Source organism: Eschrichtius robustus, chromosome 5 (assembly GCF_028021215.1).
Source record: "Eschrichtius robustus isolate mEscRob2 chromosome 5, mEscRob2.pri, whole genome shotgun sequence".
Classification (NCBI taxonomy): Eukaryota; Metazoa; Chordata; class Mammalia; order Artiodactyla; family Eschrichtiidae; genus Eschrichtius; species Eschrichtius robustus.
Window position 1 is genome coordinate 61,572,923 of NC_090828.1, and position 281,402 is coordinate 61,854,324.

Below are 281,402 nucleotides of genomic sequence, written 5' to 3' on the forward strand. Positions count from 1 at the left end.
CTGCGTCTGCTTTGATTGCCTACATCTTGGCTCCCTTCCACACTACAGAGTATAGTTCCAGCTCAGATCCTATATGGAGAACACCATGACAGTTTTGAAACAGTCCTCTGATCCTTCTAGCAATGTAAAAGGTATGGTACTCAGAGTACAATTTATAGAGAAATCTGACAGCATTTTCAATAAGCAAACTTTTAAAAAAATTTTCCCCATTGAAAAACAAACAAAAAAACCTGGGAAAGAGACTTTCAGAGCAACGCCTACAGGGACTTCCCTGGCAGTCCAGTAGTTAAGACTCCATGCTTCCAATGCAGGGGGCATGGGTTCGATCCCTGGTCGGGGAACTAAGATCCCACATGCTGTTTGACGTGGACAAAAAAAAAAAAAGAACAATGCCTACAACTTCTTCAACTTCTTGTCTGGACAAATTGTAACATACACAAATAGCTTTCAAAATAACTTTTATTACTATATAAAAACAAGTCAAGAAAAAATAGATGCATTTTTTTCTACAAATTATAAAATAGTCAGGCTATTTAATATTTTTCCATAAATGTGTTGAGATAAAAAGGCAAATTTAAACATAGAAATCTTTTCCACTTAAAGTTTTCAGGTACCTTGTAGGGGATAAAGAATAGTTTTTCTTCTATACTTTCCTATGTGTAGCTCTAAGACATAGCAGTTACAGCTTTCTGTCAGAGTTATCTAAAAAAGGACATACAAAGATAAAAATTCCATCATGTTGCAATAAAATTAGCAAAAAACTTTACTTTGGGCTTTCAGATTTGGCAGTTGTAGTCAACCGGTATTGCACTGGAATTTCCAACTCAGCAGGGAAAAGAGCCTAATTAAAAACAAGGCATCCTCTTAATTTTTGTCCTTTAGAAAAGCAGTCCCCAACCTTTTTGGCACCAGGGACCGATTTTGTGGAAGACAATTTTTACATGGAAGTGGGGGGGCGGGTGGTGATGATTCAGGCGGTAATGCGAGAGATGGGGAGCAACGGGGAGCGGCAGATGACACTTGCTCGCTCACTCGCCTGCCGCTCACCTCCTGCTGTGCAGCCCGGTTCCTAACAGGCTGTGGACAGGTACTGGTCCTCGGCCCAGGGGTTGGGGACCCCTGCTTTAGAAAACAGAAACCACTTGTCAGTATTCCTTAAAAAGTGCAATTACCTTCTTTGTCATTTGATCATAAGCTCTGAGATGCTCTTTCCAACCCACACAGCTTAAATGAAACCACGAGAGGAAAGGGAAGAAGGTGCTTTGGAGGGCACCTTTGGATTCAGTTTGACACAAGGAGCACAGGAAGCTGTACACTTTTGATATCATTAATTCAAAAAGTATATTCATCTGAGTTTCTCAATAAACCCTTTGAGACAAAAGGCTTTAGTGTTGATTTAGATGAATGTTAAAATAAAGCGTTTTTTTTCTGAAATTAGATTATGAGGTAAGCCAAGCCATACTATCTCTGCAGGTGATATAAGCTATAATTATTTGGGAAGATTTCAATCACTGTTTTAGAACTGATACCTAAGGCTTCCTTCTCCCGTGTTCTTTTTGTGGGCTTTTTAATGAGATATTCTGGGGGGAGATGCTTTAGGCAGGACATACCAGCTTTTGAAAGATAAAGGTACAATTATTATTAGAATAAAAAGCCCATTAAAAGAAGAGTCTCAAACAGAAAGGTTTTCTAGATATATTTGACTATGCATTGTTTTCATAAAGGTTGAGAAAGAAAGAAAAGAAGTTCCTGTAATATCTGTAAGATTACCCTCACATTAGCCCACAAGAGGGATAAAATAAAGGGCTGAGATGAGGGGTGTTCAGATACTTCTCAATGGAGCAAAATAGTCTAGTGCCAAATCCATAATTAACTTTTAACTAATAACCTCTTTCTTGGCCTATATGAAATGGAATGGCAGCTTCAATCCTTGGGGCCGTCACTATTCCCTTCCCCCTAAAAAGCCCTGGAATTTTGTGCACCTCTACGTAATGAAATATCCATTCACCAAAATATGTTTGTGTGTGACAATGCAATTATTCCTTCCACTTAGCACCCTAATTGTAGCATGCTCTACTTATACTGAATGTATGTGTCTACTACGTGCCAGGCATCGGGCTGGGCACTAGGGATTCTTATGACACTATTGCCAATTTTGGAAATAGAATTAAGTAAGAAAACAGTGTTTTGGTGAGGGACTCTTGAATGGATATTGTGAAGCTTCAGGGATGTGACGGAGTACAGCTTGTACTCAGTCTATGGAAGTAATTACCAGTTACCCTAAAAGGAAATTCACTAAGCACCAAAAATGTTAAGTTTATTTGGTGTAAACTGTATGGTTTAAAATTGCAGGGAAACCAAAAATCAACCCCAAATGAAAAGCAACATTTCAGCATAGGCGCCACTCTAGGTTTTAATTTAAGTCAGCCCAGAGCCTAGACAGAGGTCTCATGCATGAAAATTGTCATCTCTGAGTCTTAATTCATTACTGAGAACCAAAGCACAAGATGTCCCCTAAACTTCCACCCAAATCAGGAGGGACCCTAGCTTTTGCCCCGGGGAAGGGCAGACCATGAAGTCCATATCTCCTATCTCCAAACCCAAAGCTGTTCAGCAGCGATGTTCTTGCCTAAACCTTTCTTTGTTACCAAGACAGTTTTAAGATCAAAGGGGCATCAAGGTAAGCCATGGCTTGTTGGCCATGGCAGGGTGCCCATGATGAATTTCCAGGTAAGGGTAGGCCTTTTTCCTTGGTTATTTGGGAAATCTGCCTTGGAAACAGAGCCAGAAGGTAAATTTTAACAACTCTACTGCATTCCACCAAATGAGGTTTATCCAGGGGTGGGTCAAAACAGGTATAAGTTAGCATATAACAGAAAAAACAGCATAGTGAGGTGGTTAGGATCATGGACTGACCTGAGGTGCCAAACTGCCAGGTTTTGAATCTCAGTTTCACCACTTATGAGCTGTGTGACCTTGGGCAAGTTACTAACCTCTCCAAGCCTCAGATCTCTCATCTGTAAAATGGAGCTTTTAATGGTGCCTACCGCAAAAGTTTTGTCTGGGGATTGAATTAGCTAAGATTTATAAAGTGCTTAGAATAGTGTCTGACACTTAGTAAGTTCCATGTTTAAAAAAACCAGAAACTTGGGGAAAAGTGCTCTTTAAAGTTTGTGGAGTAGTTTATACTGCTTAAGTATTCAGGCATATTCTCATCCTAATTAAGTTTAGAATCTGGATCATAAAGTATACCAAACCCAAGGAAGCCTTGGGATTAAGTCAGTTTCGGAAAAACTTCCAGGTCCGACCAGGCAAGATCTTCAGCTACCTACAGCTCCATCACTGCTCCAAAATGCCCTAATATAAACCTTGGTCTCCAGGGCCAATCTAAGGATAAAACAGCTGGGGAGGGAGCAAAGGGTAGGCACAGGGAAAAGGGAACCAGTTACTTTCCTAAATTTTTTTCTGTGCTCTAGTCATGACATCTGTGTAGCATTAACCTTGTCCCACATATTCATGATCTGATTCCAAAACTTTACAACTGGTCTCCCAGAATTAACAGAAAATGACTGCATGACAAGAGGCCAGGGAAGCTGCCAGTTTATCAAATTTACCAACCGATAGATACATTTTGATCATTTGTTCTATGCAAGGCACTGTGCTAAATGCTTTGGTCCTCAACAAGAACAAGGTAATATAACCACAATTTACACCTGCTGTTATTTACATTGATCATCTCCCTTCCAATTCAGGTAAGTTCACAGGCCTCAATCAATACAAACGTTTTCAAGAAATCCTACTTTATGATTGGAATAAATATTGACTCTGTGGAGCTCAATCATCTTATGGCTAAATAAGAGAAGCTAAACTATAGAACTAATTGAAGTTATATGGCTACATCTCTACCCCATTTTACATGGTGGATCTCTGTCCAGCCTCATCAAGGGTGATGTTTCTTTTCCTTGCTGCTGCTTCACTGTTTAACTCTGAATCTGATTTGTCCATATTGCCAAAGTTCATTGCCATGGAACCTTCCATTCCCTCTGGAGCGCCTCCGTTTGGCTGAAGAAGGACAGAATTTGGTTCTTTAGGACGTTTCCATTGTGGTCTGGTGACTATCCAAAAAATGAGAGCCCCAAACACCAGAATCAGAAGGCCGAGGGTATTTGTGAAAACACCTTCTGGTGGGAATGTACTGTATGCAGGATTTTTCCTACAAAAAAGGAGACAGTGTGTCCAATTACAAATAGGGTGATACACCAAGGGGGGAAAGCTGCGGGGGGGCGGGTGGGATGAATTGGGAGATTGGGATTGACATATATACACTAATATGTATAAAATAGGTAACTAATAAGAAACTGCTGTATAAAAAAATAAAGTTAAATTTTAAAAAATTAGGGTGATACAGCAACATGCCAAACAGTCTTGAATTTATCTGCTCAAAATGCACACTGGTACAGCTTCAATGTAAATTCCCTTAAAGCTTGACATTAAGAATAAATTTAAGATATGCTATAATTCACTCAATGGATTAGTATGAAATTGTTAAAAGTCATAAGTATGAAAATAATATAGCATCTAAAACACCTGTATAACTTAAAATTTAAAAAGTGATACAAAAATGTAGGTATATCATAATTACAGTTAATATAAAAACATACACATCAAAACGATTGAAAGGGCATGCATAACTTCAATAGCTGTTTTGTAATAGTACAATTTGTTGGACTGTTTGGTTTTTCTTCCAAGCATTATTAATGTTATATCACATGTATAATACATTTTTTAAAATAAATATTTAAATTTTTTATTTTCAACATTTAAAAAATTTTGTTACATTTATATTATATTTGTCCAATGAACAAGTATTTAACATTTTGTAGCTTAAGAATTGCAATTAGGAAAACTATGCAACTTACAGGGCAAAAATCAGTTTCTCCGTCACTCCCATAAGTACTGTTGCAATCACTGTTCCAAAGATGAGAAGTCCAGAATAAACATGTATGGGCATGAGAAGTGCTCGGAGAGAAAGTGGAGCCCAAGGAAGCAGAAAGACAAAAAAACCTAGGAGAAGCTAAACATCAAAAAGTACAAAAGTTATCAATTAATTGTAAGTTTTAACTAATTTTAAAATTATTATAGAAGCAATATGTACAAAATGAGAAAACATTTCATATAGAACCAAGAGCATAAAATGAAAAGTTTCCCCATTCCAGTTCCACTCACTCTCTCGAGTATCCTTCCAGAAAATTTCTATGACTAAACAAGCGTGTGTGTGTGTGTGTGCACATGTGTGTTTAAAGAGAAAGTCAGACATAGAAAACAAACTTATGGTTACCAAAGGGATGAATTAGGAGGTTGGGATTAAAATATACACACTACTGTATAAACAGCACAGATAAACAACAAGGACCTACTATATAGCACAGGGAACTATACTCAATACCTTGTAATAACCTATAATGGAAAAGAATCTAAAAAAGAATATACATATGTGTGTGTATGTGTATATATATAGTGTGTGTGTATATATACATACATATATATATATATAAAACTGAATCACCTTGCTGTATACCTGAAACTAACACATTGTAAATCAACTATATTTCAATAAAATTTTTAAAAAAAGAGTGAGAGAGAGGGACAGTTTTTTAAAGTACAAGTGGGATTTTACTATACATATTTGTTCTGCATATTGCTTTTTTCCCTGAATAGTGTATCTTGGAGATCTTTTCATATCAATGCATGTATCTAGTTTATTCTTTTTAATGGCTGACATTCTAAGACTGTAACAAATTATTCAGTTCCCTATTAATGGACATTTCTGTTTCTAGTTTTTTGCTATCATTAACAAGGCTACAGTGAACATTCTGATACTTACTTATTTGTTTTTTTATCAATTTCCTTAAGGTTGCCAAGTAGGAAGGGAAGTAAAAGATTTTTAAGTCACTCAATCCAAATACAATAGAACACATTTATTCAGTTCAACCTAAAAAACTATGTGGAAAAAACCTGGCAATTTTGTTTTATGAGGAAGAAATGAGTTCTGCAGAAAATTCTCTCTATTTCCTTGATAATTAAATCCCTAGTGGGATACTTCTCTGCAGAGAAGACAACAAGATTATTACGTAAACTAAAGTCTGTTAATGCTTTCACAGTTTTGTTTTGTTGCCCCAGACCCCTGCCCATTAAGTAATCTCTTCTCCTCCAGAAAATAAAGATGACTCAGTGACCACTGAGTTACTGCGTTTAAAGGGACTTTTTTTTCCGGTGTCTCTTTGGTACCTACCACTCTAACAAAACAACTATGAGAATGAGGAGAAACACTAGCATCACTGTTCATTTTTCCTGATTGATAACAAAGGACTAACGGGGGACAGAGAGGAATGAAGGCAGAAGGGGTGTGATGCCCTAAAACACATTTAGAATCAGATTAAAGGCAACAGTAATGAATGGAAAGTAACTGAAAATGCATGCAATAGGCTGGTTTGCATATTTTATTGTCCATTAATACCACAAATGCCTGAGTATATTAGAAATGGTTCAGAGAGTCCCCCTTGGTGGCTCAGTGTTCCTAATTCTCCTTCAGTGATCTTTAGTGATTCTTTTAGTATCAAAGGGTAAGCATCCTGATGTACAGGTTGTGCTTTCTATACAAAAATGGGGCTCAGGTGAGTGACTGTCAAGGATTTAGCACAAATACATTTCTATGAGTAAGTCACCATATCTTTTCTGTGACTTACCCATGTAAATATATATTTTTTTCCATAGTCCTGTTATCCTGCCTCTTCTATTCCTAAGATTCTTATTGTTTTGAATGATTTTTACTGTTATATTTCTTTCAGGATTTATCATGTGTGTCTCTTGTAATCCCATAAAGCTTAATATCTAAGTAGATGGGACACCAGAAATTTGCGTACAGGACCCCAAGACGATTTAACTCTCCTAAATCTTACTTTCCCCATGAAAACATTTTTTTTTCAACAACAGAAAATTACTTTTAAAAGGAAAGGAAAAAATTACAGAACACTTAACTTTGATTAAAAGTGTTCCAAATTATGCAAATGTATAATAACGTATAAAAAGTTAAAATTTATATTAATCATTCTTTATTTCCTTTTAACCATCTTAGCCTTACTATCTTACAAGTAATATGGCAACTTAAATCCTAGTGGACTGAATATTACAAAATCCTTAAGTCCCTTTAAGTCAGTGTTTCTTGAAATGTTGTTCATAGAAGACCTGTATCAGAAACTCTTAAGGTGTTTATTTACAGAGATCCCTGTGCCACATCCAAATCTGCTAAATCAGAATTTCTGGAAGTAGGGTTTAGGAATCTGCATTTTGATGGAATGCCAGGGTGATTCTTACTACATGTTGCAGTCTGAAGACCACTGCTTTTGATTCGCTCAAATTATTTCAGAGATATGGGTTAGACTGTTACCTTCAGTCTACAAACACTTACTAAGTGCAAACGAAGTGCTCCAGAGTTTAGGAACCATCACCTACAGAAAACTGTTCTTCACCACTATGGAGTTCTTAGGAGAGCTAAAGAAAAGTAAAATCTCATTTAAAAAGTTATTATTTAGATATGAAAGTGAAGATGTAGTATGATTCTAATTATGCTTAAAATTTTTTCTTAACTATATATTCATGGGCATAATAAGAGCCTAAAGGAAATAAACCAAAATATAATGATAGCTCTAGATTATGGCATTATCAGTGATTTGAGGATTTTTCTTTCCATTTTTCTGATTTTATAAAATTTTAAATAAATGTATATTACTTTTATAATTAGAAATAGACAATGAAAGTTTACTTTTAAAGTTCCTGTGTTAGGTATCTGGGCTTTTCTCAGTTAATTATTATTGTCCTTTAAAGATACAAATGTATTTTACTACGCCAGTTTTATCTCACTTTATGAAACGGATGAGTTTTTTAAAAAAAGATATGTGTAAACTTTTAGACATAATAAAAGCTTTTATTTGCAAAAGTCATTAATGAGACCAGGAAACATCTGCTTAGCTAGCTTTTGTATTAGGTATGATTTGCTTTTTTTTAAGGGTAGAGGTGGATTTAATGAGAATCAAGTGATTTACAGATTATTATATGGAGGCTTCTCCCAGCTCCTCTTCATTTTTCTGCTATTGTATACACAGCCAGCAGGGATTCAACCAACTGCTGATGGAAAATATTTTTTAAAATTTCCAGAGGGCTTCCCTGGTGGCGCAGTGGTTAAGAATCCGCCTGCCAATGCAGGGGACACGGGTTCGAGCCCTGGTCTGGGAAGATCCCATATGCCGCGGAGCAGCTGGGCCCGTGAGCCACAAGTACTGAGCCTGCGCGTCTGGAGCCTGTGCTCCGCAACAGGAGAGGCCGCGATAGTGAGAGGCCCGCGCACTGCGATGAAGAGTGGCCCCCACTTGCCACAACTGGAGAAAGCCCTCGCACAGAAACGAAGACCCAACACAGCCATAAATAAATAAATAAATAAAAATTTAAAAGAGATAAGCAAAACATTCTCTCTATAAATTTGATCTTTAAAAAAAAAAAAAAAACTTTCCAGAAAGTTCCAAAAAGCAATATTTGAATTTGCCAGGCAATTTTTTACATAGCATTTACATTGTATTAGGTATTACAAGTAACCTAGAGATGATTTAAAGTATACAGGAGGATATGCATGGGTTATATGCAAATACTACACCATTTTATGTAAGGGACTTGAGCATCCACAGATTTTGGTATCCATGGGGGTCCTGGAACAAATCCCTCGTGGATACTGAAGGATAACTATATTCACTCATTCCTTCATTTAAAGCACATATTTCTGGGCCACATCCCTAGAGTTTCTGACTCAGTAGGTCTGGAGTAGAGCCTAAGAATTTATTTCTAACTCCCCTGGTAATGCTAATGCTGCTGTCCTAGGGACCACTCTTTGAGAAGCTCTGTCTTAGGTTATTTGCAAGCTGTGTTTTTCAAACATAACGGCACGTTTCTTCTAGGGGTAAAAACATCTAATCAGAACCAACTAGAATATGTCCATAGTTTTTTGTAAAAAGAAATGACAGACATTCAAATTGAAGTCTCCTGTCAATATCCTACATTTTCTTGCTGCACTGTCTTTCATCATGTCCACCTGGCAATACCTCAACCTGGCTCAGACATCTTCAGGACTACCCCTGGTGTGCTAGGTCCCACTGGAGTAAATCACGCAGTCAAGGGGACTAGCATCGCTATAAATTCATGGTTATGATGCTCGTGGCTATAAGCACTTCAGTGCCGCTCAACAATCCTTCTACTGTCTGATTTATCAACTGGTCCTCCATGTTTCTCCCATGTGTAAACCTCTGGCTCTCTTGTGTGTCTCCCCACTATTGGCAGCTGATCCTACTACCACCTCATGGGAAAACAGAGGCAACTTCAGAGAAGAGCCTCATTTTTCTGCCACCAAACGAAACAAACCAAAAATCCATCCCAAGCGAACAATTCCTTTCCTTCTTCAATTGCAATGGAGTTGGTGTCCTCCAACTTTCCAGCAGTCTCCACAACCTACTTCTTGAAGACATAGCTACAAATTATTGCATCTCTCCAGTATTCACTACCTTTCCTTCTCTATGGTGCTATCCAGTGAGCATTTTAACATGCCCAAACTTCTCACAACAAAATGAAGTAAAAAAGAAAGCACCCAAGCACCTGACTTGACTCTTGTCTCTGACCAGTTACCACCCTCTCTCTCTTCCCCTTCTTACCCAAATCTCTTTATTGAGTTGTCTCTATTTTCTCACTGTAAACAAAGGAAGAAAAAAGAGAATTTTGCTCAATACCCAATTCTACAAGGATTAACCTGCTGCAGTCACTGACCAACAAACAGAGGAAAGGAAGACATAAACAGGATGCTCTGTTCTTTGGACAAATAGGCCCCTTAGATAGTTAGATGTACATCTCAAGAAGAATTCTAATGAGCTCAGACTCTTGCATCTTCCCATACACTAGAAAAACACTAAAGTCATAAACTTGAGATATCTGTTCTTTGGGACTAGCAGTAATCTTTTACCAAGATGTTACTTTACTGCATGTATTCCCAAGCCCCAAATCACATATATACTTACTGGCTTCTCTCCTACCTCTTTGGAGCAGTTTACTCAGAGCTACTGAGTGATTGTCTCCCACACTATAGTCCTCAGTAAGACCGTGAATAAAACTTAAATTCACAGCTCTTATGTTGTGCATTTTCTTTCAGTCAACATCACCTTCTATTTCCTGTTCAATTTACTGAAATCTGGCTTCTGCCCACCAAGAAAACTGCTCTCCAGGGTCATCAGTGACTTCCAGATCACTAAATCCAATGGATAGTTTTTAGACCTTATTTTCCTTGACTTCTCAGTAGCATTTGGCACTCCTAAAGCCCTCTCCTCCCCCTCTAATGTTCCCTTTCTCATCCCCCCTCACTTTTTCAAGCCTGAAAGTGACTCTCTCTCATCCCCTGTATCACTGACTTTCCAAATCTCATTAATTCTACCTCCTAAATATCTTCAGGAACTATACACTTTGCTAACTGCTATTGCAACTCCTCCAGGCCACCATCATTTCTCATCAGAACCTTTGTAAACATCTTCAACCTAGTCTTTCTAAATTTACTCCTGTCCAGCCTCCAATTCATCTTCCATACCCACTCCAGGCAGCTCAAACTCCTTCCTGTTTCTCAAATAAAGCAAATTTTTATCCATATACTATTCCATTCATAGAATACTCTCTCCACTTTGACCACAGACCTCATGACTCCAGTTCTTGATCTGACTTCCTTTATTCTCTATACCATATGAGAGCTCTCCTAGAACACTCCATACCCATCCAATCTACCAAATACTCAATGACCTGTCTTCCCCTGTAAGCTTCATGAGGGCAGAGAGCATGTCTCTTTGGGCCCATGTGTGTCTTGTGGAACAATGTATCCCCCATAACCTAGACAGGTACCTGACGCATAACAGGTATTTAACTCTGTTGAATAAATGGATGGATTTAGGAATAAAATTTCAATGACATAAAATGCATATTCTCAACCATGAAAGTGTCTATGATCTAGAGTTGAAATGAAAAATGCCATCTTCAGGTCATAAAGGAGCCTACCACAAGACTTACACTTCTAATAATAACAGCTTACTTGTGTCATTCCAGTATGCTAAGCCCTAGGCTGAGCCTTTCCATGCATTATTTGTCTTTGGTTCTTATGATGTTGTGAAGGATGTATGAAAATCTTAATTTCTAGGTGAGCAAACTAAGTCCAAAAAAGTTCAATAACATGGCCAAGGTCACAAATTACAAATGAATGAAACTGATTCAAACTGAGGTCTTCCTGGGTCCAAGTCCTGTGTTCTTAAATACTACCAGCTCTCTGGATCTGAGCAAGGAAGAAGCCAGGGACCACATTTTCTCCTGCTAAACAAAAGTCAGAAAGTTGTGACATGACATTTCTGAGAAGCCTAGTTAGCACACAAATAAAACAACTGGAGATAAGAATCTGAATATTTCAGAGGGCAAAAGAGAATCTTGAAACAATCAAAAATGTTTTCAGGGCTTCCCTGGTGGCGCAGTGGTTGAGAATCTGCCTGCCAATGCAGGGGACACGGGTTCGAGCCCTGGTCTGGGAAGATCCCACATGCCGCGGAGCAGCTGGGCCCGTGAGCCACAATTACTGAGCCTGTGCGTCTGGAGCCTGTGCTCCGCAACAAGAGAGGCCACGATAGTGAGAGGCCCGCGCACCGTGATGAAGAGTGGCCCCCGCTTGCCACAACTAGAGAAAGCCCTCACACAGAAATGAAGACCCAACACAGCCATAAATAAATAAATTAATTAATTAATTAAAAAAAAATGTTTTCAATTCACCCAAGTTTAATATTAGAAAATCTAATGATGTGATTGACTACATTAACAAATTAGAGAGGAAAAACCATATTCATCTCAACATACACAAAAAATATTCAATAAAATTCTACATCCATTCATGATTTCGAAAGAAAAACAAAATGGTTTCACAAACTGGAATTAGAGGAAATGTGAAGCATCTGCACTGAATAGTGAAATATTAGAAGTATTCTCTTTAAAATAAGAACAATTCAAAGATTCTTATCTCTACCTCTATTCTATACCTTGTAAATACTTCTATATACTTCAATACTTCTATACTCTTCAATTCCACTGGCTAGGATGCAGAGGAAAAGACATACAACAAAACTGGCAGTGCAGATAAGTGGCAAAGACAGGGACGATTCAATAAATGGTGCCAGGGAAAAAGTTTATCAATATGGAAAAAAATGAAGTTAGATAACAACATCACATCATGAACTAAGTTAATTCTAAATGAATTAAGTACTTAAATATCAAAGACGAAACTTTAATATTCTTAGAAAACATAAGAGAAATTAAAATTTCCAATAATATTACTGTAATGTAACCTCTGGGCTATTTGTAGGCTTTTCTCTTAGACCAATTGTTCTCAAATATCACTGTGCCTCTGAATCACCTGGAGGGCCTATGAAAGCACATACTGCTGGGCTCGCCCCCCGCCCCCAACCCAGAGTTTCTGATCCAGGAGGTCTGGAGTAGAACCTGAGAATCTCGTTTGTTTTGACCTCAGGGTAGGGAAGGATTTCATACACAAGGCATCAAAACAAAAAATAATAACCTTAAAGGAAAAGATGATTAATTCGTTTCATTAAAATTGAGAATTCCTATTTGTCAAAAAGTACTAACAAAAGAGAAAATACAAGTTTCAAAAGCTTGAAGATACATGCAATACATATAAATGAAAAGGACTTTGACACAGAACACCTATAAATCTTTAAGAAAAAGGAAAACAAACTCATTTTTGAAATGGACAAAAGACATGAACAGGTATTTTTTTAGAGGTGAACCATAAGTAATCAGTGAAATAAACAATAAAACCACAAGAAGACACCCTTTTATACCCACTAGTTTGGCAATATTTTAAAAGTTTGAAGAGGATGCATGTTGGCAAGGATGTGCCATATGGGAACTCTTATTTGCTGCTGGCAGGAACATACTTGGGTCATCCACTTTGGCAAACAAGTTGATGTTACTCTTTTAGACTGAGTATATAACTGCACTCCTAAGTATACTGCCAGAGAAACCTTTGCATATGAGGACCAAGAGATGTGTATATGAATGTTCAGTGCAGCATTGTTTGTAACAGAAAACAATTGAAAATTGCCCAAATGTCTAATAGCAGGAGAATAGATAAGTAAATGTATGGCTTATTTATACAGTGGAATACAAAAGTAAAAATGAAGGGCTTCCGTGGTGGCACAGTGGTTAAGAATCCGCCTGCCAATGCAGGGGACATGGGTTTAAGCCCTGGTCCGGGAAGATCCCACATGCCACAGAGCAACTAAGCCCGTGTGCCACCACTACTGAGCCCAGGTGCCACAACTACTGAAGCCTGCGCACCTAGAGCCCGTGCTCCACAACAAGAGAAGCCAACGCAATGAGAAGCCTGTGCACCGTGACAAAGAGTAGCCCCCACTCGCCGCGCACAGGAACGAAGAACCAAAGCGGCCAACAATTAATTAATTAATTAAAAATAAAAATTCTTTGAGGAAAAAAAAAAGTAAAAATGAGTAAACTACACCTAGAGGAATCAATATAGTTGAATCAGTAGAAAGAAAAAAAAAAGCTGTAATTGAATACATCTGATACTGCTTTTTAAAAAGTAAAAAATAAAAACTAAACATATTGTTTGGGAATTTACAGTATGTGGTAAAATTATAAAGAAAATCAGGAATGAGAAAAAAACTTCTCGAGAATGGTTACCTCCAGGGGTTGGGATGGGTAGAAAGATGTGGGATCAAGTTGAGGGTGAGGAGGTGTCCTATGTTTTCTAAATTAAGTTGGATGGTGGAATCATGAGAGTTAACTTTATTATGATTCATAACTTCTACATACACACAATGGTTTGTTATTTTTTTTTAAATACCCCAGAGGCTAGATCTCACAAGTAGAAAAAATACCTACAACTTAAAATGCTTTGCAATTCATAGACAAACACGAGGAAGGGTGAAGACTTTTCAGCTTGTATTGGTTGTATTGCTTTGTTGCTAGCCCCCTTTCTTTCCTCCTTTTTTTAAAAAAATTTATTTATCTATTTATTTTTGGCTGCGTTGGGTCTTTGTTGCTGCGTGCAGGCTTTCTCTAGTTGTGGTGAGCAGGGGCTACTCTTCGTTGTGGTGAGTGAGCTTCTCATTGCGGTGGCTTCTCTTGTGCAGAGCACAGGCTCTAGGCATGTGGGCCTCAGTAATTGTGGCACGTGGGCTCAGTAGTGTAGGCTCTAGAGCGCAGGCTCAGTAGTTGTGGCTCACGGGCTCTAGAGCACAGGCTCAGTAGTTGTGGCGCACGGGCTTAGTTGCTCCCTGGCATGTGAGATCTTCCTGGACCAGGGATCGAACCCATGTCCCCTGCATTGGCAGGCAGATTCTTAACCACTGCGCCACCAGGGAAGTCCCTGATTTCACTCTTGATCAGTAGATATAGTTACGTTCTTTGTAACAGCTGTATAATATTCAACATGGATTTACCACAAATTATTTAGCCATTCCCTTATTGATGGACATTTAGGTTGCTTCCCATTTCCTGCAAACATTGCCTCACTAAAAATTCTTCTTAGTTCCTTTTGTGACAGTATTTTATTTCCACTCTCCCCAAATGTGGGATCACTAGGTTAAAGAGTTAGTATATATATATATATATATATATATATATATATATATACTTTAAATTTTTACTGGAGTATAGTTGATTTACAATGTTGTGTAAGAGTAAGTATATTTTTTTAAAAAATAATAGATATTAACAAACTACTTCCCTAATTCGGTGGCAATTCACTTTCCCACCAGCAGGGCAGAAGTGCATCCTTACCTCACATCTATGACAGCAATGGATATCACTACTGTTGTTCTGTCAGTCTCATGAGAGAAAATGTTACTTTATTGTTGTTTTAACTTACATTTCCCTAGCTTCTTAGTGAGGTTGGACATTTTATCATATGCTCATTGGTGATTTAATTCTTCTTTGAACTGCCTGTTCAGCTCTTTTGTTCATTGTTCTATTAGGTTGACTTTTTATTATTTTTGGGAGTTGTTTTGTATATTAAACACATTAACCCTTAACACATGACATGATTATTCCCCATATCTCCTTGTGCAGTTCCTGCTGACTTGAATATCTTTCGTCACATACACAGTCAGCCCTCCATAGCCACGGGCTCAGCGTACATAAATTCCACCAACCACAGATCAAAAATATTTAAAAAAAACAAATTCCAGAAAGTTCCAAAAAGCAAAATTTGAATTGGCCATGGATCAGCAACTATTTATATAGGATTTACATTGTATTAGGTATTATAAGTAATCTAGAGATGATTTAAAGTATACGGGAGGATGTGTGCAGGTTACATGCAAATACTACACCATTGTATACAAGAAACTTGAGCATCCTCGGATTTTGGTGTCCAAGAGGGTCCTGGAAACAATCCCCCAAAGATACTGAGAGATGACTATAATTAAAAAAAAATTTTATGTAGTCATAAATGTCTTTCTTTTCCTTTATGGTTTCTAGATTTCTTGTCAACCTTATGGCCTCCCCTATCTCAATATTATACAGATTATATGCTTCTTAATTTTCTTTTTCTCTTTTCACTGATTTTGGATTTTTTATACTCATACCTTTAATCTACTGTATCTGGAATTTTTTTTTTCTTTTGTGTGATGTACAGAGTCTTTTTGTTTGTTTGGTTTCTTCCAAATGGATAGCCAATTATGATGGTAACATTGATTAAATAAGCATTCTTTCCCTGGTAAATTGAAATACCATAGTGTCATAGAAAAAGTTCTTATACACACTTGGGCTGTTTCTGTCCTCTCTGTTCTTGCCATGGATATATTTTGTTTATTCCTGTATGAATACCTTGTTTTGAATAAAGCAGGCCTTCCTTCACGTCTTCAAAATTTTCTTGGTTATCCTTGGATATTTGTTCTTCTGCATAAAGTTTAAAACTCCCATTGGGTTTAAAATTAGAATTATATTAACTATAAATATTAGTTGAAGAGGGCAGGATGTTTCTATATTAATTTTTCTCTTTCAGTAACATGGTATCCTTTTATTCATACCATGTTTTCTGTTTTTCAATAAGATTTTATAGTATTCTACTATAAGATTTACAGGATTCTACTTCTTATTCTAAATGGTTATTTCTAGTATGGGCAAAAGTTATTGGATTCTGCATGGCTATCTTATATCCAGATACCTTCCCAAATTCTCTCATTATTTTAGCCATCTCTTAGGTTTCTAGACATGTATTATATGATCTGCAAACAGAAAAAAAGTCACAAATTTTCTATTATTTATACAGATTTTTTTCATTATCTTATGCATTAGCTAAAACCTCTAAAACAAAGTTGAATGACGAAGTTACCAAGCATCAGTGTCTTATTTATTTAATGGCAATGTCTTCCGTATTTCACAGTTTAAGCTGATGTTTGCTGTTGGATATTGGTAAAGGTGTTTATCATCAGAACTGCCACCTTAGATGTGAAGTATGTAGTGCACAATGGGGCAACACCTAAGAGGAGTTTGTTTTCTCTCAGTGTACTGGATCAGTTTAAAGTATCTGTTCCTTGTAGGTCAAAGGTATAGAACAATCTGGACCTGATGTCTTTTTTAGTGATAGATTTCAAATGACCTTACCAGTTGCTTATAATGTTATTGGTCTGTTTAGGTTTTCTAGTTCCTCTTGGGTCAAATTTGGTAGCTTACATTTGGCAAGAAAACAATCCTTTTTTCTTTCTTTAAGAATTTTAAGAATATTACCATATATTAATAATTTAATAAACTGTCCTAATTTTAAAATATTATTTATATCTATGACTATATTTCTTTCTTATTCTGAATGTTATATATTGTGCTTTTTCTCAATCAGATTTGCAGTGGTTTATCTATTTTATTCTACTTGTTTTAAAGAACCAGCTTTTCACTTTATTTATAATTTCTTCTATTTTTAATTTATGGTTGTGATAGGCTAAATCATGCCACCTCCCAAAGATGTCCACAACTTAATCCCTGCAAGCTATGAATATGTTATGTCACATGGCAAAAGATGCTTTGCTGATGTAATTAAGGTTATGGACTTTCTGATTGGGAGAAAACCCTGGATTATCTGGGCAGCCCAATCTAATTACATGAACCCTTTCAAAAACAGAGAACTTTGGCTGGAGGAAGAAGAGATGAAGAGGAGAAAGAAGGAGAAGTCAGAGAGATTCCAAGCTGGTGAGACAGAGGGGGCCATGTGCAAGGAACAGAGAGAGGAGCTAAGGACAACCCTCAGCCGACAGCCAGTGAGAATATGGAGACCTCAGTCTTACAACCGCAAGGAACTAGATTTTGCCAACAACCTAAATTAGCTTGGGAGCTGATTCTACCCCAGAGTCTTTCCATAAGAGCCCAGGCCAGCTAACACCTTGATTTTGACCTTGTGAGACCCTGAGCAGAGAAACCAGCCAAGCCAATCTGGACTTCTGATGGAGAGAAACTGTGAGGTAATATATTTGGGTTGTTTTAAGCCACTACGTTTGTGGTAAATTGTTATGGCAACAATAGAGAACTAATACAACTGTTCATGGATTTTTTTTTTTTTTTGGTGTTTACTTTTCCTTGTATGTTTTGCTGTTCTCTTTTAGTTTCTTTTTTTTTCTCCTGGTTTTATCGAGATATAATTGACCTTCAGTTTCTTAAGTGAATACTCCATTTACATATTTTAAGTTTTTCTTTCAATAAATAAAGGCATTTAAGCCTATATTCCTCTGAGAACCATTTTATCTAAGACCCATAGATTTTCCAATAAATATTCTCTTTTTTGCTAATTCCTAGATATTTCTTAATCTTATATATTAAGATATAGAGCACAGTATAAATTGGTTTTTAGAAATTCCAGATTAAAAGGTATATCTAGTATAGGAAACTTATTTTTTGACTTTAAAAGCTTTTATTGTTATACAGAAATGCATGTGTATTTAGAAGATACAAAAAGTGAAAAGAAAAATAATCAACTGGAATCCAGCCACCTAGAGATCATTTCTGTTAACATTCTGAGGCACATCTTTCCAGAAGTTGGCATATAACTAACGCACTAAAGGCATGTTATCTAATCCATTTTAACTACTGTACTCAGAACCATAGAACCCTCTCACAGGCAAGCTACATAAAGTTTTGGGTAGTCTGCATTCTGTTCCTCAGAAATATGGCCGTCCACTGAGGATGATCAAACACGGGCTGAGTGATGGTGGGGATGTTGTGGAAACAGCAGGACCATGTGGGGAGAGCTCAGGATTGGAAAGACCAGTGCCTGAGTCCCAGCTCTGCCACCTGCTGTGTAACCTGTGCATCCTCAGCATCTGTAAAGACTATCTCACTTGAAGGACTACGTGAGATAAGCAGAATGCTTCACACTGAGCTCTGGCTCTAATATCCTGCATTCTGGTGTGGCACAAAGGAGGTGAGGCAGAGTGAGGGGAACAAACCGCTGAAAGCAGAACAGAAAGCTGGGAAAGTCCCGAAGAGATGCTAGTAGACCAAGGGGGTCCCCAAAGCAACTGGCAGCATCTCAATGGCCCCTGCTCTTGCCATCCTACTCTCTGAAGGGAGAGGGTCCACCAGCTGGCAGCAGAGGAGGACGCTGTCTCCCAGATGAGAACACTGAGGGAAAATCAACTTTGAGGGCAGGAGATCTGGGCTAGGCTCAGCCACCCAATTTGAGATATTTTCCTTGTTCCTTCTTGATCAGTAAGATCATGTTTGATACAGCGTTCTCCCTATGCTCCCCTTCTGTCTGGCACCTTTCAATCCGCCAATCCCTACCTCCAGCATGCTAATGCAAACTTAACTTATTAATAGTGTCCATATAGATATCAACTTTTACTTAGTTAAAATTCAAAAAGGCTTAAGGCTTTAAAAACCTTACTTTAAGAAGCAGAAAAATGACAAATAAATGTCTGCTAAGAAATCCTTTTTTAAAGAGGTCATACATTCATATATTCTAAAATATGCCTTGAGGTTTTATGAACTCACTCCAGTTTCTTCTCCTATATCCACAGAAAAGTAAGTCCACAATGATGTCCCAATCAGGAGTTGGATATATGTACTAAGGAATGAAAGTGAATTGACATAGTTTGTCCAAAAAATTGACAAAGTTTTCAACAAAATGGTTAACACCAAAAACATTAAAAATTAACCTTTACTTTTGTGATCTAGAACAGCCAAATTCCTATCTCACTCCGTTAACTTACATTTAAATATAGTGCTCTTAAGAGTATGTGTTTTTTGGGGACTTCCCTGGTGGTCCAGTGGTTAAGACTCGTGCTCCCAATGCAGGGGGCCTGGGTTCAATCCCTGGTCAGGGAACCAGATCCCCCATGCCGCAACTAGGAGACCACATGTGGCAACAAAGACCTGGTACAGCCAAATAAATAAATACTTAAAAAAAGAGTATGTGTCTTTAGTAAATGAAGACAATTTAATAAATGAAATGAAAATAAAATAATCACTGAGCCTTCAAAATCTAACAAAGACGTAAAAATTCATCTCTTTACTCATAAAGTTAAACCTAGAAAATAGAAGTGACAGAGAATGTGAGAAAGAAATCTATAGCTCTTGCCTATGCTAGTTTATCCAGCACATGGAATTTAAAGTCCAAACAACGGCAGCCTAGATATTATGAGATGGCAATTTCTCTACATACATATGTCCATATTTAAACCCTTACATTCAAGCTCATAACTGAATTCTGCAGTTCTGATGCCCCCTCAGGGGGAAATACTTATAATGGAAGCAAATGGAACAGTGACTAGTGGTAATGAGATGATTTCCAAGAAACTATGAATGAATGGAAAACATTGAAAGTATCTGAATTGTTTTACTTTTTGTATCTTGTTTAGAAATACACTGAGAGGGCTTCTGTGGTGGCGCAGTGGTTGAGAATCTGCCTGCCAATGCAGGGGACATGGGTTCGAACCCGGGTCTGGGAAGATCCCACATGCCACGGAGCAACTAGGCCCGTGCACCACAGCTACTGAGCCTGCGCGTCTGGAGCCTGTGCTCCGCAACAAGAGAGGCCGCGACAGTGAGAGGCCTGCGCACCGCGATGAAGAGTGGCCCCCGCTTGCCACAACTAGAGAAAGCCCTCGCACAGAAACGAAGACCCAACACAGCCGTAAAAATAAAATAAAAATAAATAAATTAAAAAAAAAAAAAAGAACTGTTGCCTCCACTATTTAAAAAAAAAAAAAAAAAAGAAATACACTGAGATACTGACCTGTAAGATGTAGAGAATGACAGCTGTCAGTCCAACCCAGCTGTGCAGACTATACATATTGGGGATGTTCCTGGCATTGTGGAAATCAAAAACAGCCACCAGAGAAATAATTGCAAGAATGGCAGCAACAGCGTTTAACCCTGCATGGATGGATTTCATCAGGAGCTTGCTGCATTTCCAGGTCCATGGCAGTCTGTATACGATGATGGCTAAAAAGAGACAAAAGGGGACAGAATGTAGTGGTGCTGTTTTTTTAATCAACACAAGATGAACAGTTCGACACAGTGAACACTCCCTTTTGTGAAACTCTTTTCTCTTGGCTTCTGCTTCCCCCCTCTTCCCTGCCTCTCAGTGGTTCCTTCTTGGGCTCTTTGCTGGCATCTTCTTTACTCCCAACTTATGAACGAACCTTGCTGCCTCTCAGGCTCAGTCCTAGGTTTTTTTTCCTCTCTCTGCTCTCTCTCTGCGTGATCTCATTCACTCTTTCATTAAAATGCTACCTGCATGGTAGGGACTCCAAAATTCTCATCTCCAGCCCAGAACTTTCTTCTGAACTCCACACCCACATAATCCAATGGCTTCTTGACATCTCCACATAGATGCCTCTCAAATATCTTAAACTCAACATGTCCAAAATGAAATTCTTAATCTTATGATCTGGTTTCTTCATATAAGTATCTTAATTTGACAAGAAAAAGACAAACTAAACAATAGAAAAATATGCACAAATATTTAAATAGACAAAAATATCCAAGTATTTCACAAAAGGGTATATCCAAGTGACTAATAAACATAATAAAGATATCAACTTCATTGGTCAACAGAGAAATGAGAATACCTCTACCACATATCTGAATGGCTAAATATGGAAAATACTGAGTATTGGAGAGGTTGTGAAACAATCAGAACGCTCATGTTCTGCTGATAAGAGCTTAAATGAGAACAAACACTTTGGAAAACTAGCAGCATCTACTTAAGCAAAACATATTCATACCTTATGATCTAGTAATTCTACTCCTGAGTATATGCCCCAAAGAAGTATGTACATAAGTTCACCAAAAGACAAGTACTAGAATATTATTACAGTACTATTCACTGTAGCCAAAACCTGGGAACTTCCCAATGTCCATCATTAAGAGATTGAATAAATAAATTGTGATATAGTCACACCATGGAACAATATACAGCAAAGAGGATGAATGAACTAAAACTAGAACTTCACCCAATGATATGGACCAACCTATAATGTCAATGCCAAGAAACCAGACATAAACAAGTATATACTGTATGATTCAATTGATATGAAGTATAAAAACAGGCAACACATATCTCTGCAATAAGAAAAGTCAAGATATTGGTTGCCCTTGTGAGGAAGGGTTATAGCAACTGGAAAGGAATGCACGAGGGATTTCTGGGCTCCGGCTAATAATCCGATTTTCAAACTAGGTGTTGGTTACGTAGGTAATCACTGAGGGAAGATTCATTAAGCTATACATTTATATGTATACTTTTCTGCATGTAGATTAAACTTCAACAAAAAGATACTTAAAAAGCTTTTTTTTTTTTTAGTGCCCTGGCTTAAGCAATAGGTTATATACCCACCTTACCCAGCATGCAATTAATTTTTGTTCTGAAGACAATATCCTGCCCCAACCCACCCGCATTCCACTCCTTCAGTCCATGTCAGGGAAAATTTAGATATCTGGAAATATATGGCGGATTGAAAATGTTTAAAGAATACTTCCTTGGAAAATGGATTCTATTATATCAGCAGTGAATCATGTATATTTCTTAATTCCAGAAAAGAAGAAGCAGACACTGCTGCTGCCTTTTCCCTTCAAAGACATTTATAATTTGAATATATGAAACTTAATTGGATCATAAAAATGTAAAAGATTATCTTGTCCATTTTCAGGCAGAAACACAAAAAACCTACAAAGATAGATGTGAATTCAGCCTCTTTAGAGCTTTCAGCACAAGATGTCAATCTTCCTATTATTTGGTTCCATTCCAACACTTGACAGGCCTCACCATTAGGACAGTATTCCTTTTATGTAATCCAAATTCTGAAGGACTACCACTTACTAATTTTAGTGCATATATGGCTATCTTATAAATGTTGATTGATTATATTTCCTTGAGGATATGGAAACTTTGTAGACAATCATTTCTATATTCAACAAATTTTTTCAAACCATTTAACACAACACCTTAAAAGGTACACTTTGCTTTTTTTGGCCGTGCCGCACATCTTGCGGGATCCTAGTTCCTCGACCAGGGATCGAACCCTGGGCCCTGACAGTGAAAGTGCTTGAGTCCCAACCACTGGACCACCAGGGAAATCCCAAAAGGTACACTTTTAAAAGCTAGTTCAGGGAATTCCCTGGCGGTCCAGTGGTTAGGACTCAGCACTTCCACTGCCACGGCCTGGGTTCAATCACTGGTCCGGGAACTGAGATCCTGTAAGCCCTGCCGCATGGCCAAAATAATTAATTAATTAATTAATTAAAAATAAAAGCTAGTTCAAGGCCCCTTCTCATCCCTACTTCATCCTCTTTGAAGGCAAAAATGTGTCTTGCTGTTTCTCCTTGTATCCCCAGAGCCTAGGACAGCCCTGGGCTCAAAATATGTATGCAGCTCCATTAGTATTTTTTTTAAACTTATTTTGAGATACTGTAGATTTACATACAGTTGTAACAAATAATACAGAGAGATCCCATATACTCTTCACACAGTTTCCCCCAGTGGTAACATCTTACGTAACTACAGTATAGTATTACATCCAGGAAATTGACGTCAGTATAATCCACTGACCTTTTTCGGATTTCAGTAGTTTTATTTGTGTGTGTGTGACCCTTAAGTATTTTTTAAATAAATAAATGTAAAGCACTTTCTGCAGACTGATCAAAGTCCAGAAATCAAATTGATGTCAACTCTAACACTACGGTTTCCCCTCCTCATGCTTTTTCTCCTCTGATGACTCAGCGGCACACCCTATATGATCTAGTGGGTTTTTTGGTTTTGGTTTGTTTTTTGCATTTTAACTTATTTTTATACTTAAAATTATATCATGAACATTTCACATCATTAAATTATCCTTTAAAACATGAATTTAAGGACTGTATAATATTCTCATACATATTGGATTTTCTAGATAATAATCAATTGTATGTTGACATACAACTGACATACAGATTATTTCCAATATTTACTAACTTCAACAAAAAGTTGAAGTAAAATAAATTTCACTGTCATAATTATATGACTCTTTAGTTTTTAAGGAAAGCAAATGCCTCTTTACCCAATGACTTAGTAACCTTTTATCTACACAATCGAGTTTTTTGCAATCAATCTGTGATCAGGCAGCAGTATAATAAAAATCTACAAAATATTAAAACCTAATAACGTGGGGCTTCCCTGGTGGCGCAGTGGTTAAGAATCTGCCTACCAATGCAGGGGACATGGGTTTGAGCCCTGGTCCAGGAAGATCCCACATGCCGCAGAGCAACTAAGCCCGTGCACCACAACTACTGAGCCTGTGCTCTAGAGCCCGCGAGCCACAACTACTGAGCCTGCGTGCCGCAACTACTGAAGCCTGTGCACCTAGAGCCCATGCTCCACAACAATAGAAGCCACCGCAGTGAGAAGCCCGCACACCGCAATGAGAAGCCCGCACACCGCAACGAAGAGTAGCCCTTGCTCGCCACAACTAGAGAAAGCCTAAAGTAAATAAATTTATTAAAAAAACCCCAAAACCTAGTAACGCATTTCCCTTTCTCCTGGTTTAGCCTCATTTATTACACACACACACACACACACACACACACACACACACACAAACACCTGAGCCCTTGCAAGGTAGTAGGCACCATGCTAAGTGCTTTACATGTTTACATTATAATCCTCGACTCAACTGTGTGAGGAAGGTATGGTTATTATTACCATTACACAGAGCAGGAAGCAGAGGCACAGAGATGTGAAGTAGTTTGCTCAATATCATTTAACGTTTTTAAATTAATATCACGTTGTTATCATCATCGTGGTCACCATCATTATATCCTCCAGGCACCACCGCAGGGGAAGGAATCTTAGATGAGGGAATTTGAACATCCACATGCGAAAAGGAAATACCCAGGATGTTTGCTCAAACAGCAAATTATAAGCAATAAATCAAAACAGCTTTTCCTCCCCAATCTGGGTCATATTATATCAAAAACTTCCAAAATCAAAACTAACCTCGGATGTTAGAAATCAAGAATAGTTATCATGACTGAGGAGAGTTACAGGGGTTACCAAGGGGATTCTGGGGTGCCTGGAATGTTGTTTCATGATGGGTACATGAGTGTGTTCATGTGATGAAAATACATCACTTATGATTTAGGTACTTTTCTGCATGCATGTGGTTCTTCAATAAAAAGTACCTTAAAAAGGTTGCCCAAAATTCAGAGATAACTATGCTCCCAATGAAGAATTTTCACTCTTCTCAATACTATGGGCACCACAGAGAAATGTGTCAAATTTTCCAAAAAACTGAAGTCTACCCTCTTTGAGTGTCAAAACTTGATTTTTAAACTTTTCACATTTACATTTCAAATGTTCTTCAAATTGGTTGCACACTAGCTTTCCTTCTCTAGCAGTAGCATGAGTGGAACACAATTTAACCTTTTATTGATGGTTTGGGGGTTATCAACAAAACACAGTCCTATTACTATAAGAGAAAGCCCCTAGGGACTTTTGAAGCAGGAGAGGTACTTGCCTCTGATCCAAACGGGCCCAGACAATTACATTTCTCTTTTAGTCCCTGGGTCTAGTGTAGAATTTTTCTATCTCCTCTTTTAGTTTCTTGCTCAGGTTAGGGTGCCTGCCTCCAACCTCTCCCCTCCATCAGCCTGCATTATCTGTTATTCCTACCAGTTTTAAGTTCTATTTAAGTTTATAAAACTTTTATGATGGCAAAAAGCTTAACATCTGTTAAATCTGGGCGATGAGTACATGGGGATCTGTTATATTATTTTCTGTATGGTTGAAAGAGTTCATAATAGTTTTAAAGTTAGAACAATATTTCTGTAAGCTTGCAAACCCAGTAGCCAATTAGTCTCAACTGCTAAGTAGGCAGCTTGTGGAAATCTCAGCAGCTCTCATAGGAGTGAGGCATGGAGTTTTCAGCACCTATCCTGGCAACAGAGAAGTTCTGCGGGGTAGCTGACTATGTTTCAAAATGCTCTCTGGATAGATGGAAGATAACTGCAAAATGCTGCATTTGCATAAGGTGTTTACATGCTTTTTAAAATGCGTAAGTAACCAAAAATACGGTGGACTTCAGGAGAAAGGGCAACCGTAGCAAATCAACCACATTTCTTAAACAAGTAGCTCTTCTCAACAGTAGTATAAACTGCCTGGAGAGTGGAACTTAAATATTTCTTGCTTCTTTGCCTTGGCACTTACCTAGACACCATTCCTGAGGTTCAGTGAGAAGGAAGAAAAAGGTCTCATAAGCCCATGAGGAGGGAAAATGCTATCAAACAGCTACTTGTGACTGAAACAAGGGTTTTTCTGTTAGAGGCCCTAGTTGGCAAAAGGGCCAGAAAATGAGGGGAAAACATGAACACGTATAATGTGAAAAATACATTTTAAATCTTTCTAAAAGAAAAATTATTGGTGGTGGAACATGCTATTGTGATAAACTTAAAAAGGAAGGAAGGAAGGAAGGGAGGGAGGGAGGGAGGGAGGGAGGAAGGGAGGAAGGAAGGAAAGGGAAAAGAAATCAATACCTGTGTACAATTATTTTTTCAACAATGAAGGGAAAAATGAAGTAACTTGAATTTAATTATTAGAAATTTTCTCAGTTCCTAGCAGCATAATCAACTCAGGAATATGTGAAATATATATTCTTCAAGATGTAATCTCTGGTTTGACACCAGCTTTCCGTCCATATACCATTACAAAACAGCTTTCCATCCATATACCATTACAAAATCCACATATACAAATTTGTCTCACAGCAGGCAATGCAAATTTAGAATCTGTCAAAGTGAATGTGGGGAGAAGGGCACTTGGAAGGAGAGAGATGTCCCCAAACATAGAAAACAATTTGAATCCAGTTCTTCTGTGTTTAAATCTTGTGGTTTACGAAGGTAGGAGTACGTCAGTCTTGTTCACTGTCAGATCCCAGCATTTAGCACAGAGCCTAGCACATAGTAGGAGTTCAGTAAGTATGTGTTGAATATACAAATCTTGATAAAGTATAGTAATTTATTATTTCCCAGAAAATGAGCAGATCCTCTTTTAAAACGCACAAATCAAAACCTCAATTGCTGACCCAAGCGTTAGTTCATATAAAACCAAATGGTTGGGCTTCCCTGGTGGCGCAGTGGTTAAGATTCCTCCTGCCAATGCAGGGGACACGGGTTCGAGCCCTGGTCCGGGAAGATCCCACGTGCCGTGGAGCAACTAAGCCCGCGCGCCACAATTACTGAGCCTGCACTCTAGAGTCTGTGAGCCACAACTACTGAGCCCGCGTGCCACAACTACTGAGCCCATGCACCGCAACAACTGAAGCCCACGTGCCTAGAGCCCGTGCTCCTCAACAAGAGAAGTCACCACAATAGAAGCCCGTGCACCACAACGAAGAGCAGCCCCCGCTCGTGGCAACTAGAGAAAGCCCGCGTGCAGCAACGAAGACCCAACGCAGCCAAAAATAAATAAATAAAAATAAATTAATATAAAAAAAAATGGTCCTTTCAAATAAGTAAAAAATATTCTGCACTCGGCCCCACTTAATAGCTTTAGGTAAGCTTTAAGTGAACCCCAAAATAAAATAAGAGTAAGTTATTGAGACTGAAGTACACTGGAATTTTAAAACACTTATAAATTCTACTTAAATATGGTGTGCCCATTACACTTTTCTTAACACTTTGAATAATGTATTACTTTGACCTCCTTGGTAGACTGTTCCAAGCACGATTATCAAGATTTGCAACTTATTTCCCTGTGCACCTAAGAATTCACCTGACTCAGTCCAAAGGACCTCAAGTTTAAATGTAAAAGCAGAGAACCCTCTTTAAATACACTTCTTGAAAAGATTCCTGCAGTGGCTACCAAAGAGAATCTGAGCTCTGAAACATGCCTGTGCTCTCAGACTGTCTCACAGCATGAATATCATGAAACTGAAAACCTTTGGAGAATCCAAATGAAAGAAGTGATCTGGATGATTTGGAAGATTTGTTTTAGCAGCTTGGCACTAGAAGCATCTCTTTGAAGTGACTAAAACCCTCACAAAGGCACCTACTTGGTATGAAATAGTGTATGAAAAGAGAAAAATTCAATTAATTGGCTAGACGTTTACAAATACCCAGAAACACCAGCTATATTTTCTTATGCCTCATACCAATATTATGACATTAGAACTAGTGTTGGCTCTGATATCATTGGTGGTTTAACCCTGGTTAGGCATTTGATCTCTAAAATTAGGAGTTCAACTTCAAGTCCTAGACAGCTCTAAATATTTAGGGCTCGGGCTTCCCTGGTGGTGCAGTGGTTGGGAGTCCGCCTGCTAGTGCAGGGGACACGGGTTCGAGCCCTGGTCTGGGAGGATCCCGCGTGCCGCGGAGCAGCTGGGTCCGTGAGCCACAATTGCTGAGCCTGCGCGTCTGGAGCCTGTTCTCCGCAACAAGAGAGGCCGCGACAGTGAGGGGCCCGCGCACCGCGATGAAGAGTGGCCCCCGCTTGCCGCAACTGGAGAAAGCCCTGGCACAGAGGCGAAGACCCAACACAGACAAAAATAAATAAATAAAATTTAAAAAAAAATTAAAAAAAAAAAAATTTAGGGCTCAGGTTTTCTAAAAGAAAACCATAACTCGCCTCTAACAAACTCAAATGAGAACAACTTGTAGATAGGGCTGCATCTTACTTATTTGTTTTACACTGTCTGGCATACAGTAAGTGCTTAATAAATGCATGCTAATTAAATAAATAGGATAATACATGAAGAAATCGAATGAATGAATTAATGAACAGACTTAGAAAAGTACAACTGGGACTTCCCTGGTGGAGCAGTGGTTAAGAATCCGCCTGCCAATGCAGGGCACACGGGTTCAAGCCCTGGTCCGGGAAGATCCCACATGCTGCAGAGCAACAAAGCCTGTGCGCCACAACTACTGAGCCTGCGCTCTAGAGCCTGCGAGCCACAACTACTGAGCCTGCGTGTCACAACTACTGAAGCCCACGCACCTAGAGCCCATGCTCCACAACAAGAGAAGCCACCGCAATGAGAAGCCCATGCACCGCAACGAAGAGTAGCCCTTGCTCGCGGCAACTAGAGAAAGCCCGCGCCCAGCAACGAAGACCCAACACAGCCCAAAATAAATAAATAATTAATTAATTAAAAGAAAGAAAAGTACAGCTGAAGTCTGCAGTCATTTCAAAGCCTGTTTTGATCTTTTAAGAAAGTTTCTATAGGAAGAAAAACAGTTATAACAAAGATTTCTGCTTTATCTTTCTTAAAAGGGAAGATTGTTCTACTCTTTAAGGGAAAAGTTTAAAACCCCACCAAGTCAAGATAGAAAACTCTAGAAGTCACTGGAAGATATATACTGGATTTGGCCCACAGATGTGTTTTGTTTGATCAGCACGATTTAGGGGTTATATTTTGGTTTTGTGGCTTGTTTACTTTTAGACTGAACCAGTTTTTTAAAATCTAGATTCTCCTGGATAATGAGAAACTCTGGCCACTGTGGGCATCCCCACATAGCCACAATCTGCTGGAGCTAAGAGGTTCCTATTTTGCCAGGAGTAGGCAATCTCCGATTCCCTACCTATACCCTGCTGCACGAGGATCTGACCTTTGGTCAAATGAGCTAGTAAACAGAGAGGTTTCTCACCAATGTTATTAGGCAACACTGCTTATAATAAAATTGGCCTCTGATTGGTAAACTGTGTCCGGACTGGGAAGAACAACAAAAAGTCTGTAAAAACCTGATGGAAATACCATACTTTGGGCTTCCCAGAGTGCAGTGGTAACTGTTATATCCTGTATTGGTTTCCTAGGGCTACCATAACAAAGTACCCAAAACTGAGTGACTTAAAACAACAGAAATGTATTCTCTCACAGTTCTGGAGGCCAGAAGTCTAAAATCAATGTATTGGCAAGACTGGTTCCTTCAGGAGGCTCTGAGCGAGAATCCATTCCATACCTCTCTCCTCGCTTCTGGTAGCTGCCGGCAATACTTGGTATTCCTTGACTTGTAGACAGATCACTCCAATCTCTGCCTCCATCTTCACATGGCCTCCCCTCTGTGTGTCTGTGCCTCAAATCTCCTTCTCTTTTCTCTTATAAGGACACCAGTTATTGGACTTAGGGCCCATCCTGAATCCAGGCTGATCTCATCTTGAGATCCTTAATTACATCTGCAAAGACGCTAAGGCCCTATTCACAGGTCATTGAGATTAGGACTTGAACATATCTTTTGGGAGCCACTGTTCAACTCACTATATATCTTTTTCAGGGATAAGAAAACCAGGTCCATAGAGTATTTGCAAGAGATACACAACTAAGCTTGTGCGCTACAACTACTGAGCCTGTGCTCTAGAGCCCGTGAGCCACAACTACTGAGCCCACATGCCACAACTACTGAAGCCCACACACCTAGAGCCCGTGCTCCACAACAAGAGAAGCCACCACAATGAAAATCCCGTGCACCGCAACGAGGAGTGGCCCCTGCTCACCACAACTAGAGAAAGGCCGCGTGCAGCAACGAAGACCCAACGCAGCCATAAATAAATAAATAAATAAATAAATAAATAAATAAATAAATAAATAAATATTTTTAAAAGATGACAGAAATTATAACACATTGAAAATAATCCAATGGGGGAGAAACTTGATGCACAAGGAAAAGGGGAGAATTGATGGAGTGAGGAGGCACAGGTGGTAGTTAGGCAGTAACATTCTAATGAGCTTGAGGCCTTTAGAGTAGAGATGTGCTTCCAATATAACATGATGCCCATTCTCCCCTGAGGCTGACTAAAGCAGTGCTTCCAAACCGGCTGTAAATAGCAGAATCACTGAGGGGAAGGGAGGGCACTTTTTCTTTGGACGCTACTATTATCACCACAAATGAGTGGCTGTAAAATTGCATTTTGTTACTAACCATTGACGAAGGTACTGAAATAATCACTCATTTATTCAACAACTATTTATTGGCCTACTTTGTGCCAGTTCCAGGTGTTATTCTAGATGCTGGGGATACAACAGTGAGCAAAATAATCATGTCTAAAACATTTTTATTAGTTGTATTACAAAGAGATCTACATGTACTTATTTATAACAAAAAAAAAATGTGCTTGGGGTTGTCTTGAATTGTGTCTTTATGCTCTGTAAAAACCCTCATTTCTTTATGAATGATAGGTTTAATTATCTATGGTGTCCCAAAGGCTGGTTTTGGAGTAGGTATTTGGGGCACTTTCTCCATTCTATTCTTTGCCAGGTTTTACCCCAAGAGCCTTTACAAGTATATTTAAGTGATCTTGGAATTTGGTCACTTTTAAATACATTAATAGGATATCCCATTTGCTTTTTAAGAACTACTCTTAATTTCTTTTTGTTATTCTTTTAAATGTGACTTAAATGAAGTTATATGCTCTCACAAAACCAACCTGAGATCATTATACTATTGAATTTCTCTTCCTTCAGTTTATACAGTCAAAAGAGTTCTACATGTGGAAAAGTAAGGAGTATAGAATTGCTGAGACTTCTTTTCTCTAAATTTATATACTTGAATTTTCTACCTTTTCCTAAAGAACACATTCCACCTTGCTGAACCTTTTAAAAGATCAACAGCCACTTTGAGAGCATTTATTTGTTTCAGTCTTTTCTGTGGCCTTTTCAAGTTTTGTTTCTCTGATTTCCTGGCAGTATACTTATTTCATGGGAAACAGTCCTTTCAGAGAAGCACACAGCTCTTCTAAAGTTCTCTTTGAAACTTCCTCATTCATGTTTGCTGGATTTCCTACTAGTTTAAAATTTTATTTCAGTTTTAACTATCCTGTAGTCTCTTATACTTTATTTTAGAACACAAATATTTTCCAAAAGACACACAGATATTTATTTTGTAACTTCTATGTTACCCTTGCTTTCTTCAGAGCTTACTTCTTAAAGGTGTTTCAAAGGACACATATTTGTTCTCACATAGTTTTAAATATTGTTTACTGTTTGCATTTGTAAAGCATTTTATGCTTAGAGTAATAACGGTACTTTGGCCTTCCCTTCTCATCTCTGAACATTTGTGTATCACAGAACTCAATTACATCACGTTCACTTTTAGAGATCTGAAATAACATAGCCTAAAAATTTGCTCCCTGAAGCAATTATACACAGTAAAAAAAGCTTTTATAACATGGCTAGTCTGTAACATGTGTGTTTCCCCCGGCCTATAAAGTCAACTATTTACTCCTAGTCCTTCTCCTGGAGGCTTCCTACTGCTGGATGTGAGGACATGCAGGTAGGCCAAGACGTGCAAGAACTCATGAGTGCTATGCATGTGCCTATATGTACGAAAAAGCTTACGTTCATGTCAATTAAATGTGTCACCTACATAGAGAACAGACTTGTGGTTGCCAAGGGGGAGGGGAGGTCGGGGAGGGACGGATTGGGAGTTTGGGGTTAGCAGACGCAAACTATTACATATAGAATGGATAAACAACAAGGTCCTACTGTATATAGCACAGGGAACTATATTCGATATCCTGTGATAAACCATAATGGAAAAGAATATGCGAAAGAATGTATACATGTATTCCTGAATCACTTTGCTGTACAGCAGAAATTAACACAACACTGTAAATCAACTATACTTCCATAAAATAAATTTTAAAAATAAGTGTGTCTTCTGATTAAAGTGCTTTACATATCTGGAATCCAAATAGTAAACAGGATGGGTAATGTTGACAGGACAAACATTCCAAAACTAATACAAAACAGGAGTTAAGCTTAAATAAAAGCAGCAGATGAAAATTTCCAAAATATCCATGCACACATTTTTGCCCCAAAGTGAATATAGACAGATTAAGAAAAGTCCAAAGTTTAAACAAATTATAAATTCTTTTAGGAAAACTGTAATGGACTCTAACATGAATGAAGAGTTTCAAAGTGCATTTTACATGAAGCTTTTTGCTTCTCTAAAAAGAATATCTTACAGAAAATAAGCGTATTGCCATAAAAGCAGAGAAATGAACCTTGAAAATAAAGCCCCTGAAACACACTACGTCTGTGTAGTAGTGCTACACAGAAGTAGCACCTGCTCTGTGCCTCAGTTTACTCTTACATATCTGTGAAATAGTGCACTTAGGGGGCACACAGAAGGCACTCAATAAGTGTTAGACCGTCTCCTCTTTAGAAGTCAAGAAACAAGTATTATCACCTGTGTTTCCCTTACCCTCCATGGTGAGGAGAAGATATTCTAGCCCCTCCGGAAAGTTTCTTAGTATTAGAAGCTGCTCTGAGGAGTTGGCTTGAAGAGACTGCTCCTACTGCTGTGAGCAAACAAAAGGTGTTGACAGCTCTGGCCAAACTTAAGGGCTCCACCACAGAGGAAAGAGTGCTTCTGCCAACAGCGGCTTCGGAACTTGAGTATGTTTTTCTCATTTTAGTTTAGTGGCAAAACACGCAACGAATAACTTAGCCAGCCAGTGGTACTCACACCCGGGTGCCAATCTCACACCAGGGAAGCCTCAGAACCACAGCTGGGCCTTGGCAACAGCTTCCAGTACCTCCCAGAGTGGGAGGATGCCAGCCACGCCAGCCACACTGGCCAAGGCTGCTGCCCACGTTTTAAATGGAAACAAAAATCTTTTCTTTAGGAACGAGGTCGGCGCTTTTTTGTTCTCTTGTTTGTTTGTGGAAAGTTAAATACTGGTGGAGAAAAGGCAGCTTGCTCAGAGGCAAGGCTAGAGGTTTCGGCTGGTGGGCACCTCTTTCCCAAGTCCTTTCCACTCCTCTCTATTACTTTCTACGACATAACTCCAGTCCACTACTTTCTGCCTTGTTCTAAATATTTTCTCTGCCAAGGCCTTGACTTCACTTTTTGGAGAGCGGTTACAAATAAATGGCGCTTGCACCACTAGCTAGAAGTTCCTCCAGCTCAATAGCAGCTGAAGGAAAGGAAGCTGTCAGGACATTGTGAGCAGCACTAGACAAAGACAACAAAACCGGACACTGACGGAGAGAGGAGGTAAGGGGGGAAATGCGTGAAGGTGGTCAAAAGGTACAACCTTCCAGTTATAAGTCCTGGGGATGTAACGTACAGAATGATGGCGGCAGTTAATAATACTATACTGTAGATTTGAACATTGCTAAAGAGACTAGATCTTAAAAGTTCTCATCCCAAGGGGGGAAAAATTCTAACTATGTGAGGTGATGGATGTTAATTAGACATTTCCACATATAATCATGTCATACACCTGAAACTAATATGTCAATTATATCTCAAAAACAAGAACAAAATCTGCCATCCGCTGAGCGCTCCCTCCGTGCCAGCCTCATCCCAGAGGCTGCAGGCCGAGGCAGCAAACCCCAAAGATGTTCCAAGCAGAAGCATCTCTCCCAGCCCAGCAGCCGCGGGCCCCGCTCGGGCATCTCTGGCCCTGCATTCCGGGCTAGCGCCCAACAGGAAGCCCCGCAGGGGAACTTTCTCTGGGCAGCAGCCACAAAAACAAGTCGGGCTCAAGACTGTCCAATAACCAGGCAGGGCAGCGAAACACCCTTCTGAGTCTTGGCAGCTTCTCGGCTCGACTGCGTTTAACGCTCTAGGAGTGAAACCAGAGCTGATGCTTCCTTCACTCACCCCGGCTACCCGCTGACGGGCCCCTTCGCTCAGGGCTGAGGATGAGACAAGAAGAGGCAAGTTCTCGCCCCTCCATTCTCACCGCACCAACCCCCGCCCCCGTTGCCTTCCTCTCCTAACCCGCAGCCTTGAAGCAAGTTCAACGAAAGGGGTCACCTAAAGAGGCCTCCGCGCCTGTGATGGCGCAGGCTCGGTCCACAGGGGGCGATTTTCGGGGTCTCGTGGGCTGCCGGGCCGCACCACGCTCCCGCATCTCTCATCCGCTCCCGCGTTTGGTGTCGTCTGGTGTCGCATCGCAACCACTCGCAGCAAAGAGTTAATAACCAAGCCGGGCCGGCGCGCCCGGCCAGCCCTCCGCGCCGCGGCAGTGCCCAGCCGACCCCGCCACGCGTCTCACCGCAAACCCCGGCCCCGCGCGCTCCGCCCCAGCGCTGCAGCTCCCGCGCTCGCCCAAGTCGGCCCGGCCCGCGGCCCCCGGGCCTCGGAGCCCGCCCACCTCCCTCCAGCGCCGCGCCCCGCCGACTCCGCTCCCGGGCCGCCGCGCGCTTCTCCCTCACCCCCTCCCTCGCCCAACCCCACTCGGTTGGAACTCGGTCGGGAACTCCCGGCCCCTGCCTCCCCGCCTCCTCCCAGGAGGTGCCAGTACCGATGCCCTGGATGAAGACGAAGCCGGTGACCACGAGCACAGGGTGCCAGTTAAACTCGAGCGCGGTCCCGTCCCAGCCGAGCCCCTCCCGGTAGTGGAGGACCCAAATGAGGGTGAAGATCACAGACAGGAAGCCGACGAGCAGCGCCGACACCAGCAGCCCCAGGAAGCCCCTGTAGCCCTCCATGGCCATCAGCGCCCCATACTCCGCGCGGTGGTAGCCACAGGAACTCCGCGAGGGGTTAGCGGCGGCAGCCTCTGGATACTGGCAAAGCAGCAGGACGAGGCGTCGACTTCTAGGAGCTGTCTCCGCCCGGGGGAGGGGCTTTCTCGCGTGCCTGTCTGGGAGGCGGGGCCTCCAGGGGGCGGGCAGCTGGCCCGTGCTCAGAGACTAGCCCCACCCTCGGGCTCTAGTGGCAGCCCGGAGCTCTCCCTGCGGGGTGGCCGCCCCTGGCCCGGCGTGCGTGCTTGCAGAGAGCTCGAGTAACCGATCCGGTTACTTGCTGAGAGCGAGAGTCCTGAGGGTTCCATACCCACCACTTTCTTTTAACTCTTCCCGTGTCTCTTTCCTTATATGAGGGGAGGCAGTGGTGCGCACTCTCGGTGAACAGAAGAGAGGGGTCCGTTGGGTGGCTTTGTGTGTGTGATTTTGACTAACGAAGCCTCATGAGCTGCAGTTCTAGAGGACTGGCTGTCTTTGATAGCAAGGAGGAAACTTTGGGACTGTGTGGACCTGCCCTTACCTAGCAAGGAAACTACTGGCAGTGTGCACTTAAGAGAGAGAAGGCAGATACCTCCTGGACCCTGGACTTGTCCATATGTGATAAAAATGGATCTTAAAAGTGCCACCTGCTCAAACCTATTTGAACTAAAGCCCCACCTTGGTGGAGTGAAGCTCACTCACTCCCTGCCTTCTTTCCAACATTACGTTCACCCTTCTCCATTGGACAAGAAAAGTGTCAGTGTTACCAACTGCTGTTAAAGAAAATGGGGCTCTGGCTGTTAGGGCTCCTAGAATGCACTTGGGAACGTTCACTTCTAGCTCTCTCCTGTAGCTCACCTCCAAGGACTAGTTTACCAAATTGTCATCTTGCCATTTTGAAAGGCCTTAGAATATGCAGGAGGTGTATGGGAGTGATTTTCAATGGAAAAGACAGGTTTTAGGCAAGGACGTAGGAGTGTCAAGCACTGGTAGTGGGGCAAGATTGAGGTCTAAGAGTAAGGGGCTGCAGACTTCACTGATGTCACTATTTTTCCCTTGTTGGTAAAAAGAAAGGGAGAAAAAGAAAGAGTAAACAAGTAGAAAAGAAGGACCCCTACCCACAGTATAAGGCTTTCTACGGTCTGGCCCTGATGTCTATGGCTTCTCTCCCATCTCCTCACCACTCCCTACCCATGTCCCTGCCTCTAAAATTGTCCAACCCCATCTCCACCAAGAAACCTTCCCTGAGTCTGCCTATGCCCCTATTTTACAGTTCCACCCACCTCCCCATCCAGTGTCTGTCTGCATCACTTATCAAGATGTGATATAACCATCTGTTCCTGTGGCTGTCTCCACTCCCCAGACAGCCTCCTTCAGAGTAGTAACTGTCTAATTTATCATTTTATTCTTCCTTGAAATATAGTAGCTACTCAGTAAATGTTGGGAGAAGAATGGGACTGAGTGTGTCAGTCAGGGTGCTGGCAGGAAACAGATGGCTCATTCCAGTTGGGCAATTTAATAACAAACAGGGCTACTTACAAAGTTGCAGGCAGGATGTGGGAAACCACAAGGGTTTTGCAGTGCCCAGGCCTGAATGGGAGAGGGTTACTGAAATCCAGAGAGAGAAAGAGAGACAGAGAGAGAGAGAGAGAGAGAGAACAGTGTAAAAAGGGCAGGCTGACTGAGGCTATGGCCTTGAGTTGAGGGATGCAGTCAGCCGGCAGGGACCCCACAGGGAGGAAGAACGGGAGGCAGCATGAATATTCCAGCCTTACTCTCTTCCCCTCCAATCTCCTGCCTGGTCCCAAGTGGCTGAAGCTAATCTCAAACCCAGAAGGAAGACGATGTAGCTCATATAGGTCAGCCTCCAGGACACAGCAGAGTGGAGAAGGGTGAGAATAGATCCATAGGAATAAACAGAAACTATCACTGAATCTTCCAGTTTTATTTTTTCAGACCTTTTGGGTTCCTGAGTGCTACAAAGATTCCCTGTTTAATTTTATGCTGTATCTCTTCCTCTTCGACCTTTAACTAGTAATTCTTTAACAACAATATCATTGTGTCCCTATTCTTCTCCCTAAAAGTATCTATTTCTTGTCCCCAGGTAACTTCTTCACCCCCTTAGCCCAACACCTTCACTCCACCCTCGAGTTGATTTTACTCTGCAGCAGCAGCAAAGAAGAATCTGTGGGATTCCAGACTCCATTTAACAAAACACCTGAGGAGAATGAAAACATGGCCAAATAGTACGGATGATGTTGAATCATCTTGAAGTTACCAGCTAAACTGAGAAAAATTTCAACTTTTAAGTTGTCCTTTAAGGACCTAACTTTGATAAAACTTGTCACTTGAAAGAGGAAACTTTTTAATAAAGTTTGTTGTGGCTTGGTATTAACAACTTTTAAAAAACAGAATTGTCATATACGTTTCCCTCAGGGGGTGGTAAACAATTTGCCACCAAAGTACTTACTCAGATACTTTGTGAAGTACTTTGTAAAGTTTACGAAGTTACTTTACTCAAGTACTTTTTACATCAATGCTATCAAAGGGCTGCCTGATGTGTGGGGATGGGGTGGGGCATTGAACAAGATAGCCTTCTGAAAAACCCATGATTCTAGAAACATGTATATATTAGCACAGATTTTTATTGTCCCTGACAAACACAAAATGCAGAGTGAGGAGAGTTGTGAAGGGCCAGGGAGAGAAAATCTAAACCCCACTCATCAAGAGATCAGGAACCAGGGGCCCTGTTTGCCATTTATCTGCTGATCTTCCACGAGGCAGTGTTGCATTTCTTTGGCACGTACAGAAGTCCAATATTCTAATGTAAAGTCTAATAAGTTGTACTTAGTGGTTTGCTGTCTGGAGTAAGTGGACCATTTTTTAAACATTCAAATGTTGACTGTGTGTTGGTTACTCTGTTTGCCCCTCCACTCTCCACCCTTCTTGGCCTTGCCCTGTGCCCTGACAGACTCCTAGTCCTCTGGCTTCCAATTGACTTTGGTCAGTGGGTGGTGCTGGAAGATCAGAGGTCAGGAAGAAAGAGGAGTCATCGACCTATTTATCCCACCATGCCCCCTTGCCAGACCATGGTTTTTACAGTGGTTGTGTTCCTCTTTGCATGGGGACTTTTGAGTGTCCCCTCTTCCCCAGCCACAGCTCTCCCTGGGACCAGTAACACCATGCCCCCTCCCTTCTACAGGCCTGCGCGTGGTATCGGCTGCCGGCTCGTGCTTGTCCCTGGTCCTCACCATTCCTTGTGGGGTTCGTAACCCAAACAGACAGAAGACTCTGTTTGCACCCCTGTAAATAGTCCCCTTATTAAACTCTCTTGAATGAAAGACCTTGTGCAAACCAGCTGTTTCCTGCAGGACCGTGACAGAGACAAGTGGAAAAATACCCTTGCCTAATACTACTGTTTCCCCAGCCTTGTCTGTGCCTTCTTAGGACATACTATGAAAGGAGGAATATATGAAGCAAGAGAAAAATCACAAGCAGGAGAAGTGAGCTCACACATCTTCCTCTCTTCTCTTCTACTAGACCAGAGATTTGGGGATCAGAAGCTGTCTCAGATGACTAAGATAAAGTGACTCACAGCTCACATCGTGACTCATGCTGTAATCCAAGCCCAGGCAGTGCTCAAAGGCTCCTTAGGGAAAGAAAACAAGGGTTACAGTTTTGAAAAGAACGCAAATCCACGTTAATGGGAGGAATATTCTTTCCTCCTGTGTTGTCTTCAGGGCACAAACCAAATGTCTGCTTTGCTGAGGTGTTTCTCCTCCGAGGGAACTGCTGAGGAGATTGGCCCCCCGCTCTGACGGTGGAGCCCACCTCTACCACCTCCCTCACCTGAGGCTCCCAGAGTCCAGCCGCCCTAAGAGGGCAGCAAGGAAAGATTTCATCTGTATCTGGCACAGCCTGAGGAGCCCCAGTGTGGGAAGAGGCAGGAAGTAACTCTCTTCCAGACTTTACCAGACTAGGGACACCATCCCCTGCCCCATCACTACAGGGCCAGGTGCCAGCCAACTGAGGACACCCCTACAAGCAGAGCCCGCCGACATTATTCAAACTATCCAATGGTAAGTTTGTTCCACCTGCTTGTCTTGCTTCGCTCATTCTTTCCCTTGAAAACCACAACAAAAACTCCTGCCCGCAGTTCCCTTCTCTGCCTGCTCACCTGTGGTGCTTCCCTGTGTGGCCCCGTGTGGCCCTGCATGGCGTGCTGTGCCTCTTGCTCCTAGGGCACTGTGAATACAAGAAAATAACTTCTTCCTTCGTGGCAATCATTTTTGTGTCTGTGTGTCCTACTACACCTGCTCAAAACAAATCCCAGTACATTTTTAGAACACAGACCTTGGAAGAACAGCAACAAATAAGACAAAATCCTCACCCTGAAGGAGTTTATGTTTTAACCTTGGCTTTATAAATTTGCATGGGGAGGAGGGCTCTAGAATAAACAGCACCTAGGGTGGGATCAAGCCCCTTTCCTTTCTTCTTCACCTGGTTATTTCCTGCTAACCTATGGAATAAAGGTGGTAGATGAAAATTGGGGAACTGAGGAATTTATCCTATTTCTCTTCTGTCTGGATGAATGCCTCAGCTAAATGCCACTCCTAATGTCTGGGCTGAGGAGATAGGGCCATTGTAATTTTATCTTGCCAGATGATTAGGGAGATGCAAGATGATTAGAAAGAGATACCAATCTCTTTCCTAAGTGATTCCTGTTTCACCAAACTCTGACGGGATGATGATGGAAGCGATTTCAAAAATTAAGTTGGGGGGGCTTCCCTGGTGGTGCAGTGGTTGAGAATCTGCCTGCCAATGCAGGGGACACGGGTTCGAGCCCTGGTCTGGGAAGATCCCACATGCCGCGGAGCAACTAGGCCCGTGAGCCACAACTACTGAGCCTGCGCGTCTGGAGCCTGTGCTCCTCAACAAGAGAGGCCGCGACAGTGAGAGGCCCACGCTAAGTGGAGACTTCCCTGGTGGCGCAGTAGTTAAGAATCCGCCTGCCAATGCGGGGGACACGGGTTCGATCCCTGGTCCAGGAAAATCTCACATGCCGCAGAGCAACCAAGCCCACGCGCCACAACTACTGAGCCCACGCGCTCTAGGGACTGCGGTAACTCAACAACTGAGCCCATGTGCTGCAACTACTGAAGCCTGTGCACCTAGAGCCCAGGCTCCACAACAGGAGAAGCCACCACAATGAGAAGCCCGCTTACCGCAACAAAGAGTAGCCCCTGCTTGCCACAACTAGAGGAAGCCCGCACGCAGCAACAAAGACCCAGTGCAGTCAAAAAGTAAATTAAATTAAAAAAATAATAATCAAAGGGTCAGGAAGATCTTACAAAGCAGTGTAGTGTGGAAGGAACAGAAGCAATGCCTTGGTCTAACCTACGCCCCCTCCCCTGACATGGGGAAGAAGCTCTATCAAGCTGGGCCTTTCCTCGGGCACCTCTCAAGGTGCTCTCCACACTCCCTCTGCTCTCCGCACACCTTCCTCTTCTCCTGGGTCTAATAAAAGGAGCCGAGTTGGGGGATAGACTCCAAAGTGGTCAGTCTGCACAAAAAGGCGTGCTGGCAGGCAAATTATCTCCAGGAATTACTTAACCCTGGGAGGGGTGGTTTCCAGACCACAAGGCCCCAAATGCCAGAGCACTAAGAATACAGAAAAGATGCTCAACATTGCTAATTATTAGAGAAATGCAAATCAAAACTACAGTGAGGTACCACCACACACTGATCAGAATGGCCATTATTAAAAACTCTACAAAGAACAAATGCTGGAGAGGGTGTGGAGAAAAGGGAACCCTCCTACACTGTTGGTGGAAATGTAAGTTGGTGCAGCCACTATGGAAAACAGTACGGAGGTTCCTCAGAAAACTAAAAATAGAAGTACCATATGATTCAGCAGTCCCACTCCTGGGCATATATCCAGACAAAACTATAATTCGAAAAGATACATGCATCACTACGTTCATAGAGGCACTATTCACAATAGCCAAGACATGGAAACAACCTAAATGTCCTTCAACAGATGAATGGATAAAGAAGATATGGTACATATATACAATGGAATACTACTCAGCCATAAAAAGGAATGAAATAATGCCATTTGCAGCAACGTGGATGCAACTAGAGATTATCATACTAAGTGAAGTAACTCAGAAAGAGAAAGACAAATACCATATCACTTATATGTGGAATCTAAAATATGACACAAATGAACCTATTTATGAAACAGAAACAGACTCACAGACATAGAGAACAGACTTGTGGTTGCCAAGGGGGAGGAGGAATGGACTGGGAGTTTAGGGTTAGTAGATGCAAAGTATTACATATAGAATGGATAAACAACAAGGTCCTACTGTATAGCACAGGGAACTATATTCAATATCCTGGGATAAACCATAATGGAAAAGAATATAAAAAAGAATGTATATATATATGTATAACTGAGTCACTTTGCTGTACAGTAGAAATTAGCACAACATAGCACTTTGCTGTACAGTAGAAATTAGCACAACTATACTTCAATTAAAAATTTAATTAAATAAAAGAATACAGAAAAGAATACAAACTTCCAGATACAAGATAAATAAGTACTAGGGCTGTAATGTACAATATTATAAATATAATTAACACCACTGTATGTTATATATGAAAGTTGAGAGCAAATCCTGAGTTCTCATCACAAGAAAAAAAATTTTTTTTCTATTTAATTTTAGATCTATATGAGATGAGGGATGTTCGCTAGGCTTGTGTTAATCATTTTATGATGCATGTAAGTCAAATCATTATGCTGTACACCTTAAACTTATACAGTACTTATGTCAATTACATCTAAATAAAACTGGAAGGAAAAAAAGAATATGGAAAGGAAGAAAATATAGTTAATACAGTCTAGAACAGTCATTGACAGAGAAAAGGCGTTTAAAAACACACTCCTGGACTGACTGACAGACTGACAAGGTTAGAATAGAGAGCCTAAAATCAAGTCAGAGAATTAGCAAAGGAAAGAATGCGCTGGAACACTTTTCTTGTGACCAAGCTTTCTTCCACATAAATCAAATTTTACAAGCACGTTGGACTATATGGATGGGACTTTATAGTACGTGAAGAACTGGGTTATACTATTATTAACGAGTAGCCAAAAACATTGTTTACTTTTGGAGAACTTTTATGGAATGCTTCCTTGTTTGGCTATGTAATAATAGGAATAAGTGCTCTAATTACAGTCTTCTCTGTCACTGATGCATTTTTTTAAAGGGTGTTCACAGACGGAGTGTCTCAGAAATATATTTCCAGAATTTTGGCTCACAGATGTCAGGATTTTATTCAAGCATGAAAGGATTGTGTCCAAAAAAGAACTCTGAAAGCAGACCAGAGAGGCTTTCTTAATTGGCCAAATATTTCACTAAACAAATTTTATCTGCAAACAGCTTAGACAGACCTCACTGAATCTTGGGAAACCTTGATTATAATTTCTCGTAGCAGGTAAAGCTCTTTTTTAAAGAGAAAACCCAAATGGTATAAGTCCAAATTTTACTTTTGTACCAAAATAAATTTAGCATGGCTTCTGTCATTTATATGTTGCTCCAAGCCTAGAGCCTTGAGATTCCAGTCAACATGAAGCAGTTTGGAATAAGTGAACATACATTGTTCCAGGATTTCAATCTGCTGTGTAATCAGACAATTTACACGGGCCCAAAACTGGGAGGCAGTTTGCTGATCTGTGACAGGACGGCTTCAGACTAGTCTGGGGTTCTTAACCTGATGTCTATGGATAAAACCTGAATGGGAGAAAAACTGCACCTTTATTTTCATTAACTTGTAACTGAAATTTAGCAATTTCTATAATTATGAATGCAGACAACAAGCTCCACTACTATTCGCAGTGGCTGTGATTTTGTCACCAATAGAAATCACTGATATTCTCATGTCCCATGGAGAGCTGTTGCGGGTATCTCAACTTTCCATCTGCGCTCAGCACCTCTTCAGAGTAACAACAGTTATTAAGCCTGCAGCTAGATCTTGTAATGCAACAAGAATGAAGCACATATACTATTGTATCACAAATTGTTCTTTTTTTAAATTTTGATAACTCCTCTTCAGTGTAGCTGGTTTCCTTTGTAATCCCATGTTTTAAAAAAGATTGAGGGCTTCCCTGGTGGCGCAGTGGTTGAGAATCTGCCTGCCAATGCAGGGGACACGGGTTCGAGCCCTGGTCTGGGAAGATCCCACATGCCACGGAGCAACTGGGCCCGTGAGCCACAATTACTGAGCCTGCGCGTCTGGAGCCTGTGCTTCGCAACAAGAGAGGCCACGATAGTGAGAGGCCCGTGCACCGCGATGAAGAGTGGCCCCTGCTTGCCACAACTACAGGAAGCCCTAGCACAGAAACGAAGACCCAACACAGCCATAAATAAATAAATAAATTTAAAAAAAAAAAAAAAAAAAAAAAAAAAGATTGAGAAGGCCAGTAGTGACTATGGATACTATAAGGAAGAATCTTCAAATTATTTAGTATAAACCTAATCCTTTTTTATTTGTCAGTATTTCCCCATTATTTTGAACACATAGAACTAGAACTCCTAATAAAGATAAAATGATGTGCAAATGACTTTTTAAAAATTGAAGTATAGTTGATTTACATTGTTGTATTAATTTCTGCTGTACAGCAAAGTGATTCAGTTATAAATACATATACATTCTGTTTCATATTCTTTTCCATTATGGTTTATCCCAGGATATTGAATATAGTTCTCTGTGCTATACAGTAGGACCTTGTTGTTTATCCATTCTATATATAATAGTTTGCATCTGCTAATCCCAAACTCCCAGTCAATCCCTCCCCCACCTCCCCTCCCCCTTGGCAACCACAGGTCTGTTCTCTATGTCTGTGAGTCTGTTTCTGTTTCATAGATAGATTCATTTGTGTCATATTTTAGATTCCACATATGTGATATCATATGGTATTGCAAATGACTTCTTTTTTCAGGTTTGTTATATTTATCCAGAGGGTGAATCAACTACAGAATAAAGCATTTTTAGCATTAAGAAATCCAATGTTTTAAAATCTTTTTTCCTTGTAACTCTGTTTATTACAATTTTGTAATCCTGAAGAGATTCTCTTATCTGAAGTTTTTCAGGAATTCAGGTATTTTGCATGACGTCTGATGTGATTGGTAATAAAGTAGTAGCTATGCAATGAAGCTACTTTGCAATGAAGTAGTAGCTATGATCATAACCCTCTTGCAATCTGAAAACAACAGGGATTTTCTTTTCTGTACAGGCAGCTATGAAGTTTTCAGGTAGTAACTGTCCATCTGAAAGGAACTGGTCATCTTTTCCTTGAACAATTAGTATATCCAGCTGATAACGCGGATAGGACTTCACAAGATGGGTAGCATCATTAGCCTTCCAGCAAATGACTTTTGAATCCCATTTTTTTAACTTTTCTGTTCTATATGTTATTTATTTATTTATTTATAATTTATTTTTTATTCATTTACTATTGATATGTAACATTGTATTAGTTTTAAGTGTATAATAGAATGATTTATGTATATAATTTAAAAATGATTACCACAAGTTTAGTTAATATCCATCACCACACATAGTTGCAAATTTCTGTTGTTTTTAGATGTGTCTTTTGTAAGCAGCACATAACTGGATTTTTTTAAAAAGTCAGTTTGTGGAAAGACAAGTGATGAATCAATTACAGCAAATATTAATTGCAGAATCTAGGTGGTGGGTATATGGGTGTATACTGTAAAAGTCTTTCAACTTTTCTGCACGTTTGAAAATTTTCATAATAAAATGTTAGGGAAAAAGTCACTCTGCTAGTCTTTACCTCTTAATAGGTGAGTTAATCTATTTATATTTATTGTGATTATTGATATATTAGACTGATTCCTACAGTTTCCTTTTGTGATTTCTGTTTACCACATAGGGTGGAGAAAAGTACCTTATATGGATAAGCTATTGAGACATTTGGAAGGCTCATTTCCTCCTGAAGAAAAGGACTTTACCTGTAATATTATTTTTATCAAAAAAGTGATTAAACAGAGGCACAGAATGTTTAAATAGTTTACCACTTTCAAAAATTACTTTTTCTCCACTATCATGGGACAAAAGCACCTCCTGCATGTGGAAAGAAGAGAGGTCAGTGTTCTAGGTCCTTGCTACTCAAAATGTGGTCCTTGGATCAGCTTGTTAGAAATGCAGAACTTCAGGCTCTACTGCAGTCTTCCTGAATCATAATCTGCATATTAATAAGCTTCTCGGGTGGTTAGTAAGAAATTTAAGTTTGAGAAGCGCTATCCTAGGACAAAAGCACTACCTCAACACCTGACAATCACAACCTGACAATCACAACCTAACACCTGACAATCACAACCTAATGACCACAGCCTGGCCAGCTGTGACTCTCCCAGATGCTTATCTAGTGCCAGGGACAGGGGTCTGTGTTTCTCCAAGGATCTGTATCTCAAATCAGTGAGATTTTAGGAAGGCTAGCAGCTATCCGGATAGGTTTCCTTTAAGAAGTCTGACTATACTTCTTGTATAAATGCTATGGCTTTTTAAAAAAAATTGACTCATGTTGGAAAACAGGGTGAGATTTGGGGTTCTTAAATGGTTTTATCATCACTGGAGAACCTGGTAAAACTTTAAGGTTCTTAGTGAAAATGTATGCACAGGACAATGACCAACACATAGAAGGTAAAATGGCATTTTACAATAAGCTGATTATGACCCAACACCTCAAAGTAGAAATCTGGTATGCTGAGCTAGAATCACATGAAAGTCTCCTTTTTCCTAAAGTATGCTTTGAGCTCTTTCCACATTCATTCAATCAAAACAACCTCTCTCTATAGAAAGATTTAGAGAGTCTCTCTCTGTATATCTGTCTATACCTACCTATCTACATCGATCTGTCTCTATCATCTATTTATTATCTATCTGTCTATCTATCCATCTATCTATCTATCTATCTATCTATCTATCTATCTATCTATCTATCTATCTATCTAAGAGAGAGATGCCAGACACTATGGTAGGTGCTGAGAATATAACTGAGCAAAAATTGACAAAGGTCTCTGTCCTCATGGAACACACTGTCCTCTCCAAATACTAAACTTGAATTCTGGACCTGAAATCAGTTCAGATATGAGGAAAAGTAGATCCAGTGCCTGCTCCTAGCAGCAGGGGAATGGAGCCACAGGGTGAGAGAGAATGTGGAAGGGAGATACTTGGGCAAGGGTCATTCCTCAAGAACTGACCTTTTACTGAGCTTTAAACATATGAAACCTCTACCCCTAGAAAACTCAGCCCAGTCACTGTCCAGGTTTCTGACTAACCAATCAGCAACTTCTCCTAGGGGATGGGATAAAGATGGAGATTGAGGGAGAAAGCATAGGAGACGTCCTTGTCTAGAATTTAAAAATAAGAGATTGCTGTGTTGTCTATAAAAGACTAAGCCATTTGCTATACAGAAAAAAATTAGTTCAATGTTCTAAGAGTCTATTATGTGCCAGGACCTTGGGACCACATCTGTGGACCAAAAAAAACCAAAAACAAAACAAAACAAAAACCAGTCCAGTGCCCTTTTAAAGCTTACATCCTAGCTTACATCCTAGTGACGACGATTGAGGGAGTGCAGGTTTCCCCTAAAGAGTGAAATATGTTATGTTAATCTCCAGGTTCCTGCCAAATACCTGGAGAGAGGTCAGTCTCTCAGATGAAAGCCAGGGTTAGTGCTGTAAGGCATTCCCAAGCAGACAATGTCATATTCAAAGATATGGAGCCTTGAGTTTTATATTGGAGTCCAGCTCCCATCTGGCAGGTCACAAGAGAGCGCCCTCCATGTGGGTACAGAGTAGAGACCAGAGAGTGAGGAATCTGGGCCAGGTCCCCAGTAAGTTATACCCATCCTTTTAGGCTCAGGCCTTCTCACAGAATGTGATAGGGACAAGGCTTGTGAACTCAGAACGTAAGATAGGTAGGATCATTATTGTATAAACTCAGGTGATTTTTTTTTCTTGCTTTCTTTCCACAGTTTTAATTTTTTCTTAATTAATTTATTTATTTATTGGCTGCATAGGGTCTTCATCGCTGCGCATGGGCTTTCTCTAGTTGCGGTGTGCGGGCTTCTCATTGCGGTGGCTTCTCTTGTTGCAGAGCATGGGCTCTAGGTGCGCGGGCTTCAGTAGTTGTGGCACTCAGGCTCAGTAGTTGTGGCTCACAGGCTCTAGAGCGCAGGCTCAGTAGTTGTGGCGCACGGGCTTTGCTGTTCTGCGGCATGTGGGATCTCCCGGACCAGGGTTCGAACCCGTGTCCCCTGCATTGGCAGGTGGATTCTTAACCACTGTGCCACCAGGGAAGCCCCTACCATAGTGTTTTAATCAAAACTTTGTATTTATACAACCGGGTACAATGACAATTGTGTTGTGAACATAGGTTTATGGACATAAATATTCTTTTACATCCTTTGTAATATATTCTAATGTGTGGATATACCATAAAATTTTAACCATTTCTGTACTGTTAGGTCATATTCTATTCTTTATCGTTATAAATAACACTGCAGTGAAAATCTATGTAGTTAATTTTTGGCACACATTCTATGGTGACTTTGTACTGTGTCAAGTAATCTGGACTTACATTTCCCAGAACCCCCTGCCCTGCATGGTTCTGAGTTAGTGAGAGCCATAAATTTTTTTTGCATGAGATTTAGACGGTGGAAATGAAGCAGCAGTCATACTTATACCTGGAAGACTGGTGTAGGGTCAGGCACTGTCAGAGCTCATGCACACTGTCATGGATCATCTTGTTAGAGGGGCCAGCAGCCAGGCCTGTGGCAACTCCAGCTAGTTCTTCATGGGATAGTACCTGCGCCTCACAGATCCAGCTCCCACCAGATCTCCTCTTTCAACTTCTCCAGATCTTGGCCCAGGCACACGTGCAGCCCTGTGGTGAAGTGTACTCGATCTTCTAGAAGTCTTCCACATCACTGAATTTGGATGTTTGGAAGCAGTGAGAGGCAGGTGCAAGTTCTGGTTCCATCCTTTTGGTTTTAGCTCATCCTGTGGGTTCCAGTTTGTCCCCACTCTCTCCTACTTCACATGCATCTTCCTGTCCTAATTGCTGCCCTGCCGACTTCAGGCTTGGCACCAGATGAAGAGCCGCAGTCTTGTACAGACTGCACAACCAGCTTCCACAACTGTATAAGGTCTAATCTCTATACAGATCTCACTATATCACTCATAAGTGGTTCTGCTTCTCTGATCAAACCCTAATTGACACTCATTCATGATTATTTCTTTTGGATAAATTCCTAGAAGTGCAAAAGCTGGGTGGAGATAGTTCTTTCTATGTTCCTTAAATATTTTTTTTGTTCATGTTTTTTATTTAGTGAAATCCTTTTGGAAAAATTCTAGCTTGTTTCTACTTTATTGGGAAGACTCAAAATAAGGTATTTTTGTCCACACTTGCACCAGAACTTTAATGGCAGAGCACTGGACCAGTGGGCTACAGTGCCCATGGCAGTAGCAAGAATCCAGAGGAGGTGAAATTCAAAAGGAGGTGGTCAGACCCACTTGCTGAATCACCTCCTGATGACACCCCAAGGTGACAAAACCTTTAAGATTCTCTTTTTCGTTAAAGACATGACAGTTTCCTTTATGGTTTATCTTCTTAGGCTGGAGACCTGTCTCTGAATCCTTAACCATTGGTAGACTTTGCCTGTTCCACTATCTCCATATACCTATTTGGACAACCATTTATTTATTATTCCTGCATTCCCAATATCTATGTTTGGTCCACCTGCTGGGACATACCATCGATGCAAATGGTATCATCTAGGTTTGTGCAGTGCATGATCTGAACAGCTATGTTCACGAGTTTTACGTTGCCCCAGGTTGCATCTTCCTGTTGCTGACATAATCTTTCTGTAGTTTGTGGCCATAGCTTTTGGATAACATGTTCTGTCTGCTGGCTGGACATCCACCCATAGCCATCATCAGGTCAGTTCCCTCAGTGTTTCCCCCAGTGTTTCCCCAGCTAGGAAGGCAGATTAACTCTAGGAATCAGCAACTATAAAAATCAGTGCATCCCAGACCATCGTGGACCAGGCCACTCCAGGTCCAGTTGTGTTCCAAGCTGCAACAAACTTAGCTTCTAGAAGCTCCTCCAAACCCATCTCTTAGGTAATAAATTTGCATTTGAGGTACATCAAGACGATTACTTAAGTCTAAAGTGCTAAAACAAGATTCTAGTAACTTCCTGGCTCCCCTCCTGTGACATCATAAAGGCTTTCCTTGCTTATGTACAGAGTCATAAAAGCCACTGGGTTTGAGGACCTTGATTTGGGCAGTCTCCCCTATAACAGCAATTTCTGGCAAAGACAGTACCTGCCAACGATGAAGTGAGTATGGTATTTCTTTTTCATGTTTCTCATGTTTGCTCTGACTCAAATTTTGCCCGTATCTGTCTGTGTGGGAACAGTCTTTATTGGGGGGGGCAATTAGGTACTAATAATTTTCTTTTAATTTGCATGATTCACCCAGGCTAAACTCATGGGAAGGTGTTTTATGGAAATATATAAGGATCTGGAAGTCCAGCCTTAGCTCTCTAGTTTGACATAGACATTAAAACTGGGAAGAATAACTCCATTTACTCTGTCCCTAAGTAGTTTTCCAAGATTAAACTTAGAACACTATACATTGATTCTAGAGTGGTATGGTTTGGGGGGCAAGGATATTTGCCATCAAACTTAAATTTTTGGTGGGAACCTTTTAAGTGATGCTTCTCTGTAAGCACTAGAATGACTATTTTAGTTATTCAGAATGTCCTCTTTATTACTAAAATCTAGCTCCAAAGAATGAGGGGCTAGTTTCTTTGGATGGTCTCCATCACTTGCATCTTTCATACATCAAAAGTGAAACTTAGAACAGAATGATAATTCTATTAATATCCTGGAAGCAGACTTAATCAGAAAGTTTTGTACATTTGAGCTGCTTTTATCTGTTGGGCAAGCCACAATCTTTCTGTGCCTCACTTTTTATCTAGGATGAAGTCGGGGAATAAACCAGTTATTCTTTGCAATTCTTCCAATCCTAAAATAACTTCATCTTTAAAAAATGGTATTTACCTGTGGCCCAAATGTTTAAAATGTCTGTTAGTGTTTTCCAAGGGCAAGTGCTAAGGAGTACATATATTGCAAAGTCAATAACTTTAGACTAACTGTCAGATTTTTTAAACATAGTGTTAAGGCTATATGCTTAGTTTGGATATATTCTATAGGAGAACTGTTAAATGCTTGTGCAGTTTAATTAAATATAATTTAATCAGTGGCTCAAAAATAGGAAGTATAAGAATATATTCTACTGGTCAAATACACATAAATTATCAAGTCCCCAAAGACACCAAAAGTCTTTGAAGTAATGTGAGAGTGTGAACTTGCTTTACTTTGAAGATATTCTGCATTAGATATGCTAGCGTCCTAAATCAGAAAAACTGGATGACATGAAAATCCTTTTCCCTTGTTTGCTTCCAAAGGAATTTACTATTATTCGAAAACAAGAACAGAGTTCAGTTTCAATTAACAGTGTACTAAGTTAATGATTAGTGTTTATATTCTTAAATTTCAGCTATATTAAAGTTTATGAATGCTGAAGAAGCTGGGCTAATAGTCTATCATAAAAACATCATTGAAAGTGCAATTAGCTTTAAGTGCAGAGGAAATAAGATAATGGAATCTGTTGCCCATTTTAGCTGTGGACCTTCAATTCCATGACGTCTAATCTATTAAAGGACTTCAGATTTGCATACTTATTTAAATTAATTTACAAATTCACAAATTAATTGAGTAGATTAAAATTTCAGCAGTAATAAATCTTTGTAAAGCTTGGTTCTTCATAGAGAAAGAAAAACAAGATAATCTTTCATATGTAAAGAATAACACTTGGGACAGTTCAGACTTGCTTTATGGTACAGCACTGAACAGTTTTGCTTAATATTCCCCGTGTACTTACAAAGTTCTACTTTTTCTCCAAACCCCATAAAATCTTCTTTTTAATGAGTTCAGTAAAATATCTAAATTGCAACACTGCATTTATATACTTTGTCAAAGAACATTGTGGTATATTTCCTTAAAGTTGCATAAAGCAAATATTCTATGCACATTTCAGTACAAGACCTTGCAAACTTTTGGATTCTTAAAAACTACCTGGAAAACCCAACAGAATAAAAAAGGCAAAGACTAGGAACATTATAGTTCCAAGAAAAGGAAACACAAATTTCTCTTAGATGTATAAAATGGCACTCAATCTCACCCATAGTAAAAGATACAAATTGAAATTATGAGATATTATTTTCAACTATCAGATGGATAAGTATAAAAGTTTTATAATGCATTTGGTGAGAATGTGGAAATATAGGCATGCTCCTACATTTCTGGAGTTTAAATTGATACAAACTCTATGCTGGGGGTTGGGGGAGGGTACAGGATCTAGTAGTTCTATCTCTAGGAATTTATAATACAGATATACTCAGGTGTGAAATGACACTGCAGTATTGTAAAAATAAATAATTGGATAGGATCTAAAGGTCCACCATTGGGGACTGGTTAAATAAATTTCATACAATAGATCATTATGCAGCCTTTTAAAAGAATGAAAATGCTCTATATGTACTGACCTGGAACAATATGCAAAATATATTGTTAAGGATTTCCAAATGGTGTGGTGACTGATTAGGTGCACAGAGGCGCCCTTCTGCTAAGGAACAACTAGACCTTGGATAGGACCTGTCTCTTTGAGGCATTGTTGGTCTCTCAAGAGATAGGGGAGGTCTCTGAAGGCCCTCTCACTCCAAAAATCAAAATAAAACCAGAGTTGTTCTGAGGTAAATGAAGATAGTGGTAATACTGCTATCAGGATACTGAGGCTTTGGCCAACACAAGGTTGGGAAGGATGAACTGAGCCAAGACCCTGAAGTGATCCCAGGATGATGGCTTCTTTGGCTACACAAAAATCAGTTCCAGATAGATTAAAGCCTAGATAAGAAAGGCAAAACTATAATGCTCTTAGAAAAGAATTGAGGAGAGTATCTTCATAGCCCCAGGACAGTAAAGAATTTATAAAAGAAGATGCAAACAGTAACAACTATAAAATAAAGATTGATAAATTTAACCACATTAAAATTAAGAACTTCTGTTCCTCAAAAGACTCCATTATTATTAGGTATTAGAGTAAAAAGAAAAAGAAAAAATAGGAGAAGGTATTTGCAATACATATAATCAGCAAAGCCTAGTAAGCATTACTATTACAAACTGACAGCACAAATCAAACAGAAAAATGGGTAAGACTTTAACAGGTACTATACAAAAGGTGATATCCAAATGATCAATAAACAGACAGCCTCCTTAGTAATTAGGGAAGTATACATTAAAACTACAATGGGATACACACCTATCAGATTGGGAAAAAAGTTAAAAGTCTGACAAAATTAAGTGTTGGAGAGAAAAATGGAACAACAGGAACATCCAAACAATGCTGGTGAGATTGTAAACTGGTATACTCTTCCTGAAAATATCATGTGGCATCCAATAAAGTTGAACATATATGTACCCCCGACCCAACAATTTAAATCCAAGATCTATACCTTAGAGAAATACATGCAGATGTGCATCTGGATGTATGTACAAGAACGTTCACAGTAGTATTGTTATTAATTGGCCTAAACTGGAAATCAACCCAAAGCCCATCAACAGTAGAACAGGTAAATAAATTTTGACACAACTGAAAGTTATACAGTAATAAAAATCAACTGAAATGCAACAAAAGGAACAAGCTGGAGATACATAAATGAATCTTATATACCTAATGTTGAGTAAAAAAGCAGAACACAGAAGAGTATATACAATGTGATTATATACTTAAAGTTCAACAAGAGGCAAAAGTAAGCCCTTTTGTTTCGAAATGCACACAGAGGTAGTACATTTATAAAGAAAAGCAAGGAAATTAATCAGGATAATGGTTACATCCTGGGGAGAGATACAATTGTGATCAGAAAGGCACACACATGTGGTTTCTTGAGTGCTAATAATATTCTATATCTTGACCTGGAGGATGGGTTTTGTTGTTTTGTGGTTATTTTTTGAATTATGTTTTTTTCCACGATGCATGTTATACTTCACAGTTTAATTTTTCAAAAAAGGAAGTAAAGGAAACCACTACTAAGATAAACAAGCCACAAGAGAGTGCCAGGAATGAACAGGCAAATTCCAGGGGAAAGTAGAACTTTTCAAGTATACATGGAAAATTAAGCAAAACTGACCAAATGCTGGACCACAAAGCAAGTCTCAACAAATTTCAAAGAACTGAAATGATACTGAGCATATTCTCTGACCACAGTGGAATTAAGCTAAAAATAAATAAAATTTTAAGTAGAAAATTCACACAATTGTAAATTAAGAAATACATTTCTACATAGTCCATTGTTCAAACAAGAAATCATTAAGGATATTAGAAAATATTTTAAGCGGATTAACACTTGAAAGTACAACCTGTCACAAGTTGGGAGATGCAGTAAAAGCCATGCTGAGAGGGAAACTTACAGCATATAAAATGCACGTATTAGGAAAGAAGGAAGACCGAAAAACTTATGATCTAAAAATCTGTCTCATGAAATTAGAAAAACAGCAGAGCCAGGTGCGGAGCACCTGGTGGCAGGCACGCGGTTCCAGTGGGCCAATGGCGGCCAGGCGAGGCCAGGACGCGCCCAGGGTAGCCTTAGCGTAGGGTTGCACCGTGACAGTCTCGCTGATCAGTTCCTTGAGGAGACTTCGTCTTGTTTGAGACCTGATGGCCAAAAGAGAGGAAGAAAACTTCTCTCCTAAAAATGCCAAAAGACTGAGACAAGAGCTGGAGGATTTTGATAAAGTGAGGAAGATGAATGTACAGTTTCTTTCACTAATGATACTTCTACTTTGCAGGAGAAATTGGGATAATTGAGAGTATTCAGCTAAGAAACTTCATGTGTCATTCCATGCTTACACCCTTTAAATTTGGTTCTAATATCAACTTTGTTGCTGGCAACAATGGAACTCAGCAGCTATCTCAATAACATTAAGGAACAGCGGAGGTGATGCCTATAAAACAAATGTGTATGGTCACTCTACAGCTGTGCGACGTCTCATCAGCATGGACGGAAGTTGATCTTATAAACTAAAAAGTGAAACGGAAACGTGGCTTCTACTAGGAAAGAAGAGCTAATTGCAGTTCTTGATCATTTTAACATGCAGGTGGATAATCCAGTTTCTGTTTTAACACAAGAGATGAGCAACCAGTTATAGCTGTCTAAAACTGAGGGAGACAAATACAAATTCTTCATGAAAGCAACCCCACTTGAACAGATGAAGGAAGATTATTTATACATTATGGAAACAAAGATCAAAGGAGTAGATAAATCAAGGAAGAGTAATTTACTGAACTAAAGTGCCAGTGTTTAGAGAAAGAAGACGTTTACAAATTACTGCTAGTTTAAGTACAGTGAAGGCTAATTTAACATATTTGAAATGTGAAATGCCTTGGGCAGTGGTCAATTAAACTGAAAAACAACTGAATGCTATCAGAGATAATATAAAAATTGGAGAAGATTGTGCTGCTAGACTTGACAGGAAAATGGAAGAACAGCAGGTCAGACTTAATGAAGCAGAAAAAATACAAGGATATTCAAGATAAAATAGAAAAGATTAGTCAAGAGACAAATGCATGAACACCAAAACGTATGGTATTGAAAGGAGATGTTACTCCTAAGAAAAGGGCCTATAATGTAGCTGAAGTTTTATATAACCATTCCCTAAATGCATATTGAACATTAAAGAAAGATGATGAGTAGCTTTGCAAAAGAATTGAAGAACTAAAAAAAAAAAAAAAAAAAAAAAAAGTACTAATCAATCTTTGGAACTTGAGCAGCTGAAAAGGCAAAAAAATTATCTTAGTTAAAAGAGAGTGTAACCTAGAGATTGTCATACTGAGTGTAGCAAGTCAGACAAAGACAAATATCATATGCTATCGCTTATATGTGGAATCTAAAAAAATGGTACAAGTGAACTTATTTGCAAAACAGAAATAGTCACAGATGTAGAAAACAAACTTATGGTTACTGGGGGGAAGAGGGGGAGGGATAAATTGGGAGATTGGGATTGATATACAAAATAGATAACTAATAAGGACCTACTATATAGCACAGGGAACACTTCTCAATACTCTGTAATGACCTATATGGGAAAAGAATCTAAAGAGTGGATATATGTATATGTATAACTGATTCACTTTGCTGTACAGCAGAAACACAACATTTTAGATCAACTATAATCAAATAAAAATTATATATATAAAAGGAGAGAGTGTAAAGGCCTTACAGGATCAAGAAAGTTCAATCAAGAGATTGAACAGTTTTAGCCATAGAAAAGAACAAAGAGGAACATACCAGAATTAAGAGAGAAGAATTAGATGTGAAGTATATGCTGAACTATAATCAGCAGCAACTGAAAGAACTGAAAGTAATACCGATCGACTAAAAGGATTTGGCCCTCATGTTCCAACTCTTCTCGAAGCCAGAGATGATGCTTATAGATGTGGACATTTTACCTATAAACCCATAGGCTCTTCAGGAGCTTGCATTCATCTTTGGGACCCTGAGTTTGCTCTGGCTATTGAATCTTGCTTAAAAGGACTTCTGCAAGCCTACTGTTGCCATAATCGTGCTGATGAAAGAATGCTTCAGGCACTGATGAAAAGGTTTTATTCACCAAGCCACAGATAATATTTTCTGAGTTTTGGAATAAGACGTATGATGTTAGACACAGAGCTGCTTATCATCCAGTTTCCAACAGTTCTGACAGATTTAGAAATAGAAAATGCAGTTGTTGCAAATAGCCTAACTGACATGAGAGGCATAGAGACAGTGCTACTAGTCAAAAATAATTGTGTAGCTTGTGCAGTGATGCAGTCCCAAAGCTAGCCAAGAACTGTAGCTTTTACTGCTGATGGTGATCAGGTTTTTGTGGGACATTATTATTTATCTGAGAATATAAGACCTAAGTTTCTAAGCAGAGATGTGGATTTATTTCAAACTGACTTGGAGAAGGAGGATGAAAATAAGTAAGCCCAGATATTAAATCTTCAGCCCATTTGTCTACCCTTGAAAAGGATATTAAACACAATGAAAATTTTCTTAGAAGGTGCCAACTACATTCTAAGAGTTAAGATAAAAATAAGAAAAAGTATTTCTAAAATGTGGGAACTTGAGAATATAGAAGAACTCCAGTCTGCAGATGTTGCAGCTTTGGAAGATGAGGCTCAAGAAAATAAAATAAAAATGAAAATAGTTGAGAAAAATATGGAACAACAAAAAGAAAACATGGAGCATCTTAAAAGTCTGAAAATAGAAGCAGAAAACAAGTAAGATGATGCAATTAAACTGAAAATTAATCAGCTAGCAGATCCACTTAAGGATGAATCAAACCCTGCTGATTCTGAAGTGGATAACCAAAAACAAGAGAAACGGCATTTTGAAGAAAAACAAAAAGAACACTTGGATACTTTAACTAAAAAGAAACAAGAGCTAGATATGAAAGAAAAAGAACTAGAAGAGAAAATGTCACAAAAAAGGAAGATAAATCTGCCCAGAGCAGATAGAAGAAAAAAACAGTGCAACAGACGATACCATTTACCCTTTCTTTACCTCTTACTTGAAAGCAGAATTGTAAAATGTTTAAATGGCTTTTCTCTACTAGCCTAAAGGTGGAGCTCATTTACCACGGAAGCCTTATCAGAAAGTCTATTTTGTAACAACCTCATAGATACTGTACCTAACAAAACATGATTTGTATTAGCTCTGTATGAAAGTATTTGTGGCTTAGGATTTTTTATACATATATCTTTTTATAACTTTCCCAGAACTGAGCACATTTTCTGATACTGTCGTAAATTTTTTTTCTGTCAGTGCTTTAGTTCAGGATTGGCAATAAATATTTCTACAGGAGGTCTGAAAGTGGAAAGAATGGTTTGATTTGATAAAATGAGTTGCTAGTCATCCAGGCTTTTTACTTCTGTACATATTTTGCAAAAATTTTGCCTCTTGCTATTAATATTTGCTTTGTAAAAATTACTGACGTTTAATAAACATTTATAAACTAAAAAAAAAATCTCCATCAATTCTAGACAAAGAAATTAATAGATTAAGACAAAAGATATAGGCAGAACATGCTAGTCATGGAGATCAAGAGGAAATAATGAGGCAGTACTAAGAAGCAAGAGAAAGGTATCTTGATCTGGATAATAAAGTAAGGACTTTTGAAAGGTTTATTAAATTACTGGAAGAAATAAGAACCCATAGATACGAAACATATCAACAGTTTAGAAGGTCTTTGACTTTACAATGCAAATTGTACTTTGACAACTTATTATCTCAGCCAGCCTATTTGTGGAAAAATGAATTTTGACCACAAGAATGAAACTGTTACTATATCAGTTCAGCCTGGAGAGGGAAACAAAGCTCCTTTCAACAACATGAGGGCCTTCTCCAGAGGCGAATGTTGTTGTTGGTGGTGGTGTTTTGTTTTTTCCATGGCTTGCTTCATTCTTTCCCTGTGGTCCACTGCTGAATCTCCTTTCGGATGCCTGGATGAGTTTGATGTCTACATGATATGGTTAACCAAAGAAGTGCAATGAACATGAGACTCAAGACAGCAGACTCCCAATGTTTCAGTCAATTTATCTTGCTTAGCCCTCAAAGCATGAGCTCACTTCTGTCAAGTGAACTGATTAGAATTCTTTGAATGTCTGATCCTGAAAGAGGACAAATCACATTGCCTTTTTAACCTGTGACTCAATAGCAAGAAGACCAAAGTTGATTTGTAACTTAAATGCCATGTCCTCATGTTGAAAGATTTGCAAAGGGAAAAAAATTCAGGATTATTTGATGAAATAAAATGAAACCAAAGATATTCTAAAAAAAAAAAAAAAAAGCTCCTTTATACATCTGACCACAATAAATTATGTAAATAAGCCTAGAAAACCAACTACAATCAGCAATTTAAAATTATTTTTACTTTACTTTGAGAAAATCAATTTCATAGTACTGGTTTTAAATCTTTTTGGTTTTTTTAACTGTCTACTTTTATAGATTTTTTTTCAGAAGTAAAATTTTGTACATACATATCTGTTTAGTTTGGGTTCATTTCTATAATATTTTGTAAGAATTAAAAGTTTGAGCACCTGGGGGGTAAAAAGAAAGAAAAATAGCAGAAATAAAACCCAAAGAAAGTGGAAGAAAGGAAAAAATAAAGATAAAAGTAGAAATTCATGCAATAAAAACATACATACGATGAAGAAAATCAACACAGCTAAAAGATAGTTCTTTGAAAAAAGCTAACAAACATAATAAACTTCTTATGAGACTGATCAGGAAAAAAGAGAAAATATCTTACCTTACCACAGCCTGGATCAGCTGTGAACTGAACTTTCTGGCATTTTACATGTGCTTACCATTATTACAAATCCTTTAGATATTAAAAGATCACAAAAGGATATTATAAACAAACTTTATAATTTTGAAAAATTAGATGAAAAAGATTTCTAGCAAGACCCAATTCTCCAAAATTGACACAAGAAGAAAGAGAATACCAGATAATCCAGTAACTCTTAATTAAATTGAATCTGTAATTTAAAGCCTTTTCAATGAAAGGAAGGGTTTGCTTCTATTATTAGTATTTTGTCTTTGTCATTGGTCACGTTTTTCTTCTTTACAGGTCTAATAATCTTTTATTATATGACAGACATTGTGTGTAAAAGAAGAAGGCTCCAGCTGATATCTTCCATTAGTGAAGGGTCCCCCTTTCCTCAGTTAGACAGATAGATTGAAGGACAGATCACCTCAATCCAATCAGTGATTGAGTTGGGTCAGGGCTTTTAATTGAGAGTTTATAAAGTCTCTGATTCTTCAGTCCTGTAGTTCTGTCCTTCAGAGGTTTGAGCTTAGCTCTTTGCATACAACCCCATTGTTATGGGCTAAATTGTGTCCCCCATCCCCTCTCACCTCCAAATTCACATGTTGAAGTCCTAACCCCCAGTAATCAGCATGTAACTGTATTTGGATATAGGGTCTTTAAAGAGGTAATTCAGTTAAAATGAGTTCATTGGGGGGGCCCTAATCCAATATGATGGATGTCCTTATAAGAAGAGGAATTAAGACACAGACACATATATAGAAGGAAGACCATGTGAAGACACAGGGAGACCACCATAACCCAAAAGCCAAGGAAATAGGCCTCAGAAAAAACCAACCCTGCTGACACTTTGATCTTGGACATATAGCTTCAGGAATTGTGAGAAAATAAACTTTTCTAGGCTACCCAGTCTGTGGTACTCTGTTATGGCAGCCCTAGCAAGCTTATACACCCATGTACGTATACATAAGGGAGAGACTAGTTGTGAATTTGTGAAAGCCTCCTTTCCCTAGTAGGATTTTTTTCCCCCAAGCACCGCAAGACAATGGAAGATCACAATCTGCCTTTCTGGCCAGCACCCAGCCTCACATCACCCTCAGGAAATGTCTCATGGGGAAAACCAGCCTTGCATTTGGGCTCTTCCAGTTTCTAATAGGTCACACCAGCTCTGTGTGATTGTCAAAAATTCTGCTGGCTTCTTTTTTTTCTAGTACAGTCTCCCTGTTTAAGTCAAGCCCACCAGGGAAGACAACAATCATTAGCTCACCTAGGATGGGTTCTTACTGTTCTGGAATTTTAGTTCACCCATTCCTCTTTGTTCCACGACTCTCTGATATCTTTACAAATATAAATTTGCAATTTATCCATGTTATTTTCTAGTTGTTGCAACAAAAACATTGGAATACTGCAAATTAATATATCCTACCGAGAAGTTAAGGTTTTCATTAAACAAACAAATTGAATCCAGCAAAATATAAAAGGATACATCACAACCAAGTTGAGTTTATTTCAGGAATATGACTGTTTCAACATACAAAAATTAATCAGTGCAATTCACCACATTAACAGAAGAAATGAGGAAAAATCATGATTATCTTAATGATGTAAGCATTGATAAAATTCTACATGTAGTCATGAAAAAAAATCTCTTAGCCAACTATAGATAGAAGGAAACATCTTTAAATTGTTATAGGGTATCTACGGAAAACAAAACTACAGGAAACATAGTACTTAATGGTGAAATGTTAAAATTGTTCACTCTGAAATCAGGAACACACTGGAGATCCTAGCCAATACAATAAGGCAAGAAAAATAGATAACACTGTTAAAGATAGAGGAAATAAAATTGAATTCTTGGGACTTCTCTGGTGGCACAGTGGGTAAGAATCTGCCTGCCAACACAGGGGACACAGGTTCGAGCCCTGGTCCAGGAAGATACCACATGCCATGGAGCAACTAAGCCCGTGCGCCACAACTACTGAGCCTGCGCTCTAGAGCCTGCCTGCTGCAAACTACAGAGTCCACGTGCCTAGAGCTCGTGCTCTGCAACAAGAGAAGCCACCGCGATGAGAAGCCTGTGCACCGCAACAAAGAGCAGCCCCTGCTCGACACAACTAGAGAAAGCCCGCGTGCAGCAACGAAGACCCAATGTAGCCAAAATATAAATAAATAAATTATTTTAAAAAAGAAAAAAGCAGACAATTATGTTAAAAAAATTGAATTCTTTGCATTCTTAGAAAATAAAATCCACAGATATTAGAATTATTAGATGAGTTTAACAAGTTTACAGGATACAGATTAGTATGCAAAAATCAATGGAACTTCCCTTGTTGAGCATCAAACCATTAAAAAACGAAATTTAAAAAGATACCATTTACAATAGCATCAAAACATACCAAACAGCTAGTAATAAATCTAAAGAAAGATGTGCAATACCTCTATACAGAAAACCTAAAAACATTTCTAGAGAAATTGAAAATGATGTAAATAAATGGAGGGATATACTATGTCAATGTATTAGAGGACTCAAAATAGTAAAGATGTCATTCCTCTCTGGGTTTATCTATAGAGTCAATGTAATCCCAATCAAAATTGCAGTGAGTTAATTTTTGTGGAGGGCTTCCCTGGTGGCGCAGGGTTGAGAATCCGCCTGCCAATGCAGAGGACACGGGTTCGAGCCCTGGTCTGGGAAGATCCCACATGCCGCGGAGCAACTGGGCCCGTGAGCCACAAGTACTGAGCCTGCGCGTCTGGAGCCTGTGCCCCGCAACGGGAGGGGCCGCGACAGTGAGAGGCCCACACACCGCGATGAAGAGTGGCCCCCGCTTGCCGCAACTAGAGAAAGCCCTCGCACGAAACGAAGACCCAACACAGCTAAAAATAAATAAATTAAAATAAATAAATTTAAAAAAAATTTTTTTTGTGGAATTGACAGGTGGATTCTTTTATTTATTTATTTATTTTTGGCTGTGTTGGGTCTTCGTTGCTGTGCACGGGCTTTCTCTAGTTGCGGCAAGCAGGGGCTATTCTTCGTTGCGGTTTGTGGGCTTCTCACTGCAGTGGCTTATCATTGCAAAGCACAGGGCTCTAGGCGCACGGGCTTCAGTAGTTGTGGCACATGGGCTCAGTAGTTGTGGCTCGCCGCCTCTAAAGCGCAGGCTCAGTAGTTGAGGCACACGGGTTTAGTTGCTCCACGGCATGTGGGATCTTCCCGGACCGGGGATCGAACCTGTGTCCCCTGCATTGGCAGGCAGATTCTTAACCACGGCGCCGCCAGGGAAGTCCCTGACAGATAGATTCTAAAGTGGAAGAGTAAAGAATATGTCAAGGGTCAAGAATAACCATGACACTCCTGAGAAAGAAAAATATGTGAGGACATACTCTACTAAATATTAAGATATAAATCTACAGTAATTAATACAGTATGATATTGGTGAAAATATTGACAAATAGACCAATGGAATGGAGTAGAGTCCTTATATAGACACCTGATCTATGACAAAGGTGTCATTACAAAAGTGGTGCTGGATTAATTAGATTTTTCTATGAAAAGGGAAAGAAAAGAGACACCCTGCCATCTCACCCTATAAGCAAAAATCAATTCCATGTGGATTTTAGCTCCAAACGTAAAAGATAAGGATTAGAGACAGCCCAGACACAGACTCAGAAAGTGCATGAGAGATTGATTTACTTCTCACTTTTGAACATTTTAAAATTCATACCTGCAATGGAACAGTGAGGTGCCCTGTTACAAAATATCTGAGTGACACTGAGATATAGAGGCTGACAGTAACTGGTTCTTTGAAGAGATCTAGACCCCTTTCTTGAAATACAGACCCAGATTTAGGAGAGACACCATCAGAAACTACTTCAAACTAAATTCCTTCCCTTGTGATAAGGACCTTGAGGCCAAGGAGCTTCAGTGAGCTGTGATTCCCAGGTTTCCTGTCCTCAGTCATATACTGACACAGACCAATCCCAAACGGGGAATTTCCAGCTGCTTCCAACACCTTGGATCCTACTTCACTAAGGACATTCCCTACTCCTCATAGTCTTTCGTGAGTCTGTACTATTTCGCTGCTAAAAAAAGAACTCGGCAAATTCCCCTCCCTCCTGATTAATCCGTTGATTTTCCTTGGAATACCAATATATTTTTCAAAACTTCAAAGATGAGTAAATGTTCTAGGTATTAACTCTAGTACTATACCCCAAATGATATTGTTTATTAGAATGACTGTCAGTGACTATGCACTTTTGAACTCACCTAAACATAGCATTTTCCATCATTAGAATTTTAGATTAACATCAGCAGACACAAAGTCTTATTTCATGAATCTGTATGCAATTTTAGTATTCATTGACACGGACATTTTATTATTACCTGCACTTCCTTGCCTAACATACGTTTCTTCTAGCAGGTATCAATAGCTGTTAAAATGCATCTTGTTTTATTCCTATGTCATTAAAAGCACAATTAACAATGCTGTTCTTTGAAGATAGAGCACCTAATGAGTTCAATGATCAAACTCACGAGATAGCCACAGAAACTGCTGTGTCTCAATGTTTTAGTCCTTATTAGCAGTCACGTCCCTGCGATGACTCAAACGCATTCTTAGATACTTCTGTGTAGTCTACTAAGTTTAAAATGGGTAACGGGGACTTCCCTGGTAGCACAGTGGTTAAGAATCCGCCTGCCAATGCAGGGGACACGGGTTCGAGCCCTGGCTGGGGAAGATCCCACATGCTGCGGAGCAACTAAGCCCGCATGCCACAACTACTGAGCCTGCGCTCTAGAGCCCGCGAGCCACAACAACTGAAGTCCATGTGCCTAGAGTCCGTGCTCCTCAGCAAGAGAAGCCACTGCAATGAAAAGTCCGTGCACCACAGCAAAGAGTAGGCCCTGCTCACCGCCAACTAGAGAAAGCCTGCACACAGCAACAAAGACCCAACACAGCCAAAAATAAATTAATTAAAACAAACAAACAAATAAATAAATAAAATGGGTAACAGATATTTATCATAATACATTATCAAAATTCTAAGATTCTGAGACAGAAAAAGTTAATAGTTGCTCAGAAAGTCATACAAGCTTATATCACAGACACGATTTTGTTGTCACCTATTAGAGTCAATATTTATAAAACAACAGATATTAATCTCACTGATCATAGAATGTGTATTCACTCACTGTAGGAGCATGTGAAAACCACAACCACCTCAACTTTGGGAAGTAAAAATATTTAAGATAACCCACCAGTGGGCCTGAACTGATATGTTGGCAGTACCTCGTTTCCCCCGCACTTCCTTTTAGGAGTGGATGAAATCTTATTCCTCTAGCTCTAAGTGAGGCCAGTGGCTGGGGCCTGTTTCTCTCACCAACTCCTACTGGGAATGGACTCCCAGCAACATCCCTCCTAGCCCTCATGTTCACCCGTCCCAGGGCAGTCCCCCGCCTCGAGTTTGTGAATAAACTTAGAATCAAACTGCCATTTGTTTTCCAGGTAATAGATGGAGGAATAAAAAAGTAAGTAGTGTTGGGGTTTCCCTGGTGGCGCAGTGGTTGAGAATCTGCCTGCCAATGCAGGGGACATGGGTTCGAGCACTGGTCTGGGAAGATCCCACATGCCGCAGAGCAACTGGGCCCGTGAGCCACAACTACTGAGCCTGCGCGTCTGGAGCCTGTGCTCTGCAACAAGAGAGGCCGCGATAGTGAGAGGCCCGCGCACCGCAATGAAGAGTGGCCCCTGCTCACCGCAACTAGAGAAAGCCCTCACACAGAAACGAAGACCCAACACAGCTTAAAAATAAATAAATAAATTAAAAAAAAATTTTTTTAAACCAAAAAAAAAAAAAAAAAAACTAGAGTATTATTTAAAAAAAAAAAAGTAATATTAAATTCCATTCATCCCAAGATTATAGATTAAACAGTCAACTTAAATGATGAAAAACTCTTGGAAAAAAAATAGGAGTAAATTTTCATGACCTTAGATTAGGCAATTGTTTCTTATGACATCAAGAGCAAAAGCAACAAAAGAAAAAACAGATAAATTGGACTTCTTCAAAATTAAAAACTTTTATGCTTCAAAGGACACCATCAAGAAAGAGCAAAAACCACCTACAGAATGAGAGAAAATACTTGCAAGTCACACATCTGATAAAGGACTTAAATCCAGAATATATAAAGAACTCTTACAACTCAACTATAAAAAGATAATCCCATTAAAATGGGTAAAGGATTTGAGTAGATATGTCTCCAAAGAAGATATAAATGGCCAATAAGCACATGAAAAGATGCTCAACATCATTAGTCATTAGGGAAATAAAAATCAAAGCCACAATGAAACACCACTTTACACTCACTAGTATTGCTATAATAAAAAATGGAAAATAACAATTGTTGGCAAGGAGGTGGAGGAATTGGACCTTTTGCATACTGCTGTTGAGAATGTAAAATGGTTCAGCTGCTGTGGAAAATAGTTTGGCAGTTCCTCAAAAAGTTAAACATAGAGCTACCATATGACCCAGTAATTCTACTCCTAGGTATGTGTCAGGAGAATTGAAAACATGTAGCTGTAAAAAAACGTGTACATAAATGTGTATAGCAGCATTACGGAAAATAGCTAAAAATTGGAATCAACTCATCCATCAACAGATGAAATGATAAACAAAATATATTACATTTATACAGTGAAATGTTATTTGGCCAAAAACAGGGATGGAGTACTGATACATGTTACAACATGGATAAAATTTTGAAAACATTACGCTGAGTGAAAGAAGTCATATACAAAAGGCCACATTTTGCATGATTTCATTTATATAAAATGTCCAGAATAGGCAAATCCATAGCGACAGAAAGTAGAGTAGCAGTTGCCAGGGACTGGGGGAAAGGAAGAATGGGAATCACTGCAAATGTGTACAGGGTTTCTCTTTGGGGTGATGAAAATGTTCTAGAATTACATAGTGATGATGGTTGCACAACTTTGTAAATATACTAAAAATCACTGAATTGTACACTTTCAAAGAGTGAATTTTATGGTATGTGAATTATAGCACAATAAAGCTGTTATTAAAGATCAATATCTTACTGTACAGCACAGGGAACTATATTCAATATCTTGTAATAACTTATAATGGAAAAGGATCTGAAAAATAATATATATATTTGTAACTGAACCACTTTGCTATACACCTGAAACTAACACGTTAATCAACTATACTTCAATTTTTAAAAAATCAGCATTTCCCAACTATTAAAATCAAAGAACTATCCAAGAAATCAATAAGGCTTAATCTTTTAGAAAGAATAAACAAGTTCTATTATCTGACACTATTGAGGAAGTCTGGTCAGTTAACTTAAGAAGTTAATTAAAAAGGAAATCATTGTATAAAGATATATACAACTTGTAAACATTTTATTCCAACTTAAAATATAAAGGGGTACATTCATTTAACTATCTTAGATATAAGGCCAAGAAGTTTTCTTTAGGTTTGATTTTGCTGATTGGTGTTCTCCGCCATCTTTCTGGCATAAACCACACTCACTGGATATCATTTCCAGAACTGGTATTTTTAAAGCAGACCAGAACCCAGAGATACAAGTGAAGAAATCTGAGTCCAGAATCCTTCCATTTTTTTCAGTTCCCCCTTTTATCAGACACCTTGTACAAAATCAAATTCTCTTGGCCTCACCCCTCTCTTTTTTTTTTTTTCCTTTAATTTTTATTTATTTATTTATTTACTTATGGCTGTGTTGGGTCTTCGTTTCTGTGCGAGGGCTTTCTCCAGTTGCGGCAAGCGGGCGCCATTCTTCATCGCGGTGCGCGGGCCTCTCACTATCGCGGCCTCTCTTGTTACGGAGCACAGGCTCTAGACGCACAGGCTCAGTAGTTGTGGCTCACGGGCCCAGTTGCTCTGCGGCATGTGGGATCCTCCCAGACCAGGGCTCGAACCCGTGTCCCCTGTATTGGCAGGCAGACTCTCAACCACTGTGCCACCAGGGAAGCCCCCCTCACCCCCCTCTTGTTCCAGCCACTGCTACCAACACCATTCTGTGTGGACTCTGCAAACTTCATGCTGGCACAACCTGCCTAACGACCTCACTCATCACGTTTCTCTGAGTTCCCCTTGCTTTCTGTCCATTGATGTCAAGGTGAACTCAGCCTTGTGCAGTCTGGAAATTCAGGGGAATGATGTTCTGGGGGTGAGCTTTGAAGAGTGGCAGATGATAAGAACTGGGGGATAGATTATTCTCCATTTTTCCCCACCTTGTCCCTCACATACTGCCCAGGGGCAGTTCATGTGCCTTCTCAGAGGTTGATCCATGGGATTAAGCATTTAGTTGCACTTAGCCAGGTTGATACTGGATTTCCTTCTGTATCTGCTTCATTCCTCCTGCTCTTCATTCCTGCAGGGATTTCACTCCTTATCTCAGAAGTAGCACATACGCTTTGCTTCAGGCTCTGTTTTTGAGGGAACCCAGGGCTAAGACATCTCTCAATCTTTCACAGCTACTTTGTCCACTCCTTATTTGACAGATATTTTTAATGACCTGATTATAGCAAGTCTTTCAAAGCATTTAACTTTTTAATAAGAAAAGCAAACTTTTCTTTTTAATACTCATATTTCATGGATTAATGTAATAAATTATATAATGACAGTAAAACACGTAACTGGCAAAAGAGGTTCTTTAGAAACACAGTTGGCCCTTGGTATGCTGGAAAGCAGTCATGAGTTTGCAGATTTTTTTTGGTCTTTGTCCACAGCAATTTATATTAAAAAAAATAGAAATATAGTTGATTTACAATATTGTGTTAGTTTCAGGTATACGGCAACATGAGTCAGTTATATATATGTATCTTTTTCAGATTATTTTCTATTATAGGTTATTACAAGATTTTTTTTAAATTTTATTTTTTTGGCTGTGTTGGGTCTTCGTTGCTGCATGCAGGCTTTCTCTAGTTGCGGCGAGCAGGGGCTACTCTTCGTTGTGGTGCATGGGCTTCTCATTGCAGTGGCTTTTCTTGTTGCGGAGAATGGCTCTAGGCGCGCAGGCTTCAGTAGTTGTGGCACGCGGGCCCTAGAGTGCAGGCTTAGTAGTTGTGGCGCACAGGCCCAGTTGCTCTGCGTCATGTGGGATCTTCCCAGGCCAGGGATCGAACCCGTGTCCCCTGCACTGGCAGGAGGATTCCTAACCACTGCACCACCAAGTAAGTCCTATTACAAGATTTTGAATATAGTTCCCTGTGTTATACAATAAATCCTTGTTGTTTACTTTATTTACAGTAGTTTGTATCTGTTAATCCCATACTCCTAATTCCTCCCCCCATTTCCCCTTTGATAACCATAAGTTTGTTTGTGAGTCTGTTTAGTACATAGATTCATTTGTATTATTTTTTAGATTCCACATATTAGTGTTATCGCATAATACTTGTCTCTGTCGGACTTACTTCACTTAGTATGATATGCTCTAGGTCCATCCATGCTGCTACAAAAGGCAGTATTTCATTCTTTTTTCATAGCTGAGTAATATTCCATTGTATATATACTACATTTTCTTAAACCAATTGCCTGTTGATGGGCACTTAGGTTGCTTCCTTGTCTTGGTTATTGTGAATAGTGCTGCTATGAACACTGGGATGCATGTATCTTCTTGAATTAAGAAGATTAAATTAATTTCGTCTTTTCCGGATATATGCCCAGGAGTGGGATTGCTGGATCATATGATAGTTCTATTTTTAGTTTTTTAAGGAACCTCCATACTGTTCTCCATAGTGGCTGCCCCAATTTACATTCTCACCAACAGCGCAGGCGCGTTCACTTTTCTTCACACCCTCTCCAGCATTTATTACTTGTAGACTTTTTGATGATAGCCATTCTGACTGGTGTGAGGTGATACCTCACTGTGGTTTTGATGTGCATTTCTCTCAAATTAGCAATGTTGAGCATCTTTTCATGTGCCTATTAGCCATCTGGATGTCTTCTTTGGAGAAATGTCTTTTTAGGTCTTTTGGCCGTGTTTTGTTTTTTTTTTTTAATTGAGTTGTATGAGCTGTTTATGTATTTTGGAAATTAACACCTTGTCAGTTGTATTGTTTGCAAATATTTTCTCCATTCCATAGGTTGTCTTTTCATTTTGTTGATGGTTTCCTTTGCTATGCAAAAACTTTTAAGTTTGATTAGGTCCCATTTATTTATTTTTGCTTTTATTTCTATTGCCTTGGGAGACTGATCTAAGAAAATATTGCTACGATTTCTGTCCCAGAATGTTTTGCCTATGTTCTTTTCTAAAAGTTTTATGGTGTCACGTCTTGTATTTAGGTCTTAAAACCATTTTGAGTTTATTTTTGTATATGGTGTGAGGGAGTTCTCTAATTTCACTGATTTATGTGTAGCTGTCCAGCTTTCGCAACACCACTTGCTGAAGAGACTGTTTTCTCTCCATTGTATATTCTTGCCTCCTTTGTTGTAGATTAATTGGCCATAGGTGTGTGAGTTTATTTCTGGGCTCTTACTCTGCTCCATTGATCCATGTGTCTGTTTTTGTGCCAATACCATGCTGGGGTTTTTTTGTTTTGTTTTTAAAGGAATTCCTTTATTTATTTATTTATTTATTTATTTTTGGCTGTGTTGGGTCTTCGTTTCTGTGCAAGGGCTTTCTCTAGTTGCAGCAAGCAGGGGTCACTCTTCATCATGGTGCACGGGCCTCTCACTATCGCAGCCTCTCTTGTTGCAGAGCACAAGCTCCAGACGTGCAGGCTCAGTACTTGTGGCTCACGGGCCTAGTTGCTCCGTGGCATGTGGGATCTTCCCAAACCAGGGCTCGAACCCCTGTCCCCTGCATTGGCAGGCAGATTCTTAACCACTGCGCCAACAGGGAAGCCCTACCATGCTGTTTTGATTACTGTAGCTTTGTAGTATTGTCTGAAGTCTGGGAGAGTTATGCCTCCAGCTTTGTTCTTTTTGCTCAGGATTGCTTTGGCAAATCTGGGTCTTCTTTGTTTCCACATAAATTTTAGGATTATTGGTTCTATGTGAAAAATGTCCTGGGTATTTTGATAGGGATTGCATTAAATCTGTAGAGTGCTTTAGGTAGTATGGCCATTTTAACAATATTAATTCTCCCAAAGATCATGGGATATCCTTCCATTTCTTTGAATCATCTTAAATTTTTTTTATCAATGTTTTATAGTTTTCAGTGTATAGGTCTTTCACCTCCTTGGTTAAGTTTATTCCTAAGTATTTTTTTGATGCAATTTTAAACAGGATTTTTTTTTTAAACTTTCTCTTTCTGATATTTCATTGTTAGTATAAAGAAATGCAACAGACTTCTGTATATTAATCATGTATCCTGCTACCTTCCTGAATTAATTTATTAGTTCTAATAGTTTTTATGTGGAGTCTAATTTAGGGTTCTCTATATAGAGTATCACATCATGCAGATTAATTCTGTTTGGCCATTTTGGAAAAACAGTTTGGAAGCTTCTTAAAAAGTTAAGCATATACCTAAACATATGACTCAAGTCATTCCCTCCTTGGTATTCACCAAACAGAAATAACGTATACGTCTGTCCATAAAAATCTGTACGCAACTGTTCATAGTAGCTTTAGTTGTAGTAGCCAAAAAAGGGAAATAACCCAAATGTACATTAACAGGTAAATGTATTAACAAATTGTGATTATATACATATAATAGAGTGCTACTCAGCAATAAGAAGAAATGAACTATTGATACATGCAACGCAGATGGATCTCAAAGTAACAACACTGAGTGAAAGAAGCCAAAAAAAAAAGTACTTACTATGTGACTTCATGTATATAAAATTCTAGAACATTCAAACTAATCTAAAGTGACAATAACAGATTAGTGGTTGCCTTGGGAAGGGGGAGGGGAACAGAGAGGCAGGAGGGAGGGATTACAAGGAACAAGAGGAAACTTCTTGGGGTGATGGATGTATTCATTATCTTGATTGTGGCAATGGTTTCATGGATGCATACACGTCAAAATTATCAAACTGTATTATTTAAATATGCATAGTTCATTGTATGTACATTATACCTCAATAAATTTGTTAAGAAAACTAAAAATTTACACATGGCAAGCAAACACATAATGTGCTTACTATCATTAGTTAATAAGGAAATATAAATTAAAACCACACAGAAATCTAATATAGTTACTGGGGAAAGGATAAAGGTTGTTTAATATGCTTTCCTATTAGCATCAAAAATTCACCTGATTTAGAAATAACATGAACTCATAATCATTATAGGGAAAGGTCATATTCTGTTTTATTACAATGTTTTGGGGCCATCCTGTCCAGCTCCAGCAGTCATGTGGAAACAGTCTGACATGTCCCTTTAGCAACCCAGGTTTTTCCTCGGATGTTGGTCTCCATTAAAGGCAAAAGGGTTCCTTGGTGAGCAATGTATTCCATGTTTGAGAAAGAATAACTCAACCTGAGTTTTAGGTTACCTTAACTATTATCACAAAGAAAGAATGTTTTCAGCAGTTCCTTGTGGGGGGTGGTGTTTAAAAAGATGAAGGGATATAGATCTGACAAGAGGGCTACTAGGCACAAGTATTATAGAAACAATCTAAGTATCAACTGGAAATGATTACACACCCACCAAAAATACTAAGATAAAAAAGACAAACACAAATGTTGGAGAAAATGTGGAGTAACGGTTAAGTCCCCATTGTTGAAGGCATGTAAAATGGTACAGTCCTTTGGAAAAAAGGTCTGGCAGTTTTTTTATGAAACTAAACATACACCTACCGTAGGACCCAATGATTCCATCCTTAGATGTTTCCTCAAGAGGAATAAAGACATGTGTTCACAAAAAAATTTGTATAAGAATGTTCATAGCAGCTTTATTCATAACAGCAAAAAAAGAAAAAAAAAAAGAGAAAAGTGGAAACAGCCCAGGTGTCCATCAACAGGAAAATGGAAAAAACAAACTGACATATTCATACAAGAGAATACTCAGCAATAAAAAGGAATGAACCACTGATACAGGCAACATGAATTAATCTCAAAAACATGCTGAGTGAAAGAGGCATTATGCTTTGCATTATTTCATTTCTATGAAGTTTTAGAATAGAAAAATTTAATCTGTGAGGCAAAATAATCAGAACAGTAGTTACATCTGGGAGTTGGGGTAGGGAATGACTGGGAAGGGGCATGAGGAAACTTTCTGGCATGATTGCAATGTTCTAAATTTTGAAAAGGGTTTGGGTTACACAGGTGTATGGATTTGGGAAAAATCAGCAAATTTATACTTAACATTTGTGCATTACACTGCATGTGAATGTACCTTAAAAATTAAAAAATGAAACCATACTAAACCCTACTTAATGATATGCCTTTTGAAGTATTAGGCGGATATATACTGATGTCTGCAATTTATTTTGAAAAGCGTCATAAAAATAACATGGATGGATAAGTAATAAAACATGTAGAATAAAATGTAGAATCCATGTGGTTGGTATTTGGGTATTTACTGTAAAATTCTCTCAATTTTGCTGTAAATTTGAAAATTTTTATAATAAAACAATTAGGAAAAGCCAGTTGGTCTTATCTTTCTATTATCTATCCTTGGCCTGAAATAAATTATTCTTTCTATAGGATAGAGACTCTATAGAAACACAGGGACCGGAAATTAGCCCTGCATAATCCCTGGGATTCTAAAAGGTAAGTCATACATGCAAACATTGTAAGAAAGGTAAGAAAATATATTAATATTGAAAAGAAAGCCAAGTTACATTAAGAGTAATTACTAATACTGGTGTTTATTATCACCACAAACAAGAGGAGAGTACCATTTTTTTGTACCTTTTTAAAAACTGACTTTTTTCAGCCATTGCATGAAGAGCCATCTTTTATGTCAAGTTATATACATGAATAGGCCAATTGTGTCTCATCCAAACTTTGTCCAAAATTTGGATACCTAATCATTTTTTAAAAAGACTTTTAAGCATTTTCCTATATACCCAATGTTATCATTGTTAATATGCTACATATGGGATAAAATAACATCCTTTGCCTTTGAGAGCTTTAGAGGAAATTTGGCATAAGTTTGTGTCAAACAAATCTGAATGTGTTTTCCATCTCTGCACTTATTAGTTGTAGGCCCTTGGGCAAATTAACTTCTGTAAGCCTCACCTTCCTCATTTTACAAATGAGGAAGAAAAATGGTAGTTCATACCTCATATGGTTATTTTGAATGTTAAGTGAGACAATTCATTTTACATGTATCACAGTGATTGGCAGATAGAAAGCACTCAATAAATATAAGTTATCATTAAGAAAAAAGTATGTACAAGAAACAAAACATTCAATTGATGGAAAAATGTGGAACAAAACCTTAGTTTTTTTAAATAGAACAGTATCATCTCCTCACATGGTAGTTCAAATAGCAACTACGATAGGGTTTGTTTTGTTTTCTCTCTGAGTTGTGAGAAATGTTTTAGAAAGTCAAAGAACAATAATCTTGCTGCACTGATACTGTGAGAATTCAGACTCTTAGATCAAAGAGAGAAATGCAGAAATATACCTCTCATCAGCTTAATATCTGGACCTGCTAAAAGAAGCTACCCTGTTTCACCCAATCTTGCATTAAACATTCAGAAATGTCACCCATAATGTTTTATGCCTGTCACTAGCACCTGTTAGGTAGGCTGGCACATAGTTAAAGCCTCTAAAACAGTCAGGTAGAGAGGGGGGTTAAGGAGGGGCAGGAGGATATTAACTACCACTTCCATATACCCTCAGGAGAACAGCAGTCTCATGTCTGGCAAGCGGCGGAATGAGCAGCTGCATGTCACTGTGGGGAGCTGGGAAGCCAATAATTTTGGGGGAAGCATGCTCTATTGTTTCCTGCTATGTCTGTTACCTGTGCATTTCCCACATTCTTCGCTATCTTCTTTATCTTTTGGCACCCTTTTTATTAACCTTCCTGTTAACAATCATGCAGTCCACATTCCCACATGGTGTTACAACTGGCTGAAACTAAGCAGTAGCAGCTTAATTCATTAAGCAGTAGCAGCTTGTCCCTTTAGTTGGGGCATAGCTCTATTTGTTACACTGTCCACAACTTCCTATTGTCTTTCACACTAGGTGCATTTCCTGCCTGGCCCATATGGCATGTGGATCCAGGTCTAGTTTGATTTGGGCAGCAGTGAGACAATAGGCGTTTCTTAGTGGTCAGTTCCTGTCTTGACTGGAAGTATTCCACCCAACCCTGCCCCCACCAAAAAAGCAGCCAGGAATCTCAGATAGTTCTCAGATGCCTTTCTGAACAGATGAGTTCCGTCATCAAAAGAAGGCAATGACTTAGAGAAAGGTAAACTCAACAAACCTGCTTTTTTAAAAAATCTGACAGGATTTAAGTCTTAAGACATCCTTTTCTGAAACACTTTTGGAAATGGAGAGCAGGCTTTCTGCCTTTACATAGCACTGCATCTGCTTTGAAACCCACCATACTGGTTTCTTTTCTTTTCTCTGATATTTATCTATTTCCTCTTATCGAACTTGTGCTTCAAGATATAAACTCACTGGGCAGGACTATTTAGATATAGCTCATGTCTAGTTGGAAGTTTGGGGCAATATCTAGCACATCATAACTATCAGCTATTCATAACTGTGCTTTGTAATCACAATCATGTCCCCAAAATACTCTGACTTCAAATATTATATTAAACAGTACCGTTAAATATGCATGAAACAAGAATGGATTTTTCAACTAGTAGACATAAAAGTATTAGAATTTAATATACGAAGACAGTTTTATCATCTTGCTCATGAGGTAATCAATTTTACTTTCCCAAGTGGTTATTATACATAAGTGCAGATTCGGAAAGATTTATTTTTAGCCAACATATAAATATTTTCCCTTATTCTGAAATGTTAGCAATCTTCTTTTCTATTGCACAAAAGACAGTTTTAGGTTTGTTCCCTTTATTTTTTTTAAATTTATGGACTCTGCTACTAATTTCTAGACTTTTGGAATAGCTAACGCCTTTCTCTCACCAGCCCTGTTGATCATAATTAGCTTGAAATTTATGCGCAAACTTTAAGGGCAGAACAGGGCAGAATTCACATTGTTCTTAACATGGGATCAGGCCAAAACTGAAGGAAAAACTGGAGGATTTTGATGTAAATCATCCAAGCTAAAATCCCATATTTTAATTTTAAATTTCAATCAGCAATGATTTTTACTGCTGTCTCCTCCCCTTCTATTTTTACTAGTTATTCTTTTGAGCCTGAATCAGAGAAATGTGCTAAACATGTGTATTGCAAGCAACTGGATTTTTCAAACAGGAACCACAAAGAAACATTTTTCTCCCTTTACTTGGGTTGCTTTTATTTAACATTCTGAAGAATGATTATCTGAGTTCAAGGATCATATTTTGATCAGTTCTAATAAAGAAGAAAAAATACTCATCTCACAGCTAAGATAGAGCCAAAACCTTTTCCTAGCTGCCAGTCAGTTTCCAAGCTAGTAAGAACTCCTGGGACTTTATCTACTCTTCTACAGGGAGCAGAGCTGGTACAACCCAGGATACCTTTATCTTATTGCCTACGTATGAAAATATTGCCTAAGCAGGATTGGAAGACTCACCAAATAAATAGAAGAGTGAAATGAATACAACACTCTTAGATGTATTAACAGCTAAACAGCCTACATATGAGAAAAAAAATTTCACTTACAGGTTGCTTGAAATCTTTTACATTAGCCTAACAGAAACACAAAAAAAAAACAATGGGAACATCAAACCAAGAGAATAAAACCATGGAAGAAAAGATAATTGGGGAACTATAGCCAATTCCTGATACTATATACAAATACAAAACATATATACATATATATATTTTTTAAACTGTGAAGACACATTTTTGGCTCAAAGTATGCTTTCATATTATAGATCTCATTTTCCATCCTTAAAGTTTGGGTGAGAGGATACAGGATTTCTTCATTTCTTTCTGTATCTTTTGTATCTTTCTTTTTATCTCTCCCCCTTAGTTTTACCAATCAAAATCCCAGGCCATCCTTTAACAACCACGTTAAACACCTACTCATCAATGACCCTCTCCCAATAATTAGAATTAACCTCCTTCTCTGCTCTTCAATGTTTTATATTTGCATCACCACCCGCCTAAAAACTGCAAAATGCTAGACTTCTTGGGATGTCATTGTAAAAAATCTCTACATAAAATGAAGTCCTCACCACCCTGTATGACTTAAAAAAGAAGTCACAGTGATCTGAAGTCAACACAAGACCTTTTCTGGAAAATACTGGAGAATATGCTATGCAGATAATAAAAAGGAGGACTGGACATGGCTGCTGGGGTGTTTGGCTAGAAGTCTCAGAAGTTACATCTCAAAATTTAAAACTATTGCAATCTTTTTTACAACTTCTGTTTGTGGTTTCTTCTTCTTCCCCAGGGTCACATACCATCTGGTAAACATAGCAGCTGAAGACCCTGCTGGGTTTTTGTTCTATGTGTAGTACCAAGTCTCTGTCAAAGTAAACTTCGTGGCTATATGTCTGTAACGAAAACACAGGCAAATGGAATCTCCTCTTCACATAATCATATTCACTACTGGGTCATTAAAATGTCACAGCGTCTATGCTAGGGATGTTCAAATATACACTTGGAGGCAACGTAGCTGCCAGAAATAGTTTATTTTTCATTATTTGTGGATATGCAGACGACTTATGAGAAAAGCATTACACAAAATGTTGAGACTGAAAAGAGCCCTGGACTTAGGAGTCTGAACACCCAGATTCTATTGCCAACATTGCCACTATTTCACTTGTGACCGTGGGCAAGTTGCTAAATCTTTCAGGTTCTCCATTGATAAAACAATGATTGGGTAAAGTAACATCTACTGTTCTTTATAAATTTTATATTCTATAACACTTAGAAGAGCAGACAAACACTTCCAAGAGTGCTTAAAAACCCTACATGCTTAGATTTGTCTCTATTAAATAACTGTGGGGATTCAATACAGTGTATTTTTATTTTTAAAAACATTACCAAACTTATAAAATGGGAGAAAACTAGACTATGGTAAGGAAATAGACAGCATGTCTCATGAAAAAAGCATAAAGCTTTATCTTTAAAGCCATTGGTAAGGAGGCATCCTCTACTCCCTAGAGGAGAAAGTCTAAAGAAGTACTCATTTTGTCCTGCATGTAGGATGATAACCTCTTCCATGTGGTCACTGGTATAGGTGAATCTGGACTGACATGAACACAGTAACATCTGTTCCAATAAATGTCACCTATAAAGGAAAGTCTTACAACTTTGTATTCCATGGACTCTACTCACCACATCCCATGACTCCACGAGTGGAATGCTTTTAAGTAAAGTTCCATATTCATTACAGTGGAAATCCAGGTGAGCTTTTCCTTCAGCATCTATTTGAGTAACAGCTACCACAGAAAGCAAATCCAACTCATCTTCATAGTCCACAATTTTGAAAGTCTTGGGGAATAGATGATAAGGCAAAAGAAAAGAGGGGCAAAATCCAGTTAGGATTATTTCTACATTTGTGGCTTAACTATTATTTATAAAAATATGTAGAAAGAAAAATGAATGGGTGGGAGCATAGATAGAAATGTGTCTCCACTTATCTGCCTAGTAAAACATCAGTCTCAAGATTTTTAAGACTCAAGAAGTATCCTACAGATTTTGATGAACACAACCAAGTCTATGTAGGTCTCAGCCAAAGTATAACTGAAATTCTCTATTATGACAGCAAGCCAGAGTGTCTCCAAATGTGAAAGAGGTATTCAACTGCTGACACTGATAGGTGTGTTCACTGGTTTCCAGATAGGACTAAATATATGAAACTCAGTTCTGAAACCTCAAGACTGCCCACTGTGCTCAGAAGGTTCTCATACCAGAAAAACACAAGTCATTTCAAGAAGAACTGATAGCCCATCATATACTATTTATGACCCTATTTGCCATCCTTTTTTAAAAAAACCCTTTCTTAGGGAATTCCCTGGTGGTCCAGTGGTTAGGACTCCGTGCTTTCCATCCCTGGTCGGGGAACTAAGATCCTGCAAGCCATGTGGCGCAGAAAAAAAAAAACCTTTTTGGTTCCCTAAAGAAAGCAAAAATGGCTGCTTATACTTGAGGGAGAATATTAGGAACAGAAATCCAACCCACAGAACAGGACTGGGATAAGAGACGTTAGTTAGAAATGATTAAAGATGGTAAAGACATTAAGAGAGAAAAATCTAACCCCAGAACTCTGTCTCAAGGAAGAAAACCTGGGACTCCAACAGCCTCATGGGGAAGCAGATCTATGCTCACCCATCCAGGGATGGCACATCTTGACAGGCACAGCAAGTTTCTCTTAATCACCAAATACTAACCCTTCACTCACACTTGGTCAAACTGCTTTTTAATCCATTTACATTTTCTGCCTTTACCACCTATGACATAAAAATTTACGTAGATTTATTACCAGTGATACCTTTTAATTTACTTTTTGCCTTTATCTTACCTTGGTCAAACTTCAAAAGGTGACTTCTTGCCTGAGTGTCAGTAATTTTATAGATTTTAGTCACAACCCCTTTCAACTTTTCCTTTACAGGTGAAAAGTTTTTGTTTCCTAATCTCACAATGTAGAGTATCTTTCTCTTTGCTACTACCTTCTCCCTTCTTAATTATTCTTGCTACCTTTTGGTAATTTTGGTATGTTTTTCTTGAATACAGTTTTACATACAGGGTAGGAAGCCTTCTGCTTTGTTCTCAATGGTTCAAAAGAATAAATATATATTTGGTTCCAAAGAATATGTATTTTTTCTTTTTTGAGAGTAGCCACATACTGTGCCACCTCCAACCTATTTTAAAAGATTTTCAAAAACTATCCTTAGAGGGCTACTCAATATTTCTACCTAGAAATGGTCATATGAACTATATAGTTATATAGAGTCTAAAGGGATTCAGTATTTACACAAAGGCTATATATTTGAAGTATGAACACTTTGAGTTGATTTCATAAGTAATTCCAGTGCTTTTTTTTTTAAAGAAAAGGATAAAAATGTATTAGCTTAGTGACTGGCAATGTCAAGTTGAGACCAAAGGCTGAACTGATTTACCACACCCTTACACCCTCCTCCTCTGGCTCATGAACATTAACAAATACATCTATGTCTAGTAAGTGAAAAACAAGGCAAAAGCCATAGTTATCAAGATATAACTCAATAATTTTCTATTAAGAGATTTCCCGAGGAAGTGTGCACATCAACAAAACAACAAGCTAATGATAGTGTTTTCAAATTATTTCGGTCCTATGAAATCTTCTGCAAACAAAATCTTAAGAATAATTCCAATATGAAAAGAGAGGAGACAGAGACACATCGGTTCAAATAGCACACACAATCCTACAGACTAAGGTTGCATGGAGCTTCCCAACCTCTACCCCAGGGCAAGTTCATACAAGCTTGGTTTATTATTTCTGGCTAAAGTAATACCTCTTGTTCTGGGTCATCATCCAGAAGGTTAAAGCTTTTTTTTACCACCCGTCCAGAAGCTGTAACAGTGGGTAAGTTTTCATTCTATCATATGGAGAGAAATAAAAATATATGACAAGTCCTATTATGTAGTCAATGGCAAAACTGTATTAACGAATTTGTTAACTAACCAACCCTTCCCTAACATCCACAATTCTTTCCTCAACTGAGAAAATTCTGAACCAGATTTTGGATCCTCCAATTAATAAAAATACTTTATTATGGTAAAGTTTTTAATGGATAAAATACCAAAATAGAAATACAAAGGTTACAGATTTGCTACTTCACCTGCCCTTCTGATTTTTGCCTTAGTATAGTACAGCAAATAAACAGTCGATCTGCTTTTGGAAATTTCCCTCTGCATGATTTTCTTCAGGCTCTTAATTTGTATGCTAAAGGCAAAGAACCATTTGGAGTTAAAGAATGGTGTGTAATTTTTTAAAGTTTATATCTAACCTTTCTTACCCTAAGTTTGCACAATTAATTAAACCCAAAGGTTGATAAATTCATCAATAAAAACTTAAAGAGAAATCCAGAAAGGAAACAGAAATAAGCAAAAGATAAAGTCAATATAATCAACTCTCTTCAAATCTCATAGATATTATACATGGGGCTAAGACTAGCTACCCATGTAGACAAAATGAACAGACTTTTATAGGACTGTGCTTTTCTTTTCTGCCACACTAAAAGATAAATACATTTGCATATTATATTCTTATATAGAAAGACAGTGATATACAAAGGATTTTAAAGTACTCCTGACTTACTTTGTTCTTCTCCCTGTTGGCCAAAATGACAAAATCTTCAGAGATCTGATGCTGGGCACTATTATTTTCTACTTCACTTAGCTTTAAAACTCTGAAAAGGTAAAAAGGATTCTAAGAACCTAAGACCTCAACACACCATCAAAGTGTCAAAGTTGAACTACTGAAAAGAAACTTAACAAATGAAAATTATAGTAACAACACCGAGTTAGTTCTCTTCTCCTCCTGATTAGTCCAAAATATTAATGTCTGATCACTTAAGTGTCCATAAATTTCTTCAAATTTAGAGATTATGTTAAACAGAAAAACAGGATATGTGACAACCGGTGCTAATGAAGTAGGTAATGCAGCAGCTTGCTGATAGTCCTTACACTATCTTCCAAACTGGCTTAATAAAAGTTACTCTAAAGAACCTCCTCTCTACCAGCCTGCAGCAGGTCTTCAACATTTCAGCTTTAACAATGGCATTATAGTAGATATTTACATTTTTATTTCTGAAGATAGAATGAGGTATCAATGAACAACACTCAGAGTTAAATATAATATAGACTGGATTAGCAACTAAGTTCTAAACCGAGAGTTTTCATGGTAGAGTAATATTTTAAAACTGCAAATGACTTAATACTTTTCTTTTTAAAGAATTTACACTTTAGGGCTTCCCTGGTGGCGCAGTGGTTGAGAATCTGCCTGCCAATGCAGGGGACACGGGTTCGAGCCCTGGTCTGGGAAGCTCCCACATGCTGCGGAGCAACTAAGCCCGTGGTCACAACTACTGAGCCTGAGGCCAGTGCACCGCGATGAAGAGTGGCCCCCGCTCGCCGCAACTAGAGAAAGCCTTCGCGCAGAAACGAAGACCCAACACAGACAAAAATAAATAAATAAATAGATAATTTAAAAAAAAAAGAATTTACATTTTAAATTCCTTAATTAGTTATCTTAATTAGTGCCAATATTTAAGAGTGCCTATCTTTTAAAACCTAGCAAAAGGGCACACACTCTTTGTGGACCTTATTTTCTTAAACTCAAACTAATATAAAAGATGTGTGGTAACAAACATTAAGAGTAAGGTTTATTAAAGCTGACCATAGGGGCTTCCCTGGTGGCACAGGGGTTGAGAATCTGCCTGCCAGTGCAGGGGACACGGGTTCGAGCCCTGGTCTGGGAAGATCCCACATGCCGCGGAGCGACTAGGCCCGTGAGCCACAATTACTGAGCCTGCGCGTCTGGAGCCTGTGCTCCGCAACAAGAGAGGCCGCGATAGTGAGAGGCCCGCGCACCGTGATGAAGAGTGGCCCCCACTTGCCGCAACTAGAGAAAGCCCTGGCACAGAAATGAAGACCCAACACAGCCATAAATAAATAAATAAATAATTCAAAAAAAAAAAAAAAAAAAAAAAAAAAAGCTGACCATACTTTTTATGACTTTTTATAAAAGTTCATAATCTTTTTTCATTAAGTCCCTTCATCCTCCTTATAACTGATCCAGAGTAGACTAATTATCATGAAGCATACGAAATAAAGAATGCAGACACTACTCTTCTTATTCAACAAATACTTACTGAGCACCTACTCTGTACTAAGACCTGTGCTCAGTGCCAGGGTTACAGGTGTCAACAAGACAGACTCTTTCCCTGTCATGGAGCTCATGATTCCCATCCTAGATATTTAAACAGGTAATCACACAAATAATTTAAATTGCTGTAAGTGCTACAGAAGATTACATAGTGGGTACAGTGAAAATATGATGGGGCAGCTAATCTAATGAAGGGTGCCAGGGAAGCACTCTTTGAAAAAGGGACATTTAAGGGGGCATAAAATATGAATAGAAATTAGGCAAAACAGGTAGGGGAAACAGACTTCAAATAGAGGGAACAGGTCCTCAGCTTTGTGAAAAGACAGCATGCCTAAAGTAAACTGAGTGGGAGGAATCTTTTAGACCAGCTAAGTATGTTGGTCTTTTATCTTAAGTGCAATAGGAGGTCATAAAAAGGTTAAAGCAGAATTCACTTGGTTAGGTTTTTGTGTTTGTTAATGTTTCTAAAAATCACTCTAGCTGCTGGGAAGAAAACAGACTTAAAGAGTAAAAAGTAGATTCTTGGAGTCCTGTAAGAAGGCAACTATTATAGTCTAGGCTAGTGATGACAATGGTCTGACCAAGGTGGTGACAGTGGCCAAGGGCAGAAAGAGGCAGATTTAAGAAATGTTTAGTAGCAAAATAAACTGGATTGATGGGATATATGGTGCGTGTGAGTGTGTGTGTGTGTGTGTGTGTATGAGAGAGAGAGAGAGAGAGAAAATGCAAGTGAGTGTTTAAGTACACATATACTGATGAAAGACAAGAAGGTAAGAAAGTGTCAAGAATGATTCCAGACTTATGACATAAGCTTAGATGAGAGGTTTGTGCTAAGAAAAATTTTGGAGTTTTGGTGTATACATGATCTTTAAAGCCAAGGGAATAAACAGGAGAATCAAGCAGACAGGGAATGAAGGGTGAGAAAAGAGTGTCTAAGTCCTGAGGACTTAAAGTCTGAGTAGAAGAGGAAGAACGTGAATGGATACTAAGAAAGACAGATCAGAGAGGGAAGAAAATATTCAGGAGCACTGTGGTGTCAGGGAAGCCAAATGAAGAGTGTTTCAAGGAAGGAGAGGTCAACTGTGTGGAAGATGTGGGTAAACCAAATACAACAAGATTTACTTCAAACAACCTGCTGCTTCTCCAGCAGTAAGGCTGTCTTTTAGAACAAAGATAAATCATCTCTCTCATTAATCTTGGAGAATGAATTAAAACCTGATGAGGATGAACCAATATGTAATCTCCTTTTCCTCACACATCATCAATCATCCAACAAAGAACTTACTCAAATGTAATATTTACAAACAGTAATGATGAGGTTGAAAGAATAAAGTCAGGTTTTCTAGATGCCATTCTCTGAGGAACCACCCTACAACAAGCTAATTATTTCCACAATTTGCTCAGTAGTTAGCTGGCAAAAATAAAGATGCCAATAAATACTACCAAAGGCTACTTTTATCTTTAAAGTAACTAAGGAAAATACTCACTTGACCTGATTTGGGCCAACATGTATTATTCTACCAGAAGTATCAGGATGGAAATAGATCCAGTCAGATTCTAGAGAACAACACTCCATTTCTTGGACCCCGTTTTTTGCCTGAAGTTGGAACAAAATATTGAAAATAAAAATTAAGGAAAAATAAAATAATTTTTCAAATCCAGCATCAGTGATAGATCAGTAAGTCAAAAGTAAAGGAAGAGAAAACATTAACCAGCTGAACTGGGATGTGTATTAGCGCTGAATTAGGACACTCAAACTTGAGAAATCCAGAACATTTAAATTCAGAAATTTCATAGATGCACCATGCACTATATATTATAGCTCACAAATAAGAAGTTACCATAACTCAAGCACCTAATGTATGTCTGGCACTGTATTAGATGTTTTATACTCAATATTTCTTTTGATCTCAGCAATACTTGAAGCATATATTGCTATCCCCATCTTATGGATGAGGAAACTGATGCACAAAGAGGATAAATCATTTGCTTAGTATTCTGCACCTACTAAACAGCAGATTAGACTCCAAAGTCCACGGATTTTCCATTACTTAACTCTGCCATAATTATGTACATGCAGTCCCCCACAACATCCTTCTCCCTTCCCTATCCTCAACAAACTGTCAATCAGAAGAGTAGATAGCATAAAAATAAACATGCAACCAAACAGGTCATATAATCTCCTTGCAAAAGTCAGATTTTAAACTCTAATGCTGAGGAAACGGTCTAATACTGCTTAGCACTTAAGATAAGTAGAGAGATTGATTTCATAGTAGTATATTTAGACATTAAAATAAAGAAAAGATACCTCCATATGTGATCACATACGTAATAAATGTTTTACCTTACACACAGGAGCACTGGGGACTAATACCAGCATGGATACATTAACTTCACTGGCTTTATCCAAGTCATTTAAATTAATTTTTCCAATGTAAAATGAAATGATGTCATCTTTCCTATTAGATACTCATAAAAGTTTCTGACATATAAAATTATTAATTCCATTAGCATATACTGACAGGACACTATGTTTAAGGTATCACACTAGGCACTAAACATAATCCTTGTCATCAAGAAGCTCATATTCAAGAAGGGAGATATTGAAACAGAAATAGAATAAGGCAGTGTAGAAAACAAAGTGGTCAAGCTATGCACAGGATATTATCAAGCATCCAACCCAGGTAAGCAGAATTTCAGGAGCCTGAACTCTGCCTTGAAATGAGAATAAAGTGGCTAGAAAGAAGAGACAGCAAAATCAAAAGCACAGAAGTGTTGATCCATTTAGCATGTATATGCACAAACACGAGTAGCAGATAAAATTAAATTGAGAAGTAGAGTGTCCAGCCATGAGACTGGAGAGGTAGGCTGGGGTTACATCACAAGTGCTTTGTATGCCATGCTTTTTTAAAAATTGGAATTTAACACATTTTAGGTATCAAATTGGCACATGCATTTTAATTTTTCAAGAATTTTTATAAGTATCCTAACGATTTCTAATAGAAATGGTGTTATTACTGCATTTTACATATAAGAAAATCAATACAATTAAACATCTTGGTTGCAACCACTAAAACTAATGTGTACATTTTGGCATTAGCTCCAAAGGCTCCTTTGTTTAATATAAAACTTTTTTATGCTGTGTGTGTATGTATGTATGTGTGTGTGTATATATATATATATATATATATATATATATATACACACACACAAAAAAAAAAAACCCCATAGCTTTCTTGCTTTAGGAGACTATTCTCTTCATTATAATATCTAAATACAACATGCAAAAGAAACATTATCTCTCTTTGTGTTAAATACTAGGCAGCATTATTATCAGCTTCTGTAGTTTTTATTATTTGCTCAAATGCTAGTTTAAAGCTCAGTTTAATAGAAAGCTATGAATCATTTTCTGAATTCTTCAGTTTGCCTACATATATGTTTTTGGGTTATCTATTTTTCTGACAGGTGGGGAGGTAATGCACATATGCATCATTGAGGTAATATCACTTCAACAAAGTTGTCCAGCAAAAGGACTGAAAACTCCCCTGGATTTAGCAATTATTTATAAATATGTTGAAATAAGATCTGACTAAATGTTATAATCAGTAATCACACAAGGAGAATACCTGACAGGCATGCTTGATGTAGATGTTGAAGGCCATTTTGTACACACACATAAAGAATATGTATTATCAGTTCTTATATAAGAAGAATATCTACTAAATGTCTAGAATGTGAACTGTGCAGGGTTTGACTAGATAGAAAAGTTCAGCAAAAAAGAGATGTGACAGGTCCTGGTGGCTGAAGGATGTCCACTGCTGGGAGGTGAATAATCAAACCACAGACTTGCGGGAAACAGTCCCCATTTGTAAAAGAGGATGTCACTGGGCTGGGACAAACAGGAGCTCCCACATGTGATAGGTTAATGAGAAAATGGAAGGGAAGAATGCTCCTGCAAAAAGACAAAAAAAAAAAAAAAAAACTAGAACACGCTATACACCATGTTCCCTGGTGGCCATGACATCAAAGGAAATAGATAAATGGACCCAAGACTGTGTACGTCTTCAGTGTGGTGAAAGGTGACCTGTGACTCTCAAAGCCACTGGGTCCAACAGTGACTGATGGAGAAAGATTCTGGAAGAGAAGGGTGTGGAATAAGCTGAGTCTGCCTCATAAAAAGTTCATTTGATGTATCAAGAGGCTCCAGAAATAAACTAAACTAAATCAGCAATATAAAACAAAGATAGAACCCCCCTCCTCTGTGCACTCACTCTGGCACTCATCTCAATCACTGTACTTAACGGACTGCATCTTATTTCCCTACACATTTGCTTTCTTTTGAGAGTGTAAGCAACTTGTGGGAAGGGAATGTGTCCCCAGCCAAGTCTGGCACACAGTAGGCCCTCAATAATGTTTATTAAATGATAAATCAATGCCTAAGTCATTTTAAAAAAGAAAAAAAAGAAAAATTAACTCAAGGGGTAATTTTTTGTCTATTGTCTTGCCATATACCCTTTCTTTCTATTCTGCCATATATAACTTTAAAATATCCTTGAAAACTCAAAGTGTTTCAGTGTTTATACTGTGACCAACAGAGTTCTATCTGGTTCTGCTCTGGAAAGCCAAGAGCAACAAACCATGAAGAAGCAGAACCAACTACACATTCCACCAGTAATTTCAGAGGCAGCCTGAATACATTCCATCAACGATTCCCACTATGCAGCTTCAGAGATGTTTAAATGGGATCAAGGAGATGGTAAGGAAAAAAAACCTAATAAATCTTTGGTGCCCTGAGAATTTTCAAATGTTAATGTTTCAAATTCTGGGTAGCACATACAAGTGTTTGCTATATTCTTTGTACTCTCCTGCACTTTACGTTGTTTACAAATTATTAATACAAACAAATAAAAAAGTAATTCTTAGGAATGTGGACCTATTAGAGAAGTAGAGAATAAAGAATTTCTGATATAAATTTACTACTGAAGTCTGACCACCTTGATTTACCAAGGAATTGTCCTTTAGGGCACAAATATGGAAAACTCCTTTTTGTTTCTTCTTATTAGGTGTGATGATGTAGTGCCAAGGATGGCCTCCAATCTGAAAAGCATTCTCCAGGGAGGACACCTCAAAGAGCAGTGGTGGTGTATCTGCAGAGATGGGCAAAAGGAATGTATTAGCTTCTTTATTCTGGTAGCCTTGGAACATTCATTAACCGAACTCAACCTTTCTTTGCACGCATCATCTATGAACTTCCACTAATGAAAAATTACTATGTTCAAGGCAAGAAAATACAATCAGGAAAGAGGCTTATTGCTTATTTCTATAGCCTTAAGAAAAGAAAACGCTGGTAGGAAACAACTGTTAGGTTATGAGTCAACTTTCTAGACATCTGTTTTCAGGATATGTGTGACATGCAGCTGAACAGAGATAAAAAATGGGCTGAAGGTGCTTATGATGGCAGAAATGACAAAGTATATCTAACAAAAGCAGCTGCCATTTAATAAGCACCTGCTATCTACAAGGCTTAGTTAGATACTATTTCCAACTCTCCTAACAATCCAACAAGGTATTAGGTCTAATACTTCCTTCAAATGTGAGGAAGAGAACCTTCATATTCTAGACTAACAGGTTATACTTAGCAAACTTTACAAAAGAAGTGTTGTTTAAGATTTCCACTTCAGAAATAATGAAAAGTAACCACTTAGGATGGGTCCTGTTACAGTGGAAGCTTTATCAAAGGATAGCCACTACTACTAGTATAATCACTAGACAAGTTAATTTTAAGGTAGTTTAGATACATCCAGTCAGTCACTGTCTGTTGGAGACTGACAACACAAAAGAACTATCTGTTAGTGCTTCCTAGTCTTCTTCTTTGATGACAATTAATTTTATATAGAGCATAACAGACTTACTTTTGGAGACATGTATAAACGGAAGGTAGTGCTGCTTATGAAGTCCAGAATTCCTTTGGGGCAGCCCTTCTGAAATACCACATGGTCTGTTTGTGAAGGTGACTAATCAGAGTCCTTTGTTTATGCCTCTAACTTGAGAGTTTAATCTTTGGCTTATGAGGCCACCACTGTCAGTAAAGGGACTTGTCTTAGGGAGACCATTCACTCAAAAAATCACATGTTACATATAGAAGTGTGTGCCTTATTAGGTTTCTTCATAAGGGCAATTTACTACTTAAAGCTATACAAAGGAGAACAACAAATAATGAAAAGTGAGTTCACAAACTGACAATCTTGAGGAGAAAGAAGAGATAGGTATAAACATATCAAGTATATTTAAAGTACCTTTTTTGTAAAACCTTTTAAGAGAAGGGTAATATTCTTAATATATAAAGAAATCTTTTTTAAGTAATAAGAAAATTATGGACACCCCAATAGAAAAATGGGCAAAGGACATCAGTCGGTAAATTGTGAAAGATACATAAACATCATGTGTGATACTATGGTGGCTACCAAATGATGGTGGATGAGGAAAAGAAGAATTATAAAGAGAAAAAAATACAATTAGAGTTTGAATTTGGGGTTAAAAATTTAAGTAGGTATGTTGTAGAGAATATAAAATAGGAATTCAAAATAGAAAAAAAAATCAATGCAAAAAGATGTATTTAAAAAGAAATACTTTTCCCAGCAGTTGCTAAAAATCGCCCAAAAGCAGCAGCAGGACTCTGATCACCACAACCCTGGTGGGTCCCCATTAGCCCCAAGAGCCCAAATTTTGATCTCTAATACTATTCTCAATTGAAAGGGCCTAGGAGTTCTCAGAGAATGGCTGATTCCATGTCTTGTGATGAGGAAATTTTAGGATCATTAATAATTACAGGAGCAGTCTTATACTATTTATAATCACAGAAAATTAAAAACAACCTAAATGTCCATTGTAAACTGGTTAAATAAATTTACAGTTCATGCATATAATGGTACATAAGTCCAGATCTTAAAACCTTGAGGAGCTTAGCGTGTGCACACATATACACAGGACCACTCTTTGGCAAAGGTCATATAAGTACTGCATTCAAAAAGCATCAGAAGAAATATAATGAAAACTAAGTTTTCCTTCCATCTGTATCCCTCAAAGATAACTACTATTTATCAGTTTTCTGTGTGCCCTTCCAGATATTTCAAGCAATCCTAAAGGCATACACTCATATATCTATACTTTTAATATATGCATATGAATACTTAACACAAATGAGGTTTTTTATATACATGGTTTTGCACTCCTTTTTTTACTTACTAATATATATTGGAAACTTCTCTATACCAGTGCAAAAAGAATTCCTGTTTCTTTTTAACAATTAAGTTTATGACATAGGCAAACAATGAAAGAATACTAATGTCACCTATCAATGTATCAATATACATTGTTTCCAATCTTTTGCTGTTAGAAACAATGTTGTAACTGTACATTTGTCATTTTGTACACATGTGAATGTATCTGGGATAAATTCCTAAAAATGGAATTGCTCAAGGAATATATGCATTTAAAATTTTGAAACATACTGACAAATTGTCCTCCGCAAGGGACTCCAATAATAAATGAAAGTGCCTCTTCTATACTTTCACCAACCCTGTTACCTAACTTTTTGATATTTGAGAATCTGAAAAGAAGTATCTTATGATAGTGTTAACTTGCGCTTCTCTTATCAGTGACGTTGGTCTTTGTCCTCCCCAAATTAAAAGTCATTTATATTTCCTCTTCTTCTGAACAATATCCTTTGCTCATTTTGTTGTTGTTGTTGTTGTAGTCACTTCTTCTTACTGGTCCGTAGAACTCATATATAAGGAGAAAATTACCCCTTTACAGTGTATGTTGCAAATATTTCCCCTGTTTGTTGTTTGATTTTTGAGTTGGTATATGAGTGTGCTTTTGTTTTTTTTTTTACCTTGCAGCACTTTATTTTTATGTAGCCAAATTTATCAATCCCTTCTTTAATGGCTCTGCGTTTGTGTCAGAAAGCTCTTCTCAACTCTGAGATAAAAAGATTCTCTAAGTTTTCTTACAGAACTTTAAATCTTTGATCCATCTATTATTTCTTTTGATGTAAAGAGTAAGATAGAACTCCAACTTTGTTTTCATAAGATCATCTATTAAATAATCTAGATGGAAATTAATATTTGTAATACATTAACATTTAAAAGTGGGTTAGGCTACAGATATATGCAATAATATGCAATGAATCTCAAAAATAATATGGTGAGTGAAAGAAGCCAGACAAAAATGTACATATCATATGCTTCCATTTATAAGAAACTCTAGAAAACTAGAGTGAAAGAAAGCAGGTTCATTGGTTGCCTAAGGCTGGGGATGGGGAGGGAATTGACTGGAAAGGGCACAGGGGAACATTTTGGAGTGATGAAAAGATTTTAAATCTTGATTGTAGTAGTGGTTTCATGGATATAAACATTTGGCAAAACTCAAATTGTACAGTTAAAATGAGGGCATTTAAGTGCATGTAAATTATACTTCGAGTTGTTTTTTTAAATTATTTTATTTATTTATTTATTTATTTTTTATTTTTATTTTTTTATTTTAAAATTATTTTATTATTTCTTTTCTTTTTTCTGTTTTTGGCTGCACCGTGTGGCTTGCGGGAGTTTAGTTCCCTGACCAGGGATCAAACATGGGCCCCCAGCAGTGGAAGCACGGAGTCCTAACCACTGGACCACCAGGGAATTGCCATTATTTTATTTTATTTATTTATTTATTTATTTTTGATTTTTTTAAAAAAGCAAGTTATGAAGGAGTATTCACAGTATGATTCTTTTTTGGTTTCAGACATATACACAAGATTACCAAAAAAACACACTGAGGTGATAACAGTTAATTCCATGCAGGAGGACTATGAGTATTTTAAACTTTCGCTATTTTGTTTATCATTATTTCCTAATTCTTCTGTAATGAAAATGAACTGCTGCTGCATTTTAAAAAAACGTTATTTAAAGTTAAAAGGAATATTATTTTGTACAGACCTTAATGATCCTGAAAAACAAATCTGGAGAAATGAATAGGATTTCAGTCAATATAGTTTGAAAAAATACTCAAAGTTTCCAACATAGTATGCTACTTTTCTAAGCTAAATGTCCAACAATCGCTGTATTGTTTTACAATGGCATGTGATTTCACAGATATTTTCAAATGTTATTATTTTAAAGTTGATAAAAGTGAGGTCCAGAGAGGTTAAGTAATTTGCTCACTATCATAACCACCAGTTAGTAGTGGAATTTCACTCTTACTAGTAGCAGACCAACATTGTGATCTCAAATCTAGTCTTCTCTCTACAAACAGGGACCAAAATCACAGCACAATCAAAGGCTCTATGAGCTTTCTTTATCACCCTGTTCTTTGTTTTACTTGCTTATTATCTGTATTTCAATGAGAACGATGTACCATTTGGGGAAACTCTCTTCAAAATAATACATTGTAGTTACCACTGGAGCCTGTAGTTTTAAAATTCTTAATAGATTTCCTGCTAGCGTATTTGTATCAAATATAGGAGGTATTGCTGAGGCTGAGTTATCACAGAACTGCCTAATTCAGCTGGTCCAAGACATCTAAAACCCCGAGTAATTTTTAGAATATTTATTTTGAGTTTCTTGGATAATGGCTATACTGGACTCTGTTTTTATAGTCTGTCATTTACTAATAAAAAGAACATCTCCTTTCTCACAATTAAATCTTTCATTTGTTTCTTGATTTGTTGATGATGTAATGTTAAATAGTAATAATAGAAAAAAATTACTGTCTTATTTTGACCCATGTTAGAAAAACCTTTGGAGTTTCACCTAAATACGTGATGTTTATTGGTTAGAAGTAAAAGGAAATGTCCTCAATATGATAAAGAATGATTCTTTTTTTAAAAAATATTTATTTATTTACATTTATTTGGCTGCCCCAGGTCTTAATTGTGGCAGGCGGGCTCCTTAGTTGTGGCATGCAAACTCTTAGTTACAGCATGCATGTGGGATCTAGTTCCCTGACCAGGGATTGAACCTGGGCCCCCTGCATTGGGAGCTTGGAGTCTTAACCACTGTGCCACCAGGGAAGTCCCAAGAATGATTCTTAATGAACCAAGACTAAAGATAAACAAATATTAGGATAACAAACTATATTATCTTTTTAAATTTACTCATATGAGTTTTACATCTGTCTGCATTAAATAATTCTTGTATTGCTGAGATGAACTCTGGTCAGTCATGGTTTATCTAACACAGATTGCTCAATTTGAGTAGCAGTTCATTTCCTTTTAATAAACTGCTGAATTTGATAAGCTAATTACATATAGAACGTTTTTATTATATTTATAAAATTATATATAATTTTTTTTGTGCTTTGTTGATCTTTAAGTTGGGTAAATTTCACAGAATTGTAAAATTTTAAGCTATAAAGGAACTAAGATGGTATCATTTGCTGCAACTTATTATTCTGCAGATAAGGAAATCAAGACCAGAAAGGTAAAGTAACTTGCCAAAGGTAACAGATCTCTGGCTGAGCAAGGTCCAGCATCCCCAGGCCTTTATCTAACTGAATAACAGATTTTTGTGAACGCCTATTCAAAAGCAAAGAATACTCTGCATAGGAATAAAATGAATTAATTTATAATTAAATTATGCAAAAAACATTTGGATGATTACAATTAATAACTATTAATATGACCACTTAATTTTTAAGGTGAAGAAAGTACTATATAGTAGCCATACCTGTGATTTTAATATTACAAGGAATGCCAAAAGGAGCCTCTCCTACAGTTCCAGTAGTCCCACCCCATCTGCATGCACACCCTAAGTCAAGTTTCTGTTGCATGAACTAAAAATAAAACAAAACAAAACAAAAATGGTGGCTTTAGCACCTACTTATTTGCTGTCTGGAGAGAGAAAAAAATCAAATTCACATGTATATGACAGAGGAAATGTCTTTATTTATTCAAGGGCCTTTCTATTTACCTTCCCACCCCTCTTTTAAAGGTTACTTTGTCTTTCTCCATTTGTACAGTTTTGTAGAGTTGAAATCTACACAGTGCCTTACTTTAAAAACATCACATTAAAAAATTCATACCTAGTCCTACCAAGGGGGGGAAAGTGGCGGGGGGGTGGTGGTGTGATGAATTGGGAGATTGGGATTGACATGTATACACTAATATGTATTAAATGGATAACTAATAAGAACCTGCTGTATAAAAAATTAAATAAAATTCAAAAAAAAAATTCATACCTCAGTCCAAATCTCAAGTTAATTTCAATATGGCAAATGTCAGTTTTCTCTACCTGTTCAGTGATGGCTTGGAAGCTATAAAGTCTGACCAGTCCCGAGCTGTACATCACAATCAGTATTCCATGAGACAAGGTGGCATCTGTTACGCTCCCGAAAATCTGAGGGGAAAGGTAGATATCACCTGAGAAAAGACCAGAAGGCCAATCATCTGAGTTTCACAGTGGTTTGTGCATCTGTTTAATATTCAGGCCACCACTACAACACTGCTGCCTAACATTATAACTTAATTATAATTCAGAAACTGGAAGCTAAGGTGTTATTAGGGGAGAGTGGTAAGCCACTGGGGTCTCAAACTGAAGCACTAATGGGAGTGTAACACATACCCCTCAAAATGATGCAGCAGCATACATTTGCTTCACAGTTTTGTCAATATCTTTTAATAACAAATCCTTTTCCTCATGGACATAGGTGTAAACTGAGTCCATTTAATTCTACCATGCAGGATATACATGGCAGAATAAATACAGGGACCTATTCTTCATAAAATGTTATTTATGAAGGGACATTTTTTAGCTGGAGGTGAAAAGATTGGGTCTAAGAAAGTAATTCTAATAAAAAATAGCCAACTCGAGAATTTTATCATTACCTTTTTCTTTAAATATCTAATACTGTTAAAACCGAACATGTTAAAAACCAAATACATACAGAAACATTTAGCCTAGCTGACCTTGAGAAGCTTTGGCTCATTGTTCCCTTTCTGTCTCTGTCTCTGTTCTATGCACTGGATCCTGTCATGATGCTCCACAGAGCTCTAAAAAGAACTTGATTCTGTGCCTATTTTTAATATTTAACAAAAGCCAACTAACATAAACAAATATTCATAGCAATGAAAGAACAAGTACCCCCCGCTTGCAACTAGAGAAAGCCTGCGTGCAGCAACGAAGACCCAACGCAGCCAAAAACAAATAAATAAAAAAGAAAGAACAAGTAGAAATTAAGTGAAAATCTGTTTCTGTTTCTACTCAAGACAAATCATTTAGTAAAGATTTACTACCCCAACAAATAGCTTAAAGTACATTCTGAGCCTGGCCCCTAGGTAGTCTTATTATGCATGGTAAGTGAAAGATATACTTCAAATAACTGTAATCAAAATCAAATCCCTCAAATGATTATCTCGAACATGTAAGAATAAATAGAAACAATTTATGACTTTGCTAAGTGTTCATTCCTATTGTAGACTGTAATAAGTATACACAATTACTTAATCCACAAGCACAAAGAGAACAATTACATTTATGAGCTGTGTTTTTTGTCATCTCTTAAAAGGATAATCATGGTTTGCTTTGCTCTTGACTAGCCTATGACTTTTTATTCCCTGATCCTCATTCTCCACTTTGAAAGGAGGATTTGTTTAACTCAAATGTATTTTCAAATGATGAGTGCTATAATAAAGTAGCCACTCTTATTTTAAAATTTGGTTTAATCTCTGGAGTCAAATCTAAGTTCAAATTCCAGCTTCTACATTTACTACCTTTAGGATTTTGGTAGCTGCTTAACCTCCTAGTTAAATACTTTATATATTACACTATTATTATATGTTGTAAAATATTCAAAGTGCCTGATACAAAATGAACAATTAATAAATAATTAATTCTTTAGTCTTTATGCAGTTTAGTATATTATGCTTATATAAAATTTTTAAAATACATTCATCTTGTTTGCTTATAAGTATTAGTGGACCCTCAAGACGTGGGCTCAATAATGCTTCAGGTGCTTAATTAAAGACTAGTAGAATAGACCAATAAATAACTATTCACCCAAACTAAGTAACAATTTTTTTAAAGGAAACTAGCAAACTATTGATTCTTTTACTCAAAGGAAATATGTCCTTTCTTTCTTCCCAAATAACCACCCCACAAATCAAGAACAATGGCAACAACAATAAAACCCAACACTGAATGAGTTGAAGAACTTACATATTTAATTATAAGACTTGTTTATATACCATAAAACAAGTTTTAGATCTATACTTTGCAATTAAAATGAGGCACTTTGTTGCAGCTTTTTACCTTTCTTTATGATCATTTTTAACAAGCTTTGGAATATTCCCAATGAAAAAAAATATTTTACTCATTTCATAATTTTATAAAACAGTGGTTTGTTAATGATTGGTACTCAACACTATCCACTTGAGAAGCATAAAAACATGCAGAAAGGGACTTCCTTGGTGGCGCAGTGGTTAAGAATCCTCCTGCCAAGGCGGCGGACACAGGTTCGATCCTTGGTCTGGGAAGATCCCACATGCCATGAAGCAACTAAGCCCATGCACCACAGCTACTGAGCCTGTGCTCTAGAGCCCACACGCCACGACAACTGAGCCCACGTGCCACAACTACTGAAGCCCACGTGCCTAGACCCGTGCTCCACAACGAGAAGCCACCGCAATGAGAAGCCCACTCACTGCAATGAAGAGTAGCCCCCAACACAACTACAGAAAGCCCATGCGCAGCAACGAAGACCCAAAGCAGCCAAGAATAACTAACTAACTAACTAAATAAATAAACATGTAGAAAGATGAAGAGACTATTAGACTCTCTTCCCACATCAAATGTTCTCATGTATTTTGATATGAAATAAACTAAATCATCAAGCTTTGTACAGTCAAGGGAACATTTCCAATCCAAACACCTAATAAACAAATAATTAAAAATGATATTACATCTTATTGTCAAAAAATTAATATTACAATTAAATCAGAAATGAGTTCCTACCTTTTTGTTGATCTCCAGAATCCCTATGAGTGAAAAAGGTAGCACATGGAACACTGCAAGGTACAGCAAAACAGGCTGCTGAATGCCTGCCTAAAAGGAAAGACTAAAATCATAGGCAGCTCTCAAGAGTATTTTAAAACTGCTGTTTTGTGCTCGCTTCGGCAGCACATATACTAAAACTGCTGTTTTCCTAGTGGTTACCAGTGGGGAAAGGGAAGTGGGGGAGGGGCAATATAGGGGTAGGGGATTACGAGGTACAAACTATTATGTATAAGACAAACTACAAGGATATATTGTACAACATGGGGAATAAAGCCAATATTTTATAAGAACTATAAATGGAGTATAACCTTTACAAATCATGAATCACTATATTGTACATCTATAACATATAATATACTTATATTTATATAAATATAATATATACTTATATATATACTTATATATATAACACATAATATACTTATATATTATATTATAATATAATATATAACATATAATATATATAACTATACTTCTATAAAAAGATTTTTAATTAAAAAAATAAAAACACTGTTTTCATGAATTAAAAACATTCCTCTATCTATATTGCAAAGTTACTTAAACAGGAAGGCCTGCATGTTCAAAATATGTCCACTAAACCTTTAGCCCTTCAGATACTACAAACTGCATATACACACAAAAATCTATAGAAGTAAGCATTAACAGTAAACGTTTCTTAACAACAAAATATATTTTACAAAAACATACTTTATATACTGTATAACAAAATATATTTATCTACTATATAATGGATTATAATATAAATTAATATATTGTATTGTATTATTATACAACATAATTTATATTGTGAATTGGAATTCTAATAATCAAGGGTCTTATCAAAAGACACAGAGTTATCATGGTCATATCATTCAGCATTACAAAACAGTATTACACTGACATGAGAAAATGGAAATAGAAAAAAGTATCAACAATTAAAACTCGAGTGATTTCTCTGTTTGAAGAAGATAGCTCCTTTACTTTGAAGAATAAGGTTCAGATTTCTTTCCGTTATGGAATACAAAATAATCTGTGGTACTTCCCCAGAGTGGCTTGAAGGGAATTGCCTAAATTTGTGGTAAACAACTTTTATAGCATGCTTCAGAAATCAAAGATCATTAGTTATTTCATAACAAATTTTCAGACAAATTCCTCTGGAAAAAATTCTTTATTTTATTGAATGTTTAAAGATGTCTACCTGCTGGGCCAATGCTGAGCCTTTGTTCTGAGCTGACTTGACTGCAATGACTTCTTGAGGAGTGTCCCAGCTCAAGTATCTTTTAAAAGAATAAAAAGAAATATATTCATTTGGGTCAATTTCCTTCTACTTAAAATAAAAATATAATAGATATTTTATAAGTGAACAGTTTTTCAGTTACTTAAATTATAAAAGCAAAGCAGTTTATTTTAAAAACAAATAACTAAAAGAATTCCCTTAGATCCTTATATGCATTTATTCCTATTTTTAAATATATATATAATTTTAATCCTTCTAGAGTCTCAGTGAATAAAAATTATGTTTGATCTGTCAGTATTCAAAACTTAGAAAACAAAAAACCATTCCTGATTTAAAATGGAAGTTACAAAAAGCATTGAAAATGTTACATTCACATTTTGCATGCACATATTCATTCCAAAAATTTATATCTAATTTATAAAATTACTAGTTAAAAATTAACAGTTCTTAGATTATATTACGTAGGTAATTTAACTGTAACAGACCAGCCTTCAGAAAAATCTGCCATAAAATACATCCTACATATAAAATACTATTTGTAAAAAGTAAATTTTTTTAACAAAGGGTATCTGCCAACTACTAGAGGTTAGTTACTTATGAGGAATACAATGATAAATGATAAAGGGTCTCCATCCTCAGATCTTCAAAAGTAGTCATGAGGAGAGAAAAATAGAATAGGTTTTTAAACTGAGATCCATGTATACAATGGAAAACTTAAAAAAAAAAATCTTGAAATATCCTGGGCCACAAGTCTCAATTTTTCATAATAAAATTTTAAACAACAAATCACAGTTAATACCTGAATTTGCAATATGAAGCAAGATATATTTTCTCAAGGACTTTTCCTGTAGTTGCTGATATACGAAGTAGCCAATTATGAGCAGTCAGTGCTATGAGTGAGGATTTATAATCTGATGTATTGGGAAGCATTTCACCCTTAAAAAAAAATGAGGTATAAAACTGAAACTGCATGGTCATAAACAATCTGCAGTAATCCATATCCAAAGAAAACAGCTAAACACTTAAAGAAATAGTCAAGTAAGTAAATTAAAAAAGAACTATTAATGCACAAATAAAGAATTAAGACAAGGAAAGATTAAAATCATGAATAATTATTTTCATCATTAATTTATTAAGTGAGTTTGGTCACATAGAGTGCTTCAACAGTACCTGAAATAACTGATTACTTATTAAGTATTAATCATTAAGTATTCAACAAATGTTAGCCAATCATTATAATAACAACAGTAATAGGAGTACTACTGATGCTGCTGTGATAACAATAGCAACAATAACAGTTCTTAAAACCATGTATAATAGCATAAGTAATTAAGAGTCACCTGCTAGAATAGATGTTTCTTTATTCCAAGACTTGTTTTCCTTTTGATAGAAGTTAAAAAGGCAAAAGAGCAAATTATCCCATTAGTCACTGTGGCTCTACTCTAACCTCAAATGAAAAGCTAAAATCCAGAATCAAGGCAGCCAAAGAAGAAAAGAGTCAGACCTAATTTTAAAGAGAACCTATCTCCAATGAATTACCCCCAACAAAGGGAGAGGATAGCTGCTTTGGTGTACCTGCCACGGAGGAGTTGCCATAAGGTAGAAGACTAAAGCAGAAAGAGAAAGAGAAGCCAAGGGTTCTACTTTGATTTATAAAATAAAAAGGATGTTCTAAGAGGAAAGTTAAGAATAAGGAAGTTGAAATTACTCTTACATTGCTTGGGCTCAAGAGTGAATAGAAAAGAATGTAAACGTAGTTATTTTATTTATACTCCTAAGATTTGTCTCCCCTTTCAAATGTTAGGGAAAGAAACAAGGTTTTTTTGTTTGTTTCTTGGGGGTGTGTGTGTGTGTGTTTAAGCTTATTAGCTACTGAAGTCTTACACTAAAATCACAGGCAATGATGTAAATATTTTTATTCTTTGGTGTCTTACATAAGTATCACCTCATGGAGTTTTAAAAGTTTTTAAAATGTACCATTTATACCTTGCCTACTTAAAAAAAAAAAGGATTAAGTAGCATACTAATAGGTTCAAGCTATTTTCCTAAACTAAAAGTTGTATTTCACACATTATCTCAGAGAAGAAGGGTGCTAGTTTAAATGTAGTTTCACATCAGTATGTTAATACAATATGCTTTTTAGTTTTTCTTAGTGGAAAATCTTGCTCCACTTCAAATAAGAATAAAATGTTTAAAGAGAATTGAGATTAGGAATTCGGTTACTAGAAACTTTATTTTTGCAGGATTGTTCTAAATTTTTGGTGTTCTGCACTGGTGTCTTCAAAATTTTTCTCAGTTAGGAAATCTGTCATCCTCTTCCCCTCACCAATGAGACTGGATTAAAAGGCTTTAGATGTAGGGACACAATAGTTATTTTTAACTTTCAATAGGGAGTTGGGGAAGAGAACGTAGATTTAAAGCTTCCTGATTTTTAAAAAGGAGACTTCTATGAAAAGAAAGCAACCGTCCAGGGAAAAAGAAAGCAGCAGCTCTAGAAAACTACAATTTTATGTAAAAACAAGTGTTTAAAAAAAAAAAAAAGGAATTTTAATAATAAATGCAAAGCATAGTCTCTTAACCTTTAATCATTATTTTTGGTCACATATTCTATTTTTCCTAAAAAACAAACAGCCAGATTCAGAGACCTGATTAGTTTGTTGTAGTACTTTTTTTCTTTTATTTTTTATTTTTTTATTTTTTGGCCACACCACGCATCATGCGGGATCTTAGTTCCCTGACCAGGGGTCGAACCTGTGCCCCCTGCAGTAGAAGCGAGGAGTCTTAACCACTGGACCACCAGGGAAGCCCCTGTGGCAGTACTTTTTTTTTTTTTTTTAACATCTTTATTGGAGTATAATTGCTTTACAATGGTGTGTTAGTTGCTGCTGTATAACCAAGTGAATCAGCTATACGTATACATATATCCCCATATCTCCTCCCTCTTGCTTCTCCCTCCCACCCTCCCTATCCCACCCCTATAGGTGGACACAAAGCACTGAGCTGATCTCCCTGTGCTATGCGGCTGCTTCCCACTAGCGATCTATTTTACATTTGGTAGTGTATATATGTCCATGCCACTCTCTCACTTCGTCCAGCTTACCCTTCCCCCTCCCCGTGTCCTCAAGTCCATTCTCTCTGTCTGTGTCTTTATTCCTGTCCTGCCCCTAGGTTCATGAGAACCACTTTTTTTTTTTTTTTTTTAAGATTCCATATATATGTGTTAGCATACGGTATTTGTTTTTCTCTTTCTGATTTACTTCACTCTGTATGACAGTCTCTAGGTCCATCTACCTCACTACAAATAATTCAATTTCGTTTCTTTTTATGGCTGAGTAATATTCCATTGTATATATGTGTTGCAGCACTTCTTAAGTGTGTTTCTTAGAACACTGATCCTATGGAAAATTAATATTTAAAAATATATCTCAAAATAGGAAGTTCTATGATCAAGAAAGTTGGGAAAATGGTTTGACAATCACCATGAACAGTAGTATTATTATAAGTATTAATAGTATTAAAGGCTCTGAGAAGTAATTCTATAAATAAATTTGTTTAACCCTTTAAAAAACCTAATTCTCCCAACTCCTCTAGCAATTATAAGATGTTAACATCTTATGAAAACGATGTTCTGAAAAAATACACACTGGGGCAATGCTGATCTGGTGGAATGAGCTTATCTATTATTTTATTTTTAAATTTTTATCTTATTATTTTCCTAAAAAGATTCATAGAGGAAACCCATAAGAATCCACTTTCAAAGAGTCATGTAACGTAACTGTTGCCCTAAATAAATATTTTATTGTCTCAATATATTAAGTAGAATAATCTCTTAAATGCTAAGAATAACTATAAACTAGCTTATATTGCTTATAAAACTTTTAATCAGTTCATAACTTTTTCTAGTTTTCAAGATTTACAAATGGTATTAAAAGTTAAAAATATATTCATAGTATTAATATATAATTTTTTAGGACAAGAATTACTTCGTGAGGAAAAATGATAATCAAAAGATATGCTCTCTTCTCGATTCCTTTCAAGGTTTAAGAATCACTATGATACTTAAGTTTTATTTCTTTATGCAGTATGTTAATAATCTGTTCTTCTAGGCTAAAAATGCTTTAGAAATAAGTGCTCTAAAAACAAATCTTACCACTGGGCATTCCCATAATAAAGCATCCTCTATTTTTTCTGATTTGGAACATTTTGGCATTTCATAAAGTTTTCTTGGCTCTGATGCAACACTGGGGAAAAAAAAAAGATTATTCTTCTTCATAAATGAGGTAGTGTTTGCTCAGATTTGAGGGATTTTTTTTTTTTTTAATTCAGAGATTTGGAATACCAAAAATACAACTTGCTACTTTGCTTTCCTCTTCTCGATTAAATGTTAACATTTTTTTTTCTGATCACAAAATTCATAATACACATTCATAGAAAAAAATCTAAAATATATAATAAACTAAAATAAATTATAATAGTATAAAACTACCCAATATTAACATTTTGGCTCAGTATTAATATCTTGGTTCATTTCCCTCTAGCTTTTCTTTATATACACATACCCACCTGCTGATCACTTTCCAAAATTGGATCATATTGAATTCTTTCTTTACCCTTTAACGTTTATTATGAATATCTCTGTTGAATTCCACATTCATAAACTGTTATTCCAACATCATAAAATGAAAATTAATTAGATAAAGAGTTCCTTTATTTGCGATGCAAATTAGTAGATAAAAAAGGAAATACCCTTTAAGGCTTTTTTTTTTACTCCCAAGTTGTGTTTCAGAAAGGTTGAATAAGTTTATACTTCTGCCAATACTGAACACTATAATTTTGATATGAAAAATAGTCTCTTACCTTTAATTTATACTTCCCTGATTACTGAGCGGTATACATAGATGTTTTCATTTTTTTAAACTCATGAACTTTAAAATTAAACTACTATTTAGAAACAATTTTTAGGGTGACAATTTTATTCAACTTTGATGTACTCTCACTGACTCAAAGCTTTAAACCAAACAGAATTTCACAGGAATGAAAGCAACCTCATATATGATTCTAACCTATGGGTAAAACACCCCTGAATGGCATATTAAAGAACTCCAATGGTATTTACCATTGGATCACCAATCAATGCCACTTACTCTGATTTTTTTAAAATTTTCAATTAAAGCAGCTACCTCTAAATTGGAAAAGTTACAATATGGGCATTAAATGATACCAAAGAATTACTGTTAATTTTCCTGGGCATGATAATGACATTTTGATGATATAAGAAGATGTCCAGATTTCCACTTCTAGCATGAGAGTATGAGGAGCTCTATGGACATGTTCCCCAGGAAAATGGTGAGAATTATAAAAGGACAACTAATTAAAGTCTCTGGAAGTGGTCCTAGAGGTATATAACAAATGAAAAAACATTTACTCAAAAAAATCTACTAGAACTCAGTAAGAACAGTAAGAGTCTATGGTGTTTGAAATAATATGTGCTCCCTCCCCACCATTCTTAGCTCAGCAAGATGAAAACTCTACTCCAGACTGGTACAGCCAAGAGCACAGGGCTCCCTCAACCCCCGGCTCCCAGAGGGTTACCTTCCCTCGAAGGGTAGAATGACAGCATTTTCCATCCAGCATCCACCTCCTCATTGCTGGGCCTGGGTCCTAGGTTAGTGCAGTCAAGAGGTGGGACTCCCTTCTTCTGCCTAGCCCCTACTCATGGGATGGAGGCTCTACCTTGGGCCTGCCATGCCTAAGAATACTGGAGGTCTCAGTATTACCACCTCATAAAGCAGTGGTTCCACATTCAGAGTGGCAAGAAAATCCGAGGCTAATGTCTGCCCCAACCCCATGTGCTCAGCTAGAGTAGGGGAGTCATTCAGAGGCAAAAGTGCCACTGACCCTCTCCCCCTGCCAGCTTGAGAGCCTTGGCTTGAAGATTTTGCCTGGTGGAGAAGCAGGCCATAAAGCAGATAGCCCCAAGTCTCTTCCCAGAGAAACTGACTTCATTTGTAACAGAGTGAGAAGTTCTAGCCTAAGAGCACTCTCACAACCAGTGGAGGCTGTGGTGAAAGGCAAATGAGTAGAGATCTGTAGATTCACTGGCCATACAGGCTAAACTGTAGGCTGGCTAATTTGCTGGACAGAACCAGAAAAAGACTGCTGGGAGGAGCCCTCCAGGGTCAGAACAAATCTCAAACACTACCTAAAACACCATTGTCTCTAACTTCTGGTTTCTGGTCCATCAGTCACGTCCTCACAACAAGAAAATAGCTAAGCAAACTGAAAATCAACAACTCTTATTAGTTACATCAGATAATTGAGGTCAGAGGGCAAATTGCTGCCCCCAAAACTGGAGAGAGAGGTGGATACCAAGAATCACAGCTTACTAGAAGCAAAAACCCAGGAGCAAGCCACTGGAGTCAGTACTGGGGAGACAAAAACAAGAACACCGGAGAAAATTTTAGGCGCTGACACCTACAGCGACAGCAAGCAACAAACACAGCCTAACTCCTAGCCAGAATAACATTAATCTCACTCTAAAGACCTATTTACTGCAATTCCTTTTACCCAATACATCATGTACGACTTTCAACAAAAAATTACAAGGCACGTTAAAATGCAAAATACGAAGTTTAAAGAGACAAAGCAAGTGTGAGGACCAGACTTAAGTTATGGTGCAGATTTTGGAATTATCAGATTGGGAACTTAAAATAAATATGATTAATATGCTAAGGACTCTAATGGAAAAAGTGGACACATGGAGGAACAGATGGGTAATTAAGCAGAGAGACAAAAATCCTAAGAAAAATCAAAAGGAAATGCTAGAAATCAAAAACACCATAATACAAATGAAGAATGTCTTTGATGGGCTTATCAGGAGACCGGACACAGCCGAGGAAAGAATCAGTGATCTTGAACATACGTCAACAGAAACTTCCCAAACTAGAAAGAAAAAAGAATGAATAAAGCAGAACAGAACATCTAAGAACTGTGGGAAATTGGAAAATGTGTAATGAACACATAATGGGAATACCAGAAGGAGAAGAAAGAGAACAAAACAGAAGAAATACTGTAATAATAATGGCTGAAAATTTTCCAAAATTAATGACAGACACCAAACCACATATATAGGAAGCTTATAGAACACCAAGCATGATAAATACCAAAAAATCTATACCTAGGCAAACCATATTCCAACTGTAGAAAATCAAAAACAAAGAGAACATCTTGAAAGACGGGAGAGGGAAAAAAAATCACCTTACCTACAGATGAACAGGTTAAGAATTACACTGGACTTCTCTTCAGAAACCATGCAAGCAAGTAGAGAGTGGAGCGAAATATTTAAAGTGATGAAACAAAACAAACTCCCACCAACCTAGAATTCTGTATCCTGAGAGGTTATCCTTCAAAAGGTGAGGAGAAATAAGACTTTTTCAGACAAACAAAATTGAGGGAATGTGTTGTCAGTGAACCTGCCTTATAAGAAAGTTCTGCCTTAAGAACTCAAAGAAGTTCTCCAGAGAGAAGAAAAATGATATCGGTCAGAAACTCAGATCTACATAAAGAAAAGAAGAATGTTAAAGAAGGAATAAATAAAGATAAAATAAAATCCATCATTTTTCTTATACTTAATTGATTTAACAGATAAAAATGTATTTATAATAATGTATTCAGCAACAAGGTATTCAATGATTACAGCTTATGGATAAGTAAAATGAATGACAGCAATATTATAAAACACAGGAGGGAGGAATTAGAAACACTCTGTTATAAGGTAGCTGCACTACTCATGAAGAGAGTAGGAGAGAGTGACTTGAAAGTGACTTAGATTAGTTGTAAATGTATACTGCAAGTTCCAAGGCAACCAATAAAAAGTTTAAAAAAGAAATATAATTGATATGTTAAAGTGGAGAGAAAATGTAATCATATAGGATGCTCAGTTAAAACCAGAGAAGGCAGAAAAAGAATAAAAGACAAAGAAACAAAGAACAAACACAATGAATAGAAAATAGTTACAAATATGGGAGGTATCAAAACAACTACATCAATAATCACTTTAAATGTGAGTGGTCTGAATACACCTATCAAAAGACAGAGTGTCAGAGTAGATTAAAAACAAGACTCAAATATATGTTATAACATGTAAGGATACCATGCAAATATTATCCACAAGAAAGCTGGAGTAGCCATATTAATTTCAGACACAGGAGACTTTGACAAGGAAAATTATCAGGGATAAAGAGTGGCATTACTTAATGTGTATGCATCTAACAACAGAATGTCAAAATATGTGAGACAAAAACTTATAGAACACAAGGAGAAATAGACAAATCCACTAATACAGAGACTTCAAAGCAACCTCTATCAGTAACTGACAGATCCAACAAGCAGAGTCCATAAGGATATAGTTGAACTGAACAGTACCATCAATCAGCTGGGTGCAACTGACACCTTTAGAGTACTTCATCCAACAACAAGGGAATACACATTCTTCTCAAGCCCACGTGAAACATTCACCAAGATAGACCACACTCTGGGCCATAAAGTATACTTCAACAAATTTTAAAAACTAGAAATAATACAAAATATGCTCTCAGAACACAGTGGAATTAGATTAGAAATCAATAACAGAAAGATAGCTGGAAAATCTCAAAATATTTGGAGATTAAATGATACATTTCTAATTAACACAAGGGTCAAAGAAACTCTCAAAAGAAATTTTAAAATGAATATACAATGTATCAACATTTGTGGGATGCAGCAAAAACAGTCCTTAGAGGGAAATGTATTGCATTAAATATATATATTAGAAAAGGAGAGGTGTTTCTGGGTTGGTGAACACATGGAGATTCAGGAAGAGTGGCGGGCTCAAAGAGCATAGAAGCTCTGTGCTCCTTCCCATATACACTGCCCTATGCATCTCTTCCATCTGGCTGTTCCTGAGTTATAAACTTTTACAATAAACTGGTAATCTACTAAGAAGCCAGTCACACACAAAAATCACATATTATGTGATTCAATTTTTTGAAATGTCCAAAACAGATGAATCTATAGAGACAGAAAGTAGACTAGCAGTTGCATAGGGCTGAGGGTGATGAAGGTATCCTGGTGATAGCTAAAGGGTACAGTGTTTCTTTTTGAGGTAATGAAAATGTTCTAAAATTAACTCTAGTGATGGCTGCCTATATGAACCATCAGTGGTTCATCAAATTCATTTTCATTGAATTTCAAGGAAGTAAAAATCATTGAATTGTACACTTTAAAAGGGTGAATTACAAAGCCGTTAAAAAAGAAAAAGGAAATAACCATATTTTTTAAGAGCAGCAAACAAGTACGGCAAGATGTTTGGAATATGCTTTAAAATATTTAGCAAAGGAATAAAGGAAAAGGGGGTGGGAAAAGATAAGCAAATGTGGCAAAATCTTGATCCTTTTTGAATCTAGGTAATGAATATATGGGGTTCACTATGTTATTCTCTACTTGAGCAAGTTTGAAAATTTTCTTCTAAAACAAAGGCAAGTAGTTTCAAAACAAAACACAGAAAGTCTTCTCTAAAACAGCATCTAATTAGTAGGTACCTGGATCTCTTGACTCTGGTTTCTTATAAGCAGAATAAAATACTACATTGTACTCAGCCATCTGTCATTTTGCCTGCAATATAAATTTGCTTCAAATTGGTGTTTACAAGGATAAAACCTCAAACTTTAGATTTAACAAGATTTTAAAATTACATGCATTTTACCCCCTACCCTTATTTTGGACCGATTTCTCCATTCTCCTATTTCACTAAGCACTAATGTAGGCATGTGTTTCTATAAAAATTAGAGTTAAGATCAACAGTCAAATGAATTACAGCAAAAACTTTCACCAAAAAGATACCTGCTGACACAGCACCGATAGTTGTCAAAATATATTCTTCCTCTCTCATAGGCTATTGGTGACTTGGAATGAGTTGTCCAAACATTCTTAAACTTAGTACTTTCCTAAAAGACACAAGGAATTTCGATTTAGCAAATAACTCCTAAGTTTCTACTGTGCACCAATTTTAAGTTGGATAGTTACATTTACAGTTTTCAAAGTAATTTCATGTACGTTCTTAAAAAAACATTATGTTCAATTCTTCCTCACTCCGCCTTCACGTTTTGGCTTAAGTGGGGTGACCAATTTTTAGAAAAAAACTGTCTGCAAGAAGACATAAGAAAGTTAAAACTAAAAGCATGTGGCGGTTCTATTAAAGGCTATTTACTAATCCTCCAGGTTCAAGGCCTGGATCACCCTGCCCATCACGGGTGATCTTCTTAAAACAGGGCTGTATTGAGTGAAAACTGCACCCCGGCCGGAAGCTTGACTCCCACCCCTAGCCCCACCCCCCGCCAGTCGCCCCGCTGCCCCTGGTTCGGCTCCCGGCCGGCGGGCGGTCACCTGGCACACCAGCGCCCGCAGGATACCCAGGTTCGTCCTCTGCACCACGCCCGCATCCCGAGAGAAGAAGCCCAGCGCCCGGCGACTCAGCCTGCGGCACACGTTGGGCTTCTGGCTTGGGCCCATGGAGGTGCGGGCCGGTGGGAGTTGGCAGGGCTCAAGAGGGGTGCGCCTCTCACTCCGGCGCCGGGCAACGGCCGCTACCTTCGAACCTCCAGGCCCCAACTCCCCGAGGGGGCCAGGAAAAGCTGACACCCGGAGCCGGGCCGGGGGAGCACGGCAGTGGGACGAAGGAAGGCAGAGCCGGCGTCGCCCGAGAGCGGGCAATTGGGAAGGAAAAGAAACTCCCTTCCTGGCTGACCCTTCAAACACTCTCCGGCTGCTGCCCCGGCGGCAGACACTGCGACGCCCGTAACGCGCGATCCGCCGGAGCCGTTCCCTCACTGGGAAATGTAGTTCCCAGTGTCCTCGGAGGGATCTTGACTTGTTCCCAGAACTACAACCCCCACAAGGCAGCGGGGAGCGAGCGCTTGCCCTGGCCCCGCCTCTAACCGGCCGTGGCCCCGCCCTGCCCCGCCTCCTCTGGCCCCGGCGGAGGCTGCGCCGTAGGGCTGGCGCGCCTTTCCGGCTCTGCACGCGGCGCCGCGGGAGGACCGTGGGGGCGCTGTGCTGCAGCCTCTTGGTTCCCGTTACCTGTTCGAGCCCTGCATTTAGGGGTCCGTCCCTTGCCGCCCCGGTACCCTTACGTCTCTCAGCCCCCGACTTTTGCTCTGAGAGGCCCTGACAGGGCGCCGAGAGGGGGGTAGTGTCGTGTGCTACCGCCCCTCTCCCCCGAAGGCAGCGTCCTGTGCTAAAGAAAGGTACGCCCTCGGCTTTCCCTTCAGTCACGCGTTGGACGTTGTGGATGAGGTGGACGGTTAAACCTTTTGGGTCCGTAAACACTATGCTTTTGTTATTATGAGTTAGTGGTGAAGGTGCTGGCATTCCCACCAAACTAGAGTTGAATTACTTTCGCGGAGGCCCGCCCTTTTGTGGTCCGCGGAGACGCAGGCTGGTTTTGCGATAATTGCTGCATTGTCCTTACTCTCGCCTTTTTTCCCCCTCCTTATCGGGAGTGAAATATGAAATATTTACATTGTTATTGAACTGCCTAGGGTACTCCACGTTGATTCCTCTAAGTAAAAGATAACTTTGTGACTAGCCCTGCCTGTAGGGTCAAGGTTCCTGTCATATCCTCAAGGGCTGGGTCACCTTAAGTGCCTTGAGGGTGGTGTCTTTGCATCTCCCACGTGGCCTCTTGTTCAGACGTGGGCTAGGGAGTGATTGCATTTGACTGACAGAGCAAAAAGTACAATACTGGGTGAGTGCATTGGTTTTAAGTGTTTAGGAAAAATTTGTCATATCTCTTTTTAACTCTGCTGAATTTCCTTTAGGGCCTGGGCTTTTGCTGATTTTTTCATGACTTATTTACAGCATACTGTGGAGTGCTTTGTATATTTTTAGAGAGCGCTATAATAGTTAATTTGGTAATTCATGAATGCAGCTGTCACTGAGAAAACGGACCCAGAAAAGATAACTGGGCTTTCTTTGGCTGAAATGAAATTCAAATCATTGCTGAATTGAATTGATCACCTCTTTTTTTCTCCTTTCCCTTCACCCCAACTTGTTTGTCTCCCAGTGGTCTGTATCTCACCACCAAGTCACCCAACGGACAGTCATCCTAGATGCCCTCTTTTCTGTCACCCTCAACCAAGTGCTTTTGGTTCTGTTATCCATCTCCTCTTCATATCCCCCCGGAGTAATTTAGGGCCTCACCATTTTATCACATTATTATGTTAAGTAGCCTCCTTTCTGCCTTACTTAAATACTTTCAATTCCAACCCTCCACACTGCTGCCAGAGTGATTTTTCTAAAGCACAAATCTGTCATTTCCCTATTTAATCTTTCAGTGGCTCCCAGTCACCCAGAGCAGAATTTCTCAAACCTAAGTAGATACCTAGGATTCTCTGTGGTGAACTTAAAATATGTTCAGTATAAACGGTTGTACATTACATGAAGCAAAACTGTAAAACAAATAAATTCTGATGAATGCTTATTCATTGTTACCAATGAGACTGTTTTTGCTGGACCTATCATGCTCTAAAAAGTAAACCTTCACTGTCCTCCAGGGCATAAATTCCTTACAGAAAGGCCTGTCCGCATTGTCCTTGTGTTGAGAGATTACTGAGTGACTTCACCTCTTTTCTTTATTTAAACCAATGTAAAAATCTTCCTTTGTTCATTGTGTCATGATTTCATTTGACCTTCACTTGACAAACATCATTTATGTAAAAGTCTCCATGTCTCTCATTAACCTGTGCCAATGATGAACCACTTGTTTGCCAGTGCAGTCCTGAACACAAGCGTGTGAACTGAAATCTTGTGACAGTACTGTAATCAATTAAAAGGTAGTCATCCAGATGATCCAGAGTATCCTTTTGTTCAAAAAAATTTTTTTATTTAGATTTTTAGCAAATTAAAAGTAAAACATTTCTCTAGAGAAATCTCATAACCTCGAGGCTACGTATACGAATTCCTCGAGGTTTGTATAGGTGCCTTATAGGACAAAATCTGAATGCCTTAGTGTAGTATACAGGGCACTTTACTATCTGCATCTTGCCTACATTTTCAGCTTCATCTTTGCCCGTTCTTCACATTTGCTCCTTTTTTTTTTTTTAAAGAGTCTCTGCTTTTTTAAAAAATTTATTTAATTAATTTATTTATTTATTATTTTTGGCTGCTTTGGGTCTTCGTTACTGCGCGCGGGCTTTCTCTAGTTGCGGTGAGCGGGGGCTTCTCTTCGTTGTGGTGTGCGGAATTCTCATTGCGGTGTCTTGTTGCGGAGCACGGGCTCTAGGCGTGTGGGCTTCATTAGTTGCGGCATGCGGGCTCAGTAGTTGTGGCTCACGAGCTCTAGAGCACAGGCTCAGTAGTTGTGGCACACGGGCTTAGTTGCTCTGTGGCATGTGGGATCTTCCCAGACCAGGGCTCCAACCTGTGTCCCCTGCAATGGCAGACGGATTCTTAACCACTGCGCCACCAGGGAAGCCCCACGTTTGCTCTTGTGCTTCTGACATGTTGCCTACTTGCTCAAGCCAGGGTGCCTTTACATTTAAAATTTTCTTTGTCTGGAACTCCCTTCCTCTCCTCTTACCTGTTTATCTCAAGACTCATCCCAGGTATTACAGCTCCACTCACACACTTTTCCTGACCCCTCCATCTTCTAACATGTTAGAAGAGACAAGGCAAGTTATAGCCTTGCCTCTTCTAACATGTTACTCTGCATACACTGGTTGTGGCACTATATTAGAATTGTTGTTTGCCTGTCTTCCCAACGTTTGTGTTTAGAGAGGTCCATTCATTCATTCAACATACATAAGCAGTAACCACATTTTAGGCAGTGTGCTAAGGATGCATATGTATGTTGAATGAATGGGCTATTCTAAAAACAATGTTGTACAGATTCTATTGTCAGCAACTAAGTACTTTTAACATAGAATCAGATTTAGTCTTCATTCTTTAAATAAGTAGGAAACCACAATATTGATAAAAAGAAATAACTTTTTAAAAACTTTAATCCCTTGTTATAAAGCAGAAACTAACACACCATTGTAAAGCGATTATACTCCAATAAAGATATTAAAATAAATAAATAAAAAATAAATAAAAAATAAATAAAAAAATTAAAAAATAAATAAAAAATAAATATGGGAATCAATCAATAAATAAAGATTCTTTTCTTCACAAACAAAAAAAAACACTTTAATCCCTAACAGTTCTACCTATAAAGTAGATATTTTCTTGTTGAAGGTAAAATGTCATGAACAGATACCCCTAGGTTAAGATTTGGAAATTACTTCTCTTAATTTGGGGCATAAAACAAACATTAGTTCTTCTTTTTTTTTTTTTTCATTCTGTGTCTGTGTGATGTTTAGAGAATACTTAACCATCCTTGCCATGATATTTTAAAGGCAGAAAAGAGGACATATGAGTTGAGTTCAGAAGTTAATAAAATGCTTTTTGTTCACATACGTCGTTTAAAGAGGCATAACAGAATAAATGTATAAAACACTCCGGTTATTAAACCTGAACATTTGTTCAGAGACAAAGAAATTTGAGCCAAGGCCACAAGAGGTCATTCATTCAACATGTAATTATTTTCATCTACAATGTGCTGGCAGCTATTTTGGCATAGGGTATAACAATGAACAGGGAACAAGGTCCTCACGTGTTGGGAGAGATAGACAATACATAGATTTTAAAAATAAGATTTTCAGGTAGTGATAAAGTGCTGGGAAGAAGAGAAAACAGAGTGATGTGCTCGACAGTGAGTGGTTGAGAGCCCTGCTGTACCCAGAATGGTCAGGAAAGGCCTCTCTGAAGAGTGGAGTTTGAACTGAGCCCTGAATGATGAGGATGAGCCAATCTGCATGAACTGAGGTTAGAGTAGTCCAGGCAGAGGGATGCTCCAATTCAGGGTCCCCAAGGCAGTCACAACGTTGGATTATTCTACAACTATGAGAAGGCTAGTGTGATTCTTTAGTGTGCGTGAGGGAAGTGAACTTGCCGAGGTAGGCTGGGACCAAGTCACATCGGGTATAAGGAATTTTGGATTTTATTCTGTTGTGATGGGAAGCCATAGGACACTTTGAAGAAGGAGTGTAACATGATCTAATTTGTTATAGTAAGATCATTGTGGCTATAGTGTACTGCAGTGGCGCAAGAATGGAAACAAGGAGATGGTGGCTGTTGCATTGGTCCAGGTAAGAGATGATAGATGGACTAGAGTGGTAGCAGGAGAGATGGAAAGAAGGACACAGATTCAGGATATATTTATTTTGAAAGTAGAACTGACAGGACTTCTGATATAGTGGATATTAAAGATGAAGGAAAGAGTCAAGTGAAATCATGATAAAGCAGAACCACAAATCAACATCCCCAAATTCCCCAGAACAAATGGAAAGCAGGGAAATACTCACGATGTGCTGTCAATGAAAAGATGCCAAGATTTCATTAAATGTACACATTAGCATTATAGACGTTAATGCTGGAGAATGTTAGGATCTGTTCTGTGGCTGGGGCATGTGGGAAGAGAGGAATAAAATCAGGTCCCAGAAGTAGGCAGGGGTCAGAGCATGTGAGCCCATGGCAATGTGATGGGAAAAATCTCTGGAGTGATATTACATTCCCTAAAGAGATAGTTGGGTACAGCATCAGGACAAGAGTGAAGTAGAGAGACCAGTTTGCAGGTAATTGTAGTAGTTCAGGTGAGAGTGAGTCACTTTTGGAAATTTATTTTGAAATTATTGAGGCTTTTAACCATAAATTTGGTTCTTTTATTTTTTCTCTGCATATTTTGATGATATATGTCTGAACATGTAGTAGATTCATTCATATACAAAATCCAGAAAGATTTAGGTTTAAAGGATTGATAGTAAAGTTTACAAACTATTCCCTTATTTAAAAAAATATTTTATTTATTCAAAAGAATATGTATAGGTAACATAGCATAATATATAAATAATAATTATAAAATGAATACCCAGATAGCTATCATCAACTTTAAAAAAACAGAACATTACCTAAAACTTTGACGTCTCCTATGTGCCCATTGTTGTTCCTGGATCCCTCTTTCCTCTTTATATAAATAAAACACAAGTTTACATTCATAGTGTATTTCTAGGCTCTATTTTCTGGTCTATTCTATTTTTCTCTCCCTGGGTTAATGAATACCTGACCACTTTTATAATAAGACTTTCCAGCTGGTAGAGCAAGTCCTCTACCTTATTCCTTTTCTTCAGGAGGGTCTTATTTCTTTTTTGCAATTGCACTTTCATATACATTTTTAAATCTGCTTAAGTTCTACAAAAACCTTACTGGAATTTTGATTGGGATGACATTAAATCTACCTATCAATTTGAAGAGAACTGACATCTTTACCATATCAAATTATCCTATCTCTGAAGACAGTATGTCTCTCCATTTATTTAGATCTTTTTTAGTGTCTTTTAATGAAATTTTATAATCTTTTTCTTAATGGATTGCATATTTTGCAACTTTCTAAGTACATTATATTTTTGGTCAGTGTTGTAAATGGTATATGTATTTTTTTAATTAATTTTTTTTTTTGGCTGCGCTGGGTCTTCGTTGTGTGAATGGTATATTTTTAAATTAGGTCTTCTCACTATATTTTTGCTAGTATGTAAACTTGCAGTTGTCTTTTTGTATATTGATCTTACGTTTAGCAACGTTGTTTTTGTATATTGATCTTTTGTTTGCCAACATTTATCTTTAATAGCAATAATTGTCATTTGTAAGGTTTGGGGGATTTTTCTACATAGATAATCATGTCCTCTGGAAACTGTGACAGTTTTGTTACTTCCCTCTCAATTTTTTTTACTTTTTTTCCTCTTTCTTTTCTTACTATGTTGGCCAGGACCTCCAGTGCAGTGTTGAATAGAACCAGTGATAATGGACATCCTTGTCTTATTCATGTTTATAAATGGAATACTTCTAATATTTCACCATTAAGGATGACATTATAGGTTTTTGGTAGCTACCTTTTATCAGATTAATGAAATTCTCATCCATTCCATATTTGCTAAAAGTCTTGTTCATTTTATTTTTAGTCATGTATGGGTGTTGAATTTTATCAAAGACTTTCTCTGTAACTGCTGAGGTGATAAAATAATTTTTTCCCTGTAATCTGATAATGTGGTAATTACATAAATATATTTTCTAATGTTAAACCAAACTTGAGTTTAGATAAGTGATGTGTTTTGTTTTTTAAACACTGTGGAATTTGGGCAACTGCTGGCTTCATTGCTCTCTCAGCTCTTTGGATCTTTGCTAGCTTTTGGTCTCTGAGAGTTTCTCTTTCTTTTTTGCTGGCTCACTGATGTATCGATATTTAACAAGATATATTTTTTAATGTATTTGTCCAGGCTTTTGGGAATATTTTATAGCAGAAAGGTTTTTGGGGTATGAGGTTCACCAAATTACCAGAACAAGAATTCCACTTTCTCATATTTTTAGTCTAAAAGCTTCCATTAATGTAAGATATGATCACTTAGCACCATTTCTGTCTTCTCTTCTTGTCTGTGTGCACAACCATGCCTCTCCCTGCTGAAATCAAGGAAATGGAGTTGTGTGGTAGAAAGAGCATCACATCAGGAGTCACAAGGCACAAGTTGTAGCACCATCAGCATCACATAGTGAAATTTTGACCAAAACACTTACTCTGTTTCCTTCAATCATCTGCTAAGTGGAAACAGGATTGAAGTGAATCACATGAATTTATAAACATGAACACACTGTTGTAGAGAGTTTGGGGAGGAGAGAGGGTTGATTAAGTAGCACAGAGCATTGTTTTTTTTTTAGGGTGGAGAAATTTCGTATGATACTGTAATGGTGGATACATAACACTGCATTTCTTTTTTTTTTTTTTCTTTTCCTGTTGTGCCATGCACGGCACGCAAGATCTTAGTTCCCCAACCAGGGATCGAACCCGTGCCCCCTGCATTGGAAGCGTGGAGTCTTAACCATTGGAGTGCCAGGAAAGTCCCAGACTATGCATTTATTAAAACCCATATAGCTTTACAGCACATAGAGTAAAACTTAATGTATGCAGAATTTAAAAAAGAAGGGGAAGAGGGGGTTCCAGGATATAATGCAGACGGTGACAAAAGAATCTAACTCTATTACAAATGTATGCGGTGACCTCACTGAAAGGAGCAAGAGAAAAGGTGCTGACCTAAGTAACTTTGAAAATGAGACTGTAAGACTAAAAGCAGTAGGAACTATACATAAGCGCTGTCCTCTAGTTGATAAAAGTTTCCCGCAGAGGTATGGGTTAATAATTCTGAAACTACTACACATGAGTACTGGAATTAAACAATTAATAGCTGCATGGTGGATGATGGCAGCCAGGTTTCTTACTGTTGGAGTGGGAGGTTATAGACAACCAAGTGGGGAAGCTAGAATGATCCATGTGGTAATGGATTAGAGTTGGAGACATTAGTATAAACTCTAGTTAGCTTACTATAGATACAGATGGATACATATGAAACATTTATAGATAAAGATATGTGTATATACATGGTTTAGTATACACACATATGTTTCCTTGCTTTGTCAGTTGAGAGGGCCTAGAAGCAAGGACAGTGTAGTAGCAAAGAGCACACCTAGCGCCCAGACCATTCTCCAATAAAAGGAACAAACACTCTATTTATTTATTTAATAAATTATTTTATTTTATTTTATTTATTTTTGGCTGCGTTGGGTCTTCATTGCTGCACACGGGCTTTCTCTAGTTGCAGCGAGTGGGGGCTACTCTTCGTTGTGGTGCACGGGCTTCTCATTGCAGTGGCTTCTCTTTGTTGCAGAGCATGGGCTCTAGGTGTGCGGGCTTCCGTAGTTGTAGCACGCAGGCTCAGTGGTTGTGGCTCGCGGGCTCTAGAGCGCAGGCTCAGTAGTTGTGGCGCACAGGTTTAGTTGCCCCGCGGCATGTGGGATCTTCCCAGACCAGGGATTGAACCCATGTCCACTGCATTGGCAGGCAGATTCTTAACCACTGCGCCACCAGGGAAGTCCCAACACTCTTTAGAGGAAATGGTTGATTCTAGGACTGGGTCAAGGAATATACAAGAGTCTGCAACATCTTGTAGTGCCAGAAAGTAAAGAAGTGCTCAAAAACACAATGATGGGAATGTGTCAAAAGGATATAGGCGCCAACAGAAAGAGCTCTTAATGGGCAAAGCAGGAATAGTTTGAACAACAAAATAAAGTAGTATTGGGTTATAACCCAAAGTTTAAAATAAATATCTATGAGTCTGTACTGATATAAGCAAGTGATTGAACAAATAAATGGGGAAGAAGATACAAATCTCCCTTGCAAAAACATTCCAAATAATTTATGTAGACACTTCACCCTCAGAAAGGTGGAGTATAACTCCCCCCTCCTTAAGTGTTGGCTGTGCATAGTGACTTCCTGCCAAAGCATATGGTATGGAAGAGAGGGGGGTTGGTAACTTTACAGTAAAAACCTGTCAGTCACTACCTCAGCCAATTTATCAAGGTTAACAACAACAGTGGTGAGTCATGTTCATATCATGTACCCTTGATATGTGATAAGAATGGCACTTTACCTCTGTGGTTTTCCTCCCTAAAGCCCATAACCCCAGTCTAATCATGAGAAAAACATCTGGTGAATATTAACTGAGAGGCATTCTAAAGATAACTGATCAGTACTCCTCAAAACTGTCAGGGTCTTCAAAAACAAAGAAAGTTTGAGAAACTGTTAGAGCCAAAGAGAAGCCTAAGGAGACTTGATGGCGAAATGTAATGTGGTGTCCTAGATGGAATCCTGGAAGAGAGAAAGGACATTAGGGAAAAACGAAGGAAATCTGAATAAAGTATGGACTTAAGTTTATAATAATGTGTTAATACTGGCTTATGAATTGTAACAAATACACTATACTAATGTAAGATTTTAATAATGAGGAAACTATGTCAGATATATGGGAATTCTTTGTACTATCTGCAACTTTTCTGTAAATCTAAAACTGTTCTAAAATTAAAAGTTTACTTTAAAAATGCTATAGGAATATGGTAGATACCACTGAATAGAGGCGACATAGCTTTAGTGGTTTAGAAGATGAACTCAGGTACCAGCCTGCCTGGGTTCAGATCTCAGCCTCACTACTTATTAGTGTGTGAACCTGGTTACCCTAAGTAACTAGAATTACTTAACCTCTATGTGCCTCAATTTACTTATCTGTTAAATGGGTTCTTGGGAGGACTAAATGACTTAATATATGTAAAGCACTTAGAGTAATGCCTGGCACATAGTCAGCACTATATAATTGTTTGTCTATTATTACTACTTTGCTTTGCTCTTTAGCTTTGGGGATCTCTGTGATTATAGCTGAATTTCAGTGACTCACCTTCAGCATACTGAGTTTTAGCTTGGCACTCTGACAAAACAGTATTTATAATGTTTTGCTTATAAGGGAAAAATCATCAAGATGGTAAACATTCAAGAGAAAGTAGGACCAGAACTTGAGGATTCCCAACCCCAGTTTCCTGCTACATATATATAGTATTGACTGAGTGAATGCAGAAGCCATGATACCTGACAGGATACTTTTTATGGGCCTAGACATTCCAACATAGAGATTCTGAAGTTAACTTTGGTTTTCAGTAGATTCCTTATTAAAATATCCACTTCCCTTGTTAAACTGATGTTCTTTTAGGACAAAGCACTGCCTGCAGTGCAAACCCCTCAGATTTAGGGTTCAGCACCTAAAATTTTGGTGATATTTTAAACAAAATGGAATGAATGTATTATAGAAACATATGTTTTAGGCCTTTTACTTCTGTGCCTAGAATACATACCAACTCTTCAGAAAACCCCTTATAGATCAGCAGCTCAGGTAGAATAGAGCTCTGAGAAGAACGTAGAATTTGGAGTCAGGAGACCTGCTTGGAGTGTGTGTTCTTGTAGCTGTGTGATCAAGGCCACTCACTAACCCCTTTGAGCCTCAGCTCCCATCTGTAAAATGGTGATAACAGAAATGCTTGTCCTGCCTTCCTCCCTTGCTTGTAGAATTGTTGTAAGGATTAGGTGTGAAAATGAATGTGAGAGCTCTTTGTAAGTTGTAAAACCTATACAAGTATTATTTGTTATGATAATCTCAGGTTTTCAACCAGAGTAAAATTCTAATGGAGCTTTATAGTCATATTAAGTGTTGCAGTCATCTGCACACCTTTACTTACTTATTATGTAATAAACTGAAGTCATTTGAATTTAAGATGCTTTAGATGGTATATTTTCTCATAGGACTTTAGTTTTTATGATGTTTTTCTTTGGTGTAACAAAGGAAGGCATTGTTTTAATCTGGAATTGTCTCTTTGAGGTGGCAGTTTCAGGAAGTGTTTTCCAAACTCTTCATTGAGATTGGCTGTATAGAGAACACAAAAGTGTATTCCTGTCATTTAGAAGTTGTCTCCTACAGACACAGACCTTCTTGTCCTGGTGTGGAGCTGACCAGCAGAGGGTGCACAAGCTTTCCCAGCAGCTAGGCTGGGCAGACCTGACTGGTGCCATCTGTGTGTGCTGCCTGATGATTAACAAGTACTATAAATGAAAAGGTTCTAGCACATCGGAAACACAGTTACCAAATGGAAAGAGACAGCAGCCATAATGTCACACAGCAGTGTAGGAAGTACCTCCCTAGTTGGTGAATAGGAAGTTTCTGGATTACTGGAATTTGATATTCTAACGTGGGTTTATTTGTCTGTTTTCCACCTTCTCCTGCTACTCTTTGCTTTTTCCAATTTCTTTCTCTTTCCGGGTTTTTTACCCCACCTTCTCAGCATCTGCGATTGTCTGCCTCACCTGGTCTAACAAATTGGGGTCTTTTAAAAGTAGCCTGTCCCTGGACTTCTTTGACCTTAAGGTATTTGGGTCCTGAATCCAGCCAACTACAGCATTCTGTCTGGGTCCCACCAACCAAACTCTTACAAACTCCATGGCATCTTTTCCTCCATAGAAATGAGTGACCATCAGAAAATTTTGTAACCTTTTAGTGTTACTGTCACTACTGCCCGTATCATCTTTTTTTCCCCCTTCCTTCCCAAGCGTGGATAGTATATAGAATGTATATAGTTACTGGTTTTTAAAATATTTTTATATTTTCTGATTATAAAAGTAATTTGAGTTTTCTCGAAAAGAACATATTGAGACACATGAAGAAGAAAATATAAGGATCTCCTTAAGCCTTTCAGTCAAAGGGAACTACCATAAACTCTTCCAGACTTTCTCTATGCATACACATAGGTGTTGGTATGTGTATTAATTTTTTAAAATGAGATCATACCATAGGTACTCTTTTGTACCTTTTTTACTCTACCTAATAAATCATGGACTTCTTTCCATATCAACAACTTTAGGTTTTTAGCAACATTTTAAGTAACTACATAATTTTCCTTTATATAGGTGTACAGTAATTTAGTCAGTTCTCTAAAGATGAATATTTGGATTGTTGGCAGTTTTTCAGTGTAATGCTGTGACAAATCCTTAATATATTCTTCTGATTATATTCTTAGGATATATTTCTAGAAATGGAATTTTCCATCAGATTTCTTCTTTAAAAATGTTCATGTGTATTGCCAAAGTTCCCTCAGGAAAGGTTCCTTGGTACAATCTCCCTGGCAATGTGTGAGGATGCTTGTTCTTGCACACCACTGATCACATTTCACCTTTGCCAAAATGATGGTGAGTAACCCATTGCACCAATTTTTTTTTAATTGGTGGACTTTCCACTCTCCATGTCACCCCAGAAAATTAATCTATGGCAGCAGTTCTCAAGTTTTCTGGTCTCAGGACCACTTGACACTCTGAAAAATTATAGAGGCCTCCCAAGAGCTTTTGTTTATGTGGATCATAGTTATCATTGTTTGCTGTGTTAGAAATTAAACCTAAGAAAAAATTTAAATATTTATTTAAGTCCTTTTAAAACAATAATAAACCTATTGCATATTAGTATGAATACCCTTTTTATTAAAAGTATTTTCCAAAAGAAAAAAGTTAGAAGAGTAGCATGGTTTTACATTTTTGCAGATCTCCTTAATGTATGGCCTAAAAGAAGATGGCTAGATTCTTATATTTGCTTTTGCACTGTCTATTATGATATGTTGTTCTGGTTGATATATATGAAGAAAATCTGATCTCACACAGATATATAAGTAGTTAGAAAGGGGCGGAGTACTTTAAAAGTCTATTCAGGTGAGTGTGAAGAATCTCCTTTAATACTACACTAAATCCCAGTAAGTGGTAGCTTCTTTTTTTAATTAATTAATTAATTTATTTATTTATTTTTGGTTGTGTTGGGTCTTCGTTGCTGTGTGTGAGCTTCCTCTAGTTGCAGCGAGCTGGGGCTTCTCATTGTGGTGGCTTCTCCTGTCGTGGCTCGCGGGCTCTAGGCGCACGGGCTTCAGTAGTTGTGGCACACGGGCTTAGTTGCTCCGTGGCATGTGGGGTCTTCCTGGACCAGGGCTCGAACCCGTGTCCGCCTGCATGGGCAGGCGGATTCTTAACCACTGCACCACCAGGGAAGTCCATGTGGTAGTTTCTTAAAGGTTAATTGCAATATAATATTTGAAATCATACCTGTGAACTTTTTCTACTCTGTTACATTAAAATCCATTGGTCTGTCTTGTACTTTGAGTGGATCTTTTACCCATGCATGATTTTGTGATATCATATGTTGGCCATCTGGAAAATATTGGTTCACTGAGTTATGCAGGTCTTCCAAATGTTGACATATTTCATTTTACAATATCAAAAATACTTTATTCTCATCAGAACAGTGTTTAAGTGTCAGCAAGCTGTTAAGCTCACAGTGGTGGACACAGGGTTTCCAAAATTCTAATTTTTTTTTTTTTAAAGATCAAATTTATAGAGAGAATGTTTTGCTTATCTCTTTTAAATTTTATTTATTTATTTATTTATGGCTGTGTTCGGTCTTTGTTTCTGTGCGAGGGCTTTCTCCAGTTGTGGCAAGTGGGGGCCCCTCTTCACCGCAGTGCACGGGCCTCTCACTATCGCGGCCTCTCTTGTTGCGGAGCACAAGCTCCAGACGTGCAGGCTCAGTAATTGTGGCTCACGGGCCCAGCTGCTCCGCGGCATGTGGGATCTTCTGGGACCAGGGCTCGAACCCGTGTCCCCTGCATTGACAGGCGGATTCTTAACCTCTGCGCCGCCAGGGAAGTCCCCAAAATTCTAATTTTTGCTTGAAACCTTGAATTTTATCAATGGCAACAAATGCTGTCAGTTGTTTTCTTGACAGGCTTACTTTGTTTTTGAGAAAATGCCAAAGTAAAAATGGGGTTCCATGAAAACAATCTTCATTGCTTCATCAAGGATATGCTTAAGTGAAACTGGTTTTTTTCTTTTTTTTTCTTCAAATGCATGGTTGGTAAAGAAGGCATGACCTCTAGTATAGTTTGGTGCAACTGCCTTGTTTCAGACCAAGATCCCAGCAATTTTATCCACCATTGCCTGTACACCATCAGTGCAAGTGTCACCACAGTAAAAAAGGCAAATAACATGTTGATGGTATTATGAAAATAATTCTGACCTTTTGCAGACCCACTTAAAGTGTCTTGGGGGCCCCTAGGGATCTGTAGACCACACTTTGAGAACCTCAAAAGGTCTAAGGTAATCATAGGAACTCATTCTCTTACCAGAGACTGGTTTAGGAATAGTTTGTGACCCAATTCTGGCCAGTGACATCTGAGAGCAAGTCTGTTGAGGAACTTGTGAAAAAGTTTCCTCATCACTAAAAAGAGACATAAGAAGGAGATGGTCCTTTTCCTGCTCTGGATATTGTCATGCCAGTGTGATGCCTGGAACTGCTGCAGCTGTTTGTAATTAACAAAGCGAACCAGCCTTAGAATGAAGGTGATGCTATTTAGAGCAAGATGGAGAAATGGCATGAACCTGGGTCCTTGATGACATTATAGAACTGAAACCATACCTGGAACTTGCCCAACCTCTGGAATTAGTTCTGAGAGATAACATGCTCTATTTATCTGAGCCAGTTTGAATAGTGTCTTCTGTTACTTGCAGTCAGAAGCATCCCCAAAAGTTATTTATTATTAGTGTGATGAACATTTTTAAGTGTTTAGTGGCCATTTGCATTTCTTTCATGAATGCTTATTGATGGTATTAGCACATTTTCTACTGAGGTCATTTCTAATTATTTTCTAAACATTCCTTATATATTAATCATATTAACACATTGTAATATTTTGCATTTATTTCCATGAGTGTCTTTTATAGTATATCATCCTGTACATTCCTATAGCAATCAATTAGTCTTTTTCTTTTTTCTTTTATATTTTATGGCTTTGGTATCATGTTTAAAAGAGTCTTTTCTACCCCACTTTTTAGTAAGTATTCGCCTATACTTTTTCTAAGCCTATAAAAAGTATTTTTACATTAAAAACTTTAATTCATCTGGAATTTATTTGGTGTTAGATAGAGTAGGGATATAACTTTATTTTTTCTAAATAGGTAACCCCAGTACCATACTGTCTTGATTACTGTAGCGTTGTAGTATAGTCTGAAGTCAGGGAGCCTGATTCCTCCAGCTCCATTTTTCGTTCTCAAGATTGCTTTGGCTATTCGGGGTCTTTTGTGTTTCCATACAAATTGTGAAATTTTTTGTTCTACTTCTGTGAAAAATACCAGTGATAGTTTGATAGGGATTGCATTGAATCTGTAGATTGCTTTGGGTAGTAGAGTCATTTTCACAATGTTGATTCTTCCAATCCAAGAACATGGTATATCTCTCCATCTATTTGTATCATCTTTAATTTCTTTCATCAGTGTCTTATAATTTTCTGCATACAGGTCTTTTGTCTCCTTAGGTAGGTTTATTCCTAGATATTTTATTCTTTTTCTTGCAATGGTAAATGGGAGTGTTTTCTTAATTTCACTTTCAGAGTTTTCATCATTAGTGTATAGGAATGCAAGAGATTTCTGTGCATTAATTTTGTATCCTGCTACTTTACCAAATTCATAAAGAAGATGTGGCACATATATATAATGGAATATTACTCAGCCATAAAAAGAAACGAAATAGAGTTATTTGTAGTGAGGTGGATGGAGTTAGAGTCTGTCATACAGAGTGAAGTAAGTCAGAAAGAGAAAAACAAATACACTATGCTAACACATATATATGGAATCTAAGAGAAAAAAAAAAAAAACAAGTCATGAAGAACCTAGTGGTAAGACGGGAATAAAGACACAGACCTACTAGAGAATGGACTTGAGGATATGGGGAGGGGGAAGGGTAAGCTGGGACAAAGTGAGAGAGTGGCATGGACATGTATACACTACCAAACATAAAATAGATAGCTAGTGGGAAGCAACCGCATAGCACAGGGAGATCAGCTCGGTGCTTTGTGACCACCTAGAGGGGTGGGATAGGGAGGGTGGGAGGGAGGGAGATGCAAGAGGGAAGAGATACGGGAACATATGTATATGTATAACTGATTCGCTTTGTTATAAAGCAGAAACTAACACACCATTGTAAAGCAATTATACTCCAATAAAGATGTTTAAAAATTTTTTTTTTAATTTAAAAAAAATAAATAAATAGGTAACCCCTTTTCTTAATACGCTTCTTTGAATAGGCCAGTCTTAACCTACTGATTTGAAATACTAGCTTTATTACAAATGGAATTCTTATATATAATTTGACTAGTTTCTGGACTTTCTATTCTGTTCTAGTGCTTTGACTGTATATCCTGGCACTATAGACATGGCCAGGATATATTTGCTTTCTAGAGTATTGTAATGTATGGAAGGGCAAGGACTATCCCAACCCTCCTTAACCCTACCCCACCACAATCAACAGCACTCATTTCCCCTGCAGTATTTTCTTGGTACTTCCTGCATATTTATTCTTCCAGGTGAACTTTAAAATTATTTGTTCAAGTTCCCCGAAAACATTTTTGGAACTTTGATTGGAATTACTTTAATTTTGGCGAGAATTTACATTTTCTTTACAATATTGAATCTTCAGCTCCAGAAACCCATGTACTGTCTTCCTATTTATTAAATTATCTTCCATGCTCCTCTGTAGAGTTGTATAGCTTTCTTAATATCAGTCCTGTACATTCCTGGCTAAATTTATTCCTAGGTATTTCATATAATTTTTTTGTTGTAATTGTAAGAGGGCTCTTTCCCCCTGTATATTTTCTATTTTTGTTATCAGTATTAAAAAAAAAAACTTTAAAAAATCTAGCTCATATTTCCAGATAGTTTTGGCTTCTCAAAACAGAATAAGCACAAAGGATACTATCATTTATGGCAGTACAGTGTGTACTATGTGGACTTGATTTATGAGGTATGACTGAGACTGTTTAAGGAAACAGAACATACCAGAAGCTATATCTTAATGAATATGATCCTTCCAAGCTGGTTATGTTGAGAATTTGTACATTTATGGCAACAAGAACAACTTACTCTAAAAACAACAAAAGGTATATATCCTAAAGCAAAAAACTTGCCACCACTGAGGATATAAAAAAGAATCAATTAGCTTGCTATGAGGACATTATCTGAAAATAATGTTTTCAAAGATGTTTTACTGTTATTGGAATAAATAGTAATCTCTTAAGGTGATTTATTTGAAAGGACAACACTTATTTTGATGTAAAGTTGTAATTTTTAGTTAAACAGCATAACTTTATAGGCACACCTTATGTTATCAGGTGGCAAAGAGATGGCCAACAGGTTTTTTGTGTTTGCTATTGTTGTTTTAAAAGAATCATTTAATCAGATTGTTTTTTGTATTAAATAAGATTCCAGTTGCCCCAGGCATTATGGATTGGCGGTGTTTCAGCTGTTTGGGAAAATGGAATTTGCCAGTTTTCTAAGATCATCTAAAATAAACAAATTTCTTTTCATCCACATTATGGATTTTGAAAGCATGTGTAGTCTAGCCTGGTATCTTAATCACAAATTAAAATGCTCCTGTGGAAAATGTGGTTCTGAGCTCTTAATAGCTGACTTACAAATGGTCTTAGAAATAAGACCTTTTATAGATTGAAGATTACTATGGTTTCTCTACATATTGTGGTCCTTGGAAGTTAAGACTATAATTAACATTCTCAATTATTCTCAAGCACCTTGCTGTGGCATTACTATTCACGGGCTATTTGTTTTAATCATTCTTAAATGTATTGATATTTTAGTTTATGTAATTTCTGAATAAGTTTATTATATGTTAAGTAAAGAGTGCTTGTGCTTTTTTTCTTTGGGTGAGGAGTCTGACTCTAGGTCAGAATCGTATGTGTGATCTTTCAGGCCTGGCAGTTAGCAATTAAGACTTTTCCTGCAAGGCCTCATCGGGAGAAGCTGCCATCCGCACACCAGAATTGGTGTACAGCCAGTGCACTGCAGTTTTCTGTAGGGATTCCAGTCAAGCCTTCCCCCACCCACCCCCCCGCCCTGCCTCGCCCCACTCTGTGTGGCCATGCTTTTATGTATATCTGCATTCTGATAAAGTGAATGCATATGTGGGGACCCACAAAATGGATGTCACGCCAGTGGCCTGGTCAAGGTCACATTTCTAAACCTTTGTCAGCCTGCCCTTATGGGAAACACCTGTCAAGGAAACCTAACATACTACAATCACAATCCTCCAACCTAATTTTAGCTAGCTCACCTTACCCTAGAAAACAGGACCTGCTAGCCTTATAAGGAAATCCCTGACCTCCTAGGCAATCATGCTGTGTTTCCACATTGCCTCTTCTAATGTACTATAAAACTTGCTCTTGCCCAGAATCCCCTGGGAAGAGTGTTCCACTGCTAGTTTTTTCATTTGACAATTCCTAGACCAGATGCCTGCATTCAGAGGACTCCTTATTGGGGGCCTCTGCGGAGACCCTTTCTCCACTTTGGCTCAGTACCATTCCTCTCTTAGCTCTTCCCTTCTTCCTAAACCCCCAACGCTGCGCCGGTCCGTGCGCCCACAAAAAGGCATTAGCCTCTTTTTCAGGGGTCTGGGGCAGTGAGACAGTTTCCCCCATCTTTGTTGCATCCACTGGATCCTTGCCTGGTGTCATTCCACAGGGGAAAATGGAACACTGGGGAGCTGGTGCCTCTTTTTGCCTCTTGTTTACACTGTTACGGTAAGTAAAAGGCTTGATTGTTACTTTCAGTTTGCCTTTTTGTCCTAATGGGCCACCTCAATACCTGATTGCTCAACAGAGGGAAGTGGGAATGGGGTTCCTAATTATTTGTGATTTTTTTTTTTTCCTTTTCAAGCTTTAAGGGGTGTCTTTTAGAAATGTTTCTGGAATTCACTGAATAATAGTTTGACTTTACATTTGTGAAACACTATGTCGTTTATAATGTTCTTTGTAAAAACTTTGTGACTTCGGAATTATCTCCATTTAAGAAATGAGCCTTAGGCAAAGTAAGTGACTTTCCCAAAAATCATGATTAATGGATTGGCTGTACCATGACTTAAACTTGAGGCTTATTCTGTTCTCAGTTCAGCACTTTCTACTATACCACCCCACTTCATTGGTAAATTACTCTTTCACTTTCTTGGGAAGTTGGGACTACTTTAGGGCTGAATAATAAGCATAGCAGATCAAGTAGGAAGCTTGATCCTGTGGTATTCATGAAGCCCTATGGAAATTGTAAGGAGAGCCAGACCAACGGTAACAACAGTAATATCAACTAAAGTTTATTGAGCACTTATCATGCACCTAGCACTATGCTACATTATGCTGGATAGATCACCTTCTGTAACCCTCCCATGTTTTGCAATAATCTTATTAGTCACATTTCACTGAGGAAATTGAGGTTAACAAAGTTAAGTATCATGTTAGAGGTTATATGGTAGTAAGTGGCAGATCCTGGATTCAACTTAATCCAAACCCTTTGCCTCTTCACCTGAAATTGTTTTCCAAGGAGAATTGAGGTGATTCTGCCCTACTTGGAGTATTTCTGCCGTTAAGGAAGAGTGGGAGAAGAATCCTCTGGAACAGAATCTTCTAATACTGTATTTCTCAATGTTGAAAAATATATAAACCTTCATTTAAAGGAAAAAATTCTCAGACCCCTGAGTTGATATTTTACTATATTATTAACACAAATCTGGTTATAAGCTCCTTGTACATAGAGCTGTTATTCAACTATAAAATCAAAATAAGCACAAATACAACCACAAAGCCAATAAAATTCAAATTAACAACATTATAACGTGACTGCTGATGTTTTACCAAAACTAAATTGCAGCTCTCATTATAAACAAGGTACTGACCACCACCACACAGATTCTTTGGACTTCATCCCATCTGAACTGTGTATGCTATGTGTCTTCTCAATTCCCTCACCACTTTTCTCAACTCAAAATACTGCAGAATCTTTTTACAGTGTGCTGTATACTCAGATGCATCATTTCTATCTTATATCTGTGCTGCTTGTTGCAACAAGATCATAAATGCACATATAGGCACTGAAATCAAGTAGAAGTTATACATTTGCTCCTACTGATTTTATTTTTTAGATTATCATAATAAATATACAATTTAAAAAGTTGTCATAGGATCTTAGATGTGTCCAGTGGGGGATTGTTCCTGAGGAGCAAAGGATGGAGATTTATTATAATGACCTGCTGAAGATTAAAATGAGGTGGTAGTTGGGGGTCCATATTTCAGCTTTTTGTCCATGCTATAAAGTTTCTTTTTCCTAGGTGTTCATGGCCTTCTGGTTCGCCCACACTGTAAGCATCTCTCATTCAAATAGGATTTCCTTCTCCTTGTTACAGCATTACTGTTTTTGTTACTAGGTGACATGGGTTAAACTCAGAAGGCCTAATTACTAACCAATACCTTCTGTCTGTCTTTCCTTCCCCTTGTTTCTGTTAAACCCAGACTTCAACCACATCAAGTCCATCAACCTTCCCCAATCCCTCCTTCTCCTCTCTCCTCTTTATTTTTAAATTTCTAGTCATTTTGGGCTTTTATGGTCATTTGTTATATTCTCCCTCAATTCCACATCCTAAATCACCATTACTTTCTGTACTACAAGCCTAGACAGGCCTAATCTAGGTAAAACCACATATTTTCCCTCAGACTGCCTGGTGGTAGAGGAAATCACATAACTGCTATATTATTTAGGTTACTTTTGGTTGGAGATAACAGAAAACTCAGACTGGCTTAAACAATTAAGGGAATATATTGGCTCAATAACTGAAAAAGCCAGATGTGGGACTGGCTTCAAATGAAACTTAATCTAATTAACAGTGGGACCTAACTTCTTTTTATTTTCCCAATTTTCCTTCTTCAGAGTTGGCTTCATCCTTAATGTGTACCTTGCCATCATCCTTAGGCCAGGTAGCTTCAAGATAGCTTTTGTCATGGACTGAATTGTGTCCCCTTCCCCCAAATTCATATGTTGAAGCCCCAACCACCCCCCCCCGCCATGTGACTATATTTGGATAAGGCCTTTATGGAGGAAATAAAAGTTAAGTGAGGTGATAAGGGTGGAGCCCTAATCCAATAGAACTGTGTCCTCATAAGAAGAGAAAGAGATACCCGAGATCTCTCTCTCCACAAGCATGCAAGATGGAAGGCCATGTGAGGACACAGCAAGAAAGCAGCAAGAAGGACCTCACCAGAAACCAACCCTGATGTCACCTTGATCTCAGACTTCTAGCTTCCAGAACTGTGAGAAAATAAATTTCTACTGTTTAAGCCACCCAGGCTGTGGTATTTTGTTAAGGCAGCCTGAGCTGACTAATACAGCAGCTTTCAGTAGCTCCAGGGCTTCATGCTTCCTCTTTCATGTGTAACAGGTATGAGAAATCATCTTTGTCCCAAAATCTCTAGCACTAGACCTAAGAAATGCACTCTGTTGGCCAGATTTAGTCTGATGCTCACCTCTCAACCAGTCACAATGCCCACAGATTTGGAATGTACTGATTGGCTCAGTGTAGGTTATGCAGTCCATCTCTGGCTTCAGCCAGGTCCACTGTGGCTTCTCTGCAAACTCATAGATCCCAAGTCCATGAGCTATTGGAAGTGGGGAGTGAGTACTCAGGAGGCAGCTAATAAATGATCACTAATTTGAGTTGCAACTTCATGTGGGCCAATTATGTTGTTGACATTACTTTACTCAAATGTTGTTAGTTTCCTTTCTCATTTTTTTTTTCCTGTTCCTTCTTTTCTCAAGTTCCCTATCTTGCAGCCTCTTACTTCACAAAGAAGAGAGCATTGGGAAAGGGCTCTCTTAACAATCTTCCCTTCCCCTACAGACACACCTGTTCTCACTCATCAGAGGATGAGATTGTTCTTGATGCCTTACACGAATAACATGTTTTCCGTGTACTTATTCCCCCTCCCTACCTCCCACTTCTCGAAACTTGTTTGTCAACAATCCATCTCTTTCCAGTATCTTCAGTCTATTTTGTTTCCGACACTGGGTTTTCTCTCATCCTACAAAGATACTTAGGATTCTTTGCATCTAAACAAATACTTCTTTGACCTAGGGAATCCCTTAAGATAAGGCCCAAGTTCTCTCTTTTCTTCGCCACTGCCAATCAGAGTCGTCTACATTTACTACCTCCCCTACCCCAGTGACCTACTTATTCCTGAAGTCTGCATTCTGCCAGCACAGCCAGGATTCAAATCACTTTGATAAAGGTCATCATTGATCTGTGCCTTCAAAACCAATTATTTATTTTTAGCTTCTCCTTTTTTAATGTTCTTTAGTATTTGATCACATAAACTGGTTCCTCTTCCTCTACCTGCCTCCTAAGTATTGTATTCCCTTGAGTTCTATCTATCTCCTTTTTTTCTTGATCAATTCATCATGACTTCACCCACCAACCTGTAGACCAGTGACTTGTCTCTGAAATCTGTATCTCTAATGCCTACTAATTACCTGAACTCATTCCCAACTATCTTTTGGGGATATTCATTTGAATGTATTGTGGGATCCTTAAAATTTGTCATGTGCAAACTGACCTTATTCTCTTCCCTTCCCTACCCACATCCCACCATTATCCACCTTTTTTGAACTCTGTCGTGAATAGTGTCATGATCTACCCAGTTACCCAGGCCAGAAGTCTTGGCTCATATTTGACTTCATCCTGCTTTCACAGCTAGTCATTTCAGAAAATCTATTGGTTCAGCTTCTAAAGTGTGTCTTGACTTTGCCCCTTCTTTGATTCTCATGCCACTATCTTTGGCTCTCATGATCTGTGACAAATTCTTCTTGAGCGTAGCCCTCATCTAATCAATTCTGTATAGGAGAGGTTCTCAGTCATTGATGTGCACCAGAATCATATGTGAAGATTTAAGAAGCTGTAGATGCCCCAGTCCCAGAGCTTTGGTTTTTACTGCTCTCGTTTAGGGCGCAGTGATTGGCAGGATAAGACCATCATAACAATCTCTATAAAATACAATCTGATCATGTTGTTTACCTGTTTAGAACTCATCAGTTGTTGACAGTGTCTATAAGAAAATATTCAAACTGCTTAATTTGGTATACATAAAGATTACTCATTATCTGGCCCCTGCCTAATTTTCCGGCCTTATAATCATTTCTCCACTCCAACCTCCATCTGTCCCTCACATCATAGGCTCTAAGCATATAAAATTACTTTTAAAAAATAAACGTTTAATTTTAGAATAGTTTTAGATTTACGGAGAAATTGTGAGAATAGTATAGTTACCATATACTCCATACCAGATTCCCCTATTATTAATATCTTACATTAGTATCTATATTTGTCACAATTAATGAACCAATATTGATACGTTATTGTTAACTAAAGTCCATAGTTTATTCAGATTAAAAAATTTTTTTTCACCTAATATCCTTTTTCTGTTACAGGATCCCATCCAAGATACACTACATTTAGTTGTCGTGTCTCTTTAGGCTCGTCTTGGCTCTGACAGTTTCTCGGATTTAACTTGTTTTCGAAGACCTTGACAGTTTGGGGGAATACTGGTCAGGTATTTTGAAGAATGTTTCTCAGTTGGGGTTTGTCTGATGTTCTTCTCATGATTAGACTGGAGTTATGGGTTTGGGGGAGGAAGAAGAATACAGAGGCAAAGTGCCATTCTCATCATATCATATAAAGAATATATACTGTCAACCTGCTTATCATTGTTGATGTTGACCTTGATCACCTGACTGAGGTAGTTGTCAAATTTCTCCACTGCAGAGTCACTCCCCCACATCCCATACTGTACTCTTTAGAAGGAAGTAACTCTGCACAGCCCACATTTAAGGAATGAGGAGTTATGTTCCACCTCCTTGAGGGTGGAGTGTCTACATAAATTATTTGGAAGTCTTCTGCATGAGAGATTTGTCCCTTCTCCCCCATTTATTTATTTATTCAATCAACCATTTCTATCAATATGAACACATGGATATTTATTTTATATTTTGGGTTATAAGCCAAAATTATTTTGTGGTTCAGAGTATCAGTATTTCAGCTTTGGCCATTGGGAGTGCTTTCAGTTGGCTTATGTGTCCCTTTGACATATCCTTATCATTGTGGGTTGTTTTTTTGTTTTTGTTTGAGCAGTTTCTTACTTTCTGGCACCATGCTACAGGCTCATTTTATATATTCCCTGCCCCAATCCTAGCATCAACTATTTTTCCAAGGAGCCCTGATTCCTTTTATTAGAGAATGGTATTAGAAACCAAGATGGTCCCTGGTGTGCTTGTTGCTACAGGGGTATGTTTGCCTCTCAACTAACAGAATAAGGAAATATATGTGTGTATGCTAACCCATGTATATACACACATCTATAATTAGTTCTGTATGTAACATCTGTATTTATATTAAGCTAAATATGAGTTCATACTGATGACTCCAATTCTAATTCATTACCATATGAATTATTCTAGCCTTCTCCCCTCACTTATCTATAACCTTCCACTCCTGGTGAGAAACCTGATTCCCACCATCTGCTTCTTAATTGTTAAATTCCAGTGTATTTGTATAGTGACTTCAGAATTGTTAACCCTTTATCAACTAAAGCACAGTGCTTATTACAATTCTTACTGCCCTTAGTCTTACAGACTCTACTCATTTCCAAAGTTACTTAGCATCTTTCTTCAAATTACTTTTGCTTCCCTGAATATACCATATGTTTTCATACTTCTTTGTCTTTATTTGTGCTAGTCCCTCTGTCTGGGGTGCCCTGGCTTTTACCCTTATCTCCTTGGAATATTACCATTCACTCTTCTAGACCCAGCACAGATGTTGCCTTCACCAGGAAGCTTTCCCTAGCCACAACCAAGAGACTTAATCACTCATGCCTCTGTACTTTAATAGCACTTTATGCCCACCTCTATTACACATTTATCAGGACTCTGTTTGCATCTCATTCTTCTTCACTTGGTGGTAAGGTTCTTTTTTTTTTTTTTTTTTTAATTTATTTATTTCTTTTTGGCTGCATTGGGTCTTTGTTGCTGCATGTGGGCTTTCTCTAGTTGCGGTGAGCGGAGGCTACTCTTTGTTGCAGTGCGTGGGCTTCTCGTTGCGGTGGCTTCTCTTACTGCAGAGCACGGGCTGTAGGTGCACGGGCTTCAGTAGTTGTGGCACACGGGCTCAGTAGTTGTGGCTCGCAGGCTCTAGAGTGCAGGCTCAGTAGTTGTGGCTCACAGGCTTAGTTGCTCCGCAGTATGTGGGATCTTCGTGGACCAGCGCTTGAACGAGTGTCCCCTGCATTGGCAGGCGGATTCTTAACCATTGCGTCACCAGGGAAGCCCTGGTGATAAGGTTCTTGAGGGCAGGAACCAAATAGATATGTCCCTGTATTCCTAGGACTCAATAGTAATGGATGTTATGTTAGAATCCTCTTGGGTGAAAATTACAGAAAACCTAAGAGTGGCTAAAATATATAAGTATTTATTTTTCTCATCTAGCAGGAAATCCAGAGGAAAGTGGTAACTATCATTGGTTTACCTGTTCAATGATACCGTCAAGAACCAGGCCCTTTCCCTCCCCTGTACACAGCCTCACTTTCCTTTATTCAGGAAAGAGGCAGAGTGAGGGTGTCAGCAAGCCATCCTCCAGCCCCTTTCCCTTCTGTATGGAGGCAAAGACTTTTGCCCTTTAACAGACTTCTGTCCTCTAGAACATGGTCACATGGCTCCTCCAACTGCAAGAGAAGATGGGAAGGTGTATTTTTAGGAAGGCTAATCTTTTCAGTAAGACCAAGATGTTGGAATTAAGCTCCAAGTAATCACAAGGCCACAAGGAGGTCAGGGATCTGTTTCCTATTGGATAAAAGGCCTGAGGGTAGACAGAAGACCAGGCCAAGAAGACTCTTTAAGACAAGAGGAGAAAAGGCTTGATCCCAGTGGGAGCAACATCTGTTATTGGTAGAAAGCACAAGTGTACCTAATGAGGAATCTAACATACTCTGACCACCCACTCTATATTCCTAGCATTCTGTATTGCTCCCTGGAAACTTTCAACTTGTCTGTTTTCATGTGGAAATTGTATCATTCTTGTGAATTTTACTTTCCATTCTCTGGCGCCTTTTCTGACTGTGTCATGCCTCCTGTGATGTGACAGTCAAAATTTTACCTGATAGACCATGGTGCAGTTTGCCTTGATTTTTTGCAAGTTATAACTAATTGTAGTTCTTTAAAATAGAATTTACACAGTCCTATAATTTCTGCCTACCTAAATCCCACATTCTTTTGAAATTATGGAAATACATTCATTTGGATGCTTTTATTCATTAATGTTATATTTCGAGTTTTTGTTTTAAAAATTATTTATTTATTTTTATTTTTGGCTGCATTGGGTCTTCGTTGCTGCGTGTGGGCTTTCTCTAGTTGCGGCGAGCGGGGGCTACTCTTCATTGCGGTGCACGGACTTCTCATTGCGATGGCTTCTCTTGTTGCAGAGCACAGGCTCTAGGTGCACAGGCTTCAGTAGTTGTGGCATGCGGGCCCAGTAGTTGTGGCTCGCAGGCTGTAGAGCACAGGCTCAGTAGTTGTGGTGCATGGGCTTAGTTGCTCCACGGCTTGTGGGATCTTCCCGGACCAGGACTCAAACCCGTGTCCCCTGCATTGGCAGGCAGATTCCTTTTTTTTTTTTTAAATAAATTTATTTATTTATTTATGGCTGTGTTGGGTCTTCGTTGCTGCTCACGGGCTTTCTCTAGTTGCAGAGAGCGGGGGCTACTCTTCATTGCAGTGTGCGGGCTTCTCATTGCAGTGGCTTTTCTTGTTGCGGAGCACGGGCTCTAGGCACGCAGGCTTCAGTATCTACTGCATGCGGGCTCAGTAGCTGTGGCACACGGGCTCTAGAGCACAGGCTCAGTAGTTGTGGCGCATGGGCTTAGTTGCTCCGTGGTGTGTGGGATCTTCCTGGACCAGGGATCGAACCCGTGTCCCCTGCATTGGCAGGCGTATTCTTAACCACTGTGTCACCAGGGAAGTCCCCAAGGTTTTTGGGGGTTTTTTTTTAAGATTTTTTTTTAATTTATTTTTTTTATTTATTTATTTTTGGCTGTGTTGGGTCTTCATTGCTGCACGTGGGCTTTCTCTAGTTGTGGCGAGTGGGGGCTACTCTTCATTGAGGTGCGCAGGCTTCTCATTGCAGTAGCTTCTCTTGTTGCAGAGCACGGGCTCTAGGCGCACGCACGCTTCAGTAATTGTGGCACACGGGCTCAGTAGTTGTGGCTCACGGGCTCTAGAGTGCAGGCTCAGTAGTTGTGGCGCACGGGCTTAGTTGCTCCGCGGCATGTGGGATCTTCCCAGACCAGGGCCCGAACCTGTGTCCCCTGCATTGGCAGGCGGATTCTTAACCACTGCGCCACCAGGGAAGCCCCCCCAAGGTTTTTATATATAACATTCATTTATGACTTGAATTCTTTATAATATTCCATTTTGTGCCAGGGTAGCCTTATTGATACATTAGTCCAAACATGACTGGGTAAATCCTGCATATAAGTGCAAGCATCTCCTGCCATCTAGGGTACCTAGGGTTAGAGCCATTTGCAATGAATCAGAAAGCAGAAGTCTCCTTAAGTGTAGAACTCCATTAACTTCATTCATGTGAGTTTTTTAACCAGAATTTGTAAGGACTGGTAACACATAAAGTATGCATGTAACTTAATACCTTTTCTCAGCCCACCAAATCTGACTACTACTTCCAGAAGTTACTGTAGTGCGCACAAATGTGAAATGGCAGGTGAATGAGTTAAAACAGATTTCATTCTGGTCCAGCATGTTTTTGGAGACAACTTCCAGAGCAGTTAGAATAGAATACCCTTCAGATATTCAGGTTTAAGACAGCTTTGAGATGGGTTTACATGAAATCCTTCATATAACATGTGAGTCCCAGTAACCTCTTGTGTGTGTGAGTGCATGGTGACACCTTTAAGGATGGTCTTAGAGAGCAAACACAGCATGAGATTCCCATTTTGAAGCTGCAGAGTGATTGACGTCATAGTGTGATAAAAGTGCTCTGCAAATACTTACTGTAATTATTGTTGTTGTTCTGTTCTTGCTAATAACCGTATTTATTCCCTGAAATTATAATCATCCAAAGAGAGATGAAAACAAGATGTACGAGTTGCCTGAGCTCTTTGCCTCACAGATGGTCACCCTCAGATTTCTCTGAAATTGACAGGGTTAATTGAAGCTTCAGTTTTCACACCTGTAGTTGATACTGAAGTGTTTCTTACCTGTCACTTTCACTATCCACAACAGTACAACAATAGCACTTTAATTTGCTCTCATTAATTGTAGCCTCTCAGGTAATGTTAGTGCAGCTTTATCTAGATGTTGTTTGTTCCTCTGAATGAAACCTTTGTACCAGCTTCCCAGCCTAGAAGGAAAGCTAAACAGTTACAAAGGTAAAAACATGAATGTCTCACTAATTTACTCATTTAAAGGATGCTCAGAACCCAGGAAACATCCAAGGGAAGTTAACTTTTAAACAAAGGGAAGGCATTTAGTGTATGATTAACGGTAGTTTCTTTCTCTGAGATTTCAGTGAGCTGAGACAACTGGAAATCATTCTTAGGGAGGCAGCTCAGAGCCAGCGAAGTGCTCCAAGGATAATCATTACAGATTCACACAAACAACAGTACTATTTGCTCTAGTTCTTTGGTGCCCTTCCAATAGTATTGAGATGTGAGGAAGCAATCTTAGGCTCAAGCTTAAATAGTAAGGGAAGGAAGTCCTTCTTTGCCTCTACTCCTCAACTGAGTAAAAGTAAAAGACCAGTGAAAAGAACAGGGTGTTAAAATGTTATGTTATTTAGGTTATGGAAGAGCACTTTGCCCGTATCTTGAGATTTGAGTACTGAAAAAGAGAATGACTGTGCTGCCCTACATCTGGGGACTGGTGTCTCCCAGTGGCATTGCTTGCTATTTGATTAAGGCCCAAGAGAAAAAACAGAATTGAGAAAGATGAAGGGAGGGAAGAAATTCTGGGCTTCCTTAAATCAAATACAACAAATTAGCAACCCCAGTAAAGACTGCGGAATCAATACTGTGATCCTTCTTGTATGTGTGGTGTACAAAGGTAGGGCACAAATTGTACATATGTGCATAACAAAGATGTTTTAAAAAAAAGGTAGAGCATAGGCTCTCCCGTTCAACTGTTTGGGGTCAAGTTGAAGCCCCATTAGCTATTGGTTAGGTAACTTTAAGCATGTTACTTTACTTCATTCTGTGTGAGGTTTTCCTATGTAATACGGGTATAAAAATAAGACCCCTTGATAGGGAAATAGAGGTTAAATAAGATAATACATGTAAAGTGCTTAGAACAGGGCCTCAAACATGGTAAATACTTAACTTTTTTAAAATTAATATTTATATGAAAAATAAATTGGGATTGGTGATTTACTTCCTCAAAGATTTTTTCAAATTGCAATGTATAGCATGCAGTATTTCCTTTTACTAAAATCATCCCTTTTATTTAAGAAGTACTTAAAACAATTACTCTACAAAAATAACATTTGCAGTTACTTAAAACATGAACTATCCTATATACATCTTACCTATTCCAGAAGAATATGATATAGTTTGTTAGTATGGTAAGGGCTGTGAGTCATTGTGAAAAGGGCCACATTTTAGTGGAAAGCAAAGCATTTAGCTAAAATTTGGAGGTAGGGCAGAGATCTCTTCCCTACAAGTCATCCTTCTACACCAAGGCTGCTGCTTTTGCTGCAAGCATAATGTGGTGTTAGTGGTAAGCTCAGAAAACTTGTGAGTATTAAAACCACCTTCTCCTTGACTTGTCATACGATATATATGTGGAACCCAAGTCATTTTATACATTTGTTCGTTTCCTTGTATTCTAAAATGGGCGCACACTTACCTACATCTGAGAGCTGGCAGGAAGTCTGTCAGCTCTTCATGGCATACCAGTGTAGTTATAGCATAATAAATGCTATTGATAAAGAAATTCTCTCACTCTGATACCCATATGAGCTTCAGTTCCTTTCTGGATCTGTTCCTTAGTGATTGCTTTAGCCAACTGACTATTCATGACTGAGTCTTGGTGTTGAGATCTCAGAGGGCCATGGCCCTAAAGCCATGCTCCTTCTTCATTCTGTTTCATTTTGACCTTGATAGGACTTGAGAGGAAGAACCACCGTAGGATGGTGAGCTGAGAGTGAGAACCTATAGGCAAAGTAAGTAAAAGAAATACCACTTGATTATATGGACTAGAATTTGATATGGCAGAATCAGTTAGAGCTAAGTTAAGTGAAGCATCAGGACCACAAACCTTTTAAGGTGCTTCCAACAGTAAATTAAAACTCAAACACCTAACAAGAATTTGTGGAGATTTCTTGTTGCCTTCGTATTTCTCTGCTCTGGACTGTTGTAACTCAAACTGCCTTAGCAATTAAAGCACACCAAGACATGCCTAGAAAACTCTTACCAGGCTTCCCTCCTTTGGATATCTGCAAGTTTTATTCCTGACAAACACCTGATAACTAGGAACTATAATGAGAAGCCCTAAGTCTGTGGGAAAACTGCATTGTAATAATGTGGCCAATATTCAGACCTTTATTTCATACAAGTGTACTACTTTTGCACGTTATGCTGGCCTCATAAAACAAATTGAGAAGTGTTCTCTCCCCTATTTTCTGAAAGAGTCTGTGTAAGATTGGTGTTATTTCTTCCTTAAACATTTAATAGTCACTAGTGAAGTCATCAGGGCCTCCAGTTTTCTTTGTAGGAAGGTTTTTTGGTTTTTTTTTTTATTGTGGTAAAATATACATAAAATTTACCATTTTAACCGTTTTTAGGTGTAGAGTTCAGTGATATTAAGTTTATTCACATTGTTGTGCAAACATCACAACCAGCCATCTCCAGAACTTTTTCATCTTCTCCCAACTAAAGCTCCATACCCATTAAACACTTAACTCCCCTTTTTCTCCTCTCCTCAGCCCCTGACAACACCATTCTACTTTCTGTCTCTATGAACTTTATTGATCACTCTAGGACTTCATTTAAGAGGAATGATATAACATTTGTCTTTTTGCAATTGGCTTATTTCACTTGGCATAATGCCTTCAAGGCTTATCCATGTTGTAGCATGTTCCAAAATTCCCCTATTTTTAAAGTCTGAATAATTTTCTATTTTATGTGTATATCACATTTTGTTTACCCCTTCATCTTTGATGGACATTTGGATTGTTTCCACCTTTTGTATATTGTGAATAATGCTGCTATAAACATGGTATGCAAATATCTCTTTGAGCCCCCACTTTCACTTCGTTTGGGTATATATCCAGAAGTAAAGTTGCTAGATTGTATGGTAATTCCATGCTTAATATTTTGAGGAATTGCCATACTATTTTTCACAGCAGCTGTACCATTTTACATTCCCACCAGCAATGCACAAAGACTCCAATTTCTCCATATCCTTACCAACACTTGTTATTTTCTTTTTTGTTTGTTTAATTATACCCATCCTAATGGATGTGATGTTTGTTTGCTTTTAATTATAAATTTTATTTACTTAATAAATTTAGAGCTCTTTAGATTTTTTTCTTGTGCTGTTTTAGTAAGTTATTATTGGTAAACTGTATTTTTAAGGCATTTATCCCACCTAATAAATGGAATAAAATTGTTCATAATAGCTCCCTATTAGCGTTTACAAGGTCTGTAGGGTCTATGGTGATGTCTCCTCTTTCATTCCTATTATTAGAAATTTGTATTTTCTGAAACACAAATGTTTGGTATCAGTCTTGTCAGAGGTTTATCAGTTTTATTAATATTTTCAAAGAACAAACTTTTGACCTTGATCTTCCCTGTTTTGTCCATTTTCTATTTCATTGATTTATGCTTTTATTTTTTATTATTTCCTTCTTTCTACTTACTTTGCATCAAACTTACTATTTTTCTAGTTTCTTGAGATTGAAACTGAGATCATTGATTTGAGATCTTTTTTCCTTTCTAATAGAAGCATTTAAAACTATAAATTTGTTCTAAATATTGCTTTAGCTACATCCCATAAAATTTGATATTTTAAGATTTGACTATTATTCAGTTCAACATATTTTCTAATTTACCTTTAAGATTTACTAACTCATGTAAATCTTAGACCCATAAGTTATTTAGAAATACATTGCTTAATTTCAAAATATTTGGGAATTTTTCTAGATATCTTATTATTTTATGTTTGGATAAAAAAGCAAGAATAAGCAATACGCTCCTTCTTTAAAATGTAAACACAGAAATATATTTTTTAAAAGATATATCATACACAACACTGCATAAGGCAGCTGGTGAGGTTATATTAATATTAGACAAAGCAGACTTCAAGAAAATGACTATTTCTAGAAATAAGGAGGGGTATTTATTAATGAGTCAATTCATCAAAAATATTAACATTTAATATTGCTATTGTGGTCAGAAAACATACTCTGTATGATTTGAATACTTTGGAATTTATTAAGACTTGTCTTATAGCTCAGTATATGTGGTCTGCCTTGGCAGATGTTTCATGATCACTTGAAAAAATGTGTATTCTGCTGTTATTAGGTATATTGCTCTTTCTATAAATGTCATTCAGGTCAAGTTGATAATGTTCAAAACTTCTATGTCCTTGTTGATTTTTTGATAGTTCATCTCTGAGTGTTGTTCTGTTTATTACTGAGAGAGGGCTATTAAAATCTCCAAGTATTGCTGTGAATTTGTTAATTTTTCCTTTTAAAAAATTCTATTTTTGCTTCATGTATTTTGAAGCTCTGGTATTAGGTACAGGTACATTTAGGATTTTTATGTCTTGATGAATTGGCTCATCATTATTAAATGTAATAGTCTTTTTAAAAGTCTATTTTGTCTATTATACCTCCACTAGATTTTTTCATGCAGTGTTTGCATGGTATCTCTTTTTTTTTTTCTTTTTTTTTCAATGTACTACAGAGCCCAAGAAGACCCAGAAGATATAAAGTAGGATCGCCATTTATATAAGGTTCAAAAATAGGCAAAATTAAACAGTGTTGTTGAGGAATGCATCAGTAGATGGCAAAACTGGGGACACACAAGGAAGGAAATGAGCACCAGGCGGGGTGGGGGCTTTTGTCTGAGGTGGGAGCAAGGGCTGCTGAGCACAAGTATGCTGAAGGGCCGCTTCTTTTATGACTGTTTATTAAACATCCATGTTTTATGCACTTGTCTGTATGTATGTCAGATTTCACAACTGAATATGTGAATTATGAAAGACAAAAAAGTGGAGCTACTAAGTTGCTTCATTAAATAAGTGTAATTTTGATTCCTAACCCTTTAACTTACTCCTATACCCTCAAATGCCAGCAGGTGTAAAGGGCAGCTTCCCAAGTTTATTGCTCCCTTGTATCTCCAGAGCAATTAAAACACTGGAGGTGATCTGGAAAGACCTAGATCCCACCACCTCAGATCAGAAGAAATCTCAGCAGCAACCCCTGCTCACCAGAAGGAATCAAGAAAGACTGCTCTTCTGCTCAAATATTTGTCCTGCTCTTTTCCCATCCCAGTCATCATTGCACAGAGTTTATGTTTAACACCAAATGCTTGTAGGGCTACCAGGTCCCATCTCTTTTTTAATTGTAATCTATTTGTATCTTTAAAGTGCTTCTCTTATAGACAATACAGGTATGCCCTGCTTTTTGAAAGTTTGCTTTACCTCCTTCACTTTGATGAAAGACCTACATTGGTACCTGTTGTCGCTAAATGAAAGAAATCTGAAGAGGATTTTCACTTTACTTAACCGAAAATAGCTTTCAGTGTTTGTTTTGCAGTGAGCTGTTACAGAGGCGGTGCAAACCCTGAGCATCAAGAGTGGCACCTCCAAGCTCCTTCTCTGGGAACTACACTCAGCATCCCAGCATTAAGCCGCCATAGCTTTGAGCATCTGTGCTTTATCTTGATTTATTTTGTGCATCTATTAACAAGATGTGTCCTAAGGTAATTGCTTTTTTGCTTTACGCCATTTTGGCTTACAAAAGGTTTCACAGGAATCCTCTACTTTTGGATAGTGGGGGAGACCTGTATATGGTTGAGTATTGCTTTTTCATACAAATTAACAACCTGTGTCTTTTAACTGGAATCCATTTACACTTAATGTAATTACTGATACGGTTGGATTTAAATATGTCATCTTGGTATTTGTTTTCTAATTGTTCCATCTGATCTTTAGTTTCTCCTTCTTCCTTTCCTGCCTTCTTTTGGGTGAATAGAATATTTTTAGCTATGCTTCTTTGTGTTATTTCAAATGAAAGTACTACTTATCCGTACAATTTCATTATGCAAATAATATCTTAGTTAAACTTATATTCAAATTAGGGTATGCCAAAGACCTAGACATTTCTCCAAAGAAGATATACAGATTGCCAACAAACACATGAAAGGATGCTCAACATCACTAATCATTAGAGAAATGCAAATCAAAACTACAGTGAGGTATCACCTCACACCGGTCAGAATGGCCATCATCAAAAAATCTACAAACAATAAATGGTGGAGAGGGTGTGGAGAAAAGGGAACCCTCTTGCATTGTTGGTGGGAATGTAAACTGATACAGCCACTATGGAGAACAGTATGGAGGTTCCTTAAAAAACTAAAAATAGAATTACCATATGACCCAGCAATCCCACTACTGGGCATATACCCTGAGAAAACCATAATTCAAAAAGAGTCATGTACCACAATGTTCACTGCAGCACCATTTACAATAGCCAGGACATGGAAGCAACCTAAGTGTCCATCGACAGATGAATGGATAAAGAAGATGTGGCACATATATACAGTGGAATATTACTCAGCAATAAAAAGAAATGAAATTGAGTTATTTGCAGTGAGGTGGATGGGCCTAGAGTCTGTCATACAGAGTGAAGTAAGTCAGAAAGAGAGAAACAAATACCGTATGCTAACACATATATATGGCATCTAAAAAAAAAAAAAAAAAAGGTTCTGAAGAACCTAGCGGCAGGACTGGAATAAAGACGCAGATGTAGAGAATGGACTTGAGGACACGGGGAGGGTGAAGGGTAAGCTGGGGTGAAGTGAGAGAGTGGCATGGACTTATATATACTACCAAATGTAAAACAGATAGCTAGTGGGAAGCAGCCGCATAGCACAGGGAGATCAGCTTGGGGCTTTGTGACCACCTAGAGGGGTGGGATAGGGAGGGTGGGAGGGAGACGCAAGAGGGAGGAGATATGGGGATATATGTATATGCGTAGCTGATTCACTTGGTTATGAAGCAGAAATCAACACACCATTGTAAAGCAATTATACTCCAGTAAAGATGTTTTAAATAAATAAATAAACTTTGCACTCCAGGAAAAAAAAAAAAAAACAAATTAGGGTATGCCAAAAGAGAGTTAATAGAGGGTACATAAAGAGAGTGGGACTCTCTAGTGGCAGAAACCAATTTTCTCTACCAGAATTCTTTCGGGAGCTGACCCTGCCCTTCTCTTTTTTTCTCATCACAAAATGGAACCATGACCTAGTAAACATTAAGCTAACATGATAGTCATAACAAAGCACATATGTATTAATCGTTGCAGTGACTATAACTGGATAGCTGCCTGTATAGTGTCAACTCTTCAGTCACTTCCTTCTTCCACACTGCAAGGATCTAAGGAGCCACCTTGGGAAATATGAAGTAACTTCCTTCCAATTAAATTTATGTCAGACAAGTACCATTTTTGTGTAGTCAGTCAAACAATTAATTCACAAGCAGCTTGGTGCTGCCCTTAGAAGTTTGCGATTTAGTTCAGAAAGCGTTTATGTAGTTTTATTATGTATCTATGTTTATTATACAGTTTACTATATATTTATATAATAAAAAAGATAAAGAGCATTGCAAGGCTGTTGTAGATAATACATAAATGAAATAAAGATGTTTGTGTGGTTAATTAGAAGAACAGCTGCCTAAGCTGGACAAATTGCCACATGTTTAGGCCCTGGCTACACCGTGTTTTTCTATGGGCTAGCAGTCTGCAAGGCACACACTTCCCTGACATTTTCCTGAATTGCCTAATATCCAATCTGGTTATGCCTTTTTGTCTCCAGCTGTCTATAGATGTTCTTGGTCATTTATAGTGAGAGAAACATCTTTTTTTCCCTTCTCTTCCTCTTCTATATATAGATAGATATAGATAAGTATCACGTGATTATTTGAAGGATTGAAATTTCATTTTGATTTGGCTTTCCTGGGTGGAAAACATTTACATCATTTCATACTTTTGAGCATGAATTGCCTCTTTTTCTAGGTGTAATCCATTTCTACTCTTCAGCATACGGAAGATTTTATGAATAATGTTCAGTGCAGAAAGAGAGCTCTAAAAATAATTGTGCTGGTAGGGTTTTGTTAGTCTTATGTGGAACAGTGACAGGAGAAAAGAACAAAGGCACATCAGAGGAAAGGTAGTGGTAGGCAGAGCATTTGATTTCATTTGCCTCCACCAAAGAGCTTGCATTTAGTGGAGAAGGAAAAACAAATAAGAAACAGGAGATCTGCACTAGCTATTGAATGTTTCATTTCTCATCACTGTTAGTCACATTTGAATGGAATCATTGCAGTCTTTTTGGTGTGTATAACTAAGCCTTTTTTTCCCAAAAGGAAAATCTTGAATTTTATGTTTAAAAGCACAATGAGATGTTTTTGACATTCTGCAGTTTGTTTTGGAATTCATAGTCTTAAAACCCATTGACTTTCAGTAAGGTGGTAAAGGGTGTACAATACATGTCACTTTTTATGCCTGATAGCACCTGGGATAGTCTCTAATGCATATTATATATACACACCTTTTAGCATCTGTTTCTACCTGACAGCTTACAGCGTTAGGCTGAATGTTGCGATTAACAACTGAATGGGGGTGAAATGCCAAGCGATATTACAATGGATTCTTATTGGAAAAAATAAGCTCTTTAGAGCTTATTTTTGATACTTTTCCATGAAGGTTTTAAGCCGACATATACGCCAGTACATAATTAAAATAACATACTCTTTAAATGTTTAAGTTATTCTCCAGAAATGGAGATAGATTTGGCTAATCAAATGATGATTCTCCTCTTGAGCTGAGATTTAAGCATGCGTTTTGTACAGGGAAATCTATTTTGCAAATGCATTACTGATTATTCTTTAAAATGTATGTATACAGGGTTGTTAGAATTAAGAATTGTTGGGATCATATCTTAATATAGTATTTACTTATTTATTTTACCAATATTCATATTATTCAGCCCAGCCCAGGGAATGAGATTTTAAAAATTTGTTTTCTTATTCTGCTCCTATACTTGGGTTTTTGGTCTAGCGGTCATCAAATATTCCCTAGAAATACATTTGCGTAGAATTCCCAAAACAAAATAATAAAATCACTTAAAAAAACTTCTTAGAATACAAAATCCAGATTCTGGGCTTACATGCTTTGGTCATGTGCTAAAAATTATATAAGCAAATACCAAACAAAGCAAAGTTGATCAAGGCTGTGACTTATAAAGAACGCCAGGCAATGTTGCACACTCCAAATATTCTTTTCCCTTCTCTTGGCCTGAAAAATACTTCAGGAAAGAAGCTACCATGCCCATCTTTCATTTCAAATTTTTTAGTTTTCATGTCCTTTCTCAGCTTGTAAACCTTTTAGACCAGTTTTTGGCTCTTAGATAAATAATATATTGTTTAATCCATATTGACTAATTAATTGTTTGTAACTTTCCAGGTACTGATTAGGATGAATGTGATTTGGAGAAATTATTTTTCTTGTGTAAGGATAAGAAAGGTGCCTCACAGATGCCAAAGTAGTTATCACCCAGTGGCCCCTCTGGGATCAAGGATTTTAACTGATCCAGCCAAAGTTTTTGAACACAACATGTGGTAAGTTATCTTTTTAGGTGTGATATAATGTATGTACATTAAGCGTCACCAGTGTTATTATTTTCATTTAGTGCCAGAAAAGGATTTTTTAAATTGAGCACTTACGTTGTTGAAGTTAAAAGCAAGGGTAACTGATCCTAACTTAAATGTTGTCAATTCTGAATTTCTTTGCAAAGAGAATTAGAAAAGTGAAGTTTCCCAAGTGCTTTCCTCAGCTTTGGGTTCTTGCAGGCCCTCCCTGCTCACCTCTGATCCTGATTTGGCAGCATATCACAGAGGGGGCTTCTTTTCTAGGTAGAGCCCTCCACTTGCCTCTTTTACAAGTACTTATCAATCAGCAAATGTGTACTCAGTACCTGCTGCTTACTGAGCACCAGGGAAAACACATTGGTTTGACCTTAATTCATGCTTTTAGGAAATCCACCCTCTATTTGTGAAGATAGATGGGTATTTATAGGAAAAACTGATAATTAGGAATACAAGGCAGCAAATTGTAGGGGCCCAGAGTGTTCTTATAAGGCATAGGTCTATATAAGAACAACTCAACAATGTAGAATCACTTCTATTTTGGCATAGTCAGGAAGATTTTTTTTTTCAGCTTTATTGAGTTATAATTGGCATATAAAGGAAGGTTTAAGTGGGGAAACTGAGATATTTATTCTTTCTCCAGTACCCAGTATGGTGCCTGACACATAAATATTTGTGGAATAATAGATAGGTAAAGCTGGAGTAAGGGCATTCTAGGTGGGTAGACAGTCATATCCACCTAGATGAGGAAGTATAAGGCATATTCAGGAGAACAGGATAGTTTGTCTAAAATAAAGGCTCTTCTAGGAGATTGGTAAATGATAAGGTTGGAATGGTAATAGGCCAGGTGTGGGGTAGGAGCAAGATTGTGTGTGGTCTTAAATTCACACCTGAAGTGAAAGGTATTACAGAGCCACTAAAGAGAAATGGCATTCATTATACATAGTATATTAAGTATAAGTATTTGGATAACAGTATAAGGATAGATAAGCAGGTAGAACTAGAAGCAGAAAAGGGCCAATAAGAGAGAGATTGTAAGGGAAGAAAAAATAGAACTTGACTCTGAAGGTTTTTTTTTTTTTTTTTTTTTTTACTCATTTATTTTTGGCTGTGTTGGGTCTTCGTTTCTGTACGAGGGCTTTCTCTAGTTGTGGCAAGCGGGGGCCACTCTTCATCACGGTGCGCGGGCCTCTCACTATCGCGGCCTCTCTTGTTGCGGAGCGCAGGCTCAGCAATTGTGGCTCACGGGCCTAGTTGCTCCGCGGCATGTGGGATCTTCCCGGACCAGGGCTCGAACCCGTGTCCCCTGCATTAGCAGGCAGATTCTCAACCACTGCGCCACCAGGGAAGCCCCAACTCTGAAGGTTTGATCCTAGGTGACTAATAGAAGTAGGAAAATCAAGAGGTAAATTGATTTTTTAAAAAATATAATAGAAGAAAAACAGGTGGTTTATCTTCTTTTTTTAAATTGAAGTGTAGTTGATGTACAATATTATATAAGTTACAGGTATAAAATATAGTGATTCACAATTTTTAAAGGTTATACTCCATTTATAGTTATAAAATATTGGCTGTATTCTCATCCTTGTAGCTTATTTTATACATAATAGTTTGTACCTCTTAATTCCCTATCCCTATATTGCCCCTCCCTCTTCTCTCTCCCCCTGGTAACCACTAGTTTGTTCTCTGTGTCAAACAGGTGGTTTCTTATAAAGTTAAATATACACTTACCATATGACACAGCAATTCCACCCACTCCTAGTTATTTACCAGAATAAATGAAAACATATGTCCACATAAAGACTTGTATATGAGTGCTCATAACAGATATAGGAATTTGACAAAATAAGAGGTAAATTGATTTTTTATTTTGGAATAAAGATGGTGCATTTAATTTTAGATATTTTGAATAGGTTTTGAGAGAGGGACATCCTGAGAAAAATGTCCAGAACATAGACTCCACTGCTAGGAAGCAGTCAGGGCTGAAGATGTGAGGTGGGGTATAATATCTGCAGACAAGATTGTGATCTGACTAGCACTGGGAGCAGGACCTCTAGGGCTGGGAAAGTAATTCATGGACTTTCTGTGTTTATATTGCAATAGAATATCAATTTTAAAAGGAAATAGATTGACTTTTTATTAATTAGTCCTGCACTATACAATATGGTGGCCACTACCCACATATGGTTTTTGAGCACTTGAAACCTGGTTAGTCTGAAGTGTGAGATGTGCTGTAACATTTTGAAGACTTAATACAAGTAAAAGGTAAAGTATATCATTAATAATTTTTGTACTTAATTATTCAATAAATGTTAAAATGATATTATTTTGGATATATTGAATTACAGTATATTATTAAAATTAATTTCCTTTCTTTTCACTTTTTTTATCATGGCTACGAGAAAATTTTAAATTACATGTGTGGCCGACATTATACTTTCTTGGACAGTTGCTAAGTTAAACCATTTTGACTATCACCAGCAATTTGGACAGTTATAATAGGCTGTGAGATAATTGTCAGTTAAATCTCCAGAGGAACTTCTGGTCCTAGGCAAGCTCCTCGTTTGCCAGGTTTTTTGTTTTGTTTTGTTTTGTTTTTTGTCAGTAGACTCTAGTGATTTAGTTGTCTACATCTCTTTTTCCATTTGCTGTTACTAGCCTTTTTGCCCAAGATTCCTGCCTGGCCATTTAAGTTCTGTTTTGTCATAGGCTCTCAGGGAAGCAAGGGTCATCTGCTTCAGTGCCTCTCAAACACTGTGGGCTAGCTTAGGGCTGCTGCACAAGAATCCCTTGAGGTATGGCCCAGGAATTTCTAATTTGAAAAAGTTCTTTTAGTGATTCTGTTGAGCTACCAGGTTTAGGAATCCTTGATGCAGTCCAATGGTTTCAAACTTTAGCAGAATTTTTTTTCCAAGTGAAGGCTTAACATAGAATCCCAATATTTAAAAGGTAAAAACAAACCTACTCTGAGTGAAGTGAAGTGGTCATAGAGGCTTGGGGCATCGACAGCTCCACTTCCCTTTTCCTCTCCCACCCCTCCCTCCCTCTAGCGGCCTAGAGGACTTTTAGGGTTCAGCTGACCAGAGTTTGAAAAACCTTGATCTGGTCTCTACAGCCATCCTCCTCCATAGCATACCCCCAAAGAAGTTACCCTGCTTGTGCAGGATACCTCTAGTGAACTCTCTCCAAAGGCAGATACATACTGTAATAATAAAAAAATAATAATTTTCTCCAAGGGAAGAGGAAAGTAGTTGCTTCACATCACCTCCCCACGTCCTCCACCCCAGTTCCCCCCATTTTTTTGCTTGAAGAGAAGATGAGTAAATTAAACTGAAAACCAGAAGACTGGTTTACTTTCTCCTTACTTCAAGTCCAAAGTTTTGTCTAAAAGTTCTCACTTCCTTCCTTATTTCCTCCTTTATATTTAAGAATAATGTCTCCTCATGCTGAATTTTGATTTTTTAAGAAGTTTCTTAACAAGTACATGTCAATTTTCTCTCAGAGATGTCGATCAGAATTGTGTACAGTTCATTTTTCCCTTTAGCCTCTAGTTTAGTTAATAAGAACTATTTACTCTATATATGAACCTCTTGTTAAAAATCTTTTGAGAAAAAATAAAAATACCCTTTTTCTTCAGTTTCTATATCCTGAGTAATATTTGCCCTCCAGATTCTGGATATTACTAGTATTTACATCTGCCTATAGGCTCTTAATTCTTAATAGTTTAGTTAAGTGAATTTCACATAACATAAAATTAACCATTTTAGGTGAACAGTTCAGTGGCATTAATTACATTCACGATTTTGTGAAACCAGCATCTCTATCTAGTTCCAAAACATTTCCATCACTCTAAAGTAAAATCCCTTATCCATTAGGCCTCTTATACTCATGCTACAGTTCCCAGCCCCTGGCAACCACCAATCTGTGTTTCATCTCTAGAGAATTACCTCTTCTGCATATTTCGTATAAATGAGATTATACAATATGTGATCGTCTGTGTCTGGCTTCTTTCCCTTAGCATAAAGTCTTGGAGATCCATCCATATTGTAGCATGTATCGGTACTTGATTCCTTTTTATGACAGAATAGTATTCCATTGTGTGTATATACCACAGTTGGTTTATCCACTCATTCACTGATGGACATTTAAGCTATTTCCACCTTCTGGCTCTTGTGAACAGAGCTGCTGTGAACATGTGTGTACATGTAGTTGTTTGAGTCACCTAGGAATGGAACTGTGGGGTCATGTGGTAATTTTATATTTAACTTTTTGCGGAACCGCCAAACTTTTCCACAGTGACTAAATCATTTTGTATTCCACTTATAGTCTTTTAGTTATACTTAGTACATTTATCAATTTGGGGGGCACTGACATGAAACTATATTCAGAGTGCTTGTGAGACATGGCCCAGACATCTGTCTGTATTGAGCAAATTACACAGTTACTTGGAAAAATCATTCCTTATTCCACGCTGTTCCTGGTTTAAGTGTATAGGAACTTTTCAGGGGATCCCTGAAATTTATAAGGAAGCAGTAAGCACCTGTATTATCATACAACTAAATCAGCTAGGCCAGCAGCTTTCAAGCTTTTTGGCATGACCCACAGTAAGGAGAACAGTTTACATCATGGAACAGTACCTGTTTGTATAACACATGCACATATATGAAACAGGAACAGAAGTTTCCTATGCAGTTTTACCATGTAAGACATGCACTCATAGTTTCCATTTGTTCTTTTCTGCTCCATTTTTGTTTATTTCTCTTTTTAAATGTAGATAGGCTAACTAAATTGATTTCATGACTCACTAAAAGTGTCATGACCTTTAGTTTAAAAGCACTGAGCTAAGTGATTCTCTGTAGATCCAAGGTAAGACCTATATCCTGTAACATGACTTTCTATTACATAACCCATTTAAATAATTGACTGTTTCCAGCATGCCAATAGAGTTCAGGTATCAAGAATTCTTTCTTACTATATAGTCTGAATTTTCTTTGTACAATAAGTTGTCATGAGAGTCAATCTAGATGTTAAAAGAGGCAGTCTACATGTCTAACTTTAGGAAGTTACTTAATCTCTCTGTGCCTCAGTTTCCTCATCTCTAAAATGGGATAATAATAGTAATATTAACCTCACAGAGTTGTTGTAAGGATTGAATTAATATATATATATTATAATATAAATTGTATATACATGATAAATAAGCAACACATAAGAATTAACTGTATTATTATTATTATTACCATTTCCTAACATGTACTTTAGTTACTTATGTATCTGTTTTATCTTCGTTATTAGATTGTATGACTCTTCAGAGAAGAGCTTAGCTTATATCTGTTTCATTGCTATATTCTCTATATTTTAGGCACCCAATAAGTTTGTTTGAATAAGTGAATCAATGTAGAGAAATAGGAGATCCAGTTCATGTCTACTTGAAATTTACAGCTGGACTGAGAGTTAATATCGTAGCTATTAAAAATAAAATTAAATAAATAAAAAATAAATTTTAAAAATATCATAGCTAAACATGGGCTTCAGAACCCAAAAAATCTGAATTTAAGCCCTGACTCTACCCCTTTCCAGCTGTAGGAATTTGAGCAAGTTTTTTTCATGAGGTGTTGTGAGTATTAAAGGAAATAAATATGTAAAACATTTAGTAGTAGTAAGCTCCCTAAAAGGCATCATTCTTGTTATTATTATAAGATGGAGAGTTGAGATATATACCAATGAATAAATAAACAGTATAGAGGACTGTGCAGGGTCATACAGTGAAGACAGTGAAGACCATAGGAATAGTCTTCAGAATAGGAAGAGATTTTTGAGATGGGGATGTAAGAAAGTCAATAAGATTTCATAGAGTAGGTAGGATTTAACCTGGGCTCTGAAGGATGAGGAGGATTTAAATAGTGAAAACCCTTTTGTTCTAGACATGAGCATGAGCAAAGATCTGCATTGTACATGAGGTAGATTTCGTGTACAAAAGCAAGCAAATAGACCAGCCCACTGGGAAGAGAGGTTTCACATTTTGAAACCGGGTAAATGGTGTGACAAAAGAATTATTTTAGGAGAATTAATCAGGCTCTGTTGTTCAGGACACCTAGAGTTAACCATTATAGAACATGAAATGATACCTTTTTTCCTCAGCACTTTTGTTTTATTGACATGTACCCATCACTGGGCTAGGTTCAGAGCAGTACTCAGGAGACGAACAGCAGATGATCACTGCTCTAAAGGAGCTCTAGTCTGTTTCACTAAGAAGCCTGAGTCCTCCAGGTAAAGAAGATGGGATGAATCTGAAAAACAAAGTATTCCTCCTCCAACAAAATGAATAAGAAGTAGTAAAAGCAAGCAAAAACTATACCAACAGCAACTACAAGAGTTCATACTGTTCGTACATAGACAGTTAGTGACCAAGGAAAGAAACTGTAGATTCGTGTGTGGCTCAGAGTGGCTCCTAACACTATCTTTATCCCTCAGAAGCAGTACTAGGGAAAGGTCAGCTGACAAGTCATTACTAATACTGATTAGGCAGCCCTAGCAAAGGTTGAGAAAGAGCCCTTGAAAATAAATGTTCTTACCTATCACAGAAGAATTTGAGGTCTTAGTAGAGCAGGGAAAATCATGGGGCTCACCATTTCCCAGAGTTCCATGCTGAATTGAGGAAACTATCCAAAGCCCAAGGGAAACCCCCTTAGGAATAGGACACATCCTAACTAGGTAAGTGAAACCTAGCATAGATAGGACTTAATAAATCTCAAAAAAAAAAAAAAAAAAAAAAGCAGACCCAGACCCTCATAAAGTAAAGGCTGCCAACTACCCAGTGGAGTTCCCCCTTCTCCCCCACCTCTGACACCCTCAGATTACAGAAAAGTGCAGAGGATACATAATACCCAGCCTTCAAACTAAGCTTACAGAGAAAGATAAACCTGAGTAAGGTTTGGTGTCAAGAGAATTTGTCTGCCAACAAACCAGAGAGGAAAGAAGGAAGGAGGGGAGAAAGAACATAGCATGCACTATGGATTAGTTTGCATTTTCCAATATTTTATGTAAAGGGAATCACAATATATACTCTCTTTTTTTTCTGGCCACTTTTACTAAGGATCATTATTTTTAGATTTATGCATGTTGTTGCATATATCAATAGTTTGTTTATTTTTATGACTGATAAAAGACAGAATAAAATCAGACTATATAAAAAGCTCTCAAAATTCAATAAACAAACAATAAAAATGGGCAAAATTTTGAACAGACACTTCACCTAAGAAGATACACAGATAACAAGCATATGAAAAGATGCTCAAACATCAGTAGTCATTAGGGAAGTGCAAATTAAAGTCACAATGAAATACTACTACGCATTTATTAGAACAGCTAAAATTCAAAATACTGTACCAATACTGTTGGTGAAGATGTAGAGGAACTGGAATTTTCATACACTGCTGGTGGGAATATAAATGGTGTAACCACTTTGGAAAACAGCTTGGCAGTTTCTTAAAAAGTTAAACATACAACCTCTATATGATTCAGCCATTCCATTCCTAGATATTTATCCAAGAGAAAAGAAAGCATACAAATACTTTTACATGATTGTTCATAGCAGCTTTATTTGTAGTAGCCAAATTTGGAAACAATCCAAATGTCCATCAACAAGTAAATGGATAAACAAATTGTGGTATATCTATATAATGAATAGTACTACTAATAAAAAAAAGGAATGAACAACCCAATCCAAAAATGGGCAGAAGACCTAAATAGACATTTCTCCAAAGAAGATATACAGATGGCCTACAGACACATGAAAGAATGCTCAACATCATTAATCATTAGAGAAATGCAAATCAAAACTACAATGAGATATCATCTCACACCGGTCAGAATGGCCATCATCAAAAAATCTAGAAACAATAAATGCTGGAGAGGGTGTGGAGGAAAGGGAACACTCTTGCACTGTTGGTGGGAATGTAAATTGATACAGCCACTATGGAGAACGGTATGGAGGTTCCTGAAAAAACTACAAATAGAACTACCATACGACCCAGCAATCCCAATACTGGGCATATACCCTGAGAAAACCATAGGTCAAAAAGAGTCATGTACCAAAATGTTCATTGCAGCTCTATTTACAATAGCCATGACATGGAAGCAACCTAAATGTCCATCGACAGATGAATGGATAAAGAAGATGTGGCACATATATACAATGGAATATTACTCAGCCATAAAAAGAAATGAAATGGAGGTATTTGTAATGAGGTGGATGGAGTTAGAGTCTGTCATACAGAGTGAAGTAAGTCAGAAAGAGAAAAACAAATACAGTATGCTAACACATATATACGGAATCTAAGGAAAAAAAAAAAAAGGCCATGAAGAACCTAGGGGCAAGACGGGAATAAAGACACAGACCTACTAGAGAATGGACTTGAGGATATGGGGAGGGGGTGGGGTGAGATGTGACAGGGTAAGAGAGTGTCATGGACATATATACACTACCAAATGTAAAATAGATAACTAGTGGGAAGCAGCCGCATAGCACAGGGAGATCAGCTCGGTGCTTTGTGACCACCTAGAGGGGTGGGATGGGGAGGGTAGGAGGGAGGGAGATGCAAGAGGGAAGAGAAATGGGAACATATTGTATATGTATAACTGATTCACTTTGTTATAAAGCAGAAGCTAACACACCATTGTAAGGGAATTATACTTCAATAAGGATGTTAAAAAAAAAAAAAAAACTAAAAAAAAAAAAAAAGGAATGAAACTATTGATACACACAACAACATGAATGAATTTCAAAATAATTATGCTGAGTGAAAGAAGCTAGAAATAAAGAGTATGTACTTTACTTTTACTGTACTAGAAAATGCAAACTAATCTATAGAGGCCGACAACAGATCAGTGGTTGTTAGTGAAGCAGGAGCGGGGTGTGGCGAGAAGGGGAGGGGTGGAAGGGAGGGATCACAAAGGTGCACAAGAAAACTTGAGAGTGATGGATATATTCATTAACTTGGCTGTGGTGATGTTTTCATGCATATTACATTTGTCAAAATGTATCGAATCATATACTTTAAATATATGCTGTATGTCAGTTATACCTCAATAAAGCCATTAAAAAATATGGTTACATCCATACATTGGAAAACAATGTAGCAGTTAATAAAAATAAGAGAGATCCATGTGTATTGATATCAAGAGATGGCTATGGTATGTCATTAAACAAAAAGAGCAAGTTGCAGAAAAGTATCTCTAGTATGGCCTCGTTTTTATTAAGGAATTTCTATACGTGTGCTACAGTATATACATATCTTTGTTTTTATAAACACAGAGAAATGTCTGGAAAGGTCCACATCGTACTGATAACAGTGTTTCTCTCAGGGATGGACATGGGGATAAGAAGTAGGGTAGAGATGAAACTTCGTATTTTATAAGCACTAGTATTATTTGAATTTTGATTTTTTTAAAAGAATGCCCCCCATGTACATATTCCCATCTTACTGTCTATCTGATAAAGTCTTTGTTCTTTAATAATCAATTACAACTCCTCATCTTCCTAACAGTTTTGAGTTCTACCAAATCTTCTTCATTTTCGTGTCCCCAGTTCACAGCCCAGTGCCTAATATATATAGGTTGTCAATAAATGTCTAATGAGAGAAGTAAATATTGTTTTTTTTTCCAGCAGCTGTGACCTCTATTCCCTTGTATGCAGAAGTGGGAAGGCATTGGTTCTTTCTGTGTGTCTTTTGTAAGTCATTCATTCCTAAGTAAGAAACTGATTTACTAATAAAAATAATCAACTGAAATATTTATTATGGCCAAAAAAGATAAGTGGAAAGCCAGGACTCAGAAATATAAATTAGTGTCAATAGTAGAAAAGATTTAATTGAAGTTAGTTCAATTATTCTCTGATTTACCTATAACAACTATATTTTACAATTTCTTCCAATTGTAATTGGAAGTGTTTTTTTCTTTCTTATTCTCTGATTTACCTATAACAACTATATTTTACAATTTCTTCCAATTGTAATTGGAAGTGTTTTTTTCTTTCTTAACTGGTACAGAAAATAATGGTGTCTTAGATTTGATGAAATAGGATAATTATAATTTCAAAGTATGTAGTCTTAATTGTACACTGTTTTGAGAACTATTACATTTATTTTACTAATACAAAAACTAAGAGACATAGATAATATAAATTATTTTCCACTGCCATACATCAAGGTTAACATTTGAATATTTGTTATATTGTTAGAGAAGCATGAAAACCTCTTTTTATATGGATAAATAGGCAACAGACATAAAAGATTGACCCAGAAGGAAGTACCTGTGAACATATGGGAAAATATACAACAGTAAAAGAAATACAAATCAAAACAATTTGGTACCTTTTTAGAGCTACTTAAAATAACACCAGAAAAGAAAGAAAAAGAGAGAGAAATTTAAGATAACACCCTATCCTGGTAGCATTGTAAGTTAATACAATCTGGTTATATTTCTGTTTATTTTTTGTCTCATCTGTTCTTTTATTTTTCCCTACTGGCTTTTTGGCTATACATCTTTCGATTATTTTTTGTATGTTATTTTAGAGCAATAGTTTCAAACATTTTGGTCTTAGGACCCCTGTACACTGTTAAATCATTGGGGACCCCAAAGACCTTTTGTTTATGTGGATTATATCTATTGATATGTTCCATATTAGAGATTGAAACTGAACATTAAAATATTAATTCATTTTAAAACAACAATAATAAACTCATTACATGTTAACATAAATTACATATTTTCATGAAAATATCTATTTGCTCCCAAAAAATATAGTGCAAGGAGTGCATTGTTTTAAATGTTTGTCTCTTTAATGTCTGGCTTAATGGAAAAAGCTGGATTCTCATATGTGCTTCTTCATTTAATCTTTTGTGTAATGTTGTTTAGGTTGAATTATATGAAGGAAATTTGGCCTCACACAGATATGTACTTGTAAAAGAGAGGAGTTTTATAATAGCGTCTTAAGATAATTTTAGATATTTTTCTTTTTTTTTTTTTTTTGGCTGTGCCCCACATCTTGTGGGATCTTAGTTCCCTGACCTGGGGTTGAACCCTGGCCCTCGGCAGTGAAAGCGCAGGAGTCCTAACCACTGGACCTGGACCACTGGGGAATTCCCCATATTTTTCTTTCCTTTTTTAAAAATATTTATTTATTTATTTATTTTTGGCTGTGTTGGGTCTTTGTTGCTGCACGCGGGCTTTCTCTAATTGCGGCAAGCAGGGGCTACTCTTCATTGTGGTGCGCGGGGGTCTAATTGTGGTGGCTTCTCTTGTTGCAGAGCACGGGCTCTAGGCGCACGGGCTTGCTTCACTAGTTGTGGCTCACAGGCTCTAGAGCGCAGGCTCAGTAGTTGTGGCACACGGACTTAGTTGCTCCGCGGCATGTAGGATCTTCCCAGACCAGGGCCCGAACCTGTGTCTCCTGCATTGGCAGGTGGATTCTTAACCACTGTGCCACCAGGGAAGCCCCCCCATATTTTTCTTGATACTACATTAAATCTCAGCAGCAGCAGTTTCTTAGTTGCAATATGGAATATGAAACCATATCAATGAACTTTTGGTATTGTGCTATATTATAATCCATTGTTACACCTTATACTTTTTTTTTTAATAAATTTATTTATTTTATTTATTTATTTTTGGCTGCGTTGGGTCTTCGTTGCTGTGCGCTGGCTTTCTCTAGTTGCGGTGAGTGGGGACTACTCTCCGTTGCGGTGTGCGGGCTTCTCATTGCTGTGGCTTCTCTTGTTGTGGAGCATGGGCTCTAGGCGCGCGGGCTGCAGTAGTTGTAGCTCATGGGCTCTAGGGCGCAGGCTCAGTAGTTGTGGTGCACGGACTTAGTTGCTCCGCGGCATGTGGGATCTTCCCGGACCAGGGCTCAAACCTGTGCCCCCTGAACTGGCAGGCAGATTCTTAACCACTTTGCCACCAGGTAAGCCCACACCTTATATTTTGAATTTTTTTTTTTACCTGTGCATCATTTTATGACATCATGTATGGATAATTTGGAAAGTTTAGTTCCCTGTTTTATGTAGATTCAGATGACACATTTCATTATACAATATTCAAAAATCACATTTGTTAATACACCATTATTCCCATCAGGAAAAATCTCTTAAGTATTGGGAGCTATCAAACTCATGGTGGTGGACACAACCTTTCCAAAATCCTAATTTTTGCTTGAAAGCACAAAATTTATCTTTGACAGCAAATACTTTTTCTTTTCTTAAAGTGATAGGCTCATTTTGTTTACTTTTAAGATGCCGAATAGTCAAGTCTGAATAGTTATAGTTTGTCTACAGTTGCTCTTTCAAGTAAAAATAGCATTCCATGAAAAAAGCATATAATTTAGTTCACAATGCAAACAATCATACAAGTACTTTTCTACAAGTCAGTCATCAGACTTCAGTGTGCAGCTTTTTGCATACCTCCCATTTTGTCCCATAGAATATTAAAAATATATTTACTGAAGGGTAATATGTTATCCTCCTCCTTCACATGCTAAAAGTTTTGATTATATGGTGGACATTATGGGTGATATCTTATGTGAAATCTGGATTATGCTGTCTTCCTTTAAAGATGTTGAGTTATTTTTCCGGCAAGTGGTTAAATTATTGCCAAATCTTCTTGGTCAAGTCAGATTTAATTTTAGGTGCTGTTCAGGTGAAATTATTTTGATATTTTCTGAATCTAGCGTGGTTCTTATTCCTATAGCATGGCATTTCTGGGGTCTTAACTGAATACCTGAAGTGTTCAGAGAGGTCTCTCCACTCTGGCTTAGCCAGAACTCCAGTATCTCCAAGCACTGCACTGCACTGCACTGCACTGCACTGCCTATGCAGACTTCAGGGGCCCTCCCCTTTGTCCAACCCCCTCTTGTTCAGTATTCTGCTGCACAAAGTCTCACCATCTCAGCAGCTCTGAATCTTGATTTCTGCCTTCTCAACTCACAAAACTGCCACTCAGTGAGTCAGCCAGGCTCTGCTTGGGCTCTAACTCTGCACCATAGTCTAGAACATGTCCCAGACAGAAAGCCAGGGTAAATGTGGGAGCTGACCTTTTGTGTTTCTCTTCTTTTAAGGATCACAGTCCTGTGCTGTCTGAAGTGTAGTGCAGTGCCTAAAAGCAATTGCTTTATATACTATTTTATTCAGTTTTATTATTGTTTATAGCAGAAGGATAAGCCTATTTCTAGGTACTCTGTCATGGCGCAAATCACAAGTCCTATACAGCAGTTTTAAGCCATAATTATGAAGATTTTGTAGCTATGTAGAAGAGTGTTTTTGTGTGTGTGTGTGTATCCATAAATACAGGAAGAGAACTTGAAAAATTAAGAACTGTTAATTGATTAGGATATTTAAACGAAAGGTAAGACTTTTTCTTTTTAAATTTTTCTATTAATATAATTGTAACTATGTAATAAAATGACTTTGTTATGGAATTAAAGATTACTGAAATAGTTTTAAGGTGAAACTAATAAACTTTATTTCTTCCTTTTACCTAACAATATTTTATTTTTAATTCACTAGGCACCTAATACATTTGTTAAATTTGTCTTTAAATTTTGTTCTATAATGACACTTTTTCATACACAGTAAATGACCAGGACAGAAAAACATTTTATCTGCATAGCTTACACTGGGTACTTTGGTTTATATCTGATTGTTAAAAATTATAATAGGAAGTGACACCACATTCAGCAGTTTTCTATAAGTAGGAACCTCAAAAACATTAGTACCCAAGCTAAATGATTGGGGAGAGAGTGTGTGTGTTTTAACTTTCCAAACCAAACCAAATGCATGATTATTTAGACTGTTATTGCCATCAACTGAAAGCTAAAGTAAGGAATCATCATTCAGTTGCACTATACATGTAGAAGGAATATGAAATCACACACACACATGCACACATATGAACTGAAGTCATAGGACTCATGGCCACTCCAAAATTACGACTTAATTCTACTAGCCTTGGTGTGAAAATTTCTTACTAAAAATCCTATCTTTTATTTTTAAGATTTCTTTTTCTCAAATTCAAGTTTTCAGGAAAAATATTCAGCATATTTTATATTTTCTTCTCAATTCTCTTTTTTTAAGAAAACATATATTCTTTTTGATTATAAAGATTGCTGGGTTTTCCCCCAAGAAGGATAACATAAAGTTTTAATGACCATTGTTATATGTCTTAAACATGCAGTATAGTTTTTTTATAAATATGGTTTTTAAAAAGATTATCTCTAGTTGAAGCAGCTTTACAATATTAAGGAAATTTTAAGGCAGTTACTCTTAATTCCACTATTCTACTATAATTGTTTTTATTTCACCCAGTGTGCATATTACTTTATATAGTTGTGATTATAATACATGTACAGTTTGGGGATCTGTTGTTTTAACCTCATGCTATTTCATATATACTTTTCCATGTTGTTGCATAAACTTCATATCTATCATTTTAAATGTCTGTATAATATTCCTTTGAGTTACCATACTTTTTCCATTATCCTATCACTAAGGTTGTTTCCAGTTTTTTGCTATTATATTTGGTATTCCAGTAAATACTGTTGTACAGATACTTCTCTGTACAGAACTTCTCTGGGTTTTTTTTAGTGGCTTCGTTACAATAAATTCCCAGAGTATAATTTGCAAGTCAAACAGTATGAACCATTTTCTTCCTTCAGTAGTGGTGGTGGTGGTAGTGGTGGTGGTTGTTAAATACCTGATTACTTTCAGTTTGTTTGTTAGTTGTCTCTATGCTTAAATTCTATTGTAATTGTATTTGTTACTTATAAACCTGAATGATTATTATTGCTGTCTGTTGGGTTTGGGTATACATGAATCAGACTCTTCTAATATAAGAACCTCCATAAAGCAGCTGGTCTGGAGGAAGTCCCCATAAATACAGTAGAAACATTTTATAGGTTTCTATGGGGATTCTGTAACTATATAGTGGAAAGTCTGTTCTCTTGGGGCTAAGGGTATAATATCCCCCTCACCTAGCAGTTAAGAAAATGAAGCAACATAAAAAACAGTGTAAGGAAGTTAGAGCAATTTAAGAAATAACTAAATCTATTAAATACTCAGAAAGAAGCAAGTTAAACTAACAGTTTAAAACAAATGCGTAAGGCTGAAAACCATATACGCTCTCTTTGTCTCAGAGCTTGATTTTTTTACAGGGAAATGGACTGTTCTATTTTCCTTCTTATATTTTTTAGAAATTCATAGATGAGAAACTTGTGCCCAGCCTTAGTAATACTATTTTTTCAATAAGTGATTTATTGCCTTTAACGTCATAACTGTCATATAATAATATTCTCTATATATTTATAGGTACAGAATATAAAATGTAGTTATCAGCTCCAAGTTATGTATGTGATTGCTCACATATATTAAGTCAAAGCAAAAATTTGTTCTAATCTCATTCATTAAAGCAAGTGATAAAGCTGTTTAGTGATTATTTGGGTTGTAAATGATTGGGTTTTATTTGAAATAACAGTGGTTAAATTTTCATCTGTGAAACTCTGATTTTTACATTATCATATACTTTTCCTGGGAACTTCACTATACCAGTTTTGATCCTTCTTAAATGTAATTTCTCACCTTTCAGTGGTGTATTTATAACCAGGTCACTGGAATATACCCTCTCATATCTGATTGCATAAACATGACTTAAAATAGTACCGAGCTTATCATCATTCCACCCAAAGCAACTCCTTATTCTGTCAGTGTTGCCCCCACTTTCATCAGTACTCAGTTTTAATACCTTGGAATCATTCCTGACTCTCATTCTTCTCCCTTCAATATCTAGTTAATCTCCAGGTTATAACTATAGTTTTCTTTCAGTGTCTCTCCCTCTACTCTGCCTTTCTGTTTCCCATTGCCACCACCTTAGCGCTGGGACTCATTACTCCTAGACTACTGCAACAGACTTGAATTTTGGGTGTGTGATTTCTTTATTGTTAAGAAAAATGGTTTATTCCAGGAAACTACATCACCTACTTATAGTCTTACCTATTGCAAAAAAAGAAACATAGTCTTTATAAAAACAAAACAAAACAAAAATCACCTTTTTTCTATAAAGATGTTGCTTCTATTCCAAGAAAGATATTTTGGTGGCAGGAAATAATATTCTTTCACATAGAGTAAATTCTGAAACTGAAAATACTTATAGAAAGTGCCAGATCTTAGAAAGATGACCTTCTTATACGCTATATCAAGTAGTCTATCATTTAAACATAAATGAATCCATATACAGAAATTAAGGCAGCTAATAAGAATAGTACAAAAGGAGTATGAAATAACTATTAAAGAATTCCCTGTTCATAAATTAACAGAAAAGCAAATAAATTTAGCCTTAGAATGAAACACAGCAAACCATACCAGCACCCAGATAAACATGCACCATGGTGCTCCTGGGACACCACTTAAGCAGTTATCTCCAGAAGGTGGCTGGGGCTTGCAACACACCCAGAGTTAGAAGAACTGTAGGCGCTCCCGGGTTGCACCGGCACTGTCACAAGGAACATCTGACACAAAACGTATTCATTGGCCTTGGAATTTGTTTGTGTCATTTGCCTTTGACTAAGCTAGAATGAAAGAGTTATCCCTTGTCACTCTTTTTCTGCCTTCTTCAGTTATAAAGCATGTTTTATAATCTTCATTTTTTGAAAGGGATCACATGCAGTGGTCAAAAGAAGAAGAAGAAGCAGCCAGAAAAAAAGTAGAGGAAAACTCAGCTGTGCGAGTCCTTCTGGAAGAACAAGGTAAAGCAACTACATGTTGTATCTTCTGGAGCCTGGCTTTCCTGTTTGCCCTTCCACTGATTCAGTTCACACCTCAGTCTCTTTTCCTCCTAATCGTGCCACTACTTTAGAGAGTTCTTAGCTTCTACCTTTGCTAATCTACTTGTTCCTTTGGGAGAATTCCCAGTTATTCCAGTGTAGTGGAACCAAAGTTAAAGAAATAAATTATGTATTCACCCTATAAGTATAATCTCTTTCGATAGTCATATTATTGCTTTCTCTGGGAGATACATAAGGGTGGCATTTCAAACAAGATATGAAAACATAATTTAAAAATTTTCCTTTGGTTATGCATCTTTTAGTATGCTGTTGTGCACTTGACCTGCTAGGAATATTCAACAGATTAAAAAACTTTGAGCAAAGAAGGTAAAGTCATATCAAAATGTTTCTGGTCTTTTATTGAACATAAAGTTTCAATAAGGATTTGAGGTACTTTTCTTGGAGGCCTTTGATATTTAGAGTTTAATTTAGGTAAGGCCTTGCCAACCTTCAAAAATGGCTTCTAAAGTATTGGCCTATGCTACAATTACAAAACCAGAAAATAACAAGTGTGGGTGAAGATGCGTAGAAATGAAACCCTTATATGCACTGTTAGAGTAATTACAAAATGGTACAACCTCTACTGAAAACAGTATGGACGTTCCTCCAAAAATTAAAAATGGAACTACCATATCATCTAGCAGTCCCATCTCTGGATATATAGCCAAAAGAATTGAAAGGGTCTTGAAGAAATATTTGCACACCCATTTTCATAGCAACACAATTCACCATAGCACAAGGTAGAAGCAACCCAAATGTCCAACAGATAAATTGATAAACAAAATGTGGTCTCTTCATATGGAATATTATTCAGCCATAAAAAGAAATGGAATCCCTGTCACATGCTATCATCTGGATGAACCTTGAGGACATTATGTTTAATGAAATAAGCCAGTCACAAAAAGACAAATACTTTATGATTCCACTTATATGAGGTACCTAAAGTAGTCAGATTCATAGAAACAGAAATTAGAATGGTGGTTAGCAAGGGCTGAGGGGAGCGGGGAGAAACACAGAGCTGTTTTTTAATGGGTATAGGGTTTCAGATTTGCAGGATGAAAAAGTTCTGGACATCTGTTTCACAACAATGTAAATATACTTAACACTACTGGGCTCTTCACTTAAAAATGGTTAAGATGGTAAATGTTATGTGTTTTTTACCACAAATTTTCTTTTAAAAAGCACACTAAAAAAAAATTTGGCCTCTGTCCTTCTCAATGCATACCTGGGAACCGACAGGCAGTTGGCCCAACACTTACACTCTCTAGAGAGGATTTTCCTACCTTTTTTTCTTAAATGATTTCTCCTTTAAAACAGGTTGATTTTTTTTTCTTTAAAAAAAACAAAAACAGCTTATTGAAGTACCAGATACCCATAGAAATTAACACAATTCATAAATAAGTTTTCATAAAACTCAGTGAATTTTCCCAATACCCACTTTAAGAAACAGAATATTACCAGTAACCCAGAAACTTCCTCATGCTCTGTCCCAATTACTTTCCCAAACCCCTAAGGCTCTACAAACAGCAACCACTATTCTGGCTTCTAATACCATAGGTTAGTTTTGCCAGAACAACTTGGTTCTGGTCATCATCATTTCTCAATCACTCATGTAGCACTGTCAGTGTACCTGTTAGATAGAATGAAAGGCAGTAAACTATGGCCAGGGGCCAAATCCAGCCCACTGCCTATTTTTATAAATAAAGATTTATTGGAACACATACTCATTTGTTAACATTGTCCATGGCTGCTTTTGAGCTATATCTACAGAGTTGAGTAGTTGCAACAGGGACCTTAGGTAGCCCACACAGACTACTTACTGTCTGGCCCTTTACAGAAAAAGTTTGCCAACCCCTGAGATAGAATTTTGTTTCCAGATTGATCAGCTGTCCTGAAACTCCCCAGAGAAAGATGTTTGCATTCCTCTGTGCAAGCCAAGCGTAGTGAAAAGCACTAATCCCACTGGTAGTTAACTATTGTTCTGGTGACTTTAGTCCACACTTGAGGCTAAGGTTTGAAGCAAAGGTAGCTGTTGAAACTTGAGCTAATGAGACAGCCCTCATGAGCTGCCCTTTGCCAGTGAAGGGGGCAGTGTGGCCCTGTCTTATGCTCTGGCATCATTTGTTATCCCTCAGAGCTAGTTTTCCTTCCTTACTGTAAGCATGAATATGTCCTGGAGGATAGACAAGAAAGAAGAGCACCTGGTCCACAGGAGAACCATTCTATTTTTATGAGCACCAGCCATGCAGTCCCAGAGTGGGATGTGGCCAGGGAGCGCTGGGGCTGGATTTGAGAGTGCATACCGGTGGCAGTTCTGCTCCCAGATCAGCCCGCACTGCATTCCTTTGCAGGAACTCCGTCACACTGTTTCTGAGGAAGTATAATTCTGCTTCTTTGCCAGCAGCTGCACAGACATATTTTCCACATTACTCAAGCTTCTGCTAGCGGCCACCTGGATGTGACAGAGAGAGTCAAGCCTGAACAGAATTAAAAGATATCAGTCATCTTAATTCTTTTCCAGGAAGTTAAAAATGATCCACAGTATATTTCCTGAGAATATGAAAAACCAAGGATTTTTTTTTTTTTATTCATGCTCTTTTGAGTATTTCTGTTTAGAACATAAATAGATGAGCAGTGCTGATAATGTTCCCTTAAAGGGCTCTGTACGTGGCTGCCTATTTTGGCCTATTTATGTTAACAATGAACTTGAGTGAAGCTAATGAGAAGGTTATTTTCAGGCCTTGGAAACCACAGTAAAGGAAAATGACAGTTCCCACAGAACCGTAATGTGACTGAAATAGAAAGGTGGTGACTGGCCTCTCTCTATAGAAGCGGGAAAAGCAGGCTGGAGAGGGCTGATGGTACTGCTTTGAAGCATTTGGTTTGCTTATTAGCATGTGCAGTCTGTTTCTGAGCAAGTTTTCTGGCTGCCGTGGAGACACAAAACGAAAGAGTTCATTTTAAAATGACTCAAAGTGATGAAGGCTTCCGCTGGGACCCCTCTGCGTCCTCCCTTCCTACCTCCCCCCACCCCCCCACTCAGTGCAGTGGACTTCACGCATGTCAGAGAACTGCTACAAGGAGAGGAACACACCCAATGAGGATGACCCTTACATCACACTTAAGCAAGGTTGCACAGAGCAGCAGTTGAGCATGGCAAAGAAAGAAAACTTCTGTCCTGAGGAACTGTGTTGAGTGACGGGACATTACAGTGAGAGTAAATACCTACCCAGACACCCAGTCCAGTCTCCACCAGGGATCATCGACCTGCTAGTCTGCAGAAGCCTAGGTGAGGCTTCTAATTGGAAATCTAATGTCTCTGATGAATATGGGTCAAGGTGAATAGATCCGTTTAAAAGCTGTATTCCCAAACGTTGTGAAAACCCAAAGGAAGCTGTGACCCGGTTCTTCTCCCACTGCCCCTGTTAATCACCATCTCGTCTTATCCAGGAGGGTCCTAAGTCTTTGAAAGAGCCAGTTTTCTCCCATCATAAAGTATTCCATTTGCAGAATAGTATACGGCATGAGCACTGTCTACTGATTTTATCTTACTTATTTTAATGCCACTGGGAGGAAATACTGGTTGTTCTCCCATGCTGGCCAACTCTCTGGCAAGTTTCTTTTGGTCTCTGTGTGTCAGTCTCTCCTGTCACTCCCATTTCCCATTTGTCACCTATTGTCTCAGTCTTTGGTGAGAACTGAAGTCCGGAAACACCCTCACAATTCTGAAAATAAGAACTTATCCATCACAAATAAGACAGTCTTTTGCTGTACAATGGTTGACATATTCATTCCTGTGATTAACATGTAAAGCATCCAGGCTCTCATTAGCAATATTTCTTTCAATTAGATGCCCAGATTGATGAGTTTTAATTCCACATTTCCTTTTGGTAATTTATTTTAAATTTTATAATAGCTCAGATTTCTTTTTAAAGCAGGTTAATTCAGAGAAATGAGAAAGATACATTTGGCAGTTTTTGAGTTAACATGATTATAATTTCCTAAAAACATCTCCAGTGTGTTATATTTCAGCTGGTAATTTAGCAAATGTAATGGGTTTTTTAAAGTTAATAACAAATGCAGCTGCTGTTTTTACTTTAAAATACCCTTGTAAATAACTATCTACCTAGGATGAGTTATCTATGTCAAGGAAAATAGTAAGAGAATTCCACTATACCTTCCTTTGTGAATACCTTACCACTTGAGAGTGTCCTATGTGAGAAAAAAAAATAGAGTAGCTAAAAGTTTTGTGTGCTGATAAATTTAGGGTACTTGTTTGTAGGTCAGCTTTGGTTGGTAATTTCATACACTGCTCTTAGAAGTATACTTTAAATTTCATAACTTTAAGAGTTTTCTTTTATTAGACAATTAACTTTATCAGTGACGTGGAAATTTCCAACTTTGAGAGCTCAGGTGTTTGTGTAATTGCTGTGCAAAAATAGCTTTAAATTGCCTTTTGTTACATTGCAACTTAGAATAAATTTTCATAATTCATATTAATCATATCATATATGTCAGATACATAGACATGGTTTAATTCAATTTCTTAGTTATATTCAGTGTGATTCAGGGTGAATTCTGAATATTTAAGTATGGTTAGTGTGTCATAGTCCTTCTTCCCCTCAGCAGTATTGAATTTAATAAATGAATAATTGAAAAGTTGCTTCATCTGGCTGTGGTTAAACAGATCACTACATCCCTTTTACAGCTGTTGGCAGAGAGCAATTAGCTCTGAATTGGCAACCTTGGAGAGTAAAGGGAAAATTTTCTCCTCCAAGAAAAATTGATCATTAATATACCTGTTTAGAAAATCAGTTGGACAAGATGAAGACAGGGCAGATTTCTCTACACTATATTCTTTTATCATTATTGGCCTGAACTTGAGTTGAGTGAACAGCAAGATTAAACTAAATTTTTCACTCATGGTCAGAAAAGTTGCTCTTCCAATTCCCCTGTTATCACAGATACTCTTGCAGTTCAGGAAATTAAATTATATGCTGGAGGTGTTTACCTTGTCTCATAGCCATAATTATGAGTTTGATTGAGCTTCCGTGGGGTCTCAGAAGCTGTTATACATTACTGGGAACTGTGGAGTTGCCAGCATTGATTGAAGGTACTGCTAAAAGCACAACTTTAAAAAGCAAAAAAAAAAAAAGTTCCAGCTCATTAGCCTTTATCCCAGCCTATCCTGTTTTGTTTCTGTTTTGTTGCTGTCCCACAAACCCATCCATTCTCATAGAGCATTTTATGTTCCTGTTGCTCATCATAATTTCATCATACAATCTTGCATAGTTTATTTTTTATATAATTCAAATGGGGTTTAATTAAGTCTGTTTTTCTGATCTGTCTTTATGTAGGTTCACTCCAATCAGCATTATTTTTACTATTTGGTTATACTGATTATAAGTCATACTGAGGTTTTAATTTCAGCTTGATGCTTCATAATGAGAGGAAAGTACAAAATCAGATAAACATTATTTTCAGAGATATTTTGGAGGGGGTTAATCTTGATTTTGTGTTAGGAAGGCAGTATAGTATAATGGTTAAGAGCATAAAGTCTGATAGAATTGGTTCATGTCCTGGCTCTGCTGGGTGACCTTGGGCAAATTTTTTTATCCCCTCTGACCTTGAACTTCTTTATCTGTAAATCGGAAGAACATGTCTATCTGAGAGGTATTATTAGGATTAAATGGGAAAAAAAATCCAAGTAACATGTGACATAGTGCCTGGCACAAACACGTAGTATGTACTATTGTGCTGCTGTTATTGGTACAATGATTTATGTGATGTTTGGTTTTTTCCTCCTAATTCCTGAGTGGGAAATACTTGAAAGAGGCTTGAAAGCGTATATATTAGCAGACCTTGACCATCATCTTTTAATAGTACTCAGATCCTTTTTAAAGATTGGATAAGCTAGGGTTGAATTTAGGTGCTTGGTATATTTGGTACCTGAAGCAGATTCTAGTCACCTCACTGCGGATTCATTTTCTTTATAAACTGTAGAAATTAAACAGTAGTACAGGCTCATATTTATGACAGCAATCTGATCCAAGATTTTGCAGTTTGTAAAACTGAATGTTTAATGTTCTTCATAAATTCATGGGATTTAATAGGAAAGTACATAGACTTTTTAGAGCTTACACATAGAGATACTCTAATTCGGGGGTCCGGCCCGTGGCCTGTTAGGAACCAGGCCGCACAGCAGGAGGTGAGCAGCAGGTGAGCGAGCGAAGCTTCATCTGTTGCTCCCCATCATTCCCCATCGCTCGCATTACCTCCTGAACCATCCCTCCCCCCACCCCCCGACCTCCGTGGAAAAATTGTCTTCCACGAAACTGGTCCCTGGTGCCAAAAAGGTTGGGGGCCGCTGCTCTAATTCAACCCCTCATCAAATGAGGAAACTCTTTGGGCAAGTAGAATGAAGAATTCAACCAAGATTCTTTATCTTCATGTAAGATGTAGATAAAACTTTGCAAAAGAAAGAACTACCTAATAATCGTTAAATTATTACCATCACTCCAAATTTCCATCTGATGGTTATAAATGAATATAAAATAAATTTTAGAGTTGCAGTCAGTGTATAGACCATTCTGTGTGAATATTTTCTCTTAATATTTTTATCCTTTAAATTTTAATTGCTACATAAGATTACTCTGTTTTGACATGCATGGTTTGCTTGGTCATTCCTATGTTGCTGGCTGTTTGAGTTATTTCTACTTTGTCTTATTATAAATAGCACTGCTATGAACATCTTTTCTTTCAAGTTACTCCCCTGCTGTCTATCTCTTCCCCTGCCAATTAATTCCGAGGGGGATATTCCCACAAATTAATCACTTATATTACATTCTAGTTACTTATAGTTAGGTTCAAACTCACTTCACAAGTAACTTGGTATTGGAAACTCAAATGCTAGAGATTTGACTAAATATAGGTCTTCTTAGGTGGGTCACTTTTTATTAAGCAGAAAAATCTTTTACCAACATAGAGTGAGTTACAAAGAGAGTTCTTAAGATAAAAGGAAGAAGAGAAGGTGCGAGAAGACCCTGGGGAAATTTGACGGTTTCCTAATTCCTCCTGAGTCTGATTTTTGGAATGTTGTTTTGTTTTCTTACACAGTATATCAGGTACACTCCAATTTTTAAAAGTAGAGATAGAACTATTTTAAAGATATACAGCATTTTTAGATTAGTGATAAATAGGCTTCCTCCCATTAGTGCAGATGAGAGCATGTTTTGGACTTCAACATCACATAATTCTTTTGTTACAGAGATCTACTTTCATTTCTCAGACCTTAAATACAGATGGGAGTTTCTGTCTTTCTAGCAGTCCTGCTGCCAGATACAATTCAGCCCTGATGGGAAGGAAGTCTTGTGGCCAGATGGGTGGAGATCCATGGTACAAGGCCATAAAGATAAAAGTGGAAAGAAAAGAAAAAATATAAGGGCTTCAGGACAGGGTTCTGTAACAGAGACAAACCTGACTATAGGCAACTGCTTGTTCTGAGGGTAAGGGCTTCTTTAAAATTCTCAAAGAAATGAGTCTGTTCTTTTTAGTTTTAGTTTATTTTTGGAATAGATTGTAATTTCGCATGGATCAAAATTCAAATGAGAATTCTTCCTCAAACTCTGGTCCCCAGCCACTCAGTTCCACTCTTTAGAGGCAACCAGTACTACTAATTATGTGATTATCCTTCCAGAAGTATTCTGCCCATATAGCAGTAAATATGTGTATATACATACATGACTGTTTTTCTGTGTATGTACACACATGAATTTTTTTCTTCTTTTGTTTCTAATAAATAGTTGCATCATATACTTACTGTTCTACATTTTGCTTTCTCACCTAACATTAAGTCTTGAAAATTATTCTATATTAATGGAAGGTTTTTAAATTTTTTTGAAGGCACTTTAGAAATGTCACATGTCTACACTGGGTGAAAGTAATTCCTAACCCAGGGATTAGGTCTGGTATGTAATAGTATCCAAGAAATGTTTCTTGTGTGAGTGAGTGAGAAAGTGAGTGAATTAATGATTATACTAATTTAAGCTGCAGATAGAAAGAGGCAGAAAGCTAAGAATTGCCTGAAGGTCTGAGACTGTTGACCTAACCCTGATGCTGGGACCCAGGGTAATCGAAGGGATGACATCACAAAATGCATATCTCTTTTTAAATTGCATCAGAAATTCTCTTTAAGGCTTCATATTAGGAGATGTCAATAAGAAGAGGTGCCTCTGGAGGTGGGTGAAGAATGGAGTTACGGGATGGCCCCTAGACCCCAGGAGTCAGAACATACGGTCCTGCTTCTGCTGTGACAGGGCTCCAGGACCCGGACAAGTGGGTTCATTTCTCTGTGTGTCCTTTCTTCAAACGTGAAACAAGGGGGTTGGAGTAGATTATTTCAATGGACCGTTCTAGCTCTAAGATTATGTCATTTATTATTCCACAATTTCCTGTTTGATTACCAGTTTGCACAGACATTTGTCATGTTGAAACTGCATTTACAGAGACATAAAAAAATGAGGTATCATTTCTCTAAGATAATAAAGAGCCTTACAGGTTATTGATAAAAATGTGATCATTAAGATTTCAAGATTAGACTGTAGAAAGCAGTGTGCAATGATTATATTCCTCACAAAAATTTATTGGCTAAACTATTGAGACAGAAGCAGACTTACCAGGGTAAGCCCAAATACCCCACACGTTGACACATTTTGTGAGGATTAATACTCTGTAGTTTTAACCTTTAAAAGGTAAAAAAAAGTCAGATAAATAAAAATTATTATAATATTAAAGTTATTCAATAGTAAATATAATTGTTATAAATGAATAGTATATGTAATATATTTAACAGTATTTAATTATTAAATATATTTCGTTATTAAAATAGTAACTAATGATAAATATAATTCATAGTAAAATAAATCTTTTTTCTTCTCTTTATTTTAGTGAAGTATGAGAGTGAAGCTAGTAAATATTGGGACACATTTTATAAGATTCATAAGAATAAGTTTTTCAAAGATCGTAATTGGCTGTTGAGGGAATTTCCTGAAATTCTTCCAGTTGGTCAAAAAACTGAAGAGAAGGTAAAAGAATTATCATGGAATCATGTAAAAGTTCATGCTGCAAATTGTTTCTCAAGAATGCACTGCCCTACTATGCCTGAAGAAAAAAATCATTATAGAGAAAGTTCTGGCTCATCAGATGGTCAAAACAAAGCAGGATCTGATTTTTCCAACCTAGACTCCAAAGAACACAGAAAAGGACCTCTGAAGACTGAATTGTTTCCTGGTAGCAACGCCACTTTCAGAATCCTAGAGGTATGGTACTGCAGGGGCAAAAATTTTTTAATGTACATTCCATACTACTTTAATAATGATCCAGATTTTTTAGGGGGGAAAATGATCAAATCTAACTATTAAATAAGTGTTCATATACTTTTGTGCATAAAAATTATTTAAGGGACTCATATCTTTAATTAGTCAGGTTTTAAGTTTGTGATTTAAATTTTTTTTAATTTGTCTACTTTAATTTCTAACTTGAAGGACATTTTAAATACCAATAAAGTTTTGGCCTTAATTTCTATCTCTTTCTGTTATTACCCACTTTTAGGTGAAATAGAAATAAGTGAAGTATGTAATTTGCTATAATCTGGTGTAGACCTTGATTTTCTATTTTAAAAAATAAACCTTTTCCTTCTGATTGTAAAGATAATATATACTGATTACAGAGAATTTGCTGAAGAGAAAGAATAAAATAATCTACAGTCCCATAAACAAGGGATTTAATTTAACCACTGTTAACATTTAACTGACTTTTTTCTCCTTTTGTTTATACTGTTTTGTATAGTTGAGCTATACTCTACCTGCATTTTGGGGTTTTGCTTTGTTTGTATTGAACATTATAACATAAACGGTTTTCCCTATCTTTAAAAATTCTCTATAAACATTTTCATGGCTGCAAAATACTTTACTATGTGGAATACTATGATTCTACTTACCTGTTTTCACTTGACTGGGCATTTAAATTGTTTTCAGGTTTTCAACAGCAAACATCTTTGGGTATAGACTTTTCTGCATTTTCTTTTATTATTTGGGTTCAATTTACTAGTTCATAATTTATAAAAAAATTTTAATACTGTTAAAATATATTGCCAAATTGCTTTCTAAGAAGTTGTACTAATACCAATTCACAGCAGTGTAGGTCTGTTTCATCACACCCTTACTGATTGGAATATTCTTATTTTAGTGCTTTCTGCTTTGTTAGACAAAAATTATACCTTATTTTAATTTGCATTCCTTTGATTGTTAAATAGGTCATATAGTCCTTCAAACGTTTAGAAGTCATTTGTACTTCTTTTGTGTTCTGTTTATTTCCTTTATTTATCAGATGCTTTTTAAAAAATGAGCTCTGCCCTTTATCATATATAATGCAAATGTTTTTTTCACAGTGTGTTTGTCACCTTTAATTTGGTTTATTTTGGGGGTTGGTATGTAAAAATTTTAAATGTTTCCATAGTCAAATTTCTCAGTGCATATTATTCTTGTGATTTATTTCATTGCTTTTGAGTTTAGAAAACTCTCCTATACCCAGAGATCCAGTAAATTTCTTTTAGTTTTTTTTTTTAATAAAAAAAATATGACATTGGTGAGGAAAATTTAACTTTATTTTCATGATATTTGTTTACTCTTTGATTTTAGGTTGGCTGTGGTGCTGGGAATAGTGTTTTTCCAATTCTGAACACTTTGCAGTGAGTTTTAGAGTTTTCTCCTACAAAATTCTACATACGTATGGGAGGTTGAGAAATTCTGGGAAAAAGTTGTCATGTATATGCCAGTAGTGTTCTTGTTCCCATATAAACAATGACTAAATGAAATTTCAAAAGAAGTGTCTTGGTCTGAGCGTCTAATTTCATGTGAACTGAGAATTACTCTGAAAATAATGTTTCACAGGCATGGGTTGTCCACCATGAGTTGAAGTAATTTTTTAAGCTTGTGTTTATGTGGATGAGGGAATAAGAAGAGAGTAAGAGGTTTGATCCTTCCGCTAAGCTGGGAATTGCTGAACTTTAGAGATTTATTTACCCCTCCAGGTTACTTAGGTGTCATTTTACACATAGAGAATTGAGTTTAAAGCTTACACAAAATAAAGTGTAAGCTTTAAACTCATTTTATTTTGTCATCACTTCTGGAGCCACACCCAGCATAAAACCTTCCTATGTCAAATGACTGTATCTAGACTTGAAATTGTTTGGAGTTATAGCACCTAACCCTAAGATTCAAAAAGGCAGAAGTAGGTGATAGGAACAAAGATGTTCTCCTGACCTGCCCTTCCCGTTCACCACCTCACCTATGCGTTTTAGTAGGTGAGGAAGAAGATACACCTTACAAAACTTTAACACCTTTTACCTATGGCTGGTCTGTCAAGTCCCTATTTTTTTTTAAGTTTACATGATAGCTTTCCCGTTATTTTTCCATTATAAAATCAACATAAGCACATCGTAGAACGTTCCCATTAGAGGAAAATGGGTTGGGGGGAATCACCCATTATTCCCACCACCATAGCATAGCTGCTGACAGAATTTTTGTTATAATTCCTTTCAGTCTTTTCACTATGCCTATTTTTAAATTTAAGAAAGTTTTTTTTTTTAACTTTCCATTGTGAAAATGTAAAAGCATTCAGAAAAACTGAGTAATACAGTGAATTCTCATACACCCACCACCTTGTTTCAACAGTTACTAACATAAGGCCAACATCATGACACTTTAAGTACTTATGATGGATCTCCAAAAAGCAGGACATACTTCATTACTATTATAAACCTAACATAATAAAAATTAAGTAATTCCCTAATATCATCAAATTACCAGTTAAAGTGTCCAGCCAGAAGTGATGCTGGCCAATTTGCGGTTCTGAATGGTGTTTCTCTTTCGGGACTTATTTTCTTTGTTTTCCCTTTTCCAATTTCTGGGCCAAAATTTCCTGTTCTTTTATACCACATAGCCAGATTCCTTCACCCCAGTGATCTCTGAACTTGTAATACACATAAATCTACTACACTGGCAGTTGATTATGTGTTACTTTATGACTCATCTCAAGTTATTATTTTGCATATCATTTCTTTATGTCTTATTTCTTCAACTACTATTCATATATTCCTTGAGGTAAAGAGCATATTTTACTCTAATCTGATTTTTCAGGTAGCCTAACAATACAATATAGATAGAGCTTGGTACATACTGACTGATTAATATCTCTGGTTCCCCACTTGTTAGTTGTATTTTTCCCTCTTCTACTTCTCCCTCCAACTTATAATTGCAAGCCCTTGCCTCCTCACCCCCTGACTCTTTCTTTGTGGATGTGTCTTTTTTTTTTTTTGCCTCATATTCATATTTTAGAAATCACTGTAGCTCAATAACCTGAGATAATTAATTCATCTTTAAAAGGCAACCAGTGATTAGCCTTCCAAAGGGAGGATTAGACTTTTTTTTCCCACCACAGAAATTGTGTTTTATTACTTTTGGAGAGGATAGGATTAATGTTTTACATTTTTAGAATATTTTACCATAATTAGACCTCTGGAATTGAGAGGTCATATCATTCTCCAAGGATCATTTAATTCTTAAACCCCTTGCCAAGAGAGTGCTTGGTGGTGTGGTGGTAGTGGTGATATTTACACCTGTTTGCTGGGAGAAGGGCCAAGGCAGTCAGCCGTTTTTACTGAAAAGCTCTGGAAAGTCATTGGGTGATCACAAGACCAACTTGGGTTGCTGATGCAGTGGGAATTCAGTTTCAGAGGTCAAGCTGCCGTCTGGTAGGACACATGGCAAATGGCACATGCCTTCCTTTAGCTTACTAGACTGTTCTGTATCTTGTGAGTGTTTAGTAACTACTGCCCAAAGATAGACTGCATACCTTTCATAATAGCTAGATGTGCCAGTGTCCAGAGAAGCATTTTGAGCTATATGGAAGTATTTATAGAACCATGTTAATTTCTTAAGTTTTTAAGTTCCTGGAAGGCAGAGGCACATCTTCCTTTAATGATGATAACAATGATGATAATGATGATGGTGATGATGATAGCAACAATAATAAGAATGACTAACATTTATTAGGTGCTTACTCTGAGTCAGGCACCTTTCTAGAAACTTTACATATATGAGTCCATTCAATCCTTACAACCAACTTAGATGCCATATTTATCTCTATTAGGAGTTTGGGATTGACATATACACACTACTACTATATTTAAAATAGATGACTAACAAGGACCTACTGTATAGCACAAGGAACTCTGCTCAATATTCTGTAACAACCTAAATGGGAAAAGAATTTGAAAAAGAATAGATGCATGTATATGTGTAACTGAATCACCTTGCTGTACACCTGAAACTAACACAACATTGTTAATCAACTATACTACAGTATAAAAGAATTAATTTAAAAAAATAAAGATGAGAAAACCAATTACAGAGAGATTAGATGACTCTTCCATGGTCACCCAGCTAAGTGGTAGAGCCAGGATTCAACCCTGGGTAGTCTGGTTTCAGAGCCCTTGCCCTTAGCCATCATACCACATAGTACTATATGTATCTGAGTGTTTTTTGAGACACTTCAAACATGTGTGACCAACCAACAATTACAAGTCACAAATATATGGATTTCATTGGAAACAATAAGGGTATATATGCTGCAATAAAGCACAATTTTTATATGGGATGGATGAGAAAAGACAAGCAGCACAAGTTTTAACTTTGATTCAGTACTGGTTAACTTTTCATAACCAAATCCTATTCATGATACATTAATTTATTTGGACAGATATTAATTTGAATGCAAACCCCTAGTGCCACAGAATGGCACTATATATGAATACTATACTATATATGAATATTATACATGAATGTAGTATTCATCAATGAGTAGCATTTAAGAGAGTAATGTGAGCCTGGGTGAGATTTTGCTAAATGCATATTTGTGCTTATATTCCGTATTTATTTAGAAGTCCTCCTTGCTTGAAATGCCTCCCTGAATCAGATTAGAAGTTCTAATTATGTGCTTCAAAGCCCATATAGCCTGTCACACACTGTGCTCTCAGGATCAACTCTGCTTCTCATCCCTAGCATGTGACTCCCACTTCTAAACCCTTCCCCTTCTCCCCACTTAGCAATGCCATCCCCCTCCTTCAAAATTCTTAAGACTTTCACCTGAGGGTGCCTGCCTTATGCACACTTCTATAGAAATTGTATATGTCCCCAACTAGGCTATAAAATCCACAAGAGCCAGGACCATACCTTTAATTACTGTTTAGGACATACTGATCTCTTTCTGTGATTCAGACACACTACTAAGTAAGATGATGCAAGGATCCTTTGCTAATAGCATACAAGGTATGATTAGGAAGGGTACTGACCCACAAAATTCAAAGTACAGTTGACCCTTGAACAATGTGGGGGGTTAGTCCACGAATAATTTATAGTCGACCCTTCGTATTTATGGTTCCTTCTTTATCTGCAGATTCCATCAACCACGGACCATATAGTACTTAGTATTTACTATTGAAAAATATCCATGTGTAAGTGGACCTGCGAAGTTCAAACCTGTATTGTTCAAGGGACAGCTGTATGTGCCTGCCCATTAGTAACCATGGCTCAGCCATTGTTACTGAATTTCAGGTAAAGACCAAATAGAACTTGTCTAAGTTCAGTGGAGGCCAATTAAAATTAGTCAGGATTTTCATATGGGTAAACATCCCCCCCCCAAAAAAAAACCCTGAATTTGCTTACTTTATTTACATATTGTAGGTAAAGCAACTGAGTCTCAGAGAAGTTAAGTCAAATTCAGTGTTAATAAGTGGCAAATCCAGGATTTAAACACAGGTGTAATTGGCTCCCAAATCCCATACTCTGACTAGACAGTATTTATTAGACAGTTTCATTTACTACTTTGTATTCTAATGCTTGGTCCATATATAAGGCTCAATAACAGTTTGAAAATCACTTGAAAAGATAAGACTATATTAGTGTTTTATTATTTTTTAGAAGTTGTATTTACATGCTGTTAATATAAACATATTAATATTATATTTAACAGCACATAAATGCAACTTCTAATATATATATATATATATATATATATATATATATACATCATCATCCGTGCATCAGAGCCTCTGTGAGAGGTCCAGGAGCAAACGAGGAACGTACACATGGGAAGAGAAACGAAGCACCAAAGGACACAGGGGGTTGAGGGTCCTTGGAGAGGATAGAACTTGGCTAAGCTAAGAGGAGTTACAGGCCATGCTGGCTGGAGGCAGACAAGAAAGAGTGCCTGTGAGGGGTAGGAGGAAGATTGAGCAATGCTGATGGATGGCTTTGGAGGTTTCCCATGGGAGAGTATGATGGGATATAGAGCAAGTAGGCCCACATAATGGAGGGCCTTAAAATCAGGGCAGGAATTTGAAAGTCACCCTGTAATTGATAAGTGTTTGAGATAATGTTGGTTCAGAAACAACATGAAGGCATCCACACACCACTGCAGAGAACAGTGTCTAAAAAGAAGAAACAACAAGCCAAGTGTCATCCAAAATTCTGTTAAAGAAATATAAGTTCGGGCTTCCCTGGTGGCGCAGTGGTTGGGAATCTGCCTGCTAATGCAGGGGACACGGGTTCGAGCCCTGGTCTGGGAGGATCCCACATGCCGCGGAGCAACTAGGCCCGTGAGCCACAACTACTGAGCCTGCGCGTCTGGAGCCTGTGCTCCGCAACAAGAGAGGCCGCGATAGTGAAGAGGCCCGCGCACCGCGATGAAGAGTGGCCCCCACTTGCTGCAACTGGAGGAAGCCCTCGCGCAGGAACGAAGACCCAACACAGCCAAAAATAAATATAAAAAATAAATAAATAAATAAATAAAAGAGCCTTCCCTAAAATTAAAAAAAAAGAAAAGAAAAGCAGCTTCATTATAAAAAAAAAAAAAAAAAAAAAGAAATATAAGTTCAAACCTACACTTTCCTTTCTTCTGTAGCTTCAGCATATCTGGACTCTAGATTTAAATATTTTGTTCATTTTCATAGGAATGCTCCAGAGTTCTTTCTTTATTGTTGTGATTTTGCTTCTGGAGCTGTGGAGCTGGTAAAGGTATGCCTTATATTTTCTTTAAAGAGAGCTATATTAAAAAATCTAATTTTTTGCTGTTGAAGTGATTATTTTTTAACGTAACTGCATCAAATGTAATCTGTGACCATTTTTAACTGAGCTTTTACAATTTTGCGAATCATATCATCAACTGATGCCTAAGATGTTACCCTAAAATGATAGAAGTTGTTTGGGATTTAATATAGAGTTCAAGGGAGTGGTTCCTACAAGGTGGTATTTATATTTATGTCCCTAGAGCTTTACACACAGTTTGGCACATAGTAGGCACTCATTAAATTAAAACTTTTGAAAAAAAATAAAAAAGGTCTGAAAAGGCATATATTACAAATCTAAAATGTCCTCAACTGTAAGGAAAACAGTGGTGGGAACTGGGCCTTATTTGACCAATTCCCAAATGCTAGTAAGCATTATCATAGCAAAAAGAGGTAATTTTAGGAAATGGAAAAGGAATGGAAATTCTAACAAAAATGTATAGTAAACACATGGAACATAATTTCTGATAATAAGAGTTAATAGTTTTTCGTTGTAGACATTTTCTAAAATACTGAAAAGCCTAAAGGGGAAGATAAAATTTACCTATAATATGCTTTTTTAGCGTCCTAGAGTGAATCATTGTTAGTATTTTGGTATATATCCTTCTAGTGTTGTTTTTATAGGCAAATTGTGTGTGTGTGTACTCTAATGTGGTTTTTTAAAATAGCATCTTTATTGAGGGATAGTTCACATACCATAAATTTCACCATTTTAAAGTATACAATCCTGTGATTCTTAGTATATTTAGAGTTGTACAGCCATCACCATTACCTAATGTTGATTATGTACTATAGGATATTTATATATTAATGCCAAAGGAGGCATGGAATAAGCAGTGAGAGAGCCGAGGACCATCTCATTGCCTCTGAAGTAACACAGGGTGGGCTTCCAACAACACTGCCTACTGACTCAGAAAGACTGCCCTACTCCACTTTTCAAGCTAAAGAGGGATTGCAAAAGAATGTTATCAAGTCCAAGTGCTAGACTTAAATTTTTATGACAGCTTGAAATAACCTAACAGAATACCTAATCCAAAAATCAAATTTATAGAAGAAAGGCACTTGAGAGAAGTTAAATTGACCTTTTTAATTTGAGAAAAATACTAGAAGTCTGCTAACAACTTTTTTTGTCTTTTCATTCCTTTATCATGACAGTCGCACGCATCATACAGAGCAGCCCAGTGCTGTGCCTTTGTTTATGACGTTTGTGACGATGGCCTACCCTACCCTTTTCCAGATGGGATCCTGGATGTCATTCTCCTCGTCTTTGTGCTGTCTTCCATTCATCCTGACAGGTAAATGAAGACGAAAGGGCAGAGCAGATGTGTACAGCCCCTTTATCAGGAGTGGCTTTCAGAACTATCAAAGCAAAAATGACAATTCTTGAATTTATTATTTAATGAACTACATTATGTATAATATGCAGCCTTTTAAATGCAGTTTTTCCTTTCTTCAGACTTTCAGAAAGAAACTGGTGACACTACTTCTTTAGTGAGCTTTCTGTCACTGTCAGAATGAAGTAAGCATCTTCTGGCAAGACACATACCTATTAAAAGTGACAGAGCTTCAAGGAAATTACAAATTCAGAACAGCCTAATAGACTCCCAAGAGGGAAATTGTACATGGTGATCAGAAACAAACATCTTTGATTTAGCATCTTGCTGAATGTTCATGAAGAGGTGGGCTGTAAATCTGTTTGGCTTCACACTGGTCTGTCGATGGGCTTTAAAATATTTGTTTTAAAGAAGCCCACTAGGGAATTAGGGGTTATCAAGATTTGCCAGATTAACCTCGGACCTTTATAATCTAAGATTGGCCTAGTGCCCTCATTTAAATATTCATGACTTAAATATTTTTGTTCACATAAGATTTTGAAAAAATAAATACAGTTTTTCTCCAAAGAGGAAGCACAAAGAGATATTACCAGCAATTAAAATGATCACTTTTCTTAAAATTTTGCCACCTTGTATGTATTAAGATACATGTGTGGTAAGTGTCAGGGGTTGTGCCTTCATAACGTTTCTTAAAATTGGGTTTTCGTGATCTTCTGGTAATAGATACAGACTTGGCATCAACCGCTTTTTGTTTGGTGAGTGTGACTCTTTCCCAAAGAAATCGAGTATTGTGTCCTTTCTTTGCTGTTATAAGGTCACTAGAACCCTTTACAGTCCTTTCACTTCTCATTCAGAGATGTGCACTTTGATTACTTATGGAAAAGCAAGTTAGATTTCCAATTAACGAATGAAATATATAATTGCACCTGGTGAGATATATCAAGTTCCATGAAGTTACTTCCTCCCAGTTTCTATAACCTATTTCTTTCTGCTAATCTGTTTATACTGTTGGCATTATTCAGGTACTGGTAGAAGGATGTCATCTATGTATTTTGTTTCGCAGTTAAAAGGATGAATAGTAAAAAGGATAGAGTAGGTGGATAGTGAACAAGATTTTCTATCTGACATCTATAACAGGAAATGTTTAAATTCAAAATAAGACCTCAAAAAGACTATTTGAATTAGTTTAGATAATGTATTTTTGTCATGATTTGAATTGAATGTTAAAGAGAAGGGGAAGCAGATATCTTGGAAAGATTGTTTTTATAGTACATATATTCATTCTATTTATTTATTATAAAATAAGTTCAGATGTATCATGTCAGTAGCTACTTTCTTACCTACGTGGAAATGATCTAAAAGTGAGGTGAATGAGTAGAAGTTGGGTAATAGTAAGTGAAAAGTAAGGCAGTATCTTTAGGGTCATCTAGCACTGTGGTAGTAGATTCAGCCCCAGGAAAATTCTAGAAAAATGGCTTATTGCCAGCTTGGAAAAGCAATTCAGCTAGACCTTGAGTCTTGGGGTCCCAGCTCAAATGGGAATAAACCATAGAAGGCTACCAAAAAAGAGGTAGCTGTCCTTCTTGTTATTGAAATAAAAGTATGTTTTCTAAAGATCTAAGTATAGAATAGTCAATAAACACTCATTTTTTTTTAATCTCTTCTTTTCCTTCTCCTCTCCGTCCATCCAGCGATAGGTGAGGATAGCAGAGTTGGCCCAAGTCAGATAAAAAAAGAAAAGGGAGCTTTCCCCCATTCTTGTCCATGTCACCTGCAGGCCACTCCCACCTGCATTTCTCAGGAACTGGCTCTGGAATTGCATTATGAGCCAAGATGGGCTGATAAGAGAAGCAGCTCCCCACCTCTTGCCTTCACCTGCAACGCAGACTTTAAGGGATAGTTGGGAGGAGAGGATTTGCAGAAGGAGGCTACATTTTGAAGTGTTTGGCTGTTTGTTTTTTTGTGTTTTCGTTTCATGCTTGTTTTGCTGATAATTGCAGAAAGAGATTTTTTTTCTCTGTACATAAAACATTTATCCGGAAAGTGAATATTTTAAGGTTTAGATATGGTTTTCTTTGATTGCCAAATTCTAAGGATATAAGCGCAGTGTGAAAATAACCTGTAATAAAATAAACAAGGAAAAATACTTTTCTTTTTCTCTTTCATGTACTTATGTTCCAGTTTTTTTAAAGAGCTTTTTTTCTAATCATGGCACCTTTTTCTGTCATTTCTCTCTTGTTTTCATGGTTACTTTCATTTTCTCACTACCTACTTCTTTCATAACCTGACATACTGTTTCACCCTGTTATTCCACTTAACAGTGTTTTAAATTTTTTTTTTTTTTAATTTTTAAGAATTTTGGCTGTATTGGGTCTTCGTTGCTGCGTGCCAGCTTTCTCTAGTTGCGGAGAGCGGGGGCTACTCTTCGTTGCGGTGCGTGGACTTCTCATTGCGGTGGCTTCTCTTGTTTCGGAGCACAGGCTCTAGGCGCGCGGGCTTCAGTAGTTGTGGCACACGGGCTCAGTAGTTGTGGCGCATGGGCTTAGCTACTCCACGGCATGTGGGATCTTCCCGGACCAGGGCGCTAGCCTGTGTCCCCTGCATTGGCAGGCGGATTCTTAACCACTGAGCCACCAGCGAAGTCCCTGAACAGTGTTTTAATTGGAAGGAATTTACAGATTATCTGATCAAAACTCCTCATTTTTAAAATAAGGAATGCTCAGAAGCTTTAAGAAACTTCGATAAAGCAGAGACAGCAAGGACTTAGTACACAGGCTGCCATTTACCATTCGCTGCCCAGGGCAGACATTGATAATTGATTTTGTAGATTGTCATTCCCTGTGAGTCTTAAGAGTCCTTTTCAGTAGAGCTTCGTTGGCAGCCAATGTCAGTCACTTGGTTGATATGAGATCTGAAATCTTTGTCATCTCTGTACCATAATCACATATAAGGCCTTGAACACTTAACCAAAAACATTAAATCAAAAGCAGTCACAGGCTTCCCTGGTGGCACAGTGGTTGAGAATCCGCCTGCCAATGCTGGGGACACGGGTTCGATCCCTGGTCTAGGAAGCTCCCACATGCCTCGCAGCAGCTAAGCCTGTGAGCCACAACTACTGAGCCTGCATGCCACAACTACTGAAGCCCGCGCGCCTAAAGCCTGTGCTCCACAATGAGAAGCCACCGCAGTGAGAAGCCCACGCACTGCAACAAAAAATGGCCCCCGCTCGCCGCAACTAGAGAAAGCCCGCACGCAGCAGCGAAGACCCAACACAGGCAAAAATAAATTTAAAAAAAACAGTCACGAGGGGGTCATGTTTGGGAGCCAGGTGGGTAGAATAAGCAGTAAAAGAAAGAAAGTAAAAAAGTAAAAGCTTCCCAGTATTGAACTGGGGCTTAGAGTGTGAATAGAATTTAAACAGGCAAATAGTAAGGAGGAGAGAATTCTTTGAGGGGAAACCACGTGAGCAAAGGCATGGACTGCTCAGAACCAAGCATGTAACAGTTTGGCTAAAGATGCTTCAGATTAGGGAGTAGTGGGAAAGATGTTGGAAAGATTGAGGTCAGTTGTAGGTGATCTTAAGGGCTCAAATAAGAAACTAAGATTTTATCCTATGGATTAAAATCATGAAAATTTGAGCAAAGGGATGATTTGACAAAACCATCATTTTAAGCATACTAATTCATCAATAATATGCAGGAAGGATTGGCAGGGAGAATAATAACACCTGTTAGGAAGCAATTCTGTTTCCAGCCTTAGGACTGAGGATGTTGGAGTTTGTATACTAAGGGAGTACCAATGGGAAACGAGAGAGAGAAACTATCAAATATGTAGTTTTTAAAAAAAAGACATAACAATTTGATGACCAAATGGTTGTGCTGAGGATAGTGGAAGAAGAGAAGGATAAAAGGAGTCAAAGATTTCTCTGAGGTGTTACACTTTGGTGAATTTAGTACCTTTGAACTAAATAAAGAAGTCAGGAGGAAAAGCAGCTAGTTTTGGAGGAAAGGTGATCCCTGTTTAGTAGGTATGTCTGATTGGGACAGTTCTGGCATATTTTTTATCTTGCAAGGAAAATGAAACGACTTCATTTTTTTCTGCCTTGGAACTACCTTAATTTGCTGTAAATATCAGGAATGTCTATGTGGTTTTGCAGTTCAGCTTTGACATCACACATCAAGCTCTGTGAAGTTACCGCTCTGGTCATTTGGGTGATTTCTTGATAGTCTAGGCTTTTTGAATCTGATTATTTAGCAAGTTGGTGTCCTTTTTTCTTTCTATACAAAATATTTTTGGTTTTGTTCCCCTTATATTTGTGGCTTACATTTCTTTGGCCTTATTGAGCTGTGCTTATTTTATCATTAAGGAGGTTAAATGTGACGTATAAAACAAGACTTCCACAGAGTCTCTTGCTTTGTTTTCAAAGGATGCAAGGTGTTGTAAACCGACTGTCCAAGTTACTGAAACCTGGGGGGATGCTGTTATTTCGGGACTATGGAAGATATGATAAGACTCAGCTTCGTTTTAAAAGGGGTAATGGTATATTCAGTTTGGAGTTATTTTCTTGTGTTTCAAAGAATGCTGTGTTACATTTCATGTCAATTTTGTTGTTGTTGGTGGTGGTGGTTTTCTTAAGGAATACTAAGTTTCTCTTGTCACACTTTTTTTTTTTTTTAGGGCATTGTTTATCTGAAAACTTTTATGTTCGAGGAGATGGTACCAGAGCATATTTCTTTACAAAAGGTATGCTTATCTATAAGAGGAAATAATTAGCCGTAAAAACTTTCCTTGGGTATTATTTGCAGGGAGAAACTCAAAAGCTCTAAAAATGAGGCTTCAAGAATTGAATAAACATTAGATGTCTTTACACTTTAGTGATTATAACTGTTCTATGTAAAAGCTTGAAAATGGCCTTTTTGCCTTTTAATCTTTTTCCAATTTAAAGAATCACTTGTTTCATCCTCATACCCTAACGAAGTTTCCATTTCGGAGGTACTGTTAGCCCAGATATGAAAAAATTGATGACATGCCACAGCCAAAAGAGGGAATGTGATTTTAAGAGTCCATAGAAAATTACTTATCTCTTGTCAATTTCTCATTTTAAAAAAGCATTTAAAATGAATCCTGCATTGAAGGACTTTCCCCAAACTTATGTGAGTACTTTTACAATGTGCCATTTGGGGTCTCTGCAAACCAACAAAAACTCAGATCTGGGCACCTTTCAAAATATTGAAAGCTGCAACCGATAGTGTTGTAATCTGTTACACCTGCTGTGTTCAACTGTTTATACTTGGTGTGTTTGTGTGCAATAGAAGAAACCCACTTGGTGTCACGGGTTTCCTTCACCAATTTGTACTAGAGAATGTTTCTTGGTATAAATGAAAATTCAGATTGTCATTCATTCCATTAATGTTCCATTGTTCCTGACTGCCCCTCCCCACAAGTCACATATCATACATTTGACTGCCATTCTTGTCTCACAGGGGAAGTCCACGATATGTTCTGCAAGGCTGGGTTAAATGAGAAGCAAAATCTGGTCGATCGTCGCTTACAAGTTAATAGGAAAAAAAAAGTGAAAATGCACCGAGTGTGGGTTCAAGGAAAATTCCAGAAACCATTACCCTTCACTTAAAAAAGCTCCAAATTGGTATTTTCACTCTTTTCTCATGGCTGAACTATGTATCATGTTAAGGTACAAACCAGAGGATTACACTATTCAAAGTCTTCTGTAAATCTTTCATTTTTGAAAAGACAGTCAGAAGAAGAGAATTTGTATACCCTGCTGTTTACCATGGGTGGGCTCTTTTGTGCATTTTAAGCACATGTAAGTGATTTGGAAGAGAGCACAATATTCTGTGTTTTCAAAACTTAATATGCTAAAGCTTGTTTGGATTTATTACATCTTAACCATTTTGTTTGTTCTTTGAGTTTTATAAGCAGTCAGTTAAATTACCGATATAAGTCAGATGATTCTGAGAAGCAGAAACCTGCCATTTTTTAGAAGTGAAAAAAACCCATCTACTATATTTATACATTAGTTGAACACAGTTGAACTCTCCTCCATTGTTAACTGATAGCAGAGAGGCAGCTCACCTTGTTTCCAAGGAAAGTCACAAGACCAAGACAAAAGTATATATTTTTTTGTTTTGTCGTTGTTCGTCCCAAAACTTTTTTTTTCTTTAATTCACAGACTAATGTCTGAAACAGAATTTTAGTTTCTCTTTCCTTTCCTAAAATTGGGGAAGTATGACCAATGCTAATATTATTTTCAGGCTATTCTTAGGTGTACAAGTTGGAAGCCTTCTTTAAGACAACTGTCATACCCAAGAAAATTCTTAAATCGTAGCAGTTAAAAATTTATTTACCACCTTGCCTCAAAAAAGACATAAATTGGCTTGCAAATTGCACTTGGTAAAAATGGAGTTTCTAAAACTGGTCTGTCATTCATTATACAACATATACTGAGTACTTACGTTGTGCTGAATTATATGGAATAATACAATAAATAAAGACCCAGCTTTGTCTTCTGAGAGCATAAATAGGCTCTAGCTGGCAAAGCAAACTGTGTGCATCCCAAGCCTCTAAATCATGATCTAAGATAATATGTGAGCAAGTACTCAAATAGGGAGCTTATCAGCTAGCTGATATGCTTGATTGATTATGAGCCACAGAAATCTGGAAGACATGGACAATCTCTTGAAAGGACCACCATCAGAATGATCAGTTCCAACTATTTTTCCTTTTTGAACTCACTTAAAATTCAACTTCCTGGAAGAATATGATTGGTCCGATTTGGATCATGGATTCATCTTTTGACAGACTGGGGCAGGACAGGTTATTTGATGGCACCACCAGACTATATGGAATGGAGGCAAGTTCCTCAAAGGAAAATCAAGACACTGTTATCAAAAAAGAGGGGAGGGTTGCTGCCCAGTCACAGACATCATGTGGTGGTAGCAGTAGTAATAATGGTTCTGAAGAGAGAGAAAGATCAGCTATGGGATGGAAGGGAAAGAATCAGGGTTCTGGGAGGAGGTAGGTCTCAGGCTAGTCCTAGAACATATGCTCTCAGAAGATGGTGAGAAGACAGGTATGTTTGGTGGGGATATTCATGATTCGGAATAGTGGAGAAAAGATGGGGAGGGCGTCCGCTTATAGACAGCCTTGAATAGAGGGTGCATTGGGTTCTAGTCTCTGGACTAGAGCCATCTGACGTTGGTTTGTTTCTGTTTTATCCTAGCCATGGCGTATTATAAATATATTTAGAGAGATTGATTGAGGAGTCGTCAACAGAATGGAATGCAGTGAGGTCAGAGATCGGGGCAAGGAAAACCACGGAAGGTTTTTGCATACATTTACCTTGATAACAAGTCCTCAGAAGTACAATATCAAGGTTTCTGTTTAAACATGCAGTAAAAGTCAAAATTTGCCTGAGACTCTTAACTCAGTTGTTTTCCTAATTGAAGTGTATATTTAAAAGCCAAACTAGTAACGAAAGTATTACGTACAGCAAGGGCAGTTAGATAAGTTAATGTTGCTATAGGAACCCCGGCAGATCTTGTGTCTCAATTTAAAAATCATGGCCCAAGGTGGTTTTAAAAACAACAGAAGGTAAAATTATTCCCACATTCTCATACATGTAAATTGTACTGTCTCTCTCTGTCCTAAATAGCAGATTCAAGCCAGCTTCTTGACTGGCACAGTAAAATTCTGCTCCGTGTCTTTCTATAATGTATTACAGCATGTAGTTAACCTTTAGAAACTTCAAAAATACATCAACCAAATTTGGACTGTGAGACACAAACTGGGCTCTTTTGGGCTCTGTCTAGCATAGACCTCCTATTCCACATGGCTGCTCAATGGGCCATTTCTATCAGTGTCTTCTGCTTGTCTGGTCAGTCTTTCTCTCCCTTAGCCTACCTGAATCAACCCCCTACTTAGAGTTTGCTGCCAGACAAAATGTAGATTTTTTTGGCAGAGGAAAAAAAAGAGAAAGACCTGATTTGGAATATTGCCTATAGATATTAAGAAATCACGAAATGTTGCAAATGTATCTGCTTGGGTATTAGTTTAAAATATTTGATAACTGCATGAAATTCTCATTTTTTCCCTCACATCCATGGAGCTAGGACTAGTTAGGCAGGGTTTGATATTTAAAAATTCATCTGCTGAGGGAGCTGAATTTCAAAAGGACTATTTTCTTTCTAACAGAAAAAGATGTGTTCCTTCATTTTATAATACAGAAACAATGAAATATGCTATATTAAAAATGCACCCTCCGTTTTCCTCCATTTATAAAAATTCACTTTTGAACATTTTCCAAAAGTAAAAATTCTCACACACATGAAGTACTGTTTCATAAGGTTGTGAGAAAGCCAAGGTAACGGTTTCTATTATTAAAAGTTTTGCATTTCAGTATGACACATTTGTCGTATTGAAACACCCAGTTAATGTTGACTTCTGAGAACTTATTTGCTTTGCTTGTCTCAGTTCCATATGCGTTGTCTCTAAATTATGAACACATCGAGGTTTCCACCACCATGCAATCTAAATCGTTGCTATACTCATTTGTACGTGAAAATTATTCACCCATATGCGAAGAGCTGCCCTCCGGGGCATCAGGACCACATAAACCGTTCAACATCAGGTAACTTAAATTCTTGCCCCCAGACTCCTATGCTGTATTCCTCTGGTTTTCCAACTCATCAAAGCCAATTTCTGAAGCCAGAATATATCACGCATTATTACTTCTAATTGGTTTTAATGTTTGTTATGCTCCTCACAAGTGGAGATAACTTCACATTTGCATCATTAATAGGCCTTTTTCTGAGCCTCTGCTCCTTCTGCTTTCTGCCTCTGTTAGTCATCAGTAGACATGTTGGTGTGGGTATTCACCTCCCCTCCTTGTGAAAAGTGCATTGTAAAATCTAAAGCACTGAATATATGTGAGGTATTGTTATTAATAACAGCATTTACAGTCTACAAGGCAGCATATAGAGTACTCCAGCAACAGAAACTTTTTCAGTGGTTTTATGAGACCTTGTGAGAAAAACAGTAAAATGCATGGAAAAATATTGCCTGCAAGTCAGACAGGAAGCATGGGTCCTAGTTCCTGTTGAACTGCTTAGCTGCTCTTAATTTACCTCTGAGTGCTAAGTCTTTTATATACTACACTTTTATATACCACATTATTCCTTCATTTAATCCTCAAACTCCTATGAATTAGTTTTTATTGTAACCATTTAACAGATAAGACTGGAGCTCTGAGGTATTGGGTAATTTGCCTAGGATATCACCGCGAGTCAGTGGCAGAAACACAGTTTGGGCCCAGAAGTGTCTGATTCCAAAACCTCTAGTCTCATCAGTACACTTTTAATTGACAGACTCAAATGCTGTTCGGGAAAGCTGCTGGAGAAGAAAAAGAGCTCCTGAATCAAGCGGAGAATTATAGCAATGGGTGGGAGTTTGGATCAGACGATCTTCAAGGAGACAGCTCATTCTAGATCCAGTGATTCTATGAAAAAAGTAGGTATACTTATCCACAGTTACAAATGGGAAGGAAGAGAAGGAAAGGAACGGAGAGGAATGACAAAGCAAAAGCTTGCAGTCAGCTCTTTTCAGCATTCTGCATATGTTTACTTCTGCTCTCGCTCCACCCACCTCGGGCTTCAGCCTTCCACTTGGCTCCCCTGCGAGCACACAGAGCACCTATCACTTGCATACTCCTCACTTAAAGAAAATAAATCAGTCTGTACTTCAAGGGGGTAGGGGGAACCCTCAAAGGGATCAGCTCCAGCATAATCTAAAATATGTGATCAGGGAGTGTCAATAATAAAATGAGTGAAAACATCTTTATTTAAAACACTGTATGTACAGTAATGCCAATTCAAGCATGACATGTTGAGCATTTCTTGGAATATGGCTTGGGATTTGAGAGGCACAAAGTTACCTGCAGGTTGGCTTTGGTGTAGTTATAAATAGAAGTAAAATAACAGTTGCATCTTCATTTATAATGAATATATACTGTGGCCTCAAAGCTGCAGAGGAGAGTGGATGCCAAAATCTGTCTTTCATTAACATATGCCTTAAATGACAGGGAAGAGGTGTTAAGACAAAATTACTTTTTCCTCTGCGTATGAGTCAGCAACATGCAGTAACAAGCAAGTAATAATAGTTCTGCGTGTGAGTCCCTACAGAGGGTAAGAAAAACAGCATTAAATTGAAAATGCGAGTTCACCTGCCGGAGGGGCCCAGGTGGCGGTAGAGCACAGCTCCCTTGAGCACCATCCTGAAGTGTCTCAGGGCACAATGACCCCAGCTCTGGCAAGCCAGGTTGGCATGATCTGCATGGAGCACATTAAAACCTCCAGATGGTCAAAGACAGCTCACGCTCAGCTGCTCCCGGAGCTCATCAAAAGCAAGCTACAAGGCACCACCACTGTCCAAGAGTTTAAAACAGCTGCTTTGGATTCTACGGTGCATGTGGTTTCACAGCCACTTAACCTTTAGTCAGGAACAGCTAGAGGCAGGTGAATGGATAAATACATGTTAACATTACATAAGGAGAAAAAAATAATATTTAGGAGCACATGGACTTTCAAGTAGTCACAAATGGTGTTTAGTTAGCTGTGTCCTTGGCATCCCAGTGATTTATGTCTTTATCTTTGATTTTCTCCAGCAGGTAGGCACTAAGTAGAGCCTGGACTCCAGAAAATATATGCTTTTCTATCAGGTGTTAACTACTAAATTAGGTGAGCTGTTCATTGCCTCCTAAAAAGCCCCGAACATCTCTCCTACTTGGGCTGGTGGGGTTTAGTCCAGGAAAACTATGAGTTTTGTTATCCTTACACAAATTCTTTGGCAGTGTTTTCAACCCATTGCTCCTTTATGTGACACTTCCTAGTTCATTGCAGAAAAAGAAATTCGTTTTTTTCTTACTTAATCTTTATATATCAATTGTTGGTTGTTTCAGAAAACTTCAGGGAAGGGCAGTCACCCTTCAAGTCTTTAAGCCTTTCTCATTGAGAAAAAGCTCTAAAACTGTGTAACTTCCTAAAATTAATGATGAGATGCTGTTGAGTCTCTTGCATTAGTTTGTTGTTGGTTTTGGTTTTTTTTTTTAATGCTGTGTACTTAACACAAGGAACACTATGCAACTGCTGCCTCATTTCTCTCACCTCCTGCCTTTTGAGAGTAACGTCTTTCTCCTGAGGCTGTCCTGCTGAACAGACGTTATAGCTCTCCGTACATTTTTAGTTACGCCGCACTCCCTCAGGTGAGCTGGAATGGCGTCCCCTTAAGCAGCATTGGGAACTTGCACTGAAAGAGAATGGCTGAAATTGCCAGTGTCACATGCCGCATTGAAGCAAGGAAATTTCTGCCTCTAAGGATAATAGCTTTTCTCTTTGCTCATATGTCTTCCTTCACAGCCCTCATTTATTTTAATGTATATATTCCACTTTGACTCTCTGGAAGATATTTTTCAAGGTTTTTTAAAAAATCCAAATGAAAGATGCAATTCAGGATCCAGAAAAGCATTTACTCTGTTTATCCCCTCCATGAATGTATTCTTAATCAACCAGTCTTTCTGAGCATTTCTTCATTTGCTGCTTTGTTTCGTAATAGAATACTTGGGCTCTGGAGATTAGTGAGACAAAGACAAAGCTTCATTATAACCATCCTTGTTTTACTCCCTTGTCTTATAGGCTTTCTCTTCCTAACTCACTCTCCAGGTGCTTCTTTCTCTTGCCAAATAGCGCAAGGAAATACTTTTGCAGATCTTTTGTTTACTTTAGAAAAAACACGGATCCAGCCTTTCCCATTCGGGAGTGCTGCTCATTTCCTGACTGGCCTTTAAAATTTGGCTCGGTAGCAACTTGGGGATTTGTTTTCTACCCAGAGTGAAAGGAGCTGGGTGCCTAGCAGCCCCATGCTGGAATGAGAATTAAATTCTGCTCATTCCCTGGATAAGCAAGCTGACGCTTTCCTTGTAGGTTTCTTCCCCCCATTCCTCAAAGCTTTAATGTTTAGTCATTTAGCTTTAGCTTTTTAAAAGACATTTTAATAGGGTTGTCTCTCCTCCAAGTGCATGCAGAAGCTGATCATGGGCACAGGGAAACTCTCAAGAATAAAGAATTCCCTGTTTGCTGGGTTTTACCTACAATGAAAACGATGTACAACACATGCAGTGCTTACCCCTACTGCAGTTCCATTGCCAGTTGCCTGGCCTGGGACAGCAGGAACTGTAACACCCAAGGAATTTGGCTTGAGCCACCTCACTTTCTAAGTCCCCAAGACTGCCAAGTTAATGAAGCTTTGCTTATTACTCAGTTGAACATTTTCTGACTTCATGTAAGCTGTATAAATCTCGTGCTTTCTTCTCTTTGGCACGTTTACATTAAATTTTATTCTCGTTATGCAACTTTATCTATACTATAGTTATGTTTATATATGAATGTAAGTTACTCTTGATTCATCCTGCCTTGGGGTATTTATTAATAGTTTGTTATGAAGTGTCAGTAACTTTCCAAAGAGAGTGGCTTCCTAAACCTGGAGCCTATATTTTTATATATTAATGCATTCTTTACATTAAAAGATGTTTAATGTAAAAGGATAGTTGAATGATAAAAATAGAAAACCTTGACTGACAAAGGTCTTAACTACATCAGGGTGGGCATTATCTTTAAGGACTTAATCTATAATATAAAATAATATGGCAAATAAAATACTGTATGGGGGGGAGTTACAGACAAAGTTATTGGCATAGACAAGGTCCATTTGAGGAAGCGTACCATGTCAATATGATGACAATGGAATCTAGGGTCAGTCATTCCTCTAAAGCTCAGCCAGACACATACAAACAGTCACCATTAGGAAAGGCTACCAGCAGAAGCGTCTGGCACACTGGCCTAGAGAAAGTAGGCAGTGTTCACAGGCAGAATAGCCAAACACTGTTCCAGTGACCCAAAGAAAAATGCGAGGTCAGAGAAGTTTGTAGCAAGAGTGACTTGAAACTGAACCTCAGAGAACTAGACTGTAAGCTTAAATGCCTCCTAGCCTGGCTCAGGGAGAACCAAAGAAAGAGACTTCACTGAGCCTTGGGAATAGGAAGGCTGCAGAGGCCATGAGCTCTTTTTCTGTTTACCTGAATTATATCACAGAGATAGCCATTAAGACATTTTGTTCTTGATACTTTTTTTTGGTACTTTTTATTTTTATTTTATTTTATTTTTTTATCTTTGGCTGTGTTGGGTCTTCATTGCTGCGCGTGGGCTTTCTCTGGTTGCGGCGAGCGGGAGCTACTCTTCGTTGCGGACACGGGCTTCTCATTGCGGTGGCTTCTCTTGTTGTGGAGCACGGGCTCTAGGCATGCGGGCTTCAGTAGTTGTGGCACGCAAGCTCAGTAGCTGTGGCTCGCGGGCTCTAGAGCACAGGCTCAGTAGTTATGGCATACGGGCTTAGTTGCTCTGCGGCATGTGGGATCTTCCCAGACCAGGGCTCGAACCCGTGTCCCCCATTGGCAGGAGGATTCTTAACCACTGCGCCACCAGGGAAGTCCCTTTGATACTTTTTAGAAGAGCAAAGACTTGCCTTTATCTGATTCTTACTTTTGATTCCAGAGCCCTTGTGTTTGTTTTCCATCATGACATGTCACAAAGTATGAGTTTATTGATGTTCATAAACCTGGAAAGATGGGGTGCAGCTTTAGGATAAACACGCCCAGAGAGGTGCAGGCAGAAGGGGATACTGGCCAAGCCAGAAGATCGTCCTCATTCCCCAGTGTGACAGAGGAAGGTTTAAGCTCCTACTTTGCACAAGAGAACAGATTAGGTATCAATATAATAGAGTTACCAAGTGATTAAGATCTGCTGACCCTCTGCAAGGAAATAAATGGAGGGCAAGTAAAGAATACAGGCCAGAATAGCCTATGAGACAATACCATGATATGCAGTCACCACCATCTGGTGAGGTTTGAGAAGCCCCCCAAAGTATTATTCCTGTGTTCCCTGCCCACATTTTAAACCAACTGAGAGACTGAGTTGCCAACAGATGAAGATTAAAACATGAGCTTAATTACTGATGAAGCTGGTACAGGAGAGAATGGCTCAGGCTGCATGGAAACAGTTGCCCCCCAGTACTGAACCCCAGAATCAAGACCCACAGCTGGACAGCCACGAGACTCTACCCATGGGGGGTCTGCCCCTGTAGAGCCTTTTACAGAGTAGCTGGCTTCCAAGAGAGAGTGAAAAAGGACTAGGTTAAACATGCCTAATTCATTTCCCAAATTCACTTTTTAGCTAAGTCACTTCACCTCTCCCAGGAATGAGGAAGACAGGACTGAAGAGACCAGTTGCTGTCCCTCCACATGGCGAGAAACAACAGGAGTGGGAATTACCTGAACGTTTTGTAAGTGCTGGGTAAATCATACCCCACATCTACCGAGACTAGAGCAATGTGGAGTGGACTCCATTTTGTCCTTTTGTCACTTGCTGAGTCATCTGCTCAGCATTTACCTGTAAGCCTGTGGCAGCTTACCTGTAAGCATCTGCCTTAGTGATGGGTGGAAACTGCAGGGTATGCACTGACACTTGTATGTGGTTAGAATACCGGGGACTGCAAACAGAATGAATTTCCAAAGTTACAACCAGTGACTTATTCTAGGAACCCTACTACACTTAAACCTTTACTAGATTGCTAAATAAATGGCCAGGAGGTCTAGCAACTTTGCCAAGCACTGCTTCTACATTGACGCACTGTACACCAGCACTTCTCAAACTATCCGAGGTGAAGGACCAGTAGTTGCTTTTTGTTTTGTTTTGCCCGTTTCCAACCTGTCACAGACCAGTACTTTTGTAAAACACAATAAAGGTGAATTAGTAGGAAAAAAAAAAAAGATGTACTCTAGTTTCTGGCATTGTTTCCTGGTCTCTGCCCTCACCCCACAATCTCTCCTTGTTACTGCCCTGTCAGCCAGTGCTTACCAGCTACATGTCAGGCATTGGTCTAGGTTTTGGGAATGAAGCGTTGAACAGGAAAAAGGAAAGGCAGACAAGCCCAAGATTTTTACTAGATTCATCAGTTATAAACTTACTCGGTCCCTCTGCTCACCCTGTCACAGACTGGGAATGAAACAGTTCCCAGACCAGCACCCAGTCTCAACCCACCCCTTGAGCTGCACTGCTCTAAACCACAGGGAGACTTAAAAGCCATGTCACGGTATTTCTCCAGCTTTGCCTCCTGAACCCTGTTGTCTCTCTTCACCTCAGAGTGTACAATGCCAGGGCCTGGGCTCTTGCACCTAGAAATGCTTGGTCCAGGTGCTCAGTGCTTTTGGCTGCTATCCTTTTCATACAATTGTCTGTGTTAAGTACACAAAACCACATCTCACCAACCAGCTGTCACCAGGATTCCTGGTGGTTATTGTTCCTTTTATTTGTTCACTTTTTAAAATGTTGACTTTTTGTGAATATGTGAATCAGTGCAAAATAGTTTCTATGCCAATGTAAAATGGAAAGGGAGATGATTCAGTTCTTTTGTTGAAGTCAAAACTTGTAATTTTTTCCCCCACTCAATAGTGTTTAAATAATGGATTGATGCCAAACTCAAAGAACGTGGAGAACTTGGGGAAAGGCCAGAGACAGATAAACGATTAGTAATGGTTTGTTATAAGGGCCATGATTAGAGGCTGAAGAAAATGTGTTTATTAACCCTAGAAGAAGAGCATGCTAGAAGATGAGAATGATAGCTCCCAGGTAGAAACAGGTAAAAAGGGTTCTCAGAGAAGAAACATGGGGCCCATTTGGATATAAATCCTAGCTTCGCTCCTGCTGGTTGTGTAACCTGAAACAAGACACGTAACATCTCTGAGCCTCAGTAATTGGAGATGATATTGCTTACCTGAAGATTGTTGTAAGGACTAAATGTAATGCACATCAAGTGCAAGACATGATGCCTGGAGATAACTGGTGCTTAATAAGCGGCAATTAATAGTTTTTTTTTAAGAAAGGATGGTGATCAAGTCTATCTTTTTTTAAGGGAGGAGAAATGCACTCTTCCTATAATATACATATTTTAAATTAGCCATAAGAAATTTTCCTAACTATGAAGAGTTAAGTTTTCTTATTTCAAATTATTGCTGTTTTCTTGACTTACATTCAATTCAGTTCAAACATACATTAAGCCTCCATCCACTGTGTGCCAGAAATTGCCAGACACAAGGCTGGAATGAATAAGACTCAGCCCTTGCTCTTTAGATGCCCACAACTTAGGATGGATGCCCATTTGTCTCAGATGTGGTATCTCCTACTTAAATCTCTTGGCTTCAGCTGGCCACTGCCATTCGACCACCATAGTCTACCCAACCCCAGCATATAAATTTGCATCCTAGTTTTTGAGACCCTTTTCAAAGCCCTCCGTGAATAAATCTAGTCACGTACTACCCAGCAAAAGCCAAACAAATCATGTGAAACAAGGTGTAGCCCCTGTGTCACAGACCCTCTTGTGTGTAAGTTCCCTTTTAATAATTCTGCCCCTACCTCCACATAAATCACCTCCTGCCACAGCATTTAGGGCTTCCACTTATAATACCTCTCAGCACCATTCTACATTACCACAACCCATCCAACCTGTCACAATTGAGATGAGGTCTGAGCTGCCTTCAAGAGAGCTGCAAACTCCCGCTATCAGTGCTACAAAGCCCCACCCCACACACCGTTCACCTGAGCTGGTCATCCAAGCAAGAAACCTGGCTCATCTGGCTCATCTCTTGCCACAGTCATCACCTGATCACATAAATTCAAAAACTAGCCCCTGTGGAGCCCAGAAATAAACCTCTGCATACATTCTCAAATGATTTTTGCAGAGGGTGCCAAGACCATCCAATGAGGCAAGGACAGTCTTTCCAACAAATTATGTTGGGAAAACTGAATTTCCACATGCAAAAGAATTAAGTTGAGGACTTCCCTGGTGGTGCAGTGGTTGAGAATCCGCCTGCCAATGCAGGGGACACGGGCTCGAGCCCTGGTCCGGGAAGATCCCATGTGCCGCAGAGCAACTAAGCTCATGAGCCACAACTACTGAGCCTGTGCCCTAGAGCCCGTGCTCCGCAGCAAGAGAAGCCACCACAATGAGAAGCTGGCACAGCACAACGAAGAGTAGCCCCTGCTCACCGCAACCAGAGAAAGCCGGCACGCAGCAACGAAGACCCAACGCAGCCAAAAAAATATATATAAATTAATTAATTTTTGAAAAGAATTAAGTTGGACCCTAACTTTATACCACATAGAAAAATTAATTCAAAATGGATAAAAACCCAAATGTAAGACCTAAAACTGTAAAATTCTTAGAGGAAAACATAAGGGAAAAGCTTCATGACATTGGATTTAGCAATGATTTCTTGGAATATGACACCAAAAGCACAGGCAGCAACAACAAAGACATAAATTGGAATACATTAAAATGTAAAACTTTTGTACATCAAAAGACAATCAGCAGAGTGAAAAGGCAACCCACAGGAGAAAATATATGCAAATCATATATTTGATAAGAGGTTAATGGCCAGAATATATGAAGAACTCCTACAGCTCAACAACAAAAACATGGATTAAAAAATGAGCCAAGGGGACTTCCCTAGTGGCAGTGGTTAAGAACCCGCCTGCCAATGCAGGGGACACGGGTTCGAGCCCTGGTCCAGGAAGATCCCACATGCCGCAGAGCAACTAAGCCCGTGCACCGCAACTACTGAGCCTGCGCTCTAGAGCCTGTGAGCCACAACTACTAAGCCCATGTGCCGCAACTACTGAAGGCCGTGCGCCTAGAGCCCGTGCTCCGCAACAAGAGAAGCCACTGCAGTGAGAAGCCCGTGCACCGCAATGAAGAGTAGCCCCCACTCGCCGCAACTAGAGAAAGCCCGTGAGCAGCAACGAAGACCCAACGCAGCCAAAAATAAATAAGTAAATTTATTTAAAAAAAATGAGCCAAGGACTTAAATAGATGTTTCTCTAAAGAAGATATTACAAATGGCCAGTAAGCACATGAAAAGATGTTCAACATCACTAATCAAAACCACAGTTGCAAAGCACCTCACACCTATTAGGATGGCACTATCAAAAAACAGAAAATAATTGTTGGCAAGAATGTGGAGAAATTGGAACCCTTGTGCCCTGTTGGTAGGAATGTAAAATGGTGCAGAGCCTATGGGAAACAGTATGGTGGTTCCTCAAAAAATTAAAAGTAGAATTACCGTGTAACCCAACAATCCCACTTCTATGTATATATCCAAAAGAGTTAAAAGCAGGGACCCAAAGAGGTATTTGTACGTATACATTTATAGCAGCATTATTCATAATAACCAAAAGGTGGAAGCAACCCAAGTGTTCATCAGCACATGAATGGGTAAGCAAAACATGGTGTATACATACAAAGTGATATTATTCAGTCTTTAAAAGGGAGGAAATTCTGACACATGCTATAACAACATAGATGAACCATGAGGACATTATGGTAGTCGAAATAAGCCAGTCACGAAAGGACAAGGTATGATTCCATTTACAGGTACATGTAATTCACAGAGACAGAAAAGCTTCATGACATTGAATTTAGCAATGATTTCTTGGAATATGACACCGTATTCAAATTCATAGTGACAGAAAGTAGACTGGGGTTGCCAGGGTTTTAGTTTTGCAAGATGAAAAGAGTTGTGTGGATGGATGGTGGTGATGGTAACACAGTGTGAATGTACTTAGTGCCACTGAGCTGTACACTAAAAATGGTTAAGATGGTAAGTTTTGTGTTATGTGTATTTTTTTTTTTTAATTTTTTTTTTTATAGCTCCTTTATTTATTTATTTATTTATTTTTGGCTGTGTTGGGTCTTCGGTTCGTGCGAGGGCTTTCTCTAGTTGCGGCAAGCGGGGGCCACTCTTCATCGCGGTGCGGGGACCGCTCTTCATCGTAGTGCGCGGGCCTTTCACTATCGCGGCCCCTCCCGTTGCGGGGCACAGGCTCCAGACGCGCAAGCTCAGTAGTTGTGGCTCACGGGCCCAGCTGCTCCGTGGCATGTGGGATCTTCCCAGACCAGGGCTCGAACCCGTGTTCCCTGCATTAGCAGGCAGATTCTCAACCACTGCGCCACCAGGGAAGCCCTGTTATGTGTATTTTTACCACAGTTAAAAACAAACAAAAACTAGCCCTGGTGTTCACCCTGGCCTTCCCAAATTGTGAACTTGCTGCCTTCTGTCTCTAGCTCTCTGCCCTTCCCGTCCACTTTCCATACACACCACCCTGCCTTCCACCAGTCTTCACTATGCCCAGCCCACTTGGCCTCAGCCTGGCATTTTGCATACACTCTCATTGCCCACTCCCAGGAGAGAGGGCTTAAGTACAAGAGATCCTGGGCTCCCACCACCACAGTACCTTCTCATAACACCCACCACTAAGAATGTACCATCAAATCCTTCACCAAGCAGACCTGGAAAAGTTTCAGACCTGCCACCAATGGGTAGGTTGGAGATGGCCTAAAGCAATGTGTTACACTTGACTCTCCCCGCACAGTGTGCTGGCGCAACAGAAAAAAACCACCCCAACATTTGTTGAGGGTCTTAGTTGGAATTCTTGGCACTGCATTTACTCCAGCTCTCTGCCTCCTGCCTTCGGACAAAAATGTTCATTTCCCTTTTTCTGATTCTTAACATCTCCCTTTAGAGTTCATGCTCATCTTCTTACCTATTACCTTGGCTTCCCTGATATTTCAATCCAAATATCCCAACCGTGCTCCCTAAGGCTTGGTCTTAAGGGGTGTCACAAATATGACACACATGGCAAACCTGGGAGGTAAGAGGCAATATAGAAATGCCCGTGCTACCAATTTCAGTATTTCCTTGACTTTAAAGAATATCTAGATTCTTTAGAATCTGTGACCAAGTTAAAAGTTTTGGTCATATAAAATGAGGCTATACACACTTTCTGTTTTGCCCTTTTTTATTTAAAAAGTTTATTATTTTGTTAGTTGCTTATCTCTGCCCACTCTATTCTGGACCTAATTATCCTAGATCCTTTCTGTACTCAAAGGTGGTTTGCAGCATCAGCATCACCAGGGAGGTTGTTAGAAATTCCACTCAGTCCCCATCCCAGACGTTTTAAATCAGGATCTGCATTTTAACAAGATCCCCGGGTAATTCATATGCATATTGAAACTAGAATTGTTCTAGAAAGCTTCTAACTACTCCTGTTGGAGCAAGGGATCTCATGACCTTGGCTGTTCATTAGAAGCACCTGGGAAGCTCTTAACACGTTTTGATGCTTCGGTCCCACCACCTGATTCTGATTTTATCCGTCCACGGGGGCCCTGGGAATTGGTGTTTGTTTGTGATTCAGAGATTTTGATACTTAGCCAGGGTGGAGGACCACTGAGGGTATGACTTAAAGAAAACTATCGCATAAAATTCCATGGATTTTGAACTGATTTGGAGTTGTAAAAAAGTAGAGTCAGATTGTTAAATCTGAATAGGTTTTGAACCTACATATTTGAATATTAACTTGAAACTACAGATTATATACTCAGGAAAGGTTTTCTTAGTATATCAAATCTCTTAACTTCCTGGGGCAAAAAAAGAAATATAGTGAGGGGAGAGGGAGACAAAGAGGAGGGGGGAGAGAGGCAAAGAGGAGAGAGAGAGAAAGAACAAGAGAGATTCATAAAATCCTACATATCAGAAAAAAAAAAAAAAACCCTACCGATTGTATGTATAAGCAATTTCTACTTAAAAGTCTTCCTCTCTTATTCCTTATCTGTCTCTTATTGTCTTTTTCCTCAGTCCTTAGAGTGTCTCAACAGCTCTCTTCTATTAAATGGCGTCCAGGGCTTTCCATCCAGCCCATGCTCCTGTCCCAGCGCCCAAAGCTGGTGCTGCTTCCTGCTGCTGCCGAGGGCTCAGGTACAGGGTACTGGTGGGAGCAGCCGTTACTATCACTTTGGCTGCTGGTGCTATTTGGTTGATGCCCCCAGAAACTCACTGTACTAGTGCACTCTGCCCAGGCATGCTAGAATCCCAGCAGTGAGGACCTCATGACCTCAAGTTGTCCTTAAACACACCTTTTGCAAATCAGCCATGGGGGCATGATGTAACGGCCCCAACATACATGCACTAGAACAACTTTAGTATCACCACACCAATCTGTAACTTCCAAAATTTCTTTAGCCTCTTCCCATGTTTTTTGTTTTTCATTTGTCCTTTCAGAGGAGCCCAGCCAGAATTGATCATAATCTAAATGGGTTTATGAGTAGAGAACTTCACCTGCCAGGTGGGTCTTACTTTTCCTGAAGACATGTTTTTCTTTTGTGATCATGCGTGAGTAGATGGGAGCCTTTTTACAAGGCCTGCGTAAACATTTATATATTCACCTATATTCTTCATTTTTATCCCAGAACTTTGTTTTTTTTGTTTTTTTGGTTTTTTTTCTGGCTACGTTGGGTGTTCATTGCTGCGTGTGGGCTTTCTCTAGTTGCGGCGAGCGGGGGCTACTCTTCGTTGCGGTGCACGGGCTTCTCATTGCGGTGGCTTCTCTTGTTGCAGAGCACGGGCTCTAGGCGCGTGGGCTTCAGTAGTTGTGGCTCGCGGGCTCTAGAGCACAGCCTCGGTAGTTGTGGCGCACGGGCTTAGTTGCTCTGCGGCATGTGGGATCTTCCAAGACCAGGGCTCGTAACCCGTGTCCCCTGCATTGGCAGGTGGATTCTTAAGCACTGCGCCACCAGGGAGCCCCTATCCCAGAAATTAGTTTTTAAGAGGTTTAAATAGATTTTTAGTCAGTGTTAGAAAACACTTTTTTAAATGCTTTAAAGTGGAATTCAATTTAATTGATTTATCAAATCTTAATTGAATTCCTGCTGTTACTATCAGAGGAAAATGACTAGCAGCTTCCCTATTGTTATTGAAATACTCATCTTCTTGATAAATATTTTGACATTCTTTGAAATGCCAAAAATATGCATGATGTGTACCATACAGTCAAGAATTAGAGCTCTTGCTTTGGCATAAAGCTTATTTCAGGTGGGGAAAGGAGACAGTTGATAATGCAGATAAGAAAGTAGAATTAGTAAAATAGTCATTTTTATGGATATGATATATTTCAAGATAGGGTCCTAATAACTTAATTTCTCTGCAACAGATGTACCCTAAATGATTGTGAGTCATTTTGGGTTTGTAATTTCTAGCTCCTAATTAAATATGAGCAATTGAGCAAGTCAATCTTTTTCTGCCTCCGAGTATTTATTTGTAAAATCAGGGAGTTGAACCAAGAGTCCGATAAGGTCCCTTTCAGCTCTAAAAGTCAATGATTCTATAAATTCTTAGCTAAATTATATATTATCAAAAGGCAAAGACAGCATCTTCTATTCTGTCCCAACTCCTGGTTTTGCCATCATATGGGAAATAACAGAAATAAAGGCAATTAAAAATAGGAAAAAAAAATTTTGCCATCCTAACATTTGCAAGTGTTTTCATTTTATGTTCCATTCTGGTCCTTGAGCATATGTATACATAATTTTATATAATTACAAATAGGTAAAATTTTATATTTGACTTACCTTACTTAACATTATCTAACGTTTTTATATTATCATTATCACTCATAATTATAGTTTAAATGGCTACGTAATAGTCCATTTCATTGATGTACCATAGCTTAAGTATTTCTGTATTTGTAAATTTAGATTGCTTTTAATATTTGATAATATAAAAATGCTGCAGCAAACTTTATTCATATGAGTCTTCTTTTGAATAACTTTCTAAGAATAAATTCTAGGGATGTGATTACTGAGTTCAAGAGAGTCTCTTTACAGTTGTTCATAAGTACTGACAAATGGATTTCCTAAAAACTTACAATGATTTACATTGTTTTCACTATATCTGAGAGTGACAGTTTAACCACAGCCTCATCAAAGGTGTAGTATGAAAGGATACTTACTGTCAATGTACATTTCTTTGATTACTGGCAATCTTGAACATTTTTCCGTTTGTGATTGCATTTTATCTTCTGTGAATTTTCTCATTGTCCCTTTTTCCATGTATCTGGCTGTGCAACCGTGAATGAGTCACCTAACCTCTCTGTGACTGTTTTCTCATTTGTAAACAGACTAATAATAGTACCTATCTATAGAGTTGTTGTTGGATTAAATGGATTTCTAAATGTAAAGCATATAGAAGAGTACCTGACACATGGAGGGCCTTCAAAAAAAAGTTAGAATTAGAGCTAGTAGTAGCACTGGTATTAGTTATCTAATAAGATATTAGTGATTTTCTGTATAATTTATATGATTTTTTCTAGTCCTTGTATAAATGCATACCTATCTTTGATTAACTTATAGAAGACCTCTTTATATAATATAGATGTAAGTCCTTCGGTCTACTGGGTTTGGTAAGATAGTTTCCCGTTTCTTGTTTTAATTTCTGTATTTTGCATGTGTATGTGTACACACACACGAGCATATGAGTACATACTTTCTCACAAATCCAGAAACACAGTGTCTGTGCAAAAGGGGCAGCTCATAAAAATGTTTATTGCAGACAGTGCCTAGAATGGCACACCCAGCTCACTTCAAGAACTGTTCAACCAAGTCATTTAGAAAAATAACAAATAAACAAAACCAGAAGCAAAATCAAACCACATACATACACTCACTTATAAAACCAAACCCAAAAACAAACCATGTAAATACATGCACATTACAAATAAACAAAACTGTGGAGGTTTTAAGCCAGAGAGATGAAAGATAGCCAGATGTAAGCCATGGAAATTTCTCTTTAAGAGTAATTGACTCTTTGTGTGCAATCATTGCCTGATTTCTGGCACACTGAGATCTGACTTAGACCACTCAGGAAAAACAAAAAGGTGGCATCAATAAATAAATTGCCTTTGGGAGTAAGAGAACTCAGAGTCCACATCAGCATGGACGGAAGAAATCCTTAGGGGGGGAATTCAGAAGGGATATAGGGAGCTCAGAAGAGCAAAGTTAGCCATGTTCAAGACCCAAGTTAATCGTCTATACAGTGAATGAATTGAAAGAAAAGGATAAAGAGAAATTTAAAAATAGTAATATGAGTAGTGGGAGGAACTGAAAAAGCCCGCTGCCCAGATGAGGATTGGAAACTATTTAAACTGGATAATACAGTATGTGTTTTGGCTCTGAGAAAACAGAAGTTGAACTTTTGAATAGTAATCAGGACTTGGTCTCAAAGTATTTGCAAATAGTGCTGATATGAAGAACAGATGCTGACATTATTGCCAGTGGAAATCGCAACGTGATAGTTGGAGTGTGAGACCGACAGAAACCACAGGGAATTTTTGTGGAAAGCTCGGCATCGAAAATGATTTATGGTTGACTTAAGAAGGAGACAAGGAAAATAAGGCTGCAGTGTATATACCATCTGACTGCTGCAGACAAAGGATGTAAACAGCCATAGCTCTCCAACCTCTTGGAAATCAGAGCTCTGCTCATACAGAAAGGCTCCAGAATGTTTGTCTGAGTTAAGCACATACTTCTTTTTTAGTATCTAAGAATAGTTATCCTCCTTTCCTCTCTCATTACTGTTTGGGTATCCTTAAAAATCCTCACCAGCCATTAAGCACTGTGAAATTACCCAAAGAGATCTGCAGCATACTTTATTACCTTCTAAACAGGATCAGAGGAACCTCGCACAAGGCCCTAGGCTTGGAAGGTGAGCAGCTCTATTTTGTTATTGTTATATGTGTGAAGTACTTCTATGCTAGAAAACAAGTTGGGGGATTCAGGAGAGTCAGGTGAGTCTTCCAGAAATATCTGATGAAGTATGCTGCAAAGGTAAATTGAGGCAGAAAAGATGTGACCATTCCTTACTGTCACTTAAGTTATATCCTCTCTTCAAAGGGCAGAGAACCAGCAGTGCCTCTCAGATAGGAAATAGGAACTTTTTGAGCTGCCCTAAAGGGAGTCTGCATTTTAAATGGGAAAAGACAGATATATTTGGCTAAAGGCAGTAGGGTTTTCATATGAGACACAGACTTCAGGGAAGTTGATGTTGAGCCTTAAGTCCTCAGAACCGCTGAAGAAATGAGGGTCATATAAGGAGAATAAATGAACAACCAACAACAACAACAACAAAGAAGCATCTCCAAAAGATAGGAACAGTGAGTTTTAATATCTGTCCAGTGACAACACTTATAGAATAGCAAGGGAAACAGATGAGGAAAATAAAACTGGGCTCTGTGCCCAGGAACCTGAACCAACTAAGCCAATCAGTGGCCAGATTTTCATTACCTTGGAAAATGGATCCAGGTTCTCTCAATTTGTCTGTTTATAAGGCATTCTCCTCACACACATATCTCACCAGCACCCTCCCCATTATTGCCTAGTTGAGTTTCCTTTGAAAACTTTTCATCCCAAAGCCTAAGACTACAGAGATCTATCCAAATCTGTACCAGAATAACTAGGGAGATTCAAGTGTACTCTAAGTGGTCAGGATGTCCATTTCAGATGTAGTCCAAAAGGCCTGACGTAGCTAGGGCAGATGGAAAGGTGAGGACTCTCTATCCGCTTGCATTGCTCTCTCCACTCTCCTTTCCTTGGCGGAATCCTAATCAGTGTTCAGGACCCACTCAAGTGTTCCCTATTATCTTCTCTCCCTAAACCCCACAGGTAGAGAGAACTCTGCTTCCATAGCATCTTATGCATAGCACTGATTATGCATTTACTACGTTATTTTGTAATGGTCTGCTTGTCCATATTTTTTACTGGAGCATCCACTCCATGATGGGAGGGATAAGATCTTTCCTCTCTGTATCTCCAGCCCCAACACAGTATCTAGAACTGCACTATCCTGTAAGGTAGCCACCAGCCACATGTGGCTGTTGAGCATTTGAAATGTGGCTAGTTCAAATTGAGACATGTAAAATACACATCGGGTTTTGACATGTGAATAAGAGAATGTAAAATATCTCCTAAGTTTTTATATTGATTACACATTAAAATGATAACGTTTTGAATATGAGTTAAAATGTATTATTAAAATTAATTGTATCTGTTTCTTTTTACTATTAAAAAGCTTAAAATTATATTTCAATTGGACAGGACTGGTCTAGAACATAGCAGAGGCTTGTTCAAGTCAGAGTCTTAGCAGGCAAAAGAAGATATACTCAGTTTAGATTTTGAAGAGATGTTAATGAAGGGACAATTCACAGAAGTGTGGTTAAAGAAATCCACAAAGGAGGCTGAAGCACCAAGAGACTAGCAACAGAGGGGAGCAGTTAACAGTCTAAAAAAGAAGGGGAGGAAATGATGTTACTAGAGTTGATGAGCACTGGAGGTGCCATAGAGGATCACCTAGCAGCAGTTCTAGTTACAGAGGGACCCAGTCACTGCCAGAACCAGGAACCAAGCAGGGAGAGAACTCACCTTTGATCTCCTGCTCTGTTCCCACCAGCTGTAGGGAACCAAAAGCCTAAGGGCAAGGGACAGTGATGCGCCTCCCAGGGCCCTAAGCAGTGCAGAGAAAAGTGGAGAATAAATAGATTAGAGCAGGAGGGGGCAGAGGTTGAAGAATAACTAGCACAGAGCTCAATAAATATGTTAAATGAATGAATGAAATAAAAGCCAATGGGGAGAGAATGGAGGACAGTGATAAATTAACTTTTTCCCACCTGGGATATTTTTGCAACAGTACTTTTCAAACTGTCTGTGACACTGAGTTTAGTGAAATCAGGGGTTCCATAGACATTTCTTCCTTTGTTTTAAATATATATATTTCCTAACTATTTAAAAGACTCTGCTAAAACACAACATGCACACACACACACACACACACACGCACACGTGTTACATATCAAAATTGTGACCACACTGGAAACAAGTCATCATCAGCTTGTGCTGCCAGGTAAATTTGTTTTTGTGCAAGCCTAAAAATAAGAATCCTCCTGCCTCTTCTGTACTTTTATTTGAATGTCTTAAATGATCATGAATTAGGAAGGCTTAGGTCTGCATTAGTCTTTTATAAAAATTCAGATCTACACATGTTCTCATATAAAATGGTGCACTTTAGTAGACCACTGTAACACATGTGCATAGCTCAAGGAAGTGCCCAGCAAGGTTCAGGCATGTGAATTTGGCACATGTCCTCACATCTCATCATGTTACATCATTTTACATCATGCTTCTGATATAAACAAGATACATAGACATGATATGTTAAGGAATGTGACGATTGCAGATATTGTTAGGAATTCAATTTGAAATACACTTCTGGCCATTGCTTCTTCTGTTCCCTATGCCTAAGAGGCTTTTCCTTCAGTTCTCGGCAAGGTTGAGATTGGAATGTTCCTCAGTCCTTTCCTCCTTTAACTGTCAGCTCAAATGTTTACTCCTCAGGAAGGGCTTCCCTGACCATCTGATAGCTTAATTAGGTGTCCCTCCCCATTCTTTATTTCAGCCTTATTTTATTGCCTTCATAGCACTTACCACAATTTGTAACTTTTGTTTAATTGTCTCTTTATGGGTTTTTGTCTGTTGCCTTAATAAAAATTTAAGTCTCATCATTGCAGGGACTGGCTACTTAGCATGGGAAGGGCACTGTTGTAAGAGCTTTGCCTATATTAATTCATCTACTCGGAATAACCTTGTGCGGATCTTTTTGACGGTGCTTTTAGAAATGAGAACACTGAGGCACAGAAAGGTTAAGTAATCTGATAAAGGTCAAATAGCTATTATGTGGGAGAGCAGGGATTCAAACTCAGGAAGGATGGCTCCAGTTCCTTTATTCAGGGGGGCATACATACAGCAGCATATTTGATATTGAAAGCTTCAGACTCCAGGCTCCAAAGTGCTAACAACAATACCTGCTAACATTTATTGAAAGCTTCCTATGGTGCTGTGTTTTATGTGATTATTATTATTACTACAATAACCTTATGGGATAGGTACTATTATTATCCTCATTTTACAAAGGAGGAAATTGAAACCTAGAGAAATTAACACCTTTCCCAAGATCATACAGCCAAAAACATGGCAGAATAGGAATTTGAACCTAAGCTCCTAACCATGATGCTCTATGGCCTGCCTGGAATCCTGATTTCTGCTATGTGCCACGCCTTTCCGTGTCTGGGATCATGTGTGATTGGACATATATTTCATCCATATTTTGGAAGAATATTCACTTGCTGAACACATGTGTGTTCTCTGGGTGGAGAGCTGAAGGGCAGGTTTATATCGATAAGTTCATCCTGAGCAGAGGTTACCAGGAAATCTTGTGCTTTTTCTCATCTGTACACTCATGTCCTCTCCAAATGGTGTTCTTCTTGGGCCTCCCGGACTAGGGCAGTTTACAGTATCATTTTCCTATGGAAAATCTGGGAAACTCACATGTATGTGGAAATTAAACAGTATGCACCTACATAATCAGTGGGTCAAAGAAGAAATCAGAAACTACTTTGAGATGGATGAAAATGAAGATACAACTTACCAAAACTTATGGGATGCAGCTAAAGCCTCCGGTGCACAGAATACATATGCATGTTGAACTTATTTCTGTCCTCTCCTTCACTTGATTCATTTTCTTATCTATTTAACCAGCACTTACTGAAGGCCAACTCTGGGCCAGGCACCCTGCTGAGGTTTAGCGATACGGATGACCAGAACGTAGTCACAGCCCCCTAGGGATTAGCTAGGCAGATGGAGCACATAAACTGATTACTTGGTTAAGTGCTTACACCAGGATTCTAGTCAGCAAGGCTGGAAGAAGAGTGCTGTTCTTTTGGTCTGTTACTATCTGACTTTGTCTTTTATTTTACTCTCCTCCAGCTTGCCTTTTCTCTTGGGGACTTCCTTTCCTGGCTACCTCATGTCCCCTTTCTTTCCCTACCATCCCCAATTCCAGATGATCTCTTTTGTGGGTTTTGTACAGTTAAAGTTTGAAAACCCGACTACTGGAATCTGGATTTAATCTTCGCCACCAACCTCCCATCCCCATCCTGTCCCCAGCTGATGAGTGCTCAGGGAACAGGGATTAGTGATAACATTAGCCTAAGGAAAATTGAATTAGACACTCATTAGTTCTTCACCACTCCCTATTTCCCTGCTTTCCACAAAAGTTAGGATCTCTTCCAAAGCCACATAGGAATGATTTTTTTTTTTTTTAATTTTCTGAATTCTCTTCTCCACCTCCACTGGCACAATATTACAAATAGATGTCTTCTGACTTCTCGTCTGCTGTCCCTAGAATTGTGGAATGTTGTTTTGAAATTCTTCTTTTGATTTTTGTATCCAAATTTATATCCCCAATTCCTAGCATACTGCCTGCCACATAATAGATGTCCAATAAATACACGTGAAAATAAATCCAAAGTGAAAAGAGAGGAAAAAATCAGTAGATCATTTTTGCATGAACAATGTTGCTATATTTAAATTTAGGAGGTTATGTGGCAGTTTCATCCCTGAATTATGTGGTCCTCAAGGCCAGGAACTAGTCTTCATTCTTCTTTGTATCCTCCCCTACCCTGTGCCTAACACAATACCTGGTGCAGAACAGAATATTAATCCATATTTGTTGAATAAAGAATGAATAAATATCATTAAATAAATATCAGTAAATATCTGTGTTTGATGTGGATGAAGATTTATATCAATAACGTTACCTTAAATATTTTCTGGAATAAGGTATAAATAACTTAGGTACATAAACTATAAATAGTATTAGAAGAATGTCTATGGAGAAGAAGGGACTACACTGGTGTAAGTCCTGCTCTGGGAACCCATCCCTTAAAATGGGTGTGTCTACTTCTGTCTTATTCTCCTCCAGAAAAACTGGAGCCAAACTTTGGAGATGGCTTTGCACATGAAATGGGAGTACAAGAGTGTGAACATGTGGCTGTGAGATTTTTGTTAATGTAGTCATTTCTTTCCAAACACTTGAAAAATATTTTTCTTTTATATTTTCCATTCTATTGCCATTGCCTCTCTGCTTTCTCCTCATTTCACATTTAAATTCTATAAATCGTCCAGTTAATGTGGACATGCATAATAAGTGGGCCCAGATCTTATTCTAAATGGAAGCCAGAGCCAGTGTCCAGACACTAGGAAAGCATAATTACCCCGAGAACAGAGTTGTGTTTTCTGCAAGGGCTTTTATCAGCATCTGTGAAGCCCCAGACGTACGTTTCGGCATTAGACAAGGAAAAAGATTTATGAAACACATATCTCCTCTTTCCTGGGGAAAAAAGAAAATCTTTTCTTTTGCAAAAAGACTTGGTGTGTGAGTACATCCCAGCCCTTAAGGGAAGGAAAAAAAATTATATCAGAAATCTATGCATACTAAAATAATATTCACTCAAAATGGGGAATGATTGATTCTTTCCATATGTTCTTATCCTATTTCAATTTAAATTAATTTTGCAGGAGTCATTAGCCATCTCCACAAAATTTGCTGGGTTTGCTCCTAATGCTGGCTTTGGCACACCTGCAGCCAATGCATGTCTTTATGCTTAATCTGTAGGAACCAAAATTAATTTCAGTAAAACAGCCAAATGGTCCTCAGGAGCCCTTACTCATATGTCTGGTTAGCATTCACCAGGGGCAGAAAACAGCCTGACAAGGGTGATAGAAACATTTCAAAGGATCTTTTCTAAGTTCTCTCACTTATCTTTTTTTTTTTTTTAATTTGCAGGTACAAAAATTCCATTTGTAATTCTTTAATTCCAAGGGCAATGGGTGTCTTGGGGTCTCAGAATTCAGGACAGGTGGCCAGCAGGGACGTGGTATCATGCTTGCAAGTCATGGCAGGTGCAGAAGGAGGGCAAGCAGTTAGAAGTTTGGCCCGCTCTCCTTTTCTCTCTTTTTGTGCTTCCTTTTGCTCTTCTAGATGAGTATACAGTTACACGAGCTGAATTCGTTATCTCCCAAAGCTGTGTGGTTGTACATCCAGGAAAAAGACTTGATTACTCAACCCATGTTTCCTGGAGCCTTATTTGGGTTCTTTTGTGCAGCAGAAGCAAAAGTGCTGAGTGTACCCTCTATTTGTTTTGCGATTTGCCGGCACATTACTTGCTATCACTCTGGTTTCAATAGACGATCTTTCCACTGAGGTTTTAGCAAGTCTATATTTAGAAAACAATAAAAGATGTATACGATGGAAAAATTAGGGGAGAGCAAAAGTGCACTGAGGCGGAGAGAGAAGGGCAAGAGACAGTCATGAATCCCTTCCAGTGACAGCAGCTGTCCCTGGCTTCCAGGCTTGATTTCTTTCTTACCTTGCCAAGGATTTCACTGTACAATGTGGAGTTATTAAATGTGGAGATGAGGGAAGGAACAATAGCCAAGGAAAACATGGCTCCAATTCTCCACGGTGTCCTCAGAGTGAGCTTTGCCAGGGCATACAGCAGACACAGTGTGGGAATCCAGGGACTGATGTGTCAGCTGCAAAAGTCATATCCATGTGGCTATTATGACCATCTATAATCTCCTTTGTTGGGGCTTTGTCAGCACATGAGCTGCTAGTAGGTCGATGACTTCTTTCCCCACCAGGAGTAGTTTGTATGGCTCTTCTGCAAGCTGTTGCCAGATACTTAGGTTTGGGGATTCCTGAGGTGGATGTAACCAGAATAGGCTCTGGTTTGTCTCCACTGATTTTGATGCTTTGAAAAGAAAAACAGACAAAATACTCTGAAGTTTTTTTGTTGTTGTTTTTTAATAAAAAAGAAGGAGGAAGGATAGCCTGAAAGTAAAAAAGGAATGGCAGTTGAGATGGGCTAGTCCCTTGACCTATATAGCTATAAATATTTCATTGTCCATTATATCAGATAATAATAGGTTTATTTGATTGTCTGTGGGTTTGGTATAAGTTTATCTGCTTTTACATGGCCTCTTTAATGCTGTATGGAATGTTGTAAACTTTTTTTTTTTTTTAAACATCTTTATTGAAGTATAATTGCCTTACAATTGGAATGTTGTAAACTTTTAACTTATGTATGTATATATTTACTTACTTGTCTTACACTATACCTAGCATAGGGACACTATGTTAAGTTGAGTACTTAACAAATCGATATAGGAGTTGCCATAGCTACTAACTTATAATAACTGTAGGATATACATAGACATTTTCTTTGGTATTAAAAATAAAATGAAAAAAGAGAAGAAAAAAGTCTTTGGCAAAAAATATATATATATATGATGTCTGTATAACCTTAAGATGTTTAATTGAATACATATCTCTTCCTTGAAAAATTAAAGGCCCATGACCATTTGAAGTAATACGATTAGGAGAAAAAAACAATTGTGTGATGAAGTAGCTTCTGTCAGGTTGCCGCTGCCTGGTTAGACATCACCACATGACTAGCCCTATCTCAAAACATCAAATTCTGGTGTAATAAGAAGGTAACCCTAAATGTCCACTCATCTATTGGGGGTCATAATTTTCTTCCAGCATCAGGTTGCCTTTTGCTTTCTAGGCAGAAAGTCTTGGATGTAACTCTTTTTTTTTTTTTTTTTTTTTTTAATTTTTATTTTTATTTATTTATTTATGTTTGGTTGTGTTGGGTCCTCGTTTCTGTGCGAGGGCTTTCTCTAGTTGCGGCAAGCGGGAGCCACTCTTCATCGCGGTGCGCGGGCCTCTCACTGTCGCGGCCTCTCTTGTTGCGGAGCACAGGCTCCAGACGCGCAGGCTCAGCAGTTGTGGCTCACGGGCCCAGTTGCTCCGCGGCATGTGGGATCCTCCCAGACCAGGGCTCGAACCCGTGTCCCCCGCATCGGCAGGCAGACTCTCAACCACTGCGCCACCAAGGAAGCCCGTAACTCTTTTTTTTAAATTGAAGTATAGTGTTATACAAGATTGTGTTAGTTTCAGGTGTACAGCAAAGTGATTCAGTTTTATATATTTTTTCCAATTCTTTTCCATTATAGATTGTTACAAGACATTGAATATAGTTCCCTGTGCTATACAGTAAATCCTTGTTGTTTATCTATTTTATATATGTTAGTGTGTATCTGTTAATCCCATACTCCTAATTTATCCCTCCCTCACCCGAACTTTTTGTTAACTGTTTCTCTTCAGGCCAGACTCCGTGGATTTTCTTGGAGAAAGAAAGTGGGCTATAGCTTGTGTCTGCCTTGTGGCCTCCATGCAGACTAGCCAGCAAAAAATACTGCTAGGAGTCTGGAACCTTGAGTTCCAGTCCTGGCCCAGCTATCCTTGTTAGCTCTAGGCAAATTAACTTCATCTCCTAGAACCTCAGTTTCTCATGGGTGTAAAGAGGGTACTACTTCTGGATGCTTCAAAAGACCATTTAACAGAGTAGCAGGTGACATTACAGAAAGAGCTAAGGCTTTGGAGTCAGCCAACAAGGTTAATTCTTCAGCAAATATTTATTTAGCATCTGCTATATGCCAGGCACTGTTCTAGGTGCTAGAGATGCTGCCCTCATGAACCTCACATTTTAATGGTGGGGAAGGTAATCAATATTGGTCTGTGACCTTGGGCAAATCATCTAGCCTGTCTAAGCTTGTTTTTTCCAATTATAAAATGAGCACTGTCATAATGTTTCAAGATTTGTTGTCAGGATTAGACACAATGGTATTTAAATCACCTATTATACAGTAAGGGTTCAATTAATGCTATGTAACTAATACTATATAACATGTGGGGGAAATGCTTTTACAATTGTGTAATGCTATCCAGATATGTGAATTATTATTTTTTCATCTCTCCTCTGTACTGTTTGCCTTTAAAGCCACAGACTGTCACAAAATTACACTGTAGAGTTCATCACTTTCCTTCTCTTTATCTCCTTAAAAGGGACTTTATTTATTAAAGAAACACTTTTTTGAGTACCTATGAGGCTGGCATGGGGATATGGAAATAAATGAGATTTTAGGATCAAAACAGTTAACACTTGGATTTCATCAGGGTTCTCACGTTGGAGGGCTTATCCTTCTTTAGTTTATGTTCGTTCTTAACTGTTTAGAAAGAAAGAAAGGAAAACAGCCCTCTCCTTGGCACGTGGGTTAAATTGAGTTTTACTAGCAAGATTGAAAGCTTTGTCTGTAAGACCCCAGGCAATCTCACTTACTCAAGATGAAACAGATGATAGAAAATATATTTCCTGTAGCTGTCCTAGAGGTAAATGTTCAATCTGTCAATACCCTTTGCAAGAAGAGAAAGTCCGTCATGTACTGTGCCCAGTCATGTGATCACTATTGTTATAGATGTTTCAGAGGATATACATAAAAGGAAGAAGATATTCCAGGAGATATAGATCAGTATAAGATGTGACGCCTGCCCTGGGGGCAGGAGGTGGAATGCACTTGTTAATTTACTCATTCATTTATTCAAGAAAAATGTGTTTAGTAACCGTGGCCTTGAAGGAATTGCTCTGAGTACTGGGTCTACAAGTGACAGAACCAACAAAGTGGGAGAACATTTACTGAATACCTATTGTGTACCAGGCACTGTCTATCACTTTACTTACATCATCTCAACTTATTCTCCCATCAACCTTAAAAAAAAAGTTGTAGTCTTTGACCTCAGAGAGTTAATTGGGGTTGTGACAGGACGGAGAACAACAATACACAGTGGGAGAAGCACTGCGGTGAAGGAACAGGCCCAGAGCTGGTGAGCTCAGTAGGGAGGAAATAATTAGCTGCCCCCAGAGAGTAGGGGCAGGCTTCACAGAGGTGGTGGTATTCTAGTTTTTAAGCAGGAACGAGACATGTGAAAGAGATCACTACCAGTTAGGCAGAGATACAGACAACAGACAGGGATTGATGGCACAGACTGTAAGTGCTGCAGGAGCCAGGGAAACTCTAGGCTCTCAGAGCACCAAGCTGCCCCTCCCTTCCTAAGCAGTCACCTAGAGTTGTTGCCTCAACTGAGATTGATTTCCCTGAGATAATGACACTGGGACACAGATTTCTAGCCCAATTCATGGTGCACATGGGGCCTCTTTTATAACTCTTTCTCTGTTTTATGAAGAAAGTAGGTCCCTTCTGCCCTATGCTCTATGTTAGAGTCAGGAGCTGATCTTTGTATGAATGCCATGCTAGATCTTGATTTGTTTTATGTTGATGACATTTAGGAATGAGAAGTGGGAAACAAATTGATCCTCTCTATGTCCCACTGTTGGGTCTTGGATGAAGTGGCCTTCTTGAAGCTTTTCGTCTTGCAGTTGGAAGGTATTATATAAATTAAACACTAACCCGTGGAGCCAGATAGACATGAGTTCAAGTTCCACATCTGCCCCTTATTAGCTGGGTAATCTTGGGCAGGGAATCTCTTCACCCAAATTTGGTTCATGGGATTGAACCAAACTCTGAGAGGTGGAGATACAGCTCTAAATTTAGAGCCCACCAAAGAAAAATTCGGAGAGGCCTCCTTTAACCTTCTACTCTTTGAATAAACAGGTATAACGCAGTGATCCCACCTGGAGCATTAAAGCCATAGAGAAAGAGGAAAAGCAGCCACAGCTGCTCTCTAGCTAGTTTGCTCTCCATTGCCTAATTCAACAGCTAAATATACCCAATCCTCAAGGAAATCATTACAGTTTTTTGCAATAAATATTGTATGCAGTCCCCTTGGTCTTGGAGGTCTGTGATTATATTCAGAAAATAGCCTTTATTTGAAATAGCTAAACTTGTAATTGGTAAGACGCTGGAACTTTCAATCTACAATAATATTAGTAGTAATAATAGATTAATTGGGGGGTGCTTACTGCCAGGCATTATGTTAAGTACTTTATCATGAATTAACTCATTTAATCTTACAGTCACCCTATTATGTAGGTGCTATCATTATGTCTGTTTTAAGATAAGGAAATTAAGACACAGAAAGGGTCAGTGGCTTGCTGGACTGGCCGAACTGGAATTGACACCCAGGCTGTCTGCTTCAGTGCCACAAACCACTCTCCAGTTCTACAAGCCAACTTCTTTAAAAATAATTGTAATAATAATACTGTGTGTGTTCTAATTATAAAAGTAAGTCATGGTAGGAATTTTTGAAAATAGCAAAAGGGGTAAGGAAGCCCAAATTATTCATATTTTTATTACCCAAGGATAATGTTTATTAATATTTGGGTCTATTTCCTTTGGGAAATTAAACTACACATATAATTCTCTTTTGAAATAGCATAACACTGCATGTAACTTTTTAGACTTAATGTTAAAATTTGAACATTTTCCCGTGTTATTAAATATTCTTATAAACCACAGATTTTAATGGCTGCAAATATTCCAGTTACCAGGAGGTACCATAATTTACCTTTATTTATTTATTTATTTTTACATTTTTATTTATTTACTTTTGGCTGTGTTGGGTCTTCGTTGCTGCGCCTGGGCTTTCTCTAGTTGTGGTGAGCGGGGGCTACTCTTCGTTGCGCTGCGCAGGCTTCTCATTGCGGTGGCTTCTCTTATTGCAGAGCATGGAGTCTAGGCGTGTGGTCTTCAGTAGCTGTGGCACGCGGGCTCAGTAGTTGTGGCTCACGGGCTCTAGAGCTCAGGCATAGTAGTTGTGGCGCACGGGCTTAGTTGCCCCGTGGCATGTGGGATCTTCCCGGACCAGGGCTCGAACCCATGTCCCCTGCATTGGCAGGTGGATTCTTAACCACTGTGCCACCAGGGAAGTCCCATAGTTTACTTTTTAAATCCCATAATGTTGGACCATTAGGTTGTTTCCAATATCCCTGAGGATTCTGTGTCAATTTCTTGAGCCTTGTTCTTTTAAGACCTGCCCGGGCTGTTTGAAGAGCGGCTTATCTTCCATCGAAGGAAATGTGCCCACATCCCTCTCTCCAGGTAAGAACACCTCTGAGCCACTGAAGACCGGTGAGAATTTTGAAAAGTCTCCTGAGTGTCCAAATTCTTAATGAGAATCCAGAATTTCATTCAATTTAAAACATACTTGTATAATTTTTTCCTACTTAAAAAAAAATATGCCCCTTGTAAAGAAAGTAGAACATACAAATGAGCAAACAAGAAAAAAAGAAGTAAGATCACACCACTCAGCTTGATAAATATCTATCTTGCCACACACTATACACTATCTTATTACCTACTTGTTTTACTCAATGTCTTTCACAATGCACACATATTTCAAATCATCACAATGTACATTTTAAATATCTTACCATTTTATTTGTCAATTATAACTGAACAAAGCTGAAAAAAGTCCAAACAGGTACCAAGCGGTAACTTATTTCTTCTCAACCCCTCTCCAACCTGCAGGCATGATCCCTACAATTTTTTTTTTTTGGCCACGCCTCACAGCTTGCAGAATCTTAGTTCCCCAACCAGGGATCGAACCCAAGTCCCAGAAGTGAAAGCGGCAAGTCCTAACCACTGGACCACCAGGGAATTCCCTACAATCACTCTTTAACTCACTTGTGTTTACATAAATGTAAAGCATTTTTCCTCCTTATTAATTTTGCCACACCTACCATGGACTAGTTGCTGTACTTTCAGAGAGGCCAAAGTGCGGTCCCTACCATCAAGCATTCTGCTCTCTACGTGGGGAAGCAAGACCCATATTCTTGGGAAAAATGACAAATAACATAAGGCTATAAAACAGTGACCCAACATGGTGCTTCCAATAAGGGCATATGTGAGAATAAGGAAATATCCAGACTATTTTACTAACCCAAATCCTCTATTCCATCTTTAGCCCAGCCTATTGTGTCAATTTTTTTCCTCTGTTTGGTTGAGAAAGGGCACAGAGTTAGCTATGCCATGTATGATCTCCTTCATCAAATGTCTGCCTCTAACTTTTAAGCAGATACTTCTACCTCACCAAAAGGAGCGTCCCATCAAGTTGTAGCAGAAGCTAAGCCTAAGTTTATTTTAAAGGATTATGTTTGAAATCAGTAAAGACAGGACTCTGAGCCCCTCATTCCTCCAGCCAGACTTTATTAAAAAATGGAGTCTTACTCCCAGAGGAATGGTGAACCTAGGTATCACTATACTAAGGTTACAACAGGTGGTAAGAAGATTGGATGAAGCATAATCATCTTTTTTTTTTTTTAATTTTCATTTATTTATTTTTTGGCTGCATTGGGTCCTCGTTGCTGCACGCGGGCTTTCTCTAGTCGCGGCAAGTGGGGGCTACTCTTTGTTGCGGTGCATGAGCTTCTTGTTGCGGTGGCTTCTCTTGTTGTGTAGCCCGGGCTCTAGAAACGCGGGCTTCAGTAGTTGTGGCGAGTGGGCTCAGTAGTTGTGGCTCATGGGTTCTAGAGCACAGGCTCAGTAGTTGTGGCGCACAGGCTTAGTTGCTCCGTGGCATGTGGGATCTTCCCAGACCAGGGATCGAACCCGTGTCCCCTGCATCGGTAGGCGGATTCTTAACCACTGCGCCACCGGGGAAGTCCCATAATCATCTTGCTTTATGATCAAACTAATGCTAAAGGAGTGAGACAAAAATGGTTTATTTTGTAAGCTCTCTGAGGAAATAGGCAGTTTTAGTTAAAACTCTTGCAGCTCTCCCTATTTTATAGCTGCAGGTTATTCCCATAACATCACTCTAAACTTACTTTTATTATAATTACTTACTATAACCCCATAATATATTATTATTTTTACTTTAAAACATCAATTATATTTTTTTATTGAAGTATAGTTGATTTACAATATATATTACTTTCAGGTATAGAACATAAAGATTCTGTATTTTTATAGATTATACTCCATTTAAAGTTATTACAAAACAATGGCTGTATTTCCCTGTGCTGTACAATGTATCCTTGTTCCTTATCTATTTTATGCATAGCAGTTTGTATCTCTTAGTCCCAACAATCACTTATATTTTAAAGAGATGTTTAAAAATAACAATGGAAAAAAAGTCTTTTATCTACCCTCAGTTACCATTTCTGGTGCTCTTCTTTCCTTTGTGTAATCCAGATTTCCATCTGGTATAATTTTCCTGTGCCTGAAGGATTTTTTAAAACATTTCTTGTAGTGCAGATCTGTTGGTGAAAAGCTTTTCAATGTTTCTGTGTCTGAAGAAGTCTTTATTTGGCCTTTCACTTTTAAAGATGCTTTTGCTGGGTATAAAATTCTAGGATGACAGGGTTTTTTGTTTTTGTTTTTGTGTCAGCACATTAAAGATGTTCCTTCACTGGCATCTGGCTTGCATTTTTTCTGACAAGAGTTTGCTGGTTTACTGTCATTCTTATTTTTGTTTACTCTGTACATATCTCTTTTGTGTGTGACTGCTTCTAAGATTTTTCTCTTTTCACTGGTTTAGAACAATTTGATTATGATGTGTTTTGGTGTAGTTCTCTTCTTGTTTCCTGTGCTTGGGTTTGTTAAGCTTCTTGGATCTGTAGGTTTAGAGTTTTCATCAAGTTTGGAAACTTTTCAGCCATTATTTCTACAAAAAAATTTTTTTGGTCCTCCCATCTCTTTCTTCTCTGTTGTGGGCTGAATTGTGTCTCCCTTCTCCCCCAAAATTTATATGTTGAAGCTCTAACCCCCTAAGTGACTGTATTTGGAGGTAGGGTCTTTAGGATGGTAATTAAGGTTAAATGAGGTCATATGGGTGGGGCTCTATATGGTGTCCTTTTAAGAAGAGCAAGAGACACCAGAGATCAATCTCTTTCCACACATGTGCACAGAGGAAAGACTAAGTGAGGACACAGAGAGAAGGCAGCTGTCTACAAGCCAGGAAGAGAGATCTCACCAGAAACCAGCCCTGAGGGCACCTTGATCTTGGACTTCTCACCTCCAGAACTGTGAGAAAATTAATTTCCATGGTTTAAGCCACCAGATCTGTGGTATTTTGTTAGGGCAGCTGTAGAAGAGTAATACAGTAGTACAGAGAGTTTCCTTATTACCCACCCCACGCACCCACTACCCCACATCCAGTTTCCCCTACTATAAGCATCTTACATTAATGTGGTATATGTATTACAATTAATGAACCAATATTAGTATGTTATTATTAGCTAAAATTTTTCATTTATTCAGATTTCTTTAGTTTTTCCCTAGTATCACTTTTCTGTTTCAGGATCCCATCCAGTAGACGTCAGCCTCCTCTTGGCTATGACAGTCTCTCAGATTTTCCTTATTTTTGATGATCTTGAAAGTTTTCAGGAGTATTGATTAGGTATATTGTAGGATGCCACTCTATTGGATGGTATCTGATACTTTTTCATGATTAGACGAGGGTTATGGGTTTGGCCATACCAAAACAATACGTTTCTGAGCACTCTTCCTTTAGATTTTTTTTTTGATGTGGACCAGTTTTAAAGCCTTTATTAAACTTGTTACAATAGGTCTTCTGTTTTATGTTTTGGTTTTTTTGGCTGTGAGGCATGTGGGATCCTAGCTGTCCGACCAGGGATCGAACCCACACCCCCTGCATTGGAAGGCAAAGTCTTAACCACTGGACCACCAGGAAAGTCCCATGGGCACTCTTCCTGATGATCAGTGTAGCACAGAATTTTTCCACTCTGGCTGCTGAGAACATGAATTATTCCTGGCCCTGTGTAAAGTCTGAAGATTGTATGTCTGCTTCTTTCCAGTGGGTCTTTCCCCCTACTTGGATGGGTTCCTCACTCACATATCTGGTTAGTTCCTAACTGAAGACTCAGAAAGAGCCCTCACTTTGTCTCCGTGCAGCTCTCTCCTCTCTGACACTCTGCCCTGTGAATTCTCTCCACCTTATATCCTCCAGATTCTCAACTCTGGCTACGTAACTCAGGAAGACTGCTAGGCTCTGATTGGGTTTTTCCTCCCTGGGCTGCAGCCTGGAACTCTCTAGGCAATAAACTAGGGCAGTCATAAGGTTCACCTCATTTATTTATTTTCTCTGAGGGATTACTGTCCTAGGTGTTGTGTTTCCAATGTTTGAAAACCATTACTTCATATTTTGTCTTGTTTTTCAATTTAAAATTGGCAGGGGAGGGGGGTAATAACACTTTCTCAGTATCATAGCTGCATACTGAAGCCAAAATTACTTTTTTGTTTTATTGTGATAAAATAAGGATAACATAAAACTTACTTTTAATCATTTTAAGTGTACAGTTCAGTGACATTAAGTACATTCACATTGTTGTGCGACCATCACCACCATCTATCTCCACAACTTTTTCATCATCTCAAACTGAAACCCTTAACCCATTAAATAATAACGTTTCTCCTTCCTCCCAGCCTCTGAAAACCACTATTGTACTTTCTGTCTCCATGAATTTGACTACTCTAGATACCTTAAATGAGGGGAATTGTATACAGTCTGCCCTTCTGTATCTGGCTCATTTCATTTGTTTAGCATAATATCCTCAAAGCTCAATTATGTTGTAGCATGGTTCACAATTTCTTTTTAAGGCTAATATTCCATTGTAGGTATATACCACATTTTGATTTTCCATTCATCTGTTGATGGACATTAAGGTTGTTTCCATCTTTTGGCTATTGTGACTAATGCAGCTATGAACATTGGTGTATGTTATGGACTGAATTGTGTCCCCCTCAAATTCACATGTTAAAGTCCTAGCCCCCAGGACTTCCCTGGCAGTCCAGTGGTTAAGACTCCCGTGCTTCCACTGCAGGGGGCATGGGTTCAATCCCGCATGCTGCGCAGTGCAGCCAAAAAAAAAAAAATCCTAGCCCCCAATGTGACTATATTTGGAGATAGGGCCTTTAGGGAGATAATTAAGATTAAATGAAGTCATAGGATGGGACCCTAATCCAGTAAGACTGGTGTCATTAAAAGAAGAGGAAGAGACATGAGAGATTTCTCTGCACACACAGAAAAGAGTCCATCTGAGGACATAGCAAGAAGGGTATATTGTAGGATGCCCCTCTATTAGATTTTATCTGATGTTTTTTCATGATTAGACTATGGTTATGGGTTTGGCCATACCAGAACAATACCTCTCTGAATACTCTTCCTGATGATCAATGTACAAGTCAGGAAGAGAGATCTCACTAACCCAAATGGCGCCTTGATCTTGGACTTCTCACCTCTAGAACTGTGAGAAAAAAAATTTCTGTTTAAGCCATCCAGTCTGTGGCATTTTGTTATGGTAGCCCAAGCTGACAAATACAGTGTACAAGTATCTGTTCAAGTTCCTGCTTCCAATCCCAGAAATGGAATTGCTGGTGGTTCTATGTTAAATTTTTTGAGGAACCACAATACTATTATCCACCATGCATAATTACTTTTTAATCATCTATTTATCTGCTAGAAAGTAAGCTTTGGGGGAGAAATTAAGTCTCTTGTACACCTAGTGCATAGTGCATCATAAATGTGCAATAAATATATGTTAACTCCATGAAAAAATACATGAACTTTTACAACTGAGAATTAATTATTAGTAGTAATAAAATTTGAGGCAGCAGTGTATTGTAGGAAAAAAGCATGAAACTAGAATTTTAGTCATACCTTTGCTACCAACTCACTGTGTGACCTTGGACAAAATATTATATCTCTTGGGGCTTCAATGTCCTCATCTGAAGATGAAAGAGTTGTACTGAATGATCTCAAGGTCCTTTCAGCACTAATATGTCTTGGTTCTCTGATTGTAGGTGTTGGGATACCGGGTCTCACTAGCTATGCAGACTTGAAAATACTACTGCTTGTCAAGTTGCCTGCTGATAAAACTGAGGCAAAGCAGGGTACCAAGTTCAGGTCCCTTACCTTGTTTCCCAGAATGACCAAAGGTAGAGGACACATCAAAGATCAGGATAATAAGAGCGATATCAGTTATCAAAACAAAGAGTCAGGTGCAAGCACTTTAGATATGAGCCAAGGATACCAGGAGGAGGTAAGGAAATGGACTGTAAAGCAAAACTACAAAGCTGAATGGTGATTGGCTTCTTTATGGTGGCTACAGGCAGTACTGGCTCCCCAGAGTCCTGTGATAGGATTCTCTGTGTGTCAAGTCTCCCAGGCTGTAAAATGGGAGTGTTGATTGCTACTTTTTCTGCCACTTAGGCTGGAGATAAGTGGGAATAAAAACTTCAAAAAGAAGCAGGCCTTAGTTTTTTTTCTGAAACAAAAAAATTAAATGTAAAATTTATTTAAGTTGGGGCAAAATGAAAAATTGGTGAGCTTGGGTAAGGGCATATGGGAATTCCTTGTGTTATTCTTGCAACTTTTCTTTGTAAGTTTGAAATTATATCAGGATAAAAAGTTACCAAAAAGAGGAAAAACTTATTTTAGGGAGAGTAAGACAGAAACCAGTAGAGGACACAAAGGACCTTGCCTACCTAAATGTCCCTTATCTACTCCTCTTCCTAGAGAACACTCTACTCCTCTAAGCCTTAGAATTGCCATAATTTAAATTCATCCCCATTGTGGGGGAGAGGGATATTTACTTCACTCTGGAAACAGTTTATATGAGAAATTTACCCACAGCTCCTTTAGAATAGATTTTGTATGCATAGATGAAGTGCTCCTAGGGCAAAACATCCAAATCATCTTATTATAGAGGTCTTTTGACATTGTCCTTGAGGCTGCATCACAGCATCAATGTATTAATAGCAATAACTCTAATTTGACATTAGAAATTCAAGCAACCACACTTTTGGATTTGTCAGCTCATCAGAAGTCCTCCGATTTTTAGCTAAATTAAGTCATTGTTTTGAAAGAAAATATTTTCAAAACACATATCTGATAAAGGGCTTATATTCAGAATAAAGAACTCTTAAGCCTCAGTAATAAGAAGATAACCTAATTTTTTTCAGTCTAACGCTTTCCCAACTGAGCTATTTCCATAGCCTATAACCTGATTTTTAAAAATAGGCAAGAGATTTGAATAGACATCTCACCTAAGAAGAGTATAGTAAATAAGTGCAGGAAAAAATGTTCAATACCATTAGTCATTAGGGAAATGCAAATTAAAATGACAATGAAATACCACTACACCAGCACTACAATGGCTAAAATAAAAAAGACAGACAATACCAAGTGTTGATATGGATGTGGAACAACCACAATGTTTGTACACTGCTGGTGGGAATGCAAAATGGTACATCTACTTTGGAAACCTGGCCATCCTTTATGAAATTAAACATACACTTAACCATCAGACCCAGCAATCCCACTCCTAGATATTCACCCAAGAGAAATGAAAACATATTTCACCCAAAGACTTGTACTTGAATATTCCTAACAACTTTATTCATAATCAAAAACTGGAAACACCCAAACGTTCATCAACTCGTGAATGGGTTGACAATGTATGATGTATCTAAATGATGGAATACTACTCAGCAATAAAAAACAACGTACTGCTGATACACACAACAACATGGATGAGTCCCAAAAGCATTATGCTAAGCAAAAGAAGGCAGGCATGAAAGACCACACACTGTGTGTGATTCCGTTTATGTAATATTCTAGAAAAGTCCAAACTAGAGTCACTGAAAGCAGATCAGTGGTTGCCAAAGATAGGAAAAGAATTACAAAGAGAAAAGAGGTAACCTTTTGGGTTGATGGAAATGTTCTATGCCATAATTGTGAGGGCAGTTAAACAAATATACGCACTTAAGAGAATTCATTGATTGTACACTTAAATTTTGTGAATTTTATTGATGTCAATTACACCTCAGTAATATCATTTTTTTAACTTTAAAATTAAGTCATTCTTTTTTATTGCCTCAATATGTTTCTCCCAGTGGAGAAAAATCTGGTGTTAGAACCACAGTAACTGCTATTGGAAATTAATAATAAATAGCATCAATTGATAAATGTTTAACATGGGGCACTTAGAATGACCTAAACTGCCAACTTCACTTTTTTCAGCATAAATTAAAAATAAGAGAGGGGGTGGTTGACATAATGGATTTTGCTTCGAGAGAAGGCTGCTTTGGTGTTTCATTTGATCTGAAATGGAAAGGTAACAAATATGGGGATCATTTTAGTTCAGATGTATCAAATCTCCTTATTATTCTAGAGCAAATATTAGTGGGTTGAAAGAATCTCAAGCTAGACATTTCTCAGGTCTATTTTTAAACTCAAACTGGCTCTTTCCCAGAAAGAAGAGGAACAAAAATTTACTGGCAGTAAAGCCTTTACCTTTTTTTCATTGAATTTTCTGAGGAGATTAAAAAAAAAAAGCCTCTGAAAAATCAGAACAGATGGGACATTATGAAAAGCATTGCAGAACAGAATACTTTTCCGAGTACTTAGAAGAAAATAAAGTGCTCAAAGAGACCTTGTCTTTTTAAAACATCAGTTGACTAGAGACAAAGTATCCGATGTAGTAAATATTTGCTTTTCTTTGAAGGAACTGAAAACAATAAAAGACCAGTCACATTAAATTGTTCTCAAGGTTGGTCTGTAAGGCACCAGTCCAAAGGATTTCCATCTTAAAAGAGTTTGTAGAATCCTCCTTAGCAATAAGATAGTTGAGGGGTTTGGGTAAAGCTTGAGAGAATTAATTAAAATGTTGCTCATTAACATTCACTCTTTCTTTTTCCTAACCAGAAAACTATCCTTTAGATATCAGAATAGTTAAATTTTAAACAGTGCAAACTCTCCACTGGGAAATGGGTAGCTGAGAAAATCCCAGATCTGTACTCCCTAAAGTTTCACAGTCTCTCAGTGAGGTCTCTACAATCTCATCTTGTGGACCGATGAATTGGTATTAGAGTAAATTACCTGGCTCTTTGCAACAGGGAAAGGATGTGAGGTGGCCTCTACAGGGTTGAGGGAGAGTGTGGAGGGCTCCAAGTGTTAACTCTGGTTTCCAGTTCGCCATGACTCATACATCATACAGACTTGCTACCAAACCATTGGGGATGAGACAGTGTAAGGGAACACATTACAGCAGCTAGTGAAATAGACCAAAAAACTGTCAGTCCCAGGAAAAGTACTGGAGAAAAGCGTCACAAATGCAGCAGTGAATCTTTGCCAAACCGATACAGTTGGTTTGTTGGTTTTTTTTTTTTAAAAAAAAATCACACTTGACAAATCCTTCCTGAATTTCAAAGAGAAGAGACAAATAAGGTTCCATTTTGTTATCAATAAAGGTAGCAGGTATCAAGGGCTTAAATATCATCTTAAGAATAAAATATTGAGAGAATATGGCAAGTTACCATAAGAAAAAAAATAAAGAAAAATAAGTGCAGTAAAAACAATAAAAGCAAAATCTTCCTGAAAGGGAAGCTGGGAGTACATTTTCTTGGCTGAAGCTCTAGTGTGAATAAAAGGGAAAAAAATAACATCTTGAAAAGGCCAAATGAAATGGTAAACCAACCTTCAGTACTAATGACATTGTCAAGAGGCCTTTAGATGGGTGATTTGGAGTGCTGGTCTTCTGACACCTGAGGCTGTTTACCAAGCTTAAAGAAATTGGCAAAAGTTTCAAAAATGCTTTCAAAATCACTTCATTGTAATTCTTTTTAGTTCAAGAAAATCAAATAGATGCCTATAGCTCTTAGGTGAGTGGGGACTAAAAAGCATAAATGTAGTGTTGTAACAAATCCAGAGTGTTTGGAAACCATTGTGTCTGTGTCTTTGAATGTTTGTAATTGCACAATATTTACAGAGATGATCTAAAAGTGGATGGTCAGGCCTAGCTGCAGATGGTTGCCTGGATAAAAATGGGGATCCTAGGAAACCCAACACAGACCTCTCCGAGCTCCAGAAACAAGTGTGGTTTAATGAGGTCACCTCCTATAAGAGATATAAGTGATATATTGCTTTGATCATTTGACAAGCATGACTTCTCCAGGGACAGAGCGTGATCCAAGAAGCCAGGTCCATTCCAGGACCTGGATCTAATGTCTGGAATCTCAAGAAGTCTGGACCTGGGCTCTCACGTGGGAGGATTTCTTAAGGGAATTACTTTTTCTTCCTGGCTAAAGAGGCACTGAGGAAGAAATATCTCTTCTTTTGCTGCCATTGGATGAATACAGCTAGCTAGCTAGCTAGCTATCGTGTCAAATTGCTGACCTATTAAGATTTGAAGTGAGCCATAGAAAAGAATGAAATAATGCCATTTGCAGCAACATGATGGACCTAGAGATTATCATACTAAGTAAAGTAAGTCAGACAAAGACAAATATGATATCACTTATATGTGGAATCTAAAAAAAAATGATACAAATGAGCTTATTTATAAAACAGAAATAGACTCACAGACATCGAAAACAAACTTATGGTTACCAAACAGGAAGTTTTATATATATATATAAAACTGAATCACTTTGCTGTACACCTGAAACTAACACAACATTGTAAATCAACTATACTTCAATTAAAAAAAGATTTGAAGTGGTTTGTCACATAGCTATAGTAACTGGAACACTGGGAGACTGGAGAAATTAAGAGATGCCAATGAAAATTGAGGACATTTCAGTGAAACAATCAAGTAGAGATATCAAGTAGTTAGTTGGATATATGAAAGTAAGCAGACAACTGGGCTGGAGATATGCCACTGGCAAACAGCATGTGGATCCTATTTAATTTCACGGGACCAGGTGAACTCACCTGGGGCAGGAGGTTGGGTAGAGAAGAGGAGCTAGTTCAAGACCTCACTCTGAGGAAATCCAGTGTTTAGAGGTAGGAAAGAGGAGGAAGAGGCAGAAAGGGGAACTGAGACAGAGTGCCCAGTGAGGCCAGGAAGAAACTGAGAATGGTTTGTCACAAAAGCTGAGAGAGAAAATTATTCCCAGAACAATGGGAGTGATCAACTTTGTAGAGAACTATCCAGAGTCAAAAAAAGATAAGAGAAAAATGGTCGTTAGATTCAGCAGCAGAGAGATCACATGTGACCTTGAAAAAGAGCAATTTCAGTGGGAGTGGTTGGGACAGAAGCATAATGGGGGTTTTGATCTCTGAGAGAAGGAAAAACAGTATATTATTTCAGAAAAAGGTGGATCAGCCATGCCGTATGCAGCTAGCTTAAGTGCTACTGAAACAGCACAGTTTACCTGCTTCGAGGAACAGGGTGATGTAGTAAACAGCATAAATTTTTGGCATCAGAACTGGGTTGAAAGAGCTATGTGCAAACTAAACTCACTGAACTTCAGTTTCTTCATCTGTAAAATAAGGATGAGACTACTTCTTCATAGGGTTGTTATAAGCACAAATGAGATAACATTTTAGTATGGTGCTAGGCATATAGAAGTCTGCTCAATGCTCATTCATCGAAAACACACTTATTGAGTGCCTACTGTGTGCCAGGCCCTGTGCTGGGTGCCTAGGATCCAAGGATGGGAAGTCTCAGTCTGTGATCTCCAGAAAGTTACAGGCTAGTGAGGAGATAAGCCTACAAACAGTTGCATTAGTGTGAGATCATTGCATCAGTGGGACTGTGACAAAGGAGAAGAAAACCTGAAGTGTGTCTGAGGGAGTGAAAGAAAGTTTTGTAGGAGGACCAGCATTTCATCTGTGACTTGAAGGCATGGGGTGGGTTTGCCAGGTGGACAAGCTGGGGAGGGCATTCCAAGCAGAGAGAACATCATGTGGAAAGCCTCAGGAATGGGACTGAGCACAGGATGTTCTGGAACCGTAGGTAGCTGAGTGTTCCTGGAGTATAAACTGTACGGAACAGGTAGAGGTAATTGTAGGAAGGTGCTACTATGAGGCCAGGCCAGTGAGAAGGAATAGGAGGATGAAGAGCCTCATTTGTCATGCAGAGAAGCTGAGACTTTGTCCTGAAGGGATAAGGAGCCATGGAAGTGCTCGGCATAGGCAGTGACAAAACCATTCTTAGGCATGGAAGATGGACTGAGAGTTTCCTTAGCTTTGTAAAATGCCCTGACCTTACTCTTACAAAATGGTACCTCTGACCAGCGCTCTGCAGGACAAGTGCTAGCATTTGTTTTTCTAACTGTGACACTGGACTATTCTCATTCTCTTGTAGGGAGGAACTCATGGGCCAATAGAACAGAACAGGGAACCCAGAAAGAGACTATGCGAGGGGAAAGTCTGAATTAGCTTTCTATTCTTTCTGTGGAGGATGATGTCAATGTCATGTGAAGATCAAAGAGCACATAGCAAAAAAAAGTAGGGAAAAGTATTAAAGAGATATAATAACTTTAATAGTGATATGATGAGATATTTGTGATTTTGTGATATTTATGGTATTTGTAGTTTTATCAATTTGTGATTTGATGTTTTCTTTCTCATTCTAAATTCATTTCTGTACGTACTTTTATATCAATGGTTTTGCATTCTTTTTCTTAAAGAAGGTTTTAAAAATTGAATATGCTTTAGAACTCCACAAAATCTGGATAAACCGTTGAGTACTGCATTATCCTTATTTTTCCCGTAAACCTGCCTGCAACTTTGAAAATATTTTATTCAACTCTCCTCAGTTTCCCAATTTGAGCCTGCCATCTGTTTCTAGGACCATGACTGATACAGTAGTGTTTGTTAGTCATAATCTTTGTCCCTCACTTATACATTATAATCTTTTGTATATATGGAGAAATTCACAATCTAAAAAAGAATACATGAGATATCGATATCTATCTACTTATCAATCCATCTATTCTCTGTATGTGTCTGAATATGTATAATGTATACATATATGTCAATGCCATATATAGATTATGTATAGATTAAGTAATTATTAACAGTGCTCCTTGGAGGAGAACAAGGGGCAGAGATTAGATGAGGAATTACTTTCATTGTATTCCCCTTTTTTACTGTTGAATGTTTTTCATGTTTATGTATTTATTTTTCAAATTAAATTTTGGTTTCATTTCTGTTCAAACTAATTCACTAGGCACTTTTTGAGGGAGGACAAAGCACAGAGTTGGGTTTCACTCAAGGTTAGTCAATATGGTTTATCTTAATGTTCTGTGCCCACACAAAATTTTCCTATACTCAGAAGATTTCTGGGACTGGTGACGGGTCACTAAAGAATAGAGTAGCCTAACATTGTCCAACAAGTAATGGGGATAAAAGTAACACTTTTCGTTTTATTCAGATCTTACCTTTGTTAGAAAATATTCTCTGAGGTCTTATGAGGAGAGATTACATTACTAGAGGACAATTTTTATTTTTATGCACTTTTGAGGCTCTCCCTAGAGTTTCATAGTAGTTTTCAGGCATAATGTGAAATGCCCACACTATTTTTCACACATCTCCCCAGCCATACAGCTGACCCCAGTTTCACACTCTCTTGAAGCAGGAACACATATCCTGGGAACCTGGATATGCAAAATACATTCCGGCCCCATCCAGCTGATTGAGGCCAAATCCGCATTCCTTGGCAGGGAAACTTGCCAGGAGTAGGGAAGTGTTGACCTTAAAACTAAAATAGCCAGTTATTTTATCAGCAAAATGGGTTCATTCAGGAATAGCAGAAAACTGCAGTTCAGGTAAGGACGCTGTAGCAAAAACTATGGGCAAGTCTAGAGAAACAATGGAGAGGAACATTCTTTTATAGGAGAAAGGGGAAGTTGGGCTGTTATAAAGAAAGAGTCCATTGGAGGAAACTGGGAGTTCAAAGTGTAGTGGCTTTTCATTGGCTGAGTTGTGATGATGGTCTCTCATTGGCTGAGCTGTTGCCAGGTGAGGAAAAAAATCTTCCTTCCTCCTGCTGGGGTAGTAAAGTAGTAACCTTCTTCCTGTTGGAGATGCAAGGTAGTCTAGTCCTATTTGGGGTCTGCAGATATCACGGAGTTGTAGAGTGTGAGAGCTCCCACTTCTGGCCTTCCTGACTCCAATTTTTTTTTTTTTAATAAATTATGTGGGTTTTTAAAAAATATTTAATTATTTTTGGCTATGTTGGGTCTTCATTGCTGTGTGCGGGCTTTCTCTAGTTGCGGCGAGCGGGGTCTACTCTTCGTTGCAGTGTGCAGGCTTCTCATTGCGGTGGCTTCTCTTGTGGAACACGGGCTCTAGGCGTGCGGGCTTCAGTAGTTGTGGCACGCAAGCTCAGTAGTTGTGGCTCGCGGACTCTAGAGCGCAGGCTCAGTAGTTGTGGCGCACAGGCTTAGTTGCTTTGCGGCATGTGGGATCTTCCTGGATCAGGGATCAAACCCGTGTGCCCTGCATTGGCAGGCGGATTCTTAACCACTGTGCCACCAGGGAAGTCCCCTGACTCCAATTTAAATGAAGTTTCCTTTTTTTCATTTTCACATGAGTAACTCCCCTGTGAGGATTCCCCTCACACACTCCGAGTATGCAGAAGACTAGAAAGATGGCTAGAATCATTGTAAAAGAAGGGAAGTTTGTTGGGTGGAAGCCCTTTTAATGCCCATGCATCACATTGCAGAGCAGCCTGCCCCTTGGCCTGCTGGGATGGAAGCCCTGGACCCAGGGAGGCAGCTGAGATCTGGGAAGTTCTGCTAGGGAAGGGAGGAAAAGGGGCACCTCTTGCTATGCAAACATATCCCCACAAACCCAGAAAAGAAAGAAGGGGAAAATATGGACTTCAAAGTTGAGTTTGTTTGCTTTTTATTTTGGTCCTTACTGTCTTTTGCCAGCAATTTATCTGCTCCAGTCACTGAATGCCTTGGGAAAGCTACCAATTTCTGGAATATATCTGACAGTACTTTACTTTAGATGTTTCTTCCCTACGCAAATGATTTCATCAAGGCCAGAGAAGTGTGCAACCACGTGACTTCACCCCCACCAACCAAATACTTTCCATCCTCCTCATGCCTCAAATTCTTTTAATAAAACAAAGCCTTATGTTCCACAATTAGAGATAAGGCATACTACCCTAGGAGATGGAGCATGTTGGCTTAAATACACGGGAAGGTTGTTAAGGGATCCCCTCAGGAAAATCCCCTCCATGGGGCCTGAAGACCCTCTGACACCTCATTGTAAAAAATCTTTCTTGCTAGGGGAAGCAGACGGAATTAACAGGCTGTGACTTTAGTCCGTTGTTCTTAAGCAAGGCACATATGAATCTCTTTGTCCTTTCTCAGAAGATAGGCTTTATTTATTTATTTATTTTTAATTTGGCTGTGCCGGGTCTTAGTTTCAGCACGTGGGATCTTCATTGCAGCATGCGGGATCTAGTTCCCTGACCAGGGACCAAACCGGGCCCCCTGCATTGGGAGCACAGAGTCACAGAGTCTTAACCACTGGACCACCAGCCTCAGAAGATAGGCTTTATATCTGCGTCAAAGGACAAGAACATCTACAAATACCCTATTTTGTTTAGGAATCATGCTCACTCTTTATGTTTCTGTAAAATTAAACAAAGAAACCTACCCATCAGTGACTCAAATGAGATAAAAGAATTGTGATTGGAAGACCCCAAAGACCTTTGATTTCTACCTTGAAGAAAGAAATACAGAAGCTCAACTCTGTGGCTCCCTCCCCTTCCTATCACCTTGGATGGCTTGCAAAAAAGACTTGGCTGTAAGAGAACACCCCAAACCCCACGAAAGAACTACCAGTTTCTGGGCCTGAACCATTACAATGGCTGAAGAAACACAGTATGCGTAATGCCCAATCTTGATTTTTTTAAATAACTGACTTTTTTTTGAGGTATAATTAACATATAACAAGTAACATATGGTTGAAATGTACAGTTTGATAAGTTTTGATGTATGTATCCACCCATGAAATCATCACCATCATCAAGATAGTGAAAATATCCATCACTCCTGAAAGTTTCCTTGTGCCCTTTATGATCCCTTCCTCTGTGCCTCTCCATCTCCTCATCCACCAGGAAACTACTAACCTGTTTTCTGTCACTATACATTAGTTTGAATTTTCTAGAATGTTATATTAATAAACTCATACAGCACATACTCTTTTTTGTCTGGCTTCTTTTGCTCAGTGTAATGATTTGCAGATTCATCCATGTTGTTGAATGTGTCAATAGTTTATTCCTTTTTATTGCTGGGTAGTATTCCATTGGGTGCATATACCACAGTTTGTTACCCATTCACACATAGAGGGCTGTCTGGGTTGTTTCCAATTTGGGGCTATTATAAATGAAGCTGCTATGAACATTCAAGTACAAGACTGTGTAGATGTATGCTTTCTTCTCTCTTGGGTAAATACCTAAGAATGAATGTCTGGATCATATGGTAGGTGTATGTTTAACTTTCTAAGAAACTGACAAACTGTTTTCAAAAGTGGCTGTGCCATTTTATATTCCCACAGCAGTATATATGGGTTCAAGTTCCTCTGCCTTCTTGCTAACATGTGATATGGTCAGTTATTTTAATTTTAGCCCTCAGTAGGTATATAGTGGTACTACACTGTAGTTTTAATTTGCATTTCCTAATGACTAGTGATGCTGAGCATCTTTTCATATGCTTCATATGTGTATTTGCCATCGATGTCTGTTTAATTCTCTTGCCTATTTTTTTTTTAATTGTGTGGCTTGTTTCCTTATTATTGAGTTTTGAGAGTTTTTTTATATATTCTGGATGCAAGTCCTTTATCAGATATAAGCTTTGCAAATCCCATTTGCAGGTAAGGATAATCAACTAGCTTTTGGTCTCATCAATTTCTTCTATTGATTTTGTTTTCTATTTCGTTGATTTGCACTCTGATTTTTATTTCTTTTTTTCTGCCTACTTTGAGTTTCATTGCTCTTCTTTTCCTAGTTTCTTAAGGTGGAAAATAGAGTCATTAATTTGGGTCCTTTCTTTTCTTTTATTTAGAGCCATAAATGATCTTCTAAGTACTTCTTTAGGAGCATTGTACAAATTTCGATGTGTTGTATTTTTTTTTAATAAATTCATTTATTCATTATTTTTATTTTTGGCTGCATTGGGTCTTCATTGCTGTGTGTGGACTTTCTCTAGTTGTGGCAAGTGGGGGCTACTCTTCATTGTGGTGCACAGGCTTCTCACTGTGGTGCTTCTCTTGTTGCGGAGCATGGGCTCTAGGTGCGTGGACTTCAGTAGTTGTGGCACGGGGGCTCAGTAGTTGTGGCTCATGGGTTCTAGAGTGCAGGCTCAGCAGTTGTGGCACACAGGCTTAGTTGCTCCGTGGCATGTGGGATCTTCCCGGACCAGGGCTTGAACCCATGTCCCCTTCATTGGCAGGCGGATTCTTAACCACTGCACCACCAGGGAAGTCCCTCAACTTATATATTCTTTTTTTTTTAAATTAATTTATTAATTTATTAATTTATTTATGGCTGTGTTGGGTCTTCGTTTCTGTGTGTGGGCTTTCTCTAGTTGCAGCAAGTGTGGGCCACTCTTCATCACAGTGCGCGGGCCTCTCACTATCGCAGCCTCTCTTGTTGAGGATCATAGGCTCCAGACGTGCAGGCTCAGTAGTTGTGGCTCACGGGCCTAGTTGCTCCACAGCATGTGGGATCTTCCCAGACCAGGGCTCGAACCCGTGTCCCCTGCACTGGCAGGCAGATTCTCAACCACTGTGCCACCAGGGAAGCCCAACTTATATATTCTTGATTATCCTATTCTTTTTTGGTCTTCTTTCGGATTGAGTATTTTTTATGATTCCATTTTATCTCCTTTGTTGATTTATTAGCTATAACTTTTCATTTTGTTATTTTAGTGGCTGTTTTAAGGTTGTTACTATATGTTTAATTTATTACATTATTTAATATAATGTTCACATGATATTATACCACTTTACATATATACTATATGAATTTTATAATGGTATACTTCCATGTCTCCCTCCCAACACTTATGCTATTGTTTTCCTGTGTTTTACTTATGCATATGTTATAATCCCCACAATGCATTGTTATTATTCTTGTTTAAACCATCAATTATCTTTTAAAAGATATTCAAATTATAAGAAAAATAAATTTAACATATTTGGTTATGTAGTTACCATCTTTGTTGCTCTCTATTCTTGTGTGTATCCATAAAAGTATATCTCCCTTTATTGTGCTTCGCTTTATTGTGCTTCGCAGACATTTCAAGTTTTTTTACGAATTAAAGGTTTGTAGCTACCCTGCATCTAGCAAGTCTAGCAGCACTATTTTTCCAAAAGCATTTGCTCACTTCTTGTGTTTGTGTCACATTTTGGTAAATCTCACAATACTTCACACCTTTTCTTTATTATTATATTTATTACAGTGATCTGTGATCAGTGATCTTTGATGTTACTACTACCACTCACTGAAGTCTCAGATGACGGTTATTATTTTTTAGCTTTATTGACTTTATTGTATTCGTTAGTTAAGGCATGTACATTGTTTTTAGACATAAAGCTATCACACACTTAATAGACTACGTTATAGTGTAAACGTAACTTTTATATGCACTGGGAAGTCAAAAAATGTGTGTGATTCGCTTTATTGTGATATTCACTTTATTGCAGTGTCTGGAACCGGACCCGCGATATCTCTGATATATGCCTGATGTTAGGCATTTTCATTTGGTGTTATTTTCCTTCTGCCTGAAAGATTTCCTTTAACATTTCTTATAGTGCAGGTCTGTTAGTGATGAATTCTTTCAGCTTTTGTATGTCTGAAATAACCTTTGTTCTAACCTCTTACTTGAAAGATATTTCGCTGGGTATAAATTTCTAGGTGACGCTTTGTTTTCTTTCATTTGTTTAAAGATGTTGCTCCACTGTCTTATCCTTGCATTGTTTCCTATGAGGAATTTTCTGTCATTCCTATCTTTGATTTTCTGTACATAATGTGTCTTTTTTCTGTGGCTACTTTTAAGAATTTCTCTTCATCATTGATTTTGAGCAATTTGATTCTGATGTGCTTTAGTGTAGTTTTCTTCATGTTTCTTTTTTATTTTTTTTATTTTTTTTAATGTGGGATCTTCCCGGACCAGGGCTCGAACCCGTGTCCCCTGCATTTGCAGGCGGATTCTTAACCACTGCGCCACCAGGGAAGCCCTCTTCATGTTTCTTATGCTTGGAATTCATTGAGCTTCTTGGATCTGTGAGTTTATAGTTTTCATCAAACTGGAATATTTTCAGCTATCATTTCTTCAACTAGTTTTTCTGTTCCTACCCCAGCTTGGATATACAGTTACGTGTATTTTAGGATGCTTGAAGTTGTCCTACAGCTCACTGATGGTCTTTCCCTTCTTTTTTTTTTTTTTTTTAAGATTTATTTTTTTATTGATTGATTGATTGATGGATTGATTGCTATGTTGGGTCTTCGTTTCTGTGCTAGGGCTTTCTCTGGTTGTGGCAAGCAGGGGCCACTCTTCATCGCGGTGCGCGGGCCTCTCACTATCGCGGCCTCTCTTGCTGCGGAGCACAGGCTCCAGACGCGCAGGCTCAGCAATTGTGGCTCACGGGCCCAGCCGCTCCACGGCATGTGGGATCCTCCCAGACCAGGGCGCGAACCCGTGTCCCCTGCATTGGCAGGCGGACTCTCAACCGCTGCGCCACCAGGGAAGCCCCCCTTCTTTTTTTAAAAACTTTTTTTTTTTTCTCTCTGTTTTATTTTTGGATAATTTCTATTGCTATGTATTCAAGTTTATTAATCTTTTCTTCTGCCGTTGACTTCATCAGTGAAATTTTCATCTCAGCTGTTAGTTTTTATCTTTAGAAATTTGATTTCTCCCTGTTTCTGATGATTTTTTTGAATATCTAGAATACAATAATAACAACTGTTTTAATGTCCCTGCCACTAATTACTGTATCTGTGTCAGTTTCCTATCAGTTTCAGTTGGTGAATTTTTCTCCTCATTTCCTGCTTCTTTGCATACCTGATAAGTTTTTGCTGTATGCAAATATTGTGAATTTTACTCTGTTGGGAGATGGATATTTCTGTTTGCTTATAAACATGCTTGGGTTTTGTTCCGGGATGCAATTAAATTATTTGGAAGCAGATTGAACATTTTGCCTCTTGCTTTTGAGATTTGTTAGGTGAGACCAATTCCCCACTAAGGTCTTACTTAGTACTTTCCTAAATGCCTTGTGAATTTTGAGGTTTATCAGATTAGCTGGTGGGAACAGTCAGTATTTCTTGTCCTGTGTTACTAATGAACACTGTTCTTTCAAGCCCTAAGATTGCTTTTTCTCCAGCCTGGGACAGTTTCCTTGTTCACATGGGTTGGTGTGTACTCTACTGAATGCTCAAGTGGGAATCTCTGCAGATTTCCAGAATTCTCTCTCTGTGGAGCAGTTTCCTCCCTCGAACTCCAGCCTTCTTGATCACCCAGGACTCTCAGCTTGTTCTCCTCAACTCAGAGAGTCTGCCATACTCCTTCTGGGTTCCTCCTCCCTGCACTATTATCTAGAGTCTCTCTCAAGGTCAATCATAGGGCTCATCTTGTATCTTTCAATGCCTGATGTCCAGTGCTTAGAAACCCATTGTTTTATATATTTTGGGTTGTTTTTTTTTTTTTTTTAGGTTTGGGGTGGGGGTGTTGGTGGAAAGGGGAAAATCTGGTTGTTCTGGAATGGAAGCCAAGTCTGGTCCCTGTTACCCCATCTTGGCTAAAAGTGGAGGTTCTCCTCACATGGTATTTTAAAAAGAATAAGGGGAATGTGAAACCCTTTGAGTTTTTTTCTTTCTAGTTCTCCCAAAGGTCCCACGTTGCTGTAATAAGAAAGAATTAAAGTAAATTCTGACCCAGATAGAGGAGGCAAATCCTAATTCCAAAGTGGGAAACACTGATAGCAGCTCATCTCTGGTACAGAGAATTTAATGAGGGAGGGAAGGAGCGACACAGCACATCATGCCATTGCAGAGAGGTTCCTCATCACTGAGCCCCACTTTTTCCCCAAAATGGGAATTCTGTTAGAAACAATCTCTGGATCCAGGAAGTCAAATATTGGGATGCCACATGGGGATAGTTCCCATGGAGAAGAGGGGTTTATTCAAGAGGTAACAATTCTCAGGGGAAGTGGTGGAGGACAAACAATGTAGGAAGAAGTCATTTTAACATTGTGACTTGCTATTAGATAGTACCTTTAGAGAATTTGCCACATCATGGGTTCCCCACCCCCTTCCCTGCAGAAGCTCATTGTCTCAGCATCCCTTGCAGCTGTAGGTAACACAGACATGTGATCTGGGATCCACCAATCAGCTTCACCCACACCAGACTTTGAATCAAAAGCTTGTGTGCAAGTAGCAGACACTGGCTGAATGCATTCTGGTAGGGTGCAAAGAGCAACACCCCAGTTTACAGAGGCTGCAATGCCAAGGCCCCTAGCAGTCCTGTCCAGTGCCTGGTGCTGGGAGTATTAGCAGCACCTTGGGGTGGTAGAGGTGGAGTCTCCCTGAACCAATTTGCAGTGTGTTTTGTGAATGTCCTGGCTGTGTTGCCTCCAACACAGTTTGTAGCATGGTTCTCTGGCACTCTTGGGAGAGTCTGTGTGTGTCCTAATATCCTTTAGTACAGAGATTAGCAAACCTTTTCTGTAAAGGAATTGTTAATTGAATTGTGTCCTCCCAAAATTCATATGTTGAAGTCCTAACCCGCAATATGATGCTATTTGAATATAGGGCTTTGGGAAGTAATTCGGCTTAGATGAGGTCATGAGACTAGGGCCCTTATGATGGGTGTAGTGTCCTGTAAAAAGAGACACCAGAGAGCTTGCTGTCTCTCTCTCTCTCTCCTCCATGGGAGGACACAGCAGGAATGCAGCCGTCTGCAGCCCAAGGAGAGAGCTCTCCCCAGAAATCAACCAATGCTGGCACCTTGATCTTGGATTTCTAGTCTCCAAGACTGTGAGAAAATAAATTTCTGTTGTTTAAGACACTCAGTCTATGGTATTTTATTGTGGCAGCCTGAGCTAAGACATTAGTAAATATTTCAGGCTTTGTGGGTCACATAGTCTTTGTCACTGTTCAATTCCACCACTGTAGCATGAAAGCAGCTATAAGACAATATGTAAACAAATGAGTGTTCCTGGGCTCCAGTGACATTTTATTTATGGATAGTGAAGTTTGAATTTCATATAATTTTTATGGGTCAGGAAATATCATTCTTTTAAAAAAAATTTTATCCAATATTTTAAAATGTAACGATTATCCTTGACTTTCAGGCCATACAAAAGTAAGTGGCAGGTCAATTTGCTGAGCTCTGCAAAAACATTCCTTTTGTGCTTAAAGGACCTACTGTTGGTGTCTGATTTGCAACTAGGAGCCCTGACTAATACATTTAGCCTATGCCTGTTTCGGAGAAGTTTATTCTTAAGCCACTGAGATAGACAAACATCCATTCTGCTTTTCTTCAACTGCCGGAGAAGAATTTTCTACATAAACCTCCATGGGTCACCTGCTGCAATTTTTAGCAACCCATAGACTCCTTGCACTGTCTAATATATTCCCAGCATCTCTTCACGAGGAAGGATTTTAAATAGTTTTTTGTTTCCCCTCTCCTACAGATCACCCTGCTCTGGAGAGCCCTTGCTCATCTGAGTGAGCTATTTGTTTTGTTGTCATCTGAACCACATGACTGTGGAGAGACACAGCTCAGCAGCCATAGCCGTAGCTCAGCCTCTCTATAGCTGACAGGAAAGATATGTGAAATAAGACACACAGAGATGGCAATAAAATCAAGGAGGCTGCAAGATGAGAGCAGGTCACTCCCCGGACTCATTTGTAAGGTAGGTTTAGGAAACTGTACCACACTCGTCTGGAAGCTCAGACTGACCAAAGTCATTGACATTTCGAGTCTGTCCCTTTTTTTCCAGGCACTTCACTACAAGTCTCAGACTCTGTTTGCATTTTCAAATAGAGTACCTCACCTAATAAAAATATGATGCTTAGCAACAGAAATGGATTACAACTATATTTAGCCAAACGAAAGCTGTATATAAAAAGCTGTATATAAAAAGCTGTATATAAAAAGCTGTATATAAAAATATACTGGACAGTATGATTGACACAGTTGGCAATTCCTCTTGTCCTTTACTGACAGTATCACCTGGTTTATATGCTGACGTGGAAGAGCCTCCTCAGTCTGAGGTGATTTGATTTGTCAGGGGAACAATAGGAAGGCAGAGGCTTAGATAAGACGGCTTCTCTTTCTGCCTTCTCCTATGTTACAGGTTTGGAATTTATACAATTCCTGCCTACCTTAGGTACTCTCTCTACCTTTGAATATTGGATCTTCAATTTTACTTTTGAAATTATAATAATTCAGTAATTGGGAAAGAAAGCAAGTGAGTGTTATTTGGGGACCTGGAAGAAGGTACCTAAGAATGAGAGAAAAAGTGGACTCTCCAAACTTCAACAGTGACAGGTTGTGTTGATTGTATGATGCAGTGAGAATGGGACTTTACCTCTGTGGTTTTCCTCTCCAAAACCCGTAACCCCAGTGTAAACATGAGAAAAACATTGGGCAAATCTCATTTGAGGAACATTCTACAAAATCCCTGACCAGTCCTCCTCAGAAGGTCTTTAAAACTAGGAAAGACTGAGAAACTGTCAGAGCCAAGAAGAGCCTAAGGAGACATGACAACTAAATATAATGTGGTGTCCTGGATGGGATCCTGGAACAGAAAAAAGGACATGAGAGGAAAACTGAGGAAAGCAGAATAAACTATGGACTTTTGTTTATAACAATATATCAATTTTGATTTATTAATTGTAACAAATGTACTATACTAATGTAGGATGCTAACAATAGGGGAAATTGGGTGTGGGGTATATGGGAACTCTGTACTATCATCACAATAATTCAGTAAATCTAAAACTGTTTTAAACTAAAAGCTTTACTAAAAAGAAAAAATTCGACTTTCCCTTTTGCTAGACTTACTCCCCAGCCTTCCACAGACGACCAGAGACAGCAGTTGCTCTCTACATTGCACTCAATTTGCAGTTTATTTTCTGCGGCTGGGTGATGGAGGAAATAAAGGATAAGCTACACATTTTTAAACTAATTTAGACGAAAACCGGAATTAAAGCAGTACACAAAAAAATAACTTCCCAAAGCATTTTGTTTTTTGTCAGTGTGAACAGAACATAATCTGTGAGAAACTCCAAGATGGAATCCGACCGTTTGTTTTTAACACAACAGCTGAACTCTCAGTGGTTTCCTGCAATAACTACAATCATTGCCTATAGACAGCACCTCTTCCAAATTAAGGAACGTTCCTTGAAGTTCTCATTAAACGCATACGACTGTTTGGGAGTTGATATCCTGGGAGCTCTGATTGTTCAAGTTATTCTTTACAGAGTTGAGTTTTATATAAAGCAGAAGCATTAGGAGGAAACTGAAATGTATTCTGCGAAGTAGGTTTGTTTAAGTATGTTATTCAGTACAAATATCTCCTTTGGTCGTTTTATTAGAGAAAGCCTTTCTGATTACTACTCCATGACTGTGTTTTTAGCAGTAATTGCTCCCCTTAAGATAACCTCACAGAGGTCATTCTTAAACACAGAAAATTGATGATTGATTATCTTGTCACTGCCCTTCCCAATCGGCCACAGTCTAAGCTGGCCATAGGAAAAGGAGGACTCTCTTGAGGTGTCTTTTTAGCAGCAGAAGACAGTGAGGGACCTGAAAGCCCTTTCTGCTGCCTTCAGGTCCTATTTTGAGTTCAGGGGCTGCCTTGACAGAAGCAGCTGCCTCAAGTCATTTTGATGCTGGTCTTTACCTTTCTGCTCTTTATATGAATTGAGTTCTGATACTGGACCTTTCTCTCTGCTTTTCTTTTGCTTTCACAATAAAGATTTAGTAAAGAAAAAAGAGAAAGATCTGGGACTGGGTTTTAGCATTCTCAGCTTTGCCATTAAGTGGATCTGTTACTTGGGCAGAGCACTCTGGTTCTCTGTGCCTCAGTTTCCTAAGGTGTAAAATTGGATTCATAATATGTGCACCAATTATTTAAGTGTTACAGTGAGGGTCAATGATCATAATAGATGTCAACATTCTTTTTAAGGTTTAAAATTCAGGGTAGAATCCTATTTAAATACTTAAGAGAACTACTAAGAATTTCAAAGTGCCCTTCAAACCCCCTAAAATAGCAGTTTACCTGTGACCGAGGTGTCAGAGCTACAATTTGGTCACAAGTTTCACACAACAAAAACTAATTCTGGCTGATTTAAGAGAAAAAAAAATTTTGTTAAGGGAGTGCGTGAGAAAGAAACTTTTTGAAACAATATTGAACAACTCCCACAAATGAAAAATGGGTAAGAATAAGGAGGGCAGGAAGCAGCCAGGACCATGGCTAAAACCATGTCACCAAAGGCTGCCCCCCCAACTGATGTTGCTGCTGGTGCCACCGTCCCCTGCAAAAAAAAAGTGGGGGGGGACTCTCACTTTTGGGTCACTGAGGCAGGTATTTCTCATTGGCTTTACCCATACTGTGGCACAACCTCCCAATATGGAAGCTGGGAAATAAGCATTTGGCATTTTCTGCCTCTACAGTGAGAAGTAGGCACTGTTTCCCATTGAGACTCATAACATAACATTCATTCCCCAAACGGAGGAGTTTCAGATGCTGAGTATAAACATCGATGACAATAAATATCTCTTATGTGGGATTTTTTAAGGGGAGATGTTTGACTACCTGATGTTGGAGAAACTACAAATACACATCCAGCAGAACTGGCCTATAACCTGGGTATGTTCCCAGTGCTCCTGTCTGTGGCCTCTTATCCTTTAAATAGCCTATTATTTTTTTTATTGAAGTATAGTTAATTTACAATGTTGTGTTAGTTTCTGGTGTACAGCAAGCTAACAGATTCTGTTATACATATATATATATATTCTTTTTCATATTCTTTTCCATTATAGTTTATTACAAGATATTGAATATAGTTTCCTGTGCTATACAATAGGACCTTGTTGTTTGTTTATTTTATACACGATAGCTTGCATCTGCCAATCCCAAACTCCTAATTTATCCCTCCCCCTGCCCCCAAATTTCCCCTGTGTTAACCGTAAGTTTGTTTTCTATGTCTGTGAGTCTGTTTCTATTTTGTAAATAAGTTCATTTGTATCATATTTTAGATTCCACATATGAGTGATATCATATCACTTCGTATGATAGTCTCTAGATCCATCCATGTTGCTGCAAATGGCATTATTTCATCCTTTTTTTATGGCCGAGTAATATTCCTGTGTCTGTGTGTGTGTGTGTGTGTGTGTGTGTGTGCGCGCGCGCGTAGAGAGAGAGAGAGAGAATGTATAAAGATGGATATATATATATATCTGTATATCACATCTTTATCCATTCATCTGTTGGTGGACATTTAGGTGGCTTCCATGTCTTGGCTATTGTAAATAGTGCTGCAGTGAACATTGGGGTGCATGTATCTTTTTGAATTAGCATTTTCTCCTGATATATGCCCAGGAGTGGGATTGCTGGATCATATAGCAACTCTATTTTTAGTTTTTGAGGAACCTCCATACTGCTTTCCATAGTGGCTGCACCAATTTACATTCTCCCCAACAGTGTAGGAGGGTTCCCTTTTCTCCACACCCTCTTCAGCATTTATTATTTGTAGACTTTTCAATGATGGCCATTCTGACCAGCATGAGGTGATACCTCACTGTAGTTTTGATTTGCATTTCTCTAATAATTAGTGAAGTTGAGCATATTTTCATCTGCTTATTGGCCATCTAAATAGTCTTTTTTTTTTTGGCTGTGTTGGGTCTAGTTGCGGCAAGCGGGGGCCACTCTTCATCGCGGTGCGCGGGCCTTTCACTATCGCGGCCTCTCTTGTTGCGGGGCACAGGCTCCAGACGCGCAGGCTCAGTAGTTGTGGCTCACGGGCCTAGTTGCTCCGTGGCATGTGGGATCTTCCCAGACCAGGGCTCGAACCTGTGTCCCCTGCATTGGCAGGCAGATTGTCAACCACTGTGCCACCAGGGAAGCCCTAAATAGTCTATTTTTATTAGCTTTAGTTTTCTCAAACTAAAGTTTTCTCTTTCTCAATCTTGTTCTTGCTAAAACCCAAAACCCACTTCTGACTTCCAACGAGGCCATAGTCACTTGCCCCCCTAAGTCATAACTTGGGGCACAACCCAGAACTGAGGCTGTAAGAGGAAAAAATAAACCATACAACAATATATACCTCTACCATACTCCATAACATTAGCAAAGAGCTGATTTTTCAGCTAGGATGTAAGTGGCCCAAATTATTAGGATGGGGTAGGCTTTTATATGAACTCTTTTTTTTTAAACAAATTTATTTATTTATTTATTTATGGCTGCACTGTGTCTTCATTGCTGTGCACAGGCTTTTCTCTAGTTGCGGCGAGCGGGGGCTACTCTGTTTTGGTGCACTGGCTTCTCACTGTGGTGGCTTCTCTTGTTGCAGAGCACGGGCTCTAGGCACGCGGGCTTTAGCAGTTGTGGCACATGGCTTAGTTGCTCTGCGGCATGTGGGATCTTCTTGGGCCAGGGCTCGAACCCGTGTCCCCTGCATTAGCAGGCAGATTCTTAACCACTGGGCCACCAGGGAAGTCCTATATGAACTCTTAAAGTTATTCTTTCAAGTTTTGGAAATGTTGGTTATTTTCATGATCAGAAATGTCCCCTAAACAGTTTGTGAAGGCATTCTCCTGATGGTGCCTATGAGTGCCAATTAAAATTTTAAAAGCTTCTTTTCACATTTTAATTTGATGAATATAAAACTTAAACCCTGATCTGAAAATGAGAAAGACCTTGTCATATCAAAGTTTTTAAAGAATGCCCCAAATTATCGAGATACTCACTGGGGTGATAAGGCTAAGTGACTAGTGGGATATTCAGAATCAAGACAGCAGGGAATTGGAAGGCCTCCTCATCTTCCAGTGGATTTGCCAGCCCTCTCTTTGCTTTTACGCAACAAGAAGCGACTATGAGGTATGTGCTGCAAAAGTTATTTTCAGAGCTGTTAGGATTTAATCACTTCACTGTTTTTAACCGGAAGAACCTTTTATTTCTTTTACTACATTGGAACAAATGTTTAAAAGGAAAGATCAGACAATCCCTGACTTAGAATAATTAACTTAAAGCACTTACTCCTTCCCTTCCTATGTTATCATTACTGCCCTTTGACAGGCTGCACAGAGATGAACTCTCTCATTCACTCGTGCACTCTTCGGGTACTTGTTAGGTACCTATTTTGTGCCTGGCACCATGCTAGGGAGTGGAAAATTTGACATGAAGCCAAAAAAGCTTGATCCTCAGGGACTCACAATTTCATGGACCTCTTCCAGGGGTACACCTAGCAATATATTCACTGGTTATGTATTTTTGCAAAATTTGGAAAAGTAAAATATTTTAACCACAATTGGTTAAGACTATTATCTCTTTCCAATCTGACATCCCTTCTATCATAAGTTTTCCTTGTTTCTGATGGCCTTGGAGAGTCTGTGGTCATTTCAGGGATTCAACTAAGGGAAGTTAAGTTAGGAACACATTTTGTTTGAGTTTAGTGGTAAAAATTCATGTAGTTGGCAGTCATTTCTGTGAATAGTTAAGTTATTGCTGGCCATGCCAGCATGGGAATGGCTGGTAGGTATACTCCTACCCTTCATTGTGCCAACTCACCTTCTGCTGTGACCTGAATGTGCAGAGCCATTGATGATACACTGGTTAGTATGAGTATGGTCAATTCAAAGAATATTTAAGATTATTCACTGCACAGCATAACTTGAAATGCCCTGAAATCTTACAGCCCACATATGAAAGAAACTTGGTAGAGGTTTTCCCAAATTTGACAACATTCTTATAAATGCATTTATGACTTAACCAATAATGAGTTGAGAAACTGAAAGAAGCTTTTTTAAATGATCAATAATAGAAAACATGTTGATCAACCACACTAGGGAAAAGCATGAACTGTCTTTCTAATTACTATAGAAAATGAACTTATAAATTGTTGTCACAAGAAAGAAGTAATCAAAGAGTACAAGTCAAAAAAGTAGGAAAAATTGTATTATAGAGATGTGTCAAGCAGTTAATAAATAAAAATATTTTATTTTTATAAATTTGGTGGTATTTATCAGCTTTTAATATATGTAATTTGTTGTGATTTCTTCTCACCTAATTTTGTGTTCCTTTGAAGAATCTTCTCTTCCCCAAATTGTATAAGTTTTATGGCCATAGAACTTAGATTTGCCTAAGATATGTAGCTTTGGGAATGCAGATGCTTTAAAGCCCAATTCAGTCTTCCAGTTGCTCACAGTCTAGTGGGTCAGACGGACAGGTAAACAAGCAGTTCATCATAGTGATACAAGTGCTGCAAGGTGGCATCATCTGATCAGCTGGGAGAAAATGGATCCTGTCTTAGTTCTATAACAAAGTTCCGTAAACTGGGTGGTTTATAAAGAACAGACATTTATTTCTCACAGTTCTGGTATCTGGAAGTCTAAGATCAGGGTGCCAGCACGGTCAGGTCCTGGTAAGAACCCTTTCCTGGGTTGCACACTGGCAACTTCTCATTGTAATCTCACATGGTGGAAAGAGAAAGCTCTGGTCCTTTCATCTTCTTCTAAGGTCACTAATCCTATTCATGAGGGTAGCACTCTCATGACCTAATTACTTCCCGAAGACCTCATCTCCAAATGCCATTACATTGGGGGATTACAATTTCAACATTTGAATTTTGAGGGGACACAAACCTTGCATACATCCATGCATGTTTTTTTCTGACAACAAATGTGTGGTTTCTTTCCAACAACAAATATGTCATTCCAACACCAATTCTCCAGTTCTCCCACACCAACTGAGTATCCTGCAATTTCACACAGTTCTGACACTATCCAGAGATAGTGCAGGCCCAAGTTAAGGGCTTAGTACTTCAAACCATCCCCACTTCAGATGCCAGTCCCAAGTCCCTGGTCCCCAGACTACCTGCACTTACGTCTGACTTGGCTACAAACTCAGGGGTTCCCATTACCCTCCCTTGGGTATAATAATTTGCTAGAGCAATTCATAGAACTTAGGAAAAAGCTTTACTTTTGTTTATTGCTTTATTGTAAAGGATGCAACTCAGCAACAGCCACATGTAAGTGATCCATAGGGGAAGGTATTGGAAGTAGGGTTGGGGTTGGTGCAGAGTTTTCATGCCTTCCTTCTCAGCACATCTGAGTCACCAACCCGGAATTTCTGAATCTCAATGTTCAAGAGTTTTTACTGAAGTTTCATTAAGTAGGCAAGATTAATTAAATCATTGGCCATTGGTGATTGAACTCAATCTCCAGCCCCCATCCCCTCCCTGGAGGGGAGGGTTTGCTGAAAGTTGCAACCCACTAATACTTGTTTGGGCTTTCTGAAACTATCTAGGGGCCCCACCCTGAGTCATCTCATTAGTACAGACTCTGATATGTGTGAAAGGGACGCCTTAGGAACAACAAAAGACTCCTATCACTCAGGAAATTTCCCAGCGTTTTAGGAGCTCTGTGCCAGAAACTGGGGACAAAGTCCAAACATATATTTTTATTATACCACAATCCAACACAATTAATTTGATTTATAAAGCTAGGAAGTTAGACAATGAAACAAACTTTCCTGAGCTAGGTACCCAAAACTCTCCTGAAATATCCCGTAAAGTTGCTTTCCCAAAAAGCTTTCTCAAAATCTCCATTAGAAATTATTCATTTGCCTCAAGGTGTAATGATCCTTCAATTTTTGCTTTGCTACAGCAAAAATAGGGAACAAATTATGAAGAATATTAAAAAAGACTATTTGTAGTGTGTTTATATGTTATTATCATGAAAATTGAAGTTGGATGTGATGAATTCCTATTTGGATTACATATATTTTTGAAAACTATACACTCTTCAGCATTAAATATATAAGTTATTGACTGTGAAGTGTGAGCTTGCTATCCCATATTTGTAAGATAGAAGAAATGGAGTCTCTGGTTGATTTTTAAGTTTTCTACTAGTTTCTCACTTGTTACATTTTAATGAATTCCTAATGAAACAGGAGGAAAGGGAGCAGGGCACAACCTTTAAAAGAATGACACAGCCCTTGAGGATAGGACATAACTAGTTAGAATTGATTAGGCCCAAGATGGCAGAAGATTCGACTTCCAGTGGACCTTAAGCTTCGTTATAAACTCGTTGTAATGCCTTAACAAATGCTAAATGACACACCCACAGGCACCATGACAGTTCCGAGGCTGACTATAAAAGGCCAAAAATTGGGTGGTGGCTCAAATCCTGGAAATCCCTGCCCCTCCCCTGAAGTAGTTGGAATATTTCTCCCACTCATTAACCTATGAAATTACCCAGCCCATAAAAAGTAACCAACCCATATTTTGAGGCCTCTTGCCTTCTGAGATGGCCCACACTCTGTCTGTGAAGTGTGTTTCTCCCAGGGCCATTCTCACCTTTGAGACACACCGGATTCTGTCTATTGAATGTATATCTCTCACATAAATCCAATTCTTACCTATCACTTTATCTCTCACTGAATTCTTTCTGCAACCAGACATAAAGAACCTGAGCTTCATTAAGTCCTGAAACCAGGTGTGTGATATCAATTAAAAGATAGTGGGTTCAAGTCCCAATCTGAGTTGTGCAGTTTCACTACCATTCATTAAATCATGGGCTTCAGGCCCTTAGTCAGATGCTTCAGCGCCTTCCTACGGGGAAAGGAGAAAATCAGATTCAATTTACATCAGTTTTATTAATAGCACCATTTTTGAGAAGATAAATCAAGTGAGGTGTATGGACTAGCTATGCCTATGCCTTCATCATATATAACTTAATTTTTAAATGGTTCTATTCTGTTAAGAAGTATTTAAAGTGTTTTGATTAAACTAAAAACTCTCTTTGAAGATGCAGGCTGGCCAGAGCAGATTGTAAAACTGCAGGGTTTAGCAAAGAAGTCACTTAAACCAACTGAGAGGTAATGAAGGAGGAAGTTAATTGAGTGAATTAGTAACTTGGTTACTAGGGAAAATGTTTCCTGTTAAAAGGAAACAAAGTGGTTAGACACAGACTTTGGACAGCCCAGGAGAGTAAAGGGGTTCAAAACATGCCACCCCAAAATATGCCACTTTGGCATGGGGATTATTTTTAGCTGAAGGCCCAGCAATCTCAGGAAAGCTTTTTAAATGCCGCCCCCCTCCCTTAACTACCTAAAAGTAAGTGTAAATTTCTCCATTTGTAGGAGGAAAATCTACATTTATAAAGGAAATTTTCATTAGAAAGGGTAACCGGACCAGGAAGAGAATTACTACCAGAAATAACTTTTTCACCTGAGTGGCTTATTTGCATAACAATGCATTCATTATTTACCATGTGTTTCCTCCTCTCACCTTCCCAGAAATTTCCTCACCCCCTCCACCACCTAGAAGCCCCAAACCCCTGTCTCTTTCCTCAGCTCAGGAAAGTATGTGTCTTAATTGTCTGGCTGCTTTTTTTAATTGAAGCATTGTTGATTTACAATGTTGTGTTAGTTTCAGGTGTACAGCAAAGTGACTCAGTTATATATGCATGTATATGTATATATATATATACACACACACACACACATATGTATATACTCTTCTTCAGATGCTTTTGAAAGAAGCTGCCTTTTGAGCCTCATACTTTTGTGAGGCTCCTTTGCCCATAATTTTAAAAATGTCTTCCTCCTGTTAATCTGTCTTATGTCAATTTAATTCTTAGACCAGCCACAGAACCTACAAGGGTAGAAAGGAAATTTTTTCCTCCCCTATAAGAACATGATTTTTTTCTGAGCAGAAAGAAGAAAGAGCAAGGAAATGAGATATTAGAGAAAGATTGATGCAATTTAAAGACATGGAAGTCATACTATTCAAAGTTCTGAATTAGCATATGCAAAAGGAGAAACACCGTGATGTCTATTATGATTTTTAAAGAGTGATTTTTTCATAGCATACCATGGGCCTGAAAGCTTTAAAACTGAGGCGGGGGGTGGTGGTGGGGGGAAGGTTTTTCTGAAAAGTAAATGAGAAAAATCAAGATTTTGTTAAGGAACGGCTGTTAATGACATAGTAACAAAATTTTGTATCTGAATTTATTGGACTACTTTTAAAGTTTGCTTAATTTTGTGTAGTATCTAAAATATGTTTACATATTTGTAACCAGTGTTTCTGTTTAGTAAAGTGTTTAAGAATGCTGTCTTCAAAGACAGCTGAGACTGGATTTTAATTAAGGCTGGCAACCTAAATTCTCTGAGCCTCAGTTTCTTATTTTGTAAACGTGGAATAATAATTGATAGTGGCTTGCTGAGAGGATTAAGTAATGAAAGGCTTGACAATGTCTGGTCAGTCAGGATACCCAAATAAGAATTGGTTTATGCCCAAGCCTTTGAACAAGTAACCATTATCCAGTAGCTCTCTATAAGACTGATTGTCAGAGCACAGCTATCCCTTTGTCCCATCAAGTGTCATGGAATCATAGAAAGTCTAGAGGTCACCTCATCCATTCTCCCCACCAAGGCAGGAATCTGCTCTGCAATATCCATCCGTTGCACCTGAACATGTCTACTTTGGAGAAGTCACTACTTAGTACAGTGGCCCATCTTGTTTTAGAGTGACTCTATCAGGAAATGTTACCTAACAGTCAGCCAAAATCTGCCCCTCGCTTCTATTCTTGGGTCTTTGTTCTGCCACCTGGAATTCGCACAGTCAGCCACTTCCTTATTTCAAGTCAGCAAATTACCCTGCCCCCGCTGCCATAGGCCTTCCCTTTCCCAGGCTCTTTTCCCCCCAGTCCCACTGCTGCATTTTGGGGTCCATGAATAGAAGGAAAAGCTTCATGGGGAGGGTACTTCTGAGCATAGCAATTTGAAGAGAGGATCTTTTGCAATTTTTTGTTTAGGGTCAGGATAGAGAGCATAATTTAAACTGACACAATGGCTATTCACTTTATCAATCATCTGTTACACAATAAAATCAGAACAGAGCTGCTCTTTTCTCTGAGAAAGTGTCAGCTGAGGAGGATAGAGACTCCTCTTGCCACTGACCTAGACTTCACTATAGAAATCAAAGACTGTTGGGTTCTTCAGTCAAGTAAATCCTAATCAGGAGCATGGGAAAATAGAGCAGAAACTGGTCACTTTGTTACTGAGGGACCAAGAAAACAGTGGATGAATGGGCCCCATAGTGTGTGTGTGTGTGTGTGTGTGTGTGTGTGTGTGTGTGTGTATGTCCTCTCTCCTCTCCTCTCTCTTTGTCTTACCCACTTAGAAGAGGTCTTTTGGTAGAGAAAAGCATCAAGATTTAGAGCACATGAGAGTTTGGCTTTGCAAATGATTTAACCTTGTCTTCTTTTATAGCCCTCTCTGGTGGTTGTATTTTCCAGGGTCTGCTTTTAATAATAAGAGCTACGATTTACCAACCACTTACTATGAGGTAAGGAATTGTTCTAAGCAACTGAGCATATTGACTCATTCAATCCTCAAAGCAACCACTGGGGGAGAGACTATTATTATAATCAGTTTATAGATGAAAGAAATAGAAGAGGGAATGGTTGAGTATCCTGCACAAGATTGAATAGCTACTAAAGGGCCAAATGAAGCTTCAACTCTAGAACCTGCATGCTGTCCATTATGTAGTATCCTCTTCCCTGTAAAGGAGAATGTTTTTCTCTAAGCCATAGACTAACAGAATTACCAAATGATTTTGACAAGCTGTACTGCCTTTCATGGCAGGGGATAAGCTATCCAACAAAATCTATGCTATGTCAGAATCTTCTGTTGGTGTTCAGTTTGTTTATGAAACAACCATAAAGTGAGCTGAATGGCCCTGAGTCTCATTTTTTGATTGCTGAAAGAAATTGCTTAAGGAACAGTTACCCTGAAACACTCTTAAAATTGCGTGTCTCTTCAAGGTCAAGTAAGGCAATCTTTATTCTTGGACCCCAGACTCAGCACATTATGGGGTTCTCAAGACATTCCAGTAAGATACCTTTGCCACTTCTCAATTTATTGCCTCTCAGCTCCAAATTCACTGTTCATTGCCTGCTCTACAAAAATGAAGCTGAGCCCTTTAAATATGTTTCCTTTGCCAATTGACGTAATGTTAAGCTTTGTCATTAGGGGCTGCTGGAGAGACACTTCAGGAAGATGTTTTTCTTACTGGCTCCTGTGTGGCTTGCAGTAGGCTCCTGCAGTGTAGGTGGTTTCTCTGGCAACCAGCGATAGGTGAGTTTTCTCTAGAACTGGGCTACTGCAGTGGGTGGTGGTCAGCAGTACCCAGTAGCCAGCAGTTTCCCTTGGCACTCCACTCGGAATGTTTTGTAGTGGAATGCCTCCAGCAAGATACCTCTCCTTTAGAAACTTTTCTGAGGAAGGTGTACTTCCAGCAAGTTGCCCTAACGTGGCACCACAGGGACTTCTCTGCCATTCAGTGAGTCATACACCCCACCCACTTGAACAAGGTCTGGCTCTCAGCCTAGAGGGGCTGGCAGACTCTTCCATGATTACTCTAACTCAGCCCTAGGGGTAGTGGCTGCTCCATTACATCTGCTATTCCTATATTATTTAGAATTCTCCTTACCTCTTACTTACATTCCCTTATTACTCTGATCCTCTATTATGGTTAATAATTCTTTATATTAAGCTTCCTCTGTTCAAATTACTGTATGGTTTCCGCCTCCTGATTGGACCTTGACTGATACAGTGCCTCTGTTGTATAATTTGAATGTTGATCCTCCTCAGCTATATAGTTTAGATAACTAAAAGACTCTGTTTAGTCAGGATTCTTCTTGTTGCAATTAAGAATAATCTAATTCAAATTAGCTTAAATAAAAAAGAGTTTATTGGTCCAAAACACCAAACCTCAAAAAAAGGCAGAAATGAGGGGTTCAGTGAATCAAACACTACCATGTCTCTGTCTCTGTCCTTCTTTCTTTCTTCCTTTTCTGCTTCTTTCTTTCTTTTTCTTTCCCTTTCTTTCTTTCTTTCTTTCTTTCTTTCTTTCTTCCTTCCTTCCTTCCTTCCTTCCTTCCTTCCTTCCTTTCTTTTTAATTGAAGTATAGTTAATTTACAATGTTGTGTTAGTTTCAACTGTACAGCAAAGTGATTCAGTGTTTTATATATATATATATATATATATATATATATATATATTCTTTTTCAGATTCTTTTCCATTATAGGTTATTATAAGATATTGAGTATAGTTCCCTGTGCTATACAGTAGGTCCTTGTTGTTTATCTATTTTACATAGTAGTGTGTATATGTTAATCCCAAACTCCTAATTTATCTCCCCAAACCCCCAGCTCTCCCCTTTGGTAACCATAAGTTTGTCTTCTATGTCTGTAAGTCCATTTCTGTTTTGTAAATAAGTTCATTTGTATCATTTTTTTTAGATTCCACACATACGACATCATATGATATTTGTCTTTCTCTGTCTGACTTACTGCACTTAATATGATAATCTCTAGGTCCATCAGTGTTGCTGCAAATGGCATTATTTCATTCTTTTTTATGGCTGAGTAATATTCCATTGTATATATATACCACATCTTCTTATCTATTCATCTGTCGGTGGACATTTAGGTTGCTTCCATGTCTTGGCTATTGTAAATATTGCTTCTATGAACATTGGGGTGCATGTACCATTTCAAATTAGAGTTTTCTCCAGATATATGCCCAGGAGTGGGATTGCAGGATCATATGGTAACTCTATTCTTAATTTTTTTAAGGCACCTCCATACTATTCTCCATAGTGGCTGCACCAATGTACATTCTCACCAACAGTGTAGGAGGGTTCATTTTTCTGTCCTTCTTTCTTTCTCTTTTCCTCTTTCCACCCCAAACCTTGCTTCTATTTTTTTCTGCATGTGACCTCATCACTTCAGGACAGCTATAACTATTTCTGTAAGATGATACGGAAAAACCCGAATGAAAATTTTGGCCAACCTAATATCATCTAGAATCATGGCTGCATTTGTGTCTAGGCTTTATAATTCTGTATGTGACTCCCACCCTAACCCTCAAAAAAATGATTATTTTCTTCCATCTCCAGTTAGAAGAATCTTGAGGAAGACACTTGACCTAGCCTGAGCCGTGTGCCCATCATAGACCAATCGCTATGGCCATCCTGAGTCACATGCTCAGCTCTGTGGCCAGAGAAGTAGGTACAGTGATTAGCAATGGCCAAAAGATTCACTTGTTTGGAGTGGTGAAAATTTTGATTTTTTTTTTTTTTTTAAGAAAAGGGGGGACTTCCCTGGTGGTCCAGTGGTAAAGAATCCGCCTTCCAATGCAGGGGATGTGGGTTCAATCCCTGGTTGGGGAACTAAGATCCCACATGCCACGGGGCAACTAAGCCCACGTGTGCCACAACTACAGCTTGCGCGCCTCAACGAGAGAGCCCTGCCGCAAACTACAGAGCCCACATGCTCTGGAGCCCCCGCACCACAACTAGAGAGAGAAAACCTGCACGCCACAACTGGGGAGAAGCCCGCATGCTGCAAGGAAGAGCCCACACACCACAACGAAAAAGATCCCACACGCCTCAGTGAAGATTCTGAGTGCCGCAACTAAGCCCCAACGCATTCAAAAAAAAAAAAGAAGAAGAAAAAGAAAATAAATAATAAAAAAAAGAAAGGGGATGATGTTTTGAGCAGACAGAACTGTAGTTTTTTAAGATATAGGCGCAAGCTTCATGAACTGAAAAAGAGAAAGTATTTCTGGTTAAAAACAAAATGTCATTCGTAGCTCTTTGGTGATTAAATAATGATAGTCACTTTTTAAACCAATTGACCAAGGTAACAATTGCTAGCACATTTCCCCAGTCCAACAAGACTTAAGTGTGGCAAGTATTATTGGTTACCTATCGACAGCCAGTCCCTCCCATATTGCTTACCAGTAGAGCCCTGATTTGGTTCAGCCTTACCATGACCATGTACTCGGTGAAGGAGGCCCTCTCCAGCTCCAAAGGATGAGCCTCTGTTAGCAAAATCCATTGTGGAAACTCCATTTTTCTTGCCATTGATTGTTTAGGAATGGGTGTGTGAGGCACTTCTGGCAAGTGATGTGTGAAAGAAACTTTTCTGGGGTGAGTGGTAGCTTCTAAGAGAGAGGAAAAACTGCCCTTTCTTGATGTCTCTCCTTTGCTGTATGAGGGGAAGATTTCTGAAGATGAGGCAGCCATCTCAGAACTATGATGAGACAAGCAAGGGGACAAAACCCAACACACTGGGGATGGAGCAAGAACACAGGGAAAGAGTCAGTCTTTAATGACACTCCTGAGCTCTTAAATTAACCAACCTGTAAATCACTCTATCTCCAGAATTCCTATGTGGAAAAATTAATTCCTTACTGTCTAGCCACCTTTAGTTGGGTTTTCTGTTATATACAACAAAAAAACATTAGAATTAAAAACCTGAGACATCTCTTACCATCAGCTTTATATCAGGAAATATCCCTTTATCTTATGAAGAAATAAGAATTGAAATATTAAGAGTAAAAAAATCAGCTAGAGTACCTCTAACCTCAGAATCACCCAATATCATTGGGTCAACTCCCACACACAGTCTGATGTCCACACAGATTTAGATCCAATCCATATAAGGCAAATGTGCCTCTCTTTACAAGTGAATACAGCCTTTAAAAGACAAAGAAAAAAAAAATCCCCCTTTTCAAAGCAATGTCATTCACCAGAGAGACAGACACAGACATTTGAAATCCCTTATAGCCTTCACAGCCCATGTGGGCATCTCTCATTTGGAATGCCATCTGCTGAGCTCTTCCAAAACTGTTCTCAACAGGTAATTCTATCTGTGAGGAATACATTCAACTGACATGCAGCTATTTGGTTTCTCTCAACAGGAATGAAGGAGATATATATATATACCCCACATTGATATCTTCCTTTTATAGTTTTTTCTGTACTACACAGTTTAGCCCTTAAATGTATTCTGATTCTTTAATTCTTACCTTTTTAAAATGTCTCTTCTTGTTATAAAGATTACAATTTCCTAGGAGGCAACATAGTAGGGGAAATGTGTGCTTTGGTCTCAGAATCATAGCTTAAAATCTTGGTTCTCCCACTTACTGTCTTTGGGAAGTTATTTAGCTTCTGAGCCTCAGTTCCTCCCCTATAAAATGTGAATAATAATATGTCCTTTCATAATGGCATCACTCACTTCTACAAAACATTTTATTCTGTAAGTCATCACATTTTTTAAGTATACTGATCTTAAGTCAGACAGGGATTTTGGATGGAAGAGAATATTATTCCTTGATTCTCAATGTTGGGCTCTTAGTGGAAAGCAGTTGACTCTATATTTTCTTCTCACGATCTCACAGAAGAATAAAGTGGACTTCAGAACTTCCCTGCTGGCACAGTGGTTAAGAATCTACCTGCCAGTGCAGGGGACACGGGTTTGATCCCTGGTCCGGGAAGATCCCACATGCCGCGGAGCAACTAAGCCCATGTGCCACAACTACTGAGCCTGCGCTCTAGGGCCCGCATGCTGCAACTACGGAAGCCCACGTGCTGCAACTACTGAAGGCTGCGCACCTAGAGCCCATGCTGTGCAACAAGAGAAGCCACCGCAATGAGAAGCCTGCGCACTGCAACAGAGAGTAGCCCCTGCTCGCTGCAACTAGAGAAAACCCGCACACAGCAATGAAGACCCAATGCAGCCAAAAAAAAAAAATGCTTAAAAAAAAGGGATTTCAGACCCTTCTGATTCATCAGTATGGAAAGCAGAGCTGACAAAGAACCTCTTCCCGCTATAATCACATAAAAATGCTGGGTAAAATATTCCTTAATCATTTTTTAATGTGAAAAAATTAAAGAAAAAAGAAAGAGAAATAAAACAATGAAAAAAAAAAGAAATAAAACAATGAATTCTGGAAATAAAGCAAAAACTCAAAACCAGAGTAATAAGAGCCAGAAGTTGCCAATAGCTCAGGGTAAGACCAAACCAGGATATTGGCCATAGGGAATGGGTGCTGAGTGGCAGCACTAGTAGTCTGAGGACTCTGTAAGATTTCCAAGTAGGGTAATCTACCTAGAAACATCATAATGGAATAGCAGGACATTAAAGACAAAGGAAAAAAATCTTAAAAAACTAACAGCAGGGAAGGACAAATTGCCTACACTGGATCAACAGCTGGATAGACAACAAAATAGAAGTCAGAGGCAAATGGAATTAATGTCTTAAAAATGCTAAGAGAAAATAACTGTCATCTTTGTATATGCCTAATAGACAAACCTCAAAATATAAAAAGCAAAAATGAACAGGATCAGTTTACAAATCTAGAATCATAGTAGATTTTAATACATCCATCCAAAACTGATAGATCAAAGACTCAAAAAAACCCAGTAAGCTTCTAGAAGACTAGAACTACATAATTATCAGCTTCATATAAAAACAGTACTGCACCATAAAAATTATAAAATACCCATTCTTATTTATACTTTTTGCTGCATTGGGTCTTCGTTGCTGCGCTTGGGCTTTCTCTAGTTGTGGCGAGTGGGGGCTACTCTTCGTTGCGGTGCACAGGCTTATTGTGGTGGTTTCTCTTGTTGTGGAGCACGGGCTCTAGGCACGCAGGCTTCAGTAGTTGTGGCGTGCAGGCTCAGTAGTTGTGGCTCGCAGGCTCTAGAGCACAGGCTCAGTAGTTGTGGCACATGGGCTTAGTTGCTTCATGGCATGTGGGATCTTCCTGGACCAGGGATCGAACCCATGACCCTTGCATTGGCAGGCGGATTCTTAACCACTGCACCACCAGGGAAGTCCCCAAATACCCATTCTTTTCAAGCACACATAAACTCTTTCAAAAATAAATCATACATTAGGCCATAAAAAAGAGAGAAATACCAAAAAATTGATATATTTTCTCTAAATAAAATTTTAAATGAATTATTAAAAGGATGGTAAATAAATGAACAAAACCCTCATGTATTTTAGACACAAAAAAATATACTTTTAAATAATTTACTTTTCAAAGAAAAAATTAGGAGAGAAATAAAAAATATGTAGAACCAAATGACAATGAAAATGCCTTGGTAAAATTTGGATACATCTGGGAGAGTATAGCCTTAAATGCATGTATATCAGATAATAGATGTGTTAAAAAGCCATGAGCTCAATCTTCAAGAATCTAGAAAAAGAGCAACAGAGTAAATTCAAAGGTCACAAGATGGCAGCAAGAAGAAGAAATAAAAACAAGACTAGAAATTCATGAAATAAAAAATGAAGAAACAGCAGAGATAATCTTATATTTTGAAAGACTGGTAAAATAGAGAGATGTTTGGTGATAAACCAAAAATATGCAGGAGGTACAAATAATGATATTAGTAATGAAAGGGGTTCATAATTACAAAGGAAGAAAGAACATTTAAAGCCACAAGAAATTATTATGTCATCACATGAAATTGCCAATATTCAACCTTTTGACCTTATATAATAAAACCACAATTCCACGTCATTATGAACAACCATAAACGCAAACATTTGAAAACATAAAGTGGCAAATTTTCCAGACAAATATAAAAAACCAAAATTAACTAAAAAGAGAATTTTAAAGCTTTAATATACTTACAGCATTAAAGAAATTAAATTATAGTGAAAAAAAAAATCCATCCCCCAAACAGAATAAGGCCCAGACAGTTTATAGCCTGGTGTTAGCAAACCTTCAAGAAACAACAGTTAACATCTACATATTCCCTTCAAGAGAATAGAAAAATAGAGGGGAAAAAAAAAACAAAACTATTGGACTTTCCTGGTGGCGCAGTGGTTAAGAATCCGCCTGCCATTTCAGGGGACACAGGCTCAAGCCCTGGTCCGGGAAGATCCCACATGCCACAGAGCAACTAAGACTGTGCGCCACAACTACTGAGCCTGTACTCTAGAGCCCGAGAGCCACAACTACTGAGGCCGTGTGCCACAACTACTGAAGCCTGCGTGCCTTAGAGCCCATGCTCTGCAACAAAGAGAAGCCACCACAATGAGAAGCCTGCACACCACAACGAAGAGTAGCTCCCACTCGCTGCAACTAGAGAAAGCCCACCTTCAGCTACGAAGACCCAACACAGCCAAAAATAAATAAATAAATAAATAAAATTTTTAAAAAACAACAACTATAAGTTCCACTTCAAGGTATCCACCCTAGAGAAATTCTCACATGTGTGTATATATAAGGATAGGGAGATACATCCTGGGTTGATCCTGACCACAAAGTATATAATACCCCAATTCATAAAAGAGTAAATCTCTTTCAACAGAGGAATGGATAAATAAATTGTGAATATTCATGCCATAGTCAAAATAAGTAAATCAGAGCTATATGTATCTGCATAGGGAAATCTTAAAATATTAATATTCAGTGAAAAAAACAAGTTGCAAAAGAAAATGTACAGGGTGATATGATTTACAGAAATCTTTTAGTCTTACAAAGATAGTATCTATATATAAACAACTGCAAATTCTTTGCAGATACGAAGGTAGTAGAAGTATTAAAACCTACATAGCAGCAACACTTAGGATTGTTGTTACAACTGCGGATGAAGTGAAATAGAAGAAGGTTGAGGAAGTTATTTTAATGATATCTGTGCCATTTTATTTGTAAGAGTTGAAGTAAATAGTTGTAGTGGGTTGAATAGTGGCCCCCCCCCAAAAATATGTTCCACAAAAAGCCTGTGAACATGACCCTATTTGGAAAAAGGGTCTTTGCAGATGAAATTAATTTAAGGATCTTGAGATGAGAACATCCTGAATTAGGGTGGGCCCTAAATCTAATGACAAGTGTAGTCATCCTTTGGTGTCCACAGATGACTGGTTCTAGGACCTGCTGCGGATACCCAAATTCAGGGATGCTCAAATCCCTTATATAAAATGGTGTGGTATTTGCATGTAACCTACACATATCCTCCTGTATACTTTAAATCATCTCTAGATTACTTATAATATCTAATACAATGTAAATTATATGTAAATAGTTGTAAATACAATGTAAATGTTATGTATATAGTTGCAGGAGTATGGCAAATTAAGTTTTCCTTTTTGAAACTTTCTAGAAATTTTTTTCTGAATATTTTCCATCTGCAGTTGGTTGAATCTGTGGATGCGGAACCCGTGGATACGAAGGGCTGACTGTACCCTTAGAAGAGGAGAGAAGGGGAGAAGACACACAGAGGAACGCCAAGGATTGCTGGCAGCCACCAGCGATGGGATGGAAAAGATTCTCCCTCTGAGCCTCCAGAAGGAACCAACCCGGCTGACATCTTGATTTTGGACTTCTGGAATCCAGAACTGTGAGAGAATAAATTTTTGTTTTTTTAAGCCATGAAGTTTGTGGTAACTTGTTATGGCAGCCCTGGGAAACTGATACAATGGTGCAAAAAGTAAAAATATGTCAAATCTGGGAAGTTTATGGGTACTATTCTCTGCATTTTCTATATATTTCAAACAACTCATAATTTTAAAGCATATATATATATATTATATATATTTCATGATATATATTTCATGAAGCCTATGAAGAAATGCATCTTCGTGTCTCCCAACTGCTTTTGGCTCCTGAGATACCTGCAGGCTCGACAGTGGAGGATAGTGACAGAACTCTGCCCCTTTTCTCCTTTACATAACTCTGGCCATTTCACCAAAAAACTTTATAGTTCTTGCTTTTGGTGTTCTCCATAGAACATTCAGAAATTCTTTTTTTTTTAATTAATTAATTTATTTATTTTTGGCTGCATTGGGTCTTCGTTGCTGCACGCGGGCTTTCTCTAGTTGCAGCAAGCGGGAGCTACTCTTCGTTGCAGGGCACGGGCTTCTTACTGTGGTGGCTTCTCTTGTTGTGGAGCACGGGCTCTAGGCGTGTGGGCTTCAGGAGTTGTGGCATGTGGGCTCAGTAGTTGTGGCTCTTGGGCTCTAGAACACGGCTCAGTAGTTGTGGCGTATGGGCTTTGTTGCTCCGCGGCATGTGGGATCTACCTGGACCAAGGATCGAACCTGTGTCCCCTGGTTCAGGAAAATTGGCAGGCGGATTCTTAACCACGGTGCCACCCGGGAAGTCCCCAGAATTTCTAGCATCAAGCCCAACATTAGCATTTTCAAGAATGGTTACACAAAGTTTTTTTAATTTCTTTATTATTTATGCAAGACAATGTAGTATTATTTAAAGTGTTTGAGGCAGTTAATGGATGAAGAATTGGAGGGTGGGATTCTGGAAATGTATATTAATTTTTCGTACTAATCATTATGGAAGTAATTACCTTTTTTTAGTCTTTTGTACTGTTAAGTTACCTTCTCCTGGAATATAACCTTGACCTGCAATATGAACTCCTAAACAGAGGTGGCCACTTACTAACATGGGTGGAACTTAGGAAGAGTGAGAAGAACAGCAAGGTCTTATGCACTGGAACTGGAGCTTTATGCAAACTCAGAAAGTCTCTCTCTCTCTCTCTCATCAGTCAGCTTCCTCTACTAAGTAACTCGTCATGCCTCTGACTCAAGATGGCACAGGATGTATGGTGAAGTACAATTTAGAAGTTGTTTTAGCAGGTGTCTGTGTTCTTAGGTGGAAACAATAGCTAAACCAGGAACCAAGTTTCATTGTTAATGAAGGAATCCTTTGAATGCCCCCTCCTTAATCATGTAAATATAAGGGCCATTAGCACCTTTCTCTTGAGGAAAGGACTTCTTGGGACAGAAGAACAGAGACCCTCTACCCATTTTTTCTTAGAAATGAAGTCCAGTAGCCTATCCGGGTCAACCAAGGTGGGCCTGTCCTCTGGTGGAAGAGGACGATACAGTTTCCAAAAAGATGGCACCTTCCAAAGGGAAGGGTGAGTTTAAACTGGTGACCTGAACTAAACACAAAATTCTGATAGCTGGATTCTCTGTGAGACCCAGCTCTCCTGGCACTGTGTTAAATAAGTGAATGCAAGTCAACAAAGGTCTGATCTTAGAGGCCAAGTATGAGACTCTGGGCTAACGAAGACAGGCGGTCATCCACCAGCAGGCACAAGACCAGCACTGAAGCATAATGCTGTGTGGCAGGGACAAGACTAATACTGCTAGTAAACTAATCACCTTTCTAGTTCTTTCTTTTTGAGGTTTGACAGGGTGGATCCTTTTGCACCAAGAAAGCCCCTGGGAGCCTTGGACAATTCAGGGGGAAGTCCTCACAGAGGAGACCCTGGAAAAGTACATGTGAGAACTTGAGTCGATTATTGGAAAAATGAAAGACGTAGGACCATATTGTTCCTTAAGCTGAAAAAGTACATCTTACAGGTAACAAAAAGCCTGTGTGCTCTAAAGCCCATGCACCACAACTAGAGAGAAGCCCCCCACACACTGCAACTAAGACCCGACGCAGCCAAATACATGAATAAATAATAAATAAATAAATAAATAGAAGAGCACAGACTTTGAGCCAGAAAGACATGAATTTAAATGCTGGAGAGTTCATTTATGAGCTGAATCACCTCAGGAAAATTAATCTCTCTGGGCCTCAACTTCCTTATCTGTAAAGTAGGCATAATAATACCAACCTAATAAAATAGTTGTGAATATTAAATACGGTAAAGCTATAAAATGCCTTGTACAGTTCTTGGCACATAGCCTATTCTCAGGAAAAGAGCAATGTTATTTTCAACTCTACAAACAAGAGTTAGGTGTACTTTCAAGGTGACTCTTATATTTCAGGGTATGGTTTTCTGAGATTGTAAATGCTTTGAGATTCTTTGGGAAAATGTACTATATTGGGAAGAAATTTTATTGGTGTTGTGTTTCTGGTTCAATGACTTGTCATAGAGATAATACCAGGGAGGACTATAATATTTTTCTGGCTGTATGTCCTATAATTGTGAGTGCATTAGAATTCTTATGGTTGCAAATGAAAGAAATCCAACTGGTTTAAATGGAAAAAGAGTATTTACTGACGCATGTAAATGAAAAGAGTGCAGGGTTGGTGGCTTTGAGATTATTTGGATCCAGGTACACAAAAGATAAAGCCAGGAATCTCTTAGTTCTTCTTTCCTCTGTATGGCTGCATTGTCTGACAGGCTCTCCTGAAGTGGTAGCAAAGATTCCAGAAGCAACTCCAGGCTTACATTCTATCCATTGGAAAGAGAGTATCTCTTTCTTAGTAGTTTCAGCACAAGACCAGAGGGAGACTCTCATTGGCCCAAACTGGGTCACATGCCCATCTCTGAACCAGTCATGAGGGCAAGACGTACTGATATTCTCATTGGCCAGGTCTGGATCCTATATTCATCACTGGAGCCTGAGGATGGGGGAGGGGGTCAGCTCTACCTGGGGAGAGGTGGTAGGGAGCCTCAAAGTATTACTGGGGCATTTTTACTAAAAGAAAGAGGATGGGGATGGTACACTGGAGAGGAAAACAAACAATGCCTACAGAAGGAACTGAGGCTGTGGGAGGGAAATGAAAACAAAGCAACTACACCCTGGTTTTTGGTTGCTACCAAATAAATATATATCTACCTCATGGTGGCTACTGAAATATATCTTCTAATCCTATTTGAAAGAAATTATGTAAATCAGACCAATAATGTATTCTTGGATGACAAAAATGAGGCCAATGACATGAAGACTGACTTACCAGAAGCTGCAAATAAATTTCATAAGAGTAGTTTTCACTCTTATCTGGATGATTTTTGTGTGCATGACCACTACCCTAACCAGCTAATCCTGTAACAAAGGAAATTGCCTTCTGTCACTTTGCTTGTATGAAATATTTCTGGAGGTGGCTTGCCAACTTCAGCCAGAATTATAGAACTAATGAGTTTTTAGCTACCATATGCACAGAGTGTAATAATAGCAGGTTCTAGGCAAATGTTGTCTACTTGCTTCTGGGAGTGCTTTCCCTTCATGATATGAGCAGATGCCCGAGGCTCTATTAAGAATTCTGTTTTCTTCATAAATCTGTACAGTGACATAGAGTCCTCATATTCTAGTGAAGTAATTTTTATATGGAAAACATGGCCCTTGTTACCCTGTTTCTCCTGGGGTTTTAACCTCTGTTATATAGAGACTGGCCTTTATTATGTCAGAATTGAGTACCAGATGCTTTTTAGGAAATTTGGCAAGTTAGAAATTTCTGATAGGTCTTCTGCTCTGCTGATGCTTTACTGATTTATGTGAAAGCAAGCAAGATTTTAACTTCCTAATACTTCTTGCTACTTATATTAAAATGACTATTTGTATCTAGCCCAGTGCTTTGTGCTAATTACTGTAACAGTCAGATTAGGCTAGATTAGGCTGATCGTAACAAATGACCCCAAATTTCAAGGGTTTACAGTAACAAAAGCTTATTTCTCATTCTCACTACATGTTCCACCATTTTCCATGGATTACCATAGTTTGTTTCCTTGGGGCTCTGGTATGTGGTACTCCATCAAGGGAAATCCATAAATACTCACAGAAGACTGTAAGGGGTGGGTGGATATCCTATAAATTTATAAATTAGGATGCTTTATTTTTAAAACTAATACCAGAAGACCCAGCTCTGTCCATTGATAGTGCCTAGAAGCAACTAGCCCCATAGCAACGAGTATACTTAGTGTCCAGATCTTTGGTTCTAAATTCCATTCACTAATGATGAAAGAAACCAGGACTCCTTGGAGAAATGGCTGACTTTAGGTTTGGGTCAGGTAAAGATTATTCCAGAAATTAAGGAGGCATTAAGAACGCATATGTAGGGATTTCCCTGGTGGTGCAGTGGTTAAGAATCCGCCTGCCAATGCAAGGGTCACGGGTTCGATCCCTGGTCTGGGAAGATCCCACATGCCGAGGAACAATTAAGCCCATGCACCACAACTACTGAGCTTATGCTCTAGAGCCCACAAGCCACAGCTACTGAAGCCCATGTGCCTAGAGCCTGTGCTCCACAACAAAGGAAGCCACTGCAGTGAGAGGCCCATGCACCGCAACAGAGTAGCCCCCGGCTCGCCGCAACTAGAGGAAGCCCACGCACAGCAACGAAGACCCAGTGCAGCCAAAAATAAATAAATAAATAAATAAATTTATTCAAAAAAAAAAAAAGAAAAAGAACACATAGGTATCCACTCAACAATTGATGGACATTTTGATTGTTTTCACTTTGGGGCTATTATAAATAATAACGTATGAACATCCATGTACAAGTTTTTTTGTTGATATATGTTTTCAATTTTCTTGGGTATAAACCAAGGAGTGTAAAGTCTGGGTCATAGTAGCTCTATGTTTAACTATTTAAGAAAATACCAAACCATCTTCCAAAGCAGCTATACCATTTTATATTCCCACTAGCAAGGTACAAAGATTATAATTTCTCCACATCCTCTCCAAAATTTTTTTCCTTTTTTTCTTGTAGCCAACATAGTGGGTGTGAAGTAGTAACTCATTGTGGTTTTCATTTGCATTTCCCTGATGACTAATGATGTTAAGCATCTTTAATGCGCTAACTGGCCATTTTTATTTTTTCTTTGGCGAAATGTCTGTTCAGATCCTTTGCCCACTTTTTTTTTTTTTAAAGATGTTGCTCTACTATTTTCTTTCTTTTTTAAAATTTATTTTATTTTTTTTAATATGGGGTTTTATTTTACTTTATTTTTTGACTGCGTTGGGTTTTTGTTGCTGCACGCGGGCTTTCTCTAGTTGCAGTGAGTGCAGGCTTCTCTTGTTGCAGAGCACGGGCTCTAGGCGCGCGGGCTTTCAGTAGTTGCAGCATGTGGGCCCTAGAGCACGTGGGTTTCAGTAGTTGTGGAACGTGGGCTCAGTGGTTGTGGCCCATGGGCTCTAGGGCACAGGCTCAGTAGTTGGGGCGCACGGGCTTAGTTGCTCCACGGCATGTGGGATCGAACCCATGTCCCCTGCATGGGCAGGCAGATTCTCAACCACTGAGCCACCAGCGAAGTCCTGCCCAATTTTAAATCGAATTTTTTCTTTTCATTGTTGAGTTGTAAGAGTTCTTTATATATTCTGCATACAAGACCCTTATTACATATATGATTTGTAAATATTTTCTCCCAATCTGTGAGTTGCTTCTCACTTTCTTAATGATGTCCTTTGAAGCACAAAAATTTTTAATTTTGATGATGTCAAATATATCTATTTTTTCTTTTGTTGTTTGTGCTTCTGCCATCATATTTAGCTCTTACATTTAGGCCTTTGATTCATTTTGAGTGACTTTTGTATGTTGTGTGTTTTAGGGGTCCAAATTCATTCTTTTGCATGTGAATATTTAGTTGTCCCAGAATCGTCTGTTGAAAAGACTATTCTTTCCTTACTTAGTTGTTTGGAAACCTTGTTGAAAAATCAGTTGATTGTAAATGTTTATTTCTGGATTCTCAATTCTATTCCATTTATATATATGTTTGTCCTTATGACAGTACCCCACTGACTTGATTAATGTAGCTTTGTAGTAAGTTTTAAAATTGAGAAATGTGATTCCTCCAATTTTGTTCTTTTTTCAAGATTGTTTTGGCTATTTTGGGCCCCTTGCATTTCCATATGAATCTTAGGATTAGCTTGTCAAATTCTGTTAAAAAAAAAAAGTGAGATTTTGATATGGATTGTGTTGAATATGTAGATCAATTTTGGGAATATTGCCATTTTAACAGTAATGTAATAAGACTTCAGATCCATGAACATGGACCATCTTTCCATTTATTTAGTAGTTCGAAGGATAAGGTTTAAGAATTAGTCAGGAAATGCAAGGTTTTGCTTAATTACAAATTTACCCTGAAATCACAAAGGCTTAACACCACAAAGATTTACTTCTAATTCATGACACACGTCCACTGCAAGCTGACAGGGGGTTTTGCCCCAGCATAGTCATTTCAAGACCCAGGCTAATGGAGGCCATGTCATCTTATACCTGCACCGTCTGGAATATATGGCTTCTAGGTCATTAAGAGGAAAGTAGAACTGAAGGTCATGCACCAAACTTTTAAAATCTTCAATCAGAAATGTCTTTTGCTGCAGCCAACTGGCCACCACTAGTCACATGACCCTGACTGACTGTAAGGAGCCTGGGAAATGTTAGGGAGCACATGGATATTTGGTGAGCAGTCAATATCTGTTATGGACTGAATTGTGTTCTCCCCCCAATATTCATATGTTGAAGCCCTAACCCCCAATGTGACTGTATTTGGAGACAGCGCTTTCAAGGAGGTAATTAAGGTTAAATGAGGTCATAAAGGTGGGGCCCTAACCCAATAGGACTGGTATCCTTATAAGAAGAGGAAGAGACACCAGATATCTCTCTCTTTCTCTCTCTACATGTGCTCAGAGAAGAGGCTATGTGAGGATATGGTGAGAAGGTAGTTGTCTACAAGCCAGAAAGAGAGGTCTCACCAGACACCAACACTGCTGGCACCCAGATCTTGGACTTTCATCTTCTAGACTGAAAAAATAAATGTCTACTGTTTCAGCCACCCAGTCTATGGCATCTTGCTACAGCAGCTCTGAGCTGACTAATACAATGTTTTAGCCACATAGAGGGAGGGAAGACTAGAAAAATAGGTTGGATCATATTGTAGAATGCTTTAAACTAATCTATACTTAATTGTGAAGCAGTGGAAAGCTTTGAATTTGTTAACAGCTTGTACAGCAATACGTCATCTTTTTTTATCCAAGGAGTTTATGTGGTTTACAAGAGGAGTGCATTGGCATCACACACACATAACTAGGTACACCTTTAAATATATGACTTACACAGATTATTGAAGTTATAAGCAGAGCATCCAGAGGCTTCCTTTGTTTATTTATTTTTCAATCAATTCTGCCTTCAAATAGGCTCTTTTTTCATTCTCTTGCTCCTTTATGTTCTTCCAGAGTAGTTCCCTAGAGGAAAAGTGGAGCCCTATTGCTAGAAAGAAGGAGAATGGATACAGGGTAAGCAATAACAACAGATACTAATTATACTCCTCAGTATAGAAGATGCAGAGTAACTACAACAAAACTTCAGGCTCTTTCCCCTCTGCTCCTGAGAATGTAAAATGCTGTATGTCGCTCAAATCCGTTTCTTATTCTCAGAGATGAATATCGTATAAGCCCAAAATATTCTCTGTGGAATTTTTTTAATATATAATTTTACTTAAATGCAGGGGTAGAAAGAGGGATTTCTTTCACTATAGTTTTGTTTATTTGGTTTTTTGGCTTGGTTTCTCCTTTTCCCATAGGCACTATCTATTGCTACAAATTACCCCACAATTAAAACAACAATAAGCATTATTATCTCTCATACATTTTTGTGGGTCAGGAAAAGCTTGGCTGGGTAGTTGGGCAGTTCTGAGAATGCTGTCATTATTCAAGACTTGTCTGGGGCTCAAGGATCTACTTCCAAGGTGGCACACTCATATAGTTGGCAACATGGTGCTTGTTGTTGTTGGGAGGCCTCAGTTCCTCTGCATATGGGCCTCTCCACAGCACTGCTTGGGTGTCCTCACATGATGGCTGGTCTCCCTCAGAGCAGTCTATCCAAGAGAGCAAAGCAGAAACTACAATGCCCTTTGTGACTTAGCCTGGAAATCGTACACTGTCACTTCTCCACCTCATGTTGGACACATAGACTGCCCTCATTCAATGTGGGAAGAGACTACAAAAAGGCACAAATATCAAAAGGAAAGGATCACTGGGGCTCATCTTGAAGGCTGGCTACCATTCTGCTCCTCCCCATGTATCTATGGTGGGCTGAAGAATGGTCCTCAAAAGATAGCAGATTCTAATTCCTGGAACCTGTGTCATCTTATATGGAAAAGGGATCTTTGTGGATGTGATTAAATTAAGAATATTGAAATAGAAGATTATCCTGGATTATCCAGGAGTGCCCTAAATACAATCACAAGGATCTTATAAGAGAGAAGCAGAGGGAGATTTGACACACATAGGAGAGGAGAAGACAATATGACCACAGAGGCAGAAATTGGAGTGATGCAGCCATAAGTCAGGGAACACCAGCAACAACCAGAACCTGGAAGAGGTAAGGAATAGATTCTCCCCTAGAGATTCCAGAGGGAGTGCAGCCCACTCAGTACCTTAATTTTGGCCCAGAGAAGCTGATGGCAGACTTCTGGCCTTCAGAACCATAAGAGAATGACTTTGTTTTTGTTTTTGTTTTTTGGGGGGTGGTGTCTTTTTTCTTTTTATTTAAAAAAATTTTTTTAAATTAATTTGTATTGGAGTGTGGTTGCTTAACAATGCTGTGTTAGCCTCCACTGCACAACAAAGTGAATCAGCCATACACATACGGATATCCCCTCCCTTTTGGACTTCCCTCCCATTTAGGTTATCTTTGATACATCATAGTGATTAGGAGGAAGGTCTTTAGAGTCAGATTGTCCTGGATTTGAATCCCAGCTCTGCCATTTACTATGATTGTGATCTTGGGCAAGTTCCAGTGCCTCATTTCCTCCAAAATAGGGTTAAAAATAATACTTATCTGAAGAGTGTAAAGCTTTTTTAAAAACTGTGGTAAGATATACAGAATGTAAAATTTATCATCTTAACTATTTTTAAATGTACATTTAACGTTAAGTATGTTTACACTGTTGTGCAACTAATTCCCAGAACTCTTTTCATCCTGTGAAACTGAAGGTGTTTACCCATTCAGTAACAACTCCCCCTCTCCCTCTCTCGCCAGTAACTGAAAACCACCATTCTACTTTCCATCTGTGTGAATTTAACTACTCTCTGTTGTTTTAGGGCACCAAGTTTGTGGCAGTTTGTTATAGCAACCATAGGAAACTAATACAGTATACTTTCACCTCTTTCTCCGTGTTCATACAATCTCAAATATACATAAATGTACATAAACAGTTTTGCACACACATATGTACACAGGAATTTTTATCATTGTTTTATAAAATGAGACTATATGACATATACTTTTCTTTGCTCTTTTCACTCAACATGTTCAATAAATTTACTCTCAGAATAATCGTTACCTTCGTTGTCTTTGGGCAAACCTTTTTTAAAGTACCTTGATAAGCCTTCATTAGATACTAATGTCTGAAACGTCTTCAGAGTGCTTTTTCTACAGTTTGACAGTGGTGTGTAGGCTCTCATGATCAGCTTTGGGAGTTGTGCTTCTCCCTCCTGCCGTCTGCTTTTCATACCTTTCTCCATTCTTTAGCACCTCCACCAGAGGGGGGCAAGGAACTGGAAAAGAGGTGAAGCATTACTGGAAAATAGACAGATTAATGGAACAGGAGGGCCCAGAAAGTAAACCTTAACACAGTCATGTTTGTGTTAGGGATTCTGGAAGACGCTTTGGTGGCTAATGTTTATCAAGTTATCTGTAAATTTGAGGGGGGGAATGTTATTCACTGTCTACTCTTGATTTTTAAGACTTGTTGCCCCATTTTTAGATAATCTTGGCAAAGAGTAGTCCCTTAGTAAATGCTGGAAGAATTCATTCAATCCACAACATTTATTAACATAACAAAATGCCACAAAGTGGGAGTTTAAAATAACAAACGTTTATCGTCTCCATAGTCCTGGAGTTTAAACATCTGAAATCAAGGTGTTGGTTGGCAGAGCCACATTTTCTCTGAAACTTTCCTTGGAGGGCTAGGAGGGCACTCCTTCCTTGCCTCTGACTAGCTTCGGATGGTTTGCTGGCAATCTTTGGTGCTGCTTGGCTCGCAGCTGCCTAACTCCAACACCTACCTTTATAGTCACGTGGTGTTATCTCTGTGGGTCTCTGTCTTCAAATGGCCATCTTCTTTTTTTTTCTTTTTCTTTTTTTTAATTGAAGTAGAGTTGATTTACAATGTTGTGACAATCTCTGCTGTACAGCAAAGTGACTCCGTTATACAAACATAGACATTCTTTTTTAATATTCTTTTCCATTATGGTTTATCACAGGATATTGAATATAGTTCTCTGTGCTATACAGTAGGACCTTGTTGTTTATCCATTCTATATATAATACTTTGCATCTACTAACCCTAAACTCCCAGTCCATCCCTCCCCCATTCCTCCTCCCCCTTGGCAACCACAAATCTGTTCTTTATGTCTATGAGTCTGTTTCTGTTTTGTAGATAGGTTCATTTGTGCCATATTTTAGACTCCACATATAAGTGATATCATATGGTATTTGTCTTTCTCTTTCTGACTTATTTCACTTAGTATGATAATCTCTAGCTGCATCCATGTTGCTGCAAATGACATTATTTCATTCTTTTTTATGGCTGAGCAGTAGTCCATTGTATATATGTACCATATCTTCTTTATCTATTCATCCATTGATGGACATTTAGGTTGTTTCCATGTTTTGGCTATTGTGAACAGTGCTGCCATGAACATAGGGGTGCACGTATCTTTTTGAATTATAGTTTTGTCTGGGTATATTCCCAGGAGTGGGATTGCTGGATCATATGGTAATCTATTTTTAGTTTTCTGAGGAACCTCCATACTGTTTTACATAGTGGCTGCACCAACTTACATTCCCTCTAACAGTGTAGGAGAGTTCCCTTTTCTCCACACCCTCTCCAGCATTTGTTATTTGTAGACTTTTTAATGATGGTCGTTCTGACTGGTGTGAGGTGGTACCTCATTGTAGTTTTGATTTGCATTTCTCTAATAATTAGTGATGTTGAGCATCTTTTCATGTGCTCACTGGCCATCTGTATGTTTTCTTTAGAGAGATGTCTATTAAGGTCTTCTACAAATGGCCATCTTTTTATAAGCACACCAGTCATATTGGATTAGGGGCCCACCCTACTGCAGTGTGACCTCATCGTAACTAATTACATCTGCAACTACCCTATTTCTAAAGGTCACATTCTGGAGTACTGTGGGTTAGGACTTGGAGATATTCACAGCGGGGAGGAGGGAGGTTGGACACAATTTAACCCAGTACAATTTCTGATTGTTGAGTGGTTCAATAAAACATTGAATCATGGATTTAATTAATCTGCAAGGTTGTTGTCCTCTATTTTAAAAAAAAAAAAGCAGCATAAATTGTGACTCTGGGGCCGGAGTTGGCTTGAATCCTACCTTTACCTCTTACTAAGTGGTGTGACCTTGGGCAACTTAATTCTTTGTGCCTCGGTTTCCTTGTCTATAACATGGTGATACTAATAGTACTTATGGGATTGTTGTAAAGACTAAATGAATTAATACCAAGAAAGTCCTTGTAATAATGCCTGCCACATAGAGAACCGCGATACATGTTAGCTTTTTTAACTAAAAATGAGCTACCATGAGTTCACTATTCTTATAATTAATTCTCATTAGAAAGGCATGGTGGTGGTTTGTTGGAAAAAAGCCTGAGGGGATAAAGCGTTCCGCTGTGTGAATGCACCTACCAGAGCCTCCTTCTAAAAGACACTGGACCTGGAGTGAAGGGGCAGCTGCCCAGTGTACTTCTCACTCCCTGTAATGCTAAGCTGTCTTTCCTGGCTTCTGGCAGACTTCCAGTAGACTTCCAAAATTCCCGGAGAAATATTTCTTCTTTCTTTTAGACCACCAGCCTCTGAAGAACAATTCATTAAAATATTTCACGGACAACATGTCACTATTAGGAAAACATACATATATATATATACACACATATGTGTGTGTGTGTGTATTTTCTTTGGTTCCTTTTGGATTTCAACTTAAAATGACCTGTAGGCTTTATCAGAGAAAGAACAATATATCACCGTGGTGCCTGTCTTGGACATTCTTAAAAGCAAATTGCAGCATTTGCTGGGCCTGGAATGACCTCCCTCCACCCTCAGGAGAGCCAGAATGTAGATTTGATCCCCTTAGATAGATCCCTGAGGAAAATAGAAGATTCTCCTTACAGCTGACAAGACCTGGAGAAGAGCACTCCATTTTTATGCAGGAAACCAAGACACGATGTGCCCTCCTTGGTCCCTACGACACTGAGTGTTAGAGTCTTTAGGTAGTTGGGGTGGATGGGGTACTGGAAAGAGCTGAAAGAGGATATGATTGCAGAGGGAGTCAGGCTTCAACTGAATCAAGACCCGTTGTCTTGCCTCACTTAAACATCAAAGAATTGTTTAGATGGCCGGTCCTTGGAGGTCGCTAATTCAGCAGATAAACCAAAGTATAGAAAGTAATTTATTACAAATAATAAGAGTAGAGTTCGTGAATGATTGACTGATTGATTGGTTGATCACTAAATTCTAGTGGATTCAAAGTTCTTACCCTACAATGGTTTTCAGAGTGTGGTTCCAGGACCACCAGCAAGAGCAGCAGCATCACTTGGGAATTTAACAGAAATGCAAATTTTCAAGTCCTACCGGAGACCTACTGAATCAGAAGCTCTAGGGTGGGGCAGCCTGTGATAAACCAGTGCTAGAGGTTATTCTGATGCACACTCCGGTTTGAGAACCACTGTTAAAGTGGAATTAATTTAACTCACTTGGCATCCAGGTGTGCTTTATCAAGGGAGAGTGAGAGGGGTGAAGTTGTATACAATTAGTGCCCAGGGAATGGGGCCCAGAGAGCTATGCAAATACACATGTCATTCTCAGGTGTCCTATGTTAAAGAAAAAGTTCTTTGTGATACTTGTTAAAAGGAAGACTTTATTCAAGGGGACTGCCACAATGGGGTGTGTTGGAGGGGAGAGAGATCTGGCTCAACTCCTAACACAGCAAGGACAAGTGGAGATTTATAGCCAAAGAGCAGGATGGGGATCAGTGTATGGAAAATTACTAAGATAAAATATCAAAGCCAGTGGGATTGTTGCTAGACTGACTCAACAGGATTCTTGCTGAAGGCAAGCCAGGGTGATAAGATATTAAGAGTGGGGGATGAGGAATTTGATCAGCTATCAAGGGTGCGGGATTTTCCACTAAACTGACCCAGCAGGATTCTTGCTAAAACTGGACTAATGGCTCAAGGACAGAGCCTGAGGTCAGGGCCTTGAGAGTTTAGAGGAACCAGACTAGAGTTAGGTCAAGAAGAGAGTCTTTGTCACCCATTAGGATAAAAGGTGACCTCTCTCAACCCCATTTTACAGATGAGGAGCCTAAGGTGCAGAGGGACTAAAGGGCTTACCCACACCACACGGACACTAAAAGGCAGTAGGGGCACTAGGTCCCCGCTTGCCCAGAGACTACCAACGCAGAATGTTCTAGAACTACACACCACAGAGTCTCCAAGTGGAAGATGGCGTCTAGAGGTGGGATGAAAACCCTTTCTCAAGGGATATATGGCCCAGCCAGATCTCAGATTTGAAATTCCCCCATGAGTAAAAACTTTTGGAGATAAAATTTTTTAAAAAGCAAAATTTCTTATTTTGGTGAGAACAATTTTAGAAAGTAACATTTACCATGACCATAATTTCATAAAAGAAATGACATGTTTCATAAAAGAGATGACTTTTTATACCAAAAATATATTAGATTTAATCTTTAGATAAAAGACAGATTTTTAAAAATATTAAATACATTTACCTTAAAAAAAATTTTTTTTTACTGTGTGTTTTCCTCTTATTTCTCCAAAGAGCAGTAAAATTTTGTGATCAAATGCTCATATGAGGCTCAAACTCTCTGCTTTAGACCCCTGAATAACAGGGGCACTGACTGCCTGCCTCACCCTGCAAGGTGCCATCACCAAGTAGGCATTTGATAAATGTTCTTTGATGATAAAAATGATGAGGACAGAATGGATTTATCATATTTATTACAGTTGGGAAACTGCATGCTAGGAGCACGGAGGACTTAAATTGCTTTTCCAAGGTCACATAACCAGTTATAAAAAGAGCTGGTGCTGGAATTGAAATCTTCTGTCTCCTGGTTGAGAATCCTTCTCCCTTAGACCACACTGACGTTGACAAAGGAAGTATATAATAGGATGTCTCTTGTGTGCTTGAGGGAACCATATTAACTTACCCAGGCAAGAAAGATACGATGGAATCAAACATCAGGACTTATTATAAGATGTAAAGATAATATCAACCCAAGAGATCTCAGGAAATTTGGAGATGTTAGGTTCAAGCGACAAAAAGTCAGCATAAGGAGGAGTGGATGGGGGGGAGGGAATCTGGAATGTTTTTCTATGATAAAACACAACTGTTGGAGTGGCCAGGCTGCACTTATGCAGATGCTAATCAATTTCTGGAGTTCCAAACTGGCAAGGCTTGTTAGTCAGGCTTTAAACTGAGAGGAAAGGGAGAAGGAGTGTCCATTTAACTCAGATATCACCAAACATATTTATGGTGTAGAATATTAGACTGAGAGTTGTCAGTAGAAAATAGCATTGAAAAATTAAGCTTTGTTGTGCACATCAATGAAGCATTATAGTTATACTTCTGGTGTATTAGAATGTGGGGTAACCACACTGTGGCACCTTAGATGAGTTTATGCAAGAAAAGGAAGAGGAAGTGAATTTACCATGGCAAACGGTTTGAAATAACTCGTGGTGAAAACCAAAAGACTTCCTACCACCAAAATCTGTTATAGAAAGTGAGCCAGGTAAGTAACAAAATGATATTTTTAAATTTTATTGCATGAAGTTTCTACAGCAATATGTACCGTGTTATGGACAGTGACAGTCGTATAAGATTCGAGTTCTCTGAGTTGTTGAGCATCCGTCTTCAGAGCACTTTTCAGTTTCTAAGAATGTAACATGGGGCAGGAAGTAGAGAAATCAACCAGAAGGAAGGTTTTCATGTGCCCAAAGGAGGTCGCCACAGAGATGTTATGAGATAAGTAGACGTATCTTTAGAACTACCTTCTGGGCTGCCTGCTCCTAACTGCTCTCCCTGGTCCGCCCAGCTGTACACACCTGCTGGGTGAAGTTACTCTCAGCCTCTGGGATGTATTCAGGTTCAAATGCAGCTTCCATTCTCCTGCTGGTAACAGTCAGAAAAGCCTATTTCCTTCACATTTCATGGCATTCTCTATGAATTAACCTTGCCCTAATTTAATTAACTAGCAAGTTTTCCCTTGTAAAGCATCCTAGTTTAGTCACTAGGTGGTTCAGGTATAAGGATGTTGCAATACAAGGCAAATAACTTCAGCTTCCAAAGTATCCCTGAGCTTTAAGACTGGGTTTTGGGGGGTTTTTTGTTTGTTTTGTTTTACTTAGGTTTTGCAGAGGGAAATTGTCTTTGTTTATTTATTGCGGGGCTCAGCTCATTAGATGTGCTCACTATGGAGATTTTTCTGATTATTTCTGGGACTGAAATACTTGCCTGCCCCACATACTTGCCTGGGTGTGGTTTCTGGGAGAACTGGTGTTAAAACTGGAAAAATAGTAGTCATGGTGAGGCCTGAAGGGGTGGTAAGAGGAGGAATGGTGGGGAGCAGCCCTAGCCAGGGCTGTCACACACACAGGGGGTGCGATATTGACGGTGAAGGTGTGGGTGGCATGATAACTGATTCCCCTTCAGAGGGGCACGATGAATACACACCTTGGTCACCAGCTCAGCTTTATTCATCTAAGAGTAATCAATTGGTTCACCGATCATGGCAGTGTAATGACATCCAAATTCAGAAGAGTCATACAACTTTTTAACATAAGGAAAATGCAAAGAAATGCAAACTAGGATATGATACTATATTTTGGCTGACTAATTAACTAGTAGAAGGTATGAAACAGGTATTCTCATACACATACATCGCTCGTGGTACAAGCTCCTGAAAATTTTGAGAAGGTGGATCAATAGTGTATTCATTTGCTAGGGCTGCCATAACAAGCCACAGACTGGGTAGCTTAAACAACAGAAATTTATTTCCTTACAATTCTGGAAGCTAGAAGTCCAAGATCAAGGTATAGGCAGGGTTGGTTTCTTCTGAGGCCTCGCTCCTTGATGATAAAAATGATGAGGACAGAATGGATTTATAATGTTTATTACAGTTGGGAAGCTACATGCTAGAAGTACAGAGGACTTAAATTGCAGATGACCATCTTTTTGTGTCTTCACATGATCTTCCTTTTGTATGTATCTGTGTCCAAATTTCCTCTTCTTATAAGGACACAGGTCATATTGGATTAGGGCCCACTTTAATGACCTCATTTTAACTTAACTTTACCTCTTTAAAGTCCCTTCAGATACAGTAATATTGTGAGATTACTGGGGATTAGGATTTAAACAAATAGACTTTGAAAAAGGACACTTTACTGAGTTATTCTACCTTTAGGAAGCTATACTAAAGAAGTGAATATAATTCTTCAAATTATAGGATCCTACATTATTATCTTTTTATAACCTGCTTTTCTTACCCATTATATATTTTTAACATTTCTCTATGAATTTATATACCTACAACATCACTTTTAATCACTATATAGTATTCTGTCATAGACACATCGTAATTTATTTTACAATTCTCCTATTTTTTAAAAATACATTTATTTATTTAATTTATTTATTTTTGGCTGTGTTCCGTCTTCGTTGCTATGCGTGGGCTTTCTCTAGCTGTTGTAAGCGGGGGCTACCCTTCGTTGCGGAGCACGGGCTCTAGGCGCACGGGCTGTAGGCGCACGGGCTTCAGTAGTTGTGGCACGGGGGCTCAGTAGTTGTGGTTCACGGGCTCTAGAACGCAGGCTCAGTAGTTGTAGCACACAGGTTTAGTTGCTCCGTGGCATGTGGGATCTTCCCAGACCAGGGCTTGAACCCATGTCCCCTGCATTGGCAGGCGGATTCTTAACCACTGAGCCACCAGGGAAGCCCCCACCTGCCTCTCTGGAACATGTGTCTAATCCAACATCTTTCCACCCTCTCTTGGACTCTCTTTCCTCGTTCTTCCTATCCTTGCAGAGTTCCTCCTTTTTTCCATTATTATTTGGCTATCTCAGAGTTCCATAACTTTTTCTTTCCCTTCTTAATCAAATAGAGAAAAAAATGCACACCATACTTTATCAAGCATAAGGTGCTACTGTCAGCTGCTCCATTATTTTATATACCTTTATGTACCTTCCTTTATATAAGAAGGAAAAAACTAATTAAACTATGACAAAATGCCTTAACAATAGTCTTGCATGACTTAGTAATCAGTTAAACTAGCCTCTCATTGCTCTGAAATTATTACAAGGGATTTGGCAATTTTTCCTGCCTTCAGTTGTATTTCTTGTTGAGTAATAAGAATCTTTTTGTATGTATCCTAGTGACAAAATATAACATAGCTTCATCTACTTGTGGGTATCTCTCTTTCTCAGTTTCCATAAAGCACATAGTTGTTGGATTGAAAGAAAATATGGAAAATATGCTGACATTCCTCAGAAGATGCAGCCTTCGCTAATATCAAAGGCACATTCCATTGCTCTGTTTCACTGCCTCTCTGTGTACACAATACCTCATTTCAATGCCAAAATTACAGTAGAAACTTTTTAAAAGACATTTCAAATGGTGATTAAATTCAACCTGTAAAATACCAACAATGCACATTACTCAGCTGAAGTGAAAACATTATAAACAGCTCTGACCAAGTATGAACATACAGCTCTTCACCAACAGCAACTGAAAAGGCCATCATCCACTGTAGAAGCACAATTTCAGACATATTAAAATGCAAAAAAAAGCTATCTTAGAATCATAAATATGTATCTATAATTTATTAATTGTGATATATTTAACAGAAAAAATAAGACATCCACAAATGTCATTTCCCTATTTATTAAAAATACATTTAAATACATTTACATACACTTAATTAAATACAATTAATTAAATACATTTAAATACATTTTAAAAATTTAGCATATTCTATTTTATTTGCCATATTTAGGTCACAATTTCCTTTTATACAATATATGTAGATTTTTCTTTTTTGAGCACCATTACAGACTCATGGATTTTCACAGATGCAACTCATTTCAATTAGCCATAATTATCTTTTTCTTTTTTGAAAGTTCAAATTGACGTAAGTTAACCAGGACTAACTTTAAGTTGGCTCCATTGTCCTTTCAACATTGCAGTGACTATTAAAAAACATCCTTGCGGGCTTCCCTGGTGGCGCAGTGGTTGAGAATCTGCCTGCCAATGCAGGGGACACGGGTTCGAGCCCTGGTCTGGGAAAATCCCACATGCCGCGGAGCGACTAAGCCCGTGAGCCACAATTGCTGAGCCTGCGCATCTGGAGCCTGTGCTCCGCAACAAGAGAGGCCGCGATAGTGAGAGGCCCGCGCACCGTGATGAAGAGTGGCCCCCACTTGCCGCAACTAGAGAAAGCCCTCACACAGAAACGAAGACCCAACACAGCCATAAATAAATAAATAAAATTTAAAAAAACAAAAAAACAAAAAAACAAAACATCCTTGCTTTCTGAAAATATTAAGATATATTAAGCCTATGTTGATTTTTCTCCCTGTTGTAGGACATGAAATTAGCTACTTGTAATGGCTGCTAGAATTAAAGACCAAAATCTGGGTACATGCTCAGGTTACAAATTATATCATTTCATGTTGTGCTGGTGTAGCCGGGATGGTAACACTGCTAGGCCACCTTAATGCAGAGCTGGAAAAGGTATTTCTCTAGAAAATCTCAAGTTTACATTAATTTATCCACTTTAACAATAATATTCCAATCTAACTCTAAATCCTTCAAAATTCTGATCCAATACACAAATTTTTAGTTTGTTATCTATACAACATACCTACTTAAATGTTTAACCCCTCACTTAACCATAATTTTATCATCCTCTCTTTTATAATCCTTATTTAGGTCATCAATCGCCAATCCACAGTAACTTTATTGACATGGCTAAATTTCCTCCAAGAAATTTTGTATAAACTTTCACTCTCCACACTCATGCTCATAGCAGCATTATTCACAATAGCCAAAAGGAGGAAGCAACCCCAGTGTCCATTGACAGATGAATGGATAAACAAAATGTGGTATATACATAAAATGGTATATTATTCAGCCTCTAAAAGAAGGAAATTCTGACACATGTTACAACATGGATGAATCTTGAGGACATTATGCTAAGTGACATAAGCTAGCCTCAGAAAGACAAGTATTGTATGAATCCACTTATATGAGTTACCTAAATTAGTCAAATTCATAGAGCTAGACGGTAGAATGGTGGTTGCCAGGGGCTGGGGATGGGGGGAATGAAGAGTTGTTGTTTAATGGGTATAGAGTTTTATTTTTGCAAGATAAAAAGTATTCTGGAGATTGGTTACACAACAATGTGAATGTGTTTAACACTACTGAAACTTACACTTAAAAATAGTTAAGATAGTAAGTTTTATGCTAAGTGTATCTTACCACAATTAAGATGTTTTTAAAATTTACACTTTCAACAGTAGGGTATGAGAGTACCTATTTCTCCTAAAATTACTTTTACAATGGAAAAAGCACTAGCTTTATTCCTCAAAGTTTAGTGAAGTTAATTGGAAGATTAACAATATTAACACTATATCAAATAGCTGTTTTAGTAAATTTTGCAGTGGAGAGTTAAAAAAACCCTCTAAGAATGGGTTCTTAACCTGGAGGTCCATGGATTTTTAGAACTAGCAATCAAGCCTACCTTTATGGATCCCAATACATCACACCAAGATTATAAAATGTGGGCTATGTAAGTCATCCCAATGGTATGCAGAGAAAAGAACCATTTCCTGATAGTCATATGATAAAGGTAAACCTAAATCATTATTGCTACACAGACAAAAATTTAAAACTCCTGTGTGCAAAGGTATCACTCAACTGAAATTTAACAGCCCAGGATATAGGATGGCAAAAGAAACACCTGAAGGATACACTGAAACACACTTAAAATAATGTAGTATAACTGTGGAATGCTGAGAAATAGCATTTTGATGGGAGGGGAAAATGAAAAACCTACAATTTCTATTTCCATCATGTTTTTCAAAGAAGCAATATACTTATTTGTATATTTCAATGCGGCTTTATTTTCTACTAGTATTGGTTCTGATTTAATTAAGGGAAAAAACTTTTGCCATGTTGGCCTCTTTACAGTCTCCCACTTTAATACTAGTGGTTCCCACGTTTTCAAAGAAAAGGGAGTCCATGAGCCCTTATTGTAAGCTGTGTCAAAGGTGTACCATCTACTTGGCGATTGCTAATTACCCATTGTGAGATAGCTTTTTTTTTCCCCGTTAGACTTGCTCTGTCTGAAATATCAACAAAATCTCAGGTTACTTGTTCACTGGTATTCTGTATGATGAAGACATGAAAATACCAACCCTCATATTCCATGACTTCTGCCTTGTAGAACCTTTTCAATAGATCAGGCTCTGAAACCTCCAAATTTTGAATTTACAAGATGAACCTTCCTACGACAGAGAAGTTTTTCCCCAACAAAGAGGACCGCTGGATCTACCGCTTTGACTGTGCCACACCCCAACACATACCTCCCGGAAGACCCACTGGTGAGGGATCCTTCCAACTTCAGAGTGACTCTGGGTTTCAGATCTCAAGGCTCAGAAAGACTCACTACTCCTGGGACTTCTGAGTTCAGAGTGACCCTGGCATGATTTTGTGGGCTAGCGTAGAAAACTAATCTAAAAGGGGCACATGACTAACATAACACTACTTCTAAGAGAAATAGTTCCAAGTAGCAAACAACTTCGTTACAGATAACCTTTTAAAAAAAAACAATTCTTCCATTGTTTTGAAAAATGGGTACATGACCCTTTCATTGGAAACTTACTGGATGGACAGGACTTGATTTTTATTTTTTAATAATGCACATTACATATTACCAAAAAAGGTTGATTCTGGCGCTATCAGAGCCATGCTTTGTTCATTTTAATCTTTTAAATAAATTCCTTAACTGCAGAAATGTGCTATAAATTTATTTTAAAATTGATCAGTAGGTAAATAGATAGGAAAGACTAAGTTTTAATCAGAAAAGAGCTAAAATAGGCAAATGTTTTCTTTTGTAGATGGGAGGATAAGTATATTAGGTTCAGGTTTTTCTGATCATGCAGGGTTTTAGGGCATTTGCAATCATTTCTCATTTCCATCCTTCAGTCAATCAGACCTACTTCTGGTACATCTTTGGATACTGGTCTAACTTCCCATTCTCATTACCGCCAACCCAACCACCAACTCTATCCCGCCCAGCTGTCTCACAACCTGCTAATTGAACAGTTTTAATGGCCCTTTTATATATCTTATCCAAAGCCATTCCAATCCTCTACTTTGGCACACTCATTCCAGGATCTTTCCATTGCAGTTTTAAATGTGTTAATTTTTATATTGAAAATTATCCTACTCATCATAAGAGGCAGATATTTTACATATTTTTTGCAATTGAGATGTTGGGCTATGTTGATCCATTGCTATTTCTTAAATGGTGCCTCTGAGCAGAAAAGTTTCATGCTTTAATTAATTGAGCTGACACCTTTATAGCACATTAATTG

General features: G+C 38.3%; 3 protein-coding genes and 1 pseudogene across 5 annotated transcripts; 2 read left to right on the top strand and 2 right to left on the bottom strand.

Moving 5' to 3' along the window:
• Positions 1 to 506: 506 nt before the first annotated feature.
• Positions 507 to 35,150, bottom strand: CYBRD1 (cytochrome b reductase 1). Of its 3 annotated transcripts, none has more exons than XM_068544922.1 (4): positions 34,862 to 35,146; positions 20,378 to 20,586; positions 4,920 to 5,074; positions 508 to 4,213 (listed from the first exon to the last, which is right to left on the bottom strand). In XM_068544922.1, the coding sequence occupies exons 1-4, from the start codon at positions 35,052 to 35,054 to the stop codon at positions 3,913 to 3,915; spliced, it is 858 nt and encodes a 285-aa protein (XP_068401023.1). In that variant the 5' UTR covers positions 35,055 to 35,146; the 3' UTR covers positions 508 to 3,912. The 3 variants fall into 3 exon arrangements, with proteins under 3 accessions (XP_068401025.1, XP_068401023.1, XP_068401024.1); XM_068544923.1 differs by lacking the exon at positions 34,862 to 35,146 and adding an exon at positions 34,372 to 34,485; XM_068544924.1 differs by lacking the exon at positions 20,378 to 20,586 and having other exon boundaries at positions 507 to 4,213; positions 34,862 to 35,150.
• An 18,785-nt stretch (positions 35,151 to 53,935) lies between these two features.
• LOC137764633 (structural maintenance of chromosomes protein 6 pseudogene) lies at positions 53,936 to 57,993 on the top strand (annotated as a pseudogene).
• A 17,423-nt stretch (positions 57,994 to 75,416) lies between these two features.
• On the bottom strand, positions 75,417 to 107,534 carry DCAF17 (DDB1 and CUL4 associated factor 17). Its single transcript, XM_068543921.1, has 14 exons — positions 107,152 to 107,534; positions 106,609 to 106,712; positions 100,880 to 100,970; positions 97,529 to 97,665; positions 96,691 to 96,769; positions 95,451 to 95,540; positions 92,733 to 92,837; positions 92,169 to 92,274; positions 86,464 to 86,606; positions 82,947 to 83,056; positions 79,891 to 79,981; positions 79,085 to 79,168; positions 76,926 to 77,081; positions 75,417 to 76,138 (listed from the first exon to the last, which is right to left on the bottom strand). The coding sequence occupies exons 1-14, from the start codon at positions 107,275 to 107,277 to the stop codon at positions 75,971 to 75,973; spliced, it is 1,590 nt and encodes a 529-aa protein (XP_068400022.1). The 5' UTR covers positions 107,278 to 107,534; the 3' UTR covers positions 75,417 to 75,970.
• A 255-nt stretch (positions 107,535 to 107,789) lies between these two features.
• METTL8 (methyltransferase 8, tRNA N3-cytidine) lies at positions 107,790 to 187,779 on the top strand. The gene is made up of 11 exons (XM_068543922.1): positions 107,790 to 108,011; positions 141,006 to 141,171; positions 144,933 to 145,087; positions 161,812 to 161,903; positions 170,928 to 171,298; positions 172,679 to 172,728; positions 178,051 to 178,114; positions 179,320 to 179,459; positions 183,925 to 184,031; positions 184,176 to 184,241; positions 184,982 to 187,779. Exons 2-11 carry the CDS (start codon positions 141,160 to 141,162, stop codon positions 185,128 to 185,130), a joined length of 1,206 nt encoding a protein of 401 aa, XP_068400023.1. The 5' UTR covers positions 107,790 to 108,011; positions 141,006 to 141,159; the 3' UTR covers positions 185,131 to 187,779.
• The last annotated feature ends 93,623 nt before the right edge of the window (positions 187,780 to 281,402 follow it).

What these genes read in the sequence shown, in the direction of transcription:
- CYBRD1 (XM_068544922.1), bottom strand. Translation starts at nt 35,054, where the DNA reads ATGGCCATGGAGGGCTACAGGGGCTTCCTGGGGCTGCTGGTGTCGGCG. An exon ending in TCATTCTCTACATCTTACAG is followed by an intron (nt 5,075 to 20,377) that starts GTCAGTATCTCA and finishes TTTGATGTTTAG; the next exon opens with CTTCTCCTAGGTTTTTTTGT. An exon ending in GAGAAACTGATTTTTGCCCT is followed by an intron (nt 4,214 to 4,919) that starts GTAAGTTGCATA and finishes CCTTTTTTGTAG; the next exon opens with GAAAAATCCTGCATACAGTA.
- DCAF17 (XM_068543921.1), bottom strand. Translation starts at nt 107,277, where the DNA reads ATGGGCCCAAGCCAGAAGCCCAACGTGTGCCGCAGGCTGAGTCGCCGG. An exon ending in TTGTAATATTAAAATCACAG is followed by an intron (nt 86,607 to 92,168) that starts GTATGGCTACTA and finishes CCATCTCTGCAG; the next exon opens with ATACACCACCACTGCTCTTT. An exon ending in CCCTAAAGGACAATTCCTTG is followed by an intron (nt 83,057 to 86,463) that starts GTAAATCAAGGT and finishes TTCCAACTTCAG; the next exon opens with GCAAAAAACGGGGTCCAAGA.
- METTL8 (XM_068543922.1), top strand. An exon ending in CCACTTTCAGAATCCTAGAG is followed by an intron (nt 171,299 to 172,678) that starts GTATGGTACTGC and finishes CTTTGATTTTAG; the next exon opens with GTTGGCTGTGGTGCTGGGAA. An exon ending in TCAGCTTCGTTTTAAAAGGG is followed by an intron (nt 184,032 to 184,175) that starts GTAATGGTATAT and finishes TTTTTTTTTTAG; the next exon opens with GGCATTGTTTATCTGAAAAC.